Source organism: Dendrobates tinctorius, unplaced genomic scaffold (assembly GCF_039654945.1).
Source record: "Dendrobates tinctorius isolate UK_male_01 unplaced genomic scaffold, ASM3965494v1 ptg000192l, whole genome shotgun sequence".
In the NCBI taxonomy this organism is placed as follows: domain Eukaryota; kingdom Metazoa; phylum Chordata; class Amphibia; order Anura; family Dendrobatidae; genus Dendrobates; species Dendrobates tinctorius.
Window position 1 is genome coordinate 1,644,107 of NW_027361859.1, and position 288,358 is coordinate 1,932,464.

The 288,358-nt window shown below is 45.6% G+C and overlaps 1 protein-coding gene across 1 annotated transcript; it reads left to right on the forward strand.

The window, feature by feature from the left end:
- Positions 1-120,171: 120,171 nt before the first annotated feature.
- On the forward strand, positions 120,172-233,895 carry LOC141055887 (C3a anaphylatoxin chemotactic receptor-like). The gene is made up of 2 exons (XM_073552597.1): positions 120,172-120,263; positions 232,860-233,895. The coding sequence occupies exons 1-2, from the start codon at positions 120,181-120,183 to the stop codon at positions 233,893-233,895; spliced, it is 1,119 nt and encodes a 372-aa protein (XP_073408698.1). The 5' UTR covers positions 120,172-120,180.
- The last annotated feature ends 54,463 nt before the right edge of the window (positions 233,896-288,358 follow it).

Below are 288,358 nucleotides of genomic sequence, written 5' to 3' on the forward strand. Positions count from 1 at the left end.
AGTCAAAGGAACAGAAATATCGGAATTGAAAAAAACCCTTTCTTTCCTTGTAGGTTAATTCTACATGAAGAAAAACAACTAATAATAATGTAGAATGTATTGGGGGAGGTGGAGGAGACATTAAAGCCATAGAGGTTTAGCCCAATCAAATGGAATAGCAGGAATATTTTTTTTTACTTTAAAGACGTTTGGAGTTACAAAGATATTGACTATGTTAACCACTTTTCTATTTTGTCAGATATGTATGTTTCACTACTTCCATGCTCTTCATCTTCTTTTTTACTTCTCCCACACTTTCTCCTTTATGATCTTCAGAAGCAGCAGCTTCTTTTTCATCAACTTCTTCACCTTATTCATCTTCTTCTTCTTCACCTTCTTCCTATTATTCTTTTTTTACATTCTTCATATTCTTCTTATTCAACTATTATTCTTCTTCATATTCTACTTTTTCATCTTCTTCCTATTCTTCTTCTTCATCATATTCTTATTTGTGACAGGCATTCCTGTAGTTGTTATCTATAAAAGTTTGAAGATTACACCTTCCGGTCTGCCTGTCACAAAAGATTTACAACAGGATTTGTCCGCGTTCAGTTTGGCCTGCAGCAGCAGGCATTTACCAGGGGCACCACGAGGCGGAACGGACTCACCCCCATAAACTGCTTAGTCTTCTTCTGCTTATAATTTAGATAATATCATTTGCTCTTATTTTTAGTCTTATGCTTAATCTTCTTCTGCTTTTGGTTTTTCTGCTTCTTGGTCTTCTGTCTCTTGTTGTTCTGCATCTTGGTGGTTGTCTTCATGTTCTTTGTCCTCTTGGTCATCTTCTTGAGGGTTATATTTTGGTCTTCTTCGGTGTGGTCTTCAGGGTAATCGTCTCCAGGGTCATTGTCAGGGAGATCCAGAGTGAGAATCAAAAAACAATTCCACAAGCTTGAACTTGGAAAAGTAGCAGAAGGTACAAGAAGGCTGAGGAACTGCCGAGAACCAGCTGACGGTACTGGAACCCAGATGGGTAGCAGAAGGAACAATAGAAAATGGAAATAGCGAGGACCAGCTGATGGTGCTGGAACCCGGAGGGGCAGCAGAAGGAACAAGAGCCAATGGCACGACCGTGGACCAGCTGACGGTGCTGGAACACGGTTACTAAGCAGGAGGTACCTGTGCTCCAAAGCACTACCAAGGACCAGCAGACGTTGCTGGAACTCGGATACCAACAAGGAGGCACCTAGGCCAAAGGCACTGCCGAGAACCAGCCGACGGTGCTGGAACCCGGATGGGTAGCAGAAGCTGCAAGAGCAAATGAAAGTAGTGAGGACCAGCTGACGGTGCTGAAACCCGGAGGGGCAGCAGAAGGAACAAGAGCCAATGGCACAACCATGGACCAGCTGACGGTGCTGGAACACGGTTACTAAGCAGGAGGTACCTGTGCTACAAAGCACTACCAAGGACAAGCAGACGTTGCTGGAACTTGGATACCGAGAAGGAGGCACCTAGGCCAAAGACTCTGCCGAGAACCAGCTGACGGTGATGGAATCCGGATGGGTAGCACAAGGTACCCATAATCAACAAAGTTGCAAGGCCGCGAGCAGGACGCAGTTACCGAAACCCACAGCCAACAGGGGGTGCTTGTCCTATTGGCACTGCAGAACCAGCCTTTATTACCATAACCCGCAGCCCACATAGGAAGCACCGAAACTGCAGGCACCATAGACTCGGCTAACCCGACCGCAACACGACAGGACAACGTATTGGTGGCAAAGTGACGTTGACACTACCTGGAAACAGCAGGCGTGCTGGAACCAGGCTGGGCAGGAGGGAGTGCCCGTGCCAAAGACACTTCCGAGAGCCAGCTGACGGTGCTGGAACCCGGATGGGTAGCAAAAGCTACAAGAGTCAATGGAACTACCGAGAACCAGCTGACGGTGCTGGAACCCAGAGTGGCAGCAGAAGGCAGATATCAGGACTCTTCAGACCTACAGATGACTACCCATTCCTGCTACTACATGTGGGGACAAATGACACCGCAAGAAACGACCTGGAAACCATCTGCAGAGACTTTGAAGACTTAGGCAAGAAAGTGAAAGAACTGGGAGCGCAGGTGGTCTTCTCTTCCATCCTCCCAGTGGATGGCCATGGAACAAGGAGGTGGAATAAGATTCTGCAGGTGAACAACTGGCTACGTCGATGGTGCCGTCAGCAACGATTTGGATTTCTGGATCACGGAGTGAACTACTTATACGATGGACTACTTGCTAGAGATGGGGTGCACCTTACGAAGACTGGAAAGCATGTATTTGGAAGTCGCCTTGCTACACTTGTAAGGAGAGCTTTAAACTAGAACAACATGGGAAGGGAAGCAAAAGACCAGAAAAAGCCATACACCTGACAAATGCTATTGAGAACTCTGCTAATAGAAGTGGAAAGGAAGAACAAAGACGAAAGAATCTAATTAATAAAAATATTGGAGAAAGAGAAACCAATCACAAACTAAAATGTTTCTATACTAATGCACAAAGCATGGGCAACAAACAAGGAGAATTGGAACTACTAACACAGGAAAAGAAATATGATGTCATTGGAATCACTGAAACTTGGTGGGACGATACACATGATTGGAATACAAGACTAGAAGGATACAACTTATTTGCAAGAAACAGACTTGATAAACGAGGAGGGGGTGTTGCATTGTATGTTAGAAACGCATATATCTGCACAGAGATTGAAGCTTCAGAGACTGGGAGTTCTGTGGAAACTGTTTGGGTAAGAATACAAGGACAGAACAATGGAAAGGACACCATTGTAGGCATTTACTACAGGCCGCCTGTGCAAGCTGAAGATATGGATGAACTCTTTATGCATCAAATGGCCAAGTTCTCCAAAAAATATGACATAGTTGTCATGGGAGATTTCAACTATCCAGATATTTGTTGGGAATCTCTCTCAGGCAAAACTAACAGGTCAAGGAAATTCTTATCCTCTCTTGCTGACAACTTTATCTTCCAAAAGGTAAAGGAGAAAACAAGGGGAACTGCTACCTTGGATCTAATCCTTATAAACAGGGAGGAAATGGTTGAGGAGGTAAAAGTGGCTGGAACCCTAGGAGGTAGCGACCATGCTATTTTAGAATTTTGGATAACTAGAGGCGGAAGACCTGTGAAGACTCAGACGTCAAGGTTAGATTTCAGAAAGGCAGATTTTAAGGGATTCAGAAAGATAATTGGAGGGATCCAATGGCTGGATATCCTTAAAGACAAAAATGTCCAGGAAGGATGGGAAATCTTGAAAAATGAAATTCTCAAAGCACAGTTGTTAACAATTCCGAAAAGAGGGAAGAATAGGAAGCATTTAAGGAAACCAGGATGGGTGAACACAGAACTTAAGCACATGCTAAAAAGGAAGAAAAAAATGTTTATAAAATGGAAAGAGGGAGGCATATCTAAAGAAGAATATAATGCTGTCTGCAGAATCTGCAGGGCACAAATCAGATTAGCTAAAGCTGAAAATGAATTGAGGCTTGCAAGAGATGTCAAAAGCAATAATAAAGGATTTTGGGTATATGTCAAAAGTAAAAGAAAAGTCAAAGATGCTATAGGATTTTTACAGGATGAAAATGATGAAATGGTAAGACAGGATGTTGAGAAGGCTGAACTTTTAAATTCCTATTTTGCATCTGTTTTCTCTCAGAAAGGAAATGTAACACCAACTGTTATTCACTGTCCTATTAAGGGAATAGAAGAATCCAGGATATCTATAAACAGAAAGATAGTGAGGAAACACTTAGCTAACCTAAATGAATTCAAGTCTCCAGGTCCAGATGAATTACACCCCAGAGTACTGAAGGAGATAGCAGAAGAAATTTCTGAACCACTCTCCATAATCTTTGAAAATTCTTGGAGAACAGGAGAAGTGCCAGAACCCTGGAGAAGATCAAATGTTGTTCCTATCTTCAAAAAGGGGAAGAAGGTGGACCCAGGCAACTATAGGCCGGTGAGTCTTACCTCTATACCAGGAAAGATCTTTGAACAAATTATTAAACAACATGTAAGTCAATACCTGGATAAGAATGAAGTGATCAAACAGAGTCAGCATGGGTTTGTAACTAATAAGTCATGTCAGACTAACTTAATTTCCTTCTATGACGGTATCACTGATTGGGTGGATCAAGGAAATGCTGTAGATATAGTATATCTTGACTTCAGCAAAGCATTTGACAAAGTCTCTCATACAATCCTTATTGAAAAAATGACTAAGTATGGAATGGACAAGGCAACTGTTAGGTGGATTCATAGCTGGCTTAGTGATCGGACCCAAAGAGTGGTCATAAATGGCTGCACATCCAGTTGGAAGAATGTCTCAAGTGGGGTACCACAGGGCTCTGTCCTGGGCCCTGTATTGTTCAACATCTTTATCAACGATTTAGATGAAGGAATTGAGGGTAAACTGATTAAATTTGCTGATGACACAAAGCTAGGAGGGATAGCTAATACTAGAGAAGAGAGAGAGAGGATTCAAAAAGATTTAAATAAACTGGAGAAGTGGGCAGTAACTAACAGAATGGTTTTTAACAGGGAGAAATGCAAAGTACTACATCTGGGCAATAAAAATGAAAAAAGCATATATAGAATGGGAGGAATAGGGCTAAGTGACAGCACATGTGAAAAAGACTTGGGTATACTAATAGATCACAGACTGAATATGAGTCAACAGTGTGATGCAGCAGCAAAAAAGGCAAATGCAGTTCTAGGATGTATTAACAGAAGCATACAGTCTAGATCACGTGAAGTCATTATTTCCCTCTACTCCTCTTTGGTCAGACCTCATCTGGAATATTGTGTCCAGTTTTGGGCACCACATTTTAAAAAAGACATCAACAAACTGGAGCAAGTTCAGAAAAGAGCGACCAGAATGGTGACCGGTCTGCAAACCCTGTCTTATGCGGAAAGGTTGCAGGATTTGGGAATATTTAGTTTGCAAAAGAGAAGACTGAGAGGAGACTTAATTGCTGTCTACAAATATCTAAAGGGCTGTCACATTGTAGAAGGATCAACTTTATTCTCATTTGCACAAGGAAAGACTAGAAGCAATGGGATGAAACTGAATGGGAGGAGACACAGATTAGATATTAGAAAAAACTTTTTGACAGTTAGAGTGATCAATGAGTGGAACAGGCTGCCACGAGAAGTGGTGAGTTCTCCTTCAATGGAAGTCTTCAAACAGAGGCTGGACAGACATCTGACTGGGATGATTTAGCGAATCCTGCTTTGAGCAGGGGGTTGGACCAGATGGCCCAGGAGGTCCCTTCCAACTCTACGATTCTATGATTCTATGATTCAATGGCACAACCGTGGACCAGCTGACGGTGCTGGAACATGGTTACTAAGCAGGAGGTACCTGTGCTCCAAAGCACTACCAAGGACCAGCAGACGTTGCTGGAACTCGGATACCAAGAAGGAGGCACCTAGGCCAAAGGCACTGCCGAGAACCAGCTGACGGTGCTGGAACCCGGATGGGTAGCAGAAGCTGCAAGAGCAAATGAAAGTAGCGAGGACCAGCTGACGGTGCTGGAACCCGGAGGGGCAGCAGAAGGAACAAGAGGCAATGGCACAACCGTGGAACAGCTGACGGTGCTGGAACACGGTTACTAAGCAGGAGATACCTGTGCTACAAAGCACTGCCAAGGACAGGCAGACGTTGCTGGAACTTGGATACCGAGAAGGAGGCACCTAGGCCAAAGGCTCTGCCGAGAACCCAGCTGACGGTGCTGGAACCCAGAGTGGCAGCAGAAGGAACAAGAGCCAATGGCACAACCGTGGACCAGCTGACGGTGCTGGAACACGGTTACTAAGCAGGAGGTACCTGTGCTCCAAAGCACTACCAAGGACCAGCAGACGTTGCTGGAACTCGGATACCAAGAAGGAGGCACCTAGGCCAAAGGCACTGCCGAGAGCCAGCTGACGGTGCTGGAACCCGGACGAGTAGCAGAAGCTGCAAGAGCAAATGAAAGTAGCGAGGACCAGCTGACCGTGCTGGAACCCGGAGGGGCAGCAGAAGGAACAAGAGCCAATGGCACAACCGTGGACCAGCTGACGGTGCTGGAACACGGTTACTAAGCAGGAGGTACTTGTGCTACAAAGCACTACCAAGGACAAGCAGACGTTGCTGGAACTTGGATACCGAGAAGGAGGCACATAGGCCAAAGGCTCTGCCGAGAACCAGCTGACGGTGCTGGAACCCGGATGGGTAGCACAAGGTACCCATAATCAACAAAGTTGCAAGGCCGCGAGCAGGACGCAGTTACCTAAACCCACAGTCCTACAGGGGGTGCTTGTCCTATTGGCACTACGGAACCATCCTTTAGTACCAGAACCCGCAGCCCACATATTAAGCACCTAAACTGCAGGCACCATAGGCTCGACTAACCCGACGGCAACACGACAGGACAACGTGGTGGCAAAGTGACGTTGACACTACCTGGAAACAGCAGGCAAGCTGGAACCAGGCTGGGCAGGAGGGAGTACCCATGCCAAAGACACTGCCGAGCAGCAACTGGCGACGTTTGAGCCCAGGATCAATCACGGAGCAGGCTGAGGCCTACTTGGAGCAAGTTTTATATCGGTTGTACACTACTACTGATTGTAACCGTGCTCCACTTAGGCCTCTGGCTCTACTGTCACCAGTATTTCCCCTGGCCTCCAACCCCGCCAGTTGCAGCTCTGAAGTGGCGTCTGCACAATCCACACTTGTTTCTGGGTTACAGGGGCTCGGTCACATCAGTGGATCCCCTGATGTGTGTCCGGCAAGGTCTCCTGCTCTGTCCACATTCCCACTACTAGTAATGGAGGCCAGGGGAAATACTAGAGACAGTGGAGCCAGAGGCATAAGTGGAGCATGGTTAAAAATCAGTAGTAGTGTGACTGTGTAGGCAGCAGGAGACTTTGCCATCCACACAGCAGGGGAGCAGCTGGCGTTACTGAACCCTACTGACACAGGAGCGAGTGTTTCTATCTGTGCGGATGGCACTTCAAAGCAACAACTGGCTGTGTTGAAGCCCAGGATCAATCACGGAGCAGGCTGAGGCCTACTTGGAGCAAGTAGAAAATAAGATGTAGTGTGATTTGGGAGGCAGCAGGAGACTTTACCATCCACACAGCAGGGGAGCAGCAGGCGGCGTTACTGAACCCCACTAACATGTGTTTTTCTCTGTGCAGACGGCACTTCCAAGCAACAACTGGCTGTGTTGAAGCCCAGGATCAATCATGGAGCAGGCTGAGGCCTACTTGAAGCAAGTTTTATATCGGTTGTACACTACTACTGATTGTAACCGTGCTCCACTTAGGCCTCTGGCTCTACTGTCTCTAGTATTTCCCCTGGCCTCCAACCCTGCCAGTTGCTGCTCTGAAGTGGCGTCTGCACAATCCACACTTGTTCCTGGGTTACTGGGGCTCTGTCACGTCAGTGGATCCCCTGATGTGTGTCCGGCAAGGTCTCCTGCTCTGTCCACATTCCCACTACTAGTAATGGGAATGTGGACAGAGCTGGAGACATTGCCGGACACACATCAGAGGATCCACTGACGTGACTGAGCACCAGTAACACGGGAACAAGTGTGGATAGTGCAGACGCCACTTCAGAGCAGCAAATGGCGGTGTTGGAGGCCAGGGAAAATAATAGAGACAGTGGAGCCAGAGGCCTAAGTGGAGCATGGTTAAAAATCAGTAGTAGTGTCACTGTGTAGGCAGCAGGAGACTTTGCCATCCACACAGCAGGGGAGCAGCTGGCGTTACTGAACCCCACTGACACAGGAGCTAGTGTTTCTATCTGTGCGATCGGCACTTCCAAGCTACAACTTGCTGTGATGAAGCCCAGGATCAATCATGGAGCAGGCTGAGGCCTACTTGGAGCAAGTAGAAAATAAGATGTAGTGTGATTTTGGAGGCAGCAGGAGACTTTGCCATCCACACAGCAGGGGAGCAGCAGGCGTTACTGAACCCCACTAACACTGGAGCATGTGTTTTTCATTCACACTACTAGTAATGGGAATGTGGACAGAGCAGGAGACATTGCCGGACACACATCAGGGGATCAACTGACATGTCTGAGCCCCAGTAACACAGGAACACAAGATTGTGCAGACGCCACTTCTGAGCAGCAACTGGCGGGGTTGGAGGCCAGGGGAAAAACTAGAGACAGTGGAGCCAGAGGCCTAAGTGGAGCATGGTTAAAAATCAGTAGTAGTGTGACTGTGTAGGCAGCAGGAGTCTTTGCCATCCACACAGCATGGGAACTGCTGACGTTACTGAACCCCACTAACACAGGATCTAGTGTGTTTTTCTCTGTGAAGACGGCACTTCTGAACACCAACTGGCATTGTTGGAGCCCAGGATGAAGCATGGAGCAGGCTGAGGCCTGATGTTTTTGGCATGTGGAGGCAGCAGGAGACATTGCCGTCCACACAGCAGGGGAACAGCTGACGTTACTGAACCCCACTAACACAGGAGGTAGTGTGTTTTTCTCTGTGAAGATGGCACTTCTGAACACCAACTGGCGTTGTTGGAGACCAGGATGAAGCATGGAGCAGGCTGAGGCCTGATGTTTTTGGCATGTGGAGGCAGCAGGAGACATTGCCTTCAACACAGCAGGGGAACAGCTGACGTTACTGAACCCCAGTAACACAGGAGTGAGTGTGTTATTCTCTGTGAAGACGGCACTTCTGAACACCAACTGGCATTTTTGGAGCCCAGGATGAAGCATGGAGCTGGCTGAGGCCTGATGTTTTTGGCATGTGGAGGCAGCAGGAGACATTGCCATCTACACAGCAGGGGAACAGCTGACGTTACTGAACCCCACTAACACAGGAGGTAGTGTGTTTTTCTCTGTGAAGATGGCACTTCTGAACACCAACTGGCGTTGTTGGAGCCCAGAATGAAGCATGGAGCAGGCTGAGGCCTGATGTTTTTGGCATGGGGAGGCAGCAGGAGACATTGCCGTCTACACAGCAGGGGAACAGCTGATGTTACTGAACTCCACTAACACAGGAGGTAGTGTGTTTTTCTCTGTGAAGATGGCACTTCTGAACACCAACTGGCGTTGCTGGAGCCCAGGATCAATCATGCAGCAGGCGGAGGCCAACTTGCAGCACGTTTTATAGAGGTTGTAGACTACTACTGATTGTAACCGTGCTCCACTATGGCCTCTGGCTACACTGTCTCTAGTATTTCCCCTGGCCTCCAACCCCGCCAGTTACAGCTCTGAACTGGCGTCTGCACAATCCACACTTGTTCCTGTGTTACTGGTGCTCAGTCACGTCAGTTGATCCCCTGATGTGTGTCCGGCAAGGTCTCCTGCTCTGTCCTCATTCATACTACTAGTAATGGGAATGTGGACAGAGCAGGAGACATTGCCAGACACACATCAGGGGATCAACTGACGGGACTGAGCCCCAGTAACACAGGAACAAGTGTGGATTGTGCAGACGCCACTTCTGAGCAGCAATTGGTGGGGTTGGAGGCCAGGGGAAAAACTAGAGAGAGTGGAGCCAGAGGCCTAAGTGGAGCACGGTTATAAATCAGTGGTAGTTTGAATGTGGATGGAGCAGGAGACTTTGCCGTCCACACAGCAGGGGAGCAGCTGGCGTTACTGAACCCCACTAACACAGGAGCTAGTGTTTTTCTCTGTGCAGACGACACTTCTGAGCGACAACTGGCTGTGTTGATGCCCAGGGATTATAGTTCAGGTGGTAGAAACATGAACACAACAGGAGACCTTGATACTGTTGCCAACCAATTATTTATTCGGGAAGAGGACTGGCAAATTCTGGCGAGATCGAGGCCTTGTTCATTTTCAGAAAAGTAAGCCGGTCAACGTTATCGGAAGATAGTCGCGCGCGACGGTCTGTTAGTACACCATCTGCGGCACTAAAGACGCGTTCCGATAATACACTGGCAGCAGGGTAAGCCAGAACCTCCAATGCATACTGGCTAAGCTCTGGCCATGTATCCAGCTTAGAGACCCAAAACTTGAAGGGGGAAGAGCCATCTGGGAGTACACTGACAGGGCAAGATATGTAGTCTGTCACCATCTGGCGGAAACGTTGCCTCCTGCTGACTGGAGCCGTCTGTGATGGTGTAGACAATTGTGGTGGACACACAAAACTTTTCCACATTTGGGCCATAGTGGTCTTGCCTTGTGCTGAGGCGCTGCCTCTGCTCCCTCTTTGTGCCGAGTTTCCTCCACTGCCTCGACACACAGAGCTGCTTTGTAAAGCACTAGCAACACTGCTGTCGGGTGGAATGGAAAACATGATGGACTGCAGCAGCGTGTCTTGGTACTTCCGCAGTTTACACTCCCAGTTCAACGGTGGTATGAGGCTTTGTAAGTTCCCGGTAGCGAGGATCTAGGAGGGTGTACACCCAATAATCAGTCGTGTCGAGAATGTGGGCGATGCGGCAGTCGTTTCTCAGGCACTGCAGCATGAAATCAACCATATGCTGCAAACTCCCAACTGCCAAATGAACGCTGTCCCCTGCTTGAGGCGTCATCTCTGCCTGCTCTGCATCACCCCACCCTCGCTGTACATACCGACTAAAGCATTGTGTACCCCCCTGCTCTGGAGAGATGTCTTCCTCCATCGACTCCTCCTCATCCTCCTCACAAAGTGTCCCCTGCCTAGTGTAAGAAAAAGTTTTGTGAGGAACCACGTAGCGCAGACTGTCCAGAAGCAGATGGCATTTGGGACTCCTCATCCTCCACCTCTTCCAAAACCTCCTCCCTTAGTGCTTGCAGTGTTTTTTGAAGCAGGCAGATAAGGGGGACAGTCATGCTGACTAGTGCATCATCTGCACTCGCAATCCGCGTGGAATCATCGAAGGCACGCAAAATGAGGCAGATGTCCTACATAGAGGCCCACTCAGTGGTGCTAAAGTGTGACCGGCGCACAGTGTGACTTGTTTGCGCCTGATGCAGCTGGTACTCCATGACTGCTGCCTGCTGCTCACACAACCGCTCCAACATATGTAACGTTGCATTCCACCTGGTGGGTAGGTCACATATGATGCAGTGTTCCGGAAGGCATAATCGGCACTGCAGAGCAGCAAGGCACGATCTTGCCATGCTGGAACGCCGCAAGTGAGCGCACTCTATGCGGACCTTGTGCAGCAGTGCATCAAGATCCGGATAGTCCCTCAGAAAGCTCTGCACGACCAAGTTCAACACATGTGCCAGACATGGGATGTGAGTGAGGTTGCCTAGGTCAAGAGCTGCCTCCAGATTTCGGCCATTGTCACACACTACCAAGCCCGGCTGGAGATTCACTGGCACAAACCACACGTCGCTCTCCTACTTGATGGCATTCCAGAGCTCCTGTGCTGTGTGGCTTCGATTCCCCAAAAAATTAATTTGAGTACGGCCTGTTGACGTTTGGCCACGGCTGTGCTCATATCGGTCGTAACAGGCTCCTGCTGCGCTGTTTCTGAGAACTTGAGTAGGAGGAGGAGTCAATGTGTACAGACTGGATTCCTGCAATCCGTGGAGTTGGCAGAACACGTACAGCGTCATTCTCCAGATCTGTACCCGGCTCCACAACATTGACCCAATGGGCAGTGAGGGAAAGGTATCGTCCCTGTCCATGGTTACTGGTCCACGCATCAGTGGTCAGGTGGACCTTGCTACTGACGGCATTTAGTAGCGCATGTTTTATTTTTCCCTCCACATGTTTTTGCAGGGCAGGGACGGCTCGCCTGCTGAAATAAAAACGGCTGGGCACGGTGTATTGTGGGACTGCCAATGCCATGAAGTCCCGGAAGGTGTCAGTCTCCACCAGCCTGAATGAGAGCATTTCAAATGCCAATAGTTTGGCAATGCCAGCATTCAGAGCCTGTGCTTGGGGATGGTTTGCCGAGTATGGCCGCCTTTTATCCCATGCCTTTGCTACCGATGGCTGTCGAGTGGCCTGGGAGTGTGAGGATGACTGGGAACGTGGTGCTGTGGGTGGAATGTCACAGGGTCTCCGGACAACAGTGCCAGAGGTTCTTCCTTGGCGATCCTGTGAGGAAGCCGAACCAGCTGTGTGTAAGCTTGAGGAAGAGGCCCCAACACGAGCTGAAAAGGTGGTAGGTGGTGCTGTACGTTGGCCTACGTATTCAGTGTGTCTGTGTAACTCCACCTCGTGCTTGGTCCGCACATGTTTCCACATACTTGTGGTATTGAGGTTGCTGACATTTTTCCCTCTTTTGACGTTCTGATGACACAGCTTGCATTTGACAAAGCACATGTCATCTGCAACTGTGTCAAAAAAGGACCACGCACTGCAAGTCTTGGGAGCACCCATTTTGCCTTTTGAAAGAGGAATGCTCCTAACTGGTGCCGAAGTGGAGGCTACAGGCAACCAAGTCTGCCCCCTCCCCCTCCCTCCTGTTTTGGCTGTTCGGGGAATCTATTCCTCAGAGCTGCTCCCACCACCTTCCTGTTCCTCACGCCATGATGGGTCAAGGACCTCATCATCTACACTCCCCTCTTCAAACACCTGCTTCTCCTGGGTTGTCTCGCCAGCACCGTACACACCAGAAAGTGGCACCTGAATCTCATCATCATCTGATGCGTACTGAGGTGTGCTGACCATAGGCAATGGCCCACCCGCCTCTTCAGATTCCGAGGGACAAAGAAGTTGCTCATCACTGCATACTCCCTCTTCACATTCTTGAATGCTGCTTGGCTGGCCCCCTCTTTCCAAGCCAACAGATTCAGAGAACAGAAGTAGAGACTGTGATGGCTCCTGTCCTGGCCTCTCTGACTGCCTGGGCACTTTGGCAGGTGGTGAAGAGACAGATGGTTGCTCTTCGGTGCTCTGGCCCTGAGAGGATGTGGAAGTAATTGAAGTCGATGCGTTAGCTGCCATCCATCCGACAACGGCTTCAATTTGTTCCTCCCGCAGCAGTGGGTACGGCGAGGTCCTACAAAGCTGCGCATAAAGGACTGTTGCCTGCTAAAACTGGGGGATGCTGACTCAATGGTGCCCGCAGCAGGCACAGAACCCCACATCCTCTCCCTGCAGAATCCCAACGTCCTCTCCCTGCAGAATCCCCACATCCTCTCCCTGCTGAAACTCCACGCCCACGTGCCCTACTCCCTGCCTTCTTCATCTTGGTAGACTGATAAAGATAGGCAGAAATGTACAAAGGGGGGCTTAGGGGTGCTTATTCCTGAACAGCTGGTAACATGTATAAGAAACACTAATTTTATGAAGTGTGTGTGTGGACTACACTTTAATAGGAGCTAATGTGGCCTACACAACTGTCAAATGTAGTGTTTGGTGAACTTTATTTTGTTTTTTAAAAAAAAGCTAAAAGGATGTGACCAAAGATTTGAAAGTGAAAGTGATAGTATCACAAACTTTTTGGAGCTATTACAATGCAGGCAGGTAACCTACAATGCAAAAGATGAGGCTCCAAAAAAATTGGGTAATACTAATCTGGCTGCAGCTGAAGGGCACAAGCTAGAAAAAGGGCTCCTCTATCTACTCCTATAGTGTTTGCAACCAACCAATGTAGATGGATACGGATGGATGCACACTAATAGGAGAATAAAAAATGAGCTGCAATAAAAGAATAATATGTGTGAGGCAGTGACGCACGCTGAGCGGCCTACAACCAGACGTAGCTGCAGGACACACTACTCAGTGTGAGCTGCACTCACACACAGTCAGAGACCTCTCAGACAGCCGTGAACAGTGCAGATAAGTGGGCACTAGCACTGAAAGGCTGCAGAAAGGCTCCGCTGTCTACTCCTATAGTGTTTGCAACCACCGTATATGGATACGGATGGATGCACACTGATAGGAGAATAAAAAATGAGCTGCAATAAAAGAACAATATGTGTGAGGCAGTGACGCACGCTGAGCGGCCTACAACCAGACGTAGCTGCAGGACACACTACTCAGCGTGAGCTGCACTCACACACAGTCAGAGACCTCTCAGACAGCCGTGAACAGTGCAGATAAGTGGGCACTAGCACTGAAAGGCTGCAGAAAGGCTCCGCTGTCTACTACTAGTGTTTGCAACCAACATATATGGATACGGATGGAAGCACACTAGATAGAATTTATGAAAAATAAGCAGCAATAAAATAAAAATATGTATGAGGCAGCAGTGATGCACGCTGGGTGGCCTACAACCAGACGTGGCTGAAGGACCCACTACACAGCGTGAGCTGCACTCACACAGCCCTTGCAGACAGGTGTGAACACTGCTGCTAGGCAAAAGAAAGCTACAGTGGTGGTTTATGTAGCCTGGGTAAAGAACAATATTTTTTTGATAATCGCTATTTCTAACTGTCCCTCACAGTCTTCAACAGCAGCCTGTCCCTAACTGAATTCACAGCAGAGTGAACAGAAATGACGGCGGCGGCTTTTATAGTGCATCATGACATCATTTCAGCAGCCAATCACAGCCATGCCAATAGTGAACATGCCTACATGCCTAACAGGATGCGCCCACACTTCTGAGGATTCCCATTGGCTGAATCAAATCGAGCGGGCTCATAGCATTATGGGAACTTCCGATTCCGGTATTCGATATGAAAAAAGTATCGGAACTAAGTATCGGAATTCCGATACAGAGAATATTGGCCGATACCCGATACTTGCGGTATCGGAATGCTCAACACTAGTAATGATGCAACTAACAACCATTCTTTCCCCAGGAATGATGCTGATGGTGATGTGAATGTACCAAAGCAATCTGATAACCATTCTTTTCCTAGGAATGATGATGATGATGATGTATCTGTGCCGACTGAACTTGTTAACCCTTTCTTTGAAACGGTAGATGTGTCCACAGGTACCGAAGTGCTCAGCCCTGTCACTCCGCGGAGTGAGACGGCTGAGGAACCCCTGGCAGGAGCAAGCAACGGTGCTCAAGGAAATGGGGAGGTGCATGGGGACCATGAGGAAGGTAATGCCATGCAGCTGACCAGTGCCACCGAGGAAGGTAACTGGCCCATAAGTAGCACTGCTCCTGAAGTGTTGGGGGTGGATGGGGAGGTAGAGCCCAGGGCAGCACCAGCTGGTGGGTCTGTAGAAATCCCCAGGGAGACAGCATACACAGCAGCTGTCACACGCAGTCAGAGTGCCCAGATCGCAGGTAGCGCACTGTCTTCTGAACCCTCTTCTGCTACAGGAGAGACTGAACCAGAGGTGAACCCAGAGCTAGTTCCAGAAGGTCCCAGTAAGGAAGGAACCCTGACATCACTTCTGGAAGCCTCCAGCAAGGAGTTCCAGGCTGCCCTGCACTCAGATGCCAGCCTGGAGAAATTGAGAGGTCTCGCCAAGACGCCCATCTCCCAGTCTGATAAGGAGAGGGTGTTCTGGGAACGAGGAAGGTTGTACCGGGAGACTGTACCCAGAGATCCTAAAAAGGAGTGGTTGAGGGAAAGACAGCTAGTTGTCCCCCTACAGTTCAGAACTGAGTTGTTGCGGATTGCCTTGGGGATCAGCAAAACAAAGGCACGGCTGTCTCAACACTTCTATTGGCCCAAGATGGAGACAGATGTCACGACCTACTGCCGCTCCTGTGCCACCTGTCAAAAAGTGGGTAAGGCGGGGCCTGCTCATAAGGCTCCCCTTATTCCTTTGCCGGTGATAGAGAAGCCTTTCCAGAGAATCGCGGTGGACATTGTAGGCCCGCTGGCCATCCCCAGCAGCTCTGGAAAGCAATACATTCTCACCGTGGTAGACTACGCTACCCGGTACCCATAGGCAGTAGCTCTGTCTTCAACCAGGGCAGATAAGGTGGCTGACGCACTGGTGACCATCTTTTCAAGGGTAGGATTTCCCAGGGAGATGCTTACCGATCAAGGGACCCAATTCATGTCTTGCCAAATGGAGGCTCTCTGTGAGAAAATGCAGGTGACGCACCTGATATCGAGTGCGTATCACCCACAGACTAATGGTTTGTGTGAACGCTTCAACGGTACCCTCAAACAGATGCTCCGCATGCTGGTTGAGACCCAAGGGCGCAACTGGGAGCGGTACCTCCCACACCTGCTGTTCGCTTACAGAGAAGTTCCGCAGGCCTTGACCGGGTTCTCCCCCTTCGAGCTCCTGTATGGCAGGCGAGTCCGGGGACCCCTTGGGTTGATAAGAGAATCCTGGGAAGATGAGCAAAACCCCACAGAAGTGTCCATCGTGGATTATGCCATGCGCTTACGTGACAAGATGCAGACCTTGACGCAGTTGGTGCATGACAACATGACGCAGGCTCAGGCTGACCAGAATCATAGAATCATAGAATCGTAGAGTTGGAAGGGACCTCCTGGGCCATCTGGTCCAACCCCCTGCTCAAAGCAGGATTCGCTAAATCATCCCAGTTAGATGTCTGTCCAGCCTCTGTTTGAAGACTTCCATTGAAGGAGAACTCACCACTTCTCGTGGCAGCCTGTTCCACTCATTGATCACTCTAACTGTCAAAAAGTTTTTTCTAATATCTAATCTGTCTCCTCCCATTCAGCTTCATCCCATTGCTTCTAGTCTTTCCTTGTGCAAATGAGAATAAAGTTGATCCTTCTACAATGTGACAGCCCTTTAGATATTTGTAGACAGCTATTAAGTCTCCTCTCAGTCTTCTCTTTTGCAAACTAAACATTCCCAAATCCTGCAACCTTTCCTCATAAGACAGGGTTTGCAGACCGGTCACCATTCTGGTCGCTCTTTTCTGAACTTGCTCCAGTTTGTTGATGTCTTTTTTAAAATGTGGTGCCCAAAATTGGACACAATATTCCAGATGAGGTCTGACCAAAGAGGAGTAGAGGGAAATAATTACTTCACGTGATCTAGACTGTATGCTTCTGTTAATACATCCTAGAATTGCATTTGCCTTTTTTGCTGCTGCATCACACTGTTGACTCATATTCAGTCTGTGATCTATTAGTATACCCAAGTCTTTTTCACATGTGCTGTCACTTAGCCCTATTCCTCCCATTCTATATATGCTTTTTTCATTTTTATTGCCCAGATGTAGTACTTTGCATTTCTCCCTGTTAAAAACCATTCTGTTAGTTGCTGCCCACTTCTCCAGTTTATTTAAATCTTTTTGAATCCTCTCTCTCTCTTCTCTAGTATTAGCTATCCCTCCTAGCTTTGTGTCATCAGCAAATTTAATCAGTTTACCCTCAATTCCTTCATCTAAATCGTTGATAAAGATGTTGAACAATACAGGGCCCAGGACAGAGCCCTGTGGTACCCCACTTGAGACATTCTTCCAACTGGATGTGCAGCCATTTACGACCACTCTTTGGGTCCGATCACTAAGCCAGTTATGAATCCACCTAACAGTTGCCTTGTCCACTCCATACTTAGTCATTTTTTCAATAAGGATTGTATGAGAGACTTTGTCAAATGCTTTGCTGAAGTCAAGATATACTATATCTACAGCATTTCCTTGATCCACCCAATCAGTAATACCATCATAGAAGGAAATTAAATTAGTCTGACATGACTTATTAGTTACAAACCCATGCTGACTCTGTTTAATCACTTCATTCTTATCCAGGTATTGACATACATGTTGTTTAATAATTTGTTCAAAGATCTTTCCTGGTATAGAAGTCAGACTCACCGGCCTATAGTTGCCTGGGTCCACCTTCTTCCCCTTTTTGAAGATAGGAACAACATTTGCTCTTCTCCAGTCTTCTGGCACTTCTCCTGTTCTCCAAGAATTTTCAAAGATTATGGAGAGGGGTTCAAAAATTTCTTCTGCTATCTCCTTCAGTACTCTGGGGTGTAATTCATCTGGACCTGGAGACTTGAATACATTTAGGTTAGCTAAGTGTTTCCTCACTATCTTTCTGTTTATAGATATCCTGGATTCTTCTATTCCCTTAATAGGACAGTGAATAACAGTTGATGTTACATTTCCTTTCTGAGAGAAAACAGATGCAAAATAGGAATTTAAAAGTTCAGCCTTCTCAACATCCTGTCTTACCATTTCATCATTTTCATCCTGTAAAAATCCTATAGCATCTTTGACTTTTCTTTTACTTTTGACATATCCCCAAAATCCTTTATTATTGCTTTTGACATCTCTTGCAAGCCTCAATTCATTTTCAGCTTTAGTTAATCTGATTTGTGCCTTGCAGGTTCTGCAGACAGCATTATATTCTTCTTTAGATATGCCTCCTTCTTTCCATTTTGTAAACATTTTTTGCTTCCTTTTTAGCATGTGCTTAAGTTCTGTGTTCATCCATCCTGGTTTCCTTAAATGCTTCCTATTCTTCCTTCTTTTCGGAATTGTTAACAACTGTGCTTTGAGAATTTCATTTTTCAAGATTTCCCATCCTTTCTGGACATTTTTGTCTTTAAGGATATCCAGCCATTGGATCCCTCCAATTCTCTTTCTGAATCCCTTAAAATCTGCCTTTCTGAAATCTAACCTTGACGTCTGAGTCTTCACAGGTCTTCCGCCTCTAGTTATCCAAAATTCTAAAATAGCATGGTCGCTACCTCCTAGGGTCCCAGCCACTTTTACCTCCTCAACCATTTCCTCCCTGTTTATAAGGATTAGATCCAAGGTAGCAGTTCCCCTTGTTTTCTCCTTTACCTTTTGGAAGATAAAGTTGTCAGCAAGAGAGGATAAGAATTTCCTTGACCTGTTAGTTTTGCCTGAGAGAGATTCCCAACAAATGTCTGGATAGTTGAAATCTCCCATGACAACTATGTCATATTTTTTGGAGAACTTGGCCATTTGATGCATAAAGAGTTCATCCATATCTTCAGCTTGCACAGGCGGCCTGTAGTAAATGCCTACAATGGTGTCCTTTCCATTGTTCTGTCCTTGTATTCTTACCCAAACAGTTTCCACAGAACTCCCAGTCTCTGAAGCTTCAATCTCTGTGCAGATATACGCATTTCTAACATACAATGCGACACCCCCTCCTCATTTATCAAGTCTGTTTCTTGCAAATAAGTTGTATCCTTCTAGTCTTGTATTCCAATCATGTGTATTGTCCCACCAAGTTTCAGTGATTCCAATGACATCATATTTCTTTTCCTGTGTTAGTAGTTCCAATTCTCCTTGTTTGTTGCCCATGCTTTGTGCATTAGTATAGAAACATTTTAGTTTGTGATTGGTTTCTCTTTCTCCAATATTTTTTTTAATTAGATTCTTTCGTCTTTGTTCTTCCTTTCCACTTCTAATAGCAGAGTTCTCAGTAGCATTTGTCAGGTGTATGGCTTTTTCTGGTCTTTTGCTTCCCTTCCCATGTTGTTCTAGTTTAAAGCTCTCCTTACAAGTGTAGCAAGGCGACTTCCAAATACCTGCTTTCCAGTCTTCGTAAGGTGCACCCCATCTCTAGCAAGTAGTCCATCGTATAAGTAGTTCACTCCGTGATCCAGAAATCCAAATCGTTGCTGACGGCACCATCGACGTAGCCAGTTGTTCACCTGCAGAATCTTATTCCACCTCCTTGTTCCATGGCCATCCACTGGGAGGATGGAAGAGAAGACCACCTGCACTCCCAGTTCTTTCACTTTCTTGCCTAAGTCTTCAAAGTCTCTGCAGATGGTTTCCAGGTCATTTCTTGCGGTGTCATTTGTCCCCACATGTAGTAGCAGGAATGGGTAGTCATCTGTAGGTCTGAAGAGTCCTGATATCCTGTCAGACACATCTTTAATTTTTGCACCTGGAAGACAGCACATTTCTCTTGAAGTTATATCCGGTCTGCAGATAGCGGCCTCTGTTCCTCTCAACAGGGAATCCCCCATGACCACCACTCTCCGTTTCTTCTTCACAACATTTTTCTTTCTCCATCCAGGAGGACTCTGAAGGCGTACAAGGTTGCTGTTTGTTGGCAAAGTCTTATCCTGATGTATTTCTTCGTTTTCCTGCGTGAGAGCCTGGTACTGGTTTCTGAGCAGTATGGGTGCTGACTGCCTCCTGATCCTCCTGCTTCTCTGGGTCACATGTCTCCATTCCTCTGTTTCTTCAGGTGCACTTCGAATTTCTTCTCTTTCTGTAACATGAAGAGATAATTCTGCTCTGTCCAAGAACTCTTCACCTTCCTTAATGATCTTCAACGTAGCTAACCTCTCTTCGAGATTTTGCAACTTTTCCTCCAACAGGGTCACAAGCTTGCATTTGTGGCATGTGAAGTTTGGCTTTTCCACTGGTAAATCTGTGAACATGTAGCAAGAAATGCAGCTCACCAAATGGCTCCTGGCCTCTTCCATCTTGAGATTTCTTAAAAAGATGAAAGATGAGCCAAAATTCGGCGCGCGGTTTCTCCGATTTCCTCTTTTCAGCTGCAACGGCCAAAACCCATTGATCGTTGAGCTCGCGGAGACTCTTCACTTATCCCAGAAGGCACTGGGAATATGCAAATGATCTCCTCAAGACTCTTCCCCTGGTATGACCAGAACGCCCGGGAGCGGACCTACCAGGTGGGTCAAAAGGTGTGGGTGCTGGTCCCCGTACCAACGGATAAGCTTCAGGCAAACTTGGAAGGCCCATACGTCATCCACAAACAGCTCAACCCGGTCACCTACGTGGTCACGCTTGACCATGCTCGGGGTAGGTGCAAGGCTTTTCACGTCAACATGCTTAAGGCGCACCACGAGCATGAGGCTTGTGTCCTACCGGTCTGCAACCTGCCAGAGGATGGGGAGGAAGATCCCCTCCTGGACATGCTGGCCCAAGCCAAGGCCAATGGGTCCATTGAGGTCATGGAGATAAGTGGTTTGCTAACCATATCCCAGCAGTCGCAGTTGGTGGAAACCCTGGAACCCTTCCAGGCCGTGTTCACCAACCGACCTGGGAGGACGGAGTTAGAGGTTCATGAGGTAATCACGCCCCACTTCGGGGAACACCTTATCGGATCTCTGAGGTGGTGCAACAAGTCATGCGCCAAGAGATCGATGAGATGTTAAGGCTAGGGGTGATTCGAAGGTCAAAAAGCGCATGGGCTTTACCTGTAGTCCTCGTGCCAAAAAAGGATCGAACCACCCGGTTCTGTGTGGACTACAGGGGGCTCAATGCCATCACAACCTCTGATGCCCACCCGATGCTGCGCATTGAGGATCTGATTGAGCAGTTGGCAAAAGCAAGGTACATATCCATCATGGATTTGAGTCGGGGATACTGGCAGATTCCCCTGAGCCCTGAGGCACAGGAGAAATCCGCCTTTATCACCCCCTTTGGGCTGTACGAGTCCACAGTCATGCCCTTCGGCATGAAAAATGCCCCTGCCACTTTCCAGTGGATGGTCAATCACCTGCTTTGGGGACTGGAGGAGTACGCAGTGGCGTACTTAGATGACATCGCCATCTTCAGTTCCACCTGGGAGGAACACCTTCAGCATCTCCAGGAGGTGCTCAAGCGTCTTCACCAGGCAGGCCTGACTATCAAGCTGGGAAAGTGCCAGATGGGCATGCGCGAGGTCCATTACCTGGGGCACCGGGTAGGCGGGGGTTCCATGAGTCCGGAGCCAGAAAAGGTGGACACAATTGCGTCCTGGCCCACCCCCAGGACCAAGAAACAGGTGAAGTCCTTCTTGGGCACTGCAGGGTACTATAGGCGGTTTGTGCAGGACTATAGCGCCCTTGCAAAACCCTTGACTGACCTCACCAAGCAGAGGCTACCCTAAACAGTCAACTGGACAGATGACTGTGAGACAGCTTTCCAAGCTCTGAAAGCAGCCCTGTGCAGCTCTCCAGTGTTGAGAGCAGTCAACAGCAGTCGCCCATTTCTGGTACAGACCGATGCCATCGAGTTTGGCCTCGGTGCTGTGCTCAGCCAGGTCGACTCGGGGAATCAGGAGCACCCCGTGTTGTACCTGAGCCAGAAACTTTTGCCGAGGGAAGTGGCATACTCCACCATCGAGAAGGAGTGTCTGGCCATGGTGTGGGCACTGCAACGTTTGCAGCCCTACCTGTACGGGCACACCTTCACAGTGGTAACCAACCACAACCCTCTGAGCTGGTTGCACACAGTGTCCGGAACCAATGGGAGGTTGCTCCGCTGGAGCCTTTCCCTTCAACAGTACGACTTTACTGAGCAACACAAAAAGGGTAGTGAACACGGCAATGCCGATGGGTTGTCCCACCGGGGCGAACCCGCTGAGGTGCGCATGGCCGATTACCGACAGGTAATTCCTCCGTAGCGCCCTCTAAAGGGGGGGAGTTGTGATATACAATGTCTGTAAAGTATGTTGCTTCTCTGTAAGATATGTTTCTAGAACCTTCTAGATAATCTCTCAGTGCTACCCTTCGGATGACAATGAAGACTGCCAGCGTTTGCAGCAGCCCCCGAAACCCCCCCTTCCGTCTTATCAGACCTGTGCTGCTGGTAACCTGAAACCAACAACTTCCTCTCCAAGAGCAGGGGGGGAAAGATCCCTTTCTTCTCTAGAAATGTGCTGGGATCAATATGGGAAGTATTAAAACGATTCATATTGGAAAAACCATACACCTCAGAGATATAAAACTCACATTTCTGCAAAGGGCACGGAGCCAGCTTTCTAAATCCCTAAGTTTCACGATTCTCAGACCCCCAGAGCCTGAGATATGGGTTGCTCCCAAATGAAGGGCCCTAGCTAGGGCATTCTTGGTGTCTTCGGATTCTATTCGGTAAATCACAAACAATGATACCATATATGTGTTTGTGCGGACTTCCTCCTGCGAGATACATTAATATTAAGTTTTGTAGTTTGATTCTAAATCCAAGAGTAGGGGGCAGACCCTCTCCAGACTGCCCCTTCCGTGATGTCACACAGCAGAGGCTATAAGGCATTCCCTTGGCAAAACCAGTCAGAGCAGCTCAAGTCCTCGTGCCAGAGAGATGTGCCAATGAGTGGCGACGTTTGGTTACGTGCCCCTCCCCCTCCTGTAGCCACATGGGATGCCTAAAGATTCATAAGCAACCGTGCGTGTACTTCCGTTTTCATCCATTTTGTTTTATACATGTCTATTGTACATATTTTATGTCTCAACTTTATAGCAACTTTTTATCTGTATAACCACTGCCCACACTTTTGGGAATAAATCGTAAAATTATTAGTTTGTCTCCATGCTCTGAGAAACAAACTATACGCCTCGTTTAGATAATCGCTACTAATTTGTGGGGTTTGCCACGGACCCTCTTAATTTAACACTGTGAATTAAGTAAACTGTGGATGGTGGCAGCGCGTTGTATACGGTTGTTGCGGCTAGTTGGCAGTCCGGAAGGGTCTTATATTGCTGAAGGGGGGCTGCGGCCACAGCCTTGATAATTCCCTTACTGCAATAGCCTAATTGGCCGTGCACAACAAGCAGCCCGTCCGGCGACTAATTATCCTAGGTGCAGTTCCCTGACTGACCTGAGGGTAAGGGGGGCACCGGAGAGCTGTGAGTTCCATAGTGGAACTGAGAAAGTGGGATATACATAAATCCCCACAGTTCTTGGAAGGTTGTTAGCAGTGGTGGAGCATCCAAAATAACCCCCTGCGGTAAATTGTTAGAGCAAGGTTAGCTTGCTGCATTTTTTGTCACATGGTGCCAGTGGTGGGATAACTAAGATAAGCCCCCACTTTGCCTGTGATAGCCGTGTGCCGGCAGTGTGTCGCGTCCCTCCGTCCACTGATACACCCGTGTCAGTGGTGGGATTGTGACATATTGGTGAAACAGGGTTCGCTGTCCGTCACGTTTTGGTGACAGCGAGACCCCCATTCGTCACGTATTGGCGAACAGCAGTGGGCTGTTCATCACATGTACCATGTATCATGTCTGTTCACTAATTTTTAAAACTTGATATATTTACAATAATAATAAAATATACAATTTTTACATAATGGACTTGTAGTCGTTTTTTTCTTCTTTGGTGTTTCTATATGGGGGAACTAGCGGTGGACCTGATGGACTGACAGGGGGTTGGTGATGGTGGTGGTGGTGGTGATGTCCTAGATTCAGTCTTTCGTTGCAAAAACGTGATTCCATGACTGCTTAGGCCTTGCGAAGACACCTCAACATTTCTTGCTGGTGGTGTGCTTACCGGTGGGCTTTCAGTGGGGGAAGCGATGGGGCGTTGCTGGCTACCTTCAGTCGGAGCAGGTGCACATGTTCTACCTGAGGTTTTGTAGTCCATCCACGCTTGCAACTGCATGGTGGTTAAATGTCTAAGCATGCAACTGGTATTCAAATTGCGGAGATTTTTTCCTCGGCTAAAGGTTCTTCTGCACTTCTTTGCCTTTGCCTCATCAATAGGATTTTGGTCAAAAAAATGCCACACTGCACTCTTCCTACTATGTTATAAATTTGCAATGTGAATCTTTTTTCTTATTGCAAGGGTATGAAACTGCAGAAGATAGAATAACAGCATTAATGGGTAGTATCGTTTCGGATGTAACAGAGTTCATATCTGAAAAGTCATAATCAGGAGCGGTTGCTGCAATTTCGGGTGGCCCTGATTCGGAAGTCATGGAGTATGATTCAGAGAAGTCGCGTTCTATCACGGCTGCGGTTGTTCTGCGAGAACGATTGGGGCAGTTGATAATAAAATGTCCTGACTTCCCACAGTAAAAACATAAATTCTCCTTGAAGCAAAATTCCTTCCGTTCGTCACTTACTCGACTTCGTAGGGAATTTACCTGCATCGGCTCAGGTGTGGACTCCTGAGGACTTGGGTCCGGAATCTCCTTAGGAAGGAAAGGAAGAAGCGATTTATTGCTGCGGTTCATCTCAGACCACCTTTCTAGTTTTCGTTCGGAGATGCGAGCGTCTAGGCGAATACAGTGATTGATGAAATCACCTAGAGCAGTGGGAGCCTCCGCACGTGCAAGCTCGTCCTTGATGGAACTGGACAACCCCTTCTTAAATATAGAGTACTTCGCTGCACTATTCCAGGTGGTGTCCTGAGCCCACCTTCTAAAATCCATAGCATACTCAGTCACTGGGCGTTTACCTTGACGCAAATTCAGCAGGGCCGTCTCAGCTGTAAGGCCACGGTTCGGATCGTCAAACATCTGCCCCATGGCGGCGATAAACATATTGAAGTCATTCAGACATGCATCCTGTGATTCTATCAGAGGGTTTGCCCAGGCAAGGGCCTTATTAGTCAGCAACATGATGATAGTCAATACTTTGGATCGGTCTGTAGGAAACTGTGTGACATGTGCAGCAAAGTATAAACGACACTGGTTCAGAAACCCACGGTACTTGTCTCGGTCGCCACCAAACCTAAATGGCGGTAGTTTGGGGATGGTAGGAACAGAAGCCTGAGATTGTGCCTCCAGAGCCGCAACTCGGCCACGCAATTCCTGAAGGGTCTGACTGAGTACTTGTATATCATATTTAGTCTGCCCCTCTAGGCCTTCTATTCTGCTCTTCCATGTCTGCACTTCAGCGTGTACAGTGGCAGTGATATTATTTAGCTTCTTAACACGCACTTCTAAAGTCTCTGACCCAGCGGCATCCATTTTTAAGGCTTGTGTATCCTGTCACGATACTAGTGGATACAACTGGACACCAGTGGCTAGGTCAAAGAGACTACAGACACAGTGGGTTGCGCAAGCAATATTGTATTAATGATCTGAATGCAATATAGCATATAAGTCCAGATAAATGTTCAGTCAATATGATAGCAGAGCTGATACTCTGCGACACAGCATGCAAAGTCACTGAGCAATGCGGGCACAAGACACAGACTCTTGCAGAGCGGAGGAACACACTAGCTGGCTGGAGTTCTTACTTCACCGCAGGTGTAGTCAGGCAGAGGTTCCTGAAGTCAAGTGTTCAGCAATCACTCGGTCAGCAGGCAGGGATCCAGACGTGCAGGTTGGCAGAGGACTCCGCCGTTAAGAGAGGACCAACAGGGATAGTAAGTCCAGGCTTGGGACTGCAGAGGCACAAAGTCCAATACATAATACACAAGCAATGAATCAGAGCAGGTGCTGGCTTTATATACAGCTTTGGCAGGATGCAAGATGGCCGACGTGGAAACATCAAGATCCATGTTAACTAAGGGCAAGTCTAAGGGCAAGAGAAACAGATTCCAGGACTAGATACTGACAGAAAATGTACCAAAAATACCAGCAGATATATGGTACTATATGAGGAGCGTACAGCTGTATAAGGTGTAGTGAAAAATTTAAATCTCCGTAAATATTTCCTTCGTCACAGATGCTCTCCCAGTATGTATTTGACTGTAATCCAACCAGCAGATATACGGTCCTGTATCAGAAATGTACAGCTGTATACGGTGTAAGAAAAAATTTAAATCTCCATATATATTTCCTTAGTCACAGACGCTCTCCCACTATGTATTTGACCGTAATCCAAACCACAGATATACGGTACTCTATCAGAATCAGACAGCTATATACGGTGCATGGAAAAATGTAAATCTCCGTATATTTATTTCTGGAGTCACACACACACGCTGTCTCAGTATAGATTTGACCGTAATCCAAACAGCAGATATACGGTACTATATCAGAAGCGGACAGCTCTATACGGTGTATGGAAAAATGTAAATCTCCATATATTTATTTCCAGAGTCACACACATACGCTGTCTCAGTATGTATTTGACCATAATCCAAACAGCAGATATACGGTACTGTATCAGAAGCGGACAGCTCTATACAGTGTATGGAAAAATGTAAATCTCCGTACATTTATTTCCGGAGTCACACACAGATAGCATGTATTTATCCATGATACCAGTCAGTACACGATATTGTGTGAGGAGCGTACAGCTCTAGAAGGTGTGGGAAAAAATGAACGCTTGGTAACTGTGCAGAAAAAAAGAATAAAAGTATGAGTGCTGTGTAAAAAGCAATCTGCACACCAGTGTGCACACAGCAATGCAGCTATCAGGCAGCCTAATAACCAGCGCTGCTGCACACCAAAAAATCTTCCCCTGTCACTGCACTCTAACTGTGCAGCACAATTCCTATCAGCAGAAGCACAGAATGTTTTTTTCTTTCCTGCCTATCTGTTTTCTTTCCTGCCTAACACTCTCCCTATTGAGAAATAGCGGCAGCAACCTCTCCCTATGCTAAGATTGGCAGAAGTAAAATGGCGGTCGGTGGTCAGGGTTTTTATAGCCACTGTGACACCACACAAAGCAAGCCAATCACTGCAATGCCCTTCTCTAAGATGGTGGTGGCCGCTGCCCATGTCATCGTGTTGCCCAAAGTGTGCATCCTTACTCATTGGCAGAGAAAAGGCGCCTGAAAGCATTATGGGAAACACGACTTTGGCGCTCAGGTCGGTGTCCACATGGCCGACTTCATGCTATGGTCGGGTTTCGCCGAGCGAAAGTCGGCGACTTTTGAATCTGACCGACCCGTTTCGCTCAACTCTACTCCTGACTGCTAAACAGTAACTAACACCTCTGTAAATCACTGCATTGCAAGAAAACACTGATTCTTACCAGATATGCTTTACACAGATAGAGAAGTTACAGGAAAACAAAGGTTAACAGGAGGACAAAAATAACATGTGCGTCCTATGAGATACACAAAAGGAAAATGGCATCTCCCTCATCCCAGAATACACTGCTTCGTTGCCACAATGCATTGCTTCAATCCCACAGTGCATTGCTTCTGTTAAAGGCTCAGGCTGTAAATGGTATTTAAGACACAGCTATAAATTCAGCCACCACTAGATGGTGATATAACTAAACCGGCACATAATACATTCATATTGCCTTATTCAGAGCACATAACACAACAGACTGCCCTATATCCAGAAGGCAGAACAGTCTTTATATAGAGATTATTTTCAGTAACAGCGCAGTCATCTGCTGAGGTTCTCCTACATCCATTATTAGAGTGCATCACCCATTTGTAATCAAGGTTACCTGGTTTGGGGCCCACTCAGAAGCTTCACCCCCCAGAACCAAGACCCTAGCTATGCCTCTGAGTACACCCCCACACTGCACAGGACCAGAAATGATGCGCTGCAGTGTCATATCAGGAAGAAAAATTACACAGATTTCAAATGCCGGGATTGCGCTTGGAATTGGAGCGAGAGCGCGAGAGAGAGGGCATGAATGTCCAGAGTGTCTGCACTTCCGTATACATGGTGGAAAATATTTTGGCATGGGGGGCCTCATTTGAAAGTTTGCACCGGGGCCCATAACTTAGTAGTTATGCCACTGTAGTTATGACTCAACCATCAACTCTTCAACTCCTCAATCACCCTGAGGTCTAACATCCTCTTCATCTCAATTTCTATTACCTCTCTGCGAGGGAGGACATGAACGTCCAGAGTGTCTGCACTTCCCAGGTTTCCTTGGCAATGTCGAGGAGGCCTTGCGGATGTCTACCATGCAGGAACTCGAATGGAAAGAAGCCAGTAGAGGTTTGAGGAACTTCTCTGACTAAGAATAGCAGAAACAGAAGCAGATAGTCCCAGTCTTGACCGTCCTTCTCAATGACCTTCTTGAGCATCACCTTTAAGGTCTTATTGAAGTGATCTACTAAATTGTCCCTCTGCAGATGGTAGGCTGAGGTTCGCAGCTGGCCAATCTGAAGGACCTTAAACAACTCCTCTCAAATGGGACCTCTATCACCAGTAACGGAACTAGGAGACATCTGAAGTGTGTAGAAGGAGCGGTTATCTGGCAGGTGGGGCAGGACCTAAAAGAGTTTAGGATCTCCTGGTAAAAACCGGCCAATAGAATCTCTACATTATTCTCACCTACATTTTCTCTACCCCAAGATCTCCCTCCAAAACATGTGACTGGACCATGTCTAACACTTTCCACTGGTAGTGACCTGGAAACAATAGCTGCTCCACAATCTGCCCTCCCCTCAGTCTGGTCACCTGATACAATAACTCGCCATCAACTTCAAAGTGTGGGAACCTGGTGTCAGCCCCCAGCTCTTGAGCAATGCTATCTTTCATAGACACCTTTCCGAATGCCCCTTTTAGGGTAAGATCCCGCATTTGAGCAGAGCCAAAATATTTCCCAGAAGCCCTCAGATCAAGAACCTCGGCCTCACTAGACACCATCTCACCACCAGGAGACACGAGCAATTTCCCCCTCTGGCTGTTACAGGGATTTTTCAGGGTTGAGTTAGCTTATGTCTGAGGCACTTAGCCTCTCCGTCTTTCCCCACAAGTCCCAAAACAGACTGAAGTCAGGCCCGATTATCACATGGTGTAGTAAGTCTCTCACAACCCCAACCTTTTGGGACTCAGTACCGCAGTTTCTTTTTATATACACTCTGGCAACGGGGTAGCCCTTGGCATCACTGTGATACAGCGATTGCCCACGTATTTCCCTGGGATCAACTGGAGGGGGAGTGTGGAGCTTATCAGGGTTGCCTGAACTTGTGGAATGGGCTTCCGGTTTCCCACGAACTGCCTCGGCAAGCAACTCAATCTGCTACTGTTATCTGAACTGGCCCTGTTGATATTACTTCTATTTTTGGAGCTGTTGCTGAAGCTGCTGTTGCATCTGCTGGATAAGCAACTGAGTCATCTCCTGATGTGCCAGCTGTTGCTGCTACTGCGTATTCACCAGATGCTTGAGCAAGTCCTCCATTTTGTTTGACAATGTCCGCTGGCTTGTGACCTCCTTTACCAAGGACATACAGTTTGACCATGTCTGCTACTGGTGTTCCCGGAACGTTGCCCGCATTCGAAACACCACTTGTAGTAGTTCAACTCACTTGTCAGTACACAGAGGTAGAAAACAGGAACACTGTCTCTTTAAATATTCAGTTAGTTTATTATATTGCAGCATAAACCAACAAGAAGGGAAAAGTAAACACAGCCCTTCAGGTAAAAACAGGAAACAATAAAGAAAACAAAACGTTGTAACAGAGTCCATACGTTTGCGGGGAGCAGGCTGTTCTGGAGCAGTCTTTTCTCCCAACGACACAAGCGACTGGAGAATCCTTTCTCCAGTCTTGCTGAGCAAAGACTGCCTCTTGATCCAAGCTATTTAAGACCCGGACAATATGACTCTTATTCCATGTGACTGAACACATGACTGTGACATCACACAGGTCTTGTCAGTACACCTCAGTGCCGGCTTTGCAGATGCAGATTAGGTGGACACCCTCCCACCCACTCTATGGATGTCCACAGAAAAACCAGCCCATTATGCAACTTAACTAAATCCTCACAACACTAAATGTGCTGAAGGGACATTACTCTGGGTTTTACATCACTGACACCATTATGTGTAGTGGCACAGATCTCCCCTCCAGCATCCTACCAGTGACTTTGTCACACCCTTTACAATGTAGTGCCCCCATTTATTGTAGCACTCCCATAAATTGTGCCCCCATTTAGTGTATTGCCCCCATATATTGTTGTGTCCTCATGCATTTTGACCAGCTTGTGCTTCTGCATCCCTTAAATTGTTAAGTGCACTCTCCTCTCTACTATAATGCCAAACATGTGGCCGCTTACTACTTGGATACTGGACCAGGTGAGGAAACTAAAAATTAAATAAGAAGAGGTACCAGATAAAGGGGCCTGCCACCCATGAGTCACTCCAACAGATAGATCAGATACAAATAATGCCTACCGACTAGTGTTGAGCTTTCAGATACCGCAAGTATCGGGTATCGGCCGATATTAGCTGTATCGGAATTCCGATACTGACTTCCGATACTTTTTTCATATCGGATACCGGAATCGGAAGTTCACATAATGCTATCAGCCTGCTTGCTTTGATTCAGCCAATGGGATTCCTCAGAAGTGTGGGCACATCCTGTTAGGCATGTAGGCATGTTAACTATTGGCATGGCTGTGATTGGCTGCTGAAATGATGTCATGATGCACTATAAAAACCGCAGCAGCCGCCATTTCTGGTCACTCTGCTGTGAATTCAGTTAGGGACAGGCTGCTGTTGAAGACTGTGAGGGACAGTTAGAAATAGCGATTCTAAAAACAATATTGTGCTTTACCCAGGCTACATAAACCACCACTGTAGCTTGATTTTCCCTAGCAGCAGTAGTCACAGCTGTCTGCAAGGGCTGTGTGAGTGCAGCTCACGCTGTGGAGTGGGTCCTGCAGCCACGTCTGGTTGCAGGCCGCCCAGCGTGCCTCACTGCTGCCTCATACATATTTTTCTTTTTGAGCTGCTTATTTTTAAAAAATTCTATCTAGTGTGCTTCCATCCGTATCCATATACGGTGGTTGCAAACACTAGTAGTAGACAGCGGAGCCTTTCTGCAGCCTTTCAGTGCTAGTGCCCACTTAGCTGCACTGTTCACGGCTGTCTGAGAGGTCTCTGACTGTGTGTGAGTGCAGCTCATGCAGAGTAGTGTGTCCTGCAGCTATGTCTGGTTGTAGGCCGCTCAGCGTGCGTCACTGCCTCACACATTTTTCTTTAATTGCAGCTCATTTTTCTTCTCCTATTAGTGTGCATCCATCTATATTCATCTACATTGGTTGGTTGCAAACACTATATAGGAGTAGATAGAGGAGCCTTTTTTCTGGCTTGTGCCCTTCAGCTGCAGCCAGATTAGTATTACCCAATTTTTTTGGAGCCTCATCTTTTGCATTGTAGGTTACCTGCCTGCATTGTAATAGCTCCAGAAAGTTGGTGATACTCTGACTTTCAAATCTTTGGTCACATCCTTTTAGTTTTTTTTCCCCCAAAAAAAAAAACAACAAAGTTCACCAAACACTACATTTGAAAGTTGTGTAGGCCACATTAGCTCCTATTAAAGTGTAGTCGACACACACTTCATAAAATTAGTGTTTCTTATACCTGTAACCAGCTGTTCAGGAATAAGTACACTAAGGCCCCCTTTGTACTTTTCTGCCTATCTTTCTTAGTATAGCAAGATGAAGAAGGCAGGGTGTAAGGCACGTGGGCGTGGAGTTTCAGCAGGGAGAGGACGTGGGGATTCTGCAGCGAGAGGATGTTGGGATTCTGCAGGGAGAGGACGTGGGGATTCTGTGCCTGCTGTTAGCACCAGTGAGTCAGCATCCCCCAGTTTTAATAAAAAAACTGACGAAGGTACGCCGAAACGCGCGTCGGGGCTGGCACATCCTGGGGACAGAAGCAGCAGAAAGGTATCCACACTGTGCTCACTTCTTTTATTATTTATTTATACTATAAGCGCCGATTTACCGCATCACCGCAGCACATTGCACCTTATGTGCGGCAGTTTATTAGTTTATTTTTTATTTTTAATTATCTCAGCACTTGGTTTTAAATATATGTGTATATATATATTTATACAGGGATTTTTTGTACACTTTTTTATTCACTATTTTTCAACACATTGCACTTTATTTGTGGTAATATATTTATTATTAATTAATCTTTTTCAGTGTATATCTATTTTAGTTTTATTTTTATATTATATATTTTTTAACATTTTTTTACACAGTTCTTTCTTGCTTGCACTTATCATCTGTAGTTTTGCACTTGATATATATGTTTATATATTTATATATTATACATTAATCATATATTTTTGTTTTCACTTGATTTTGTATGTCATTATTGTGGGTGCATTTTTACTAAGTATTTACAGCTGTCCCCGGGCTGTGCCTTCATTTTGGCATTGACCTCCCTTTATTAATTTATTTTAATTATATATATAATGTATACATTTGTCTGTTAAATAATAAAATAAAGAAATTTTAATTATTGGACATTTTTCTCGGTTTTTTCGTTTGTTTTATCTTATCTGTCCGAGTTGTCTTTTTTTAAATATTTTCCATGGGTGCATAACTATGATATTTAGGTGAATTTTATACTGCACTTTCCTTGAGTTATTTTATTTTAATCCCCCAGTTTTAGCAGGCAATAGTCCTTTATGCGCAGCTTTGTAGGACCTCACCATACCACACTGATGCGGGAGGAACAAATTGAAGCCGTTGTCAGATGGATGGCAGCTAACGCATCGACTTCAATTACTTCCACATCCTCTCAGGGCCAGAGCACTGAAGAGCAACCATCTGTCTCTTCGCCACCTGCCAAAGTGCCCAGGCAGTCAGAGACCCCTGGCCAGGAGCCATCACAGTCTCTACTTCTGTTCTCGGAATCTGTTGCTTTGGAAAGAGGGGGCCAGCCAAGCAGCATTCCAGAATGTGAAGAAGAGGGAGTATGCAGTGATGCGCAACTTCTTTGTCCCTCTGAATCTGAAGAGGTGGGTGGGCCAGTGCCTATGGTCAGCACACCTCAGTACGCATCAGATGATGACGAGACTCAGTAAACACTTTCTGTTGCGTACGATGCTGGCGAGGCAACCCAGGAGAAGCAGGTGTTTGAAGAGGGAAGTGTAGATGATGAGGTCCTTGACCCATCATGGCGTGAGGAACAGGAAGGTGGTGCGAGCAGCTCTGAGGAAGAGATTCCCCGAACGGCCAAAACTGGAGGGAGAGGGAGGGGGCAGACTTGGTTGCCTGTAGCCTCCACTTCGGCACCCGTTAGGAGCATTCCACTTTCAAAAGGCAAAAAGAGCGCTCCCAAGACTTGCAGTGCGTGGTCCTTTTTTGACACAGTTGCAGTTGACATTTGCTTTGTCAAATGCAAGCTGTGTCATCAGAGAGTCAAAAGAGGGAAAAATGTCAGCAACCTCAATACCACTAATATGTGGAAACGTGCGGACCAAGTACGAGCTGGAGTTACACAGACACACTGAAGACATAGGCCAACGTACAGTACCACCTACCACCTCTTCAGCTCGTGTTGGGGCCTCTTCCTCCAGCTCACACACAGCTGGTTCGGCTTCCTCACAGGATCGCCAAGGAAGAACCTCTGACACTGTTGTCCGCATTGAGTGCGCTCACTTGCGGCGTTCCAGCACGGCAAGACCGCGCCTTGCTGCTCTGCAGCGCCGATTACGCCTTCTGGAACATCGCATCATATGTGACCTACCCACCAGGTGGAATTCAACGTTACATATGTTGGAGCTGTTGTGTGAGCAGCAGGCAGCAGTCATGGAGTACCAGCTGCATCAGGCGCAAACAAGTCGCAATGTGCGCCGGTCACACTTCAGCACCACTGAGTGGGCCTCTATGAAGGACATCTGCTTCGTTTTGCGTGCCTTCGATGATTCCACGCGGATGGCAAGTGCAGATGATGCACTAGTCAACATGACTGTCCCCCTTATCTGCATGCTTCAAAAAACACTGCAAGCACTAAGGGATGAGGTTTTGGAAGAGGTGGAGGATGAGGAGTCCCAAATGCCATCTGCTTCTGGACAGTCTGCGCTACGTGCTTCCTCACAAAGGCCTCGGCAGGGGAAACTTTGTGAGGAGGATGAGGAGGAGTCGATGGAGGAGGAAGACATCTCTCCACAGGAGGGAGGTACACAAAGCTCTAGTCAGTATGTACAGCGAGGGTGGGGTGATGCAGAGCAGGCAGAGATCACGCCTCAAGCAGGGGACAGCGGTTCTTTGGCAGTTGGGAGTCTGCAGCACATGGTTGACTTCATGCTGCAGTGCCTGAGAAACGACTGCTGCATCACCCACATTCTCTACACGGCTGATTATTGGGTGTACCCCTCCTAGATCCTCGCAACCGGGACAACTTGCAAACCTTCATACCAACGTTGAACCGGGAGCGTAAACTGCGGGAGTACCAAAACACACTGGTGCAGTCCATCATGTTTTCCATTCCACCCAACAGCATTGGTGCTAGTGCTTTACAAAGCACCTCTGTGCATCGACCCAGTGGATGAAACTTGGCACAAAGAGGGAGCAGAGGCAGCGCCTCAGCACAAGGCAAGACCACTATGGCCCAAATGTGGCAACGTTTTGTGTGTCCGCCACAATTGTCTACACCATCACTGACGGCTCCAGTCAGCAGGAGGCAACGTTTCCGTCAGATGGTGACAGACTACATGTCTTGCCCTGTGAGTGTACTCCCAGATGGCTCTTCCCCCTTCAAGTTTTGGGTCTCTAAGCTGGATACATGGCCAGAGCTTAGCCAGTATGCATTGGAGGTGCTGCCTTGCCCTGCTGCCAGTGTATTATCGGAACGCGTCTTTAGTGCCGCAGGTGGTGTACTAACAGACCATCGCACGCGACTTTCTTCCGATAACGTCGACCGGCTTACTCTTCTGAAAATGAACAAAGCCTGGATCTCCCCAGAATTTGCCAGTCCTCTTCCCGACTAAATAATTGGTTGGCAACTGTATCTGGGTCTCCTGTTGTGTTCATGTTTCTACCACCTGAACTATAATCCCTGGGCTTCAACACAGCCAGTTGTTGCTCAGATGTGTCGACTGCACAGAGAAAAACACTAGCTCCTGTGTTAGTGGGGTTCAGTAACGCCAGCTGCTCCCCTGCTGTGTGGACGGCAAAGTCTCCTGCTCCATCCACATTCAAACTACTACTGATTTTTAACCCTGCTCCACTTAGGCCTCTGGCTCCACTTTCTCTAGTATTTCCCCTGGCCTCCAACCCCGCCAGTGACAGCACTTAAGTGGCATCTGCATAATCCACACTTGTTCCAGTGTTACTTGGCCTCAGTCACGTCAGTTGATCCCCTGATGTGTGTCCGGCAAGGTCTCCTGCTCTGTCCACATTCCCATTACTAGTAGTGTGAATGAGGACAGAGCAGGAGACCTTACCGGACACACATCAGAGGATCAATTGACGGGACTGAGCCCAAGTAACACAGGAACAAGTGTGGATTGTGCTGATACCACTTCAGAGCTGTCACTGGCGGGGTTGGAGGCCAGGGGAAATACTAGAGACAGTGGAGCCGGTGGCCATAGTGGAGCACGGTTACAATCAGTTGTAGTCTACAACCTCTATAAAAGTTGGCCTCAGCCAGCTCCATGCCTCATCCTGGGCTCCAACAATGTCAGTTGGTGTTCAGAAGTGCCGTCTTCACAGAGAAAAACACACTAGCTCCTGTGTTAGTGAGGTTCAGTAACGTCAGCTGTTCCCCTGCTGTGTGGACGGCAATGTCTCCTGCTGCCTCCACATTCAAAAAACAGCAGACCTCAGCCTGCTCCATGCCTCATCCTGGGCTCCAACAATGCCAGTTGGTGTTCAGAAGTGCCGTCTTCACAGAGAAAAACACACTAGCTCCTGTGTTAGCGGGGTTCAGTAACGTCAGCTGTTCCCCTGCTGTGTGGACGGCAATGTCTCCTGCTGCCTCCACATTCAAAAAACATCAGACCTCAGCCTGCTCCATGCCTCATCCTGGGCTCCAACAACGCCAGTTGGTGTTCAGAAGTGCCGTCTTCACAGAGAAAAACACACTAGCTCCTGTGTTAGTGGGGTTCTGTAATGCCAGCTGTTCCCCTGCTGTGTAGACGGCAAAGTCTCCTGCTGCCTCCACATGCCAACACCATCATGCCTCAGCCTGCTCCATGCCTCATCCTGGGCTCCAACAACGTTAGTTGGTGTTCAGAAGTGCCGTCTTCACAGAGAAAAACACACCAGCTCCTGTGTTAGTGGGGTTCAGTAACGTCAGCTGTTCCCCTGCTGTGTGGACGGCAATGTCTCCTGCTGCCTCCACATTCAAAAAACAGCAGGCCTCAGCCTGCTCCATGCTTGATCCTGGGCTCCAACAACGCCAGTTGGTGTTCAGAAGTGCCTTCTCCGCAGAGAAAAACACACTAGCTCCTGTGTTAGTGGGGTTCTGTAATGCCAGCTGTTCCCCTGCTGTGTAGACGGCAAAGTCTCCTGCTGCCTCCACATGCCAACACCATCAGGCCTCAGCCTGCTCCATGCCTCATCCTGGGCTCCAACAACGCCAGTTGGTGTTCAGAAGTGCCATCTTCACAGAGAAAAACACACTAGCTCCTGTGTCAGTGGGGTTCATTAATGCCAGCTGTTCCCCTGCTATGTAGACGGCAAAGTCTCCTGCTGCCTCCACATGCAAACTACTACAGATTTGTAACTTTGGTCAACTTAGGCCTCTGGCTCCACTGTCTCTAGTATTTCCCCTGGCCAACAACCCCGCCAGTTATAGCTGTGAAGTGGCGTCTGCACAATCCACACTTGTTCCTGAGTTACTGTGGCTCAGTCCCGTCTGTTGATCCCCTGATGTGTGTCCGGCAAGGTCTCCTGCTCTGTCCACATTCACATGTGAATCCCTGTGTTAGTGGGGTTCAGTAATGCCAGCTGTTCCCCTGCTGTGCGGATGGCAAAGTCTCCTGCTGCCTCCAACGTCACACTACATGTTATTTTCCACTTGCTCCAAGTAGGCCTCAGCCTGCTCGGAGCATTGATCCTGGGCTTCAACACAGCCAGTTGTAGCTTGGAAGTGCTGTCCGCACAGATAGAAACACTCGCTCCTGTGGGTGTGGGGTTCAATAACGCCAGCTGTTCCCCTGCTGTGCGGATGGCAAAGTCTCCTGCTGCCTCCAACATCACACTACTACTGACTTTTAACCGTGGTCCACTTAGGCCTCTGGCTGTACTGTCTCTAGTATTTCCCCTGGCCTCCAACCCCGCCAGTCGCTGCTCTGATGTGCCGTCTGCACAATCCACACTTGCTCCTGTGTTACTGGGGCTCAGTCACGTCAGTTGATCCCCTCTGGAGTGTCCGGCAATGTCTCCTGCTCTGTCCCCATTCCCATTAATAGTTGTGGGAATGTGGACAGAGCAGGACACCTTGCCGGACACACATCAGGGGATCAACTGACGTGACTGAGCCCCAGTAACTCAGGAACAAGTGTGGATTGTGCAGACAACTCTGCAGAGCAGCAACTACCGTGGTTGGAGGCCAGGGGAAATACTAGAGACAGTAGAGCCAGAGGCCAAAGTGGATCACGGTTACAATCAGTAGTTGTGTACAACCAATATAAAACTCGCTCCAAGTTGGCCTCAGCCTGCTGCCTGATTGACCCCTGGGCTTCAACATCGCATGTTGCTGCTCAGAAGTGTGTTTGCCACGGGTACTCCCTCCTGCCCAGCCTGGTTCCAGCAACGTCAGCTGTTTCTCGGCAGAGCCTTTGGCCTATGTGCCTCCTTCATGGTATCCGAGTTCCAGCAACGTCTGCTGGTCCTTGGTAGTGCTTTTTAGCACAGGTACCTCCTGCTTAGAAACCGTGTTCCAGCACCGTCAGCTGGTCCACGGTTGTGCCATTGGCTCTTGTTCCTTTTGCTGCCCCTCCGGGTTCCAGCACCGTCAGCTGGTTCTCGGCAGTGTCTTTGGCACGGGTACTCCCTCCTACCCAGCCTGGTTACAGCACGCCTGCTGTTTCCGGGTAGTGTCCACGTCACTTTGCCACTGATACATTGTCCTGTCGTGTTGCGGTCGGGTTAGCCGAGTCTATGGTGCCTGCAGTTTCAGTGCTTCCTATGTGGGCTGCGGGTTCTGGTAACAAAGGCTGGTTCCATAGTGCCAATAGGACAAGCACTCCCTGTAGGACTTTGGCCTAGGTGCCTCCTTCTTGGTATCCGAGTTCCAGCAACGTCTGCTGGTCCTTGGTAGTGCTTTCTAAATTCATCTCAATAAGTCCCTCAAGCATGCACAGATGACACTTAAATAGTTACTGACATAGTGTTGTAGACAGTGATTTTTGAATCACAGGTGAAACAATCACTACATTTATTAAGGGAAAGTTCCTTTCTGATTGTAAAAAAAATGACCAAACATGCTCAGATGACATTTAGTTAGAGCACAATCAGATAAAGAAACAAATACCCACCTACTACAGGTCTATTATGAAAATACATTGCAGTATAACTCTTAAGCATGCTCAGATGACACTTAGTTGGCTATTGGAGCACAGTCAGATAAAGATAAAAATGCAAAACCTTCTACCGGTCTATTGTGGACAATGCATTGTAGTATAACCCTCAAGCATGCTCAGATGACCCTTAGTTAGCTGTTAGAGCACAATCAAATAAAGATGCACACATGTAAAACTACTACAAATCCGTTGTGGATAATGTATTATGGTATACCCCTCAAACATACTCAGATGACACTTAGTTAGCTATTAGAGCACAATCAAATAACGGTAAAAATGCATACCCACTATAGATCTATTATGGATAATGCGTTGAGGTATGAAGCTCAAGCATGCTCTGAAGATACTTAGTTAAAGCACAATCAAGTGAAAAAACACATGCAAACCCAATGTAGATCTACTGTGGATAATGCATTAGGATATAACCCTCAAGCATGCTCAGATGACACTTAGGCCTCTTTCACACATCAGGTTTTCGCCGTCAGGCGCGATCCGGCGCTTTTGACAGAAACCGGATCCGGCGAAATGCAATGCCGGATCCGGTTTCCCCCCCATTGACTTGCATTTGCGCCGGATCGCGCCGTATGGCCATGCGTTTCATCCGGTTTTCGCCGGATCCGGCAATGTGTCGCGATCCGGCGTCTGGAAAAAACGGCTACTGTAACGTTTTTTTGTCTCCGGCGAAAAAGCCGGACACGCCGGATCCGGCACGTCCGGCTTTTTCACACAATGAAAGCCTATGAGCGCCGCAATGCGCCTGATCCGGCGAAAGCCGGATCCGGTTTTTTTGGTCTGAGCATGCTCAGTAGCTCTGCCCACAAGACATATATAAAAGCAAGACAGTGGGACCCACAGCCACACCCAACATGCCACCCAAGAAAGCAACCAAGCGAAGCAGGAGAAGGCAGGAGACCACTGCAGCACCATCAGCACCACCACCACCCCAAATGGAGCAGCAAATGGAACATGCTGAGGAGGGGAGGCCAGCAGCAGATGAGAGACGGTAATTATCAAATCCCCCATTCCTCCAAACTAGGGCTATTGAATATCAAGATATTCATTGGCCCTTTGTTTCTCTTTATTCAACAGCCGCCCAATAGATGCAGCAGCAGCAGCAATGGCAGCAGCTGGAACACCACCCACAGGCATGGAGTGTGGCCACCAGGAAGACAGCACATCATCTTCTGGGAGGCCTCCCTCGCATCGTCAGCGTTTGACGGTAAGTTTTTATTTCCAAAATCCATCATCTCTGTAATATATGTCTATTCATTGCCTTTTATTTCAAAACAGGATTCACAAGATGAAGAGGAGCTCCCAGAAGAAGAAGGAAGGGGTGGACAGACACCTGGAGTGGGCTCACAATTGGTAAGTTTTTTGCATCAAACGCAGAAACACAACATCACACTACACACAACACATAGAAAACAATGTTCTGCAGACCACACACAGCAAACAAATGCCTACATCCAAAGACATAACATTTTTTGTTTTCTTCTCTAGTCTTCCCAATCTGGTGCTCGGCCAAGAGGTCCTCGCAGTGCCTCCCAGGGTCGTCGGCGACAGCAACGCGGCGGTCACCAGCGTGTAAGTATAAATATTTTTGCTTTGTTTTTTTGCACTTTTTATTTCATTTCTTTTGTGGAGGCTAATTATGTTATTTTTGTCTTTTTCTTTAACAGCCTTCACAGCGTGCTCCCGACTCTGACGGTGAGGATGGAGGACTCGATGTGGACCAACTCATCGATCTCGTCAGAGAAAGGGAGCCGCTCTGGAATATGGCTGACCGCCGCCACGCTGACCTTATCGTTACCCGACGACTCTGGGAGGAAATCTGTTCGCTCCTTGTGGGCCGCTGGGAGGACCTCGATGTTCGGGCCCAGATTAAAGAGCGTAAGTATATACAGTACCGGTTGCTTGATGTAAACCAGTGTTTCCCGAACTCCAGTCCTCGTGGTCCCCACGGATCATGTGTTCAGGATTTCTATTTACTATGGAAATCCTGAAAACATGACCCCTGGGGACCATGAGGACTGGAGTTTGGGAAACACTGATGTTGTATACTAACCACTTTGTCCTTTCTCATTTCAGGGAACAGAATTGTGAATCGGTGGCGGTCTGTGAGGGATCGTTTCAAGAAGGAGTTCAATAAAGAGATGCAGGCCCCGAGTGGATCTGGAGGACGCAGGAGCAAGTACAAGTACGCAGAAGCCCTGTCGTTCCTCCGGGAAACAATGGTCACTAGAAGGTAAATATTACACACCACATGTGAAAAAAAATGTTAGATGTAAATTTTTTTTTTCAGCCAGGGCCATACCATGTCAGTATTTTAATTGTTTTTTTTTCTCTTTATTCCACAGCACGGTGAGCAGCACTCGGGAGCCTGCACGATTGGACCCTTCTGAGGCGATCCCTGAGGAGACCGGCACCGAGGGACACTTCGACCGCCCCGGTACATCTGCACCTTCCCACACATTCGACCCATCTGTCCCATCCACCAGCACAGGAGCATCGTGGCCGCCTACATTACATGAAGCTGCTGGTGAGGAGATCACTTTCCCTTTACCCCACCCTTCTGCCCCTGCCACCTCTAGTACACCTGCGGGTACTGGGCGGCAGCGGCAGAGGGGTCAGGAAAAGACTTATGTGCCAGAGTTCTTGCATCTGAATGCATCTTTCCAGAACTGTCTAAAAGTCTTGTCAGAGCAAATCTCCGCAGGCTATCAGCAGATCAACTCCAGCATTCTGGAGGTGAAGACACTTCTGCAAACCATGCATTCAGAAGCAAGATCTTCGCCAAACCACACCTTTTTCAGGTCTGTTGTGGAGCGCATGGAAACGCTCTCTCCTGCCCAGCAGATGCATGTAATGCATTCATGCCACGCTGCTCTCCAGCAAGTTACCTCCCAACCTCCTCCTCCCACCACAGTAGTTCCTCCACCTGCACCCCCTCCAGCCACTTTCCATCCTCCCCCTCCTATTACATCTACACCCCCTCCAGCCACTTTCCATCCTCCCCCTCCTATTACATCTACACCCCCTCCAGCCACTTTCCATCCTCCCCCTCCTATTACATACCATCCACCTCCCCAGCACCATCCACCTCCCCAGCACCATCCACCTCCCCAGCACCATCCACCTCCCCAGCACCATCCACCTCCCCAGCACCAGCAACCTCCCCAGCACCAGCAACCTCCCCAGCACCAGCAACCTCCCCAGTACCAGCAACCTCCCCAGTACCTGCAAACTCCCCAGTACCAGCAACCTCCCCAGTACCAGACATCTCCCCACTTCCAGCAACCTGCCCCGTACCAGACATCTCCCCACTTCCAGCAACCTGCCCCGTACCAGACATCTCCCCACTTCCAGCAACCTGCCCCGTACCAGACATCTCCCCACTTCCAGCAACCTGCCCCGTACCAAACTCCTTCCCCATACAACTTGCCATCAACATCATCTGCTCCTACAGTCCCTGCCCAACCCTCCACTCCACCACCCACCACCTCTTCTGCTTCCCACATGTCCACCCATTCTGTAGTTTTTTCCACACCTTCACCTCTAACTGTTCCTTCCCCACCACGATCCCAGTCCTCTCTCCACACTCCCAGTGTCGAAGTGTCCCGCAGCCCCTACAGCAGTATTTCCACCACACACTACACAGATTTATAATGTGTGTATTTAAATAAAAATGACCAGTTTTATGGTTTCAGTTTTATAGTTTCAAAGCTTTATTAAACAAGTTTATTAAAATTTTAAAAAAGTTTACTAAAAAAAACATTTTTCAATAAAAGTTAAATTATTTTACACTGGTTGTCTGTCATTTCTTTCTGCGGCGAAAAAGGTTAAATACAGGGTATTTAAAAGGTGAAATGGTATTCAAAACTAGGTATATAACTGTGGGTAAATTTTAGCTTTTTGCCACAGTTGTGTTCCTGGTTGTGTTTGAAGCAAAGTATTTCACCTAAAAAGTTGTGTTTATTGTTGGTGATTTCCTAACAATGTACACAACTTTTGTTAAAAGGTGAAATACTTTGCATAAAACACAACCAGGTACACACCTGTGGCCTAAAGCTAAAAATAGAGACCATGACAAGATAGCCAACTTTGGTTGGCAAAGGTATATACTGTTGGTACAGAAGGTACACAAGTTTGGTTGGGCACAAATCTTTCACACTCTGTCATCCTGCCAGTGTACTCTGCCTTGAGGTGACATAAAGTATAGTGCAAAATTGTCCCTCATTACTGAAACCGTCACAGAACTTCTAGTGGTAATGTCATGGTAATCTTGCAAGGTGGTTTCTTCAGAGGTGTCCTCAATGGAAATGGGTTCCTTGCAGATAACAAAATTGTGGAGTACCACGCACGCTTTGATCACCTCGTCCACAGTTTCTGTCTTGAGGTTGATCGCAGTCAATAGGACCCGCCATTTGGCTGTCAGAATACCAAAGGTACATTCAACCATTCTTCTTGCTCTTGTGAGGCGGTAATTAAAAATGCGTTTTGGTCTTGTCAATCCTCTGCTAGAGTACGGTTTCAAAAGGTGTTCTGACAGCTGGAAGGCTTCATCCAATACACAGACAAATGGCATAGGTGGACCAGATGTTTGCGGCAGCGGTCTAGGTGGTGGGAACTGGAAGGTGTTTCCATACAGTTTACGCCCCATGGCAGACAGTTTGAAAACTTGAGAGTCATTGGAGCGGCCATAGGCCCCAATATCAACCGCAATAAATTTGTATTCCGCGTCAGCGATGGCCATGAGGACAATTGAAAAATATTTCTTGTAATTGAAATATTCCGATCCCGATCCAGCTGGCTTTACAATGCGGATATGTTTCCCGTCCACAGCGCCCAAGCAGTTTGGAAACTGACATATCTGTTGAAACTTGTCAGCAATTTCAATCCACCTCTCTGTTGTGGGCTCTGGTAAAAACTCTTCAGCTAAGGAGTCCCACAGTGCACGGCATGTGTACTTCACAATTCCAGATATGGTGGAAATCCCGAGTCTGTACTGGAAATGCAGTGACGAAAGGGATTCTCCAGTTGCAAGAAATCTGTGGGGAATTAAAAAACAATAAATTAGTTTTAAATCACAGCATTACATACCAAAACTGACCTATAACACTTGGAGATACAAACTACCACCAACAAGATTGCAGTGAAAGTGTGCTCTGATGCGAGCATATCCAATAAATGTGGCTTACCTTAAAGTTACCATCAGACGCTCTGCGGGTGAAACAGAGAAGCGGCAATAGGTGTCCGCTTTTCTTATGAGGTGTGCAATGCGCTCCACCAAGTAATCAAAATTCTCCATTTTCATCCTAACATATCCAAAAAATTTATCCGGGTTTCGTCGAAGGTCCATGCAGAGTGTAGAATAGACCCCACGCGTCATTCTCTTGGCTGTGATGGCGTCGATCCACAAACGTCGTCTACGATGCCTGATGCGCTGCTGTCTCGCTCTCTCCTTCTCCAGAACAATCACCCTCAAACGATTCGCCTCCGCTATAAAATCCGCCAAATTCTTCAAAATATTTCCAATGACAACATCCATCTTCGCCAGTAACTTGCTCTTCTCTCCAACCTGCACTTTCTCCTCTACAACCTGTCAAAGAAGGGCTGTAGGAACATGCTATATATAGTTTTCCAGTAGCCAATCCCGTTCAGAAGGCCACAAGGGTCAATTTTAAAAACCGGATCCGGCGTAATCCGTCGAAAAACGGATAGAAAAACGGATGAACCGGATGAGACGGATCCGGTTTTGTCTGTCAAGAAAAAGACGATCCGGCAGAAAACCGGATCCGTCACATCCGGTTTTACGAAACATTTGCCGGATCCGGCGTTCCGGCACGACGCCGGATCGCGCCTGACGCCGAAAACCTGATGTGTGAAAGTAGCCTTAGTTAGCTGTTAGAGCACAGTCAAATAGAGATACAAATGCAAACCTTCTACATCTATAACTGTACTGTAATCTCTTATACATGTATATTCTGTAGGACTGGTATATACCACTGACCTTATGGCAGTAATATCAATATTGGTCTATATATAGAGATTATTTTCAGTTACAGCGCAGTCATCTGCTGAGGTTCTCCTACATCCACTATTAGGGGGCTTCTCTCAGTTGTTACCAGGGTTACCTGGTTAGGGGCCCACTGAACCAAAACCCTAGCAACGCCTGTAGCTAATTGGGCCTCGTGGCTGTACCCCAATAGTAGGACCAGTGCTTTTTTTTGCACCGGTACGTGACGGTACGGCGTACCGGAAAATCTGAAGGTGCTGCCGCACACCTTAAAATAATAAAGCATTCATTCTCACCCTCCGTCGCTCTGTCACCGCTGCCGTCCTCCAGTCCCTGCTTCTTCCTGCTTGTACCCGGCTATGACCGGCACAGCAGCAATGATGTCATCGCTGCTGCGCCTGTCACATGACGCCAGCGAAAGCAGGAAGAAGCAGGGACTGGCAGCAGTGGCAGAGGGTAAGAATGAATGGTTCATTATTTTAAGGTGTGCGGCAGCATGGGGGGCTGTAACCTGTGATGGGGGCTATATACCACTGATGGGGGGCTGTATACCAGGTTCATATTATGAAATGGCAGAGAAAGCTGTTGAAAATTTGCGGATTGGGAACGCTGTCCTCCACCAGAAAGGATGTGCAACTGATCCTCCAATTAATCCGTCAGTGGTTTACACGAAGCTTCACGAATCGATGGAAAATCGTCTGCTTGATTGCGAGGATGCAAATTTGGCACAATGGGCACGTGTGCTTGACCAGACACAGTGGCCAGATGATGTCCAGGAACAATTAACATTCGGCAAGCAGGACGTTAGAAACTTGTGTAGAAAATTTCAACTTGCAGAAAGAGACGTCATTCGCAGATTTGTGAATACCTGATCGAGAGAAAGTGCTCTGAGAAAATGGTGCCACTGCAACACGCACTCTGTACCATTCCTATTTCCTCCAGCGAATGCGAACGGGGATTTTCGCAAATGAACATGATCACGACACCATCACGTGCATCGTTGCTGACAAAGACTATTTCTTCGCTGCTTTTTGTCAGGCTAGTTGGGCCACCTTTGAAGCTGTTTGATCCAACAAAGTACGTTGACTCTTGGATACTTCGAGGTCGGCGATCAGCCATTGACAGAAACAGTAAAGAACGAACTCGAGACGTTGTGGCTGATGAAAATTTGGTTGAAATTTGGCGTTTCTTATAGAATACAGCCTAGGTAAATCAGTTAAGGAATACGAAAACCATATTTTGCAAGTGAAAACTTTTATACAGTATTAGTCATTTTTTATTTTTATTTTGCAATCTGAATTACATAGTTTTTGATTGAAATTAGCATACAGACTACAGTACTGAATAATGAGAAATTAATCAGAAATGCGTACCGGCAAATTTTTTTTTACAAAAGAAGCCTGGAGTAGGACTAGCAATTTTTAAGTGGACATTTGTCCCTCTGTTTTGCCACTGAAACACAGTTTGATCACAAATTATTTGAGGTAGCAAATGGGGCTTCCGGAGACTGCCACACACTTTTTGCACAATCTACTTCGATGCTGGAAGATCGATTTCACACAGGACAGGATCTTATCTATTTTCCTGACAAGTTCACTATCATCAGCAGCACTAGTGCAGGATTGACCTCTCTACACTGTGACACTGTGACAATGGCACCAGCAAAACAATATGTCTGCTTTTTATATAGTCAGGGACATGTAACTTCAGTAGCCAATCACAGAAGACCTTGTGTCATGATGTTGCAATTGGACTGCAATTCCCCCTTTTAGCCCTTCATTTCCCTGCAAGGAATTAACCCCCTGTTAAAACTGTTAAATTTGTTAACCCTTGCTCTGCCTTCTGCTTGTCACTGTATCCCGCAACCTGCTTTCAACAACACCCATAGAGTTAATGGAAAAAAGAGTGCATCGCTTCTATAACGTCTCCACACGCTCTTCTAACCTCTCCACACCCCTTCCCCTCATCAAACATGTCGCCCCATCCACTCCGCTTATCACACAGCACCACTCTCCTAGCCAAATTAATAACAAAAGCATTAGTGGAAATGCAATGATTTACCGAACTGTGACCGAATTTTGCCGACTTTGAGTAAAAATGCTTGTGAAAGCGAACATAAATCTGAATGTGCTACGGTCGTGCTGAATTTGAACTTGGCGAATGTTTTCTGAACACGTTTGCTAATCTCGACGTATCATTAGGCCTCAAGGATACCGTTCTCTCCTGGTTCTCCTCCTATCTCTCCGACCGCTCCTTTACTGTATCTTTTGCCAGTTCCTCCTCCTCATCTTCCCCTTACTGTTGGGGTCCCCCAAGGATTGGTTCTAGGTCCCCTCCTCTTCTCCTTGTACACTGCCCCTATTGGTCAAACAATCAGTAGATTTGATTTCCAGTACCATCTCTATGCTGATGACACCCAATTATACGCTTCTTCTCCTGACATCACGCCAGCCTTTCTAGAAAACACCAGCGATTGTCTAAACGCTGTGTCTAATATCATGTCCTCACTATATCTGAAACTGAACCTGTCAAAGACTGAACTCCTGGTGTTTCCTCCCTCTACTAATGTACCTATACCCGACATTGCCATTTCTGTGTGTGGTTCCACTATTACTCCCCAGCAACAGGCCCGCTGTCTTGGGGTCATACTTGATTCCGAGCTTTCCTTTGCCCCCCACATTCGATCACTGGCTCGCTCTTGTCATCTGCACCTCAAAAACATTTCTAGAATTCGACCTTTTCTTACCTTTGACTCTGCAAAAACTCTTACTGTTTCTCTTATTCATTCTCGTCTCGACTATTGTAACTCTCTTCTAATCGGTCTCCCTCTTACCAAACTCTCCCCCCTCCAATCTGTCTTGAATGCTGCAGCCAGGATCATATTCCTCACCAATCGTTACACCGATGCCTCTACCTTGTGCCAGTCATTACACTGGCTACCCATCCACTCCAGAATTCAGTATAAACTTATTACCCTCACTCACAAAGCCCTCCATGGCTCAGCACCACCCTACATCTCCTCCCTTGTTTCAGTATACCACCCTACCCGCGCCCTCCGTTCTGCTGATGACCTGAGATTAGCATCCTCAATAGTCAGAACCTCCCACTCCCGTCTCCAAGACTTTACACGTGCCGCACCAATTCTTTGGAATGCACTTCCCAGGTCAATACGATTAGTCCCCAATCCCCACAATTTTAAGCGTGTCCTGAAAACGCATTTATTCAGACTGGCCTACCACCCCAACACATTAACCTAATCTATCCCTGTGTGGCAGAGCCAAATGTTTTACCATAACCAGGTTCCCCGCATCATGTTCCCACATGCTTTATGCCTCCATTAGCCCTCTGTGTCTGTATTGTTACACACTTAACATTATGACTGGTCCATACAATCAGGGTAACTGTTACCACCCACCTTTCGTGTCTCCCTCTTTCCTCATAGACTGTAAGCTTGCGAGCAGGGCCCTCTTTCCTCTTGGTATTTGTTATAATCTACTGTATGTGATTATTGTTATGCTGTAATGTCTATTGTCTGTACAAATCCCCTCTGAAATGTAAAGTGCTGCGGAATATGTCGGTGCTATAAAAATAAAATTTATTATTATTATTTATTATTATTAGGTTGTTACAAGCCGAGAAGGCCTCGACAGGGTCTCATGGCAGTCTCTCTCTGGCCAACTCTCGACTGGGTTCAACATAAAAATATAAAATTTGTCCTCTATATAAATCCTCAACAGCTAGAATTAATCACCACTTCTCTATGCTTTGGTCATGGAGTACCCTATGGGCACCATACGCTACAATCCAGACATATGAGTTATTGAGATTTAGAGTCATCTGTATTCCCTAAGAGCTATCCAGACTCTTTTCTTTTAATTTTCAACCATTCTTATCCAAACTATGGGAATCTTAGTTTCTGAAATTGTGTTGAATTCTCCTGGTTTGGCAGAATTAATAATCTCTAAATGACAGCCCTTCCCAGATTGTTAGATCTACTTCATAACATAGTAACATAGTAAGGCGGAAAAAAGGCATTAGTCCATCCAGTTCAGCCTATAAAATTCTGTCAGAATAAATCCCCAGATCTACGTCCTTCTAAAGAACCTAACAATAACTGTAAGATACAATATTGTTACACTCCAGGAAGACATCCAGGCCTCTCTTGAACCCTTCGACTGAGTTCGCCATCACCACCTCCTCAGGCAGGGAATTCCAGATTCTCACTGCCCTAACAGTAAAGAATCCTCTTCTATGTTGGTGGAAAAACCTTTTCTTCTCCAGACGCAGAGAATGCCCCCTTAAAACTACTCCAGTACATATACCCTCCTCCTTCTGGAACAACATTTGGCATAACTTTAATCGCTTTTTATTGTCCACAGGTAGTCTTAGGATCAGCGGTAACACTCTAATCACTCCTCAAGATGAAGGATTCTTTGAAATTCTCAACTGCCTCCAATATTACCTGGCCACAGTCCATGCACTGATATTTCACCTTTTGTATTGTTCACACTCAAAGCTTTGGGTCAAAATAGCTCAGGTCACTTACTACCATCTCTTCCCTGCCCTGGTCTTGGCCTTCTTTGGGCTGAAACAAGAATATATCCTGCTCGTACAGTGATACACATTAAAAACTCTTTACGTTACAGGAATCAGAGGATCTTTGATCGACCCCCAGGGAGCCCTTGCTTCTATAACAAATAATCCCAGGTTTCCTCCAAGTGCCTTATCCAACTCTTTTCTGGGTGGTTCTAAAACTGCGCCACTTTGCATTCATCAGGTCACCTCATAGGGTAATCTTTTGCCTCTTTCTACCATCTTACATAGATGAATCCCAACGTTACGTCAAAACTTTGAACATATTCAACTCCAGCATTTCTATCTTTTGCTAAACGGATTACCTAATTTCTTGAGCCCTCTATCCCCATTCCAAACTACGAACTTCCTCCCCTGGTCCTATACATGCCATCTCTGTCCTTTACCAATTCTTATTACTTCCAGACTTAGACTCCCTTTCCCACATCTGCACTTTCTGGGAATCCGAGTAACAACATAAATTCACAGAAAAACAATAGGACAGATGCTTCCATCTGTCCCATAGATCCCTATTTACAACTAATGCGCAAAAAAACAATTATAACATCATCTATAAATGGCAATTGTAATAAATGGAAGCGGAGGCAGAGAAGGTGAAGTTCACATTCGTTTTTTATTTTGTGGAACCTCGGGACCACGATCCGGGGGGGCTCTGAAGGGGGCGTAACTAGTGAGCCCCGGGTACCCGTAGTAAAGTCCCTCAGACAGGACCAGAATGGAATTCCCGGAGGACACAGGTGCTACCTCCAGTTAGACCCCGTACACGTGGCAGCTGGGATAACAGAAATAATAGCAGAGTCCGTAATGAGAAATTAAGTGGTCACATCAGAGGAGAAAGAAATTAAATGAAAATTTGACCCTTTTTTGTGGTCGCCACTATTCCATTAATAACAGCGATCGCAACACTGGGGTCGGAAAAACCAACCCGGATCATGTTCTCTGGGGTCTCAGCTACCCCCAGTAGCCGAGACCCCAGAGAAATTCTGACGTTGGAGGCTATACACTTATTTCTCAGCGCCTTTAAAAAGTGACACTGAGGCATAAGAACCCTTAATTGCAGCCGTTAAAAGGCGTATCTGGGTCGCCCTCCCAGGGCTGTGGGGTACTCGGTACCGGGCCGGTATCAGCGGGATGTGTCACAGCAGCGGTGATCCAGGCCGTTGCCCTGGGCACCCAAATAAAAGGGGAATTGCAATGGTGGAATGTGATGGATTAAATGAATAGTTCGTGACTCCACCTGTGGTATCCGGCAAGTGAGATGTTAAGCTGACGCTGCATGCAGATCCTCTGGGACTGGTGGTGTGTTGTAGCCAAGATGGTGAAGCTCCCCACAGGTGGAGCTGTAGTCCAGGGCAGTGTAGATATAGGGGTAGAGGAGAGGCGCAGCCAGTGTAGACGCTGGTACCCAGATGTAGCAGTATCGGGTGTGTTGGCGCAGGAATAAATGGAGGACACCAGGGCTTGTAGTTCCAAAGCTTTACTCACAGTCTGTAGTACACACAGGTGCCTGCCTCCGTGCCGTGTCCTCCGGGTCAGAGACTCAGTCAACCTCCAGGCAAGATAGGATGCTCCCTTCCAACACTCCGCCAACATGTGCCTTTCTGAACGTCTCCTCTATAGCGCCTTTAAGTGTGAAGTACTCCTAGTACTGAGTTACACTGGAGTTTCTTCTGACAACTGTTCTTATGAACTTTCCTTGTATGGCAGACAGCTGTAGCCTGCTTCGGGACTCCTTGCTCCTAAGTCCCGCCACCACCAATGTCACTTCTGCTGCTGTCGGCGACTCAGCTGGCGTTGACGCTGGTACCTCGGAGTCTGATTCTTCAGTGTCCATCGGGACCTCGGCTAGTGGCACTGCAGTCTGGGATTGCCGGCAGAGGTCAATTGGGCCATTCCTATTCATTGGTTCCACTCTTAAGACTAGGGTCATGTCGGGGGCCGTAATCATACCTTGCGCTCCCATGTGAGGTTCCGGTCCCGGTGCCGGTACGCGGTAGTGAACGGTGGCGGCCGCGACTCCTGGAGTGGCCGGCGGGGCAGGCCGCAATTGGACCCGGGCTGGGGAAGGGTTGGTTCCTGCCAAAGCCATCGCTAGGGGCCCGCGTGGTTGTGCTGGGTCCAGATGGGGACGCGGTCCCGGTCCTCCATTCTGCTCCGGAACCCTCAAATACCTCCTCCGGGCAGGCTTCATCCAGTGACAGTATCCGCTTTGAGGTGGTGATGGGCGCTGCAGAGGGTGTCTCAGCGGTCATATCCTCCGCAGGGGCGGCCTGGGGGAGAGTGGCTTCTCCTCCCCCCATTCTTCTGACTTCTTTTCGCCTTCCAACATGGCGTTCTGGCGTTCTTCTTCCTGTCTCGGCTCTTTTCCCGCCACTGGCTTCCACTCCTCCTTCTGGGGGCAGCGTCTTCTTCCAACTCCTCCATAACAATCCAGTATACTAACCCCTTGGTGGGTGGGCCATGTCACCGTTGCAAAGTAATTCAGGCAGGGGAGGCCCAGGACAGTTTGCGGTCTCTTCTTAGGACCTCCCATGTTATCACGCCCTTCTTCACTGCGCCAGCGGCCATTTTTAGCGTTCATTTTACAGTTTATTAAATTGGGTCTTCTGCACATTTTCAAAAACTTTAAGTCTTAGGGACACAGAACCCGATGGCATCGGGTCTCGTCATCCTGTTCGTGACGCCAAGTTTGTGGGGTACTCGGTACCAGGCCGGTATCAGTGGGATGTGTCACAGCAGTGGTGACCCACTCCGTGGCCCTGGGCACCCAAATAAAAGGGGAATTGCAATGGTGGAATGTGATGGATTAAATGAATAGTTTGTGACGCCACCTGTGGTGTTCGGCAAGTGAGATGTTAAGTCGACGCTGCATGCAGATCCTCTGGGACTGGTGGTGTGTTGCAGACAAGATGGTGAAGCTCCCCACAGGTGGAGCTGTAGTCCCAGGGCAGTGTAGATATAGGGGTAGAGGAGAGGCGCAGGCATTGTAGAAGCTGGTACCCAGATGTAGCGGTATCGGGTGTGTTGGTGCAGGAATAAATGGAGGACACCAGGGCTTGTAGTTCCAAAGCTTTACTCACAGTCTGTAGTACACACAGGTGCCTGCCTCCGTGCCGTGTCCTCCGGGTCAGGGACTCAGTCAACCTCCAGGCAAGATAGGATGCTCCCTTCCAACACTCCACCAACATGTGACTTTCTGAACGTCTCCTCTATAGCGCCTTTAAGTGTGAAGTACTCCTAGTACTGAGTTACACTGGAGTTCCTCCTGACAACTGTTCTTATGAACTTTCCTTGTATGGCAGACAGCTGTAGCCTGCTTCGGGGACTCCTTGCTCCTAAGTCCTGGCTCACTTGCTGTTGTGCCCTCAAGTCTGAGATGGGAGAAGTGCATTTACAGTCCACTACTCCACCGGTGTTTGCTGCAGGATCATTAGCATCCATACAACCTCGGGGACCGGGCCCGGCCTTGCGCTTAGAACTTCTTGGCAGGGTTCTCTCCTAACCCACGTCCTCTGTTCCCTTTACTCCTACATTCCGTACTAGTCTTTCATTATTATGGAAGAACAGGTTTCTGTTCAATGTCTTTCTCCTTCTTTCCTTTCCCGTGCCAGCAGACCCAGGTCACTGAGATCTGCTGCAGCACCTCCTTCTTCCATCCCTCTCCCAGGGATCTTCTCTCTCCATTCACTGACTCTGACCTGCCCTGAAATTCTAAACCTTCCCGCTCTTTTATGTATTCTAACTCCACCCGCCTCCCAGCACGTTTCGTGTTCCAAGCAGGGAACCACCATAGGTGCTCTGCTACACTCCAAGCAGGGAGCCGCAATGTGGCTTTGCTGAACTACACTGTGTTCCAAATTATTATGCAAATTGGATTTAAGTGTCATAAAGATGTAATTTTTTGTTTTTCAAATAAACTCATAGATGGTATTATGTATCAGGGCTCTTTGGATCACTGAAATCAATCTCAAATGCCTGTGATAATTAGTTTACCAGGTGAGCCCAATTAAAGGAAAACTACTTAAGAATGATGTTTCACATTATTAAGCAGGGCACAGGTTTCAAGGAATTTAGGAAAGAAAAAGGATCTCTCTGCTGCTGAAATGCATCAAATAGTGCAATGCCTTGGTCAAGAGATGAAAACATTAGATATTTCCCAAAAATTTAAACGTGATCATCGTAATGTTAAGAGATTGTGGTTGATTCTGAGCACAGACATGTTTTTGCTGATAAAGGCAGAATGAGGAAGGTTTCTGTCAGGCAAGTTCATCAGATTAAGAGAGCGGCTGCTAAAAAGCCATTACAAACCAGCAAACAGATAATTAAAGCTGCTGGTGCCTCTGGAGTCCCTCGAACCTCAAGGTGTAGGATCCTTCAAAGGCTTGCTGTGGTGCATAAACCTACTATTCGGCCACCCCTAAACAGTGCTCACAAGCAGAAATTGTTGCAGTGGGCCCAGACATACATGAAGACTAATTTTCATGCAGTCTTGTTTACTGATGAGTGTCGAGCAACCCTGGATGGTCCAGATGGATGGTTGGTGGATGGCCACTATGTCCCAACAAGGCTGCGACATCAGCAAGGAGGTGGAGGAGTCATATTTTGGGCCGGAATCATGGGGAAACAGCTGATAGGGCTCTTTAAGGTTCCTGAAGGTGTGAAAATGACCTCTGCAAAGTACTGTATATAGAGTTTCTGACTGACAGCTGTCTTCCATGGTATAAAAAGCAGAAATGTGCCTTCAGGAGCAAAATCATTTTCATGCATGACAATGCACCATCTCATGCTGCAAAGAATACCTCTGAGTCATTGACTGCTATAGGCATAAAAGGAGATTAACTCATGGTGGGGCCACCATCTTCCCCTGACCTCAACCCTACAGAGAACCTTTGGAGTATCATCAAGCAAAAGATCTATGAGGGTGGGAGGCAGTTCACATCAAAACAGCAGCTCTGGGAGGCTATTGTGACTTCATGCAAAGAAATACAAGCAGAAACTCTCCAAAAACTCACAAGTTCAATGGATGCAAGAATTGTGAAGGTGATATCAAAGAAGGGTTCCTATGTTAACATATAACTTGGCCTGTTAGGATGTTTTAGAGTTAAATAGCTTTTTTGTTCAGTGAATGTGACCTCCTAATGCTGCAAATTCCACAAATGAACATTTTCAGTTCTTTAAAACATATCAAATGTTTAGAAATTCTACTGTGCCTAATAATTTGGAACAGTGCAATTTGAGTTTTTATTCATTTTGGAGATTATACTGTTATCATTGGGAGGTTTCTTCAATAAAATTTGATGTATACTCTAACGGGTGATGACTTTTATTAGACTGACTGTCATTTGTACCGACTATTTAGGAAAATCATAGAAAAATATCATTTGCATAATAATTTGGAACACAGTGTACTGTGTTGTGTGGGATGCGAGTGTTGGAGTGTGGTTAGGAGCCTCCAACTTACCTGGAAGGTGGGGTACCACACCTCAGAAGGAGGTGCAGTACCTCTGTGGCAACTGAACCCTCAGGGGCGCCACATATCGGCGGTCGTTAAGGGGTTAAAACACATTTGGTGGTCTTGTTCCATTCTAGGGGCTTTCTGGGAGAGAGTCAACAAGTTAATCTTGGAGATAACAGGGGTAGCAATATCCTAAACTCCGGAAGATGTATTGTTATTTGTTTCATATATCTGGGCATAGCTTTAAGAACTCTCTCTTGAGACACTTGTTGCATAAAAGTTGTTAAAACAATAATTCCTTGCCACTGAAAATCTCCAAATGTGCCATGTCTAGAAGAATAGTTTGCAGAAATTAATATGAGCCAACACATGGAATTTTTAATAACCCAAGCAAAGGAAATCAAAAATGCCAATAAATTTGTTCCCCTGGAAGTCATTCTTATCCTCCATACTTTATAGGTCCATTTTAAGATGATTTATCTACATTTTGAGCCATCTACACCGCAATCTCCTTAGATGACATGAATCCTTTAGGGTACCGTTACACTTAGTGATGCACCAGCGATCCCGACAACGATATGGATCGCTGGTGCATCGCTAAGGCCTCTTTCACACTTCAGTTTTTTGCATCAGTTATAATCCGCCAAAAAGGCAGACAAGCGGATCCGTTCTAAACTGATGTGAACGGATGGCACAGGGTCCGTTTTCAGACGGATCCTGAAAATGAAGAAATTTAAAGGAATCGCTGGCCGGGAAGGGGGAGGGAGAGAGAGAGAGAGAGAGAGAGAGAGAGAGAGAGAGAGAGAGAGAGAGAGAGAGAGAGAGAGAGAGAGAGAGAGAGAGAGAGAGAGAGAGAGAGAGAGAGAGAGAGAGAGAGAGAGAGAGAGAGAGAGAGAGAGAGAGAGAGAGAGAGAGAGAGAGAGAGAGAGAGAGAGAATGTTTTTTTTTGTCCGGCGGTCGCTAGTGAGCTGCCACACAGGCAGATCTCACCAGCGACATAGCAGGGGTCGGGGGTCGTTACTTAGGCCTCTTTCACACTTCCGTTTTTTGCAATCAGTCACAATCCGCCAGGTTTTGAAAAAAAACGGATCCTCAATTTTTTTTTGAGGATCCGTTTTTTTTCCCATTGACTTGCATTAATGGCGGATCATGACGGATTGCCGTCCGTTGCATCCGTTTTTTGTGAGGATCCGCCAAAAGTTGCTGTCCGTCACCATCCTCAAAGATTTCAAAACGGAGCTTGTAACGTTTTTTTCTGTGGCGGATCCTCCACACACTCATTTAACCCGAAATTCTTTCTGGGTGCCGGACAAAAAAAAAAAATCTCTCTCTCTCTCTCTCTCTCTCTCTCTCTCTCTCTTCCACGCGTCACTCGTCGGCGCCACAGGAAGCCCGGCAGGAAGCGCCCGACGAGAAATGGTCCAGGACGTTCTCGCGCGACCAGCGATAACCAGCGGGGGAGCCGGTCGGAGGTAAGTATCAGACATAGCGATATCGCTAGTAATATCGCTTCTACTTCACAAAATCGGTGACGTTACAGCGATATTGCTAGCGATATCGCTATGTGTAACGGGGGCTTTAGTCTATCTATTGATCTCCTTATCTCTTTTCCGCTTTCTGTCTGTGTTCTTCAACTTGTTCATCTACCCTTCCCACTCTCAAACCCTACTCTTCCTAACGACTCTTCATGTTCACACCTCCCCTAGGTTCCTACGTTTCATTCTTTTTATCTCAAGCTTTTTGTGATGCCTGGATCCTCCGTGATCCTTGGTTTCCTTAAATCAGTTTTTCGTTAATGTTTTTAAGGCTAATAATTATTTCCCTCTACAGTATTTCATTATGTTCAGGTGCTTCTCACAAAATGAGAATATCATTGAAAAGTTAATTTATTTCAATTCTTCAATACAAAAAGTGAAACTTGTATATTATATGGAATCATTACAGACAGAGGGATCTATTTCACGTGTTTATTTCAGTTAATATTGATGATTATGGCTCACAGCCAATGAAAGCCCAAAAGTCATTATCTCAGTGAATTAGAATACTGTATAATACCAGCTTGAAAAAATGATTTTAATATCTAAATGTTGGCCAACTGAAATGTATGCTCAGTAAATGCAATCAATATTTGGTTGGGGCTCCTTTGGCATCAATTACTGTATCAATGTGGCGTGGCATGGAGGCGATCAGCCTGTGGCACTGCTGAGGTGTTATGGAAGCCCAGGTTGCTTTGATAGCAGCATTCAGCTCACCTGCATTGTTGGGTCTGGTGTCTCTCATCTTCCTCTTGACTCTATGGGGATAAGGTCAGATGAATTTGTTGGCCAATCAAGCACAGTGATACTGTTGATTTTAAACCAGGTATTGATACTTTTAGCAGTGTGGACAGGTGCCAAGTCCTGCTGGAGAATGACATTTCCATCTCCAATAAGCTATTCTACATGTTATTTGTGTAATAAAAATTTCCACTTTTTAAACTTATTTCATCATGGGACATAAAGTTATTTCAGTATTTTATTACCAAGTTGTTTCTTTATCTTTTATCCTCTGTTATTAATGTTTTTTTTCTTATTCTGTATTTGAAAAACCAATAAAACTTTAAATGAAAAATAAATAAATAAAAAGAAATTGAGTCAGAAAACCTTTAAAAGACTTCGGAGCACTCAGGTATTTATATCTTTAAGTCCTCTACTCTCAGTCTCTTACATTTTTGTGCAGTTTCCACTTTTCTCTCTTTCACAGATATGATCCAGGGCCTTTCTACCTCCCAGAATTTCCTTACATTTTCTTCTCTTTATAATTCATTCAGTTTATTTTATATTAATAACTTTATCCCATCTTTTCTATTCTGGAATTGTAGATGACTCCTGAGCCAAACATTTACTTTCCCTTTTTAAATGAGCCGAGATTGGTGGATATTTAGCGCTAGAGGATTTAGAAGGTGACGGTGACTGGTAGATGCCCATGCGTTGTCAGGAGTAATGAGCTCCTTCTGGACAATGGATTATATGGATTTTTCTCTGATGAGAAAAACTGAGCTGAAAGGAGAATTATCCTCAGTAACAAATCCGTTTCCGCTGTGCGTATTTACTGCTACCTTCAACTCAATCAATGGAAAAGGATGGTTTCCGCGCTGCTGAAAGTATTGAGATTAGTATCCCGGTAAAAGTTGAAAAAGGTGGTGGTTTATTTGACGCGTTTCAAAATACAAGAATTACTTCTTCAGGAATGACCAGATGCAACCTTTTCCAACTTTTACCGGGTTACACGTCTCATTACTTTCAGCAGCGCGGAAACCATCCACTAATTCCTTTTTCTTTGATGTCTGATGGTCTCTTGCTGACCCTGTGGATCTTCTGCAGCTGACATCAAACATTACATGCCTTCTCAACAGATCAATCAGGTTAGTTTAATCTGAGCAAAATGCTTATCGTGTCTCTTGGATAAGACTCTATTTTTGCTCTGATCTCTCCTACAGCTTCTTTGAACCTCTATCTCAATGAAATTGTTCCACTATATTGACCATCAATGGTAGGTAATGGTCCTTGCACCCCAGACACAAGTTCTCTGATATGATACAATAATGTTATTGGAAGTGGAAGGATCGATCTTCTGTGCAGGAAAAAAACAGATCTGCCTGCCATAGAAAGAAACCTTATCTCCAGCCCTACCAGCCATAGTGAGATGTAGAACTATGATAGAGGCCATGTTATATTAGACCCTTCATTTCCTGGTAATATCTGGTCTCATCCGTATGTGACTGCACAGACAGATAACTGTAAATGTTCTCCTGATTCATCAGTTGTACAATCTCAGCATCCGGTCACTTGGTTTTCTGTACAGTATAAAGTCACATATTTCTTTATTGGTTATTTCTTTAGATAACGATACATTGCGTCTGCCGCAGAAGGGCATAGTCTGAGATAACTGCAAGGTAAGTGACTGGAAACATGATAAACAGATAATTTACATAGAAACTGTGTTATACCGTATAGAAATAGATGATAGACAACATTGTTCTACATATTTTCAGAAGTTGTCAGGTTCAGTTATGAATTGAGCCATTTCTTAATGATTTTGGCCTCCTGAAAATGAAAATTTTTATTTAACTCCTGCTGTTGTGATGTCAGAGTTTTACTTTTCCTGCCACATATAATTACTTTGAAACATTTCTATTTTTATTCATAAACTAGCTGAAGAGTTCCGGCGCTGCCCGGGCATTTACAACTAACTACGGTTAGTTATAACAAATTGTAATTAATATATGTATAAAGCTGAGTGTATAGCCTCGCCCACTCTGCATAGCCACATTCATTATAATATCCCACATCATCCCGTCTGCCAGAGATACCGGACTATTAGCCCTATTATACCACATCATCATATCAGCCAGAGCCACCAGACTACTAATATCTGATATCAACCAAAAAACAGAGGGAAGTTTTACCAGTAGTAGAGAAGACATTTTATTAAAACAGACATTTTATCTGATACATCATAAAATTAGTACTCATAAAGTCATAATAGTCCAAAACAGAGATGTATAGATGCAAAAAAGGTAACTACCAACAACAGAATCACTTAAAACTATGGGATAAAGAAGTAATTACATCAAATAAATATTCATGCAACTGGAGGTAACAAATAACTCCTTATTTTTAAACTCTTAAGGGGGTTTTACACATAGCGATATCGCTATAACGTCACCGATTTTGTGACATTATAGCGATATTGCTAGCGATATCGCTATGTGTGATACTTACCTCCGACCGGCTCCCCCGCTGTCCGTCGCTCATCGCGCGAGATCAGGCAGCTCCATTTCTCGTCGTCTGCTTCCTGCTGTGTGAGACGAGCAACGCTGGACGCGGGCGGGAGGAAGTCTGGATCGCTGTGTGTGAAAGGTGAGTATCGTGCCCTGCGTCGCTGCTGCATCGCTGTGAGATCTGCCTGTGTGACAGCTCACTAGCGATCATTTAGCGATGCACCAGCGATCCTGACCGGGTCGTATCTCTGGTCGGATCGCTGGTGCATCGCTAAATGTAAAGGGCCTTTATACCATGTGGCAAAACTCATCTAAAGCCCTAGGTAGAATTTTACAGGGGCTATTTAAATCTCCAGGTGGAGACAAAGTAATCCAAGAGTAATGCCTAGTGACAATAATGCATTAAGAGCCAAAGATAAAGTGACTAACATTCACAGGTATATAGACAGATGTGTACACCCCCTATTGAAGAAGCTCACACACATGTGAGAGCCTTTGCCACCAGCAGGTCAGGTGTCTTTCCATCAGTTGCTATGTTTGCATTGACTCATTGATCTCCTTTGTGACCATTAGGTCCTTATTTGCACATTTGACACTTTCTGTCTATGTACCTGTAAACTTTAGTCACTTTGTCTTTGGCTCTTAGTGCATTATTGTCACTAGGCATTACTCTTGGATTACTTTGTCTCCACCTTGAGATTTAAATAGCCCCTGTAAAATTCTACCTAGGGCTTTAGATGAGTGCTGCCACATGGTATAAGAATTTAAAAATCATTATGCACTTTGCACTTTTAACATATTTCTTTATTATAGGACTATCATACATACATCTGGTATAGCAGTTCTTTCAAATAGACCTGTGTCTGGCATTCTATTGACACTTACATTCTCTGGGATAATTATGTACTTTTTCACTTTGTTCATGAGCACATAAGATAAAAAAAGGAGTTATTTGTTACCTCCAGTTGCATGAATATTTATTTGATGTAATTACTTCTTTATCCCATAGTTTTGTCTCTAAGTGATTCTGTTGTTGGTAGTTACCTTTTTTGCATCTATACATCTCTGTTTTGGACTATTATGACTTTATGAGTACTAATTTTATGATGTATCAAATAAAATGTCTGTTTTAATAAAACGTCTTCTCTACTACTGGTAAAACTTAACTCTGTTTTTTGGTTGATTATAATAATAGGAAGTTATTTAGGCTAAATTGTATGGTATACTAATATCTGATATCATCCCGTAAAAGCCACTGGACTATTACCCCTAATTTCCCACATAATCCCGCCTGCCAGAGCCAACGGACTACTACCCCTAATATCCCAAATCATCCCGTCAGCCAGAGCCACCGGACTACTACCCCTAATATCCCAAATCATCCCGTCAGCCAGAGCCAACGGACTACTACCCCTAATATCCCACATCATCCCGTCAGCCAGAGCCACCGGACTACTAATATCCGACATCATCCCGTAAAAACCACCGGACTACTACCCCTAATATCCCACATCATCCCGCCTGCCAGAGCCACCGGACTACTACCTCTAATATCCCACATCATCCCGTCAGCCAGAGCCACTGGACTACTACCCCTAATATCCCACATCATCCCGTCAGCCAGAACCACCGGACTACTACCCCTAATATCCCACATCATCCCGTCAGCCAGAATGGCCGGACTACTACCCCTAACATCCCCCATCATCCCATCAGCCAGAGCCACCGGACTACTAATATGCGACATCATCCCGTAAAAGCGACCGGACTACTACCCCTAATATCCCACATCATCCCGTCAGCCAGAGCCAACAGACTACTAATATCCAACATCATCCTGTAAAAGCCACCGGACTACTACCCCTAATATCCCACATCATCCCATCAGCCAGAGCCACCAGACTATTACCCCTAATATCCCACAGCAACCCGTCCACCAGAGCCACCGGACTACTACCCTTAACATCCCACATCATCCCGTCAGCCAGAACGACCGGACTACTACCCCTAATATCACACATCATCCCTTCAGCCAAAACGACCGGACTACTACCCCTAATATCCCACATCATCCCATCAGCCAGAGCCACCGGACTACTAATATCCGACATCATCCCGTAAAAGCCACCGGACTACTACCCCTAATATCCCACATCATCCCGCCTGCCAGAGCCACCGTACTACTACCTCTAAAATCCCACATCGTACCGTCAGCCAGAGCCACTGGACTACTACCCCTTATATCCCACATCATCCCGTCAGCCAGAGCCACCGGACTACTACCCCAAATATCCCACATCATCCCGTCAGCCAGAACGACCGGACTACTACCCCTAATATCCCCCATCATCCCATCAGCCAGAGCCACCGGACTACTAATATGCGACATCATCCCGTAAAAGCGACCAGACTACTACCCCTAATATCCCCCATCATCCCGTCAGCCAGAGCCAACGGACTACTAATATCCGACATCATCCCGTAAAAGCCACCGGACTATTACCCCTAATTTCCCACATAATCCCGCCTGCCAGAGCCACCGGACTACTACCCCTAATATCCCACATCATCCCGTCAGCCAGAGCCAACGGACTACTCCCCCTAATATCCCAAATCATCCCGTCAGCCAGAGCCAACGGACTACTACCCCTAATATCCCAAATCATCCCGTCAGCCAGAGCCACCGGACTACTACCCCTAATATCCCACATCATCCCGTCAGCCAGAGCCACCGGACTACTACCCCTAATATCCCGCATCATCCCGTCAGCCAGAGCCACCGGACTACTAATATCCGACATCATCCCGTAAAAGCCACCGGACTACTACCCCTAATATCCCACATCATCCCGCCTGCCAGAGCCACCGGACTACTACCTCTAATATCCCACATCATCCCGTCAGCCAGAGCCACTGGACTACTACCCCTAATATCCCACATCATCCCGTCAGCCAGAACCACCGGACTACTACCCCTAATATCCCACATCATCCCGTCAGCCAGAATGGCCGGACTACTACCCCTAACATCCCCCATCATCCCATCAGCCAGAGCCACCGGACTACTAATATGCGACATCATCCCGTAAAAGCGACCGGACTACTACCCCTAATATCCTGCATCATCCTGTTAGCCAGAGCGACCAGACTACTACCCCTAATATCCCACATCATCCCGTCAGCCAGAGCCAACAGACTACTAATATCCAACATCATCCCGTAAAAGCCACCGGACTACTACCCCTAATATCCCACATCATCCCATCAGCCAGAGCCACCAGACTATTACCCCTAATATCCCACAGCAACCCGTCCACCAGAGCCACCGGACTACTACCCTTAACATCCCACATCATCCCGTCAGCCAGAACGACCGGACTACTACCCCTAATATCACACATCATCCCTTCAGCCAAAACGACCGGACTACTACCCCTAATATCCCACATCATCCCATCAGCCAGAGCCACCGGACTACTAATATCCGACATCATCCCGTAAAAGCCACCGGACTACTACCCCTAATATCCCACATCATCCCGCCTGCCAGAGCCACCGTACTACTACCTCTAAAATCCCACATCGTCCCGTCAGCCAGAGCCACTGGACTACTACCCCTAATATCCCACATCATCCCGTCAGCCAGAGCCACCGGACTACTACCCCAAATATCCCACATCATCCCGTCAGCCAGAACGACCGGACTACTACCCCTAATATCCCCCATCATCCCATCAGCCAGAGCCACCGGACTACTAATATGCGACATCATCCCGTAAAAGCGACCAGACTACTACCACTAATATCCCCCATCATCCCGTCAGCCAGAGCCAACGGACTACTAATATCCGACATCATCCCGTAAAAGCCACCGGACTACTTCCCCTAATATCCCACTTCATCCTGTCAGCCAGAGCCACCGGAATACTACCGCTAATATCCCACATCATCCCGTCAGTCAGAGCCACCGGACTACTACCCCTAATATCCCACATCATCCCATCAGCCAGAGCCACCAGACTATTACCCCTAATATCCCACATCATCCCGTAAAAGTCACCGGACTACTACCCCTAATATCCCACAGCAAACCGTCCACCAGAGCCACCGGACTACTACCCTTAATATCCCACATCATCCCATCAGCCAGAACGACCGGACTACTACCCCTAATATCACACATCATCCCTTCAGCCAAAACGACCGGACTACTACCCCTAATATCCCACATCATCCCATCAGCCAGAGCCACCGGACTACTAATATCCGACATCATCCTGTAAAAGCGACCAGACTACTACCCCTAATATCCCACATCATCCCGCCTGCCAGAGCCACCGTACTACTACCCCTAATATCCCACATCATCCCGTCTGCCAGAGCCACTGGACTACTACCCCTAATATCCCACATCATCCCATCAGCCAGAGCGACCGGACTACTAATATCCGACATCATCCCGTAAAAGTCACCGGACTACTACCCCTAATATCCCACAGCAACCCGTCCACCAGAGCCACCGGACTACTACCCTTAATATCCCACATCATCCCGTCAGCCAGAACGACCGGACTACTACCCCTAATATCACACATCATCCCTTCAGCCAAAACGACCGGACTACTACCCCTAATATCCCACATCATCCCATCAGCCAGAGCCACCGGACTACTAATATCCGACATCATCCCGTAAAAGCCACCGGACTACTACCCCTAATATCCCACATCATCCCGTCAGCCAGAGCGACCGGACTACTAATATCCGACATCATCCCGTAAAAGTCACTGGACTACTACCCCTAATATCCCACAGCAACCCGTCCACCAGAGCCACCGGACTACTACCCTTAATATCCCACATCATCCCGTCAGCCAGAACGACCGGACTACTACCCCTAATATCACACATCATCCCTTCAGCCAAAACGACCGGACTACTACCCCTAATATCCCACATCATCCCATCAGCCAGAGCGACCGGACTACTAATATCCGACATCATCCCGTAAAAGCCACCGGACTACTACCCCTAATATCCCACATCATCCCATCAGCCAGAGCCACCGGACTACTACCCCTAATATCCCACATCATCCCGTCACAGCCGCCGGACTACTACCCCTAATATCCCACATCATCCCGTCAGCCAGAGCCACCGGACTACTACCCCTAATATCCCACATCATCCCGTCAGCCTGAACGACCGGACTACTACCCCTATTATCCCCCATCATCCCATCAGCCAGAGCCACCGGACTACTAATATGCGACATCATCCTGTAAAAGCGACCGGACTACTACCCCTAATATCCTGCATCATCCTGTTAGCCAGAGCGACCAGACTACTACCCCTAATATCCCACATCATCCCGTCAGCCAGAGCCAACGGACTACTAATATCCGACATCATCCCGTAAAAGCCACCGGACTGATTCCCCTAATATCCCACATCATCCTGTTAGCCAGAGCAACCAGACTACTACTCCTAATATCCCACTTCATCCTGTCAGCCAGAGCCACCGGAATACTACCGCTAATATCCCACATCATCCCGTCAGTCAGAGCCACCGGACTACTAATATGCGACATCATCCCGTAAAAGCCACCGGACTGCTTCCCCTAATATCCCACTTCATCCTGTCAGCCAGAGCCACCGGAATACTACCACTAATATCCCACATCATCCCGTCAGTCAGAGCCACCGGACTACTAATATCCGACATCATCCCGTAAAAGCCACCGGACTGATTCCCCTAATATCCCACATCATCCTGTTAGCCAGAGCGACCAGACTACTACTCCTAATATCCCACTTCATCCTGTCAGCCAGAGCCACCGGAATACTACCGCTAATATCCCACATCATCCCGTCAGTCAGAGCCACCGGACTACTAATATGCGACATCATCCCGTAAAAGCCACCGGACTGCTTCCCCTAATATCCCACTTCATCCTGTCAGCCAGAGCCACCGGAATACTACCACTAATATCCCACATCATCCCGTCAGTCAGAGCCACCGGACTACTAATATCCGACATCATCCCGTAAAAGCCACCGGACTGCTTCCCCTAATATCCCACATCATCCCGTCAGCCAGAGCCACCGGACTGCTACCCCTAATATCCCCCATCATCCCATCAGCCAGAGCCACCAGACTATTACCCCTAATATCCCACATCATCCCGTAAAAGTCACCGGACTACTACTCATAATATCCCACAGCAACCCGTCCACCAGAGCCATCGGACTACTACCCTTAATATCCCACATCATCCCGTCAGCCAGAACGACCGGACTACTACCCCTAATATCCCACATCATCCCATCAGCCAGAGCCACCGGACTACTAATATCCGACATCATCCCGTAAAAGCGACCAGACTACTACCCCTAATATCCCACATCATCCCGTCAGCCAGAGCCAACGGACTACTAATATCCGACATCATCCCGTAAAAGCCACCGGACTGATTCCCCTAATATCCCACATCATCCTGTTAGCCAGAGCGACCAGACTACTACTCCTAATATCCCACTTCATCCTGTCAGCCAGAGCCACCGGAATACTACCGCTAATATCCCACATCATCCCGTCAGTCAGAGCCACCGGACTACTAATATGCGACATCATCCCGTAAAAGCCACCGGACTGCTTCCCCTAATATCCCACTTCATCCTGTCAGCCAGAGCCACCGGAATACTACCCCTAATATCCCACATCATCCCGTCAGTCAGAGCCACCGGACTACTAATATCCGACATCATCCCGTAAAAGCCACCGGACTGATTCCCCTAATATCCCACATCATCCTGTTAGCCAGAGCGACCAGACTACTACTCCTAATATCCCACTTCATCCTGTCAGCCAGAGCCACCGGAATACTACCGCTAATATCCCACATCATCCCGTCAGTCAGAGCCACCGGACTACTAATATGCGACATCATCCCGTAAAAGCCACCGGACTGCTTCCCCTAATATCCCACTTCATCCTGTCAGCCAGAGCCACCAGAATACTACCACTAATATCCCACATCATCCCGTCAGTCAGAGCCACCGGACTACTAATATCCGACATCATCCCGTAAAAGCCACCGGACTGCTTCCCCTAATATCCCACATCATCCCGTCAGCCAGAGCCACCGGACTACTACCCCTAATATCCCCCATCATCCCATCAGCCAGAGCCACCAGACTATTACCCCTAATATCCCACATCATCCCGTAAAAGTCACCGGACTACTACTCATAATATCCCACAGCAACCCGTCCACCAGAGCCATCGGACTACTACCCTTAATATCCCACATCATCCCGTCAGCCAGAACGACCGGACTACTACCCCTAATATCCCACATCATCCCATCAGCCAGAGCCACCGGACTACTAATATCCGACATCATCCCGTAAAAGCGACCAGACTACTACCCCTAATATCCCACATCATCCCGTCTGCCAGAGCCACTGGACTACTACCCCTAATATCCCACATCATCCTGTCAGCCAGAGCCACCAGACTACTAATATCCGACATCATCCCGTAAAAGCCACCGGACTACTACCTCTAATATCCCACATCATCCCGTCAGCCACAGCCACCGGACTACTAATATCCGACATCATCCCGTAAAAGCCACCGGACTACTACCCCTAATATCCCACATCATCCCGTCAGCCAGAGCCCCCGGGCTACTACCCCTATTATCCCACATCATCCCGTCTGCCAGAGCCACCGGACTACTACCCCTATTATCCCACATCATCCCATCTGCCAGAGCCACCGGACTACTACCCCTAATATCCCACATCATCCCGTCAGCCAGAGCCACCAGACTACTACCCTTAATATCCCACATCATCCCATCAGCCAGAGCCACCGGACTAGTAATATCTGACATCATCCCGTAAAAGCCACCGGACTACTACCCCTAATATCCCTCATCATCCCGTCTGCCAGAGCCACCGGACAACTACCCCTAATATCCCACATCATCCTGTCAGCCAGAGCCACCGGACTACTAATATCCGACATCACCCCGTAAAAGCCACCGGACTACTACCCCTAATATCCCATATCATCCCGTCAACCAGAGCCACCGGACTACTACCCCTAATATCACACATCATCCCGTCAGAGCCACAGGACTACTACCACTAATATCCCACATCATCCTGTCAGCCAGAGCGACTGGACTACTAGCCCTAATATCCCACATCATCCCATCAGCCAGAGCCACCGGACTACTAATATCTGACATCATCCCGTAAAAGCCACCGGACTACTACCCCTAATATCTCACATCATCCTGTCAGCCAGAGCCACCGGACTACTACCCCTAATATCCCACATCATCCCGTCAGCCAGAGCCACCGGACTACTATCACTAATATCCCCCATCATCCCGTCAGCCAGAGCCACAGGACTACTACCCCTAATATCCAACATCATCTCGTCAGCCAGAGCCACCGGACTACTACCCCTAATATCCCATCATCCCGTCAGCCTGGGATCAGAACCAGAAAGCTGAGTGGAATGGCCCTAACTTCCATACTGGGATCCCTTTAAGAGAGACCTGGAGTCAGAACCAAAGCGCTGAGTGGATTTGCCCTGACTTCCATACCAATGATCCCTTTAATAGAAGCCTGGGGTGAGAATCAGAGCACTGAGGGATTTACCCTAACTTCCATACCGGAGATCCCTTTAAGAGAGGCCTGGGGTCAGTACCAAAGCGCAGAGTCGATTTGCCCTCACTTCCATACTGGGGATCCCTTTAAGAGGGGCCTGGGGTCAGAATCAGAGCGCTGAGTGGAATGGTCCTAACTTCCATACCGGGGATCCCTTTAAGAGAGGCCTGGGGTCAAACCAAAGCGCTGAATGGATTTGCCCTGACTTCCATACCAATGATCCCTTTAATAGAAGCCTGGGTTGAGAATCAGAGTGCTGAGGGACTTTCCCTAATTTCCATACCGGAGATACACACACACACATACATTTATTTTTATATATAGATTATTTTTATTTTTGCAAATTTAAAGATGCAGAATGTTCTATATGCCAATTTTCTAATTTATTTAGAGGAAACCAAGCAATAATACCAGAGGCGTAGCTAGGGGTTCAGCTCAGGGAGGGAGAAACATCTGAGAGGGCGCCTAACAGATGGATATATCATTAGTGCCACCTGCGCGGGCCGCACATGGGCCCAAGAGGTAAGGGGGCCCATTTCTACCTCCCAAGAAGTTGCAATTTTGCATTTTTAGGAGCTCTTGGGCTGCAAAGGGCCCATATATTGTTCTTGCACATGGGCCCTTTTCTGTCTGTCTGCTTGTGGCCCCTAAACTGGTAACCACGGTGGGTATAGGGGAACCTCAGGAGATGACTGCACTGTTATTGAAAATAAATCTCTATACAAAGACCAGCACGTATATTACTGCCATATGGTGACATATAGTGATAGATACCAGCCCTGCATAATATATAGAGATTACACTACAGTTACAGATGGTGACTTACCGCTGACGTTCTTTCTGGTGGAGTCGTCACTTTTCCCGTCTTTTCTAACTGGTCCAGACCAACATACCCACTTTTCCAGCCAGGACTCGTCTGCAGAGATTGCAATAAAGACACAACTGACTTCTCACATTTCCAGCACCTTCCCCATCTATCCCCAACCAGCACATACACCTCATCCTGCTGATACCCCTATACACAGTATGATGGGCCCACAGCTCCCCTATACACAGTATGATGGGCCCACAGATCCCCTGTACACAGTATAATGATGACAGAGCTCTACTATACACAGTATAATGCCCCAGAGTTCCCCTATATACAGTATAATGAGCAAACAGCTCCCCTATACACTGTATAATGCCCCCACAGCTTGCATATACACAGTATGATGGGTCCACAGCTCTCCAATATATAGCATTATGGGTTCACAACTGCCCTATACACAATATAATGCCTCCACAGTTCCCTCATACACAGTATGATGGGCCCACAGCTCCCCTATACACAGTATGATAGGCCCACAGCTCCCCTATACACAGTATGATGGGCCCACAAATCCAGTATACACAGTATGATGGGCCCACAAATCCCCTGTACAAAGTTTAATGATGACAGAGCTCTACTATACACAGTATAATGCCCCCAGAGCTCCCCTATATACAGTTTAATGAGCAAACAGCTCCCCTATACATCATATAATGCCCCCACAGCTTGCTTATACACAGTATGATGGGTCCACAGCTCTTCAATACATAGCATTATGGGTTCACAACTGCCCTATACACAGTAAAATGCCTCCACAGCTCCCTCATACACAGTATTATGGACCCACAGCTCCCCTATATACCATATGATGTCCCCGCTGTTCCCCTATATACAGTATAATGCTGACAGTGCTTCACTAAGCACAGAATAATGCCCCCACAGCTTCCTTATACACAGTATGATAGGCCCACAGCTCCCCACATATAGTATAATGTCCCACAGAGTTCCTCTAGACATAGAATGATTTCCCCACTGCTCACCCAAAACACAGTATAATAACTCCCACAGTAGTCTTCACGATTTATGATGGCCCCTACACTGTATATTTGCACCCACAGTAGCCTCCACAATGCTTATTGATCCTCACAGTAGCCCCCCATATTGTATAAAGTCCCTCACACTTCATAATAGCTGCCACAGTAGACCCCACACATTATGAGGGCCATACACAAGACCACACACTGTATAATGGCCCTCCCATTAGCTCCCACACTGTATAATGGCCTCCATAGTAGTCCTCACCCTTTATGATGGCCCCTGACAGTAGTCTCCATACTGTATATGGGCTCACACCTTTTATGATGGCCCCCAAACTGTATAGTGACCCTCACATTAGCTCCCACTCTGACATTCTGTACATGCACTGGTGACTCAGCCATTCTGGTTGTCTACAAAGCGGAGAGCAGTAGTGGGTGGAATAGCTGTGGGTGGAATAGCGATCCACCTGCGGCTATTAACCCATTAAATGCCACTGTCAAACCCTGACAGCGGCATGTAACAAGCACTTCCGGCAATCGCACCGGAAATCCGCCTACCAGTGACCCGCGTCACGTGATCGTGGGTCACCGGTGTCAGTGTTGTCAGTGCCGGCTTGATGTGAGCACCACCCTGTGGTCGGTGCTCATAGCAATGCAGTAATTCTGCTACATAGAGGCGATCTGATCATGTGACTCTATGTGGCAGAACCGATCGGGTTATGGCAGTTTCTAGTCTCCCATGCAGGCTATTGAAGCATGCCAAAAGTAAAAAGAAAATGTTTTTAAAAATATTAAAAAATAAAAAAAATGTAAAAGTTCAAATCACCCCCCCTTCGCCCCATTCAAAATAAAACAATAAAAAAATCAAACATACACATATTTGGTATCGCAGCGTTCAAAATCGCCCGATCAATAAAAAAAGGATGAACCCAATCGCTAAACTCTGTAGTGAGAAAAAAGTCAAAACGCCAGAATTACGTTGTTTTGGTCGCCACGACATTGCATTAAAATTCAATATTGGGTGATCAAAAGATCTCATCTGCACCAAAGTGGTATCATTAAAAATGTCAGCTCGGCGCACAAAAAATAAGCCCTCATCCAATGAATCACGATCACGAAAAATGGAGACGCTATGGGTATCGGAAAATGGCAGAATTTTTTTTTAACAAAGTTTGGAATTTTTTTCCACCACTTAGATAAAAACGAACCTAAAGATGTTTGGTGTCTATGAGCTCGTACTGACCTGGAGAATCTAGTGAACCTAGTAAAAGAGCCATAAAAAAAAAAACAAGTGTGGGATTACATTTTTTTTGCAATTTCACCGCACTTGGAATTTTTTTCCCATTTTCTAGTAAATGACATGGTAAAACCAATGGCGTTGTTCAAAAGTACAACTCGTCCCACAAAAAACAAGCCCTTACACGGCCATATTGATGGTAAATAAAAAGTTATGGCTCTGAGAAGAAGGGGAGCAGAAAACCAAAGCGCAAAGCCTAAAAAAGCTCCGTGGATTAAGGGGTTAAGTGCCTAGTAAATATTTAATAATGAGTCCCCCTATGTACAGTAATAATGGTCCCAGCATCGCTGATGTTAGTAGGGGGGGGTCTTATGATGACTCTTTATTGGCTTCTTCCAATTCTATTCAATTGAGAGAAGTCAAACTTATCTAGCTGACATGTGCAAATAGCAAGCGTGGTCGCAAGACAGCCTGATCCCAACAGTGGTATTGGCGTCTCATGACAGCAGGCACACCCCATCATGATTTGACTGTTTGTAGTCTGAGTGACATTTATCCCAACCCTGTAATAACTTTATATTAATAATAAATTGCTTATTATGAAATTATTAAATAGAATGCAGCTCGTGGTTACTGTATTGTTATACTTGTTAGGGGGCAGACAGACGGATGTATTTCTCATGTGAGGATCGCATCGCAATCCTCGGACTGACCATCTTCTCTCCTGACCTGGTGTGCAGCCAGTCCAAGGATTGCGATGCAATCTTCGCATGAGTTATAAGGCATCTGAGTCCATATGCTAATACTTATCCTTGTTATACTAATACTTAAATATTAACCTTTTATTAAACTATTAACCTGTTATGCTTCTTATACTACACTTATAAAATACTCAGCTAGCAAGTATAAAAAGCCCCCTACCTCCCCATCTCTAGCCCTCCAAGACAGCGACTATCGCATGAGATTGATTGCATATAATCTGATAACAGTATAATAATAATCAGCCCCCCAGTGCCGTGTCTCCCCTCCCATACCCCAACACTCACAATACCGCCATCTCTCACAATCACCCCATGGTGACCATGACATGCCTAAATTGAATCAGATAAATTCCATCCCCACTTACTGATTAAGTTTGCAGGCAGAACCAGTAAGTGTTAAGTCAAGGATTGTTGAGTTAAATGCAATCCTTGGCGTCGGTAGGACGTGCTCCATCCCAAGGTCTGGCTTCCACTATGTTAACCCAGTGTGCCATCAGCGAGATGTACTGTCCCTGGCCACAAGCACTTGTCCACGTGTCCGTGGTTAGGTGTACCTTCCCAGTAACTGCATTGTTGAGGGCATGGGTAATGTTGTGGGACACGTGCTCGTGTAATGCCGAGATGGCACAGCGGGAGAAATAGTGACGGCTAGGGACTGAGTACCTTGGGACGGCCGCCGCCATCAGATTGCGGAAAGTTTCCATCTCCACAAGCTTAAAATGCAACATTTCGAGCTCAAGCAGATGAGAAATATGAGTATCGAGTACTGTGGCCTGTGGGGCGTTGGCTGTGTATTTACGCTTACGTTCCAATGACTGGGGTATGGACAACTGAAGGCTGCGCTGGGACAAGGACGTGGACATGCTTGATGATGGTGCTATTTGACAGTGGGCAACAGCAGGGGAAGGGCAGGAGGCATCTTCGCATGCACCGTGGTCAGGGTATTGGCTTGCACGCACAACAGTGGAAGAAGCTGTGGTGTCACCCGCAGACACTGTTCCTGCAGCATGGAGTTGGGCCCACAAAGTTGGGTGCTTTCTTGCCATGTGCCTGATCATGCTCGTGGTGGTACGTCTGGTATCTTTGCTACCCCTGCTGATGCTGGCATGACAGGTGTTGCAAATGGCCTGTTTGAGGTTATCGACAGAGTCTTTAAAAAATATCCAGACTCTGGAAGACCTAACAATTGGACTGGCAACTTCCGTCATGTTGGTGTTACGGGGAATGGTTGCACACCTTCTGTCTGCAGACACCACACTGCTTCTTCCTGCCTGAAGTGGTGTTACGCCTACCTCCCCCTGTTGGTCTGTCGTATCTTCGCTCTGCATGTCCTCCTGCCTGGTTGGGTCTGTTACTATATCATCCACCACCTCATCTTCCACTTACGCACCCTGGTCCTCCTCCTGAATTTCAGGCAATTGTGTCTCATCATTGTCCAACTCTTGTGACTGTGGCTGCTCAAATATTTGTGCATCGCTACATGGAATATCATTTTGCCCTGCTTCATGTGGACCGGGCGAGAGGCATGAATCTCCAAATGGAAAACTAAACAGCTCTTCGGAGATTCCGAGTGTGGGATCAGTTGTCTCAGGGCACTCAGCATGGTGGGAGAAAGGAGGATCAGGGTAAGGAATATGCGGTCCAGATTCACGGCTACTGTGACTTGACCGTGTGGAAGACAGGGTGCTGGTGGTGGTGGATAAGTAATTGGAAGTATTTTCCGCTATCCTACCAACAACCTTTTCACTGCTTGGGCTTCAATAGTGCTGTCTTGTCATGGTCCACTAGGACTTTGGACACTAAGCGAGAAGATGTGGGTGTTTTTGGTGGCCCAATTTCTGATTGGCCTCGGCATGCACCATCACCATCATGTCCACTTCCCCATCTCTTGCCCAGCGCCTTGCCCATTTTAAATGGACTAGAATATTATACACGATCACTACAAATGGCTGATTTGGGAGGCAACTTGTATGTGATACGTGTGCGGGAAAAAAACACTTTTACCTATCTGGACTGTAGTTAAAAATGTTTTTTGCCTTATCAGATTTGTGTCAATAAGTACATTAATGTGGCGCCCCCAGGAGTACAGTCACCACCGTGGCCTTACCTCCCTCCTACGGAGAGTGATGTTATGCCTGGAAGCAGTGAAAAGGTCTCTCTATCAGGTAGTTCCAGCACACAACACAGTCCCTACTCCAGGCCAGCACAGGGAGCTCTAAACACGACTTCTTGGGAGCTGCTCTCTCTGGTCGGGAGGAGGAAGGAAGTTAGAGTGTGGGCAGGGAAGAGGGAGGACGTGGGAGAAAAGCTGGAGATTGGAGCTATAGCAGAGCTCATCTCCAAGCTTAAGCGCCAGAAGCTGGGTGCCGGAGTCCAAGGCTGAGTTGATGCTAAAGGTTCCACAGCAGAAACCTGAGAAATAGAGGCTCCAGATCCTCTATTCCCAACTAAGACTCGACGACACAGCAGCACGTGTGAGCCGGAGATGCCATAATGGCGCGGTCACTGAAGGAGGCTACAGTTGCCTGTCATGTGAGTGGAGTTCTAAGTAACGGACAGAAAGAGGAACTTGAGTGGAGTTCAGAACCACAAGTACTTCAGAATAGTGCTAGAAAGGAGACCTCACAACCCACCTGTATAGAAAGATTCCCAGATTGCTTCCAGGCTGACCGAATCCTGTACCAATTGCAATTTGAACCCTGGACTGTACCTACAAAGCACCATAAAAGGTAAAGGAAACTGCACTCTGCTGTGTCCTTTGAATTCTTCCTGCGTCACCTTCTCAGCACTGCTAAACCCCTTGCTCCACACTACATCACCATCTATCTTCCTCAACATCTTTCATCTGCCCTGGGACAAAGCTCTACCTGTGGGGAGCTCTACCAACTCTGCTGCATCACCATCAGTCCCAGTGGATCTGCACTGCAGCGCTGGTCCCTTCTGATCAGTTACCACAGGTGGCATCACGAACATTATTTACAAAGTTTTCCTACTTTCATCCCTTGTAAATATACCCCTTTTATTGGATGCCCAGGGTCATGGACCGGGTCACCGCCGCTGTGACACTGCCCCTTTAAGAAGCGGCCCGGTACCATGTACCCCACGGCCCTGGCGGGCGATCCATTAACAGACTGCAAGAAAACTACAATATGTAGTCCTAAAATGGCCAAATTTTTGGCACAGATAAATGAGGCCTGTTAGGGAGATACCACACCAACAAATCTGTGGCCTTTATTTTTTGCTTTTTTGGCTAAATAGTGCTGTATATAAGTACACTGACACACAGGACAAAAATGGAAAACCGGCCTAAACTAGCCAAACTTGGAGCATGCACAGATATGAGCTGGCATGGAGATACCACACCCACAAATGTGTGGCCTGTATTTTTTTGGGTTTTTTTGGCTAAATTGTGCTGTATATAACTACAGTGACAGCCAGCAAAACAAAATTGAATTTAGGGCTGAAATGACCAAAATTTTTAGCAGACAGATGAATGAGGCGTGTCACAGATAAACCACACTGTTAAATACGTGGCCTGTATGTATCTATTTTGGGGTTCAGCAAAATGGTGTCAAGAAATTGTGTAAGGCACTGAAAAAAAAATCTACTCTACCCCTTTAAAATTGCAGTAGTTTCAAGCTGTGCTAGGAAAATGATCTGGCTGTATTGTGCACTGTCAATAACCAAATGGAGAAAAAAAAAGGGCTCAGGAGGATTGATTTGCAATAAAAAAAAAGCGTTATTAATCCTGGCCAAAAATTTTTTCCAAGCCAATTAGACCTGGGGCTAGGTATATACGGCCAATATATCCCACAGGTAGCAGCAGCAGCAGCACACAGGAAGGGAATGGACCCCATTGATGTATGCATTGATATGTATATATATATATACATACAGTGCCTGCAGGCCTTGCACTGATATGTATAGAGCAACTTACACTACCCTCCCTACCTAACACTGCAACCTTTATACTCCGGAATTAGTCCTCAGAAGGACTGTTGGTTTAGTTGAATTTGAGTAGTTTACAATGGTAGACCCCACACTGACTAATATATCCCCAAATATGACCCTATCTCGACAGCAGCTCTCCCTACACTATCTACATCCAGAGCTGAATGGGCCGAGCAGGGCGGCGTCCGGTCTCTTATACCCCTGATGATGCTGTGCGGCCAGCCAATAACTGCACGACTACAACAAAAATGGCTATGGTGTTTCATTGCCTGGCAGACAATCCTTGCATCATGATTGGGCCTCTAAAGTCCATCAAAAAAGCTAGATGGAGACCCAAGTTCCCGCCGAGTAATCCCGGAAATGCTCGGTGGTCGCCGAGTACACCGAGTACCGTGATACTCGGGCGAGTATCGAGTAGTGGCAAGCACATTAGCTCATCACTACTAGCCACCCCCACTAAATCATAGAAAGATGGGCAGAGATGCCACTATCTTATTAAGAAACATATGGAGCAGTTTATTCTAGCGGCTTTTTATAAATATAAATCCCCTATAGTGCAGAGTGGCTATCGTAGATTATGCTCCCCCCACAACATAATCACAGCAATAGGACTTGTGTGCTGTTCACTTGTGTTGGCCCTTTTAATGCATTGCCCACGTGGTCTCCAAATGGAGAACAGAGGCTGGAATAGAGCAATGGAGTCTGGAATAGGGTTTGACTTCTTCAACAATGAGTCTAGCTTTTATCGTGGACATCTGCTCCTTCTTTGGTCTTGTTTCCCATTGAGCACATCAGTGATGTCAATGGTGGCAATTGCTAGCAGAAGATCTTGATGATTACCTCATCTGCCTGCTTATGATTGATCAGCTTCATGCAGGCAGAAGTGCAAGCTATTGCAATCTCTTTTTTGGACTTAACAAAGGTTTGCGCATTAGGTGCCAAATACTTTGATTGCTAATATATCCACAACAGAGAGGCAAAATATAAATATATATACATAGTGTGTCTAGCTTGAGGTGAAAAATTTGGTAGAAAGTCCTCCTTTAATACAATAATAAAAATATTTGTATTACATTTTTTTCATAATGGAATCAAAGTGAAGATAATTGTATAAGAGTCAGGAAAAAACATTAATAATTATATGTATAAAATATGTATAAACTAATATATTCTGAAGTTTCAATAACAACTCAATAAATTATATAAAAAACAATTATTCTGTAATTTATAACTGTTTGCACTTAGCGGAAGTGTCTCATGGATTGGGGTGGAGAAGTGTATATATATATATATATATATATATATACACATATACACAGTATATACTGCAACAATAGTGGGGAAGACAGGAAGGTAATGATATTTATCTAGCCATTATTTATCTATCTATTATCTTTCTATTTATCTATTATCTATCTTATTTATCTATCATCTATATATTATCTTTCTATCCGTCAACTATTATTTATCCATTATCTATCATTTGTATTATCTATATATCATCCACCTATCAATCTATTATCTATCTACCTATTTATTATGTATCTATTATCTATCTTTTATTGTTTTTTATTTTTTACAGAGCAACAGTTTATTATAACGGTAATTTGCGCCTTATGGAATTTTCTTTCTTAGGACGGAGTCACACTAGCAAGTAATACGGATGAGTGCTATGCGCAAAAAAAAATGCATTGCACTCGTCCCAATGTTAATCTATGGGGCAGCTCCCATCAGCCGATTTTTCCTCAGTAGTATTATACGTGCTGAGAAAAATCACAGCATGCTGCGATTGTCACTGTATTACGCCCATTAAACGCCAATGCAAGTCTATGGGGGAGAGAAAAATACAGATTACACATGGACCACACGTGTGACTTGCGAGAAATATGCACCGGTGTCCTTTAACAAAAGTCGGCAATTCAGTGCACTATACTATAAAATCACACTGACATCTCTATATATAAAACTGAATGTGTGTGTGTGTGTGTGTATCACCAACCAATCACGAAGCATCTTTCATTTCAACAGTGCTATTCAAAAGAAGCTGAGCTATGATTGGTTGCTATGAGCAACAGTTTTCCGTGCAACCAATCACTAAGCATCTCTCATTTCACCAGAGGTGGTTAAAACAAGCTGAGCTGTGATTGGTTGCTATGAGCAAGTTTTCCCATTTGACAACACCTCAGCAGACACTGACATGGTGGGAGAAATCTAGCATCCCCGGGAACATAAGCTCCAGCCATTGTCTGCCCCCCCAGATAGGAGAAGAGAGGACATGACAAATGAATCCCCCTAACGTGCCCATATACACATCCTCCATCAAATAGGCACATCTTCCCTCTTAAAGGGATCATTGGTATAGAAGTCAGTGCAAATCCATCCAGCGCTTTGGTTTTGACCCCAGGCCTCTCTTAAAGGGATCTCCGGTATGGAAGTTAGGACCATTCCACTCAGCTCTGTGGTTCTTACCCCAATTTCTCTTAAAGGGATCATTGGTATGGAATTTAGGGCAAATCCACTCTGCTCTTTCTTAAAGGGTTCTCCGGTATGGAAGTCAGGGCAATTGCCATCAAATGCTCTGGTTCTGACACTAGGCCTTTCTTAAAGGGATCTCTGGTATGGAAGTTAGGACCGTTGCACTAAGCACTCTGGTTCTGATGCCAGGCCTCTCTTAAAGGGATCCCCGGTATGGAAGTTAGGGCAATTCCACTCAGCGTTCTGGTTCTGACCCCAGGCTCTCTTAAAGGGATCCCCAGTATGGAAGTCAGGGCAATTGCCTTCAAATGCTCTGGCACCAACCCCAGGCTCTCTTAAAGGGATCTCCTGTATGGAAGTTAGGGCGAATCCCTCAGCGCTCTGATTCTGACCCCAGGCTTCTATTAAAGGGATCTTTGGTATGGAAGTCAGGGCAAATCCACTCAGCACTCTGGTTCTGACACCAGGCCTCTCTTAAAGGGATCCCTGGTATGGAAGTTTGGACCTTTCCACTTAGCTCTCTGGTTCTGACCCTAGGCTGATGGGATGATGTGGGATATTAGGGGTAGTAGTCCGGTGGCTCTGGCTGACGGGATGATGTGGAATATCAGTGGTAGTTGTCCGGTGGCTCTGGCTGACGGAATGATCTGGGAAATTAGGGGTACTAGTCCAGTGGCTCTGGCTGACGGGATGGTGTGGGATATTAGGGTTAGTAGTCTGGTGGCTCTGACTGACAGGACAATGAGGGATATTAGGAGTAGTAGTCCGGTGGCTCTGGCTGATGGGACAATGTGGGATATTAGAGGTAGTAGTCCTGTGCCTCTGGCTGACGGGATGATGTGGGATATTAGTGGTAGTTGTACGGTGGCTCTGGCTGACAGGATGATTTGGGATATTAGGGGGAGTAGTCCGGTGGCTCTGGCTGCACGGGACGATGTGGGATATTAGGAGTAGTAGTCCATTGGCTCTGGCTGATGGAACGATGTGAGATATTAGGGGTTGTTGTCTGGTAGCTCTGGCTGACGGGATGATGTGGGATATTATAGTGAATGTGACTATGCGGAGTGGGCGGGGCTCTACACTCAGCTTTATATATTGTGAGGTAGCGCTGTCATTTACTTGGGGAATTCTCGCTTGGCAGCGAACAAAACACATCTGGCACGGGTTTTCCATCAAACATAGCAGTCCATGCGGTTTAATATGCAGCATAAACCGATAGAAGCAATCAACAAAACTTCACATAAACAGCAGAGCGTCCATTATAGCTTCCCTCTGTAAACCCAGTGTTCACACAGGTTGCTCAATGTCCAGCATACAGGCTATCTTTGCCTCATTTATCTCACCCACGTCAGGGTCTCCACATGGTTCCGTCACTCATGCTGCAGACGTCCATATCCCTCCAGGGAACTTTCAGGCTCTGGCAGCCATTACACACAGCCACACTCCGGCTGTTAGCTAGGAGACAATCCTGCGCACGGGACCTTCCGCTCTGGACCAACCAGGTCCCTGCATTCACCACATGTGACCTACCCTGGCCACATTATATGGTCCATATCCACGCCCACCTGGTCACGTGACTATGACCTCATCACAGGTCCTTCACACACTCACAGCCTTTTACTACAGCCGTTTTTTCAGACACACCCCTGGTTGGGTTTGTAGGTAACCAGAACCCGCCCATCTCTCTAGTTACCTGGAGACTTCTCCCTTATACTTTGAAACAACACCTCAGCCATATCATTGCTGATCAATACTCATACCTAAGTCTCCATCCCAAGGCCACCCACCTTGAGATACATAACATTCCTTCAGGATTCTTCCACTCATCCGTTCTCTTGGGACATCCACACAGCGCCCCCTAGTGGCCACAGTGGTTACCACACCACAATATATATATATATATATATATATATATATATATATATATATATATATATATATATATAATATGAGGAAACTGGGATCCAGCAAAAAGATGAAAGTTCACCAGATTTGTAAAAACTTCTTTATTAATCCATTATGTCATAAAAAATATGAGGAACTCCAATCAATTAGCAGCATTCCAGCAAGGGACTACATGTTTCAGCACTATGTGCCTTCCTCACGGTCCTATTTGAACTGAGCTCCAACACTAGCAATATATCCTCCTTTGTGGAACATATTCAAATGACCCTTAATTAAAAACAGTGGAACAAACCAATTAAAAACATCTGAGTAGAGTTGAGCGAAATGGGTCGAAAAATTTCAAAAGTCGCCGACTTTTGGCAAAGTCGGGTTTCATGAAACGAAACCCGACCCTAGGATGAGGTCGGCCACGAGGTCGGCGACTTACGCGCCAAAGTCGCGTTTCAAAAGTTTGTTTTGCGCTCTTTTTCAGCCAATCAGGATCCACGGACACTGTAGGCAACGTGATGACATAGGCACAGTTCACCACCATCTTTCAGAAGGGCATGCAAGTGATTAGCTTGCTTTGGTGGGCGTCACAGGGGGTATAAAAAGGCGTGCATGCCGACCGCCATCTTACTTCTGCCGATCTTAGCATAGGGAGAGGTTGCTGCTGATTCTGTAGGGAGAGCGTTAGGCAGGGAAGAAGGAAAAAAAACTGCTTCTGCTGCTAGCGATTTTGCCTGTACAACACTCCAGTCACTGTGTGTGCAGTGCAAGGGGAGGCTATATTGTGGTGTATCAGTGGTGTTGGTTGTTGGGCTGCCTTCTAAGGCTTCCTGACATTCCTGCATTGCTGTTTACCCACTGCTCTGCAAACTGCTTTTTTAAAAGCAATCCCAATTTTTTTTTTTGTCCTGCTGAGGTACTGAGCGTGCATTTTTTCACACCATACAGCGGTGTACGCTCCTCACACAGTACCGTGTAACGGCTGTTATCACAGCCACAGTGAAGCTATCAGTGTGTCACTCTGTGAGAATAAGTCGAGGACATGTTCCGTTCTTACAGACCTGCACTCTAGGGAGATTCCTATTCTGCCCAATTCTACATACACCTTGTAGTTTGTGATACACTAGCCAATTTCTGCCTATGACATAGCGCTGTGATATTCAGTGGGTCTCACACAATCCAAAAGTGTCCAGTGTCCACAAGTGTCTGCAGAAATTCAAAATCTCCCTTATCCTCTAGTCACTTTTGTCACAGCTGTGCCATCGAGCCTGTGACATAGCGCTCAGATATTCAGTGGGCCTCACACAATCCAAAAGTGTCCATTGTCCACTAGTGTGAGCAGAAATTCAAAATCTCCCTTATCCTCTAGTCACTTTGGTCACTGCTGTGCCATCGAGCCTGTGACATAGCGCTCAGATATTCAGTGGGCCTCACACAATCCAAAAGTGTCCATTGTCCACTAGTGTGAGCAGAAAATCAAAATCTCCCTTATCCTCTATTCACTTTGGTCACAGCTGTGCCATCGAGCCTGTGACATAGCGCTCAGATATTCAGTGGGCCTCACACAATCCAAAAGTGTCCATTGTCCACTAGTGTGAGCAGAAATTCAAAATCTCCCTTATCCTCTAGTCACTTTGGTCACAGCTGTGCCATCGAGCCTGTGACATAGCGCTCAGATATTCAGTGGGCCTCACACAATCCAAAAGTGTCCAGTGTCCACAAGTGTCTGCAGAAATTCAAAATCTCCCTTATCCTCTAGTCACTTTGGTCACAGCTGTGCCATCGAGCCTATGACATAGCGCTCAGATATTAAGTGGGCCTCACACAATCCAAAAGTGTCCAGTGTCCACTAGTGTGTGCAGAAATTCAAAATCTCACTTATCCTCTAGTCACTTTGGTCACTGCTGTGCCATCGAGCCTGTGACATAGCGCTCGGATATTCAGTGGGCCTCACACAATCCAAAAGTGTCCATTGCCCACTAGTGTGAGCAGAAATTCAAAATCTCCCTTATCCTCTAGTCACTTTGGTCACTGCTGTGCCATCGAGCCTGTGACATAGCGCTCAGATATTCAGTGGGCCTCACACAATCCAAAAGTGTCCATTGTCCACTAGTGTGAGCAGAAAATCAAAATCTCCCTTATCCTCTATTCACTTTGGTCACAGCTGTGCCATCGAGCCTGTGACATAGCGCTCAGATATTCAGTGGACCTCACACAATCCAAAAGTGTCCATTGTCCACTAGTGTGAGCAGAAATTCAAAATCTCCCTTATCCTCTAGTCACTTTGGTCACAGCTGTGCCATCGAGCCTGTGACATAGCGCTCAGATATTCAGTGGGCCTCACACAATCCAAAAGTGTCCAGTGTCCACAAGTGTCTGCAGAAATTCAAAATCTCCCTTATCTTCTAGTCACTTTGGTCACAGCTGTGCCATCGAGCCTGTGACATAGCGCTCAGATATTAAGTGGGCCTCACACAATCCAAAAGTGTCCAGTGTCCACTAGTGTGTGCAGAAATTCAAAATCTCACTTATCCTCTAGTCACTCTGGTCACAGCTGTGCCATCGAGCCTGTGACATAGCGCTCAGATATTCAGTGGGCCTCACACAATCCAAAAGTGTCCATTGTCCACTAGTGTGAGCAGAAAATCAAAATCTCCCTTATCCTCTAGTCACTTTGGTCACTGCTGTGCCATCGAGCCTGTGACATAGCGCTCAGATATTCAGTGGGCCTCACACAATCCAAAAGTGTCCAGTGTCCACAAGTGTCTGCAGAAATTCAAAATCTCCCTTATCCTCTAGTCACTTTTGTCATAGCTGTGCCACCGAGCCTGTGACATAGCGCTCAGATATTCAGTGGGCCTCACACAATCCAAAAGTGTCCATTGTCCACTAGTGTGAGCAGAAAATCAAAATCTCCCTTATCCTCTAGTCACTTTGGTCACTGCTGTGCCATCGAGCCTGTGACATAGCGCTCAGATATTCAGTGGGCCTCACACAATCCAAAAGTGTCCATTGTCCACTAGTGTGAGCAGAAATTCAAAATCTCCCTTATCCTCTAGTCACTTTGGTCACTGCTGTGCCATCGAGCCTGTGACATAGCGCTCAGATATTCAGTGGGCCTCACACAATCCAAAAGTGTCCATTGTCCACTAGTGTGAGCAGAAATTCAAAATCTCCCTTATCCTCTAGTCACTTTGGTCACAGCTGTGCCATCGAGCCTGTGACATAGCGCTCAGATATTCAGTGGGCCTCACACAATCCAAAAGTGTCCAGTGTCCACTAGTGTGTGCAGAAATTCTAAATCTCCCCTGTCCTATAGACACCTTGTACCTTGTTTTACATTACTATATAGTTTGTTGGATTTTGTCTACATTTCTACCAAAAATGAGGAAGGCTGGTGGAAGAGGCTGTGGAATTGGGCGGGGGTTGGCAGCTGGTAATGATGGTGTTGGTGGTGGATCTGATGGTAGTGGCAAGAGCAAAATAGGACCGAATGCAGGAGGTGTTGAGCCTGCGTCATCGTCTGGCTCCATAAGGCTTCGAAGGCTTAGTTTTCTAGGAGTTGGCAAACCGCTTTTAAAGCCAGAGCACCAGGAAAAAGTTTTGTCTTATATTGCTGACTCAGCCTCCAGCTCTATCGCCTCCTCTTCTTCAGTTGTAAAAAGTAAAAGCACTGAGTCGTCATTGGAGGCTCATGTTCATGAACCACACCTTTCCTTGTGTCCTTCACCCCAACCAAGATTGAAGGATGACGCAGGCCATACTACTGATTACTCCATGGAGCTGTTTTCACATACCATGCCTGGATTATCAAGTGAAATGGTGAATTACCCAGGCCAAGATGAATCTGACATGGAGTGCACTGATGCACAGCAGCTGATGGATGATTCTGCTGGTACATTCACTCAGAGCACTACATTGTCCTCGCAGTGTACAGAGCCAGATTCTGACCCTGATGAGACTCAGGTGCCCCTTCCCGCACACTATACCACCATACACGGTGACACAGAGGAAGGTGCACATGACATAGAAGAGGAGGTGATGGATGACCCAGTTGTTGACCCAGATTGGCATCCATTGGGGGAAGAGGGTGCTGCTTCCAATAGCTCAGATGAGGAACATCCACAGCAGACATCGACATCGCAACAGCTGTTATCTGGCAGGCCCGGAGCACTCCAAAGACAGGTTCCAAACATCAAAAGAGTTGCTGGACAGCTTGTCCAGAGGGTCAAAAGATCACAGCGTGCTAGGCCGCAAAATGTCTGCCAAAGTAGGAAGAGTGCAGTGTGGCACTTTTTTGAACAAAATCCTCATGATCAGGCCAAGGTTATCTGTAAGAAGTGCGCAAAGACCTTTAGCCGAGGGAAAAATCTGAAAAATTTGAATACCAGTTGCATGCTTAGACATTTAACCAGCATGCACTTGCAAGCGTGGACACAACACCAAACCTCAAGTGCCACATGTGCAACTGATCACAACGAAGGTAGTCAGCAACGCTACATTGTTTCCCCCACTGTAAGCCCACCGGTTAGCACAGCAGCAAATGTTGAGATGTCGTTGCAAGGCCACAGCAGTCAGGGAATCCCACTGTTATATCAACGAAAGACTGATTCTAGGCCATCAGAAAGAGCAACAACTCCATCACCATCATCAACCCTCTCTCAGTCCGCCCTGTCTACCGCTACTTCCACCATATGCAGCTCTCAAGTCCAGCTCACCCTCCCAGACACTATGAGTAGGTCAAGAAAGTACTCTCATCCGCGTACACTGGGTTTGAATGCCCACATTGCCAAACTAATCTCGTTTGAGATGATGCCCTTTCGGTTGGTGGAAAGCACAGCTTTCCGCGAACTCATGGCCTATGCAGTACCACGCTATGACCTACCCAGTCGCCACTTCTCTCGCAAAGCCATCCCAGCCCTCCACCATCATGTGAAAACCGCATTGTCCATGCACTCAAGCAGTCAGTGGAAAGGTGCACCTCTCAACTGATGCATGGTCCAGTCGGCATGGCCAGGACCATTACGTGTCCATCACTGTGCACTGGGTTAATGTGGTGGATGCAGGGTCCACAGGGGACAGCGGTGGTGGGACAGTGCTGCCTAGCCCACGGTATAGGAAACAGTTGGCTGTAGGCGTTCGACCCTCCTTCTCCTCCTCCTCCAGAAGCGAAAGCTCGTCCACAGAGCGCAGTCGTACAAGCACTCCATCTGCAGCTGCCACTGTTGCACACGATGTGTCCCCCTATTGAGCAGCTAGTGGAAAGCGTCAGCAGGCTGTGTTGCAGATGATGTGTTTGGGCGACAGACACACCGCCGAGGTGCTGGCCGAGTACTTGAAGCGACAAACTGAGTCATGGCTGGGCAGTGTACATCTTGAGGCAGGCAAGGTAGTTAGTGATAATGGCCGTAATTTTGTGACAGCCATAGCCCTTTCAAAACTCAGCCACATACCTTGCTTGGCTCACACCTTGAACCTGGTGGTGCAGTGCTTCCTCAAAAATTATCCGGAGTTAACAGCCCTGCTCCAGAAGGTGCGAAGACTGTGCGCGCACATCCGCCGGTCGCCTGTACACTCCGTTCGTATGCAGAAGCTGCAGCGATTGCTCCACCTTCCCAACCACCGCCTCATTATCGACATTGCAACAAGGTGGAACTCCACCCTGCACATGGTGGAGCGGCTGTGCGAGCAGAGGCAGGCCATAATGCATTTGTGGGAGGATACATGGCCAGGCACTTTGAGAGCAGACATGGAGTTGACAGGCGTGCAGTGGTCGAAGCTGAAAGACCTCTGTAAAGTCCTTCAGTGTTTTGAGGAATGCACACGGCTGGTAAGCGCAGATGACGCCATCCTAAGCATAAGCATCCCACTTATGCGTCTGCTCATGCAAACTTTGACGCACCTTAAGGAGCAGGCTTCTGCAGCCAATGTTGATGAGGAGGAAGAGGAGGAGGGAATCCTTGATGACATTCAGCCATTGTCTACTCAGGGACCTCTCCTGGACGAGGTGGAGGAAGAAGAAGAGGAGGAGGATGATGGGGATGATTACTTAGGGGAGGAGGATGCATCTCGTGGGCAAAGTGAAAATGTTGGCGTGGCAAGTTCTGGTACAGGGTTTGTGCGTGACTGGAGGGATGTGGATTTGCCAGAAAGTGCTCCTCCAACCAGCACTCGCAGTGCATCATTGACACCGGGAACATTGGCCCACATGTCAGATTATGCCTTGCAGATCCTAAAAAGGGACCCCCGCATTGCCAAAATGATGAACGATGACGACTACTGGTTGGCCAGCATCCTGGATCCACGCTATAAAGGCAAATTACAAAACATCATGCCACAGGAGAACCTTGACCTAATATTGGCTAATAAACAAGCAACTCTGGTAAATCGGTTGCTTGAGGCATTCCCAGCACACAGCAGCGGTGATGGTTCTCACACGAGCCGTACGGGCCGGGGTCAGCTTGGCAGAGGTGTTCGTGGTGCACACAGCAGAAGTGGCGTTGGAGACAGGGGTTTCATGACAATGTTGTGGACTGATTTTTCAAGTACCGCTCACACAACTGGTAATACTGCATCGATGGAAAGTGACAGGAGACAGCAGTTGTCAACTATGGTTACAAACTACTTTTCCTCCCATATCGATGTTCTCCCACACAGGTCATTCCCCTTTGACTATTGGACCGCTAAACTGGACACCTGGCCTGAATTGGCACAATATGCCTTACAGGAGCTCGCTTGCCCAGCTGCAAGTGTGCTATCGGAAAGAGTCTTCAGTGCAGCTGGATCAATCCTGACAGAAAAAAGGACCCGTCTGTCAACCCAAAATGTGGATGATCTAACCTTCATTAAAATGAACCACGCATGGGTTTCCAAGGATTTTGTCCCACCTTCCCCTGATGACACATAGGGTGACAGAAAAATGGCTTGCTTTGGTCCACCTCTTCCTGGGACTTGACCTATTTCACCTTTTGCATCAGCTGAATGTCCAACATCAACATATGCCACTTTCTAAAACTCCCTAACTGTGCTGCCTCCCCCCCCCATGGCCGGGGTCACCACCTAGCGCGCGACACCGTGAGAGTGCCGTTGCCCTGGACAGGTGGGTAGGCCGACTCTTGGGCGCGGGCACTGGCACAGGGTCCCTCATAGTGCAATCAAGTGTCTCTGACGGTGGTGGTGCACACCCGCCGTCAGACACATCGCCGTACTATGAGGGGCCCAGTGCCAGTACCGACGCCCACGAGTGGGCCCCCCTTGCTTGGGCAGGGCCCCAGCATTTGCAATCTTTACCTCTCCCTGCTCCTCCGCTGTGTAGTCTGGGCCGTCAAATCCATACTGTGCCTGACACCGTTTGAGCCTGCCTCCTGATGTATAGACATATATTTTGAATGTGTACGCTATCCATACATGTTATCTGGGGATACGGTACCCTTTCTAACCTTTGTGCAATCACGTGCAATCCATACTGGGCCTAACACCGTCTGAGCCTGCCTCCTGATGTATAGACATATATTTTGAATGTGTACACTATGCTATCCATACATGTTATCCGGGGATACGGTACCCTTTCTAACCTTTGTGCAATCACGTGCAATCCATACTGGGCCTAACACCGTCTGAGCCTGCCTCCTGATGTATAGACATATATTTTGAATGTGTACACTATGCTATCCATACATGTTATCCGGGGATACGGTACCCTTTCTAACCTTTGTGCAATCACGTGCAATCCATACTGGGCCTAACACCGTCTGAGCCTGCCTCCTGATGTATAGACATATATTTTGAATGTGTACACTATGCTATCCATACATGTTATCTGGGGATACGGTACCCTTTCTCACCTTTGTGCAATCACGTGTAATCCATACTGGGCATGAGAACGGCTGGCGAGCTGTTAAGCAAGCTACAGCACCTGTGGTTTGCACACGTAAGTTTTTCATTTTTTCAGGAATGACGGTTAGGCCTAATTCCGGAACTGCGGTTGACCTGCACTTACTGGGAAATCATTGTTCGCGGGTAATAATTGTAATCAGTGATCCCCATCACTAACGTTGTTCAGCGGGTTATCTGCACCTGTAAGCGACAAATGCTGGCCTTTTCAGTGTAGCGCACATGCAGCCACGGACATGTAAGGGCATGACACACCAGTTATTGGCCAATCTCATGTGCCAGAGCCTCACGTGTCCCTCTAGTAAGCCAGACTCGGACCGCGGGGCATGACGGAGTCTCGTTCATTAACGGAATTAAGCTTGCAATGTGTGTATCTTTTCTGTAGCTGGCATGGTTGAGGTTGCCCGTGTTGAGTCAAATTACGCCGTAGGCTCCACTCCTGGTGGTGCCCTTCTGGACATTCCTTTAAGGTTCAGCTTTGCAACCATACTGCCCACGTAAAACAAACACTTTGCCTTCATGAACGCTGTTTGGAGGGTCATGACTCGTGGGAATAACGCCGCCCAATCAGTTAACCTGCTAGAGAGATCGTTCGTTTTTCCCAAGCATGACATCACACTCCCTAGGAGGAAGGTAATGCCACTGTGGCGACCGTACTCCTGGGGGCGACACAAGTGCACTGATGCCCAGCCACTGCTCGATGAATCTGCTGGTACATTGACCCAGACCACTACATTCCCCTCGCACGCTACATGGCCTGAATCTGACCCTGATGAAACTCAGGTTACCCTTCCCATATACAGTTCCATCTTACACGGTGACAAAGAGGAAGCTGCAGATGAAAGTGCAGGTTCGGCCCACCCGCCATCAGACACACTACCGTACTATCAGGGGCCCTGTGCCAGTGCCGTCGCCAACAAGTGGGCCCCCCCTGCTTGCTCAGGATCACAGCACTTGCAAGGTTGAAATACTGTGCAGTGAGATGGAAGATGGGGACGACGAGGAGTCCAGACTAGTACAGGGATTCCCTAGCGAGGAGACTTATTTCATTGTTTTCAATGTTGGGACAGCAATTTTTGGGGAGCACTATACTCTGGAGAATGATAGATGGGGCCCACCATACACTGGAACATTCCAAAGGTGGACATCAGACACTGGAGCAGCATTTACAGGGCCCATTATACACTAGAGCATTAGAAATGGGGCCCATTATGTTTGGAGCATTATTTGGGCCCATAACACAGTGGAGCTTCATCCATGGGGACCAACATATACTGTAGCATTATGTGGAGCTCATCATATACTGTTTCAAACATTATATGGGACCAATGATTCTGTATGGAGAAATAGATGGGCCTCGTCATGAGATGTAAAAAGTGAAGTATTTTTCATTGTACTATACCGCTATTTCTCTGCCGTATCGGAGCATGATGAGTTGTGGTATGTGTTAAAGGGGCGCTCTTTCGCCCAGGGCACATGAAAACCTGGAGCCAGCCCTCCACCCCCCCCACAACTTTAGCCAAATAACCCCCATTTTTCAGTGCGTAACTTGTATTATGAAGTTAATTAAGGTTGACAAGCTTAAGTAAGAAGAATTGATGCTTTTGGCATTCAAATGGGCACTGTAGGTGTGTTTCCTGTCCTCCTCTCACTGCCGACTTTTATTCCCCATTGACTTACATTGGGTTTCGTGTTTCGGGACGACCCCGACTATTCCCTATAATCGGACGATCTTGCTCGACCCGACTTTTGGAAAAGTCACCCGACTTTTGGAAAAGTCGGGTTTCACGAAACGAAACTCGACCCTAAAAAACCAAAAGTCGCTCAACTCTACATCTGAGTAGATGGTTGAAACTCAGTTAAAAAATGTTGCCAGAAAAATACCTATATTGAACATGTTTTATAGATAGACTAATAATATAAACATTTAGTAATGAATCAACAATGATATGGAATAACTGCCACAAAAAACGACAATATATAAACATATATGAAAAAATGCATCATATTGTAGGCATGATCTAAACATCAGAAACAATCACAAAAATAACTCTCAGAAGGTATAATATCATAGAGTAGGTTTAAGATAAAGATATAATCTTTCGTAAATTCATACATGAACTCTATCCCTTTTCTTTTCCTCTCCCTTTCCTCTTTTCCTCCTTCAAAAAAAAAAAATACACCTAATATTGTGTAATGAGATCCATTCTACTGTTCAATCCATCTGGAACTCTAGTCTTTAATAAAAAGATCCACCTACTTTCTCTAGATAGAATTTTACTTTTAAAGTCACCACCCCTATGTGGTTTTGTAACCACCTCTATTCCCCTAAAGGAAAAACTTTTTAAATCTCCTTTATGCACATTAGCAAAGTGTTTAGAAACCGCAGAGGCTCCTGCAATAGGCAAATTAACCGAATCCGACAAATGTTTTCGCATACGCTGTTTCAATGAATTTGTGGTGCAACCCACATATTGAAGTCCGCAAATATTGCAATCAATAAGATATATTACATTTTCTGTATTACAATTAATAAAGGAAAAAATCTCAAAGTTTTTTCCATTTTTTATAGAAGAAAATGTTTTTGTTTTGACAATATATTTGCAACACTTACAGATTTTTGCACCACAACCATAACAGCCTACAATTTTCATCCAATTTTGTTTCAATTTTTTGTCTGGATCAGTGAATAAGCTTGCTGTCAACATAGATCCTATAGTAGGAGCTCTCCTCGCAACAAATTTAATTGAGTGGTTTTTTAACCCCTTCACTACCAAGGGTGGTTTGCACGTTAACTCCCGGGCCAATTTTTACAATTCTGACCACTGTACCTTTATGAGGTCATAACTCTGGAACGCTTCCATGGATCCCGGTGATTCTGACATTGTTTTCTCGTGACATATTGTACATTATGTTAGTGGTAAAATTGCATTCAAATAACTTGCGTTTATTTGTGAAAAAAGTGGAAATTTGGCAAAAATTTTGAAAATTTCGCAATTTTCCAACTTTGAATTTTTATGCCCTTAAATCACAGCGATACGGCACACAAAAAACTTAATACATAACATTTCCCACATGCTTACTTTACATCAGCACAATTTTGGAACCAAAATTTTTTTTTGTTAGGAAGTTATAAGGGTTAAAAATTGACCAGCGATTTCTCATTTTTGCAACACGATTTTATTTTTAGAGACCACTTCACATTTGAAGCCACTTTGCGGGGTCTATATGATAGAAAATACCCAAAAGTGACACCATTCTAAAAACTGCACCCCTTAATATGCTTAAAACCACATTCAAGAAGTTTATTAACCCTTTAGGTGCGTCACAGGAATTTTTTGAATATTAAAAAAAAAATGAACATTTAACTTTTTTTCACAAAAAAAATACTTCAGGTTCAATTTTCTTTATTTTACCAAGGGTAACAGGAGAAATTGGACTGCAAAAGTTATTGTGCAATTTGTCCTAAGTACGCTGATACCTGATATGTGGGAGGGAACCACTGTTTCGGCGCATGGCAGACCTCAGTAGGGAAGGAGCGCCGTTTGACTTTTTCAATGCAAAATTGGCTGGAATTCAGATCGGACGCCATGTCGCGTTTGGAGAGCCCCTGATGTACCTAAACAGTGGAAACCCCCCAAGTGACCCCATTTTGGAAACTAGACCCCCGAAGGAACTTATCTAGATATGTGGTGAGAACTTTGAACCCACAAGGGCTTCACAGAAGTTTATAACGTACAGCGGTACAATTAAAAAATCATATTTTTTCCACAAAAATGATCTTTTCACCCCCAATTTTTATTTTTCCAAGGGTAACAGGTCCCTAAAAGTTATTGTGCAATTTGTCCTGAGTACGCTGATACCCCATATGTGGGTGTAAATGACTATTTGGGCGCATAGCAGAGCTCGGAAGGGAAGCAGCGCCATTTGACGTTTTTGGCTAGATTTGAGATCGGACACCATGTCGCGATTGGAAAACCCCTGATGTACCAAAACAGTGGAAACCCCCCACAAATGACACCATTTTGGAATCTAGACCCCCCAAGGAACTTATCTAGATGTGTGGTGAGAACTTTGAACCCCCAAGGGCTTCACAGAAGTTTATAACGTACAGCAGTACAATTAAAAAATCATATTTTTTCCACAAAAATGATCTTTTCACCCTCAATTCTTATTTTTCCAAAAGTAACAGGACCCTAAAAGATATTGTGCAATTTATCCTGAGTACGCTGATACCCCACATGTGGGTGTAAACCTCTATTTGGGCGCATGGCAGAGCTCGGAAGGGAAGCAGCGCCATTTGACGTTTTTGGCTGGAATTGAGATCGGACACCATGTCGCGTTAGGAAAGCCCCTGATGTACCAAAACAGTAGAAACCCCCCACAAATGACCCCATTTTGGAAACTAGACCCCCCAAGGAACTTATCTAGATGTGTGGTGAGCACTTTGAACCCCCCAGTGCTTCACTGAAGTTTATAACGTCCGGGCGTGAAAATAAAAAAATCGTATTTTTTCCACAAACATCATCTTTTAGTCCCCATTTTTTTATTTTCCCAAGGGTAACAGGAGAAATTGGACCCCAAAAGTTGTTGTCCAATTTGTCCTGAGTACGCTGACACCCCATATGTGGGAGAAAACTACTGTATGGGGACACGTCGGGGCTCGGAAGGGAAGTAGTGACGTTTTAGAATGCAGACTTTGATGGAATGGTCTGTGGGTGTCATGTTGCCTTTGGAGAGCCCCTAATGTACCTAAACAGTGGAAACCCCCCACAAATGATCCCATTTTGGAAACTAGACCCCCTGAGGAACTTATCTAGATGTGTGGTGAGCACTTTGAACCCCCAAGGGCTTCACAGAAGTTTATAATGCCCAAGCATGAAAATAAAAAAATCGTATTTTTTCCACATACATGATCAATTAGTCCCCAATTTTTTTATTTTTCCAAGGGTAACAGGAGAAATTGGACCCCAAAAGTTGTTGTCCAATTTGTCCTGAGTACGCTGATACCTCATATGTTGGAGAAAACTACTGTATGGGCACACATCAGGGCTCGGAAGGGAAGTAGTGACGTTTTGGAATGCAGACTTTGATGGCATGGTCTGCGGGTGTCATGTTGCTTTTGGAGAGCCCCTGATGTACCTAAACAGTGGAAACCCCCCAAAAGTGACCCAATTTTTGAAACTAGACCCCCTAATGAACTTATCTAGATGTGTGGTGAGCACTTTGAACCCCCCAGTGCTTCACAGAAGTTTATAACGACCGGGTGTGAAAATAAAAATATCGTATTTTTTCAACAAACATCATCTTTTAGTCCCCATTTTTTTTATTTTCCCAAGGGTAACAGGAGAAATTGGACCCCAAAAGTTGTTGTCCAATTTGTCCTGAGTACGCTGATACCTCATATGTGGGAGAAAACTACTGTATGGGCACACGTCGGGGCTCGGAAGGGAAGTAGTGACGTTTTGGAATGCAGACTTTGATGGATTGGTCTGCGGGTGTCATGTGCGTTTGGAGAGCCCCTGATGTACCTAAACTATTGAAACTCCCCACAAGTGACCCCATTTTGGAAACTAGACCCCCCACGGAGCTTATCTAGATGTGTGGAGAGCACTTTGAACCCCCAAGTGCTTCACAGAAGTTTATAACGCCTGGGCGTGAAAATAAAAAAACATTTTTTTCCGCAAAATTATATTTTTGCCCCCAATTTTTTATTTTCCTAAGGGTAACAGGAGAAATTGGACCCCAAAAGTTGTTTTGTAATTTGTCCTGAGTAGGCTGATACCCTACATGTGGGGGTAAAACACTGTTTGGGCGCATGGCAGAGCTTGGAAGGGAAGGAGCACCATTTGACTTTTTCAACGCAGAATTGGCTGGAATTGAGATCAGACGCCATGTTGCCTTTGGAGAGCACCTGATGTGCCCAAACAGTGGAAACCCCCCAATTATAACTCCAACCCTAACCTCAACACACCCCTAACCCTAATCTGAGCCCTAACCCTAGCGCTAACCCTAACCCTAGCCCTAACCCTAACCCTACCCTAACCCTAACCCTAGCGGGAAAATGGAAATAAATACATTTTCTTTTAGTTTTATTATTTTTCCCTAACTAAGGGGGTGATAACGGGGGGTTTGATTTACGATTTATGGCGGTTTTTATGTTTGGTGGCTGTCGCACGCTAAAAGACGCTTTTTATTGTAAAAATAGTTTTTGCATCACCACATATTGAGAGCTATAATTTTTCCGTATTTTGACCCACCAAGTCATGTGAGGTCTTATTTTTTGCGGGACGAGTTGACGTTTTTATTGGTACCATTTTCGGGCACGTGACATTTTTTAATCGCTTTTTATTTCGATTTTTGGGACGCAGAATGAACAAAAACCAGCGTTTCATGAATTTCTTTTGGGGGTGTGCGTTTACACAGTTCCGCGTGCGGTAAAATTGACAAAGCGGTTTTATTCTTCGGGTCAGTACGATTACAGCGATACCTCATTTAGGTCGTTTTTTTATGTTTTGTCGTTTTTTGCAATGAAAACAATTTTATATAAAAAATAATTATTTTTGTATCGCTTTATTCTGCGAGCTATAACTTTTTTATTTTTTTGCGGATGATGCTGTATGGCAGCTCGTTTTTTGCGGGACAAGATGACGTTTTCAGCGGTACCATGGATATTTATATGCGTCTTTTTGATCACGCGTTATTGCACTTTTTGTTCGGTGGTATGATAATAAATCATTATTTTTTGCTTTGTTTTTAATTTTTATTTTTTAAGGGGTTCTCTAAAGGGGTTAACTAATGGGACAGTTTTATAGGGCAGGTCATTACGGACGCGGCGATACCAAATATGTGTACTTTTATTGTTTTTGGGTTTTTTTATTTTGAAAAAATGGATTTATTGGGGAATATTTTTTTTTTTTTTACTAATTTATTTAGCGATTTTTTTTTAATTATTTTTAACACTTTTTTTTTTTTTTTTTTACTTTATTACCTTGTCCCAGGTGGGACATCACTGTCCTGTGACAGATCGCTGATCTGTCACATCACAGATCACTGTGACAGATCAGCGATCTGTCACAGGCACTGCTGCAGACTTCCTCATGCCTGCGCTTTGCAGGCACTGAGGAAGCCAGCTTCCTCAGGCCCCCGTCGCCATCTTGGATTCGGGGGCCTGGAGGAAAGGAGCCCCCCGCTGCAGCGCTGCACATTGCGCTGCCGTGGGGGGCTCAGGGAAGCACGGAGGGAGCCCCCTCCCTGCCGATGCTTCCCTTTAACCCCCGGTACACCGCGATCGCGTTTGATCGCGGTGTGCAAGGGGTTACCGTGTCGGGGGCGGTCCATGACCGCCCCTGACACATTGTGCTGGGTGTCAGCTATGATAATTAGCTGACACCCGGCCGCGATCAGCGGTGCTCACCACGTGGGCGCCGCTGATCGCTGGGACGTAATATTCCGTCCATGGTAGTTAGGTCCAGGGTCACATGGACGGAATATTACGTCCTTTGTAGGTAAGGGGTTAATATTTCCTTCAATTCACCACATTGTTCTAAAATGGGCAAATGTTTTTTAATAATGGAGACTATTTCTTGATACTGTGGACTAAATTTGGTGCTAAAAACTATACCCAAGTCATTGTTTTTTTCTTTGATATTTTTATATTCCAACAATTCCTGTCTATTTAAATTGTCTACTATGCCTCTCGCTCTTTTTAGAGACCAGTTCGGGTAACCCCTAGATTTTAATCTTTTTACCAAAAGTTCAGATTCTTTCATATAAGTATCTTTTTCTGTACTATTTTCGTTCGAATCAGTTCACCAGTAGGTATATTCCTGATTACATGATTAGCGTGACATGAATTTGCCATCAATATACTGTTCACAGCTGTATATCTACGATAGGGTTCCACCAACACTTTTTTCGATTCGAATCTAATTTCAAGGTCAAATCCAAAAAATTGATTGACATCATGTGGCATGTGAATTTGAGATTAAAACTATTGTTGTTTAAATATGAAAAGAAGGAGGATACTAAATCCTTCTTCCCCCTCCACACAACAACCAAATCATCAATGAAACGTCCCAACCAAAAAATGTTATAACCAAATGGATTATTGGGATGAAAAATATACCTCTCCTCCCATACTGACATAGTTAAATTTGCTAAGGATGGTGAAAATTTGGCCCCCATGCTCACTCCCTGTATCTGTAAATAATATTTCTCATCAAAAACAAAATAGTTATGAGTGAGCAAAAAATGTGTTGCAAGCAACAAAAAATGTTGAATTTCAAATGTATACTCACTATATTTAGATAGGTAATATTTGAGGCTCTCCAATGCAACAGGAAATATTAAAAATCACTCAATTAAATTTGTTGCGAGGAGAGCTCCTACTATAGGTTCTATGTTGACGGCAAGTTTATTCACTGATCCAGAGAAAAAATTGAAACAAAATTGGATGAAAATTGTAGGCTGTTATGGTTGTGGTGCAAAAATCTGTAAGTGTTGCAAATATATTGTCAAAACAAAAACATTTTCTTCTATAAAAAATGGAAAAAACTTTGAGATTTTCCTTTATTAATTGTAATACAGAAAATGTAATATATCTTATTGATTGCAATATTTGCGGACTTCAATATGTGGGTTGCACCACTAATTCATTGAAACATCGTATGCGAAAACATTTGTCGGATTCGGTTAATTTGCCTATTGCAGGAGCCTCTGCAGTTTCTAAACACTTTGCTAATGTGCATAAAGGAGATTTAAAAAGTTTTTCCTTTAGGGGAATAGAGGTGGTTACAAAACCATACAGGGGTGGTGACTTTAAAAGTAAAATTCTATCTAGGGAAAGTAGGTGGATCTTTTTATTAGAGACTAGAGTTCCAGACGGATTGAACAGCAGAATGGATCTCATTACACAATATTAGGTGTATTTTTTTTGTTTTTGAAGGAAGAAAAGAGGAAAGGGAGAGGAAAAGAAAAGGGATAGAGTTCATGTATGAATTTACAAAAGATTATATCTTTATCTTAAACCTACTCTATGATATTATACCTTCTGAGAGTTATTTTTGTGATTGTTTCTGATGTTTAGATCATGCCTACTATATGATGCATTTTTTCATAAATGTTTATATATTGTTGTTTTTTGTGGCAGTTATTCCATATCATTGTTGATTCATTACTAAATGTTTATATTATTAGTCTATCTATAAAACATGTTCAATATAGGTATTTTTCTGGCAACATTTTTGAACTGAGTTTCAACCATCTACTCAGATGTTTTTAACTGGTTTGTTCCACTGTTTTTAATTAAGGGTCATTTGAATATGTTCCACAAAGGAGGATATATTGCTAGTGTTGGAGCTCAGTTCAAATAGGACCGTGAGGAAGGCACATAGTGCTGAAACATGTAGTCCCTTGCTGGAATGCTACTAATTGATTGGAGTTCCTCATATTTTTTATGACATAATGGATTAATAAAGAAGAAGTTTTTACAAATCTGGTGAACTTTCATCCTTTTGCTGGATCCCAATTTCCTCATATTTCTATTTGTTGGGGCATACTCCCTGCCTGGATCCGTGCAAAACATAGGGTGAACACCGATTACTGCATCAAGAGGAACTCCTTTATGGTGAGCTGGCTATATGTTTTTCACATTGTTTGAATATTGCCTTGGGAGTATTAGCCGAGCACCCATAATCAAAGTATTGAACTTGAAGTTCTATTACATATGACTAATCCCATTAGTAAAAAACCTTTTTTTGCTATGGAAGCGGATTACTGCAATACAAGATGCAATAAACTTGCCTTGATATTTAATGATAATACTAATGGAGTGGATATAGCATCAGAGGGATTGAATTCCATCATGTATAAATTGGAAAGTATTATGATAAAGGAACAGAAATTATGGTGGGACCACAATTCTCTCACCTGTTACTGGGAGAGGAAAATGATCCCACGTGGTCTGAGATTAAAAAAAAGTGGCTACAACAGCTTACAATAATGAATTCCAGACCAAATGGGAAAATGTCCTTAGTGAATGCTCTCTCAGCCTTATAAAATTAATTATTGAAGAAGAGGAGATGGAACTTACAAAACTCAGTGATGAAATTAAGATTGTGAATGATTCTTTGGAAATTTATCAAGGCAATGATTCTTATAAATTACTATATGACAAAATGCAACAAAAATTAAAAAAACTGGAGGATACCATTATTGAGACTAAAAAAAGAAAATACACACGAGATTTGGAGGATTACAACAAAAAATGTGTATATAATTGGAGTACGAATCCGTCATCAATATTAAAAAAACGGAAATCCTGGTTTAGCAAGCATAAAGTTACTTTTCAAAAATTTCCAGAAAATATGGACACTACTTTTGGTGATACTTCGGATGATTATTCAGATTCATCAGTGGCTTGTGCATCCAATAATAGTATGGAAAAAAGAAAAAAATCTTACCAAAGAAATTACAACAAAGAGGGAGCCAAACCAAAAAACGGATTAGAAGGAGAGGAGGAAGACGCCATAAGAGAACAGGCTTATCAGGACAAACTCCGGAAACGGAAGAAGTAACTACCAGTCTACAACCTTTCCAGTTATATACTTTCAGCACCGCAACTTTCACTTTTGTCAAAAGGACTTAGTTTTTCCCCGGCATGTAAATTTAACGTATATGACACAGTGTTGGATGTTAATCGTCTAGCACGTTGTTTAACCCTAAAATGTCATTTTGAGGATAACATTTGTACTGATAATCCTTGTCCTATAGTAAATAGGGATGTTGAAAGGTTACTTACGTTTGAAGAACAGGTGGGTTTGTATAATTTGAGACAATTGGAATCTGAAAGCTCCAAAGAATACCAGATTAATTTAAACAATTCTTTTCACGTAAAAAATACAAATTTCTACCCACTTAAATCTAGACCTCCGATGCTAGATGTTTTTCAAGAAGCGGTGGAAAGGGATTTGGTGGAATTAAATAACAGAGTTGAATTGACCCATCATAATCTGACATTTTATGAGCATAAAGCTCTTCAGGAATTGAGTAAGAATAAAGATCTAAAAATTGTTCAGTCGGATAAGGGTGGATCAATTACTATTCTGGATGTCGGTCTATATAAAAAACTCAATTTAACCGCATTGGGTAACTCTAGTGTGTATAGGGAATTAAATGAAAATCCCACTCTCCCTTTCAATAAGAAAATGAAAAAACTTTTGCAGGAGGGTGTATGTACAGGAGCTATTTCAGAGAAATTGAGTGAAGCTTTATATTGTGACCATCCTATTACACCTATTTACCACTCACTCCCCAAGGTGCATAAGGAAATTTTTCCTCCCCCACTAAGACCTATTGTTTCGGGGATAGGATCTTTTAGTGAGCGCCTTGGAGAGTGGGTGGACCATTATTTACAACCCCTTGTGGCTTTGACTCCTAGTCATTTGAGAGCTAGCAAAGCAGCTATTAATATGGTAGAAAAAATTGAGTGGGAGAATGATTTTCTGTGGCTCTCATGTGATGTTATTGGATTATATCCATCCATTCTACATTCTGTTGCATTGGAGAGCCTCAAATATTACCTATCTAAATATAGTGAGTTTATATTTGAAATTCAACGTTTTTTGTTGCTTGCAACACATTTTTTGCTCACTCATAACTATTTTGTTTTTGATGAGAAATATTATTTACAGATACAGGGAGTGAGCATGGGGGCCAAATTTTTACCATCCTTAGCAAATTTAACTATGTCAGTATGGGAGGAGAGGTATATTTTTCATCCCAATAATCCATTTGGTTATAACATTTTTTGGTTGGGACGTCTCATTGTTTATCTGGTTTTTGTGTGGAGGGGGAAGAAGGATTTAGTATCCTCCTTCTTTTCATATTTAAACAACAATAGTTTTAATCTCAAATTCACATGCCACATGAATGAGTTGTCAATCAATTTTTTGGATTTGACCTTGAAATTAGATTTGCATCGAAAAAAAGTGTTGGTGGAACCCTATCGTAAATCTACAGCTGTGAACAGTATATTGATGACAAATTCATGTCACGCTAATCATGTAATTAGGAATATACCTACTGGTGAACTGATTCGAACGAAAAGAAATAGTACAGAAAAAGATACTTATATGAAAGAATCTGAACTTTTGGTAAAAAGATTAAAATCTAGGGGTTACCCGAACTGGTCTCTAAAAAGAGCGAGAGGCATAGTAGACAATTTAAATAGACAGGAATTGTTGGAATATAAAAATATCAAAGAAAAAAACAATGATTTGGGTATAGTTTTTAGCACCAAATTTAGTCCACAGTATCAAGAAATAGTCTCCATTATTAAAAAACATTTTCCCATTTTAGAACAAAGTGGTGATCGAAGGAAATATTAAAAAAACACTCAATTAAATTTGTTGCGAGGAGAGCTCCTACTATAGGTTCTATGTTGACGGCAAGATTATTTACTGATCCAGACAAAAAATTGAAACAAAATTGGATGAAAATTGTAGGCTGTTATGGTTGTGGTGCAAAAATCTGTAAGTGTTGCAAATATATTGTCAAAACAAAAACATTTTCTACTATAAAAAATGGAAAAAACTTTGAGATTTTTTCCTTTATTAATTGTAATACAGAAAATGTAATATATCTTATTGCTTGCAATATTTGCGGACTTCAATATGTGGGTTGCACCACTAATTAATTGAAACAACGTATGCGAAAACATTTGTCGGATTCGGTTAATTTGCCTATTGCAGGAGCCTCTGCGGTTTCTAAACACTTTGCTAATGTGCATAAAGGAGATTTAAAAAGTTTTTCCTTTAGGGGAATAGAGGTGGTTACAAAACCACATAGGGGTGGTGACTTTAAAAGTAAAATCCTAGGTGGATCTTTTTATTAGAGACTAGAGTTCCAGATGGATTGAACAGTAGAATGGATCTCATTATACAATATTAGGTGTATTTTTTTTTTTTTTTTTTGAAGGAGGAAAGGGAGAGGAAAAGAAAAGGGATAGAGTTCATGTATGAATTTACAAAAGATTATATCTTTATCTTAAACCTACTCTATGATATTATACCTTCTGAGAGTTATTTTTGTGATTGTTTCTGATGTTTAGATCATGCCTACAATATGATGCATTTTTTCATATATGTTTATATATTGTTGTTTTTTGTGGCAGTTATTCCATATCATTGTTGATTCATTACTAAATGTTTATATTATTAGTCTATGTATAAAACATGTTCAATATAGGTATTTTTCTGGCAACATTTTTGAACTGAGTTTCAACCATCTACTCAGATGTTTTTAATTGGTTTGTTCCACTGTTTTTAATTAAGGGTCATTTGAATATGTTCCACAAAGGAGGATATATTGCTAGTGTTGGAGCTCAGTTCAAATAAGACCGTGAGGAAGGCACATAGTGCTGAAACATGTAGTCCCTTGCTGGAATGCTACTAATTGATTGGAGAAAATCCGACACTGGGGGGCGCTATTCACTTAAATCACAGCGCCGTGAATCAACGGCGCTGTGGTTTTAGTACCCTTAACTACCGCCGTAAAAAGGCGTATCGGCGGTCGTTAAGGGGTTAAAGAATAAGAGCGATGGCGCCAAAGAGTATATACCGTACAGTTGCTAAGGTGGGGCCCTGACATGGGATACTCACCACACACGGGGATATGAACACACACACAAAATGTGCCACACACTACCACGTGCTTCAACACATATTCCACCCTCAGCACACATTTCACCACACATACACCAACCTCGCCACATAAAAGTAGAAACACAATAGTCGCCACTCAAAACTCACCACGCTGTCCCAGAGCTGTTTAAAAGATGAAAAATGAGCTGTGATTGGTTGCTATCAGCAACAGTTTTCTTTCTAGACAGTTGTGGTAACTGAGGCCTATTATTCTTATCATTTCTATGGTGTTATCGTCATTCTGTAAAGCTGGAAATAACACAATTTATTACCGTGCCAACACAGACCACCCTCTGACACAGACTGCAGGGGGAGCCCTGTATCACACAGGATAGGATAAGATACATGGCTCAGCAGTCAGTATCACACAGGATAGGATTAGATACTCGGTTCAGCAGACAGTATCACACAGGATAGGATTAGATACACGGCTCAGCAGACAGTATCACACAGGATAGGATTAGATACACAGCTCAGCAGTCAGTATCACACAGGATAGGATTAGATACACAGCTCAGCAGTCAGTGTCACACAGGAGAGGATTAGATACACAGTTCAGCATTCAGTATCTCACAGGATAGGCATAGATACACATCTCGGCAGTCAGTATCACACAGGATAGGATTAGACACATGGCTCAGCATGCAGTATCACACAGGATAGGATTAGATACACAGCTCAGCAGTCAGTATCACACAGGATAGGATTAGATGCACGGTTTTTATGTACAATATCATCATTATAATTTGTTATAACTAACCACAGTTGGTTGCTATGCCCAGGCAACGCCGGGCTCTTCAGCTAGTATATAGATTTAATCATTATAATTTCATAGAATCATAGAATCGTAGAGTTGGAAGGGACCTCCTGAGCCATCTTGTCCAACCCCCTGCTCAAAGCAGGATTCGCTAAATCATCCCAGTCAGATGTCTGTCCAGCCTCTGTTTGAAGACTTCCATTGAAGGAGAACTCACCACTTCTCGTGGCAGCTTGTTCCACTCATTGATCACTCTAACTGTCAAAAAGTTTTTTCTAATATCTAATCTGTGTCTCCTCCCATTCAGTTTCATCCCATTGCTTCTAGTCTTTCCTTGTGCAAATGAGAATAAAGTTGATCCTTCTACAATGTGGCAGCCCTTTAGATATTTGTAGACAGCTATTAAGTCTCCTCTCAGTCTTCTCTTTTGCAAACTAAACAATCCCAAATCCTGCAACCTTTCCTCATAAGACAAGGTTTGCAGACCGGTCACCATTCTGGTTGCTCTTTTCTGAACTTGCTCCAGTAACCCTAGTTAGTTACTATGCCCGGGCAGCACCGGTCTCTTCAGCTAGAGTTTAATAAAGAATAGAAAGAATAGATATATACACATAGAATACACACATATATATATACACACACTATATATACGTAAATGTCATTGAGACAGTCGCTGTAAACCACTGCAGAATGAATTAAATCATGTCTGCGCAGGCGTCCCGGATGACCAGAGATGATCTGATTAGAGTGGGAAAGTTTCTGAACATTTTACCACGCTGTCAGATCACTGCAGGTAAGGCAGGGAGTCTGCGCAGTCTCAATGACTACCGCCGACATCACAGAGGCTGGGAAGAGTCCCCGGCTGACCTGAGGTGTACTGACATCATGGGAAAAAGTTCAGAAACTTTCCCATGCTAATCAGTTCATCTCCAGTCAGCTGGGTCACCTGCACAGATATGATTTCATTCATTCTTCAGTGGTTTACAGCGGGGCCAGTCGCATTAGCAGCGGTCCCTGTTGTAAACTAGTTAACCCCTTGTGATGGATTGCAGCGGGGGACTGACTGACTGAACTGAATTGTCCATTTTAAGTGAAGTTTTTATTTATGTGCAGTCCTACAAGGACTGCACATAAATAAAAACTTCACTTAAAAAGGACAATTCAGTTGAGGGCCAAGTTACTTTATTATTATTCACTTGGGTCTGGGTAACCTACTTGTGCACCTTGTGGTAGTGCCACACTATACTTGACTGACTGAACTGCGGAGAGGTATGGATATTGTTGCTTTTTTATTTTATTATTTTTTTTACAGAACAAGGGATTCTTTTGGTTTAGCAGCAAAATAAATTTTGTCAAAAACTTTGTGTAATTATTTCATTAAAAGAATGTGTAATTAATTTGTGTGTGTCTTTTTAGAGAGGCTAAGTGCCAGAAAAGGTGCATCTTATAGATGCGCCTTTTCTGGGGTGGCTGGGGGCAGATTTTTTTAAGCCAGGGGAGGCCCAAAAACAATGATCCCTCTCTAGGCTATTAATATCTGCCCTCACTAACTGGCTTTCCCTCTCTGGCGGAGAACATACCGCTGGAGCCCATGCAATTTTTTGCAACGAATTTACTCATTAATTTAACACCTACATGTCCCAAATTTTACACACATACACTAATTATTAGTCAAAAACATATAAAAAATAAATGAAATGAAATGGTTTACTGTATGTAAACCATGTGTCATTTCATGTAGGGTTTTGTAATGATTTTACAGAAGACGTCAATTGATTTAGCGGCTATTTTGCTATGTAGAACTCTATGAACTATAAATATATGTATATACTAGCTGAAGAGCCCGGCGCTGCCCGGGCATAGTAACTAACTGTGGTTAGTTATAACAAATTATAATTATCCTCCATCCCATAGTCCAGTGCCCATATACCCATCATACATATCCACCATCTCATAGGCCCATGCCCATATACCCATCATACATATCCTCCATCCCATAGTAGAGTGCCCATATACCCATCACACATCCTCCATCCCATAGTCCCATGCCCTTAGACCCATCATACATATTCGCCATCCCATAGTCGAGTGCCCATATACCCATCACGCATCCTTCATCTCATAGTCCCATGCCCATATACCCATCATACATATCCTCCATCCCATAGTCCCGTGCCCATATACCCATCATACATATCTGCCATCCCATAGTCCGGTGCCCATATACCCATCATACATACCCTCCATTCCATAGTCCAGTGCCCATATACCCATCACACATCCTCCATCCCATAGTCCCATGCCCATATACTCATCATACATATCCACCATCCCATAGGCCCGTGCCCATATACCAATCATACATATCCACCATCCCATAGTAGAGTGCCCATAAAGCCATCACACATCCTTCATCTCATAGTCCCATGCCCATATACCCATCATACATATCCTCCATCCCATAGTCCCATGCCCATATACCCATCATACATATCCGCCATCCCATAGTCCCGGCCCATATACCCGTCATACATATCCTCCATCCCATAGTCCAGTGCCCTTATACCCATCACACATCCTCCATCCCATAGTCAATCATTATGACATCATAATGAGGGGTGGGGCTTGCAACCTAAGATGAATCAGCGTCGCCATGGCAACCATTATGACATCATAATGAGGGGCGGGGCTTGATACACACACACACTTTTTCCCCATTATGTAGATAGGGGCAAAATTGTTTGGTGAATTGGAATGCGCAGGGTTAAAATTTCACCTCAAAACATAGCCTATGACACTCTCGGAGTCCAGACGTGTGACTGAGCAAAATTTTGTGGCTGTAGCTGCGACGGTGCGGATGCCAATCCCGAACATGCACACATACATACATACATACACACATTGAGCTTTATATATTAGACTAGCTGAAGAGCCCGGCGCTGCCTGGGCATAGTAACTAACTGTGGATAGTTATAGCAAATTATAATTATCCTCCATCCCATAGTCCCGTGCCCATATACCCAACATACCTGTCCTCCATCCCATAGTCGAGTGCCCATATACCCATCACACATCCTCCATCCCATAGTCCCATGCCCATATACCCATCATACATATTCTCCATCCCATAGTCCCATGCCCATATACCCATCATACATATTCGCCATCCCATAGTCGAGTGCCCATATACCCATCACACATCCTTCATCTCATAGTCCCATGCCCATATACCCATCATACATATCCTCCATCCCATAGTCCCGTGCCCATATACCCATCATACATATCCGCCATCCCATAGTCCCATGCCCATACACCCATCATACATATCCTCAATCCCATAGTCCAGTGCCCATATACCCATCACACATCTTCCATCCCATAGTCCCTTGCCCATATACCCACCATACATATCCTCCATCCCATAGTCCAGTGCCCATATACCCATCACACATCCTCCATCCAATAGTCAACCATTATGACATCATAATGAGGGGTGGGGCTTGCAACCAATGATGACATCAGCATCGCCATGGCAACCATTATGACATCATAATGAGGGGCGTGTGTTATGATTGAGTCACCATAGGAGGCAAAAATAGAAATGCTAGCTAAGTCCAGAAAACCTGAGAAGTTGGCAGCTATCGGATTGCAGACCCCTGAACCTATCAACACAACTAGCAGTAGCCGTGGGGAGCTCCTACGATGCCCTAGGCCCCTTGATCACAGCCGGAGGACTACATAGCCTAAAGACAGAAAGGGAAATCTAAACTGCCCCAGAGCAGACCCCAAAGCAAAAGGCAGCCCCCCACATATAATGACGGTGAAGCAAGAAGAAAGAACAAAACAAAGACAGAAAGATAGACTGAGCAAAGATGGGGCCCAAGCTAGCTTAGATAGGAAAGGACAGGAAGGCTGCTGTCTGCAATCCGAGAAAAACCCTATGAAAATAAGAGCCAACAAACTGACAGTAAAAAAGACCCTGAAGACGCTAGGCTTCACAAAAGGCTATGTCAGTACTCAGGAATATTCTGAAGACAGAGCAACAGGCAAAAGGAGATTCAGCTCACCCCAGCAGGGAATGGCAGAATCCAGAAAAGCAAGGAAAACAAAACACTAATGCAAAAAGGCAAAGCAGAAATCTTAGCTTTAGATGAGCATGAATCAGACTAGTTTCCTAGAAGTCCACAGAGAAATCACCCGCAGGCCAGAAGGGCGTCGGCAGCCTTATATCCAGTCATTAACTCCACTCAGCCAGTCATCATCATCAGCCCCAGGTGTTTGACAATCAGGCTCACTACCTTTCTTCACCAGAAGAGGGAGTTCCTCGGGCCTCAGTAGTGAAGGGGAAAATGAACTCACAACAGTACCTCCCCCTTGAGGAGGGGTCACCGAGCCCTCAACCACGCCACCAGGGCGATCAGGGTGAGCCCGATGAAAGGCACGCACCAATCGTTTGGCATGAATATCAGAGGCGGAGACCCAGGAATTATCCTCCTGACCATAACCCTTCCACTTAACCAAATACTGGAGTCTCCGTCTAGCCAGACGGGAATCAAGAACTTTCTCTACCTCATATTCCATGTTACCTTCAACCAATACAGGGTCTGGAGGTGCAACCCCCGGAACAACAGGTTCAACAAACCTCTTCAACAAAGATTTATGGAACACATTATGGATTTTAAATGTGACAGGAAGAGCCAAACGAAAAGAGACCGGATTAATAATCTCCAAAATCTTGTATGGTCCAATAAATCTAGGCTTAAACTTAGGAGAAGCCACCTTCATAGCAATATTTTTTGATGATAACCAGACCATATCACCAACCTTAAACTGGGGACCAATGGTCCTATGTCGGTTGGAAAACCGCTGGGCCTTCTCCTGGGAGAGAGATAACTTATCCACCACTTGGTCCCAGATCTGGTGCATTCTCTCCACCACAGTGTCAACACCTGGGCAGGCAGAGGGCTCCACCTGCCCTGAAGAAAATCGAGGATGAAACCCAAAGTTACAAAAAAAAGGTGACATTAAAGTGGCAGAACTAGCTCTATTATTCAAAGCAAATTCGGCCAAGGGCAAAAAATGAAACCCAATCATCCTGATCAGCAGAAATAAAACATCACAAATATGACTCCAAGGTCTGGTTTGTTCTCTCTGTCTGCCCATTGGTCTGAGGGTGAAAAGCAGAGGAGAAGGACAACTGAATTCCCAGCCTGGAACAGAAAGTTCTCCAAAATCTAGACACAAACTGCACTCCTCTGTCAGATACAATGTTCTCAGGAATCCCGTGCAAACGAACCACCTGTTGTAAAAACAGGGGCACCAACTCAGAGGAAGACGGCAACTTAGGGAGTGGTACAAGATGAACCATCTTAGAGAACCTATCCCAAATCACCCAAATAACAGTCATCCTCTGAGAGACAGGCATATCAGAGATGAAATCCATTGAAATATGGGTCCATGGCCTCTTGGGGACAGGCAAAGGCATCAACAACCCACTAGAGCGAGAACACGATTTAGACCGGGAGCACGTCCCACAGGACTGCACAAAATTCCTGACATCACGAGACAAGGAGGGCCACCAAAAAAACCGACTCATCAGATCTCTAGTACCAAAAATACCTGGATGACCAGCCAAAGCAGAGCAATGAACTTCAGACATCACTCTCTTCTTCCACTGGTCAGGAACATACAACTTTCCACTGGGACAACGCTCAGGTTTGTCCTCCTGGAACTCTTCCAGAGCACATCTCAAATCGGGCGAGATGGCAGAAAGAACTACCCCTTCGCCTAAGATGGTAGCAGGCTTGGTCACCACAGGTGAATCAGCAAGGAAGCTCCTAGAGAGGGCGTCTGCCTTGACATTCTTTGTTCCAGGAAGAAAAGAAACCACAAAATCAAAACGTGTAAAAAACAAGGCCCACCTAGCCTGTCTAGGGTTCAAGCGCTTAGCCGACTCTAGGTAAATCAAATTCTTGTGGTCAGTGAGGACCACGACTTGATGCTTAGCTCCCTCCAACCAATGTCTCCACTCCTCAAATGCCCATTTCATGGCCAACAGTTCCCTATTCCCCACATCATAGTTACATTCAGATGGAGAGAACTTTCGGGAAAAGAAAGCACAGGGATTCATTTTAGATGTTACAGGATCCTTTTGGGACAAAACAGCTCCTGCACCAATCTCAGAAGCATCCACCTCTACCTGGAACGGAAGTGAGACATCAGGTTGCCGCAAAACCGGGGTGGAGGTGAATCTTCGCTTCAACTCCTGAAAGGAAGAAACAGCCTCCGGAGACCAATTTAACACATCAGCACCCTTTTTAGTCAAATCAGTCAATGGCTTGGCAATACTAGAAAATTTTGCTATAAATTTCCGATAAAAATTAGCAAAACCCAAAAACTTCTGGAGGGCCTTCAAAGAAGTGGGCTGAACCCAGTCGTGAATGGCCTGTACCTTGGCCGGGTCCATTTCAATAGTAGACGGGGACAAAATAAATCCCAAAAAAGAAATCCTCTGTACTCCAAAAAGGCATTTAGATCCCTTGACATACAGGGAATTTCCCTCAAGATCCGGAACACAGTCCGAATATGTTCCACATGAGAATCCCAATCCTTGGAGAAGATCAAAATATCATCCAGATAGATAATCAAAAATTTATCGACAAAATCTCGGAAAATATCGTTCATGAAGCACTGGAAGACAGAAGGGGCATTAGTGAGCCCAAAAGGCATCACCAGGTACTCAAAATGTCCCTCCGGAGTATTAAACGCCGTCTTCCATTCATCCCCATGCTTAATGCGAATAAGATTATACGCCCCCCTGAGGTCAAGCTTGGTAAACCAGCAAGCACCTTTAACTCTGGAGAATAGATCAGAAATCAGGGGTAACGGATACTGATATTTAACAGTAATTTTGTTGAGGGAACGATAATCAATACAAGGTCTTAATGATCCATCCTTTTTGGCTACAAAAAAAAACCCGGCACCCAAGGGTGACGAGGATGGTCTAATATGACCCTTCTCCAATGCCTCCTTAATATAGGATCGCATAGCCTCGTGCTCGGGTACAGATAAATTGAAGAGCCGACCCTTGGGAAATTTACACCCCGGGCTCAGTTCAATTGCACAGTCATAACTCCTATGAGGAGGCAGAGACGCAGACTCATTCTCACTAAATACATCATAAAAGTCCGCCAAATAATCAGGAACATCATGCGACTGAGGAGAGGTGGAAAACACCGGAGCCTCACTAAAGGCACACCGACAACCCCAACTCACCACAGACACAGATTTCCAATCCAAAACTGGATTATGAATCTGTAACCAGGGAAACCCCAGAACAACAGTATCATGCAGATTATGCAACACCAGAAATCTGCAATTTTCTTGATGGTCTGGGGCGACCCGCATTACCACCTGGGTCCAAAACTGGGGTTTATTTTTAGCCAAAGGAGTAGCATCAATTCCCCTCAAAGGGATAGGCGTCTGCAGAGGTGTCATCGGAAATCCACAACGTTTAGCAAAATCCAAGTCCATTAGGTTTAGGGCTGCTCCCGAATCCACAAACGCCTTGGCGGAAAATGTGGACAGGGAGCAGATCAGAGTAATAGCCAGAAGAAACTTAGGTTGAACACCCCCAACAGAAAACGTGTGTGCAAAGCGTTTCTCTCGTTTGGGACAGACAGAAATAATATGCGAGGCATCTCCACAGAAAAAACACAACTTATTACGCCTTCTGAACTCCTGACGCTGCTCTCTAGAAAAAACTCTATCACATTGCATAGGTTCAGACATTTGTTCAACAGGTGGCAACACCTCTCATGCAGCTTTGCGTTCGCGCAAACGCCGATCAACCTGAATGGCTAATGACATAGAATCGTCAAGACCAGAGGGAACAGGAAATCCCACCATAGTATCTTTTACGGCTTCTGACAACCCCTTCCGAAAGAGAGCAGCCAAGGCATTATCATTCCAGGTAGTAAGTACTGCCCACTTTCGGAATTTTTGACAGTACAATTCTGCAGAATCACGACCCTGGCTCAATGCCAGCAGGGTCTTTTCAGCCTGATCAATGGCATTAGGTTCGTCATACAACAACCCCAAAGCTTGAAAGAATGCGTTCACATTAGTCAGAATAGGATCATCTGGTTTCAAAGAAAACGCCCAATCCTGGGGATCGCCACGCAGCAAAGAGATGACAATTTTAACCTGCTGCGCGGAGCTCCCTGACGAGTTAGGCTACTTTCACACATCAGGTTTTCGGCGTTAGGCGCAATCCAGCGTCGTGCCGGAACGCCGGATCCGGCAAATGTTTCGTAAAACCGGATGTGACGGATCCGGTTTTCTGCCGGATCCGTCTTTTTCTTGACAGACAAAACCGGATCCATCTCATCCGGTTCATCCGTTTTTCTATCCGTTTTTCGACGGATTACGCCGGATCCGGTTTTTAAAATTGACCCTTGTGGCCTTCCGAACGGGATTGGCTACTGGAAAACTATATATAGCATGTTCCTACAGCCCTTCTTTGACAGGTTGTAGAGGAGAAAGTGCAGGTTGGAGAGAAGAGCAAGTTACTGGCGAAGATGGATGTTGTCATTGGAAATATTTTGAAGAATTTGGCGGATTTTACAGCGGAGGCAAATCGTTTGAGGGTGATTGTTCTGGAGAAGGAGAGAGCGAGACAGCAGCGCATCAGGCATCGTAGACGACGTTTGTGGATCCACCCCATCACAGCCAAGAGAATGACGCGTGGGGTCTATTCTACACTATGCATGGACCTTCGACGAAACCCGGATAAATTTTTTGGATATGTTAGGATGAAAAATGGAGAATTTTGATTACTTGGTGGAGCGCATTGCACACCTCATAAGAAAAGCGGACACCTATTGCCGCTTCTCTGTTTCACCCGCAGAGCGTCTGATGGTGACTTTAAGGTAAGCCACATTTATTGGATATGATCGCATCAGAGCACACTTTCACTGCAATCTTGTTGGTGGTAGTTTGTATCTCCAAGTGTTATAGCTCAGTTTTGGTATGTAATGCTGTGATTTAAAACTAATTTATTGTTTTTTAATTCCCCACAGATTTCTTGCAACTGGAGAATCCCTTTCGTCACTGCATTTCCAGTACAGACTCGGGATTTCCACCATATCTGGACTTGTGAAGTACACATGCCGTGCACTGTGGGACTCCTTAGCAGAAGAGTTTTTACCAGAGCCCACAAAAGAGAGGTGGATTGAAATTGCTGACAAGTTTCAACAGATATGTCAGTTTCCAAACTGCTTGGGCCCTGTGGACGGGAAACATATCCGCATTGTAAAGCCAGCTGGATCGGGATCGGAATATTTCAATTACAAGAAATATTTTTCAATTGTCCTCATGGCCATCGCTGACGCGGAATACAAATTTATTGCGGTTGATATTGGGGCCTATGGCCGCTCCAATGACTCTCAAGTTTTCAAACTGTCTGCCATGGGGCGTAAACTGTATGGAAACACCTTCCAGTTCCCACCACCTAGACCGCTGCCGCAAACATCTGGTCCACCTATGCCATTTGTCTGTGTAGGGGATGAAGCCTTCCAGCTGTCAGAACACCTTTTGAAACCGTACTCTAGCAGAGGATTGACAAGACCAAAACGCATTTTTAATTACCGCCTCACAAGAGCAAGAAGAATGGTTGAATGTACCTTTGGTATTCTGACAGCCAAATGGCGGGTCCTATTGACTGCGATCAACCTCAAGACAGAAACTGTGGACGAGGTGATCAAAGCGTGCGTGGTACTCCACAATTTTGTTATCTGCAAGGAACCCATTTCCATTGAGGACACCTCTGAAGAAACCACCTTGCAAGATTACCATGACATTACCACTAGAAGTTCTGTGACGGTTTCAGTAATGAGGGACAATTTTGCACTATACTTTATGTCACCTCAAGGCAGAGTACACTGGCAAGATGACAGAGTGTGAAAGATTTGTGCCCAACCAAACTTGTGTACCCTCTGTACCAACAGTATATACCTTTGCCAACCAAAGTTGGCTATCTTGTCATGGTCTCTATTTTTAGCTTTAGGCCACAGGTGTGTACCTGGTTGTGTTTTATGCAAAGTATTTCACCTTTTAACAAAAGTTGTGTACATTGTTAGGAAATCACCAACAATAAACACAACTTTTTATTTGAAATACTTTGCTTCAAACACAACCAGGAACACAACTGTGGCAAAAAGCTAAAATTTACCCACAGTTATATACCTGGTTTTGAATACCATTTCACCTTTTAAATACCCTGTATTTAACCTTTTTCGCCGCAGAAAGAAATGACAGACAACCAGTGTAAAATAATTTAACTTTTATTGAAAAATGTTTTTTTTAGTAAACTTTTTTAAAATTTTAATAAACTTGTTTAATAAAACTTTGAAACTATAAAACTGAAACCATAAAACTGGTCATTTTTATTTAAATACACACATTATAAATCTGTGTAGTGTGTGGTGGAAATACTGCTGTAGGGGCTGCGGGACACTTCGACACTGGGAGTGTGGAGAGAGGACTGGGATCGTGGTGGGGAAGGAACAGTTAGAGGTGAAGGTGTGGAAAAAACTACAGAATGGGTGGACATGTGGGAAGCAGAAGAGGTGGTGGGTGGTGGAGTGGAGGGTTGGGCAGGGACTGTAGGAGCAGATGATGTTGATGGCAAGTTGTATGGGGAAGGACTTTGGTACGGGGCAGGTTGCTGGAAGTGGGGAGATGTCTGGTACGGGGCAGGTTGCTGGAAGTGGGGAGATGTCTGGTACGGGGCAGGTTGCTGGAAGTGGGGAGATGTCTGGTACGGGGCAGGTTGCTGGAAGTGGGGAGATGTCTGGTACGGGGCAGGTTGCTGGAAGTGGGGAGATGTCTGGTACGGGGCAGGTTGCTGGAAGTGGGGAGATGTCTGGTACTGGGGAGGTTGCTGGTACTGGGGAGTTTGCAGGTACTGTGGAGGTTGCTGGTACTGGGGAGGTTGCTGGTGCTGGGGAGGTTGCTTGTGCTGGGGAGGTGGATGGTGCTGGGGAGGTGGATGGTGCTGGGGAGGTGGATGGTGCTGGGGAGGTGGATGGTATGTAATAGGAGGGGGAGGATGGAAAGTGGCTGGAGGTGGATGGTATGTAATAGGAGGGGGAGGATGGAAAGTGGCTGGAGGGGGTGTAGATGTAATAGGAGGGGGAGGATGGAAAGTGGCTGGAGGGGGTGTAGATGTAATAGGAGGGGGAGGATGGAAAGTGGCTGGAGGGGGTGCAGGTGGAGGAACTACTGTGGTGGGAGGAGGAGGTTGGGAGGTAACTTGCTGGAGAGCAGCGTGGCATGAATGCATTACATGCATCTGCTGGGCAGGAGAGAGCGTTTCCATGCGCTCCACAACAGACCTGAAAAAGGTGTGGTTTGGCGAAGATCTTGCTTCTGAATGCATGGTTTGCAGAAGTGTCTTCACCTCCAGAATGCTGGAGTTGATCTGCTGATAGCCTGCGGAGATTTGCTCTGACAAGACTTTTAGACAGTTCTGGAAAGATGCATTCAGATGCAAGAACTCTGGCGCATAAGTCTTTTCCTGACCCCTCTGCCGCTGCCGCCCAGTACCCGCAGGTGTACTAGAGGTGGCAGGGGCAGAAGGGTGGGGTAAAGGGAAAGCGATCTCCTCACCAGCAGCTTCATGTAATGTAGGCGGCCACGATGCTCCTGTGCTGGTGGATGGGACAGATGGGTCGAATGTGTGGGAAGGCTGGGAAGGTGCAGATGTACCGGGGCGGTCGAAGTGTCCCTCGGTGCCGGTCTCCTCAGGGATCGCCTCAGAAGGGTCCAATCGTGCAGGCTCCCGAGTGCTGCTCACCGTGCTGTGGAATAAAGAGAAAAAAAAACAATTAAAATACTGACATGGTATGGCCCTGGCTGAAAAAAAAATTTACATCTAACATTTTTTTTCACATGTGGTGTGTAATATTTACCTTCTGGTGACCATTGTTTCCCGGAGGAACGACAGGGCTTCTGCGTACTTGTACTTGCTCCTGCGTCCTCCAGATCCACTCGGGGCCCGCATCTCTTTATTGAACTCCTTCTTGAAACGATCCCTCACAGACCGCCACCGATTCACAATTCTGTTCCCTGAAACGAGAAAGGAGTGGTTAGTATACAACATCAGTGTTTCCCAAACTCCAGTCCTCATGGTCCCCAGGGGTCATGTTTTCAGGATTTCCATAGTAAATAGAAATCCTGAACACATGATCCGTGGGGACCACGAGGACTGGAGTTCGGGAAACACTGGTTTACATCAAGCAACCGGTACTGTATATACTTACGCTCTGTAATCTGGGCCCGAACATCGAGGTCCTCCCAGCGGCCCACAAGGAGCGAACAGATTTCCTCCCAGAGTCGTCGGGTAACGATAAGGTCAGCGTGGCGGCGGTCAGCCATATTCCAGAGCGGCTCCCTTTCTCTGACGAGATCGATGAGGTGGTCCACATCGAGTCCTCCATCCTCACCGTCAGAGTCGGGAGCACGCTGTGAAGGCTGTTAAAGAAAAAGACAAAAATAACATAATTAGCCTCCACATAAGAAATGAAATAAAAAGTGCAAAAAAACAAAGCAAAAATATTTATACTTACACGCTGGTGACCGCCGCGTTGCTGTCGCCGACGACCCTGGGACGCACTCCGAGGACATCTTGGCCGAGTACCAGATTGGGAAGACTAGAGAAGAAAACAAAAAATGTTATGTCTTTGGATGTAGGCATTTGTTTGCTGTGTGTGGTCTGCAGAACATTGTTTTCTATGTGTTGTGTGTAGTGTGATGTTGTGTTTCTGCGTTTGATGCAAAAAACTTACCAATTGTGAGCCCACTCCAGGTGTCTGTCCACCCCTTCCTTCTTCTTCTGGGAGCTCCTCTTCATCTTGTGATTCCTGTTTTGAAATAAAAGGCAATGAATAGACATATATTACAGAGAAGATGGATTTTGGAAATAAAAACTTACCGTCAAACGCTGACGATGCGAGGGAGGGCTCCCAGAAGATGATGTGCTGTCTTCCTGGTGGCCACACTCCATGCCTGTGGGTGGTGTTCCAGCTGCTGCCATTGCTGCTGCTGCATCTATTGGGCGGCTGTTGAATAACGAGAAACAAAGGGCCAATGAATATCTTGATATTCAATAGCCCTAGTTTGGAGGAATGGGTGATTTGATAATTACCGTCTCTCATCTGCTGCTGGCCTCCCCTCCTCAGCATGTTCTATTTGCTGCTCCATTTGGGGTGGTGGTGGTGCTGATGGTGCTGCAGTGGTCTCCTGCCTTCTCCTGCTTCGCTTGGTTGCTTTCTTGGGTGGCATGTTGGGTGTGGCTGTGGGTCCCACTGTCTTGCTTTTATATATGTCTTGTGGGCAGAGCTACTGAGCATGCTCAGACCAAAAAACCGGATCCGGCGCATTGCGGCGCTCATAGGCTTTCATTGTGTGAAAAAGCCGGACGCGCCGGATCCGGCGCGTCCGGCTTTTTCGCCGGAGACAAAAAACGTTACAGTAGCCATTTTTTCCAGACGCCGGATCGCGACACATTGCCGGATCCGGCGAAAACCGGATGAAACGCATGGCCATCCGGCGCGATCCGGCGCAAATGCAAGTCAATGGGGGGGAACCGGATCCGGCATTGCATTTCGCCGGATCCGGTTTCTGTCAAAAGCGCCGGATCGCGCCTGACGCCGAAAACCTGATGTGTGAAAGAGGCCTTAGACTTCAAGGCAAAAAATAATTTACAATTATTTTTGAAATTCAAAAATTTAGACCGATCCCCAAAAAATACATCAGGTGTAGGAATCTTTGGTTCAGCAGCATGTGAATGAGCAAGGTAGGCGGAAATTCCCTGCACTTCCGCAGCGAGCTGCTCCACACGATCAGACAATTGCTTTATCTCCATTGAGAGAAAAAAAATAATTCCCCCTACGGCCTCAGAGATATAGAGGAAAAAATATACACACTTTTTTTTTTTTTTTTTTTACAATTCTTTCCTGCTATTGAGTACCCTAGAATCTGCGGTATGGCGGGTGATTCTGTTATGAGCGAGTCACCGTAGGAGGCAAAAAGCACTTATACAAGCTAAGTCCAGAAAACCAGAGAAGTTGGCAACTATCAGATTGCAGACCCCTGAACCTATCAACACAACTAGCAGTAGCCATGGGGGGTTCCTATGATGCCCTAGACCCCTCGATCACAGCCGGAGAAATACATAGGCCTAAAGAAAGAAAGGGGAAATCTAAACTGCCCCAGAGCAGACCCCAAAGCAATAGGCAGCCCCCAACATATAATGACGGTGAAGCAAGATGAAAATACTAACACAGACAGAAAGATAAACTGAGCAAAGACGGGGCCCCAAAACTACCTAGATAGGAAAGGAAAGGAAGGCTGCTGTCTGCAATCTGCAAAAACCCTATCAAAGACATAAGCCAACCAGCTGATATGAAAAAGGCCCTGAAGCAGCTAGGCTTCAAAAACTGAATCAGCACTCAGGTATTTTCAGAAGACAGAGCTAAATGAATTCAGCACACCCCAGCAGGGAATGGCAGAAATCCAGAAAAACAAAGCAAAAACAAAGTCAAAGCACAAAAGCAAAAGGCCGAGCAGCAAACTTAGCTTTGGAGGAGCAGGAATTCAGACTGGTCTCCAAGGATCCCACAGAGAAATCACCCGCAGGGCAGAAGGGCGTCGGCAGCATTATATCCAGTCCGTAACTCCACTCAGCCAGTCACAATCATCAGCCTCAGGTGTTTGACAATCATGCTCACTACCTTTATTTACCAGAAGAGGGAGTTCCTCGGGCCTCAGTAATGAAGGGGAAAATGAACTCACAACACGGATGCTTACATGCGTAAAAATCGCATCCTGACATTGCCAATGGATGACATACGGATCACTGTTAAGGGACCATTTGTGCGTTTTTCGACCGTAAAATACCGACCGTATTTTTATACATTGTGTCTGACTCCAGCCTTATAGTGAATCTGTCTGCACAATTCTCCCAACCCCCAATCTGTGTATATGGTCATGCTGTGTCTTCTCAGTATTGTCACAGAGGAACACGACCATATAAACAGCTGGGGAGAGGATTGTGCTGACAGATTCCCATGAGGCCTAAAACCCTAGTCCATGCCCTCATCATCTCTCGCCTTGACTACTGCAACCTCCTGCTCTGTGGCCTCCCCTCAAACACTCTCGCACCCCTCCAATCTATTCTAAACTCTGCTGCCCGACTAATCGACCTGTCCCCCCGCTATTCCCCAGCTTCTCCCCTCTGTCAATTCCTTCACTGGCTCCCAATTGCCCAGAGAGTCCATTACAAAACCCTAACCATGACATACAAAGCCATCCACAACCTGTCTCCTCCATACATCTGTGACCTCGTCTCCCGGTACTTTCCTGCATGCAACCTCCGATCCTCACAAGATCTCCTTCTCTACTCCCCTCTTATCTCCTCTTCCCACAATCGCATACAAGATTTCTCTCGCGCATCACCCCTACTCTGGAACTCTCTACCACAACATATCAGACTCTCACCTACCATCGAAACCTTCAAAAAGAGCCTGAAGACCCACCTCTTCCGACAAGCCTATAACCTGCAGTAACCACCGATCGACCAAACCGCTGCACGACCAGCTCTACCCTCGCCTACTGTATTATCACCCATCCCTTGTAGATTGTGAGCCCTCGCGGGCAGGGTCCTCTCTCCTCCTGTACCAGTTATGACTTGTATTGTTTAAGATTATTGTACTTTTATTATGTATACCCCTCCTTACATGTAAAGCGTCATGGAATAAATGGCGCTATAACAATATATAATAATAATAATAATAATAATAATAATAATAATAATGAGGCATCTCTAGAAGATATTGCAGTGATTGATTTGGGTGTTATATCTCGTGGATGTGTAAGAATACGGCCGGGTTGCAATCATGTCAGCACATTCCATACTCACTGTGCTGTCAACTGCTTCTTCCCTGCTGTGTTCCCCGTTCTTCCGTTCACTTAAAGGACAGGAGGCAGAGTCCAAAGCAACTTTAAACATAATGGATTTATTCTCTTCAGGACATAGCACATCCATAACACTTCCAGCACACTTGTCACAGTACCAGCAATGCATTATTCTTTGTCTTTCCCTAACTTCTTCTACTTCACTGGAATAGGCCACAAAGTTACAATGTGAAGAGGAGCCTGGTGAAAACGGCACTTCAATATATCTCCCTGGAACCGATTTCAGACCAGACTTGGAAATATCATCTACTAGGTCGTCCACCCCCTTTTGGTTATCCCGCCCATACACTCGCTGGTGGCCCCATCTATACAACTGCTAGTTCTTCACATGTCTTCTGTAGCTTCTTCACTACGTTGCTGTGGATACCATGTGCTGCACACTTATCTTCTTCCTTATAACTTACAATCCTTTCTATGGATGGCTGGGCTTCTCTGCTTGGGAATGTTGTGTGATAGCTAAGCAGCTCAGACCCCAAGGTCACCTGAGCACACCAGGGGTCTACCCCCGTCTGACTATGTCCAGGAAATCTGTCTAGCTTATTCCCCAGCTACCACTTCTACAATTAACCTCTAAGCGTTCCACAACTAAACCTTTCTATTCAGTGTACTCAGTGCCCCCATCTAGTGGCCTTTTCCCTAACTGCACTGTCCCTAACTTACATATAGCAATAAACATATATATACAGCTTACACACAATACAAAGAAACGACACATGCAAATTTGGCAATTATGTACATGTAAACAGTAGCATCAACATTTAAAGGGCAAGGCCATGACCCTCTTACATATGAGTGATAATGATAAATCTGTAAGAAGTCATTCCACAGCCAATAATGATGTCTTTATCAGTGGTGGGATTCAACTTTGCTAATAACCAGTTCTTTTCCTCGGTGACCTGTTTGCTGCACAAGATATAGGTCAATTTGTGGAAAATTGTCCCTGCCCCCCATATAAAATAAGAAAATATTAATATTCCACACATTTTCTAAGCTTTCCCCAGCACAAATATTTTTGGATCCTGTTCCCATGAACTATAACTATACAGCGTGCAGCTCATCTTACTCCAGCCGGCTTTATATAAATCCCCCCATAGTGTAAGCTGGAGCTATGTGTGATTACAGGAGCCTCAGATGTGCTTATTGTCCCCCCGTTAGTGATCAGTAATGTGTGTAGAGCTTGTATTTCATTACTAACCAGCCACCGTCATCTACCATTTCCAGAGCTGCTCCAGTCTACTCCAACTCCACTCCACTTCTCTGCGACCGGAGGTCACTTTTCAGTGTTAGTCTTTGAGACGCAGAACGAGGCAAAGAAAGCTGGAAATGGCAAAATACAGTGACTGGTCAGTAATGTAACACACTCGCTATACACATTACTGATTACTAACAGGGGGACAATGAGGAAACAATGGCTGGAGAGGTCCTTTGCCACAAGAATCCTACTGTACAGATACGGTGATTACATGGTCTGTTGTATTATTATTACTGTAGGTGACTCATCAGAATGGACGATGCTGCTGTTGATGAATATAATTATTATTATGATAATCTGACCACATCTAATACATCTCTGAACTTTAGCGACTGGTAAGTTTATATTCCTAATTCTGTTTTTCTCATGAGATATCAGTGCAGATTCCATTCTCATCTATATCCGAGCCTCCGCATCGATTACATCCATATTCATGGGGATTAAACAGCTCTACCTGCAGCGATTATTCCTCCCATAATGATGGAAACTCTGGATAACCCATCAAGCCCCTCTGCCCTCAGTATCACCCATCAGGAGTCAGTGGTGTCTGTGGGGCAGAGGATTCAGCTCTGAACTGTGGTTCCTGTATAATAACAGATGTGACCAGAGCCGAATATAGAGAACCACACTGCAATCATTTATTAGTGACAGCGATAAACCCCCCAAATCACAGAGTCCGATGTAAGTGCTGTACGCACATGATATGAGGCTGAGTGCTGTATATACATGATAGGAGGCTGAGCGCTGTATATACATGATAGGAGGCTGAGTGCTGTATATACATGATAGGAGGCTGAGTGCTGTATATACATATTAGGAGGCTGATTGCTGTACGCACATGATAGGAGGATGAGTGCTGTACATACATGATAGGAGACTGAGTGCTGTATATACATGATAGGAGTCTGAGTGCGGCATATACATGATAGGCCGAGTGCTGTATACACATGATAGGAGGCAGAGTGCTGTATATATATGATAGGAGGCTGAGTGCTGTATATACATGATTGGAGGGTGAGTGCTGTATATAAATGATAGGAGGCCGAGTGCTGTATATACATGATAGAAGGCTGAGTGCTGTATATACATGATAGGAGGATGAGTGCTGTATATATAGGATAGGAGGCTGAGTGCTGTATATACATGATAGGAGGCTGAGTGCTGTTTATGCATGATAGGAGGCTGAGTGCTGTATATATAGGATAGGAGGCTGAGTGCTGTATATACATGATAGGAGAGTGAGTGCTGTATATAAATGATAGGAGGCCGAGTGCTGTATATACATGATAGAAGGCTGAGTGCAGTATATACATGATAGGAGGCTGAGTGCTGTATATATAGGATAGGAGGCTGAGTGCTGTATATACATGATAGTAGAGTGAGTGCTGTATATAAATGATAGGAGGCCGAGTGCTGTATATACATGATAGAAGGCTGAGTGCTGTATATACATGATAGGAGGATGAGTGCTGTATATACATGATAGGAGGGTGAGTGCTGTATATATAGGATAGGAGGCTGAGTGCTGTATATACATGATAGGAGGCTGAGTGCTGTTTATGCATGATAGGAGGCTGAGTGCTGTAAATACATAATAGGAGGCTGAGCACTGTATATACATGATAGGAGGCTGCGTGCTATATATACATGAATGGAGGTTGAGTGCTGTATATATATGATAGGAGGCTGAGTGCTGTATATACATGATAGGAGACTGAGAGCTATATATGCATGATAGGAGGCTGAGTGCTGTATATACACGATAGGAGGCTGAGTGCTGTATATACATGATAGTAGGCTGAGTGCTGTATATACATGATAGTAAGCTGAGTATACACATGATAAGAGGCTGAGTGTTGTATATGCATGAAAGGAGGCTGAGTGCTTTATGTACATGATAGGAGGCTGAGTGCTGTATATACATGATAGTAGGCTGAGTGCTGTATATACATGATAGGAGGCTGAGTGCTGTATATACATGATAGTAGGCTGAGTGTATACATGATAGGAGGCTGAGTGTTGTATATGCATGATAGGAGGCTGAGTGCTGTATATGCATGATAGGAGCCTGAGTGCTGTATATACATGATAGGAGAGTGAGTGATGTATATACATGATAGGAGGCCGAGTGCTGTATATACATGATAGAAGGCTGAGTGCTGTATATACATGATAGGAGGCTGAGTGCTGTATATCCATGATAGGAGGCTGAGTGCTGAATATACATGATAGGAGGCTGAGTGCTGTATATACATGATAGGAGGCTGAGTGCTGTCTATACATGATAGGAGGTTGAGTGCTGTATATACATGATAGGAGGCTGAGTGCTGTCTATACATGATAGGAGGTTGAGTGCTGTATATATATGATAGGAGGCTGAGAGCTGTATATTCATGAAAGGAGGCTGAGTGCTGTACATACATGATAGGAGGCTGAGTGCGGTATATGCATGATAGGAGGTTGAGTGCTGTATATGCATGATAGGAGGCTCAGTGCTGTATATACAAGATATGAGGCTGAGAGCTGTATATACATGATAGGAGGTTGAGTGCTGTATATACATGATAGGAGACTGAGTGCTGTATATACATGATAGGAGACCGAGTGCTGTATATAGAGTAACAAACTGACCCAGATCCTGATAAGGGGAAAACAAAATGTGGCAGGGTGTAGTAGATTCCATGAAGAGGCCTGGGACAGAGCAGAGAGTGATTTCTTCCCACAGAAAAACTTCCTGACTCATGGCCATTGTCAGTAATGGTAAAGTCCCTGCATCCTGGCAGCATCATGAGTACGCACACGCTGTCTTCACTTAAAGGGCCGTTGGTAGTGTTGAGCGATACCATCCGATATCGTGAAATATCGGATCAGATTGGATCGGACCGATACCCAAAAAGTAACGGATATTGCCGATTCCGATACCGGAAACCAATGCAAGTCAATGGGACAGAAATATCGGAATTAAAATAAACCCTTTCTTTCCTTGTAGGTTAACTCTACATGAAGAAAAACAACTAATAATAATGTAGAATGTATTCGGGGAGGTGGAGGAGACATTAAAGGCATAGAGGTTTAGCCCAATCAAATGGAATAGCAGGAATAAAAAAATGTTTTAAAGACGTTCGGAGTTACAAAGATATTGACTATGTTAACCTTTTTTATATTTTGTCAGATATGTATGTGTCACTACTTCCATGCTCTTCACCTTCTTTTTTACTTCTCCCACACTTTCTCCTTCATGATCCTCAGCAGCAGCATCTTTTTCATCAACTTCTTCTTCACCTTATTCATCTTCTTCTTCTTCACCTTCTTCCTATTATTCTTTTTTTTTACATTCTTCATATTCTTCTTATTCAACTATTATTCTTCTTCATATACTACTTCTTCATCTTCTTCCTATTCTTCTTCTTCATCATATTCTTATTTGTGACAGGCATTCCTGTAGTTGTTATCTATAAAAGTTTGAAGATTACACCTTCCGTTCTGCCTGTCACAAAAGATTTACAACAGGATTTGTCCGCATTCAGTTTGGCCTGCAGAAGCAGGCATTTTCCAGGGGCACCACGAGGAGGAACGGACTCACCCCCATACACTGCTTAGTCTTCTTCTGCTTATAATTTAGATAATATCTTTTGCTCTGATTTTTAGTCTTATGCTTAATGTTCTTCTGCTTTTTGTCTTTCTGCTTCTTGTTCTTCTGCTTCTTGGTCTTCTGTCTCTTGTTGTTCTGTATTTTGGTGGTTGTCTTCATGTTCTTTGTCCTCTTGGTCATCTTCTTCAGGGTCATCTTTTTGGTCTTCTTCGGGGTGGTCTTCCAGGTCGTCGTCTTCAGGGTCATCGTTTTCGTGGTCGTCGTCTTCTTCGGGGTGGTCTTCAGGGTCGTCGTCTTCAGGGTCATCGTCAGGGACATCCAGAGTTATAACCAAAAACCATTTCCAAAAGCTTGAACTTGGAAATGTAGCAGAAGGTACAAGAAGGCTGAGGAACTGCCGAGAACCAGCTGACAGTACTGGAACCCGGATGGGCAGCAGAAGGAACAAGAGCCAATGGCACTACCGAGGTCCAGCTGATGGTACTGGAACCCGGTTACTAAGCAGGAGGTACCTATGCTAGAAAGCACTACCAAGGACCAGCAGACATTGCTGGAACTCGGATACGGAGAAGGAGGCACCTACGTCAAAGGCACTGCCGAGAACCAGCTGACAGTGCTGGAACCCGGATGGGTAGCAGAAGCTGCAAGAGCCAATGGAACTAGCGAGGACCAGCTGACGGTGCTGGAACCCGGAGGGGCAGCAGAAGGAACAAAAGCCAATGGCACTACCAAGGACCAGCTGACGGTGCTGGAAACTGGTTACTAAGCAGGAGGTACCTGTGCTAGAAAGCACTACCAAGGACCAGCAGACGTTGCTGGAACTCGGATATCGAGAAGGAGGCACCTAAGCCAAAGGCACTACCGAGAACCAGCTGACGGTGCTGGAACCCGGATGGGTAGCAGAAGCTGCAAGAGCCAATGGAACTAGCGAGGACCAGCTGACGGTGCTGAAACCCAGAGGGGCAGCAGAAGGATCAAGAGCCAATGGCACTACCGAGGACCAGCTGACGGTGCTGGAACCTGGTTACTAAGCAGAAGGTACCTGTGCTAGAAAGCACTACCAAGGACCAGCAGACGTTGCTGGAACTCAGATACCGAGAAGGAGGCACCTAAGCCAAAGGCACTGCCGAGAACCAGCTGACGGTGCTGGAACCCGGATGGGTAGCAGAAGCTGCAAGAGCCAATGGAACTAGCGAGGACCAGCTGATGGTGCTGGAACCCAGAGAGGCAGCAGAAGGAACAAGAGCTAATGGCACTACCGAGAACCAGCTGACGGTGCTGGAACCTGGCTACTAAGCAGGAGGTACCTGTGCTAGAAAGCACTACCAAGGACCAGCAGACGTTGCTGGAACTCGGATACCGAGAAGGAGGCACCTAAGCCAAAGGCACTGCCGAGAACCAGCTGACGGTACTGGAACCCGGATGGGTAGCAGAAGGTACCCATGAAAAACAAAGATGCAAGGCCGCGAGCCAGCCGCAGTTACCGAAACCCACAGTCCTATAGGGTGTGCTTGTCCTATTGGCGCTACGGAACCAGCCTTTGTTGCCAGATCCCGCAGCCCACATAGGAAGCCCATAAACTACAGGCACCACAGACTCGGCTAACCCGACCGCAACACGACAGGACAACGTATTGGTGGCAAAGTGATGTTGACACTTGTTATGAGTGGTGGAAGACACTAAATAAAAAATAAATAAAGTGCCTTCGCCACTCGGGGTCCACCGTGCAGTGGATGGAATAACCGCTGCTAAAAGAGGCAGAGCACTAAGGCGGTAATGTGCACAGGGTTTTAGCTGCACCCAGTGCACTGAAGCAGACTATGTTATATGCACAGAGCTGCAAACAAAAGCATAAATAACGCTGAGTCTGTACAGAGTTACAGACTTCCAGCGATGCAGATACGGTATTAAAGGTCACAGAAGTAGTCTTAAACACCAGGACTACTCCTTCTAGACCTACCGTAAAAATAGGATGAGGAACATCGCAACTGCGAACGCCCGACAGGCTGCAACCGCAGCGCGGCGTTAACTGAGCCGCAGAGAAAGCACCGCTATGCTGCAAGCGCGATGCAGTATGCTAGCTGCTGGCAAAGATGAAGCTTGAGCGCGCTGGCGCTGGCGCTAATACTGGCTGAAGCCAAAACACTCACACAGACGTATTTTCAGAGGGAAGGGGTTCTTAATAAGTCAGTCACCAGTCCAAGCATCCATCACCATACATACAGCAGCTGTATGAAAATACTAGCGCATTGCGGAACGGCCATGCGCACTTTTTATAGTGTACAGGACCTGCCGGAAATCTCCAGGTCTCCAAAAGGAGCCAATAGGATCCGGAGTAGGACCTGAGCACCTGACTCCTGAACTCCAATGGGAGCTCATCCCGTGAGCATGCTCAAAAGATGGTACAAAGGACTTAGCCTCTGGAGATAAATGTGAGAATCTGGATTCCTGCATAGACATGGTAGAAACCAGATTCCTAACAACACTACCCGGAAACAACAAGCGTGCTGGAACCAGGTTGGGCAGGAGGGAGTACCCGTGCCAAAGACACTGCCGAGAACCAGCTGACGGTACTGGAACCCGGATGGGTAGCAGAAGGTACCCATGAAAAACAAAGTTGGAAGGCCGCGAGCCGGCCGCAGTTACCGAAACCCACAGACCTACAGGGGGTGCTTGTCCTATTGGCACTACGTAACCAGCCTTTGTTGCCAGATCCCGCAGCCCACATAGGAAGCCCATAAACTGCAGGCACCATAGACTTGGCTAACCCGACCGCAACACGACAGGACAACGTATTGGTGGCAAAGTGACGTTGACACTACCCGGAAACAGCAGGTGTGCTGGAACCAGGCTGGGCAGGAGGGAGCACCCGTGCCAAAGACACTGCCGAGAACCAGCTGACGGTGCTGGAACCCGGAGGGGCAGCAGAAGGAACAAGAGCCATTGGCACTACCGAGGACCAGCTGACGGTGCTGGAACCCGGTTACTAAGCAGGAGGTACCTGTGCTAGAAAGCACTACCAAGGACCAGCAGACATTGCTGGAACACGGATACCGAGAAGGAGGCACCTAAGCCAAAGGCAATGCCGAGAACCAGCTGATGGTACTGGAACCCGGATGGGTAGCAGAAGGTACCCATGAAAAACAAAGTTGCAAGGCCACTACTAGTAGTGGGAATGTGGACAGAGCAGGAGACATTGGCAGACACACATCAGGGGATCAGCTGACGTTACTGAACCCCAGTAATACAGGAACAAGTGTTGATTGTGCAGATGGCACTTCTGAGCAGCAACTGGCGGTGTTGGAGGCCAGGGTAAATACTAGAGACAGAGTGGAGCCAGAGGCCTAATTGGAGCAAGTTTGAAATCAGTAGTAGTGTGAATGTGGAGGCAGCAGTAGACATTGCCAGACACACAGCAGGGGAGCACACAGAACATATGAAAAAGGACCAGCATCCATTCCAGGTGAAGAAAAAACTTTAGCTTTTATTCTGCCATCAATAGATTGTATCAATTGTATACAATCTATTGATGGCAGAATAAAAGCTAAAGTTTTTTCTTCACCTGGAATGGATACTGTTCCTTTTTCATATGTTCTGTGAGTTTCTGATCCTGTTGGGCCCTGGGATCTTTGGAGCGTGCATCTTACAAGATTGTGTGCTGTTGGCTGCAACCATTCGTTACACAGCAGGGGAGCAGCTGGCTTTACTGAACCCCAGTAACACAGGAGCTAGTGTTTTTCTCTGTGCAGATGGCACTTCTGAGCAACAACTGGCAGTGTTGGAGCCCAGGGTCATTCATGGAGTAGGCTAAGGTCGAATTGGAGCAAGTTTAATATCTGATGTTGGGAAGAATGTGGAGGCAGCAGGAGACTTTGCCGGACACACAGCAGGGGAGCAGCTGGTGTTACTGAGCCCCACTAACACAGGAGCTAGTGTTTTTCTCTGTGCAGACAGCACTTCTGAGCAGCAACTGGCGGTGTTGGAGCCCAGGTTCAATCAGGGTTTAGGCTGAGGCCTAACTGGAGCAAGTTTTACATCTGATGTAGTTTGAATGTGGAGGCAGCAGGAGACTTTGCCGGACACACAGCAGGGGAGCAGCTGGCGTTATTGAACCCCACTAACACAGAAGCATGTGTTTTTCTCTGTGCAGACGGTACTTCTGAGCAGCAACTGGCGGTGTTGGAGCCCAGGTTCCATCAGAGTTTAGGCTGAGGCCTAATAGGAGCAAGTTTTATATCTGATGTAGTTTGAATATGGAGGCAGCAGGAGACTTTGCCGGACACACAGCAGGGGAGCAGCTGGCGTTACTGAACCCCACTAACACAGGAGCTAGTGTTTTTCTCTGTGCAGATGGCACTTCTGAGCAACAACTGGCGGTGTTGGAGCCCAGGTTCAATCAGGGTTTAGGCTGAGGCCTAATTGGACCAAGTTTTGCATCTGATATTGGGATGAATGTGGAGGCAGCAGGAGACTTTGTCAGACACACAGCAGGGGAGCAGCTGGCGTTACTGAGCCCCACTAACACAGGAGCTAGTGTTTTTCTCTGTGCAGACGGCACTTCTGAGCAACAACTGGCGGTGTTGGAGCCCAGGGATTACAGTTCAGGTGGTAGAAACATGAACACAACAGGAGACCTGGATACTGTTGCCAACCAATTATTTATTCTGGAAGAGGACTGGCAAATTCCGGCGAAATCCAGGCCTTGTTCATTTTCAGAAAAGTAAGCCGGTCAACGTTATCGGAGGATTGTCACGTGCGACGGTCTGTTAGTACACCACCTGCGGCACTAAAGACGCGTTCCAATAATACACTAGCAGCAGGGCAAGCCAGCACTTCCAATGCATACTGGCTAAGCTCTGGCCATGTATCCAGCTTAGAGACTCAAAACTTGAAGGGGGAAGAGCTGTCTTGGAGTACACTGAGAGGGCAAGACATGTAGTCTGTCACCATCTGACGGAAACGTTGCCTCCTGCTGACTGGAGCCGTCTGTGATGGTGTAGACATTTGTGGTGGGCACACAAAACTTTGCCACATTTGGGCCATACTGGTCTTGCCTTGTGCTGAGGCGCTGCCTCTGCTCCCTCTTTGTGCAGAGCTTCCTCTACTGCCTCGACGCACAGAGCTGCTTTGTAAAGCACTAGCAGCACTGCTCTCAGGTGGAATGGAGAACATAATGGAATGAACCAGTGTCTCTTGGTACTCCCGCATTTTACGCTCCCGGTTCAACGGTGTTATGAGGCTTTGTAAGTTGTCACACTAGCGAGGATCTAGGAGGGTGTACACCCAATAATCAGCCGTGTTGAGAATGTGGGCGATGCGGCGGTCGTTTCTCAGGCACTGCAGCATGAAATTAACCATGTGCTGCAGACTCCCAACTGCCCAAGAAACGCTGTCCCCTGCTTGAGGCGTCATCTCTGCCTGCTCTGCATCACCCCACCCTCGCTCTACATACTGACTACTAGAGCATTGTGTACCTCCCTCCTCTGGAGAGATGTCTTCCTCCATTGACTCCTCCTCATCCTCCTCACAAAGTGTCCTCTGCCTAGGCCTTTGTGAGGTACCACGTTGCGCAGACTGTCCAGAAGCAGATGGCATTTGTGACTCCTCATCCTCCACCTCTTCCAAAACCTCCTTCCTTAGTGCTTGCAGTGTTTTTTGAAGCAGGCAGATAAGGGGGACAGTCATGCTGACTAGTGCATCATCTGCATGGAATCATCGAAGGCACGCAAAACGTGACAGATGTCCTTCATAGAGGCCCACTCAGTAGTGCTGAAGTGTGACCGGTGCACAGTGCGACTTGTTTGCGCCTGATACAGCTGGTACTCCATTACTGCTGCCTGCTGCTCACACAACCGCTCCAACATATGCAACGTTGAATTCCACCTGGTGGGTAGGTCACATATGATGCGATGTTCCGGAAGGCGGAATCGGCGCTGCAGAGCTGCAATGCGCGATCTTGCCATGCTGGAACGCCGCAAGTGAGCGCACTCTATGCGGACCTTGTGCAGCAGTGCATCATGATCCGGATAGTCCCTCAGAAAGCTCTGCACGACCAAGTTGAGCACATGTGCCAGACATGGGATGTGAGTGAGGTTGCCTAGGCCCAGAGCTGCCACCAGATTTCGGCCATTGTCACACACTACCAAGCCTGGCTTTAGAATCGCTGGCAAAAACCACATGTCGCTTTCCTGCTTGATGGCATTCCAGAGCTCCTGAGTTGTGTGGCTTCGATTCCCCAAAGAAATAAATTTCAGTACAGCCTGTTGACGTATGGCCACGGCTGTGCTCATATCGGGTAAGCGTTCACGGGTCCATGTGGAGGTAGACCGTGACGGCTCCTGCAGCGCTGATTCTGAGGAACTGGAGTATGAGGAGGAGTCAATGTGTACAGACTGGATTCCTGCAATCCTTGGAGTTGGCAGAACACGTACAGCGCCACTCTCAGGATCAGTACCCGGCTCCACAACATTGACCCAATGGGCAGTGAGGGAAAGATATCGTCCCTGTCCATGGTTACTGGTCCACGCATCGGTGGTCAGGTGGACCTTGCTACTGACGGCGTTTAGTAGCGCATGTTTAATTTTTCCCTCCACATGCTTTTGCAGGGCAGGGACGGCTTGCCTGCTGAAATAAAAGCGGCTGGGCACAGTGTATTGTGGGACTGCCAATGCCATGAAGTTACGGAAGGTGTCAGTCTCTACCAGCCTGAATGAGAGCATTTCAAGGGCCAGTAGTTTTGCAATGCCAGCATTCAGAGCCTGTGCTCAGGGATGGTTTGCCGAGTATGGCCGCCTTTTCTCCCATGCCTGTACTACCGATGGCTGTAGAGTGGCCTGGGAGTGTGAAGATGACAGGGAACGTGGTGCTGTGGGTGGAATGTCACTGGGTCTCTGGACAACAGTGCCAGAGGTTCTTCCAAGGCGATCCTGTGAGGAAGCCGAACCAGCTGTGTGTGAGCTGGAGGAATAGGCTACAACACGAGCTGAAGAGGTGGTAGGTGGTGCTGTAGGTTGGCCTACGTCTTCAGTGTGTCTGTGTAACTCCACCACGTGCTTGGTCCGCACATGTTTCCACATATTTGTGGTATTGAGGTTGCTGACACTTTTCCCTCTTTTGACTTTCTGATTACACAGCTTGCATTTGACAAAGCAAATGTCATCTGCAACTGTGTCAAAAAAGAACCACGCACTGCAAGTCCTGGGAGCGCCCGTTTTGGATTTTGGAAGAGGAATGCTCCTAATGGGTGCCGAAGTGGAGGCTACAGGCAACCAAGTCTGCCCCCTCCCTCTCCCTCCTGTTTTGGCCGTTCAGGGAATCTCTTCCTCAGAGCTGCTCCCACCACCTTCCTGTTCCTCACGCCATGATGGGTCAAGGACCTCATCATCTACATTCCCCTCTTCAAACACCTGCTTCTCCTGGGTAGTCTTGCCAGCACAGTACGCACCAGAAAGTGGCACCTGAGTCTCATCATGTGATGCGTACTGAGGTGTGCTGACCATAGGCACTGGCCCACCCGCCTATTCAGATTCAGAGGGACAAAGCAGTTGCGCATCACTGCATACTCCCTCTTCTTCACATTCTAGAATGCGGCTTGGCTGGCCCCCTGTTTCCAAGCCAAGAGATTCAGAAAACAGAAGTAGAGATGGCTCCTGTCCAGGGCTCTCTGACTGCCTGGGCAATTTGGCAGGTGGTGAAGAGACAGATGGTTGCTCTTCAGTGCTCTGGCCCTGAGAGGATATGGAAGTAATTGAAGTTGATGCGTTAGCTGCCATCCATCCGACAACGGCTTCAATTTGTTCATCCCGCAGCAGTGGGGTATGGCGAGGTCCTACAAAGCTGCGCATAAAGGACTGTTGCCTGGTAAAACTGGGGGATGCTGACTCACTGGTGCCCGCAGCAGGCACAGAATCCCCACGTCCTCTCCCTGCTGAAACTCCACGCCCATGACCACGTGCCTTACTCCTTGCCTTCTTCATCTTGGTAGACTGATAAAGATAAGCAGAAAAGTACAAAGGGGGGGGCTTAGTGTGCTTATTCCTGAACAGCTGCTAACAGGTATAAGAAACACTAATTTTATAAAGTGTGTGGACTACACTTTAATATGAGCTAATGTGGCCTACACAACTGTCAAGTGGAGTGTTTGGTGAACTTTATTTTGGGTTTTTTTTTTCAAAAAAACAAAAAGGATGTGACCAAAGATGTGAAAGCGATAGTATCACAAACTTTGTGGATCTATTACAATGCTGGAAGGTAACCTACAATGCAATAGATGAGGCTCCAAAAAATAGGCTAATACTAATTTGGCTGCGGCTGCAGGGCACAAGCCAGAAATAAGGCTCCTCTATCTACTCCTATATAGTGTTTGTGTGGCGCCCCTGAGGCTCGGTCGTCACAGAGGTACTGCACCTTCTCCTAAGGTGTAGTGCCCCACCATCCAGATAAGGTGGGAACTCCTGTCCACGCTCCAACACTCGCATCCCACACAACAGAGTAGTTCAGCAAAACCACATTGTGGCTCCTTGCTCAGAGGGTAGCAGAGCACCTTTGGTGGTTCCCTGCTTGGAACACTAGACGTGCTGGGAGGCGGGTGGAGTTAGAACATATAAAAGAGCAGGGAGGTTTAGAATTAGAGGTCAGTCCGTCAGGTCAGTCTGACAGGAGGTTGGAGAGAAGGAAGCCACTCGGATAGGAGTGGGGATCCCTGGAAGAGGGATGGAGGAAGAAGTGCTGCAGCTGCCGCAGTGACCTAAGCTAGCTGGCACAGGAAAGGAAAGAAGGAGAAGGACATTGAACTGTAACCTGAGCTTCTATAAGAAAGAGAGATTAGTACGGAAAGAAGGAGCATCAGAGAACAGAGAGGATGTGGGTTAGAGGAAGAACCCTGCCTAGAAGTTCTAAGTGCAAGGCCGGGGCCCGGTCCCCGAGGTTGTATGAACACTTATGGTTCTGCAGCAGACACCGGTGGAGTAGTCGGCTGTAAATGCACTACTCCCATCTAAGACTTGGGACACAACAGCACATGGATAGTGAGCCGGGACTCAGGAGAAGGGAGTCCCCAAAGCAGGCTACAGCTGTCTGCCGTACAAGTAGAGTTCTTGGGAACATCTGTCAGTAGGAACTCCAGTGTAACTCAGTAATAGGAGATCTTCACACTTAGAGGCGCTATAGAGGAGTTCAGAAAGGTACATGTTGGCGGAGTGTTGGAGGGGAGCATTCCATCTTGCCTGGAAGTTGACTGAGTCTCTGATCCAGAGGACATGGCCCGGAGGCAGGCACCCGTGTGTACTACAGACTGTGAGTAAAGCTTTGGAACTACAAGCCCCGGTGTCCTCCATTCATTCTTGCGCTAACACACTCAGCACCGCTACATCTGGGTACCAGCTTCCACGCCACCTGTGCCTCTCCTCATCCATTACATCTACACTGCCCTGGGGCTACAGCTCCACCTGTGGGGAGCGTCACCATCTTGGCTGCACCACACCACCAGCCCCAGAGGATCTGCATGCAGCGTCAGCATAACATCTCCCTTGCCGAGCACCACAGGTGGCGTCACGAACTATTCATCTAACTACACAACCCCATTGCTTGGGCGCCCAGGGCCATGGACCGGATCACCGCTGCTGTCACACATCCCGCTGACACCGGCCTGGTACCGAGTACCCCACAGCCCTGGGAGGGTGACCCAACTTGGCGTCATGATCAGGATGACGAGACCCGATGCCATCGGGTTCTGTGTGCCTAAGATTGTTGGACTTAAAACTTTTGAGAATGTGCAGAAGACCCAATTTAATAGACTGTAACATGAACATCAAAAATGGCCGCTGGTGCGGAGAAGAAGGGCATGAAGATATGGGAGGTCCTAGGAAAAGACCGCGAACGGTCTTGGGCCTCCCCTGCCTGAATTACTATGTGACAGCGACATGGCCCACCCCCCGAGGGGTTCGGATACTGGCTTGGTATGGAGGCGCTGGAAGAAGACGCCGCCCCAGGAAGGAGGGGCAGAAGCCGGTGGCGGGAAAGGGGCCGAGGCAGGGAGAATGCCAGAACGCCATTTTGGAGAGAGGGGAGGAGGCCTGTAGAGTGTGTGGAGGTTGAGTCGGATCTCCCCGGCGCCATGGCTGAAGGCTCCGACCCCGTCTCTGCGATGAACCGCCAGCAACTGGAAGATGAGATTGCCCAGCTGACGCGTCGCCTGCAACTGAGGCAGGAAGCGCTATGGACATTGAATCTGCAGTGTGCCCAGGAGGGGCCTACACCTGTGGTACCCACGACACCGGTACCCACCGCTACTGCACCGGACCTCTTCACGGCAGACCCTGTGGAGTCTGCAACCGCTGCTGTACCATCGGCAGCGTGCCTTGTTCTGCCGCTACTACCGGAGGAGTTGTACACAGCACAGGGAGCTGAAGCGGAAGAAGAGGAGCCCCCGTCTGGACCTGACGCAGCTGCGCAGGTCCCGTCAGAGGCCCCCGCAGATCCGGAGCCGCCATTAGCTCCACCGCCGTCCCCGGTGTCCCACTGGGCCGTGTCCACTGCCACCATACCTGCACCGGAGCAGAGACCGCACCGCCGGGAGACACCAGGTATATACCCCGGCCCTCCTAATGGGTTGCTCCCCAAATTTACTTTGTCAGAGGCTGGCTTGCGGCAACTCGAAATGGGGCAGTTGGAAAAGTCAGCTGGGGGCACTAGTCTGTTGGAGATGGGGAGGTGGAGGAGGTCCCTACAGAGAAGGGTACGGCTGGAACAGGCACGCACGATTCGACATCTTCGGGGATTGGAGGAGTCTAGGTCGCTTTGGGATAGTGATCTCGGAATCCCTTGGCTGCCGAGTCCCCGTGTAGCCGCTTATCTGCACCAACAGGCTATGGCTTCCCCAGATGTTAGGCCACGTACCAGAGCAGCGGAACCACCTATTGATGAGGAACAGTTGGTGGGCAGTGAGATGCATCATGGGTTCCCTTTACCACAGCTTCAGTGTTCTTTGGCAAGCAACCAGCAACAGGATGAAGACACCTAAAGTGTCACATCACAGCAGTCCCCAGTCATCAGTTTCCAGAACCCCAGGAGGGGATCGCCATTAGTAAAGCTTCAATATAATCTCGTTACCCAGGTGGGTATTTGCACAGTTGTGCCATTGTTTTCTATTTTTGCACCAGTTTCCTATTTTTGGTTATCATGTCCTAGTTTGTTTTCCCATTTGGAACTGTGGAGATCATGAACGCTGTATGATCCAAAACTGTCATTGTAAATAGTTGCGTCTCTTTAGGTGCCCTTTCTTGGTTTTACTTAGGACACTTTTCGAAGATAAAGTCTACCTCATTTGGAGCGTGACTCCAATCAAAGGACACTGCAAGAAATCCTGGCTGGGAGCGGTGTCCAGCACTTACAAGAATTATTGAACGTTTTAATGTGAAGTATTTGATAATGATGTGTCTTATAGAGTATTGGTAATTAGGAAATGGCTTTTCTATAGAATTAAGAGTGTTTTGATAGAAAGATGAGAGATTTGAATAAAGAATTGAAAATATAGATGATGAACCAGGTACCACTGTTATCACTCAGAGTTAAGAGAGTGTAGAAAATGTGAAAATGTGAAAAGTGATAAAGAAATGTGTTAATGAAGAATACTGAAGTGATAGTAAGTAACAGATAATAGCACTTTGAATTACATATAGTATTAAAAATTGCACTTTTGAATTTAAAATTTTAGATAGATAATTAAGAATTGTTTGCAACATTCAAGAACGAGTGCCTCTCACATTGGGAAGTTTAGTATAGGAAATGTTTGTTCAGCATTACAAAACTTTTGTATGTTCCTGTATTGTCAACTTTGTTTGCCTTGCAGCCCGCGGATGTGCTGTGTTTAACGGGGGGTATGTGGCGCCCCTGAGGCTCGGTCGCCACAGAGGTACTGCACCTTCTCCTAAGGTGTAGTGCCCCACCATCCAGGTAAGGTGGGAACTCCTGTCCATGCTCCAACACTCGCATCCCACACAACAGAGTAGTGCAGCAAAACCACATTGCGGCTACTTGCTCAGAGGGTAGCAGAGCACCTTTGGTGGTTCCCTGCTAGGAACACTAGACGTGCTGGGAGGCGGGTGGAGTTAGAACATATAAAAGAGCGGGGAGGTTTAGAATTAGAGGTCAGTCCGTCAGGTCAGTCTGACAGGAGGTTGGAGAGAAGGAAGCCACTCGGATAGGAGTGGGGATCCCTGGAAGAGGGATGGAGGAAGGAGTGCTGCAGCTGCCTCAGTGACCTGAGCCAGCTGGCACGGGAAAGGAGAGAAGGAGAAGGACATCCTCTCCGAGTGGCTTCCTTCCTCAGACCCTCCGTCTGACTGACTGACCGACTGACCTCTGAGCTCTTTTATATGTTCTCAACTCCACCCACCTCCCAGCACGTTTAGTGTTCCAAGCAGGGAGCCACCAAAGGTGCTCTGCTACTCTCTAAGCAAGGAGCCGCAATGTGGCTTTGCTGAACTACTCTGTTGTGTGGGGTGCGAGTGTTGGAGCGTGGTCAGGAGTTGCCACCTTACCAGGATGGTGGGGCACCACACCTCAGGAGGAGGTGCAGTACCTCTGTGGCGACTGAGCCTCAGGGGCGCCACATACTCACACGCAGAGACCTCACAGACAGCCGTGAACAGTGCAGAAAACTGGGCACTAGCACTGAAAGGCTGCAGAAAGGCTCCACTGTCTACTCCTACAGTGTTTGCAACCAATGTAGATGGATACAGATGCACACTAATAGGAGAATTAATGAAAAATGAGCAGCAATAAAACAAAAATAAATATGTATGACGCACTGACGCACGCTGAGCGGCCTACAACCAGAGGTGGCTGCAGGACACACTACAGCGTGAGCTGCACTCACACAGACCTTGCAGACAGCTGTGAATAGTGCTGCAAGGCAACAGAAAGCTACAGTGATTGATAATGTAGCCTGGGTAAAGCACAATATTATATAGCAAATCGCTATCTCTAACTGTCCCTCAGAGTCTTGAACAGCAGCCTGTCCCTAACTGAATTCACAGCAGAGTAATCCCTAAATGGCGGCGGCAGCGGCTTTTATAGTGCATCATGACATCATTTCAGCAGCCAATCACAGCCATGCCATTAGTTAACATGCCTACATGCCTAACAGGATGTGCCCACACTTCTGAGGATTCCTCATTGGCTGAATCAAATCAAACTGGCTCATAGCATTGTGGGAACTTCCGATTCCGGTATTCGATATGCAAAAAGTATCGGAACTCAGTAGCAGAATTCCAATACCGCGAATATAGGCCGATACCCGATATTAGCGGTATTGGAATGCTCAACACTAGCCGTTGGTCAAAAAAGCAGCTCATGGCCAACTGTAAAGCTCAGTGTTGCAGCCCAGTAGGCATTTTCCCACTTTGGCAGATGGCCTGCACAATGCATCTGTACAATGCATCTGTACAATGCATCTGTACACACACTGCATCCATACAATCACATACTGTACACACACTGCACCCATACAATCACATACTGTACACACACTGCTCCCATACAATCACATACTGTACACACTGCACCCATACAATCACATACTGTACACACACTGCACCCATACAATCGCATACTGTACACACTGCACCTATACATTCATATACTGTACACACACTGCACCCATACAATCACATACTGTACACACACTGCACCCATACAATCACATACTGTACACACACTGCACCCATACAATCACACACTGTATACACACTGCTCCCATACAATCACATACTGTACACACACTGCTCCCATACAATCACATACTGTACACACACTGCACCCATACAATCACATACTGTACACACACTGCACCCATACAAACACATACTGTACACACACTGCACCCATACAGTCACATACTGTACACACACTGCACCCATACAGTGACATACTGTAGACACACTGCTCCCATACAATCACATACTGTACACACACTGCACCCATACAATCACATACTGTACACACACTGCACCCATACAGTCACATACTGTAGACACACTGCTCCCATACAAACACATACTGTACACACACTGCACCCATACAGTCACATACTGTAGACACACTGCTCCCATACAATCACATACTGTCCTTGTGTACAGAAAGCAATAGGTGGCACTCACCAGTCTTAAAAGTCCATTCTTCATTCAAAAAAGGGTTAAAACATCTTTAACGGGAGAATGGGAAATGTAGTGTGTGAGTGACAAAGGCCGTTTTGTGCTATTGCGCTTCTAAAAGTCCACAGGTCAGAGGAAATGATGAAGGATATATACCTTATCTATCACAGGGTTCCTTCCAATTTTACATCATTGTAGAAACAAGCTTTGGTGGATATCAAAGGATGGACAGATACAGTAGTCAGAGATGCTGATATAGGCGGCAATAGAGTTTTATTGCCTAAGGCTACTTTCACACTAGCATTTTTTGCGCTGCGCCTCGTGCGCATTCCAAGTGCATGCAAAAAATGCATTAAGCGTTTTGCATGCGTTTGCTGTTTTTTTTCCAGATGCGATTTAACCAGTTTGTCGCCATGTTAACTGATTTTAAACGCATGCGTGCGCATGTCTTAGCAAACGCGTGCAATCCCATAGACTGCAATGTTGTATTTTTGCGCATTCCGTGCGCTAACGTGCACATGCGTTTTTTGGCAGCAGTTGGGCGCACAGAAAAATGCAACATGTTGCATTTGGCGCACCTTGGCGCACACCTGGAAAAAGCGCAGTGCATGAAAACGCACATGAACGCGTACAAGTGTTATACCATGCGCCCGGCATGTTAAAGATAGGGGATCAATGAGCATGCGCACGATAGCGTAAAAAGGCGCAGCGCTAAAAAACAAAAGTGTGAAAGCACCCTTAGTCATATTATTTGTCAGAGGCAAATCGACAATTATTGGATACTGTTACATATTTGAAGCTTCAGAGAGCCACCACCAACAAATTTTAAAGTCAATTATGTTCTTTTCTTAGAAAATATGTAGAGATGGGAATAATTTCAAAAAAGAAAGCTGAGAAATTGCTACCAGGGTTACTGAAAAAAGACGCACTGGTACCACATTCCAAAGGTGCACAAATCTATGCTTTCTCCCCCTGGCCGACCCATTGTTTCTGGGATAGGGTCTCTCACCGAACACTTGTCCCAGTACATGGATTGACTCCTCCGACCATTTTTGCGAGATATCTCTTCTTAGGCCGGGGTCACACTAGAGAGGAATACGGACGAGTGAGAGGCGTTAAAAGCACGCATTACACACGGACAAATGATTCTCTATGGGGCAGCTCCCAACAGCCGTATATTTCTTGTCCGTATTCTACGGTCCGTGCCAATCGCAGCATGCTGCGATTGTCAGCGTACAACGCCCGTAGTACGCCAATGCAAGTCTATGGGTGCGCTAAAAATACGTATTACACACGGACCACACATGTGACCTGCGAGAAATACGCACCCGGTGACTTTTACAAAATCCGGCAATTCAGTGCGCTATACAGTAAACTCACACTGACAGGTTTAATAAAGAAATGAAAGAATAGATATATACACATAGAATACATATATATATATATACAGTACATGTCATTGAGACACACACATATATATATATTTATATTTCACGGAGTTCTTCATAGCAGAATAGCCGCTAATTCAATTGCCAGCTTCTGTCAAATCATTCCCCAACCCGACATGAAATGACACATGGTTTACATTCAGTAAACCATTTCATTTCATGTTTTTTTTTATATGTCCCTGACTAAAAATTAGATGAGGGTTTGTGTGCAAAACTTGGGAGGTGTAGGTGTTATTTTAAGGGGTTAATTCATTGTAAAAAAAAAAAGGCGTGGGCTTCCACTGTAATTTGTCAACCAGAGAGGTTAAGCAGGTGAGTGAGGGCAGATTTTAATAGCCATGAAAGGGACCATTGTTTTTGCCCCCCCCCCCCCTCGGCTACAAAAATCTGCCACCAGACACCCCAGAAATGGCACATCTAGAAGATGTGCCAATTCTGGCACTTATCCTCTCTATTCCCATTGCCCTGTAGTGGTGGTGAATGGGTTAATATAACAAAGGGTTAATGTCACCATTCGATTGTAAGGTGACATTAAGCCGATTAATAATGGAGAGGTGTCAATAAGACACCAATCCATTATTAACCCTATACTAAGAAAGGGTTAAAAACCACACACAGACATTAATTAAAAAGTCATTTAATGAAATAAATACCCCAAGTTTTTGACAAATTTTTATTAGTCTGGTAATCCCCCAAATACCATGACCTGCAAAAAAAATAACATCTTATAGATGCGCCATTTCTGGGGTGTCTGGGGGCAGATTTTTGTAGCCGGGGGGGGGGGCAAAAACAATGGTCCCTTTCATGGCTATTAAAATCTGCCCTCACTCACCTGCTTAACCTCTCTGGTTGACAAATGACAGCGGAAGCCCATGCATTTTTTTACAACGAATTAACCCCTTAAAATAACACCTACACCTCCCAAATTTTGCACACAAACCCTCATCTAATTATTAGTTAGGGACATATTAAAAAAAACATGAAATGAAATGGTTTACTGAATGTAAACCATGTGTCATTTCATGTCGGCTTGGGGAATGATTTGACAGAAGCCGGCATTTGAATTAGCGGCTATTCTGCTATGAAGAACTCTATGAAATATATATATATATACATATATATATATGTTTGTCTCAATGACTTGTGTGTATATATATATATATATATATATGCATTCTATGTGTCTATATCCTTTCGTTTCTGTTAGAAACCCTGTCATAGGGCTCCATTATATGTCCATTTTGCAAGCCGGCGAGAAAATCTCGGCATACGGATGCCATACGGATTACATACGGATGCTGACATGTGCAAAATACGCGACCACACCTTGCTTACGGATGACATACGGAGCACTATTTAGGGGTCATTCATCTGTATTACGCATGTAAAATACGGACCGTATTTTGCATCGGTTAGTGTGACCCCGGCCTTATATAGCAAAGATACTAATGAATTCTTAAGTGTAATACAGAACTTTATTTAGCAGACAGGGTTCTCCTTAGTCTCTATAGACTAGGAGAGTCTTTATTAGTCATGAGCGAGCATTAAAATGCTCGGGTGCTCATTGTTCAGGTCAAGCAAATTGTAATACTCAGGTACTCGGACAGAACAACGAGCCCAATGTAAGTCTATGGGAGACCCAAGCATTTTTGCCGTGATCCCCCCGGGGATCCTTTTAAGGTCCAGAAATGTCTGAAAATGCTGGAAACACTGCTCAAATGACACGGGGACAACATCGGGATCGCCCCTGACAGCATTTCTGACTCCTAGTTCACAGCTTTAAACAATTTTTTCCGAGATTCATGCCATTTTTCCAGTGCAACAAAAAAAAACACCAAAACGAAACTGAAACTGATTTTGCAGGAAATATGTTAAGGTACATCCTTTGCAGGTTAATGACTTGCCTGTAAGGCAAAATAATTAACCCCAGACCAAAATGTTCCTCCACCACTTGGGCTTAGGTCAGACGCAGCGTTTTTGAAGCATTTTTCAACATTAACTTTGCTTTAATCCACTAGAAATGCATTCACTGGGAAATGTCATTGTAACATTTAACAACCCTAGCTGGCCATGTGGTGTGGGACGCATAAACAGACCCATCTTGTTTCATTTATGAAGGAGGAACTTTTAAAGTCACAGAGCCTATTTTTACTGGTGCATCAGTGTAAAGGGGTGCTATGTGCCTTTCCCTTTAAGTAATGTATGTGTTTAAAATGTGTTGTTGCAGTAATCAAGTAATGTAGGGACAGCATAGGTATGTAGTTAGGACATTGGGACACTCATCACAGCTGGCCACCGGGCCCCGTTACAAAGTGGCGCTGCGAACAGGGTGAGGGAATGTTGCCTAAAGAAGAGGGAAGAAACCCCAGCATGGTCAAGATGGCGGCTGTGAGTACCAGTGGGGCGGAAAGTTTCGCGGAGGCTGGCGATAACTCCACCCATCGTGGGTGTCTCGTCCCTAAATAGCTGTGAAAAATCACTGTGGTGCCAGAACTCGGCCACTGTCCTGGTACCCCTCTGGTTTGGGCAGAACCCGCCTGCAGTGGGCGTGGAAGAGGAAAAGTAAGAAGAATGTGCAGATCCTGGCTGAGATCCCTGAAGGGGAGGAGACTGAGGAGTTAAAGGAGGAGTGGCAAGGACCGGTCCCTCCCTGGACGGCGGGGCAGGAAGCTAGATCCCACGTGGCGGTCTGGTGGATGCCATTGCAGCAGACGGCGGCGGAACAAATGGAACACTCCTGCACACAGGCCTGCGGCGGTGTCGGCTGCATCGAATGGCGATGGAGGAGAGATCAGGAGAAGGCTCACCCTGGCCGGTTGTGGGGAGTATGCGACTTCGGGGAGGTGTTCAAGCAGGACCAATTCCCCGCAGAGGATCATGGAGAGTTCTGGAGGCTGCAGGAAATCGGGCCTCGGGGACCGGAGCCCCAGGAGTCGGTGGCTGAATCGGAAGGAGAGCTTAGGCCGTGGGGAGAGAGAGAAGCAGATTGTAAGGAATCCTCGCTGTGGGACCTGGCTTTTGACAACCCGGAGGATGCCCCGACCTCATCCACGGGCACAGACAATGACAGAACGCCGGTATGGGAGTGGCCAGAAGTGGTCAGCTGGGAGGCATCGGGAGTATTGGTGAGTGTTACCAGGCCCGGCGCCCCCGACCCCCCTCTCCCTGAAACGGGACCACCAGAGGGGGATGAAGAGCAATGCTCCCGTGACCCCCAGAAACTCCCTATGCGTGCTGTGACCCCGGAGCTGCAGCGCGCATCTGCAAATGTGTGACCTCGTTCCTCCTTGGCCCCCTCTCAACCACCACAAGGGGTGGGCCCCTATCCATCTCCCAGGTAGGCAGCCTGGATTGTGGAGGTGGTTGAGGCCAAGAAGCGTCGGGAGCGGGAAATATGGAAGGAGTTGCGGCAGTCGGGAGGAGGAGCCATAGCGGGCAGAGAGACAGATAGCATCCTGGTGCATACCAACCAGGCAGCAGGATACGGGTTCATACGAGAGTCCTGGACCTTTCATAAGGTCTTTGTGAGCGCCAGCTCTGTCCACTACCAACGGCCACTGCAGGAGGGAGACCGGGTGGCTTTTTTCAAGGAAAAAAAGACCTCGGGGGTTCTATGCAGTGGCAGTGTATCTGCTGCACTCAGGAGAATGGGTGCCACTTTGAGCACCTGACACACGGGATCGGAGCCCTGCTGATGATGAAAGGGACTGGGAGGAATCTGGTATTGCCCAGGATAAAGGGACAGTGATTGAAACTTGCCCCTTCCACAATAGGAATGCTGTTGTGCCTGTTGCACCTATCAATATGAAGCTGTTGAGACTGTTCTGCGTCTCTGAGGGCAGGAGCCCTAGAAGTTGCCCAGATAACATCTGGATTAATGCCTGAATGAGGACTGTTTGTGTTTTGCGTGCAGGAGCCCGGATGTGAAATTGGTCAGACTGGCCACAGTTGAAGAAGAGAAGATTTGTGAAAGTGGTCAGACTGACCGCAGTTAAAGAAGAGAAAATTTTCTTTCCCCCCTCCCAAGCTTTGTTGTGTCCATTGTGATTCCCCTGCTGGACTACAGGACAACAACCCTGATAGGGTTAAACATCACAGACTGTGTAAGGGTACCGTTACACTTAGCGATGCACCAGCAATCCCGACAACGATATGGATCACTGGGGCATCGCTAAGTGGTCGCTAGTGAGCTGCCACACAGGCAGATCTCACCAGCGACATAGCAGCGGTCGGGGGTCGCTACTTACCTGTCAGACGCAGCGATCCTGACGTTCTCCCGCCCGCGTCCACGCGTCGCTCGTCGGCGCCACAGGAAGCCCAGCAAGAAGCGCCCGACGAGAAATGATACAGGACCTTCTCGCATGACCAGCGATGAGCAGCGGGGGAGCCGGTCGGAGGTAAGTATCACATGTAGCGATATCGCTAGCAATATCGCTGCTACGTCACAAAATCTGTGCTATGTGTAACGGGGGCTTAAGTCTTGGAGCTCTCAAAGAAGGGAAGTGGAAACACCTGTGCGCTGAATGGGCCCGAAGGGCCAGGACAGAGCAAATTATAATTGAGTGGTCCTCTGGACCAGAATGGAACATTTGTGACCCAAGGGGCCAGGACTCAAGGGAAACTGATTCTATGAGAACTCTTGGCTGATCTTCCGGATCAAGATGAAAATTGATGTTGATTTTGGCTGCTATTCCTTTGCCCCGTATCTGGCTACCCGGAGCAGGAAGGGACTGGCACGGCTGTCTGAGAAAACTCGTTTCTTAAAGGAACGGAAAGACTATGGGTCAGTGAGACCTATATTGAAAGAACTTGAACTCTAGTTTCCAGGGATCCAACCAAGTGGAGTCGGGGTCATGCAGGACCAGCAAAGACGGAGAGTCCTGTGACAAGAATCCTACTGTATGTATATATATATATATATATATATATATATATATATATATAATGTTTCTGATGCTATGTTTTGCTTTGAAAGTTTTTAGTAATGCCATGTCCGGGGATGACCATGCTTAAAGAAGGGAGGTATGTAAAGGGAGTGCTATGTGCCTTTCCCTTTAAGTAATGTATATGTGTAAAACATGTTGTTGCAGTAATAAAGTAATGTAGGGACAGCATAGAAATGTAGTTAGGACATTGGGACACTAGGGGGCACTGTAGGGTTAGAATATAAGTCGTTGCCAGAGATATAGAGAAATGTAGATAGGATATAGTTGATTAGGTAAGATGTGTGGGAGGAGTCAAGTCAGTTGGAGTGGAGTGTGAGAACAGGCAAGACGGAGTTCAGTGGTCTGGGGTATAAGGAAGAAAGTTGGAAGTGGCCTTCTGGGGAGCACTCTAAGGGAGAGGCCAGGAAGAGGATCTCAGGTTGGAGTCTGGGGGCACCGTCTGGAACTGACAGGGACCTAAGGTCCAGTTGAGACTGCAAGCAGCAGTCTGGTACTTTTGCCAAAGATGGGCAACGTAGACGTGGAGCATCCAGTGGCTTCAAACTGAAGGATTGTTCAGGCCTTGGGGGACAGAGAATGTGCAGGACAAAAAATGGCAGGGCCAGACCAGGAACTGTACAGGAGATGTCATGCTTGTGTCTTACGGGAGCGGATGGACTATGTGTCACAGGGCAGTTGGGACAAAGCAGGAGACGTGGAACCTGGGCCCCTGAACTGCCCCTCAGGCTAAGGGGGTGCCCTGACTCTCCTTAACTTGGGGGTAAACTTGAAGGTAGTGAGGCCCAAGTCCCCGACCTGTCCCTATCTCCTGTTTAGCCCAGAGCTAAACCACCAACCCCCTCCCCAGGAGGTGAGACAGGAGGTGAGACAGGGAATAAAGTGAACTGCACCCAATAACACACAAAGGAAAAGAAAACAGACACCATGGGGTTAAAGCAACTAAAACCCAAAACTTAGCTTTGCTCTGCTGCAAAAGCTCCAAGCAACAAAGAAAGCATCCGAACAGCATCCAGCAGCAACTCCACTGCTCCAGACAAGCTGAACCCCCTCTCCACCAGGCAGGTCCAGTCTTCACCAAGGTTGGTTAGAAAATGAACAATATTACCAACAGCGATCTGAGCACCTGCCCTTCTTTTATAGGAAAGAGGGGGGTAATCACACCTGTTGGATAATTCAAACGTGTAGTAACCCCAGTGGCCACCGGGGGCAAAACCAGCACCAAAACAACTACAGGAAAAAGGTTTCTATAAGAATCCACATTCTGCCACGGTTCCAAAAATGGACAGTACCCCTGCTTCAATGAGGGGCCTCTGGACCCTCAACACTGCACCTCACCCGAAAAACACCAACGGTGAGGACACCTAGGTCCACCAGTGTTCGCCTCAGCAACCACCTGACTCACAGGTCCATGGCAAACGTGGGCAGAAGGGAGTGGCAACTTATGCTCCGGAGGCACCACAAATCTCCAGAGCCGACCAGGGGAATGAGTTGTGTATGGGCATTATTGGGGGTAGCTCCAGCTGGTAAGTCCCCGCGCTGAGGATGGCTGACATCCGATAAGGCCCGATCACCCGAGAACTCCAGAGCCCTGCAGCACATTTCCACTGGATGCTTTTGGCGGACACCCATACATACTCATTCACACACAGGTCCGGACCTGAACGTTTAATGCCATGCACATGTCTGCCACAAGATGGTGAACTCTTCACAACACTGACAACAGAGGCGTCCCCCTGTGTTGTCACACTCACACCCCCACAATGCTCAGAAGGAGTCACCACCCTCCTCCGACCCCTCCTCCTACGAGGACTCCGACACCCAGGGTTAGCATGTTGTGAGGGTAGAGACTTGCCCCTACTCCTTGGCAGCACCTCTGCTGCCCCCACTGGAGAAAAAGGGGATGGTTGTAGAAAGAAAGCAGAGACAGTAGCCCCTGGGCAGCAGCCCTCACACGACTAATCCCAGCTGACTACTTCCCTAGACCGCCAATTTATGACCGGGTTATATTTTTCTAACCAAGGGAGGCCTAAAACAATAGGTGATGGCATTCCCCCCAAGAAGTAGCATGACAGGGACTCTTCATGCTGAGTCCCTATGCGCAGATGTATATTTTGTACGACTTGGGTCAACCTCCACTGGCTCAGTGGGACAGAGTCAATGGCCTGGACGCTTAGAGGTTTGGCCAGTGCCCTACACTTCAGGCCATGTGTCTGGACAAAGTGAGCATCCACCAGATTGACTCTCACTCCACTGTCCACAAACACTGGTATGCCCTCAGGTACCCCGCCAGCCACCACCTCTGCTGACATAGTACACTGAGAGGGCAAAATGGAGGAAATATACACTCCCTGGTCGCCTCCTTCTACACGACAAGGGCGGCCCGGCTCCTTAGATGGTACAGAAGATTTGGCACACGCTGGGCAGACCCTGAAAACATGACCAGTCTGCCCACAGCTAAAACAAGCCCCCACATCATGACGATCCGCAGTCAACACCGCTGGGGAACCAACTTCTCCCACCTGCCTGGGCTCATCCACCTGCACCTGTGAGTCCTCCTCCTTGCTGAGATGGAAAGTCTTTGTTTTAAACATTGACAGCGATGTCTGCCCTGCTGCAAAGTGATATGCACCCCATTACGCCTTGGAACCCACATACTGGATGGACCCAGGAAAATCCACTTCACCATATTCACTTGGTACTCCAGTACTCTTTGTTTTACACATTGGCAGCAAGGCCGAGTGAAACTGATTATTTTAAATTCTTGCAAGACTATAAAGTTTACTAATGTGACACAAAATCGTGTATGTTTTCAGTTAAGCTTTTGAGAATAACCAACAATGCAGTCTGAATGGCGTGATTGGGGACAGGAAACTGTTTGTTAAAAAAAAAGTGTACCATGAAACATCAAGCTGTCAAACCCTTTCTTGGTTTTCAAATGTTAATGGAATCACGACAATATGTTGAGAGCAGGATGAACTACATTGAAGGACAATAAACTTTTCATATTTTTTTAATGGTATGATGGTTCCCTCTTTGCAGAATTATGTAATGGATAATTTTGCTAATTTATTTGACAATTTGTTAACACTAAGGTTCAGATACGGCTTTAAAGATGGCTAATACTTGCAATATAACGCTCTTTTATTTCAAAGGACAAAAATAAAGGAATAGCATGATTTAATAGTATGAGTGCGTACACTTTTGTATATTTTAATATACAAAGGTTAAGTACATATAGGGATTAAATACATCAAATGATTAAATATATATAATGATTAACTACATACAGTATACTTACATCATCACCAAGAGGCTTTTAAGCATCAGCCGTCTGGAATATCAGAGAAGCAACACCAAGACAGAGAACCCCTGGGAGATTCAATACATGGCATGGGTGTCCCAAATTATGCAGGTATGAACACACTGTACATGTACAGGTGCCCCAGTTTTGGCATCTGTCTTTGTCATATTTCTCTGGTGTTATATAGTGATTTACACTATGTAGTAACTCAAGTTTCACCGAGCCCTTCAAGTGGACAGCTTTCAAAGTCAGATGGAACTGAGAAATCATGTAGTCGTCAGATGAAGGGCCATAAACCCTTCAGAATATAAAAGCCACAAGGATTTAGATAAAACCACCACAGGCAGAGGTTAAGTAAACTGTACAGTTTTACAATCACAAACCACTAACATATGGAGGCTTATAACTGTTTGTGAAGTCAATAAACAAACAGTTCTCCAGATTGTGGCAGGATGAGATTTTTATTTCACATCTGTACATCTTTTAACAGAAATGCAGCTAGTTATGGTCAGAATGCATTCTGTATATTTCAATATGGATTCAAAAGAGCCATTTGTATATTCGCACTACACTATTAACAGCAATCATATCTATATTCAGCCATTCTTAAAAACTCAAGCTTAACCCATAGACTACTATGGATAATCATGACAATGTTCTTGACCAGTATCTATCGCTAAGTAATGTTAAAACTATCTGGCACTATGTATTCTGCAAATAAAAGAGAGAACTGCAAGAATGTGAAGATGTTCTAAAACATAACTGTGAACATGCTCAACATTCCATAACTGTTCCGTTATGCTGTGTAGTAAATATTGGAGACGCAATAGATGATCTGACATCCTTTCCAAAAATTTCTTTACAGATAAAAATACCATTTATTATTATTCCTGTTTATTATCCACAAAAGAAAGGAGGAACATGCTTTCTCCCTCATACAAGTTATCTCATCCAAAAATGATTACATTACGTACTCTGCAAAAAACGAGCCACCACACAGCATCATCAGCGAAAAAATAGAAAAGTTATAGCTCACAGAATAAAGCGATGCAAAAATAATTATTTTTTATATAAAATTGTTTTCATTGCATAAAAGCGCCAAAACATAAAAAAGACATAAATGAGGTATCGCTGTAACCGTACTGACCTGAAGAATAAAACCGCCTTATCAATTTTACTGCACGCGGAATGGTGTAAACGCACCCCCCAAAAGAAATTCTTGAAATGCTGCTTTTTGTTCATTCTGAGTCCCAAAAATCAGAATAAAAAGCGATCAAAAAATGTCACGTGCCTGAAAATGGTACCAATAAAAACATCAACTCGTCCTGCAAAAAATAAGACCTCACATGACTCTGTGGGTCAAAATACGGAAAAATTATAGCTCTCAAAATGTGGTGATGCAAAAACTATTTTTACAATAAAAAGCGACTTTTAACATGTGACAGCTGCCAAACATAAAAACCCGCCACAAATAGTAAATCAAACCCCCCATTATCACCCCCTTAGTTAGGGAAAAATAATAAAATTAAAAAAATGTATTTATTTCCATTTTCCCATTAGGATTAGGGTTAGGGTTAGGGCTAGGGCTAGGGTTAGGGTTGGGGCTAGGGTTAGGGCTAGGAATAGGGCTGAAATTAGGGTTAGGGGTGTGTTGGGGTTAGGGTTGGAGTTAGAATTGGGGGGGTAAACTGTTTGGGCATATCAAGTGCTCTTCAAACGCAACATGGCGTCTGATCTCAATTCCAGCCAATTCTGCGTTGAAAAAATCAAATGGTGCTCCTTCCCTTCCAAGCTCTGCCATGCGCCCAAACAGTGGTTTACCCCCAGATATGGGGTATCAGCCTACTCAGGACAAATTGCAAAACAACGTTTGGGGTCCAATTTCTCCTGTTACTCTTAGGAAAATAAAAAATTGGGGGCAAAAATATCATTTTTTGTGGAAAAAAATATGATTCTTTTATTTTCACGCCCGGACGTTATAAACTTCTGTGAAGCACTTGGGGGTTCAAAGTGCTCACCACACATCTAGATAAGTTCCACGGGGGGTCTAGTTTCCAAAATGGGGTCACTTGTGGGGAGTTTCAACAGTTTAGGCACATCAGAGGTTCTCCAAATGCGACATGACACCCGCAAACCATTCCATCAAAGTCTGCATTCCAAAATGTCACTACTTCCCTTCCGAGCCCCTATGTGTGGCCATACAGTAGTTTTCTCCCACATAAGGGGTATCTGCGTACTCAGCACAAATTGGACAACAACTGTTGGGGTCCAATATCTCCTGCTACCCTTGGGAAAATAAAAAAATTGGGGACTAAAAGATCATGTTTGTGGAAAAAATATGATTTTTTTATTTTAATGCCCGGGCGTTATAAACTTCTGTGAAGCACTGGGGGGTTCAAAGTGCTCACCACACATCTAGATAAGTTCCTTAGGTGGTCTAGTTTCCAAAATGGGGTCACTTGTGGGGAGTTTCAACAGTTTAGGCACATCAGAGGTTCTCCAAATGCGACATGACACCCGCAAACCATTCCATCAAAGTCTGCATTCCAAAATGTCGCTACTTCCCTTCCGAGCCCCTATGTGTGGCCATACAGTAGTTTTCTCCCACATAAGGGGTATCAGCGTACTCAGCACAAATTGGACAACAACTTTGGGGTCCAATATCTCCTGTTCCCCTTGGGAAAATAAAAAAATTGGGGACTAAAAGATCATGTTTGTGGAAAAAATATGATTTTTTTATTTTAATGCCCGGGCGTTATAAACTTCTGGGAAGCACTGGGGGGTTCAAAGTGCTCACCACACATCTAGATAAGTTCCTTAGGTGGTCTAGTTTCCAAAATGGGGTCACTTGTGGGGGTTTCCAGTGTTTAGGTGCATCAGGGGCTCTCCAAATGCAACATGACACCAGCAGACCATTCCATCAAAGTCTGCATTCCAAAACGTCACTACTTCTCTTCCGAGCCCCGACGTGTGCCCATACAGTAGTTTTCTCCCACATATGAGGTATCAGGGTACTCAGGACAAATTGGACAGCAACTTTTGGGGTCCAATTTCTCCTGGTACCCTTGGGAAAATAAAAAAATTGGGGACTAAAAGATCATGTTTGTGGAAAAAATATGATTTTTTTATTTTGAGCACTGGGGGGTTCAAAGTGCTCACCACACATCTAGATAAGTTCCTTAGGGGGTCTAATTTCCAAAATGGTGTCATTTGTGGGGGGTTTCCACTGTTTAGGCACATCAGGGGCTTTCCAAACGCAGCATGGCGTCCAATCCCAATTCCAGCCAAAAAAAGTCAAATGGCGCTGCTTCCCTTTCGAGCTCTGCCATGCACCCAAATAGTGGTTTACCCCCACATATGGGGTATCAGCGTACTCAGGACAAATTGAACAATAACTTTTGGGGTCCTGTTACACTTGGAAAAATAAAAATTGAGGGTAAAAAGATCATTTTTGTGGAAAAAATGTGATTTTTTAATTGTACGGATGTACGTTATAAACTTCTGTGAAGCCCTTGTGGGTTCAAAGTTCTCACCACATATCTAGATAAGTTCCTTAGGTGGTCTAGTTTCCAAAATGGGGTCACTTGTGGGGGTTTCCACTGTTTAGGTGCATCAGGGGCTCTCCAAATGCAACATGACACAAGCAGACCATTCCATCAAAGTCTGCATTCCAAAACGTCACTACTTCTCTTCCAAGCCCCGACGTGTGCCCATACAGTAGTTTTCTCCCACATATGGGGTATCAGGGTACTCAGGACAAATTGGACAGCAACTTTTGGGATCCAATTTCTCCTGGTACCCTTGGGAAAATAAAAAAATTGGGGACTAAAAGATCATGTTTGTGGAAAAAATATGATTTTTTTATTTTGAGCACTGGGGGGTTCAAAGTGCTCACCACACATCTAGATAAGTTCCTTAGGGGGTCTAGTTTCCAAAATGGTGTCATTTGTGGGGGCTTTCCACTGTTTAGGTACATCAGGGGCTCTCCAAACGTGACATGGCGTCCGATCTGAATTCCAGCCAATTTTGCACTGAAAAAGTCAAACGGCGCTCCTTCCCTTCTGAGCTCTGCCATGCGCCAAAACAGTGGTTCCCCCCCACATATCAGGTATCAGCGTACTCAGGACAAATTGCACAATAACTATTGCAGTCTAATTTCTCCTGTTACCCTTGGTAAAATAAAAAAATTGGACCTGAATTAATTTTTTTGTGAAAAAAAGTTAAATGTTCATTTTTATTTAAACATTCAAAAAATTCCTGTGAAGCACCTGAATGGTTAATTAACTTCTTGAATGTGGTTTTGAGCACCTTGAGGGGTGCAGTTTTTGGAATGGTGTCATTTTTGGGGATTTTCTATCATATAGATCCCTTAAAGTGACTTCAAATGTGATGTGGTCCGTAAAAATAAAATGGTGTTGCAAAAATGAGAAATCGCTGGTCAATTTTTAACCCTTATAACTTCCTAACAAAAAAAAATTTTGGTTACAAAATTGTGCTAATGTAAAGTAAACATGTGGGAAATGTTACCTATTAAGTTTTTTGTGTGCCGTATCTCTGTGATTTAAGGGCATAAAAATTCAAAGTTGGAAAATTGCAAAATTTTCAACATTTTCGCCAAATTTCCATTTTTTTCACAAATAAACGCAAGTTATTTGAATGAAATTTTACCACTAACATGAAGTATAATATGTCATGAGAAAACAATGTCAGAATCACCAGGATCCATGGAAGCGTTTCAGAGTTATTACCTCATAAAGGGACAGTGGTCAGAATTGTAAAAATTGGCCCGATCATGAACGTGTAAACCACCCTTGGGGGTAAAGGGGTTAAACACTTCCCATTTGATGCTGCCAAAGTAACAGTTTTCAATACGAGAAAAGATATCGTGTCCAAACATATATTTTTAGTTAGCTACTGAGTCAAACTAACAGCATTGCTTCATCAAAGTAATATGCTGTAGATTGTGTCCAATGTGATCAACCAGTCAACCAAAAACTGAGCTTTACAAGTGAGGTCTTTAAAGCACGAAAATTGTCAGAAGTATTTGCAAACTAGGATGTGATTTACACATGCGGGCGTACCTTGGTAACAAATATACTCTTGTCAGCTCAGACACACTTGCCCAAAATTGTACTGCCTATAACAGCAGAGAAGACGTTCCCCCTGGTCATCGATTGGCTGTTAAAGAGGAGACAGTGATGAAGGCCTCAGTAACAAGTAGGCCAAATGTAAAGGACCAAGTATCCTACACTAGTAATGCCCATACACGCAGTGCATAGGCTGACAAACATTTCACCAATGGGGGTCCCTTTTTTAAAGCTATAATAGTGCCATCACAGCCCCCTCTTGCCTCAAATTCACTGGCCTATAACAGTACAGAACACGTTCATCTAGGTCATGTATTCGGAGATAAGGAAAAGATATTGCAGGAAACACAGTTAAGAAGTAGGGCCAATGTAGGGGTGTGGGTCAAGGTGCCTTGTAAAGGAGTGCATAGGCTGACAAACATTTCACCAATGGGGGTACCTTTTTTAAAACTATAATAGTGCCATCACAGCCCCCTCTTGCCCCAAATTCACCGGCTTATAAAAGTACAGAACATGTTCATCTATGTCATGTAATCGGAGATAAGGAAGAGACATTTCAGGAAACACAGTTAAGAAGTAGGCCCAATGTAGGGGTGTGGGTCTCTGAGACTGGTAATGGAGTGCATGAGCTGACAAACATTTCCCCAAGGGTGGGTTCCTTTTTTATAAATATACTATTGCCATCATAGCCCCTTCTTGCCCCAAATTCACCGGCCTATAACAGTACAGAATACGCTCATCTAGGTCAGGTAGTCGGAGATAAGGAACAGACATTGCAGGAAACACAGTTAAGAAGTAGGGCCAATGTAGGGGTGTGGGTCAAGGAGCCTTGTAATGGAGTGCATAGGCTGACAAACATTTCACCTATGGGGGTACCTTTTTTAAAACTATAATAGTGCCATCACAGCCCCCTCTTGCCCCAAATTCACCGGCTTATAAAAGTACAGAACATGTTCATCTATGTCATGTAATCGGAGATAAGGAAGAGACATTTCAGGAAACACAGTTAAGAAGTAGGCCCAATGTAGGGGTGTGGGTCTCTGAGACAGGTAATGGAGTGCATGAGCTGACAAACATTTCCCCAAGGGTGGGTTCCTTTTTTATAAATATACTATTGCCATCATAGCCCCTTCTTGCCCCAAATTCACCGGCCTATAACAGTACAGAATACGCTCATCTAGGTCAGGTAGTCGGAGATAAGGAACAGACATTGCAGGAAACATAGTTAAGAAGTAGGGCCAATGTAGGGGTGTGGGTCAAGGAGCCTTGTAATGGAGTGCATAGGCTGACAAACATTTCACCAATGGGGGTACCTTTTTTAAAACTATAATAGTGGGTCTCTGAGACTTGTAATGGAGTGCATGAGCTGCAAAACAATTCCCCAAGGGTGGATTCCTTTTTTCAAAATATACTATTGCCATCACAGCCCCCTCTTGCCCAAAATTCACCAGCCTACAACAGTACAGAACACGTCCATCTAGGTCAGGCAGTCGGAGATAAGGCAGAGACATTGCAGGAAACACAGTTAAGAAGTAGGACCCAGGTAGAGGTGTGGGTCTCTGAGACTTGTAAAGGAGTGCATAGGCTGACAAACAATTCCCCAATGGGGGTTACCTTTTTTAAAAATAGACTATGTGCATCATGGACACCCTTGCAAAAATTGCACTGCCTGTAGCAGCACAGAACACGTTAACCCTTGACATGTAGCCGTGGACAATGAGATGACATAATGAGAAACCATACTGTAATTAAAAAAATTAATTACAAATGTGAAGCCACGTATGAAAGAAAATAACAAAACAGAGGGGCGAACACAGGTTCATAGATATCAAGCCACAATGTGTTCAACGAGATAGGTTTGTCCCTAGCAACAGCTTAGAGACAGGGATATAAATAGAAATATTATCTAATACCCTTGCCAAAAGTTGAGTTACTTTTGCATCACGCAATCCCTTAGTCCTGGTATTCTACTGGTTGTAGATGATGAGGATAAGGAGAAGGCTAACAGCAAACAGACCAACCCAGGAAGTGGATAGATACCTATGTGTGCTTGTCAAGAAGTGCCTGATAATACACTTCCCCAAAAAAGACAATGTATTTAAGGTGATATTTCAGTGTTTTCATATGGAGGTGTACCGAAGTCTTGCCCAATCCGCCCTTGTTCATTTTGATAAGTGTCAGCCTGTCAGCATTGTCAGTTGACAGGCGGATGCGGTTATCTGTTATAATTCCCCCAGCGGCACTAAAAACCCGCTCTGACAGAACTCTAGCAGCAGGGCAGACCAGGACCTCCAAGGCGTAGAGAGCCAGTTCATGCACATGTCCAGCTTTGATATGCAATACCTAAAAGGCACAGAGGAATCCCAGAGGTTATTTGTACGATCTGCAAGGTACTCCCTTACCATCTTCCCAAACATTGAACTTCTTGTGACAGCACCCCTTGCTCTGCGATGGCAAGATGGGAGGGTCGGCGAAAATTTTCCCAGGACTTTGCCATTGTTTCCATGCCTGATCTGTATTGGACTTCTGTCTCTCTTGCTTGGACTCCTTGGCTGTACAGCAAACTCTGACATCTGCTGCCAGCGTTCTCAGATGGGAATTTTTTTGATAATTGCGCTACAAGGGCCCTATGGTAATGCACCATTTTTAGACCCCTATCTGACTCTGGCATAAGAGATTGAAAATTTTCCTTGTAGCGTGGGTCTAAAAGTATCACCAACCAGTAATGAGTGTCCCTGAAAATTAGGGTCACGGGAAATGCAGCGCAACATAAAGTCAGCCATGCATGCCAAACTACTAACAGACATGCCTTCCATGTCCTCAACAACAGGACTGACCATGGTGTCCTCCTCCTTCTCATAATCCTCCTCCCTGACCTCAGGCCATCCCCGCTGAACAGACGGTATGACAGATGTGCTTGTAGTACCGTCTACAGTGCATGAAAGTAGCTCCTGTTCTTCCTCCCCCTCCTCCTCTTCATTGTCTACCAATCCACGTTGCGACGACATGAGGCTGGGTTGAGTGGAATCACCCGGCATGTTTCCTGGCTCAATGTCCTTGTGTCCTTCCTGCAATGCATCCTCTTTTATTGTGAGCAGAGAGGTTTTCAGAATGCTGAGAAGCAGTATAGTCACGCTAATTATGGCATCATCGCCACTCACCATCTTGGTGCAGTCCTCAAAGTTCTGGAGGACGGTACATATGTCTGACATCCATGGCCACTCCTGAGGTCTTATATGTGGTGTCTGTAGTGATGAGCGAGCACTAAAATGCTCGGGTGCTCATTGTTCGGGTTGAGCAAATTGTAATACTCGGGTACTCGGACAGACTGGGCCGTTTGGCACTGTTGGGGGTCCTCTTGTAGTACATGGCAGACCACCATAAGCTTGTTTTACTGGCGGGTCAAGAAAGAAAGATACAACATGGATACACGGCTTAGTGTGAACCCTTCACAGCCAGATGATCGGGATAGTCACAGTCCACTGGGCTTGTTTGAGAAATTCATGGAGGAAATCCCTCCAGATCCTGCATCTTTTCCTGATCCTGATGTACCAAGAGATTCCAAATCTCCTTCCACATGGCAGTCCAAACATTCCATGGTCACACCAAATTCTCAAGATGTCAGTGCATCCAGCAGGGATAAAAGTGGCCTATTAGAGAAAATGTGCTTGGTGATGAATGCAGTCAGTAATAGAGCAGAAGATGGGATCCTGGAATGTAAATTCCAAGAAGGTGTAGATGCTAGATGAGTTAGAGAGACCTCCTGACCAGCCACAATTGGACCCTCAGATAATAGTACAGGATGTGTCCGATAATGACGATGTTGTGATTTGCGGAGAACACACACATGTTATAAATGTAAAAAATATGGTTCACTCTGAAAGGTCAATTGACAATCTGGTGGAATCTGTTCCTCCAACAAATTCCAACAAATTCAAAGGTGAAACTGGGAAAAAGTAAGTCCAAATAGCAGAGATTTGATATAGAAAATCAACATGATTCTCTGTTTTTCAGCAAAGTCCCCTCTAACTGTTCGCGGAAGCAGAGTACAGGCATTGTAGGAAGTACGGATGAGAAGCTCGTTGCCTAGAAGACCGACCAACACTTCTGTCTGACTTGGTTAAGGAGACAAAGAATATTGAGTTGCCTAAGGATACATTGACAAAACAGGCAGAAAATGTTTAAGAAGAAATACTGTATTTGGCTTGTATCGTGATGCTAGTATAAGATACAAAACTAAGTCTTATTTTCTATCTGAAGGACCACAAAAATAAGGGTTTCTTTCAATGTGTGGTATTAGGTGAGATCACCCCACAATGTCTGGTTCTGATGAGTCCTGCAGAAATGGATCTCCCAGAGCTAAATGACTGGAGAAACCAGGAGAGGCAGCACACATTGGAGATGATTCAGAAAGCAGAGGAGGAACTAAATCAAAAACAGCAAATGATAAAGCTCACACAAGGGATTGATTGAAAGCGATACATCATCAGATCAAATGTTTACCTTCGAGGATCTGTTTCATGCACCTTGGAAAACCAGTGATTCAATGAGTTCAGATATTAATTACATAAATGAGATCACAACAAAAACAACAGCTCATCACAAAACTTAACGTTATGGACCTCCATTGCCTCATTTGCATGGGAAAGACCAAACATTCAGATACGAATAATATGGGCCAATGGGCAAAAATAAAATCAACAATCACAAATGCCAAGGAAAACAGTTATGGACACAAGCTACAAGCCTCACAGGCAGCAGAGACCATTGATTGCATGGAAAATTATGTGTTAGGCATAAAAAGTGAGAACGCATCCTCATCTGAAACTGCAATATGGAAAGGCTTGAATCACATGTTTTCAATTAAAACTTTTAAAGTTACAGCCATGCAAGTTTCAGGATATAGTGCCCACCTTTGTCAGAAATTACCAAAGAAGATCAGAACTAAAGGCCTAATCTCTCAGGAATCAGTCTGGGAATATGTGGATCTCATCTGGCCTGCATGAACCAAGGATATGTGCCTCCTGCGTTTCTGCCTCCAGACCTGCAGTGATGTGGTGTTCTACAGTCGGCTCGATTCCTACCTCAACCGCAAAGTAAGATATGCAATTATCAATGCCAACAACATGGAGGCCTTTCTAATTCCACTTCCAGCATGCCAGCCAATACCTGCCAAACTTCCCCCTTAGGGGGGCCAGGTCTTGAGGATGAAAATCCTCATCTTTTACTGGCTCTACTTTTTCCAAACCATCCATTCTGGTCTTCATGACCCAGAAAGGTACCCAAAATTCAGAGAGAGGAGGATCAGGATATTTCTGTTAACATACTCACATCTATATTAGAAAATGTCAAAAGGGAGGAGACTTTGATGGGGGAACAAGGACACCCACCTGTAGGGCAGGAGATACCTGGTATGGGAGAAGTGGGCATGCCAGAGCTGATAAATATTCTGACTTATCTGTCAAATAACCTGCTGAAAATTGCTCACCAAAACAGTAATTTTTAGTCTACGCCCCCAAACTTACCAGCCAAACACCATAACAGCCGCAGCCCCTGTTTGGCCATCATGTCCTATGGAACTCACTTTTCATGCTCCTGTTTCTTTTGGCAATGATCGAGCTGCCATGTATGATCCTTCGACCTTGTATGGTCCATCGGCCAGTAACCCTTATACTTTATAAAAGCAACATGGCAATATTTTTCAAACACAAATCTTAAGGTTTTACACTAGGTATATATAAAACTTTGTTCATGTTTTGATATCATACACGTTATCAAGTCTTTGCCAACAAGGATGTGGTTTCAACAATGGGGGGTACCTTTTTAAAAATTATAATATTGCCATCACAGCACCCCTTGCCCAAAATTCACTGGCCTATAACAGTACAAACACCTTCAGCCAGTTCATGTAGTCTGAGATAAGGAAGAGACATTGCAGAAAACAGAATTAAGAAGTAGGCACAATTTGGGTGTGTGGCTCTCTGAGACTTGTAATGGAGTGCATAGGCTGACAATCGGGGGTAGCTTTTTGAAGAACTAAACTATGGCCAACACAGCCCCCCTTGGCCAAAAAACTACAGCCTATAATCGTATAGAACACGTTCACCCTGGTCATCTAGTGGCAGGCAAGGAAGAGACATTGCAGGAAACCGAGTTAAGAAGTAGGCACAATGTTGGGGTGTGGGTCTGTGAGACTTGTAAAGGAGTGCATAGGCTGACAAACATTTCACCAATGGGGGTACCTTTTGTATAAATATACTAGTGCCATAATAGCCCACTCTTGCCCCAAATTCACCGGCCTATAAGAGTACAGAACACGTTCATGGAGGTCATGTATTCAGAGATAAGGATGTGACATTGCAGGAAACACAGTTAAGAAGTAGGCCCAATGTAGGGGTGTGTGTTATGAAGAGGTCACCGAGGATGACGGCAGGAATAGGCTAGGCCACCAGGAAACCAGAAAAGTTGGTAACTTAGTGGATGGCAGACCCCTAATCCTAACAACACAACTAACGGTAGCCGTGGAGCGTACCTATGTTGCCTTACAAAAGCAAGAAAGGTGAAATCTAATCTGCCCCGGAGTAGAACCCCAAAGAAATAGATAGCCCCCAAACATATATTGTTGGTGAGACCAGATGAGGGACAAACACAGGCAGAAAATAGACTGAGCAAATGATGGGACCCAAACTGTCTAGATAGGATAGGAAAGGAAAGACACTGTCTGCAATCACGCAAAAACCCTAAAAAATCCAGCACGTCTGATGTGCAAAAAATACTGAGGTCTCACTCCAACTCTCCCCCATTATATCAGCATTCTGGTGTAAACTGGCAGCAAAGCAAAAGAGGTTAATATAACAGGGGACTGAACAAACTGACACAAGTTGTAACATATGGAGCAGGGTCCAGCACATCCCCAGCAGGGACAAAACAAAGCAGAAAGAGGCAAAACCAGATCAGAAGCAAAGGATTAGCAAATGAACAGCTTAGCTGAAAAATGCAGGATCAGGCAGAAGACAGCAGACCTCAAGTTGCTCAGAAGGACTAATCACCAGCAACAATTGAGGGAAGCCTGCTCACTTAAATACTCCCAATCAGTAACCCCAGATCTCCAATCATCATCATCAAGTGGCAGACCTCTGTCAATCCGGCCAGCTCCACTACCCACAGTAACCACCAGAGGGAGCCCTGTTGTGAGTTCATTTTCCCCTTTGCTACTGAGGTCTGGTGAACTCCCTCTTCTGGTAAAGGAAGGTAGTGAGCCTGATTATCAAGCACCTGAGCCTAATGAGGATGACTGGCTGAGTGGAGTTACGGACTGGATATAAGGCTGCCGACACCCTTCTGCCCTGCGGGTGATTTCTCTGAGGGATTCTTAGAGACCAGTCTGAAGTCCTGCTCCTCTAAAGCTAAGTTTTCTGCTCTTCTTTTGCATTTGTGTTTTGACCTTGTTTTACTTTGTTTTTCTGGATTTCTGCCATTCCCTGCTGGGTAGCTGAATTCCTTTTTGCTCTGTCTTCAGAAAATACCTGAGTACTGATATAGTATTTTTGATGCCTAGCGTCTTCAGGGCCTGTTTTTCCTATCAGTCGGTTGGCTCATTTTGATAGGGTTTTTGCGGATGGCAGAGAGCAGCTTTCCTATCCTGTCCTATGTAGTTAGCTTGGGCCCCATCATTTGCTCAACCTATCTTTCTATCTGTGTTAGTGTTCTCATCTTGCTTCACCGTCATTATATGTTGGGGGCTGCCTATTGCTTTGGGGTCTGCTCTGGGGCAGTTTAGTTTTTCCCCCTTTCTGTCTTTAGGCTATATAGTTCTCCGGCTGTGATCGAGGGGTCTAGGGCACCGTAGGAACCCCCCATGGCTACTGCTAGTTGTTGTGGATAGGTTCAGGGGACTGCAATCCGATAGTTGCCAACCTCTCTGGTTTTCTGGACGTAGCTACTATTTTTGTGTTTGCCTCCTACGGTGACTCTTTCATAACAGAGCCCCGACTCAGAAGTAAGAAAATTCACATTGCTAAACAGCACTGATCCATTCACTCGCACCATCCAACGCAAGAGATGCTCTCACAAATCACTTAACCATCTGCTCACTTTTTCTATCCTCCTTCTTCTAGTCGCAGGAGATCTCTCTCCCAACCCCGGCCCCTCAAGTTATAGTAAGTCGAACCCCTCAACTGCTACGCTTAGAAATCCCTCTAATCTTATTAATATTGCCTGCATGTCTTCTATCTCTTTTAATTGTGCCCTTTGGAATTCTCACTCAGAGTGTAATATACTCTCCTTCATCCATGACCTCTTCCTTTCTGATTCTTTTAATCTTCTGGCTCTTACTGAAACCTGGATCCAGCAGTCAGACACCACTGCTGCTGCTGCTCTTTCATATGGTGGACTACACTTCTCTCATACCCCAAGATCGGACAACAGAGCAGGTGGAGGCGTTGGTCTGCTTCTATCACCCAAATGTATCTTTCAGGTTATCCCTCAAGTACCCTCACTTGTCTTCCCTTCTTTTGAGGTCCATGCTGTCAGACTCTACGTCCCCTTCTCCATGTGAGTAGCGGTGGTGTATCATCCTCCGGGCCCCTCCCATCAATTTCTGGATCACTTTGCCACCTGGCTTCCACACTATCTCTCCTGTAACACCCCCACCCTCATCATGGGAGACTTCAACATTCCCATTGCCCTTCCCCTCTCACCATCTGCTTCTCACCCTTTATCTCTAACCTCCTCTTTCGGCCTCTTGCAGCATACTAACTCCCCCACGCATGAAGATGGAAACTCCCTCGACTTGGTTTTCTCCTGGCTTTGCTCATTGGATGATTTCACAAACTCCCCTCTCCCGCACTCTGACCACAACCTTCTATCATTCTCTATCAAGAACTGCCATCCCGCCCAGGTCACCCCCACTTTCCACACTTTTAGAAACATACAGGCCATTAACACCCCTTATGAAGAACTTGCAGTCATCATTTGCCCCTATCTCCTCCCTCTCATGTCCTGATTCTGCACTGAAGCATTACAATGAAACACTTCAAAGTGCCCTGGATGAAACTGCACCTTCTATACATAGAACAACTAGGCACAGACAGTGACAACCCTGTCACACACTGCGAACACGCTTCCTACAGCGGTGTGCCGAACGCCTGTGGAAAAAATCCAATTTACCTGAAGATTTCATCCATTATAAGTTTATGCTTAAAAAATACAACACTGCCCTTCACAAAGCAAACCTATTTCAACACCCTCATCACCTCACTATCCAATAACCCGAAACATCTCTTTGACACTTTTAATTCCCTACTTAACTCAAGAGTGCAGGCCCCAACCACGGATCTCCATGCTGATGATCTGGCTAATTATTTCGAAGGAAAAACTGATCCATATCCAACAGGAAATTAGCTCCCCATCACCTCATACCATGCACTGTCCTCCCTCCCCAACTGCATCTAGCTCGCTCTCTGATTTTAAACCAGTAACAGAAGATGAAGTAATTAGGCTCCTTGCATCTTCTCGCCCTAACACTTGCACCAGTGACCCCATTCCATCACATCTCCTCCAGTCCCTTTCCATTGCTGTCACCACTCACCTAACAAAAATATTCAACCTCTCACTCTCTTCTGGTATCTTTCCTTCCTCATTTAAGCAAGCCATCATACAGCCATTACTTAAAAAACCATCCCTTGACCAAAACTGTGCTGCTAACTATAGACCTATCTCTAATCTTCCCTTCATCTCTAAACTCCTGGAACGCCTGGTTCACACCCGTCTTATCCGCTATCTCTCATATAACTCTCTCCTCGACCCTCTACAATCTGGTTTCCGCTCTCTACACTCTACTGAAACTGCCCTCACTAAAGTCTCTAATGACCTTCTAACAGCTAAATCTAATGGTCACTACTCCATGCTAATTCTCTTGGATCTCTCCGCAGCATTCTATACTGTGGATCATCAGCTCCTCCTCACTATGCTCCATTCCATTGGCCTTAAGGACACCGTTCTCTCTTGGTTCTCCTCCTATCTCTCTGACCGCTCCTTCACTGTATCTTTTGCTGGCTCCTACTCCTCTCATCTTCCCCTTACTGTTGGGGTTCCTCAATGATCGGTTGTAGGCCCCCTCCTCTTCTCTTTGTATACTGCCACTATTCGTCAAACAATCAGTAGATTTGGGTTCCAGTACCATCTCTATCTGACAGAACGCTAGCAGCAGGGCAGACCAGGACCTTCAAGGCGTTGAGAGCCAGTTCATGCCACGTGTCCAGCTTGGATACCCAATAACTAAAAGGCACAGAGGAATCCCGGAGGATGTTTGTACAATCTGCAAGGTACTCCCTCACCATCTTCCCAAACATTGAACTTCTTGTGACAGCACCCCTTGCCTCTGTGGCGGCACGATGGTAGGGTCAGAGAAAATTTTCCCAGGACTTTACCATTGTTCCCCTGCCTGACCTGGATTGGACTCCTTGGCTGTACAACAAACTCTGCTGCCAGCGTTCTCAGATGGGAATTTTTTTAATAATTCCGCTACAAAGGCCCTATGGTAATGCATCATTTTTACACCCCTATCTGACTCTGGAATAAGAGATTGAAAATTTTCCTTGTAGCGTGGGTCTAAAAGTGTCACCAACCAGTAATGAGTGTCCCCAAAAATTTTTATAATGCGAGGGTCACGGGAAATGCAGCGCAACATAAAGTCAGCCATGCATGCCAAACTACTAACAGACATGTGTTCCATGTCCTCACCAATAGGATGACTGACCATGGTGTCCTCCTGCTCCCCATCCTCATACTCCTCCTCCCTGTCCTCAGGCCATCCCCGCTGAACAGACAGTATGACAGCTGTGCTTGTAGTACCGTCTACAGCGCATGAAAGTACCTCCTGTTTTTCCTTCTCCTCCTCTTCATTGTCTACCAATCCATGTTGCGACGACATGAGGCTGTGCTGAGTGTAATCACCCGGTAAGTTTCCTGGCTCAATGTCCTCCTGGTCTGCCTGCAATGCATCCTCCTTTATTGTGAGCAGAGAGGTTTTGAGAATGCTAAGAAGCGGGATGGTCACGCTAATTATGGCATCATCGCCATATTGGTGCAGTCCTCAAAGTTCTGGAGGACTGTACATATGTCTGACATCCATGTCCACTCCTGAGGTCTTATATGTGGTGTCTGACCTGAATATCGACAGCCTTGTTGAAGCTTGTAGTCAACAACTGCACTCTTCTGCTCACAAATCCTTTGCAACATATGCAGTGTAGAGTTCCAACGCGTGGGAACATCACACACCAGTTGGTGAGGCGGAAGCTGCAAATGCTGCAGAAGCCCAGCATGGGCTGCTGAAGCTGTCGCTGACTTTCGAAAATGGGCAGACATATGGTGTACTTTCAACAGCAGATCAAGCAGCTCCGGGTAGCTTTTGAGAAAACGTTGAACCATGAGGTTAAGCACATGAGCCAGGCAAGGTACGTATGTGAGCTGACCTTGCATCAGAGCCGCCACCAGATTCCGGCGATTGTCACACATGACCATGCCTGGCTGGAGGTTCAGTGGGGTCAGTCAAATATCTGACTGCTCCTTCAGTGCTGTCCACAACTCTTCTGCATTGGGTGGTTTGTCACCTGTGCAGATTAGCTTCAGCACAGCCAGTTGCCGCTTGGCTGAGGCAGTGCTGCAATCACATATTTGTGGTCACATGACGGCGGCTCCCAGTGCCAATGCCGGAGAATCCTCACAGTGTGCGCTATGAGGATTCTGAAGTCTGAAGTTATATAGACTTTAACCCCAACCCCTTTTAACGATCAGTATGCTGGTGTTATCACTACTGTATATGCTGGTAATAATTAGTTATGGTTTGTTGGTATTTGTCTGCAATGTTGCAATATTATTATTTTGATATTATAATTACATAATCTGATATAGAAATATTATTGGTATTATTAGAAATATTAGTCTTGTAGTAAATCTTGATTTCCTCCAGACAGGGTAATAGTAGTAATACAGGTGCTTCTCAAAAAAGTAGAATACCAACGAAAAGTAAATTTATTTCAGTTCTTCAATACAAAAAGTGAAACTCATATATTATATAGAGTCATTACACACAGAGTGATCTATTGCAAGTGTTTTTTTCTGTTAATGTTGATGACTATGGCTTACAGCCAATGAACACCCAAAAGTCCTTATCTCAGTAAATTAGAAAAATTAACAAAAAACACCTGCAAAGGCTTCCTAAGCATTTAAAAAGGTCTCTCAGTCTGTTTCAGTAGGCTCCACATTCATGGGGAAGACTGTTGACTTGACAGATGTCCAGAAGGCAGTCATTGACACACGCCACAACCAAAGTACCGTATATACTCGAATATAAGTCGAGATTTTCAGCCCAAAAAATTGGGCTGAAAGTCCCCCTCTCGACTTATATTCGAGTCATATACAAAGGGGTCGGAGGGGGCGGATGTGTCAGGTCATACTTACCCGTCCTGACCCTGTCTTGAGCACCCAGCTTCTCCCCGTGCTCTTTCTTCCTGCCTTCAGCGGTCACGTGGTGCCGCTCATTAAAACTCATCAATATGCGCATATTGATGAGTTTTAATGAGCGGCACCACGTGACCGCTGAAGGCAGGAAGAGAGAGCGCGGAGAAGCTGGGGGCTCAAGACAGCGTCAGGACGGGTAAGTACAGCGATACTCACCTGTCCTGCATCCATGGCTGCTTGCTGCTGTCTGTCATCGGTCAGTGACTTCAGACAGCAGAGGGTGCGGTGACGTGATTAGTGCGCGCCGCGCCCCCTGCAGTCTGAACGTCACTGACTGATGACGTGCAGATAGCGGTGAGCAGCCATGGACGCAGGACAGGTGAGAATCTGACACCCAGCGACGGAGAGGTGAGTATGTCATTTTTTTTATTTTTACATGCAGCAGCAGCAGCAGCGGCAGCACATGGGGGAATAATCTAAGGAGCTTCTTATGGGGGCAGCATATGGGGGAACAATATGGAGCTTCTTGTGGGGGCAGCATATGAGGGAACAATATATGGAGCTTCTTATGGGGGGGCAGCATATGGGGGAATAATCTGGAGCTTCTTGTGGGGGCAGCATATGGGGGAATAATCTGAAGCTTCTTATGGGAGCAGCATATGGGGGAATAATCTATGGAGTTTCTTCTGAGGACACCATATGGGGGAATAATCTATGGAGCATTTCCCACCCTAGACTTATACTCGAGTCAATAAGTTCTCCCAGTTTTTTGTGGCAAAATTAGGGGGGTCGACTTATACTCGGATCGACTTATACTCGAGTATATACGGTAAGTTTTGCATTTCATTAGGAAATCAAGGTCCCAGAGTCGGGAGGAAGAGTGGAGAGGCACACAATCCAAGCTGCTTGAGGTCTAGTGTGAAGTTTCCACAATCAGTGATGGTTTGGAGAGCCATGTTATCTGCTGGTGTAGGTCCCCTGTGTTTTATCAAGACCAAAGTCAGTGCAGCTGTCTACCAGGAAATTTTAGAGCACTTCATGCTTCCCTCTGCCGACAAACTTTTTGGAGATGGAAATGTCATTCTCCAGCAGGACTTGGCACCTGTCCACACTGCCAAAAGTACCAATACCTGCTTTAAAAACAACAGTATCACTGTTCTTGATTGACCAACAAACTCATCTGACCTTAACCCCATAGAGAATCTATGGGGTATTGTCAAGTGGAAGGTGGGAGACATCAGACCCAACAATGAAGTCAAACTGAAGGCTGCTATCAAAAGCAACCTGGGCTTCCATAACACCTCAGCAGTGCCACAGGCTGATTGCCTCCATGCCACGCCACATTGATACAGTAATTGATGCAAAAGGAGCCCCGACCAAGTACTGAGTGCATTTACTGAACATACATTTCAGTAGGCCAACATTTCGGATTTTAAAATCATTATTTCAAGCTGGTGTTATAAAGTATTCTAACTTACTGAGATAATGACTTTTGGGTTTTCATTGGCAGTAAGTCATAATCAACAACATTAACAGAAATAAACACTTGAAATAGATCCCTCTGTTTGTAGTGACTCTATATAATATATGAGCTTCACTTTTTGAATTGAAGAACTGAAATAAATTAACTTTTTGATGATACTCTAATTTTGAGAGAAACACCTGTATATCCCCACCTGTTGGTCAGGGGCAGGGACACCATGGGCCTGTGTGATTTCAAATGCCAGGGCTGAATTTCAATCCCAGTCAATCCCTGCCTCTTGATGTATGCAATGCTGTATATGTGGCGCCCCTGAGGCTTCAGTCGCTACAGAGGTACTGCACCTTCTCCTAAGGTGCAGTGCCCCACCATCCAGGTAAGGTGGGAACTCCCGACTGCACTCCACACCTGCACCCCACACACAGGCTAGTTCAGCAGGGACCCATCCATGCTTTATGCTTGTAAGGTCAAAGGGTGCCTTTTGTGGTCCCTGGCTTCGTAACTCAAGAGGTGCTGGGGAGGTGGGTGGAGTTAGCTATAAAAGAGAGGGAAAGTGTAGGATTTGAGGGCAGTCAGATGAGGGCCTGAGAGAGAGAGCAGGCTGACAGCAGGTCAGCCTGAGAGGAGCTCAAGGCGGAAGAAGGCAGTCAGTCAGGAGAGGCTGAGGACTGGTCTTAGTGGAATGAGCTCCCTAGGGAAGGAAGAGAAGGAGAAAGAGAAAGAGACGTAGACCGAGACTACAGATTCCATAAGAGAGATAGAACAGATCGGAACGAAGGAGAATAGAAGGACGGTGGGAAGCAGGTTGAGAAAGAGAGAGAACCCTTCCAGTCCAGAAAGCGCAAAGGCCAGGGCCCGGTCTCCGAGGTTGATTGGATCTTTATGTCCAGCAACAGACACCGGAGGAGTAGTGAGCCGCTAACGCCTTGCTCCCATCATAGACTTGGGACCCAACAGCAACTGAACAGAGAGCCGGGACGCAGTGAGGAGTCCCCGAAGCAGGCTACAGCTGTCTGTCATACAAGTAAAGACTAGGAACACCTAGAGAGAGGCATTCCAGGGTAACTAAGTACTGGAGTGCTTCGCACCTAAAGGCGCATTGGAGGAGTCGTTCAGTAAGGTACATATTGGCGGAGTGTGGAAGGGAGAATCCTATCCTGCCTGGAGGTTGGCTGGAGCCCTGACCTGGAGAACACAGTACGGAGGCAGGCAGTTGTGTGAACTGCAAACAGTGAGTAAAGCTTTGGAACCACATACTCTGGTGTCCTCCAGTTATTCCAGCACCGCTACACCTGTGTACCAGCCTTTATACCATTCTGTGCCTCTCCTCATCCATTGCACCTACACTGCCCTGGGACTACAGTTCCACCTGTGGGGAGCTATACCATCTCTGCTGCACCACACCATCAGTCCCAGCGGATCTGCATGCAGCGTTAGCTCAACACCTTACTTGCCAAACACCACGGGTGGCGTCACGAACTATTCTAATAAACTCTAACATCATTAACATCACCGCCATTTATATTGGGTGCCCGGGGCCACGGACCGGGTCACCGCTGCTGTGACACCTTCCGCCTTGACACCAGCCTGGTGCCGAGTACCCCACTGCCCTGGGTGAGCGAGGGCGACCCAATTTTGGCGTCACGAACAGGATGACGAGACCCGATGCCATCGGGTTCTGTGTGCCTTGGATTTACAACTTTTGAAAATGTGTAGAAGACCAAATTTAATAGACTGTAAAATGGACATTAGAAATGGCCGCTGGTGCGGAGAAGAAGGGCGTGAAGAGATGGGAGGTCCTAAGAAAAGACCCCGAAGAGTATTGGGTTGTCCCTGCCTGAATTACTATGTGACTGATGCATGGCCCACCCCCCGAGGTGTTCGTCTACTGGCTTGGTATGGAGGCGCTGGAAGAAGACGCCGCCCCCGGAAGGAGGGGCAGAAGAAGCCAGTGGCGGGAAAGGGGCCAAGGCAGGAAGAAGAACACCAGAACGCCATTTTGGAGAGTGAGGGAAGGAGGCCTGCGGAGCGCAGGGAAACGGATCTTCCTGGTGTCATGGCTGAAGGCTCCGACCCGATCTCAAGGATGAATCACCAACAGCTAGAAGACGAAATCACCGAACTGATGCGCCGCCTGCGACTGAGGCGAGAGGCGCTATGGACATTGAACTGGCAGCGCGCCCCGGAGGGGCCTACACCTGCGGTACTCGCGACACCGGTACCCACCGCTACCACACCGGATCTTTTCCTAGCGGACCTGGCGGAGCTTGGAGCCGCTGCCATGCCATCGGCAGTGTATACTGTCCCCTCTTTGCCGCTGATACCGGAGGAGTTGTATGCAGCCGACGGAGCTGAAGCAGAGGGAGAGAAGCTCCTGCCCGGACCTGGTGCGCCGGTCTCGCCGGCGACTTCCGCGGAACTGGAGCTGCCATGGGCTCCACCGCCATCCCCGGCCTCTCACCAGGCAGCGCCCGCTACCACCACGCCTGCACCGGAGCAGAGGTCGCACCACCGGGAACTCCCAGGTATATATACCGGTCTTCCTAATGGGTTGATGAAAAGGAGGACCATGCTGGTGGGGGTACGGTTGGAGTCGGCGCGCCCGATTCGACATCTACAGACCAGAAGGGGATCTGGATCATTTTGGGATGGTGATTTTGGGATTCCTTCACTGCCAAATCCCCAAGTAGTTGCTTGTCAGCGCCGCCAGGATATAGAAGCCCTAGGAGCTAGACCGCGTACCAGAACAGTGGAACCACCTATTGAGGATAATACCACATCAGGGAACAATTCCAGTTCAGCTACCAGAACCCCTGGAGGGGATCACCAGTAAACCAGAAAAAGAAAAATATACAAATCTCATTACCCAGGAGGGCTATTTGCACCAGTTGTGCTTTTGTTTTTGTCTTTTTGCTATCATGTTGCCCTGCTTTTGATTGGCAGTGTTTTTCTACAAATGGAACTGTGGAGATCATGAACGCTGTATGATCCAAAACTTTATTGTAAATAGTTTGCACCTCTTTAGGTGCCCTCTCTTGGTTTTACATATAAAGACTCTTTGCGAAGAAAACGTCAAGTTCTACATAGAGACACTTTGCGAAGATAATGTTTTTGAATGGACACTTTTCGAAGAATGATGTCTACCTCAAGGGACACTGCAAGAAATCCTGGCTGGGAGCAGTGTTCAGCACCTTACAAGAATTTTGAATGTTTTATGATAGCGTATTTGATAATGTTGTGTCTTATGAAAAGTAAATGTCTTTTATAGAATATTTGATACAGAGAATTAGAAAAGTTTTGAGATAGAATGTGAGAATTGAATAAAGACTGAAGAATTGAAAGTGACAGGTGACAGGCCAAGTGTAGATGATCAGTGTCTTGCATCCAGTAGAAAAGAAAGAAAAAGAGAATAATTGATAGAAAATGTAATAATGAAAATGTGTTGAGTATAGCACTTTGAATTGAGAATTGCACTTACGTAAATTTTTGATACTAAGATAGGAAGTTAGCCTGTTTGTAACGTTTAAGAAATGTGCCTCCTACAGTAGGAAGGATAGATAAGTATTGTTAAACAGCATTTAAAATTTTTGTGTGTTCCTGTATTGTACTTTTTGTTGTCTTACAGCCCGCGGACGTGCTGTGTTTAACAGGGGGGTATGTGGCGCCCCTGACGCTTCAGTCGCCACAGAGGTACTGCACCTTCTCCTAAGGTGTAGTGCCCCACCATCCAGGTAAGGTGGGAACTCCCAACCGCACTCCACACCTGCACCCCATACACAGGATAGTTCAGCAGGGACCCATCCATGCTTTATGCTGGAAAGGTCAAAGGGTGTCTTTTGTGGTCCCTGGCTTTGTAACTCAAGAGGTGCTGGGGAGGTGGGTGGAGTTAGCTATAAAAGAGAGGGAAAGTGTAGGATTTGAGGGCAGTCAGATGAGGGTCTGAGAGAGAGAGAGCAGGCTGACAGCAGGTCAGCCTGAGAGGAGCTCATGGTGGAGGAAGGCAGTCAGTCAGGAGAGGCTGAGGACTGGTCTTAGTGGAACGAGCTCCCTAGGGAAGGAAGAGAAGGAGAAAGAGACATAGACCGAGACTACAGATTCCATAAGAGAGATAGAACAGATCGGAACGAAGGAGAATAGAAGGACGGTGGGAAGCAGGTTGAGAAAGAGAGAGAACCCTTCCAGTCCAGAAAGCGCAAAGGCCGAGGTTGATTGGATCTTTATGTCCGGCAACAGACACCGGAGGAGTAGTGAGCCGCTAACGCCTTGCTCCCATCATAGACTTGGGACACAGCAGCAACTGAATAGAGAGCCAGGACGCAGTGAGGAGTCCCCGAAGCAGGCTACAGCTGTCTGTCATACAAGTAAAGACTAGGAACACCTAGAGAGAGGCATTCCAGGGTAACTAAGTACTGGAGTGCTGCGCACCTAAAGGCGCATTGGAGGAGTTGTTCAGTAAGGTACATATTGGCAGAGTGTGGGAGGGAGAATCCTATCCTGCCAGGAGGTTGGCTGGAGCCCTGACCTGGAGAACACAGTACGGAGGCAGGCAGTTGTGTGAACTGCAAACAGTGAGTAAAGCTTTGGAACCGCATACTCTGGTGTCCTCCAGTTATTCCAGCACTGCTACACCTGGGTACCAGCCTTTATACCATTCTGTGCCTCTCCTCATCCATTGCACTTACACTGCCCTGGGACTACAGCTCCACCTGTGGGGAGCTATACCATCTCTGCTGCACCACACCATCAGTCCCAGCGGATCTGCATGCAGCGTTGGCTCAACACCTTACTTGCCAAACACCACGGGTGGCGTCACGAACTATTCTAATAAACTCTAACATCATTAACATCACCGCCATTGATATTGGATGCCCGGGGCCACGGACCGGGTCACCGCTGCTGTGACATCTTCCCACCTTGACACCGGCCCGGTGCCGAGTACCCCATTGCCCTGGGCGAGCGAGGGCGACCCATATATACACACATACAGTGCCTGTAGGCCTTGCACTGATGTGTATAGAGTGACGTACGATACCCTGCCTGCCTATAGCTGGAACCTATATACTCCGTTAATAGTCCTTAGAAGGACTGTGGGTTTAGCTGGATGAGAGGATAAAGGATGCTAGAACCCACACCTAGAAAGCACCAATTCGCACCCTATATCACCTGGGGCTAGCTAGATACGGATAATATAGCCCACAGGTAGCAGCAGCAGCACCAGTAAACAGGAAGGGAATGGACCCTCTTGATGTATGCAATGCTGTATATACACACATACAGTGCCTGCAGGCCTTGCACTGATGTGTATAGATCGACGTACGATACCCCGCCTGCCTATAGCTGAAACCTATATACTCTGTTAATAGTCCTTAGAAGGACTGTGGGTTTAGCTGGATGTGAGGATATAGGATGCTAGAACCCACATCTATAAAGCAACAATTCTGACCCTATATCGGATGGCTGCACCTCTCCCTACTCTGTCTGATTCCGGATGTGACTGTGACTAGCATGGCGGCGCCCGGTCTTTTATACCCCTGATGATGCTGTGCAGCCAGCCAATCACTGCACGACCACAACAAAGATGGCTGCGGCGTTTCATAGCCCAGCAGACAATACCTGCAGCATGATTGGGTCTCTAAGGTCCGCCAAAATTGCTGGGTGGAGATACGAGTTCCCCCCGAGCAATCCCGGAAATGCTCGCCGAGTCATCCGAGCACACTACATTAATACTCGGGCAAGTAACGAGTAGTGGCGAGCACGTTCGCTCATCACTAGTCTTTATAGTAGAATTCCACAGGATATAGGAGTAGGGGCAATTAGAGAGATACTGGTTACTATTGACAAAAGTCCTGATTTTGAAAATTTTGTTTGTGAAGGTATTAATTTCATATTGATATACAATGCTTTCATGCTTTTGGATGCATGGTGTTTGTAGCATGTTGGTACTGCAATGGGGACTCTGGTAGCATGTACTTTTGCTCATTTGTTTTTGGAGGTGTTCGAAGAGAAATTTGTCTATTCCTCAGACAATCAGTATTTGAAACACATTAAACTGTATATAAGATACACTACCGTTCAAAAGTTTAGGGTCTCTTAGAAATGTCCTTATTTTTTAAAGAAAAGCACAATTTTATCCAATGAAGCTAACATTAAAGGATTCAGAAATACACTCTATACATTGTTAATGTGGTAAATGACTATTCTAGCTGCAAACATCTGGTTTGTAATGCAATATCTTCATAGGTGTATAGAGGCCCATTTCCAACAACCATCACTTCAGTGTTCTTATGGTACTTTGTGTTTGCTAACTGTGTAAGAAGGTTAATGGATGGTTAGAATACCCTTGAAAACCCTTGTGCAAGTATGTTAGCACATCTGAAAACAGTTTGGCTGATTAGAGACGCTATAAACCTGACCTTACTTTGAGCTAGTTGAGAATCTGAAGCATTACATTTCTTGGTTCCATTAAACTCTCAAAATGGCCAGACAAAAAAGAATTTTCATGTGAAACTCGACAGTCTATTCTTGTTCTTAGAAATGAAGGCTATTCCATGAGAGAAATTGCGAAGAAACTGAAGATTTCCTACAACGGTGTGTACTACTCCCGTCAGAGGACAGCACAAACAGGCTCTAACCAGAGTAGAAAAAGAAGTGGGAGGCCCCGCTGCACAACTGAGCAACAAGACAAGTACATTAGAGTCTGTAGTTTGAGAAATCGACGCCTCACAGGTCCTCAACTGGTAGCTTCATTAAATAGTACACGCAAAACGCCAGTGTCAATGTCTACAGTGAAGGGGCCACTCCTGGATGCTGGCCTTCAGGGCAGAGTGCCAAAGAAAAAGCCGTATATGAGACTGGCTAATAAAAGGAAAAGATTAACATGGGCAAAAGAACACAGACACTGGACAGAAGAAGATTGGTAAAAAGTATTATGGACAGACGAATCCAAGTTTGAGGTGTTTGGATCACACAGAAGAACATTTGTGAGACGCAGAACAACTGAAAAGATGCTGGAAGAGTGCCTGATGCCATCTGTCAAGCATGGTGGAGGTAATGTGATGGTCTGGGGTTGCTTTGGTGCTGGTAAAGTGGGAGATTTGTACAAGGTAAAAGGGATTTTGAATAAGGAAGGCTATCACTCCATTTTGCAGCTCCATGCCATACCCTGTGGACAGCGCTTGATTGGAGCCCATTTCATCCTACAACAGGACAATGACCCAAAGCACACCTCCAAATTGTGCAAGAACTATTTAGGGAAGAAGCAGGCAGCTGGTATTCTATCTGTAATGGAGTGGCCAGCGCAGTCACCAGATCTCAACTCCATTGAGCTGTTGTGGGAGCAGCTTGACCGTCTGGTACGCAAAAAGTGCCCATCAAGCCAAACCAAATTGTGGGAGGGGCTTCTGGAAGCATGGAGTGAAATTTCTCCAGATTACCTCAGCAAATTAACTGCTAGAATGTCAAAGGTCTGCAATGCTGTAATTGCTGCAAAGGGAGCATTCTTTGACGAAAGCGAAGTTTGAAGGAGAAAATTATTATTTCAACTAAAAATCTTTTTTTCAAACCTTGTCAATGTCTGGACTAGATTTTAAATTCATTTGGCAACTCATTTGATTAATAAAAGTATGAGTTTTCATGGAAAACACAAAATTGTCTGTGTGAAACCAAACTTTTGAATGGTAGTGTATGTGGATGACATATTTATGGTGTGAGACGGCACACATGAATAAATTGACAATTTTGTTGATTACCTTAACCGTTCCAACACCGTGAATATGTCCTTCACATCCAAATTTGGTGGCTTGTCGTTGGAATTTTTGGATGCTTTTGTTGAAATCAAAGATGATGTCATATGCACTACGGTTTATCGAAAACCGTCTGCTACTAATTCTATGATGCATTTTGACAGTTTCCATCCTTTTTAAACAAATCAATCCTTGCCCTACAATCAGTTCCTTAGATTAAAGAGAATTAATAACACCAGTGAGGGGTTCGTTAAACAATCGGCTGAATTGCATGAAAGATTCAGAGAGAGAGGGTACCCAGACGTGATATTGAAAGCAGCACTGGATAGAACTAAAGGGGAATCTTCAAACATTAATCAGTATGAGAAAAATGAGAAAAGAGGTTTGTTTTCTGTTTTCAATATGGTCCTATGGACAATTCAATTGGGTCTATTATTAGAATAAACTGGCACATTTTGGAACGTGACAAGGAACTTACAGAAATTATTGCAAGGGGCCCATTGATCTCATCAGACATAGTACTAGTTTGAAAGAGATTTTGGTGCAGAACCACATTAAAAAAGAACGCAATGATTGGTAGGGTTTGGGAGTCCTGAAGTGTAATTACAAGTGTGGCCATTGTCCGTTTTGCAGATATCATATCACAGGTCATTGTTTACAAATTGGGATTCCTTCACATTGTGTTTTTGATTTTATTTCATGTAAACCTAGTTTGTTGTATATGTAATTTTCTGCCCATGCAGATATTTTTACATAGGCAAAACAATACGTCCTTTGTATATTAGATTTAGGGAACATTTCAAATCCATTACCTCTGGAAAAGGAGTACCCCGCCTAATTAGACAAATCAGGGAATTTCACAGGGGAGACCCAAATGTTTTGCCGTTTGCAGATTTAGAAAAGGTCGTCTTACCCCCGCAAGGGGGAGATCTGCATAAACTCCTCCTCAGGAGCGAAGCCAGGTGCACCATGCGCACTCGCGCAGTAGAATCCACTGACTTCAATGATAGGATCGATATGTCTATCTTCCTATAATTCCATTTTCTTGCTCAAGTTTCTTGTTTTAAATCACTAACTTTTTTTTTAGAATGCATGCACAGATTGGTTGTATTTGTATATTTTGTTATTATAGTGCTCAGGGATTTCTGGGGGAGGAGTGTACCTGCATGCAGGTATCTTATCCTTCATCATTTCCTCTGTCCTGTTGACCCATAGAAGCGCAATAGCGCGAAACGGCCATCGTCACTCGTTCACTCAATCTCCCATTCTCCAGTTAAAGATGTTTTAACCGTTTTTTGAATAAAGAATGGACTTTTAAGACTGGTGAGTGCCATATATTACTTTCTATACACAAGGACTTTCAGTGCTGTATTTTTCCTTTTGAGCACCTGAAGGTTCAGGTTTATAGGCCTGCAGCGTCATTATACAACTTGTTGGCAAATTTGGCTATTGTGGGACTAGCGGTGCGGATCACTTTTTCGCTTGTATTTGAATTCACACACTGTACACACACTGCTCCCATACAATCACATACTGTACACACACTGCTCCCATACAATCAAATACTGTATACACACTGCTCCCATACAATCAAATACTGTATACACACTGCTCCCATACAATCACATTCTGTACACACTGCACTCATACAATCACATACTGTACACACACTGCTCCCATACAATCACATACTGTACACACACTGCTCCCATACAATCACATACTGTACACACACTGCTCCCATACAATCAAATACTGTATACACACTGCTCCCATACAATCAAATACTGTATACACACTGCTCCCATACAATCACATTCTGTACACACTGCACTCATACAATCACATACTGTACACACACTGCTCCCATGCAATCACATACTGTACACACACTGCTCCCATGCAATCACATACTGTACACACACTGCTCCCATGCAATCACATACTGTACACACACTGCTCCCTTATAATCACATACTGTACACACACTGCTCCCATGCAATCACACACTGTACACACACTGCTCCCATACAATCACATACTGTACACACACTGCTCCCTTACAATCACATTCTGTACATACACTGCTCCCATACAATCACATACTGTGCACACACTGCTCCCATACAATCACATTCTGTACACACACTGCTCCCATACAATCACATACTGTACACACACTGCTCCCATACAATCACATTTTGTACACACACTGCTCCCATACAATCACATACTGTACACACTGCTCCCTTACAATCATATTCTGTACATACACTGCTCCCATACAATCACATACTGTGCACACACTGCTCCCTTACAATCACATTCTGTACATGCACTGCTCCCATACAATCACATACTGTACACACACTGCTCCCATACAATCACATACTGTACACACACTGCTCCCTTACAATCACATTCTGTACATACACTTCTCCCATACAATCACATACTGTACACACACTGCACCCATACAATCACATACTGTACACACACTGCACCCATACAATCACATGCTGTACACACTGCTCCCTTACAATCACATTCTGTACATACACTGCTCCCATACAATCACATACTGTGCACACACTGCTCCCTTACAATCACATTCTGTATATACACTGCTCCCATACAATCACATACTGTACACACATTGCACCCATACAATCACATACTGCACACACACTGCACCCATACAATCACATACTGTACACACTGCTCCCTTACAATCACATTCTGTACATACACTGCTCCCATACAATCACATACTGTGCACACACTGCTCCCTTACAATCACATTCTGTATATACACTGCTCCCATACAATCACATACTGTACACACACTGCACCCATACAATCACATACTGTACACACTGCTCCCTTACAATCACATTCTGTATATACACTGCTCCCATACAATCACATACTGTACACACACTGCTCCCATACAATCACATACTGTACACACACTGCTCCCATACAATCAAATACTGTACACACACTGCTCCCATACAATCACATACTGTACACACACTGCTCCCATACAATCACATACTGTACACACACTGCTCCCATACAATCAAATACTGTATACACACTGCTCCCATACAATCACATTCTGTACACACTGCACTCATACAATCACATACTGTACACACACTGCTCCCATGCAATCACATACTGTACACACACTGCTCCCATGCAATCACATACTGTACACACACTGCTCCCTTATAATCACATACTGTACACACACTGCTCCCATGCAATCACACACTGTACACACACTGCTCCCATACAATCACATATCGTACACACACTGCTCCCTTACAATCACATTCTGTACATACACTGCTCCCATACAATCACATACTGTGCACACACTGCTCCCATACAATCACATTCTGTACACACACTGCTCCCATACAATCACATACTGTACACACACTGCTCCCATACAATCACATTCTGTACACACACTGCTCCCATACAATCACATACTGTACACACACTGCTCCCATACAATCACATTATGTACACACTGCACTCATACAATCACATACTGTACACACACTGCTCCCATACAATCACATATTGTACACACTGCTCCTATACAATCACATTCTGTACACACACTGCTCCCATACAATCACATACTGTACACACACTGCTCCCATACAATCACATTCTGTACACACACTGCTCCCATACAATCACATACTGTACACACACTGCTCCCATACAATCACATTATGTACACACTGCACTCATACAATCACATACTGTACACACACTGCTCCCATACAATCACATATTGTACACACTGCTCCCATACAATCACATTCTGTACACACACTGCTCCCATACAATCACATTCTCTACACACACTGCTCCCATACAATCACATACTGTACACACTGCTCCCTTACAATCATATTCTGTACATACACTGCTCCCATACAGTCACATACTGTGCACACACTGCTCCCTTACAATCACATTCTGTACATGCACTGCTCCCATACAATCACATACTGTACACACACTGCTCCCATAAAATCACATACTGTACACACACTGCACCCATACAATCACATGCTGTACACACTGCTCCCTTACAATCACATTCTGTACATACACTGCTCCCATACAATCACATACTGTGCACACACTGCTCCCTTACAATCACATTCTGTATATACACTGCTCCCATACAATTACATACTGTACACACACTGCACCCATACAATCACATACTGCACACACACTGCACCCATACAATCACATACTGTACACACTGCTCCCTTACAATCACATTCTGTACATACACTGCTCCCATACAATCACATACTGTGCACACACTGCTCCCTTACAATCACATTCTGTATATACACTGCTCCCATACAATCACATACTGTACACACACTGCACCCATACAATCACATACTGTACACACTGCTCCCTTACAATCACATTCTGTATATACACTGCTCCCATACAATCACATACTGTACACACACTGCTCCCATACAATCACATACTGTACACACACTGCACCCATACAATCACATACTGTACACACACTGCTCCCATACAATCACATTCTGTACAAACACTGCTCCCATACAATCACATACTGTACACACACTGCTCCCATACAATCACATTCTGTACATACACTGCTCCCATACAATCACATACTGTACACACACTGCTCCCATACAATCACATTCTGTACACACACTGCTCCCATACAATCACATACTGTACACACAGTGCTACGAAACAATCATATACTGTACGCACTGCACCTATACATTCACATACTGTACACAGTGCTCCCATACAATCACATACTGTTCGCACACTGTTCCCATACAATCACATACGCTACACACACTGCTCCCATACAATCACATACTGTACACACACTGCACCCTCACAATCACATACTGTACACACATGCCCCAACCACACCCATTTCACAACTAGTCACACCTGTGTACACGCCCCAACTGGACCCATTTAGCACTGATGATCACACAGACTGGTACTGAAGGCACAGTGGCTGGTACTGTGGGCACACTGACTAGAAAAGAAAGAAAGAACAGAGAGAGAAAAAGAAAACAGAGCGAGAGAAAGAAAGGAGAGAGAAAGAAAGAACAGGTTGAGAAAGAAAGAACAGAGAGAGCTAAAGGAAGAACAGAGAGATATAAAGAAAGAGAGGAAACAGGGAAAGAACATAGAGCAAAAGAAAGAACAGAAAGAGAGAAAGAAAGAGGGGAAAGATAGAACAGAGAGAGAAAAAAGAAAACAGAGAGAGAGAGAAAGAAAGAACAAAGATAAAAAGAAAGAACAAAGAGAGAGAAAGAAAGAACGAACAGAGAGAAAGAAAGAACAGAGAGAAAGAAAGAAAGAACAGAGAGCGAAATAAAGAATAGAGAGAGAGAAAGGAAGAACAGAGAGAAAGAAAGAAAGAACAGAGAGCGAAAGAAAGAACAGAAAGTGAGAAAGAAAGATAGGAAAGAAAGAACAGAGAGAGAAAAAAACAAAGACACAAAGAAAGAAATAAGAGAGAGAAAAAGAAAGAGGGGAAAGAAAGAACAGAGAGAGAAAGAAAGAACGAACAGAGAGAGAAAGAAAGAAAAATTAGAGAGAGAAAGAACAGAGATAGAGAAAGAGGGGAAAGAAAGAGAAAAAGAACAGAGAGCGAAAGAAAGAACAGAGAGAGAAAGAAAGAAAGAGCAGAGAGAGAAAGAAAGAACAGAGACAGAAAGAGGGAAAAGAAACAAAGAACAGAGAGAGAAAGAGATAACAGAGAGAGAAAGAAAGAACAGAAAGAGAGAAAGGAAGAACGGATAGAGAGAAGGAACAAGGGGAAAGAAAGAAGGAACAGAAAGCGAAAGAAAGAACAGAGAGAGAGAAAAAAGGATGAGAAAGAAAGAAAGATGGGAAAGAAAGAACAGAGAGAGAGAAAGAAAGACAAAAAGATAGGGGGAGAGAAAGAAAGAACAGAGAAAGAGAAAGAAAGAACAGAGAGAAAAAGACAGAAAGAACGGAAAGAGAAAGAAATAAGAACAGAGCGAGAGAAAGAAAGAGGGTAAATAAAGAAAGAAAAAGGGGAAAGAAAGAACAGAGAGATGTTGTGAGTTCATTTTCCCCTTCACTACTGAGGCCCGAGGAACTCCCTCTTCTGGTGGAGAAAGGTAGTGAGCCTGATTGTCAAACACCTGGGGCTGATGATGATGACTGGCTGAGTGGAGTTAGTGACTGGATATAAGGCTGCTGACGCCCTTCTGGCCTGCGGGTGATTTCTCTGTGGACTTCTAGGAAACCTGTTGTGAGTTCATTTTCCCCTTCACTACTGAGGCCCGAGGAACTCCCTCTTCTGTTGAAGAAAGGTAGTGAGCCTGATTGTCAGACACCTGGGGCTGATGATGATGACTGGCTGAGTGGAGTTAATGACTGGATATAAGGCTGCCGACGCCCTTCTTGCCTGTGGGTGATTTCTCTTTGGACTTCTAGGAAACCAGTCTGATTCCTGCTCATCTAAAGCTAAGATTTCTGCTTTGCCTTTTTGCATTAGTGTTTTGTTTTCCTTGCTTTTCTGGATTCTGCCATTCCCTGCTGGGGTGAGCTGAATCTCCTTTTGCCTGTTGCTCTGTCTTCAGAATATTCCTGAGTACTGACATAGCCTTTTTTGAAGCCTAGCGTCTTCAGGGCCTTTTTTACTGTCAGTTTGTTGGCTCTTATTTTCATAGGTTTTTTCATGGATTGCAGACAGCAGCCTTCCTGTCCTTTCCTATTTAAGCTAGCTTGGGCCCCATCTTTGCTCAGTCTATCTTTCTGTCTGTGTTTTGTTCTTTCTTCTTGCTTCACTGTCATTATATGTGGGGGGCTGCCTTTTGCTTTGGGGTCTGCTCTGGGGCAGTTTAGATTTCCCTTTCTGTCTTTAGGCTATGTAGTCCTCCGGCTGTGATCGAGGGGCCTAAGGCATCGTAGGAGCCCCCCACGGCTACTGCTAGTTGTGTTGATAGGTTCAGGGGTCTGCAATCCGATAGCTGCCAACTTCTCTGGTTTTCTGGACTTAGCTAGCATTTCTATTTTTGCCTCCTACGGTGACTCAATCATAACAGAATCACCCGCCATACCACAGATCCTAAGGTACTCAATTGCAGGAAAAAATTGTATAAAAAAAAAAGTGTGTATATTTTTTCCTCTATATCTCTGAGGCCGTAGGGGGAATTTTTTTTTCTCTCAATGGAGATAAAGCAATTGTCTGATCATGTGGAGCAGCTCGCTGCGGAAGTGCGGGGAATTTCCGCCTACCTTGCTCATTCACATGCTGCTGAACCAAAGATTCCTACACCTGATGTATTTTTGGGGGATCGGTCTAAATTTTTGAATTTCAAAAATAATTGTAAATTATTTTTTGCCTTGAAGCCTAACTCGTCAGGGAGCTCCGCGCAGCAGGTTAAAATTGTCATCTCTTTGCTGCGTGGCGATCCCCAGGATTGGGCGTTTTCTTTGAAACCAGATGATCCTATTCTGACTAATGTGAACGCATTTTTTCAGGCCTTGGGGTTGTTGTATGACGAACCTAATGCCATTGATCAGGCTGAAAAGACCCTGCTGGCATTGAACCAGGGTCGTGATTCTGCAGAATTGTACTGTCAAAAATTCGGAAAGTGGGCAGTACTTACTACCTGGAATGATAATGCCTTGGCTGCTCTCTTTCAGAAGGGGTTGTCAGAAGCCGTAAAAGATACTATGGTGGGATTTCCTGTTCCCTCTGGTCTTGACGATTCTATGTCTTTAGCCATTCAGGTTGATCGGCGTTTGCGCGAACGCAGAGCTGCACGAGAGGTGTTGCCACCTGTTGAACAGATGTCTGAACCTATGCAATGTGATAGAGTTTTTTCCAGAGAGCAGTGTCAGGAGTTCAGAAGGCATAATAAGTTGTGTTTTTTCTGTGGAGATGCCTCGCATATTATTTCTGTCTGTCCTAAACGCGAGAAATGCCTTGCACACACGTTTTTCTGTTGGTGGTGTTCAACCTAAGTTTCTTCTGGCTATTACTCTGATCTGCTCCCTGTCCACATTTTCCGCCAAGGCTTTTGTGGATTCGGGAGGAGCTCTAAACCTAATGGACTTGGATTTTGCTAAACGTTGTGTATTTCCGATGACACCTCTGCAGACGCCTATCCCTTTGAGGGGGATTGATGCTACTCCTTTGGCTAAAAATAAACCTCAGTTTTGGACCCAAGTGGTAATGCGGGTCGCCCCAGACCATCAAGAAAATTGCAGGTTTTTGGTGTTACATAATCTGCATGATACTATTGTTCTGGGGTTTCCCTGGTTACAAATTCATAATCCAGTTTTGGATTGGAAATCTGTGTCTGTGGTGAGTTGGGGTTGTCGGTGTGCCTTTAGTGAGGCTCCGGTGTTTTCCACCTCTCCTCAGTCACATGATGTTCCTGATTATTTGGCGAACTTTTATGATGTATTTAGTGAGAATGAGTCTGCGTCTCTGCCTCCTCATAGGAGTTATGACTGTGCAATTGAACTGAGCCCGGGGTGTAAATTTCCCAAGGGTCGGCTCTTCAATTTATCTGTACCCGAGCACGAGGCTATGCGATCCTATATTAAGGAGGCATTGGAGAAGGGTCATATTAGACCATCCTCGTCACCCTTAGGTGCCGGGTTTTTTTTTTGTAGCCAAAAAGGATGGATCATTAAGACCTTGTATTGATTATCGTGCTCTCAACAAAATTACTGTTAAATATCAGTATCCGTTACCCCTGATTTCTGATCTATTCTCCAGAGTTAAAGGTGCTTGCTGGTTTACCAAGCTTGACCTCAGGGGGGCGTATAATCTTATTCGCATTAAGCATGGGGATGAATGGAAGACGGCGTTTAATACTCCGGAGGGACATTTTGAGTACCTGGTGATGCCTTTTGGGCTCACTAATGCCCCTTCTGTCTTTCAGTGCTTCATGAACGATATTTTCCGAGATTTTGTCGATAAATTTTTGATTATCTATCTGGATGATATTTTGATCTTCTCCAAGGATTGGGATTCTCATGTGGAACATATTCGGACTGTGTTCCGGATCTTGAGGGAGAATTCCCTGTATGTCAAAGGTTCTAAATGCCTTTTTGGAGTACAGAGGATTTCTTTTTTGGGATTTATTTTGTCCCCGTCAACTATTGAAATGGACCCGGCCAAGGTACAGGCCATTTACGATTGGGTTCAGCCCACTTCTTTGAAGGCCCTCCAGAAGTTTTTGGGTTTTGCTAATTTTTATCGGAAATTTATAGCAAAATTTTCTAGTATTGCCAAGCCATTGACTGATTTGACTAAGAAGGGTGCTGATGTGTTAAATTGGTCTCCGGAGGCTGTTTCTTCCTTTCAGGAGCTGAAGCGAAGATTCACCTCCGCCCCGGTTTTGCGGCAACCTGATGTCTCACTTCCGTTCCAGGTAGAGGTGGATGCTTCTGAGATTGGTGCAGGAGCTGTTTTGTCCCAAAAGGATCCTGTAACATCTAAAATGAATCCCTGTGCTTTCTTTTCCTGAAAGTTCTCTCCATCTGAACGTAACTATGATGTGGGGAATCGGGAACTGTTAGCCATGAAATTGGCATTTGAGGAGTGGAGACATTGGTTGGAGGGAGCTAAGCATCAAGTCGTGGTCCTCACTGACCACAAGAATTTGATTTATCTAGAGTCGGCTAAGCGCTTGAACCCTAGACAGGCTAGGTGGGCCTTGTTTTTTACACGTTTTGATTTTGTGGTTTCTTTTCTTCCTGGAACTAAGAATGTCAAGGCTGACGCCCTCTCTAGGAGCTTCTTTTCTGATTCTCCTGTGGTGACCAAGCCTGCTACCATCTTAGGCGAAGGGGTAGTTCTTTCTGCCATCTTGCTCGATTTGAGACGTGCTCTGGAAGAGTTCCAGGAGGACAAACCTGAGCGTTGTCTCAGTGGAAAGTTGTATGTTCCTGACCAGTGGAAGAAGAGAGTGATGTCTGAAGTTCATTGCTCTGCTTTGGCTGGTCATCCAGGTATTTTTGGTACTAGAGATCTGGTGAATCGGTCTTTTTGGTGGCCTTCCTTGTCTCGTGATGTCAGGAATTTTGTGCAGTCCTGTGGGACGTGCTCCCGGTCTAAATCGTGTTCTCGCTCTAGTGGGTTGTTGATGCCTTTGCCTGTCCCCAAGAGGCCATGGACCCATATTTCAATGGATTTCATCTCTGATATGCCTGTCTCTCAAAGGATGACTGTCATTTGGGTGATTTGTGATAGGTTCTCTAAGATGGTTCATCTTGTACCACTCCCTAAGTTGCCGTCTTCCTCTGAATTGGTGCCCCTGTTTTTACAACAGGTGGTTCGCTTGCACGGGATTCCTGCGAACATTGTATCTGACAGAGGAGTCCAGTTTGTGTCTAGATTTTGGAGAACTTTCTGTTCCAAGCTGGGAATTCAGTTGTCCTTCTCCTCTGCTTTTCACCCTCAGACCAATGGGCAGACAGAGAGAACAAACCAGACCTTGGAGTCATATTTGAGATGTTTTATTTCTGCTGATCAGGATGATTGGGTTTCATTTTTGCCCTTGGCCGAATTTGCTTTAAATAATAGAGCTAGTTCTGCCACTTTGATGTCACCTTTTTTTTGTAACTTTGGGTTTCATCCTCGATTTTCTTCAGGGCAGGTGGAGCCCTCTGCCTGCCCATGTGTTGACACTGTGGTGGAGAGAATGCACCAGATCTGGGACCAAGTGGTGGATAAGTTATCTCTCTTCTAGGAAAAGGCCCAGCGGTTTTCCAACTGACATAGGACCATTGGTCCCCAGTTTAAGGTTGGTGATATGGTGTGGTTATCATCAAAAAATATTGCTATGAAGGTGGCTTCTCCTAAGTTTAAGCCTAGATTTATTGGACCTTACAAGATTTTGGAGATTATTAATCCGATCTCTTTGTTTGGCTCTTCCTGTCACATTTAAAATCCATAATGTGTTCCATAAATCTTTGTTGAAGAGGTTTGTTGAACCTGTTGTTCCGGGGGTTGCACCTCCGGACCCTGTATTGGTTGAAGGTAACATGGAATATGAGGTAGAGAAAGTACTGGATTCCCGTCTGGCTAGACGGAGACTCCAGTATTTGGTTAAGTGGAAGGGTTATGGTCATGAGGATAATTCCTGGGTCTCTGCCTCTGATATTCATGCCAAAAGATTGGTGCGTGCCTTTCATCGGGCTCACCCTGATCGCCCTGGTGGCGTGGTTGAGGGTTCGGTGACCCCTCCTCAAGGGGGAGGTACTGTTGTGAGTTCATTTTCCCCTTCACTACTGAGGCCCGAGGAACTCCCTCTTCTGGTGAAGAAAGGTAGTGAGCCTGATTGTCAGACACCTGGGGCTGATGATGATGACTGGCTGAGTGGAGTTAATGACTGGATATAAGGCTGCCGACGCCCTTCTGGACTGCGGGTGATTTCTCTTTGGACTTCTAGGAAACCAGTCTGATTCCTGCTCATCTAAAGCTAAGATTTCTGCTTTGCCTTTTTGCATTAGTGTTTTGTTTTCCTTGCTTTTCTGGATTCTGCCATTCCCTGCTGGGGTGAGCTGAATCTCCTTTTGCCTGTTGCTCTGTCTTCAGAATATTCCTGAGTACTGACATAGCCTTTTTTTTGAAGCCTAGCGTCTTCAGGGCCTTTTTTACTGTCAGTTTGTTGGCTCTTATTTTCATAGGGTTTTTTCACAGATTGCAGACAGCAGCCTTCCTGTCCTTTCCTATCTAAGCTAGCTTGGGCCCCATCTTTGCTCAGTCTATCTTTCTGTCTGTGTTTTGTTCTTTCTTCTTGCTTCACTGTCATTATACAGTCATATGTAAAAGTTTGGGCACCCCTATTAATGTTAACCTTTTTTCTTTATAACAATTTTGGTTTTTGCAACAGCTATTTCAGTTTCATATATCTAATAACTGATGGACTCAGTTATATTTCTGGATTCAAATGAGGTTTATTGTACTAACAGAAAATGTGCAATCTGCATTTAAACAAAATTTGACCGGTGCAAAAGTATGGGCACCCTTATCATTTTCTTGATTTGAACACTCCTAACTACTTTTTACTGACTTCCTGAAGCACTAAATTGGTTTTGTATCCTCATTAAGCTTTGAACTTCATAGCCAGGTGTATCAAATCATGAGAAAAGGTATTTAAAGTGGCCACTTGCAAGTAGTTCTCCTATTAGATTCTCCTATGAAGAGTGGCATCATGGGCTCCTCAAAACAACTCTCATATGATCTGAAAACAAAGATTATTCAACATAGCTTTTCAGGGGAAGGATACAAAAAGTTGTCTCAGAGATTTAACCTGTCAGTTTCCACTGTGAGGAACATAATAAGGAAATGGAAGAACACAGGTACAGTTCTTGTTAAGCCCAGAAGTGGCAGGCCAAGAAAAATATCAGAAAGGCAGAGAAGAAGAATGGTGAGAACAGTCAAGGACAATCCACAGACCACCTCCAAAGACCTGCAGCATCATCTTGCTGCAGATGGTGTCACTGTGCATCGGTCAACAATACAGCGCACTTTGCACAAGGAGAAGCTGTATGGGAGAGTGATGCGAAAGAAGCCATTTCTGCAAGCACGCCACAAACAGAGTCGCCTGAGGTATGCAAAAGCACATTTGGACAAGCCAGTTACATTTTGGAAGAAGGTCCTGTGGACTGATGAAACAAAGATTGAGTTGTTTGGTCATACAAAAAGGCGTTATGCATGCGCTGTATTGTTGACCGATGCACAGTGACACCATCTGCAGCAAGATGATGCTGCAGGTCTTTGGAGGTGGTCTGTGGATTGTCCTTGACTGTTCTCACCATTCTTCTTCTCTGCCTTTCTGATATTTTTCTTGGCCTGCCACTTCTGGGCTTAACAAGAACTGTACCTGTGTTCTTCCATTTCCTAACTATGTTCCTCACAGTGGAAACTGACAGGTTAAATCACTGAGACAACTTTTTGTATCCTTCCCCTGAAAAGCTATGTTGAATAATCTTTGTTTTCAGATCATTTGAGAGTTGTTTTGAGGAGCCCATGATGCCACTCTTTATAGGAGAATCAAATAGGAGAACTACTTGCAAGTGGCCACTTTAAATACCTTTTCTCATGATTTGATATACCTGGCTATGAAGTTCAAAGCTCAATGAGGTTACAAAACCAATTTAGTGCTTCAGGAAGTCAGTAAAAAGTAGTTAGGAGTGTTCAAATCAAGAAAATGATAAGGGTGCCCATACTTTTGCACCAGTCAAATTTTGTTTAAATGCAGATTGCACATTTTCTGTTAGTACAATAAACCTCATTTGAATCCAGAAATATAACTGAGTCCATCAGTTATTAGATATATGAAACTGAAATAGCTGTTGCAAAAACCAAAATTGTTATAAAGAAAAAAGGTTAACATTAATAGGGGTGCCCAAACTTTTACATATGACTGTATGTGGGGGGCTGCCTTTTGCTTTGGGGTCTGCTCTGGGGCAGTTTAGATTTCCCTTTCTGTCTTTAGGCTATGTAGTCCTCCGGCTGTGATCGAGGGGCCTAGGGCATCGTAGGAGCCCCCCACGGCTACTGCTAGTTGTGTTGATAGGTTCAGGGGTCTGCAATCCGATAGCTGCCAACTTCTCTGGTTTTCTGGACTTAGCTAGCATTTCTATTTTTGCCTCCTACGGTGACTCAATCATAACAGAGAGAGAAATAAAGAACAGAGAGAGAAAGAGAAAGGAAGAACAGAGAGAGAAAGAAAGAGGGGAAAGAAAGAATAGAGAGCAAAAGAAAGAAAGAGGTGAAAGAAAGAACAGAGAGAGAGAAAGAAAGAACAGAGAGAGAAAGAAAGGGGAAAGGAAGAAAGGAAGAACAGAGAAAAGAAAGAAAGAGGGGAAAGAAAGAGCAGAGAGAGAAAGACAGAGGGGGAAAGAAAGAAAGAAAGAACAGAAAAAGAAAGAAAGAACAGAGAGAAAGAAAGGGGACAGAAAAAAAGAACAGAGAGAGAAACAAAGAAAGAAAAAAGGAGGGGACAGAAAGAACAGAGAGGGAGAGAGAAAGAAAGAGGGAAAAGAAAGAATAGAGAGAGAAAGAAAGACGGGATAGAAAGAACAGAGAGAGAAAGAAAGAGGGGAAAAAAGAAAGCAGAGAGAGACAGAGAAAGAAAGAAGTAAAGAAAGAAAGAACAGAGAGAAAGAAAGAACAGAGAGAGAAAGAACAGAGAGAGCGAGAAAGAACAGAGAGAGAAAGAGAAAGGAAGAACAGAGAGAGAAAGAAAGAGGGGAAAGAAAGAATAGAGAGCAAAAGAAAGAAAGAGGTGAAAGAAAGAACAGAGAGAGAGAAAGAAAGAAAGAACAGAGAGAGAGAAAGAAAGGGGAAAGGAAGAAAGAACAGAGAAAAGAAAGAAAGAGGGGAAAGAAAGAACAGAGAGAGAAAGACAGAGGGGGAAAGAAAGAACAGAAAAAGAAAGAAAGAACAGAAAAAGAAAGAAAGAACAGAGAGAAAGAAAGGGGACAGAAAAAAAGAACAGAGAGAGAAACAAAGAAAGAAAAAAGGAGGAGACAGAAAGAACAGAAAGGGAGAGAGAAAGAAAGAGGGAAAAGAAAGAATAGAGAGAGAAAGAAAGAAAAAGGGAAAGAAAGAACAGAGAGAGAAAGAAAGAGGGGAAAAAAGCAGAGAGAGACAGAGAAAGAAAGAAGTAAAGAAAGAAAGAACAGAGAGAAAGAAAGAAGGGAAAAAGAGATCAGAGATAAAGAAAAAATAAAGAAACAAAGAGGGCAAAGAAAGAACAGAGAGAGAGAAAGAAAGAATAGAGAGAAAGAAAGAACAGAGAGAAAGAGAGAAAGAAACAACAGAGAGAAAGAAAGAACAGAAAGAGAGATAAAGAAAAAAAACAAAGATTAGAGAGAAAGAAAGAAAAGAGTGAAAAAGAAAAATTAGAGAGGGAAAGAAAGAATAGAGATAAAGAAACAGAGAGAAAGAAAGATTCTATAAAGATAATATAGCAGCCCGGCTCCCATTGTAGTGCCCACCTTAGCTTCCCGATGCAGGACATTTCATGATCCGCTCACATGGCCGGCATCCCCGATTCCAAGGCGATCCCGCTGTCTGCGCTGTCGGAGGGCACGGTGATGGATCTGAAGCATTCCCTGAAGTGTCTCCATGGTTCCGTCACAATCTCCTCCTGAAATTACCTCATTTCCTGTCAGCTTCCAGCACATCACTTCCGGTGGAACATCACATGCGAGTTTCGAAGTGCTCCTCGGGGCTTCGCTGTGTACTCCTGTGTCCGTGGAAAAAGTAAGCTCCGGGCTGGGACAGCGGGGCAGACTCTAAAAAATCAGGACTGTCCCGCTGGATCCGGTACAGTTGGGAGGTATGAATGCTCCCCACCATACACCTTGTACTCGCACGGCTCCGCACACCTCATGCACACACGGTTCCACTTTATATGCCTCATACACACATGGCTCCGCTCCGTACACCTTGCACACACAGCTCCACTCAGTACACACATGGCTCCACTCTGTAAACCTCGTACCCACATGGCTCCGCTCCATACACCTCGCACACACACGGCTCCACTCTGTAAACCTCGTACACACTCAACTTCACTCCGTACACCTCACACACACGGCTCCACTCAGTACACACATGGCTCCACTCCATAAACATCATACACACATGTCTCAGCTCCGTACACTTCGTACACACAGGGCTCCATTTTGTACACCCTGTAGACACGCGGCTTCGCTCCGCACACACAGCTCTGTACACTTCATACACACAGAGCTCCATTCTGTATATCTCGTACACACATGGCTCTGCTCTGCGCACCCCATACACACGCAGCTTCGCTCCGTGCACTTCGTACACACACGGCTCCGCTCCGTACACCAAGTACACACACGGTTCCACTCTGTACACCTTGTACACATATGGCTCTGCTCTGCGCACCCCATACACACGTGGCTCTGCTCCATGCACTTCGTACACACACGGCTCTGCTCCGTACACCTCACACACACGGCTCCGCTCCTTACACCTTGTACACACAGCTTTGCTACATCCACCCTGTAAACCCCTCCTGACCCCACACAGAAACTTCCCCTCATCCAGCACCATGACAACCAGTACAGCAGAGTCCTGCATACACTGAGGCCCCTGATCATGTGACCCCTGACTCCTCCCCTCCTGTGACCTTATCACAGGTCCTGTGCGCACAGAGCAGCCCAGCGACATCATTGCTTGGATTTATTAGCAGTGAGGGGCTGCGGTGGATCTCTCTGGGAGGGTGAGGAATGGATGGAGTCGGTGCATGGGGGGGCGTGGTGGCTCAGTGCAGTGCGGGAAAATAAAATCCCGGTTGAGACAGCGGGGCAGGCGGTCAAAATCAGGACTGGATCCGGGACGGTTGGGAGGCTTGCATTACATTAGTGAAACGTACCCGTTTTATTAGGCATGCATGCAAAGGAATGCAGGGCATACACTAGCCCCCAGTATACCCCTTACAAGGGCTTATTTTTTGTGTGCTGATCTCACGTTTTCATTGATACCATTTTGGTTTAGATTAGTGATGAGCAAACGTGCTCGCCACTACTCGTTACTCGCCCGAGTATTACTGTACTCAGCGAGCACCGAGCATTTCCGGGATTACTCGGCGGGAACTCGGGCCTCCACCCTACATTTTCGGTGGTCTTTAGAGACCCAATCACCATACAAGGAATGTCTTCCAGGCACTGTAATGCCGCAGCTATCTTTGCTGTGGTCGTGCAGTGATTGGCTGGCCACACAGCATCATCAGGGGTATAAGAGACCGGACACCACCCTGCTCGGCACAGTCAGCTCCGGATTGAGATAGTGTAGGGAGAGCTGCTGCCAAGATAGGGTCAGATTTAGGGATTTATTAGTCAGTGTGGGATTTACCATCCTAAAATATTCAAATTGAGCTAAATCAACAGTCCTTGCAAGGACTAATTCCGGAGTATATAGGTTGCAGTTTTAGGTAGGCAGGGGAGTGTACGTCGCTCTATACACATCAGTGCAAGGCCTGCAGGCACTGTATGTATATAGATATCAGTGCATACATCAAGAGGGTCCATTCCATTACTGTCTGCTGCTACTGCTACCTATAGCATATATTGACCATATATACCTAGCCCCAGGTATAATTGGCTAGGAAAAAAAATTTTGCCAGGTTAATAGAGATTATTTTATTGAAAAGCAATCAAGAGTCTTTTTTTTCCTCCATTTGCTTTTTGACACTACACAATACAGCCAGATCCTTTTCCTAGCACAGCGTGAAAATCCAGTAATTTTAAAGGGGTCCCAAAAATCACTTTTGAGTGCGCAGAGAAATCTTTCATTTTTATGTGGTGCCGTAGAGTACAATTTTTTTTGAGTGTCTTACACAATTTCTTGACACCATTTTACTGAACCCAAATTAAAATACATACAGGCCACATTTTTGGCAGTGTAGTATATCTGTGACATGCCTCATACATCCGTGTGCTAAAAATGTGGGCATTTTAGGCATTTCTTGCTGTCTGTTACTCTAGTTATATACAGCATTATTTAGCAGACCACAAAATAAATACAGGCCACATATTTGGCAGTGTGGTATATCTGTGACAGGCCTGATACATCCATGTGCTAAAAATTGGGGCATTTTAGGCCTAAATTCCATTTTTTGGCTGTCTGTAACTCTAGTTATATACAGCACTATTATGCAGATGCCAAAAGAAATACAGGCCGCATATTTGGCAGTGGGGTATCTCCGTGCAGGCCTAATATATCTGCGTGCTCCAAGTTTGGCCATTTTAGGCCGGTATTCCAGTGTTTTCCTGCCTGTCACTCTAGTTATATACAGCATTATTTTGCCTTTTAAAACAAACCAAGCCACATATTTGGCAGTGTGGTATCTCCGTGACAGGCCTCATCTATCTGTGCTAAAAATTTGGCCATTTTAGGCTTACATATTCTAGTGTTTTTGCTGTCTGTTACCCTACTTATTGACACCAATTTGATAGCAAAAAAAACATTTTTAAATACAGTCCAGATAGTTTAAAGTGTGGTTTTCCTGCACATGTATCACATACAAGTTTGCTCCCAATTCAGCCATTTGTAGTGAACATGTATAATATTCTAGTCCGTTTACAATGGGCAAGGCATGTGGCAAGGGAAGGGGAAGTGGACGTGATGGCGATAGTGCATGCCGAGGCCGAGGCCATGGGCAAGCTGAAATTGGGCCACAAAAAACACCAACATCTTCTCGCTGTACCTTGGTGTCCGAAGTCCTAGGGGACCGCAGCAAGACAGCACTATTGAAGCCAGAGCAGTGTGAAAAGATTGTTGGTTGGATAGCGGATAATACTTCCAGTTACTTGGCCACCACCACCAGCACCCTGTCTTCCACACGGTCAAATCCGAGTAGCCGTGAATCTGGACCGCATATTCCTCACCCTGATCCTCCTTCCTCCCACCATGCTGAGTGCCCTGAGACAACTAATCCCACACTCGGACACTCCGAAGAGTTGTTCACATTTCCATTTATAGATTTGGGCCTCTCGCCCGCTCCATTTGAAGCGGGGTAAGATAATATTCCATATAGCGATGCCCAAATACTTGAGCAGCCATGATCACAAGATGTGGACGATGATGAGACACAATTGCCAGAAAGTCAGGAGGAGGACCAGGGTACGGAGTACAGAAGTGGAAGATGAGGTGGTAGATAATATAGTAACTGACCCAACCTGGTAGGAGGACATGCAGAGCGAGGACAGCAGCACACAGGGGGAGGGAGGCGTAGCACCCCTTCAGGCAGGAAGAAGCAGTGTGGTGGCTGCAGACAGAAGGCGGGCAACCGTTCCCCGTAACACCAACATGACGGAAGTTGCCAGTCCAACGGTTAGGTCTTCCCGAGTCTGGATATTTTTTAAAGACTCTGCCGATAACCCCAAACAGGCCATTTGCACCACCTGTCATGCCAGCATCAGCAGGGGTAGCAAAACTACCATCCTTACCACCACCAGCATGATCAGGCACATCAAAGCTCCCAACCGTCCCGGATTTGGCGGGACAGTTCCGTTTTTGATTGCATGTCCCGCTGTCCTAGGCGGTAGCTTATTTTTCCTGCATTTCACTGAGCCGCACGCCCTCCCAGCCAGACCCACAGGCCACCACAGCCCCACAGTGATGAATCCCAATAATCACATCGCCGATAGCTGGGCTGTTCATTGCACACAGGACCTGTGATGAGGTCACAGGAGGGGAGGAGTCAGAGGTCACAAGATCAGGGGTCCCTGATCATGTGACCTCTGACTCCTCCCCTCCTGTAACCTCATCACAGGTCCTGTGCATACAGCCCTCAGTGTCTGAAGGACTCTGCTGTGCTGGTTGTCATGGTGCTGGATGAGGTGAAGTTTATGTGTGGGTCAGGAGGGGTTTTCAGTGTGGATGTAGCAGAGCAGTGTGTGTACAAGGTGTACGGAGCAGAGCTGCACGAGTACGAGGTGTACGGAGCAGAGCCGCGTGTGTACGAGGTGTACGGAGCGGAGCCGCACGTGTACGAGGTGTACGGAGCAGAGCCACATGTGTACGAGGTGTACGGAGCGGAGCCGTGTGTACGAGCTGTATGGAGCAGAGCCACATGTGTACGAGGTGTATGGAGCGGAGCCGCACATGTACGAGGTGTACTGAGCAGAGCCACATGTGTACGAGGTGTACGGAGCGGAGCCTCACGTGTACGAGGTGTGCGGAGCAGAGCTGCACGTGTACGAGGTGTACGGAGCAGAGCCGCAGGTGTACAAGGTGTACGGAGCGGAGCCTCATGTGTACGAGGTGTATGGAGCAGAGCCTCATGTGTACGAGGTGTGCGGAGCGGAGCGCATGTGTGCAAGGTGTACGGAGCAGAGCTGCGTGTGTACGGAGCAGAGCCATGTGTATTCGAGGTGTACAGAGTGGAGCCGTGTGTACGAGGTGTACGGAGCAGAGTCGCACGTGTACGAGGTGTACGGAGCGGAGTCCTGTGTACGAGGTGTACGCAGCAGAGCCACGTGTGTACGAGGTGTATGGAGCGGAGCCACACGTGTACGAGGTGTACTGAGCAGAGCCACATGTGTACAAGGTGTACGGAGCGGAGCCTCACGTGTACGAGGTGTGCGGAGCAGAGCTGCACATGTACGAGGTGTACGGAGCAGAGCCACGTGTGTACGAGGTGTACGGAGCAGAGCCTCATGTGTACGAGGTGTATGGAGCAGATCCTCATGTGTACGAGGTGTGCGGAGCGGAGCCACGTGTGTACAAGGTGTACGGAGCAGAGCTGCGTGTGTACGGAGCAGAGCCATGTGTATTCGAGGTGTACAGAGCGGAGCCATGTGTATAGGAGGTGTACGGAGCGGAGCCGCACGGAGCGGAGCCGCATGTGTACGAGGTGTGCGGAGCAGAGCCACGTGTGTACGAGGTGTAAGGAGCGGAGCCGCACGTGTACGAGGTGTGCGGAGCAGAGTCGCACGTGTATGAGGTGTACGGAGCGGAGCCATGTGTATGAGGTGTACAGAGCAGAGCCACGTGTGTACGAGAGGTACGGAGTGGAGACGCACGAGTGTGCGGAGCAGATCCGCACGTGTACGAGGTGTACGGAGCAGAGCCGCATGTATTCGAGGTGTGCGGAGTGGAGCCATGTTTGTACGAGGTGTACGGAATGGAGCCCTGTGTGTACAAAGTGTACGGAGCTGAGCCATGTGTTTACGGAGCAGAGCCACATGTGTACAAGGTGTATGGATTCAATATGGAGTCACTGCACACGTTGATTGTGTTCAAAGTGAAAACATTTTTATTAGTTCATGGTGAGGAAGCGACAGCTGACGTTTCGGCCTAAAAACGGCCTTTATCACATAGTCGCTGTAATAATAAAATAATATATATACAGTCAGGATCAAAGAATTATATACATAATTTACAAAATATATAGAAAACGTATCACAAAAGGCGTTTAAGTGATATAACAAATGCCATAAGATCACGTAGGGATATAGTATAATGGAAGAGGAAAAAGACATGGTGGTAAAAACTACATATGGAGATTATTGAAATGAAGTCATATATAGGCCAGTGATCCTGTTTCCTGAGGAGCCAACGTAGAGCAAGTATGCCAGAGCAGGGTGGATGTAGCAGAGCCGTGTGTGTACAAGGTGTATGGAGCAGAGCCGCGTGTGTACGAAGTGTATGGAGCAAAGCCGCATGTGTACAAGGTTTACGGAGTGAAGCCATGTGTGTACAAGGTTTACAGAGCGTGGCCACGTGTGTACAAGGTGTACGAAGCAGAGCCGCATGTGTACGAGGTTTACGGAGTGGAGCTGTGTGGGTGCGAGGTGTACGCAGTGGAACCATGTGTGTACGAGGCATAAAAAGTGGATCCGTGTGTGTATGAGGTGTCCCGGATCCAGCGGGACAGTGCCAATTTTGATAGTCTGACCCAGCCGGGAGCTTACTTTTCCCGCAGACACAGAAGTTACACGGCGGAGCCCCAAAGAGCACTTTAAAATTCACATGTGACGTTCCACCGTAAGCGACGTGCTAGAAGCTGACCAGAAATGAGGTAATTTCAGGAGGAGATTGTGACGGAACCATGGAGGCACTTCAGGGAATGCTTCAGATCCATCACCGTGTCCTCCTCAGATAGCTGCCTTCCACTGCTGGTGCGCACTCGTGCTCTACCTCATGGCTATACACCATTGATTGTGCGCACATGTGCTTCATCTCATGGCTGTGCGCCATCGCTAGTGTGCACGCATACCTCACCATGGCTGCATGCCTTTGCTGTGCACATGTGTGCTTTACCTCATGGCTGCATGTCATTGCTGTATGCGTGCCCATCTCTGCTCTGCCTGCTGCAGTCCTCTCTATGGTCCTGAAGGACTGAATCCAGCAATCCTCTCTATGATCCAGGAGTACCTGATCCAGAAACCTTCTCTATGGTCCTGGAGGACCTGACCATGTGATCCTCTCTATGGTCCAGGAGGACCTGATCCAGCAATCATCTCTATGGTCCTGGAGGACTCGACCATGTGATCCTCTCTATGGTCCAGGAGGACCTGATCCACCAATCCTCTCTATGGTCCTGGAGGACCCGACCATGTGATCCTCTCTATGGTCCAGGAGGACCTGACCCAGCGATCCGCTCTATGGTTCTGGAGGACCTGACCTGAAAGTCCTCCCCATGGTCCTGACCCAGAAGTTCAGGTGTTAATGCCCTATATCAGACCGCCCCTTCCTATGGTCGGGGCCTGAGTATCGTGTTGCTTCCCTGCTAGGCTGTTTGGTCTGCTTGGTTTCTCTCTGTATTCTGTGCCCCTGCACTATGCCCTGTTGTGCTCCTTCGCATACGCTCTGTGCTTGTACTTCATCTGGTGTCCTCTGGTTGTCCTTTGTCCTGTACTTTGTCTTGTGTCCTGTATCTTGCCTCGTGTCCTGTGCCTTGCCTTGTGTGCTTTCTCTGTACTCTGTCTTATTGTGCTCCTTTAGCACAAGCTCTGCTTCTTTCTTTCACTCTGTCCTATCGTGCTCTCTTGCACAAGCCTTTTCTGTACTATGCCTTTCCGTGCTGTCTGTACGCACCTTGGCCATGTACTCTGTCTTGAGCTCTATCTTTTCATTCTGACATTCCGTGCTCCTTATTGTGCTCCTTTTGCACAAGCTCTGCTTCTTTTCTTCACTCTGACCTACCATGCTCTCTTGCACAAGACTTTTCTGTACTATGCCTCTCCATGCTGTCTGTACGCACCATGGCCATGTACTCTGTCTTGAGCTCTATCTTTTCATGCTGACCTTCCATGCGCCTTTAGCACAAGTCTTGTCTCGTACTCTGTACTTTGCCATATACCCAACTCTGTGCTCTGGCATACGCTCAACTTTCCCCTTGTGCCTGGCTCTGTGCCTCAGCATACGTGCCGCTACCTGTCTGTACTCTGCTCTATGTCTCTGACCCGGCTCTGGGCTCTAGCATACGCTCCGCTTCTCTTTCTAGTACCCGGCCCTATGCTTCAGCCTACGTTCCGCTCCTTGCTCTGTGCTTTACCTTGCCTTGTTTCTCCGCATGCCCTTTGCACGCGCCTGGCCTTGCCTGTTTGTGCCTCAGCCATGCCCGCCTTAGCCATGGCCGCCTGCTTGTGCCTCAGCTGTGCTCGTCGGCCAGTGACTTAGCTGTGTCCGCCTGTTGTTCCTCAGCCGGGCACGCCTCAGTCTTGCCCGCCTGTCTGAGCCTCAGCTCGACCAGCCATCCAGTGCCCCAGCCATTCTCTCTATGCTTCCTTGCACTCCCTGCACTGTGCATTGTGTGCCCTCTTGGCACGCGCAGGCCTTAGCCTGCTCCTTGACATACCTCCCCATGCTTCTCTAAAGCACGTGCAGGCCCTTAGCCTGTACCTGGCGTGCCCTCTAGCATGCACAGTCCCTAGCCTGAACCCTGGCATGCCTCCTAGCATGCACCCTGCCTTGTACCCTGGTGTGCCCCTAGCATGCACCCTGCTTTGAACCCTGCCTTGAACCCAGGTTTGCCCCTAGCATGCACCCTGCCTTAAACCCTGCCTTGGACCTTGGCATGTCTCGTAACACGCACCATGTCTTGAACTCTGGCCTGCCTCCATGCCTGAACCCTGGCTTGCCTGCCAGATGCCTGGAGCCTGCAGATCGCTGCCAGTGTTCCGGAGCTGATGACTGTGGCCTGATGTCAGGAGCTGATGTCCGCAGCCTGACGTCTGGAGCCTGTCGATCGTTGCCAGATGTCCGGAGTCTGATGCCATCTATCCCTTGCCGGAACCCTGACGAGCCACCTAGCACGTATCATGCCTTGGACCTTGGCGTGCCCTTGCACGCGCCTTGCTATGTATCACTTTATCCTTGTTATTTTCTCTTGAGCCTGATTAAACCCTGACACCATGCTTTATTGAAGAAACCCTGTGACCACGCTTTGTCATGTCTTGCACCCTGCACGTTCCCTGTTGTCAGACACTCACACTTGTGTCTTCATTGAGCCGGCCATCTGGTTCCAGCAGTCATGGTGACTCACCACCTTGGTCTTGCCCCTGACTCTCTCTGTATAGGGGTGGTTCCTCACAAGGTCAGCTCGCCCTAGGTGGGTGCCACGACCCAGAGGGTCCACTCTAGAAATCGACTCAGCAGAAGCTGACTCGGTCACAAATAGCATCATCATCAAGCACATCCACGTCCCAGTGCAGTCTTCAGTTGTCCATACCCCAGTCATTGGAACATAAGCAGAAATACGCAGCCAATGCTTCACAGGCCACAGTACTAAATTTACACATTTTTCGTCTGCTTGCGCTTGAAATGTTTCCTTTTAGGCTCATGGAGACGGAAGCTTTCCGCAACCTGATGGCGGTGGCCGTCCCAAGGCACTCAGTCCCCAGCCGCCACTATTTCTCCCACTGTGCCGTCCCGGGATTACAGAAGCATGTGTCCCACAACATTACCTGTGCCCTCAACATTGCAGTTACTGGGAAAGTACACCTAACCATGGATACCTGGACAAGTGCTTGTGGCCAAGGATGGTACCTCTCGCTGACAGCACACTGGCTTAACATAGTGGAAACCGGGACCCAGTCAGACCTTGGGATGGAACACGTCCTCCCAACGCCAAGGATTGCAGGCCCAACATCTATCAGGGTTGCCCCTACTGTGTACAGCTTCTGCACCTCCTCCTCTTCAGCCTCCATGTCCAAATTGAGCACATCAGTCACATGCTGGAAGCACTGCAGCACTGCCAAAGCCAAGCGGCACAAGGCTGTGCTGAAGCTAATTTGCTTTGGTGACAAACCTCACAATGCTGAATAGTTGTTGACAGCTCTGAAAGAGCAGGGAGATCTGTGGCTGACAGCTCTGAACCTCCAGCCAGGCATGGTTGTGTGTGACAATGGCAGGAACCTGGTGGCAGCTTTTAGGCGGGGCGAACTGACACAAGTACCATTCCTGGCCCATGTGCTTAACCTCGTTGTTCAACGTTTTCTAAAAAGCTACCCAGAGCTGCCGGATCTGCTGGTGAAAGTACACCGCCTGTGTGCCCATTTTAGAAAGTCAGCTACAGCTTCAGCTTCCCTTGCCGTGCTTCAGCAGCGATTGCAGATTCCGGCTCACCAACTGGTATGTGATGTCCCCACGTGTTGGAACTCTACACTGCATATGTTGGAAAGGATTTGTGAGCAGAAGAGGGCAGTTGTTGAATACCAGCATCAACAAGGCCGTCGTTATTCAGGTTTGACTCCACACAAAAGACCTCAGGAGTGGACATGTATGTCAGACATATGTAAAATCCTCCAAAACTTTGAGGAGTCCACCAAGATGGTGAGCGGCGATGACGCCATAATTAACGTCACTATTCCGCTACTCTATAAATATCTCAAGGGCTGTCATATTGTAGAAGGATCATCTTTATTCTCATTTGCACAAGGAAAGACTAGAAGCAATGGGATGAAACTGAATGGGAGGAGACACAGATTAGATATTAGAAAAAACTTTTCAACAGTTAGAATGATTAATGAGTGGAACAGGCTGCCACGGGAGGTGGTGAGTTCTCCTTCAATAGAAGTCTTCAAACAGAGGCTGGACAGACATCTGTCTGGGATGATTTAGCGAATCCTGCTTTGAGCAGGGGGTTGGACCAGATGGCCCAGCAGGTCCCTTCCAACTCTATGATTCTATGATTCTACTCTGCATTCTGAAAAGCTATCTGCTCACAATGAAAGAGGATGCATTGCAGGCGGAGCACGAGGACATGGCGCAAGGAACCATACAGTGTGATTACGCACAGCCTAGCCTCATGTCATCCCAATGTGGATTGGTTGACAATGAGGAGGAGGAGGAAGAACAGGAGCTACTTTCTTGCGCTATAGATGGCACTACAAGCACAGCTGTCATACCGTCTGTTCAGCATGGATGGCCTGAGGAAGGGAGGTAGAGGAGGAGGGGAGGAGGACACTTTGGTCAGTCGTCTTGTTGGTGAGGACACGGAAGGCTTTCCTGTTACCAGTCTGGCTCGCTGGGCTGACTTTATGTTGCGCTGCCTTTCCCGTGACCCTCGTATTGTAAAATTATTGGGTAACAGTCATTACTAGGTAGTGACACTTTTAGACTCATGCTACATGGAGAACTTTCAATCTCTTGTTCCAGAGGCAGACAGGTGAACTAACATGATGCAGTACCAGAGGGCCATTGTTGCAGAATTATTAAAAAAATTACCATCTCAAAACGCTGGCGGCAGACATAACAGTTTGTTGGACAACCAAGGAGTACAGGCGAGAGAGACACAACTCCAATCCAGCAGAGGCAGGGGAACACTGGCAAAGTTCTGGGACAGTTTTCTCAGACCCTCCCATCACCCTGGCCCTGAGGCACGGGGTAATGTCACAAGGAATGGAATGATGCTGAGGGAGTATCTTGCTGACCGTAATAACATCCTCCGTGATTTCTCTGTGCCTTTTAATTATTGGGTAACCAAGCTGGACACGTGGCATAAACTGGCTCTATACGCATTGCAGGTCCTGGCCTGCCCTGCCGCTAGCGTTTTGTAAGAGCAGGTTTTTAGTGCCACTGGTGGAATTATCACAGATATGCGCATTTGCCTGTCAACGGAAAATGCAGACAGGCTAACTCTTATAAAAATGAACAAGGGATGGATTGGGCCAGCCTTCTCGACACCACCAAATGATGACAGCGAAACATAACCTCCAATGTAGTGTATTTTTGGGAGATGTATTCCCATGCACCTCTTCACAACCACACATGGGTATATGCTTCCTGATTTTGTCTATTTGGTGTCCTCCTCCTCACCATCCACCACCACTCGAACACCAGGGTAAATGTATTCCGTCATGCTCCAGCCACTCTAGTTTTTGGCAAGGGCATTATGATGCCCGTCACCAAATTTAAAAAAATATGTACCCCCCCAAGGGGAAATGTTTGTCAGCCCATACACTTAGTGTAATGGCATTACAAGTCTAGTAGACCCGCTCCTTTAAATTGGGCATATTTTTTTAATCAGGACTTTCTCCACATCTCATCATTCACTGCCACTAGATCACAAGGGTTAACGTGTTCCATGCTGCTACAGCCAGTGTCGATTTCTTAACAAGGGTGGGTTGTCATGCTGGGTGTAAAATACTTGTTATGAAAAAGGTTGAGGTGTACCCCACAGGGGAAAATGTTTGCCAGCCCATACACTTAGTGTATGGGCATTACAAGTCTAGGAGAGCCGCTTCTTTAAATTGGGCATATTTTTTAATGAGGCCTTCCTCCATGTTTCTTCCATTGGGGGATTGGGGTGAGTGCAAATTTTGGTCAAGGCGGCCCTTGTATTCAATGCATAAGGAAACAGTATGGCAGGACCAACTGAATAATGTGAAGTGAATTTTCCTGTGCCCATCCAGTACCTGGGCACAAAGGCTTATTGGGGTGCAAATGACTTGGTAGCAGGGCAGGCATTGCAATCAATGTATAAGGAAACAGTATGGGAGTACAAAATTAATAATGTGAAGTGGATTTTCCTGGGCCCATCCAGTACATGGCTTCAAAGGCTTCTTGGAGTGCATATGACTTGATAGCAAGGCAGGCCTTGCATTCAATGCAACATTTTTTTCAGGAAGCCCTCCTGTACCTCTCATGAAAGGGGTATTGGGGTGCGTCGTAATTCTTGGCAGCCCATCCACTCACTGCATAAGCAATAACAGCATAGGAGACCCACTGTTTAATAATGGCCCTTTAAAAAGATTAATGCCGCCTGATGCCCCGGTAAAAATAGTGTAACGGGGTCTTCTGCGCTGTAATACCTCTTACATTACCACCCCATGTTTCAGGAGGTCCACTCTGCTTCTCCTCACTTCTGGATGAAGGACTCTGGCTCGAAAGGCTTTGTAACATGGGAACATGTACAAGATCACTGCTTCTCCACGTATTTCCAATGTGACAACATTTTACTCACCAGTCTCAGAATATATATACATACAAAGGACAGGACAATCAATATGTGTCGGGCCAGTAGATAACAGGCTCCAATTAAGACGCCAGACGTACATTACAATAGCCGCAGGTGACCGGCGACCCACAATCATTTACCGTGGGATTTACAAAGGTCGGGGGAGGTCAGAAGTGGGATATCTCGTTTACCTCTGCCCAGGGGTCGCAGCTGGTCGGTTACTGCAGTAGGGGTATGCATCTCACATTGCACCTATCTTACATGCATCTCCTATTCGGGGTGCTGGGAGTTCTGTAACACGGCTCCCCCTTTTCAGCGACGCGATCGGCATACACAGTCTGATCCTTAACGGATCGGCTTGGGGATGACCGAAGTCTGTGGGGTTGGTACAAGTTCCATTTGTCGACTTAGTCCATCGGCGTTACCATTTTGTTTGCCGGGTCTGTCGTGGATGGTGAAGTCTAGAGGTTGTAGGGCTAGTCTCCACCGCATTAATCTGGTGTTGTCTCCAGAGACCCGATTAAGCCACACTAGGGGATTATGGTCCATTAGGAGGGAAAACTGTCGTCCATACAAATATGGTTGTAACGTTTTGAGTGCCCATACTACTGCCAGGCACTCCTTCTCGATGGCCACATAGCTTACTTCGTGGGGCAGTAGTTTCCGACTCAGGTAAGCTACCCGGTGGTCTTGACCATCCGGCCCGACTTGGCTCAGCACTGCCCCAAGTCCAAACATAGAAGCGTCTGTGTGAACAAGGAAACGTTTAGTTGGATCGGGTGCGGCCAATACCGGAGCATTTGTGAGCGCGGGCTTTAGCTGGCGGAATGCTTCCTCACACTCGGGGGTCCAGGTTACCTGGCGGGGAAGGTTCTTATGGGACAGATCAGTGAGGTGCTTGGCTATGCTGCTGTAATTGGGGACAAATTTCCTATAATACCCTGCTGTCCCTAGAAGCGCCATGACCTGAGTTTTAGTGCGTGGGGTGGGCCATTTGGCTATGGCCTCAATCTTGGCTGGTTCTGGTCGCTGTTTCCCACTTCCCACCCAATGTCCTAAATACTGAACCTTTGCTTTGCCCACGTGACACTTGTTGGGGTTCAAGGTGATTCCGGCCTTGTGGATCCTGTCCAATACTGTCTCTAGGTGATTTAGATGCTCATCCCATGTCGCGCTGTAGATGGCGATGTCATCCAGTAGGCACATGCATAGTTCTGGAGACAATCCAGAAGCCGGTAAGCCAGCCTCTGGAAGGTCACAGGGGCATTCTTCATCCCGAATGGCATAACTCGAAACTGGAATTAGCCGAACAGGGTGACAAATGCAGACTTGGAAATAGCATCAGGACTTAGGGGATCTGCCAATAGCCTCTGCATAGATTGATGGTGGTCAAATACTTTGCCCCTGCCAGCCAGTCTAACAACTCATCCACACGTGGCATGGGATACGCATCCATCACCGTTTTCTCATTTAGCTTGCGATAGTCTACACAAAACCGGGTAGTCCCATCCTTCTTGGGTACTAACACTACGGGGGATGCCCAGGGACTATCTGACCCTTCAATGACCCCTAAACGCAACATCTCTTGTATCTCTTGTCGCATCCCTTCTGTACAGACTCAGGGACGCAGAAGGATGGTTGTCTCAAGGGGGTCTGATCCTGGGTCTCAACCTTGTGTTGTGCCAGGCAGGTGTACCCCGGTCTCTCTGAAAACATCCTCTGTCACTGCCTCAACCACGCCTCCGCCTGCTGTCTTTCTCGGGGTCCTAGGTTTTCTCCCAAGTGTACCTGGTCCCATGTGTTAGACTGTGTCTTCTCCCCTAAGACATTAGGCAAGGGGAGTCCTGCTAAATCCTCTGCTTCGGCTGCACAGATGGCCACTACCTCTTCGGGGCGCTTCCGGCAGGGCTTCAGCATATTCACGTGGAACACTCAGATAACCCTGGGGTCATCATAATCGGCGACATTATAGGTGGTGTCGGCTATTTTCACCACTACCTGGTAGGGCCCCTGCCATGCAGCTTTGAACTTGTTCTGCCTAGTTGGTTCTAACACCAGGACCTTCTCTCATATCTCAAAGGTGCGTTCTCTGGCCCTCCGATCGTACCACATACGCTGGCACCGTTGGGCTGCCTGCATGTTCCCACGTACAGCCTGAGTCAGCTCCTGTAGGCGGTCCCAGAATTCCAGCACATAGGGCACAATAGGTATCCCTTCTATGGTTCCCTCCCCTTCCCAGTGTTCTCGCACTAAGTCTAGGGGTCCCCTTACTCGCCTCCCTTATAACAGTTCGAACGGGGAGAACCCTGTGGATTCTTGGGGCACCTCCCGATAGGCAAACAGGAGGTGTGGCAAGAATTTCTCCCAGTCCCTGTAGGTCCTGGTAAAAGTCCCAATGAGTTGTTTTAATGTTCCGTTAAAACGTTCACACAACCCATAGCTTTGTGGGTGGTTCGGGGAGCTTCTAATGGACTTTACGCCACACAGCTTCCACAGTTGGTTGGTCACCTCTGCTGTAAACTGGGTACCCTGGTCCGAGATAACCTCCCGGGGAAATCCAACCCGTGAGAAAACCTGGGGCAGGGCAGTCGCCACCGTCTCTACCAGTATGTTAGGTAATGCAAGCGCCTCTGGATACCTTGTGGCATAATCTACCACTGTCAATATATACTTTTTCCCTGACGGACTGGGTTTGGCTAACGGCCCTATCAGATCGACCGCTACTTGGCTAAATGGCTCCTCCACAATGGGGAGGGGGTGTAATTTGGCCTTGCAGCGATCTCCCCTCTTGCCAATGCGCTGGCAACTGTCACATTTCTGGCAGTACTGACAAACATCATAGGTGTGTCAGACGATGCCTGGTGCGACTGACGCCGAGGTGCCCGGCCAAGAGTATGTCATGAGAGATTCACAGTAGCTCCTGCCTATACTTCTTGGGCACTACCAGCTGTAGTTTTATAGTGGGGCTCGTCCCTGTGTGGCGCTACTCTGTAACCCGGTAGAGGAGTCCCTGATGCCATACAAACTGTTTCCATTCCAGTACGCCTCTCCGCTCCTGTGCCTTCCCATGATACCCCTGTAATGAGGGATCCTCAAGTACCTCCCTTTTAAACTTAGCTGGGGTGGCCCAAGAAATGTGTCTGGCTATGGGAATATGTGTAGGGCTGGGGTGTCATACCTGGGCCTCCTCTGAGTGTGATTCCACCTCCGCAGTTCGAGCTTGTCTCTGGGTGGTCACAGGATAGGTCTCAGCCAGAGGGGCGACCGAGAATGCAGACAACATGGGCCCCAAGTCATTTCCCAGCAAGACATCCGCAGGCAAATCTTCCATCAGGCCGACCTCAACAAGGCCATCCCCGACTCCCCAGTTCAGGTGAATCCTGGCATTGGGCAGTCGATGTATGGCTCCCCCCACTACAGGGATGGCCACTGTCTGGTCTGTCTTCTCTTGGTCCCGGATGAGATGAGGGTCAAAGTTGCTCCGGAATCTCTTAGTCCTTGCATACGTTTCCCATTAACCCACACCGCCTGTCGATGCTGTTGTCGATTATCTGCCCGGGCTGCCTGCACGGGGGTCTACTTCATGCAGCACTTCCTCCATCTCTTGCATCCCCGGATTAGTCCTAGCCCCCAATGCTGGGTCAGCTTCACTTTGGTTGTAGTGTACAGCAGCCCGGTTGACGGTAACCATTCCCGCCTTTGGCCACTGGGTACGCTGAGTCCGATCGGGACATTGTCTTTGCAGGTGCCCCAGCTGGTGGCAGGTGTAGCATCATGCCCCAGGGGGATCCTGGCAACTGAGACCTCCTGGCATCATGATGTTCATCGGCCAGATGAGCGGCCTCCTCAAGAGTCATTGGCTGTCTGTCCCGAAGCCATTCTTGTGTCTCGGGGTTTAGTCCAGTAAAGAATCGCTCTAACAAGAAGAGCTGGAGGACGTCCTCCTTAGTGGTTGCTTGGCTCCCTTGTACCCACTGTAGCAGTGACCACCGTAGTTTACAGGCCCATTCAGCGTGGGTATCTGTTACTTGTTTTATAAGTCCGTGGAACTTTTGGCGGTATGCCTCTGGTGTCAACTCATACCGGGCCAAGGTCACTTCTTTGACCCGCTCATAGTCCATACAGTTCTCATCAGGTACCGTGCGATAGGCGTCCGCTGCCCGGCCTGTCAGCTTGCTGGCCAGAACCTGAATCCAATCCTCCGGCTTCACTTGATGAAGATCACACTGCAGCTCAAAGTCCTGCAGAAAGCCATCAATGTCTTCCTCTGCCTCCCAAAACTGTCGGAAGGCATTATACTGGATTTTTTTGTGGCTTACTGCTGACGGTACCTGGCCGGAGGCCAGCGCTCCCCCTGCTCGCTGACTCTCCTCTCTCAGCTCTGCCATTTCCATCTTGGCTATCTCTATCTTGGCTAGCTCTATTTTGGTCCGCTCTGCCATCTTTTCCTTCAGATCAGTACGCACATCAGCCATCACCTCTCGTACGATCTCTACTGCAGGGTTTTGGCCATAGAACGCCAGTCTGCTCTTTACCTCCCTCTGGAATCCAGACTCTTCCACGTTCACATTGGGAGGCGCTGCACTGTCGTGTTCCATGATGGCTGCTATCAAATCTGCTTTTGTTTTGTTGCTGGCGATTAACCCTCAAGCTTCCACCAGGTCTTTTAATGTATTCCTCTTAAACTTCTGATAGTTGTTTTCCATTCAGTCCTTTACTCCTATAGACGGGGTATCACATCCCACCGCTGCCACCAGTGTAACGGGGTCTTCTGTGCTGTAATACCTCTTACATTACCACCCCGTGTTTCAGGAGGTCCACTCTGCTTCTCCTGAATTCTGGATGAAAGACTCTGGCTCGAAAAGCTTTGTAACATGGGAACAAATACAAGATCACTGCTTCTCCACGTATTTCCAGTGTGACAACATTTTACTCACTGGTCTCAGAATATATATACATACAAAGGACAGGACAATCAATATGTGTCGGGCCAGTAGATAACAGGCTCCAATTAAGACGCCAGAAGTACATTACAATAGCCGCAGGTGGCCAGCGAACCCCGATCATTTACTGTGGGATTTACAAAGGTGGGAGGAGGTCAGAAGTGGGATATCTCGTTTACCTCTGCTCAGGGGTAGCAGCCGGTCAGTTGCTGCAGTAGGGGTATGCATCTCACATTGCACCTATCTTAAATGCATTTCCTATTCGGGGTGCTGGGGAGTCCTGTAACAAATAGGCTCTGTGACTTTAAGAGTCCCTCCTTCATAAACGAAACAAGATGTGTCTGCTTATGTGTCACTCACCATATGGCCAGCTAGGGTTGTTAAATGTTACAATGACATTTCCCAGTGAATGCATTTGTATTGGTCGAAAGCAATGTTAAAGTTGAAAAACGCTGCAAAACGCTGCGTCTGAACATAGCCCAAGTGGTGGAGGAACATTATTTTGCCTTATATACAAGTCATTACCCTGGAACCTGTACCTTAACATATTTACCAGCAAAATCCATTTTGGTTTAGTTTTTGTATGTTTTTTGGTGCACCTGTAAAAATGGCATGGAGCTATGACAACATTGTTTACAGCTGTGATCTAGGAGTCAGGAATGCTTCCAGGGGCGATCCCCGTGATGTCCCTGTGTCATTTGAGCAGTGTTTCCATCATTTTCAGACGTTTTTAGACCTTAAAAAGGACCGCCGGGGGGATTGCGGTAAAAATGCTCGGGTCTCCCATAGACTTATATTGGGCTCGTTGTTCTGTCCGAGTACCCAAGTATTGCAATTTGCTCGACCCGAGCAACGAGCACCCGAGCATTTTAGTGCTCGCTCATCACTAGTGTAGATATGATCTTTAGATCGCTCATTATTGCATTTTAATTCAATGTTGTGGCAGAGATTTTCTGTGCTGTATACCATGTGGGGCTGTGCTGTATACCAATGGGGGCTGTGCTGTATACCATGGGCCTGTGGTGAATACCATGTGGGCCTGTGCTGTATACCATGTGAGGCTGTGCTTTTATGAACGGGTAGCCGAGGAGGAAATAAAAACAACACAAGCTAAGTCTCAGAAAACCAAAGAGGTTGGTAACTATGCAGACTGCAGACCCCTGATCCTAACACGCAACTAGCAGCAGTCGTGGAGCGTTCCTACAGTGGTCCTAGATGCCTTGTCACAACCGGAGAAAATAAATAAGCCTAAAGCAGGAAAAGGGGAAAACTAACTGCCCCAGAGCAGACCCCAAAGGAGAGACAGCCCCCCACATGTAATGACGGTGAAAAAAAAGATGGAAACACAAACAAAGGCAGTAAAATAGACTGAGCAAACGATGGGGCCAGACTAACTAGAAAGGACAGGAAACGAAAGACACTGTCTGCAGTCTGCCAAAAAACCCTACAAAATGTCCAACACAACTGATAGCAAAATTAACCCTGAAGTCACTAGACTTCTCCCACTATATCAGCACTCTGAAATATTCTGAGACAGAGCAAAAAGAGGTCAATCTAATAAGGGACAAAAAAAAGGCAATTTGGCAAATAAGAGTGGAAATTCAGCACAGCCCAGCCGGGCTGGCTGACCACACAAAAAACTGAAAAGACCAACAAGAGCAAATGTGAACATTAGCAAAAAACAAACTTATCTTTAGAAGACTGGAACAGAGCTGAGTCCTAGACCTGAGAAACAGACTGAATCACCAGCAACAGGATAGGGCGTCGGCTGTCTTATATCCAGTCTTATACTCCAGAGATCCAATCACTATCTTCCTCACCAGGTGGCAGGTCACTACCACTCAAATCAACCTCACCACCTCCCGTCACCACCAGAGGGAGAACGGAAAGGGAACTCTCAACTGGTGGAGCAGAAAATGAATTCATAACAGTACCCCCTTGAGGAGGGGTCACCGAATCCTCATCCATGCCACCAGGCCGATCAGGATGGGCCCGGCGAAAAGCACGAACCAATTTATTGGCATGAATATCAGAGGCAGAGATCCAAGAATTATCCTCCTGGCCATAACCCTTCCATTTGACCAAATACTGGAGTCTCCGTGTAACCAAACGAGAATCCAATATTTTCTCTACCTCATATTCCATATTGCCTTTAACCAACACAGGGTCAGGAGGTGCTGCCACAGGAACTACTGGCTCAACAAACCTCTTCAACAGTGATTTGTGAAATACGTTATGGATTTTGAACGTAACTGGAAGAGCCAATCGAAAAGAAACAGGATTAAGAATCTCCAAAATCCTATAAGGTCCAATAAATCTTGGCTTAAATTTTGGAGATGCAACCTTCATAGGAATATTCTTAGACGACAACCAAACCATATCACCCACTTTAAACCGGGGACCAATGGTCCTATGCCGGTTGGAAAAACGCTGGGCCTTTTCCTGAGAGAAAGACAATTAATCCACCACTTGGTCCCATATCTGCTGCATTCTCACAACCACAGTGTCCACACCTGGGCAGGACGAAGATTCTACTTGCCCTGAAGAGAATCGAGGATGAAACCCAAAATTACAGAAAAAGGGTGACATCAAGGTGGCAGAACTAGCTCTATTATTCAGCGCAAATTCGGCCAAGGGCAAAAATGAGACCCAAACATCTTGATCAGCAGATATAAAACATCTTAAATAAGACTCCAAGGTCTGGTTTGTTCTCTCAGTCTGCCCATTGGTCTGGGGATGAAACGCGGAGGGGAAGGATAACTGAATTCCCAGATTGGAACAAAAGGCTTTCCAAAATCTGGAAACAAACTGGACCCCTCTATCGGACACAATGTTCCCAGGAATCCTGTGTAACCGAACCACCTGTTGTAAAAACAAGGGTACCAACTCAGCGGAAGATGGCAACTTTGGGAGTGGTACAAGATGGACCATCTTCGAAAATCTATCTCAAATTACCCAGATAACAGTCATTCTCTGAGAGACAGGAAGATCAGAAATAAAATCCATTAAGATATGGGTCCATGGCCTCTTGGGCACCGGCAGGGGCATCAGCAACACACTAGAATGAGAACAAGGTTTAGACCGAGAACAAGTCCCACAGGACTGTACAAAATTCCTGACATCACGAGATAAGGCAGGCCACCAAAACGACCGACTCACCAAATCTCTGGTACCAAAAATACCTGGATGACCAGCCAATGCGGAGCAATGGACTTCAGACATCCCTCTCTTTCTCCACTGGTCCGGAACATACAATCTTCCCATAGGGCAACGCTCAGGTTTATCCTCCTGAAATTCCTCCAGGGCGTGTCTCAAATTGGGCGAAATGGCAGAAAGAACTACCCCCTCACCTAGGATAGCAGTAGGCTCGGTCACATTAAGAGAATCAGAAAAGAAACTCCTCAAAAGGGCATCTGCCTTAACATTCTTAGTGCCCGGAAGAAAAGAGACCACAAAATTAAAACGCGTGAAAAACAAGGCCCATCTAACCTGTCTAGGATTCAAGCGTTTAGCCGACTCCAGATAAGTCAGATTCTTGTGATCGGTGAGGACCACAAATTGATGTCTAGCTCCCTCCAACCAATGTCTCCACTCCTCAAATGCCCATTTCATGGCCAACAATTCCCGATTCCCTACGTCATAGTTGCGTTCAGATGGGGAGAACTTTCGAGAAAAGAAGGCACAGGGATTCATCTTAGAAGTCACAGGGTCTTTTTGGGACAAAACAGCTCCTGCACCAATCTCAGAAGCGTCTACCTCCACTTGAAATGGAAGTGAGACATCAGGTTGCCGTAAAACTGGAGCTGAAGTAAACCTCCGCTTAAGCTCCTGAAATGCTGAGACAGCCTCAGTAGACCAATTCAGCACATCAGCTCCCTTCTTGGTCAGATCAGTCAGTGGTTTGACAATACTAGAAAAATTACCTATAAATTTACAATAGAAATTAGCAAAGCCCAAAAACTTCTGAAGAGCCTTCAAAGAAGTAGGCTGAACCCAATCATAAATAGCCTGTACCTTGGCCGGGTCCATTTCAATAGTCGATGGAGATAAGATAAATCCCAAAAATGAAATCCTCTGTACACCAAAGAGACATTTCGATCCCTTAACAAACAGGGAATTCTCCATCAAAATCTGAAACACAGTCCTGACATGTTCCACATGGGAATCCCAATCATTAGAAAAGATCAAAATATCATCCAGATAGATGATCAAAAACTTATCCACGAAGTCTCGGAAAATATCATTCATAAAGGACTGGAAGACAGAAGGGGCATTGGAGAGCCCAAAAGGCATCACCAGGTACTCAAAATGTCCCTCCGGAGTATTAAACGCCATCTTCCATTCATCCCCGTGCTTGATGCGAATAAGATTATACGCCCCCCTGAGGTCAAGCTTAGTAAACCAGCAGGCACTCTTAACTCTGGAGAATAAATCAGACATCAGAGGTAACGGGTACTGATATTTAACCGTTGGGAACGATAATCAATACATGGTCTTAATGAACCATCTTTCTTGGCCACAAAAAAAACCCCAGCACCTAAAGGTGACGAGGATGGTCTAATATGACCCTTCTCCAATGACTCCTTAATATAGGATCGCATAGCATCATGTTCGGGTACAGATAAGTTAAAAAGTCGACCCTTGGGAAATTTACACCCAGGCATCAACTCAATTGCACAGTCATAACTCCTATGAGGGGGCAAAGACGCAGACTTACTCTCACTAAATACATCAGAGAATTCAGCCAGATAATCAGGAACATCATGGGACTGAGGAGAGGTGGAGAAAACAGGAGCGTCCCTAAGAACACACTGACAACCCTAACTCACCACAGACACAGATTTCCAATCCAAAACTGGGTTATGAGTTTGCAACCAGGGGAACCCCAGAACAATAGTGTCATGCAAATTATGCAGCACCAAAAATTTACAATTTTCCTGGTGGTCAGGGGCAACTCGCATTATCACCTGGGTCCAAAATGGAGGTTTATTCTCTGCCAACGGAGTGGCATCAATACCCCTCAAAGGAATAGGTGTCTGCAGAGGTGTCATGGATAAACCACAACGTTTAGCAAAGTCCAAATCCATCAGATTCAGAGCTGCTCCTGAATCCACAAAAGCCTTAGTGGAAAATGTGGACAAGGAGCAGATCAGAGTAATTGCCAAAAGGAACTTAGGTTGTATACTGCCCACAGCAAATGTGTGTGCAAAACGTTTCTCTTGTTTAGGGCAAACAGAAATAGTATGAGAGGCGTCTCCGCAGAAAAAACACAGCTTATTACGCCTTCTAAACTCCCGACGTTGCGCCCTAGACAAAACCCCATCACATTGCTTAGGTTCAGACATTTGTTCAAAAGGTGGCAGCGCCTCCCGTGTATTTTTACGTTCACGTAAACGCTGATCAACTTGAATGGCTAATGCCATAGAGCCATCCAGACCAGAGGGAACAGGAAATCCCACCATAACATCTTTTACGGTCTCTGATAAACCTTTCCGAAAGAGGGCTGCCAATGCACTATCATTCCATGTAGTAAGGACCGCCCACTTTCGGAATTTTTGACAATATAACTCTGCAGGATCCTGACCCTGGTTTAATGCCAACAGGGTTCTCTCAGCTTGATCAAGGGAATTAGGTTCATCATACAACAACCCCAAGGCCTGAAAAATGCATCCACATTAGTCAGAATAGGATTTTCAGGTGTCAGAGAAAATGCCCAATCCTGGGGATCGCTGCGCAGCAAGAAGATGACAATTTTCCTGATGAGCTAGGCTTCAAGGCAAGAAATAATTTACAATTATTCTTAAAATTCAAAAATTTAGACCGATCCCCAGAAAACACATCAGGAGTGGGGATTTTGGGTTCAGCAGCATGTGATTGAGCGAGATAGGCGGAAATTCCCTGCACTTCAGCAGCGAGCTGCTCCATACGATCAAACAATTGCTTAATCTCCATTAAGGAAAAAATCCTCCTACGGCCCCAGAGAAAAAGAGGAAAAAATTTATATAAAAAAAAAAAAAAAAAATTCTTACACTTTTTTTTTTTTCCCCTGCTTTTGAGTACCCTAGAATCTGCGGTATGGCTGGTGATTCTCTTATGAACGGGTAGCCGAGGAGGAAATAAAAACAACACAAGCTAAGTCTCAGAAAACCAAAGAGGTTGGTAACTATGCAGACTGCAGACCCTTGATCCTAACACACAGCTAGCAGCAGTCGTGGAGCGTTCCTACGGTGGTCCTAGACGCCTCGTCACAACCGGAGAAACTAAATAAGCCTAAAGCAGGAAAAGGGGAAAACTAACTGCCCCAGAGCAGACCCCAAAGGAGAGACAGCCCCCCACATGTAATGACGGTGAAAAAAAAGATGAAAACACAAACAAAGGCAGGAAAATAGGCTGAGCAAACGATGGGGCCAGACTAACTAGAAAGAACAGGAAAGGAAAGACTCTGTCTGCAGTCTGCCAAAATACCCTACAAAATGTCCAACACAACTGATAGCAAAATTAACCCTGAAGTCACTAGACTTCTCCCACTATATCAGCACTCTGAAATATTCTGAGACAGAGCAAAAAGAGGCCAGTCTAATAAGGGACAAAAAAAGGCAATTTGGCAAATAAGAGTGGAAATTCAGCACAGCACAGCCCAGCCGGGCTGGCTGACCACACAAAAAACTGAAAAGACCAACAAGAGCAAATGTGAACATTAGCAAAAAACAAACTTATCTTTAGAAGACTGGAACAGAGCTGAGTCTTAGACCTGAGAAACAGACTGAATCACCAGCAACAGGATAGGGCGTCGGCTGTCTTATATCCAGTCTGATACTCCAGAGATCCAATCACTATCTTCCTCACCAGGTGGCAGATCACTACCACTCAAACCAACCTCACCACCTCCCGTCACCACCAGAGGGAGAATGGAAGGGGAACTCTCAACTGATGGAGCCGAAAATGAGCTCATAACACTGTGCTGTATACCATGGTGCTGTGCTGTATACCATGTTGGGCTGTGCTGTATACCAATGGGGGCTGTGCTGTATACCATGGGCCTGTGGTGTATAACATGTGGGCCTGTGCTGTATACCATGTGAGGCTGTGCTGTATACCATGGTGCTGTGCTGTATACCATGTGGGGCTGTGCTGTATACCAATGGGGGGCTGTGCAGTGTACCATGGGCCTGTGCTGTATACCATGTGGGCCTGTGCTGTATACCATGTAGGGCTGTGCTGTCTACTAATGGGGGGCTGTGCTGTATACCATGGGCCTGTGCTGTATACCATGTGGGGCTGAGCTGTATACCATGGTGCTGTGCTCTATACCAGGGGTCCCCAACCACCGGTCCGCGGCCCAGGACTGGGCCGTTGCAGTGCTCTTGCCGGTCCGTGGAGCTGGAGACAAGGGGGGCCGGCGGCTGTAGCACTGTAGTGACAGCTGCAACCGCCAGCTTCCAGAACACATGGATATTTACCCTCAGTTCCTGCATCCCTGTTGGCGCGGCCGCTTCTTCCAGCGCTGAGCGGTCACGTGGTACCGCTGATTTAAGGTCATGAATATGGACACCACTAATCTCCCATAGGCGTGGCATCCATATTCATGATCTTAATGAGCGGTACCATGTGACCGCACCGCACAGGAAGAAGCTGACGCGCCGGGATAGAGATGCAGGCACAGGCAGCGACGGTGTCAGGTAAGTATGATGGGGGAGGAAGGGGGAGCCCAGCAGAGCCATGCATACAAGGATGGCAGGGGAGCCATGCACATAGGATGGGACAACGAAGCCATGTATACAGGATGGCAGGGGAGCCATGTATACAAGGCTTGCATCTGTTTTCTCTCAGAAAGGAAATGCAACATCAACTGTTATTCACTGTCCTATTAAGGGAATAGAAGAATCCAGGATATCTATAAACAGAAAGATAGTGAGGAAACACTTAGCTAACCTAAATGAATTCAAGTCTCCAGGTCCAGATGAATTACACCCCAGAGTACTGAAGGAGATAGCAGAAGAAATTTTTGAACCCCTCTCCATAATCTTTGAAAATTCTTGGAGAACAGGAGAAGTGCCAGAAGACTGGAGAAGAGCAAATGTTGTTCCTATCTTCAAAAAGGGGAAGAAGGTGGACCCAGGCAACTATAGGCCGGTGAGTCTGACTTCTATACCAGGAAAGATCTTTGAACAAATTATTAAACAACATGTATGTCAATACCTGGATAAGAATGAAGTGATTAAACAGAGTCAGCATGGGTTTCTAACTAATAAGTCATGTCAGACTAACTTAATTTCCTTCTATGACGGTATCACTGATTGGGTGGATCAAGGAAATGCTGTAGATATAGTATATCTTGACTTCAGCAAAGCATTTGACAAAGTCTCTCATACAATCCTTATTGAAAAAATGACTAAGTATGGAATGGACAAGGCAACTGTTAGGTGGATTCATAACTGGCTTAGTGATCGGACCCAAAGAGTGGTCGTAAATGGCTGCACATCCAGTTGGAAGAATGTCTCAAGTGGGGTACCACAGGGCTCTGTCCTGGGCCCTGTATTGTTCAACATCTTTATCAATGATTTAGATGAAGGAATTGAGGGTAAACTGATTAAATTTGCTGATGACACAAAGCTAGGAGGGATAGCTAATACTAGAGAAGAGAGAGAGAGGATTCAAAAAGATTTAAATAAACTGGAGAAGTGGGCAGCAACTAACAGAATGGTTTTTAACAGGGAGAAATGCAAAGTAGTACATCTGGGCAATAAAAATGAAAAAAGCATATATAGAATGGGAGGAATAGGGCTAAGTGACAGCACATGTGAAAAAGACTTGGGTATACTAATAGATCACAGACTGAATATGAGTCAACAGTGTGATGCAGCAGCAAAAAAGGCAAATGCAATTCTAGGATGTATTAACAGAAGCATACAGTCTAGAGCACGTGAAGTCATTATTTCCCTCTACTCCTCTTTGGTCAGACCTCATCTGGAATATTGTGTCCAGTTTTGGGCACCACATTTTAAAAAAGACATCAACAAACTGGAGCAAGTTCAGAAAAGAGCGACCAGAATGGTGACCGGTCTGCAAACCCTGTCTTATGAGGAAAGGTTGCAGGATTTGGGAATGTTTAGTTTGCAAAAGAGAAGACTGAGAGGAGACTTAATAGCTGTCTACAAATATCTAAAGGGCTGTCACATTGTAGAAGGATCAACTTTATTCTCATTTGCACAAGGAAAGACTAGAAGCAATGGGATGAAACTGAATGGGAAGAGACACAGATTAGATATTAGAAAAAACTTTTTGACAGTTAGAGTGATCAATGAGTGGAACAGGCTGCCACGAGAAGTGGTGAGTTCTCCTTCAATGGAAGTCTTCAAACAGAGGCTGGACAGACATCTGACTGGGATGATTTAGCGAATCCTGCTTTGAGCAGGGGGTTGGACCAGATGGCCCAGGAGGTCCCTTCCAACTCTACGATTCTATGATAATCTAAGGATGTGACAGGGGAACCATGAATACAGGATGGCAGGGGAGCCATGTATACAGGGTGGGAGAGTGGGAGCAGAGCCATGTATACAGGATGGGAGAGTGGGAGCGGAGCCATGTATACAGGATGGGAGAGTGGGAGCGGAGCCATGTATACAAGGATGGGAGGGTGGGAGCAGAACCATGCATACAAGGATGGGAGGGTGGGAGCAGAGCCTTGCATGCAAGGGTAGGAGCCACACAGAGCTGGACAGGACGGGGGAACCACACATACCGGGATAGGAATGAGGGGACAATGCATATCCGGCTTATACTCGAGTCAATAAGCTTATCCAGTTTTCCGTTGCAAAATTAGGTGCCTCGGCTTATACTCGGGTCAGCTTATACTCGAGTATATACTATATATATATCAATCAGTACTTTGTTGGGCCATCATACTATATATGGGGGGATTATATGTGTGGGACCATCTTGCTATACATAAAGCAACTCTGTCCATAGCCCCACCCCATAAGACCAAAGCCCTGCCCCTGCCCCACCTCCAGCCCCACCAAAAAAGATTGGGGACCACTGCTCTATACCATGTGGGGCTGTGCTGTATACCAATGGGGGGCTGTGCTGTATACCATGTGGGGCTGTGCTGTATACCATGATGCTGTGCTGTATACCAATGGGTGGCTGTGCTGCATACCATAGGCCTGTGCTGTATACCATGTGGGACTGTGCTGTATACCATGGTGCTGTGCTGTATACTATGTGGGCCTGTGCTGTATATCAAGGGGGGTGCTGTATACCATGTGGGGCTGTGCGGTATACCATGGTGCTGTATACCATATGGGGCTGTGCAGTATACCAATGGGGGCTGTGCTGTATACCATGGGTCTGTGCTGTATACTATGTGGGGCTGTGCTGTATACCATGATGCTGTGCTGTATACCATGGTGCTGTGCTGTATACCATGGGCCTGTGCTGTATACCATGTGGGGCTGTGCTGTATACCATGTTGCTATGCTTTATTCCATGTGGGGCAGTGCTAGATACCATGTGGGGCTTTGCTTTATACCATGTGGGGCTGTGCTATATACTATGCGGGGCTGTGTTATATACTATGTGGGCTGTGTTGTATTCTTTGTGGCTGTGCAATATACTATGTGGCTGTGTTATATACCATGGGGGGCACATTATACAATATATTCTATGGGGGAGGCTGTGTTATATAATATGGAGGGCTACATTATATTCTATGGGGAGGTGGGCTGTATTATATTCTATTCGGGGCTACATAATATTCTATAGGAGGCTGTATGATATTTATTATATTCTATGGGGGAGTGATCGCATCATACTCTATGAGGGGGCTACATTATACTTTATGAGGAGGCTACATTGTATTCTATAGGGGGCTGCATTATATTCTATGGGGGCTAGATTATATTGTATTGGGGCTTTATTATACTTTATGAGGAGGCTACATTATATTCTATTGGGGCAGCATTATACTATATGAGGAGGGCTACATTTTATTCTATGGAGGGGCTATATTATACTATATAAGGGGCTGCCATATATTCTATGGAGGATCTGCATTATATTATATGAGGGGGGCTGCATTATATTCTATGGGAGGGTTACATTGTATTCTGTGGGGTGGCTGCATTATGCTGTAAGGGGTGGCTTCATTATACTATAAGAGGGGGGCTGCATTATATTCTATGGGAGATACATTATATTGTATGGCAGGGCTGCATTATACTCTGTGGGGTGGCTGCATTATACTATATGTGTGCTGCATTATACTGTATTGAGGACTATGGGGAATACATTATACTATATGAAGAACTATGGGGTGCATTATACTATGGGAAGTAAATTGTACTACATGGATGACTGGCAGTGTATTATACTATATGGAGCACTATGAGGAGTGTATTATACTATGTGGAGGACTGAGCAGTGTATTTTAATATATGGAGTAGTGTATTATATTATATGGAGGACTGAGTGTATTTTAATATATGGAGGGCTATAAGGAGTGTACTATACTATATGGAGGACTATGGGGAGTGTATTATACTATATGGAGGACTGAGGAGTGTATTATACTACATGGAGGACTATGGGGCACATTATATTATATGGAGGACTATGGGGTGTAAACTGTAGATGTGCTGCTGATAACATGATACTGTATGGGGACAGATTGATCCATTAGTGATTGTTCTGTCCCCATCATTCTTTCTCAGATGGAGAAAGAGGATGGGAAACAAGTGTTGAACGAATTCAATATTGTTGAACACACTCATTTAGCAGCCTGAAATCAGCGCATGTAAATAAAATTGAAATGCTTCTGTGTGATGTGCAATATGTCAGCATTTGGGGGCCCATTTTAAACTGTTCCTAGGGCCCCACTTTGCCTAAAACCAGCCCTGGGTGCCGGGAAAGGTCAGAGAGGCCCAGCACCTGTGCACTGCAGTACTTTGCTCTGCCCTCAACAGGGCAAAGAAGTACGCCTGTGCAGGAGCGCGATGTTGGGGAGCCATGACTCAAGCAGGAGGGCGGCATCGAAAGAAAATGGGAGGCGCCGGACCCAGACCTGCAACACCCAATGGACCAGACTGCCCCCCAGGCAGTGGCTGCATCTTATATCGGCCAAAACTGCTGACAGGTTCGCTTTAACCCTTTTCACGCTTTATTTTGCCTTTATCTTTCATCCCTTTAAATTTCGCTATTTTGCTTTTATATTATTCTTGTTTGCTTCTATATTAGTCCATGCTCACATGTTGCTTTTTTGATGCGTTTTTTCCACAGGCAAAACCTGCTGTCTGACAGTAAGAAACTTGCTTAAAAAATCCTGGTTTTGCTTAGTTTTTGTTGCGTTTTTTGCTGCGTTTTTGTCAGGGTATATTTGTCTCTTGTGCATGCTGATAAAGTTTATATGATTCTACTTCATCAGATTTTGGCACCAAAAATGCATCAAAAACTGATACCTGCATTTTTTCAGCGTTTTTCGCACCTCCATTGCTTTTAATGGGTAAAAAATGCTGAAATAAGTGACATGCTGCATTCTGCAAAAACCAAGGTATTGCGCTAAATACTGAGGAGAAAAACCCGAGCTGTGTGCAGGAGATCTCGGGAATCTCAGAGACTTTACAGGTACTGAGAAACGCAGGGAAACATTTGTATTAAAAAAAAACATAAAAGAAAGCTCCACAATGTGATCCCACTGTGATGTCAGCCTCCGTCCTCCATGTACAAGAGAGAAACTGATGAACTATAAATTCTTCATTCCCCTAATGTCTGTTAAATCATATATATCCCTAAAAACTATCTTTATTGATTAAAAAACCATATACAATGGTTCACACCAAAAAAAACGTACAAAAACAAACGTGTTCCAAAATTACCAATAAAATGGGTAAGCTAGAAGTCCCTCTTACATCAACAAGGCTGTCACCTTCCTGGCTGTGGAGGTTGGCACCCTAGGGGGGAACGTTGTGGTCCCCTCGCTCCACGATGGCTGACCCTGGGAACCCTGTAACACCCTACAGCCACTAGAGGAACCCTTCTACCCGATGTCCTAAAGGAACCCCTATCAATAGACATAGACGATCCTATATCTAAGAGGACCCTAGACCCCAAAGAAAAAAGAACACGATAGGCAATTGGTGACGATTGACATAATTTCACAACGTGGTCAAAGGATAATAATACTCCAGGGGTTTGGGCCCTTGGTTTGCCAAAATAGACTGTAGTCTCTTAACATGCAGACTAAATTTCAAAAGTTGCTGCAGAAATTAGATACTGCTTACACTGCCAACTAATAGTTGGTATAGATGAAACAATGGTGCTCAGAAAACTATTAGAGCCAACTCAGATGTGGTCACTGTAGGAAAAACCTAATGTTGGTTAAATCAGTGTTTTCTAAGCAGACCAACAATGCCACATTACTAATGTGACAAAAAATGCTGCATGATATTGCCCAAAAGTAGTTATAACCCCATCATTAACCACGTGTATACAATAGAAGTGGTTTCTAAGCATGCAGACTGTGTTCAAAAAACTGCTGCAATAGATACTGCTTTTTAATGCCAATTCTTAATGACACAGATGAGTACCAATGCTAAACCAAATAATAACTACAATGAGGTCAATGAAGGACCCGAAATACAACACATTCATGGCAAGAAAGAGAAAAAAAATGTGGTTTGCACATATAGATATAATTAGCAGGTTTTTACTGCAGACTATGATCCAATCTATACTCTGTATTGTAGTGGCACAGATACCAACATATCCTGACACGGTGTGTAACCCCACAACTGATAATCAGGAAAGAAAAACAGCCACATATAACAGATATGATCAGGCTCGGACTGGCCCATAGGGGAACAGGGCAATCCCCCGGTGGGCCCCTGTGCAGATCTGGGCCCCAACCCCACTATATGGTCAGTACTTAGCATAATTCACTTGATTCACTCTGTGCAGAAAAAAGCAGCATCTTATCAGTCAGTAACCAAACTACCTAGCTTATTATTATTTAGAGATATAGGTAAATTTGTGAACAAGGGTAGTGTAATATTTGTATGCAGGTGAAAAGTGGGGTCCCCCAAAGTCAATGTTACTGGTGGGCCCTTGGCTCACCAGTCCAACACTGGATATGATAAAGAGTGCTGCATATTGCTGCCACCAGAATGATGGTACTCATCTGGTTAACTGCCACCAGCCATAGAGAATTATACGCCTCAACGCGTTTCACCCATTAGGGCTCATCAGGAGGCCTGATGTAACAAAGACTTGTGTCTAGAGTTGAGCGACTTTTGGTTTTTTAGGGTCGAGTTTCGTTTCATGAAACCCGACTTTTCCAAAAGTCGGATCGAGCAAAATCGGCCGACTATAGGGAAAAGTCGGGGGTCCGACCGAAACACGAAACCCAATGTAACTCAATGGGGAATTAAAGTCGGCAGTGAGAGGAGGACAGGAAACACACCTACAGTGCCCATTTGAATGCCAAAAGCATCAATTCTTACTACTTAAGCTTGTCAACCTTAATTTACTTCATAATACTAGTTACGCACTGAAAATTGGGGGTTATTTGGCTACAGTTGTGGAGGGGTAGGGCTGACTCCAGGTTTTCGTGGGCCCAGGGCCAAAGAGCGCCCCTTTAACACATACCACAACTCATGATGCTCCGATACGGCAGAGAAATAGCAGTATAGTACAATGAAAAATACTTCACTTCTTACATCTCATGACTGATATCCATTTTAAATTCTCCAATACCTCCAAAAACGGACAGTATATAACTCCATACAGTATTATGGCCAGCGCTTAGTGCGCTATACAGAGTAATGAGGCCCATATATTTCTCCATATGGAATCATTGATCCCATATAATGTTTCAAACCGTATATGATGAGCTCCACATAATGCTATAGTATATGTTGGTCCCAATGGATGAAGCTCCACTGTCTTATGGGCCCAAATAATGCTCCATATATAATGGGCCCCATTTCTACTGCTCTAGTGTATAATGGGCCCTGTAAATGCTGCTCCAGTGTCTGATGTCCACCTTTGGAATGCTCCAGTGTATGGTGGGCCCCATATATCATTCACCAGAGTATAGTGCTCCCCAAAAATTGCTGTCCCAACATTGAAAACAATTACATAAGTCTCCTTGCTAGGGAATCCCTGCACTACTCTGAACTCCTTGTCGTCCCCATCTTCCATCTCACTGCACTTGGCTGTTTAGGCCCTCCCACCGGCAGAGACACTTTTGCGTACTATGCGGTGCCCTGTGCCAGTACCATCGCCCATGAGTATGCCCCCCCACCTGCTCAAGGAACCTGCACTTTCATCTGCACCTTCCTCTTTGTCACCGTGTAAGGTGGTATAGTATGTCGGAAGGGGTACCTGAGCTTCCTCTGGGTCAGATTCTGGCAGTGTAGAGTGCGAGGGGAATGTAGTGGTCTGGGTCAATGTACCAGCAGCATCATCCAGCAGTGGCTGGGCCTCAGTGCATTTGTGGCGTCCCCAAGAGTACGGTCGCCACTGCGGCATTACCTTCCTCCTAGGGAGTGTGTTGTCAAGCTTGGGAGCAACGAAGGATCTCTCTAGCAGTGAAACCAACACACAACAGATTTCCCACTCCAGGCTAGCAGGGAGACCTCTGAACCTGACTGCTGAGGAGCTGCTCTCTGTAGTCGGGAGGAGGTAAGTTAGGGCACTCTGTGCAGGGAAGGGGAAGTGTGTTGACGTGAGAAGGGGAGCTGGAGGATGAGCAGAGTTAAGGCTCACTCCTAGCTGGAGCGCATGGTCCCGATTCCGGTCTCCGAGTTTGTAGGGACACTGACATTCCTGCAGCAGAAACCAGGGGAAGTAGCAGCTATAAATGCTCTGTACCCAACTGTGGCTCGGAGGCCCCAGCATCGACGTGTGGGAGCCAGAAGGAAAAGGCTACAGCTGTCTGCCATACAAGTAAAGTCTGAGGAACATCTGTTAGACAGGAGGCACTTCAGTGAACCACGGTCCTGTGAGTGCTTCCCCCACAAGCGCTAGAAAGGAGACGTTCAGGAAGGTACATGTTGGCGGAGTGTTGGAAGGGAGCTTTCCATTCTGGTCCCGGAGGTTGGCAGAGGTCCTGACCCGGAGGACACAGCACGGAGGCAGGCATCTGTGTAACCTGCAGACTGTGAGTAAAGCTTTGGAAATGCACGCTCTGGTGTCCTACAGTTATTCCAGCACCACTACATCTGGGTACCAGCACCTACACCACCTGTGCCTTTCCCCCATCACTACATCTACACTTCCCTGGGACTCCAGCTCCACCTGTGGGGAGCTTCACCATCTTTGCTGCACAACACCATCAGTCCCAGAGGATCTGCATGCAGCGTCGGCCTAACATCTATGTTGCCGAACACCACAGGTGGCGTCAAACTATCTATATAAACTTTTTACCATTATACCACGCCATTTACATGGGCGCCCAGGGCCACCGTCCGGGTCACCGCTGCTGTGACACATCCCACTGACACCGGCCCGGTACCGAGTACCCCACAGCCCTGGGAGGGCGACCCATATGCCGACTGCTGATCGGGCGGCGTTATTCCCACGAACCTCCAAACAGCGTCCATGAAGGCAAAGTTTTTGGTTTCTGGGGGCAGTATGATTGCAAAGCTGAACCTTACAGGAATGTCCAAAAGGGGACCACCAGGAGTGGAGCCAGTGGCTTAATTGGACTCCACCCGGGAAACCACAACCATGCCACCTAAAGAAAAGATGCACACTTTGAAAGCTGTGTCGATTCTGTGTGTGGTGTGGTATGTGTGTTTGTATTTGTGCTAGCGATTTCTCAGCTTTATTCCGTTAATAACCGAGACTCCGGCATGCCCCCCGCAGTACGCGTCAAGCTTACTAGAGGGATAAGCGAGGCTCTGGCACGTGAGATCGAGCAATAACAGGTCTAGCATTCCCGTACATGTCCAGGGCTGCATGCACGCTACACTGAAAGGACCAGCTTTTGTCGCTTACAGTTGCAGATAACCTGCTGAACTCCATTAGAGATGGGGATCTGGGATTCAGATTATTCCCCGCGAACAAACGATGATTTCCCAGTAAGTTCAGGTCAACCGCAATTCCGGAGTTAGGCCTAACTGTCATTCCTGAAAAAATTACGTGTCCAAACCAAAAGTGCTGTAGCTTGCTTAACAGCTCGGCAGCCGTTCTCAGGCCCAGTATGGATTCAACAACATTGTAGAAAGTTGATAAAGGGTACCGTTTCACCGGATAACACGTATATATGTAGCCTAGTTTACACATTAAAAATATATGTCTATAGATCAGGAGGCAGACTCAGATGTTCTCAGGCCCAGTATGGATTTGACCAGATTGTACAAAGTTGAGAAAGGGTACTTTATCACTGGATAGCAGGTATATATAGCATAGTTTAAACATGTAAAATCTCCGTGTTCTCAGTATGAATTACACAGCAATCTAAAAAGTGGAAAAAAGGAAATGTATTTGAGGCGTACACAACTATATACTTTTGGTGTTATTTTTAAATCTTCATATATATTTCTGTCTCAGTAATACAGTCCCGCCTCTCTGCAATAGGAAATGAGATGCATACAATTACTGACATAAAGGCTAGTGATTGCAGAAATCTAGGAATTACTATTCACGGGAAAAACTTCCGTCACAATTCTCATAGGCGATGCTGACCCTCAATTAATTTGTGTGTTGAGACAGTGAAAACATTTTTTTGTGAATAAAGTCTTGCTGTATCGCACTTCCGTTTATTCCATCACTGTTACTCATCTCAATCAAATTTTTATCACAGGGAGCGATGTAAACATGGTGCTCACTGGCTATCATGATCTGTCATGTAACTTTGGAATGCAAAAGACAGAAGCCACATGCCGTAGGCGATTCTATTTGATTGGCATGAGAGGGCACATTTTAAAATGTGCACCGGAATGTCACACGTTTGTGAGTAGGAAAACTGTGAAAGCTGATGATAAACCACCACTGCATGTCATTGTGAGTCGACGTCCATAAGAAATGGAAGCCATTGATCATCTGGAGCTAGAGCCTGGCCAGCAGGACAGGGCATAGCTACATCTTAACCATCATCTTTCAGTTCAATCAATTTGTAGTGGCACTCCCAGTGAACGATTTGACAGCCCAGACTACACAGTGGAGGAGCTGGGAGAGGTAAACATTGCAAATGCTGGGGCCCTGCCCAAGCAAGGGGGGCACACTCGTGGGCGTCGGTACTGGCACTGGGCCCCTCATAGTACGACGGTGTGTCTGACGGCGGGTGTGCACCACCACCGTCAGAGACACTTGATTGCACTATGAGGGACCCTGTGCCAGTGCCCGCGCCCAAGAGTCGGCCTACCCACCTGTCCAGGGCAACGGCACTCGCACGGTTTCGTGCGCTAGGTGGTGACCCTGGCCATGGGGGGGCAGCCCAGTTAGGGCTGTTTACAAAGTGGCATATGTTGATGTGGGACATTCAGCTGCTGCAAAAGGCGAAATAGGTCAAGTTCGCGAAATAGGAGGAGGACCAAAGCAAGCCATTTTTCTGTCACCCTGTGTGTCATCAAGGGAAGGTGGGACAAAATCCTTGGAAACCCATGCATGGTTCATTTTAATAAAGGTTAGATCATCCACATTTTGGGTTGACAGACGGGTCCTTTTTTCTGTCAGGATTGATCCAGCTGCACTGAAGACTCTTTCCGATAGCACACTTGCAGCTGGGCAAGCGAGCTCCTGTAAGGCTTATTGTGCCAATTCAGGCCAGTTGTCCAGTTTAGTGGCCCAATAGTCAAAGGGGAATGACCTGTGCGGGAGAACATCGATATGGGAGGAAAAGTAGTTTGTAACCATAGTGGAGAACTGCTGTCTCCTGTCACTTTCCATCGATGCAGTATTACCAGTTGTGTGAGCGGTACTTGAAAAATCAGTCCACAACATTGTTATGAAACCCCTGTCTCCAACACCACTTCTGCTGTGTGCACCACGAACACCTCTGCCAAGCTGCCTCCGGCCCGTACGGCTCGTGTGAGAACCATCACCGCTGCTGTGTGCTGGGAATGCCTCAACCAACCGGTTTACCAGAGTTGCTTGTTTATTAGCCAATATTAGGTCAAGATTCTCCTGTGGCATGATGTTTTGTAATTTGCCTTTATAGCGTGGATCCAGGATGCTGGCCAACCAGTAGTCGTCATCGTTCATCATTTTGGCAATGCGGGGGTCCCTTTTTAGGATCTGCAAGGCATAATCTGACATGTGGGCCAATGTTCCCGGTGTCAATGACGCACTGCGAGTGCTGGTTGGAGGAGCACTTTCTGGCAAATCCACATCCCTCCAGTCACGCACAAACCCTGCAGCAGACCTTGCCACGCCAACATTTTCACTTGCCCCAAGAGATGCATCCTCCTCCCCTAAGTAATCATCCCCATCATGATCCTCCTCCTCCTCTTCTTCCTCCACCTCGCCCAGGAGAGGTCCCTGAGCAGACAATGGCTGAATGTCATCAAGGATTCCCTCCTCCTCTTCCTCCTCGTCAACATTGGCTGCAGACGCCTGCTCCTTAAGGTGCGTCAAAGCTTGCATAAGCAGACGCATAAGTGGGATGCTCATGCTTAGGATGGCGTCGTCTGCGCTTACCAGCCGTGTGCATTCCACAAAACACTGAAGGACTTTACAGAGGTCTTTCAGCTTCGACCACTGCACACCTGTCAACTCCATATCTGCTCTCAAAGTGCCTGGCCGTGTATCCTCCCACAAACGCATTATGGCCTGCCTCTGTTCACACAGCTGCTCAACCATGTGCAGGGTGGAGTTCCACCTTGTTGCAATGTCGATAATGAGGTGGTGGTTGGGAAGGTGGAGCAATCGCTGCAGCTTCTGCATACGAATGGAGTGTACAGGCGCCCGGTGGATGTGCGCGCACGGTCTTCGCACCTTCTGGAGCAGGGCTGTTAAGTCCGGATAATTGTTGAGGAAGCACTGCACCACCAGGTTCAAGGTGTGAGCCAAGCAAGGTATGTGTCTGAGTTTTGAAATGGCTATGGCTGCCACAAAGTTACGGCCGTTATCACTAACTATCTTGCCTGCCGCAAGATGTATACTGCCCAGCCATGACTCAGTTTGTCGCTGAAGTACTCGGCCAGCACCTCCGCGGTGTGTCTGTCGCCCAAACACATCATCTGCAACACAGCCTGCTGACGCTTTCCACTAGCTGCTCGATAGGGGGACACCTTGTGTGCAACAGTGGCAGCTGCAGATGGAGTGCTCGTACGACTGCGCTCTGTGGACGAGCTTTCGCTTCTGGAGGAGGAGGAGGGCCGAACGTCTACAGCCAACTGTTTCCTATACCGTGGGCTAGGCAGCACTGTCCCACCACCGCTGTCCCCTGTGGACCCTGCATCCACATGCACTGACTGTGTCACAGCCTGTAAATGCATGCATACCAATCAATGAATCACACATGCTGCCTCCCAATGTTCTGCTCAGAGTGGTGATATCCACTTATCCTCTAGTCACTTTGGTCACAGCTGTGCCATCGAGCCTGTGACATAGCGCTCAGATATTCAGTGGGCCTCACACAATCCAAAAGTGTCCAGTGTCCAGTAGTGTGAGCAGAAATTCAAAATCTCCCCTGTCCTATAGACACCTTGTACCTTGTTTTACATTACTATATAGTTTGTTGGATTTTGTCTACATTTTTACCAAAAATGAGGAAGGCTGGTGGAAGAGGCCGTGGAATTGGGTGGGGGTTGCCAGCTGGTAATGATGGTGTTGTTGGTGTATCTGATGGTAGTGGCAAAAGCAAAATAGGACCGAATGCAGGAGGTGTTGAGCCTGCGTCATCGACTGGCTACACAAGGCCTCGAAGGCTTAGTTTTCTAGGAGTTGGCAAACCGCTTTTAAAGCCAGAGCTTCAGGAAAAAGTTTTGGCTTACATTGCTGACTCAGCCTCCAGCTCTATCGCCTCCTCTTCTGAAGTTGCACAAAATCCCACAAACTATATAGTAATGTAAAACAAGGTACAAGGTTTACATAGGACAGGGGAGATGCAGAATTTCTGAACACACTTGTGGACACTGTTGGATTGTGTGAGGCCCAGTGAATATCACACCGCTATGTCACAGGTTCAATGTCGCAGGTGTGAAAAATGTCACTATAGGACAGGGGAGATGTAGAATTTCTGAACACACTTGTGGACACTGTTGGATTGTGTGAGGCCCAGTGAATATAACACCGCTATGTCACAGGCAGAAATTGGCTAGTGTATGACAAACTACAAGGTGTATATAGAATTGGGCAGAATAGGAATCTCCCTAGAGTGTAGGTCTGTAAGAACGGAACAGGTCCTCGACTTATCCTTACAGAGTCACACACAGATAGCTTCACTGTGGTCGTGATAGCAGCCGCTACACAGTACTGAGAGAGGAGCGTGCACGTACACCGGTGTCCGTAAAATTGTCAAGCTCCGTGTTTTTTAAGTATACGGACTGACACACTCTGTCTCTCTATAGTTTTGAATGTGATCAAACAGCAAATATACTTAACTGCTTGAAAACCAGACAAAACTAGAAGGTGGAGGTCTGTAATAACGGAACATGTCCTCGACTTATCCTTACAGAGTCACACACAGATAGCTTCACTGTGGCCGTGATAACAGCCGTTACACGGTACTGTGTGAGGAGCGTACACCGCTGTATGGTGTGAAAAAATGCACGCTCAGTACCTCACCAGGACAAAAAAAAAATTTGGATTGCTTTTAAAAAAGCAGTTTGCAGAGCAGTGGGAAAACAGCAATGCAGCTATCAGGAAGCCTTATAAGGCAGCCTGTTGTGAGTTCATTTTCCCCTTCACCATTGAGGTCTGATGAACTCTGTTATGAATGAGTCACCGTAGGAGGCAAAAACAGAAATACTAGCTAAGTCCAGAAAACCAGAGAAGTTGGCAGCTATCGAATTGCAGACCCCTGAACCTATCAACAACAACTAGCAGTAGCCGTGGGGGGTTCCTACGGTGCCCTAGGCCCCTCGATCACAGCCAGAGAACTAAATAGCCTAAAGACAGAAAGGGAAATCTAAACTGCCCCAGAGCAGACCCCAAAGCAATAGGCAGCCCCCAACATATAATGACGGTGAAGCAAGATGAAAAAACACTCACACAGATAGAAAGATACGCTGAGCAAATGAGGTGGCCCAAGCTAACTAAATTGGAAAGGATGGAAAAGCTGCTGTCTGCAATCCGCCAAAACCCTATCAATACAAGAGCCAACAGACTGATAGGGAAAAAAGCAGAAGAGAGAGTTCATCAGACCTCAATGGTGAAGGGGAAAATGAACTCACAACAGAACTCCCTCTTCTGGTGAAGGAAGGTAGTGAGGCTGATTACCAAGCACCTGAGCAGGATGATGACGACTGGGTGACTGGAATTGCTGACTGGATATAAGGCAGCCGACGCCCTTCTGCCTTTCTGGTGATTTCTCAGAGGGATTCTAGGAGACCAGTCTGATTCCTGCTCCTCAAAAGCTAAGTTTTCTGCTCTGCTTTTTGCATTTGTGTTTTGGTTTTGTTTTGCCTTGTTTTTCTGGATTTCTGCCATTCCCTGCTGGGGTGAGCTGAGTTCCTTTTTGCTCTGTCTTCAGAAAATACCTGAGTACTGATATAGTCTTTTTGAAGCCTAGCGTCTTTAGGGCTTTTTTCCCTATCAGTCTGTTGGCTCTTGTTTTGATAGGGTTTTGGCGGATTGCAGACAGCAGCTTTTCTATCCTGCCCTATTTAGTTAGCTTGGGCCCCATCATTTGCTCAGCCTATCTTTCTATCTGTGTGAGTGTTTTTTCATCTTGCTTCACCGTCATTATATGTTGGGGGCTGCCTATTGCTTTGGGGTCTGCTCTGGGGCAGTTTAGATTTCCCTTTCTGTCTTTAGGCTATTTAGGTCTCCGGCTGTGATCGAGGGGTCTAGGGCACCGTAGGAACCCCCCACGGCTACTGCTAGTTGTTGTTAATAGGTTCAGGGGTCTGCAATCCGATAGCTGCCAACTTCTCTGGTTTTCTGGACTTAGCTAGTATTTCTGTTTTTGCCTCCTACGGTGACTCGTTCATAACAGCAGCCTAACAACCAACAGAGCTGATCCAGCAAAATATAGCCTCCACTTGCACTGCACACACAGTGACTGGTGTGTTGTACAGGCAAAATCGCTAGCAGCAGAAGCAGTTTTTGGTGTCTTTTTCCCTGCCTAACGCTCTCCCTACAGAATCATCAGCAGCAGCAGCTCTCCCTATTCTGAGATCAGCATGAGTAACATGGCGGTCGGCGTGCACGCCCTTTTATACCCCCTGTGACGCCCCCCAAAGCAAGCCAATCACTTGCATGCCCTTCTGAAAGATGGTTGTGACCCCTGCCTATGTCATCACGTTGCTCACAGTGTCCGTGGATCCTGATTGGCTGAAAAAGGGCGGAAAACAAACTTTTGAAACGCGACTTTGGCGCTAAAGTCGCCGAGCTCGTGGCCGACCTCACCCTAGGGTCGGGTTTCGTTTCATGAAACCCGACTTTACCAAAAGTCGGCAACTTTTGAAATTTTTCGACCCGTTTCGCTCAACTCTACTGGTTGCATCCATCTACACATTCTGCAGTCACCGCATTTGTAGAAGCCACAAAGTCTTCTATTGAGCCAGGTCCCTTTAGTTGATGGTTTCTTATACTGACTATGTACCAGTAGATCTTTCAGGGACTTCCCTTTTCTAAAGGTGATATTGGGACATTCGCCAATTATCTCCTTTAGATCTGGGTCCAACTTAAGGATGTCCCAATGTTTATTAAGGATTTTTCGGACAGCCTGATGTTGTTGGTCAAAAGTCCCAATAATCCTTATCACCTCTGGTGCATCCTTGTTATCACGCTTTTGTAAAAGCTGTTGTCTATTGCCCTTCTTGGCGAAATCAAATGCAGTATCAATGACATATCTCGGGTAACCTTTTTCTTTAAATGTATTATGCATATCCCTCGCTTGGCTGTAAAAAATGTCATCTCGCGAACAGTTCCTCCTAAGTCTAAAACTGACCTTTAGGAATCCCTCTTTTGAGGGGGACAGGATGGTGGCTTTGGCAATGCAGAAGGCTGGTTGTGCTAGTCGGTTTACGAAAGATACTAGTGGATATGGCCCCATGTGGTTCTTTGCTTATTTTTAAATCTAGGAATGCTATTTCATCCCTATAAATCTCTGAGGTAAAGCCCATACCAATTTTATTGTTATTCAGTTCTTTAATGAAATCACTAAATTGGTCTTTACCACTAATGGGCACAAAATTTGATCTACATATATACCACAATTCTGTGTCAAAGAGTCTGACCCTGAGACGATCGGTCTTCCCTTAAGGGGATGTAATCCCTTATGCACTTTGGGTAATGTGTAAAATGTAGAAAAAAGAAGAAACTTTGGCAAGAGGAACTCAAACTCACTTTTGGAAATCAATTTGTTAGATAAAGCCTCATCTAACAACCCTTTCAATTCAGATTTGTAGGTCACTGATGGATTTGTGTTTATGACCTCATTTACACCACCATCATCAAGAATGGTTTTACACATATTACAGTAGTCAAAGTGATTCATGATCACCAAATTGCCTCCTTTGTCGGAGGATTTTATGACCAATTGGTCATTTTTGCGGAGTTCATCAAGGGCTCTCCGTTCCCCCTCCGTCAGATTATCTTCCGAGTCCCATTCAAAAGTTTTAATCTTTTTCAGATCTCTTTCCACCAATAGGGAGAATACATCAATATTGCTGGTGTCCCCCTGTGGTGGCATTTTTTCACTCTTATTTTTTAGATCTGTGAATGGACCTTTTCCTTCTATAGGGGTTGCATCATTTTCACGGAGAAGACCCACAAGTGCCCTAAGGCTATGTGCACACATTGCGGATTCCGCTGCGTGTTTTTCCGCGCGGAAACGCATGTAAAACCGCAGGCAAAGTGAAAGGTCTGCGGTTTTGCCCTGCGGTTTCACACCTCTACTAACAATTGACATGCTGCGGTTTGTAAACCGCAGCAACACCGCACGGAAAAAACCGCAGCGTGAGCACAGCATTTTCGAAAACCCATAGGCTTTCATTGTACTGTACCATGTCAGCGGAACTGCTGCGTTTCCGCAGGGCCAAAACCGCTGCGGAAACGCAGCAGAATCCGCAACGTGTGCACATAGCCTAACAAATCCTCATCACTCAGGCCGTGTTGATGACACTCTTCACAGCTGTTATGTGTAAAAAACTTTTTCCACTTGAGCTTTCCGCAGAATAAATTGAGGTCCTTTACCCACTCAAAACAATTATACTTGTTGGTCGGTACAAAATTGAGACCTTTTAATAAAACTTTATACTCCTCACCCGTTAGAGCATGCGAGGACAGACTGACTATTTGCCCCCTTGTTAGTGAAATCGGGTTCTCAGATGATACCCTGTTCTCGCACCTTGCTCCAAAAAAGAAGCAGAGGAGGAAGAAGAGGGTGTGCAGCTGAGGCCTGTGTTAAATTTGGCATCGGGAGGGGACCTTGCCCTGTCCCCATACCCCCCTGTAACTTCCCCTTCCTCTCCTTCCATACCTTCCCCTCGTGTTGTACCATCTCTGTTTTGGTATTGCTCCCCTCGGGTGTGGTAACCCCCTTACTGAAGCATCAGTCCTTTCTGTGTCTGAAGTGTCTAAATCTGATGAAGATGCCTCAGATTGTCTCTCTGCTTGGAAATTAATGTCTGCCCTATTCTGTCTTCTCAGGCCACCTGACGAATACGGCGAGAAAGATGATTATTATTTTATGATTCTACAGAAGACGTCCATTCCATTATACAGCATTGTTTTTGCTCTCGGGATTATCGGTAATGGATTAGTCATCTGGATTGCCGGATTCAGGATGAAGAACACAATCAGTGCCGTGTGGTTCCTCCACCTGGCCATCGCAGATTTCCTGTGCTGCTCATCTCTCCCCCTGAGAATTTTTGACTGGGCTACACTTTTCTCACACTGGCCACATATTGCATATTGCATAGTGTACATTGTTCTGTTTAATGTGAACATGAGCGCCAGTGTTCTCCTCCTGACGGCCATGAGTATTGACCGCTGGGTGTCCGTCATGTGGCCATTCTGGGCCAAACTTCATAGATCTCGTAACCTGGTGAGAATCAGTGCAGCGATCATCTGGGGGCTGAGCTTCACTGTGGCTGGTGCTGTGTATTACATATATGACTACCATGTAGATGATCTACAGGAATGGTGTATGTATGGTTTTTACAGATCTCTTTATAACCCAGAGTTACATCAGATCAGTCAGTGGATCAGATTGGTTATAATGTGTGTGATCCCATTTACCATCATCGTCACCTCTTATGTCACCATTTTCTTCAAACTTAGAAAAAGTAAGAGATCCCAGAGATCTCAGAGATCCTCCAGGATCATCACCACTGTTATATCGTGTTTCTTCATCTGCTGGTTTCCATATTACATAGCCCCAATAATATTCTGGTATTATGGAGGTTACAAAACACCCTTTTATTGGTATTACATAGCATTATATACTGTATCCTCTATCACTACCAGCCTGGCTTGTCTGAACAGTTGCCTGAATCCAATCATTTATGTGTTTATGACACCGGATTTCCAACAAGGTTTCCTCAGATCCATCCCCTCCAGGCTAGAAAGAGCCTTAGGTGACCATCCTAATGACCTGTGCGGGGAGCGAGGAGATGCAGGAGACACTCGCCCTACTGATGCGCAATGCATATTCCTGGGATCTTCTGTAGGTGACACCTCTTAACCCCTTAGAGGCTGGAAGATTTTTTATTTTTCCAATTTCTTTCCTTTTTCCTTTAAAGAAATCATAAAGCATTATTTTCCCATGAAGGGCTGATTTTTGCAGGATGAAATGTAATTATGAAAGTCTCCCTTCATGTTACCACATAATGTGCTGAAAAATGGGTGAAAAAATAATCCCAAGTGAAGTGAAATGGTGAAAAACAAATTGTAATTCCACCATAATAATAAAGTGACCCAGTAGTTTCTGCAGATCACATCAATTAACCCCTTCACCACCTTGGGAGTTTCCTTTTTTTGCTCCCCTTTTTCCCACAGCCATAAGTTTGTTATTTTTCCATCAGTTTGGCCATGTGAGGGTTTGTTTATTGCGGGACGAGTTGTACTTTTGATTGACACCATTGGTTTTGCCATATAATGTACTGAAATATGGGAAAAAATTTAAAGTGCGGTGAAATTGCAAAAATAAGTGCCCGGGCATAGTAACTAACTACGGTTAGTTATAACATATTATAATGATTATATCTATATATATAAAGCTGAGTGTAGAGCTCCGCCGACTTCTCATAGCCACATTCACTATAATATCCCACATCGTCCCGTCAGCCAGAGCCACCGGACAACTACCCCTAATATCCCACATCATCCCATCAGCCTGGCGTCAGAACCAGAGCGCTGAGTGGATTTGCCCTGACTTCCATACCAATGATCCCTTTCATAGAAGTCTGGGGTGAGAATCAGAGTGCTGAGGGATTTACCCTAACTTCCATACCAGAAATCCCTTTAAGAGGGTCCTGGGGTCAGTACCAAAGCGCAGAGTGGATTTGCCCTCACTTCCATACCGGGGATCCCTTTAAGAGGGGCCTGGGGTCAGAACCAGAGCGCTGAGTGGAATTGCCCTAACGTCCATTCCAATGGTCGCTTTAAGAGGCCCTGGGGTCAGAACCACAGCGCAGAGTGGAACGGTCCTAACTTCCTTACCGGGGATCCCTTTAAGAGAGGCCTGGGGTCAGTACCAAAGCGCTGGATGCATTTTCCTTGAATGCAAAAACTCTGACTGTTTCTCTTATTCATTCTCGTCTGGACTATTGTAACTCTCTACTAATCGGTCTCCCTCTTAACAAACTCTCCCCTCTCCAATCCATCCTGAATTCAGCAGCTAGGATCATATTCCTCACCAATCGTTATACCGAAGCCTCTACCTTGTGCCAGTCCTTACACTGGCTACCCATCCACTCCAGAATTCAGTATAAACTTATTACCCTCACCCACAAAGCCCTCCATGGCTCAGCACCACCCTACATCTCCTCCCTCGCCTCAGCCTACCACCCTACCCGTGCCCTCCATTCTGCTAATGACCTGAGGTTAACATCCTCATTAATCAGAACCTCCCACTCCCGTCTCCAAGACTTTTCACAAGCCACGCCAATTCTTTGGAATGCACTACCCAGGCTAGTACAATTAATCTCCAAACCCCACAGTTTTAAGCGTGCCTTAAAAACTCATTTGTTCAGACTGGCCTATCGCCTCAACGCATTAAATTAAATATCCCTGTGTGGCTCATTTCTAAATTTTTTACCATAACCAGGTACCTTGCATCATGTTCTCACATGTTTTTTGCATTTAATAGCCCTCTGTGTCTGTACTGCTACATATTTAGACTGTTTACTGGTTCATGCAGCAACAGGAACACCCGATTCTTACACTAGGGAAGGTACAAACCAAAAAAACAATAAAAGCAATTGTTACCATCCACCTCTCGTGTCTCCCCTTTTCCCTTATAGATTGTAAGCTTGCGAGCAGGGCCCTCATTCCTCTTGGTATCTCTTTTGATCTATGTGTTTATTGCTATGCTATGCTGTAATGTCTATTGTCTGTTCAAGTCCCCTCTATAATGTAAAGTGCTGCGGAATATGTTGGCACTATAGAAATAAAATTATTATTATTATTATTATTATTACTTCCATACCAAAGATCCCTTTAATAGAGGTCTCGGGTCAGTACCATAGCATTTTAAGGCAATTGCCCTGACTTCCATACTGGGGATCCCTTTAAGAGAGCCTGGGGTCAGAACCAGAACGCTAAGTGGAATTGCCCTAACTTCCATACCGGGGATCCCTTTAAGAGAGGCCTGGCATCAGAACCAAAGCGCTGGTTGGATTTGCCTTGACTTCCATACCAATGATCCCTTTAAGAGAGGCCTGAGGTCAGCATCAGAGCGCTGAAGGATTTCCACTAACTTCCATACCGGAGATCCCTTTAAGAGAGGCCTGAGGTCAGTACCAAAGTGCAGAGTGGATTTGCCCTCACTTCCGTATCGGGGATCCCTTTAAGAGGGGGCTGGGGTCAGAACCAGAGTGCTTAGTGGAATTACCCTAACTTCCATACCAATGATCCCTATAAGAGACCCTGGGGGGTCAGAACCACAGAGCTGAGTGAACAGTCCTAACTTCCATACTGGGGATCCCTTTAAGAGAGGCCTGGGGTCGGAACCAGAGCGCTTAGTGGAATTGCCCTAACTTCCATACCAATGAACCCTGGGGTAAGAACCACAGAGCTGAGTGGAACGCTCCTAATTCCATACCGGGGATTTCTTTAAGAGAGGCCTGGGGTCAAAACCAAAGTGCTGGATGGATTTGCCCTAACTTCCAAACCAATGATCCCTCTAAGAGAGGCCTGGGGTCAGTATCAGAGCGCTGAGGGATTTGCCCTAACTTCCATACAGGAGATCCCTTTAAGAGTGAAGATGTGTGCACGGGAGGGGGTGATTCATTTCTGTCATGTGCTCTCTGCTCCTTTCTGGGGGGCAGTCAATGGCTGGGAGCTGTTTCCGGTGATGCTAAATTTCTCCCACCATGTCAGTGTCTGCTGAGGTGTTGTCGAGTGGGAAAACTGTTGCTCAAAGCAACCAATCACAGCTCAGCTTCTTTTAAGCAGCTCTGGTGAAATGAAAGATGCTTAGTGATTGGTTGCAAAGAAAACTGTTGCTCATAGCAACCAATCACAGCTCAGCTTCTTTTAAACAGCGCTGGTGAAATGAAAGATGCTTCGTGATTGGTTGGTGACACACACACATTCAATTTTATATATATAGATAGATCAGGCGATTCTGAACGCGGTGATAAAAAATATATGTATTTTCATTTTTTTTTATTTTGAATGGGGTGGTTATTTATAATTTTGTTTTTTTATTTTTTTAAATATTTTTTAAACCTTTTTTAACTTTTTTTTACTCTTTGGAGACTTGAAGCTGTGATCTTCTGATTGCTTATGCTACATATATCAGGCCTTTTGCCCTGTTAGGTGTAGCTAAAATGCTCATCTGTTTTGAGCGATGACAGCTGGACCACAGAGGTCTCCTGCAGATCCCAGTTGTCATACGAACCCATCAGAGACCCACAGTCATTTGACACAAGAGCCGATGGGCGGGGTTTGTGACGCATTTCCAGCGAGATCATGTTAAATGCCGCTGTCAGAGATTGATTTCACCCGCGGCTGTTAGAGGCACATGTCAGCTGATGAAATCAGCTGACATGTGCCAGGAAAAATGCAGGCTCTTCGCCGATGTCCACATCAAACAGCAGGAGGCGACCTAGGAGGTATCTATACGTCTAAGGTGGGAAAGGGGTTAAGCATACATATTAGAGATGAGCTGATCAATCCGCGGAGGATCGAGTGGGAGACCAAATTTCTGAAATTCACCATTTCATGCGAATTCATACTCTTTTAAATGTGATTAGTGGTTCACAATAAAAATCCCCCAAAACTTGTCTTACATCATTTACCACACTGTCGTAACATCACAGAGAGCGATAATGTATTTCAGCGTGTCCATGTGGACCTCCAAGAAACACCTATCTCTCTCTCCTGTAGAGTGTATTTTCTTAGTCAGTGGGGTCCTCTATCTCTCTCTTGTAGAGTGTAAGCTCTTATGATCAATGGAGTCCTCTCTCTCCTGTAGAGTGTTAGCTCTTATGGTCAGCGGGGTCCTCTCTCTCTCTCTCCAGTAGGGTGTAAACTCTTATGGTCAGTGGGGTCCTCTCTCTCTCCTGTAGAGTGTAAGCTCTTATGGTCAGAGAGGTCCTCTCTCTCCTCTAGAGTGTAAGCTCTTATGGTCAGTGAGGTCCTCTATCTCCTGTAGAGTGTAAGTTGTTATGATCAGTGGGGTCCTCTCTCTCTCCTGTAGAGCGTAAGCTCTTATGGTCAGTGGGGTTCTCTCTCTCTCCTGTAAAGTGTTAGCTCTTATCGTCAGTGGGGTCCTCTCTCTCCAATAGAGTGTTAGCTTTTATGGTTAGATGGGTCCTCACTCTCTCCTGTAGAGTGTAGACTCTTATGGTCAGCGGGGTCCTCTCTCTCTCTTGTAGAGTGTAAGCTTTTATGATCAGTGTGGTCCTCTTCCTGTAGAGTGTGAGCTCTTATGGTCAGTGGGGTCCTCTATCTCCTGTAGAGTGTAAGCTCTTATGGTCAGCGGGGTTCTCTATCTCCTGTAGAGTGTAAGCTCTTATGGTCAGCGGGGTCCTCTATCTCCTGTAGTGTAAGCACTTATAGTCAGTGATGTCCTCTCTCTCCTGTAGATTGTAAGCTATTATGGTCAGTGGGGTCTTTTCTCTCTTTCCTGTAGAGTGTAAGCTCTTATGATCAGCAGGGTCCTCGCTCTCTTTCCTGTAGAGTGTAAGCTCTTATGGTCAGTGGGGTCCTCTCTGTCTCTCATATAGAGTGTAAGCTCTTATGGTCAGCGGGGTCCTCTATCTCCAGTAGAGTGTAAGCACTTATAGTCAGTGGGGTCCTCTATCTCTCTCCTGTAGAGTGTAAGCTCTTATGATCAGTGGGGTCCTCTCTCTCCTGTAGTGTAAGCTCTTACGGTCAGCGGTGTCCTCTCTCTCCTGTAAAGTGTAAGCTCTTATGGTCAGCGGGGTCCTCTCCTTCCTGCAGACTGTAAACTGCTCTGGTCAGCCGGGTACTCTCTCTCCTGTAAGTGTTAGCTCTTATGGACAGAGGGGTCCTCTCTTTCTCCAGTAGATGGAAGCTCTTTTGGTCAGTGGGGTTCCCTTTCCTGTAGAGTGTAAGCTCTTATGGTAAGTGGGGTCCTCTCTCCTGTAGAGTATAAGCTCTTATAATCATTGAGGTCCTCTCTCTCTCTCTTATAGAGTGTATACTCTTATGATCAGTGGGGTGCTCTCTCTCTCTCGTAGTGTAAGCTCTTATGGTCAGTGAGGTCCTCTCTTTCTCCTGTATAGTGTAAACTCATTTGATCAGTGGGGTCCTCTATCCCCTGAAGAGTGTAAGCTCTTTGAGTCAGAGGTTTCTCTCCTGTAGATTGTAATCTCTTATAATCAGTGGGGTCCTCTTTCTCTCCTGTAGAGTGTAAGCTGTTATGATCAGTGGGGTCCTCTCTCTTTCCTCTACAGTATAAGCTCTTATGGTCAGTGGGGTCCTCTCTTCTGTAAAGTGTAAGGCCGGTTTCACATTAGCGCTTTTTAAGCGCACGCACGGCCGGGGGTAGCTCCGCCCCCGAGCCGGCTCTCTGCCCAGCGTGCCCGCCCCTTGCTTGTAGCGCCGCCTACTAGCGGACAGCGGCGCCTGCGATCGGCGCACCCTATCTTTAGCATAGGGTGCGCAGATCGTGCGCAGGCCGTGCGCTAGTTGCGCTTTGACCTGCGCTGCGCACTTTTGACGGTGCGCCGTGCGCGCCAAAATCCGAAAAGTTTGATTTTGGCGCGCACGGCGCACCGTCAAAAGTGCGCAGCGCAGGTCAAAGCGCAACTAGCGCACGGCCTGCGCACGATCTGCGCACCCTATGCTAAAGATAGGGTGCGCCGATCGCAGGCGCCGCTGTCCGCTAGTAGGCGGCGCTACAAGCAAGGGGCGGGCACGCCGGGCAGAGAGCCGGCTCGGGGGCGGAGCTACCCCCGGCCGTGCGTGCGCTTAAAAAGCGCTAATGTGAAACCGGCCTAAGCTCTTATGATCATTGAGGTCCTCTCTCTCTCCTGTAGAGTGTAAACTCTTATGATCTGTGGGATCCTCTCTCTCTCCTGTAGAGTGTAAGCTCTTATGGTTAGTAATGTCCCCTCTCTCTCTCCTGTAGAGTGTAAACTCATACGATAAGTGGGGTCCTCTCTCTCTCCTGTAGGGTGTAAACTCTTATGGTCAGTGGGGTCCTCTCTCTCTCCTGTAGAGTGTAAGCTCTTATGGTCAGCGGGGTCCTCGATCTCTCTCCTGTAGAATGTAAGCTATTATGGTCAGTGGGGACCTCTCCTTCCTGTAGACTGTAAACTGCTCTGGTCAGCCAGGTACTCTCTCTCCTGTAAGTGTTAGCTCTTATGGACAGAGGGGTTCTCTCTCTTTCCAGTAGAGGGTAAGCTCTTATGGTCAGTGGGGTCCTCTTTCTCTCACCTGTAGAGTTTAAGCTCTTATGTTCAGTAGCGTCCTCTTTCCTGTAGAGTGTAAGCTCTTATGGTCATTTGGGTCCTCTCTCTCCTGTAGAGTGTACAATCTTATGGTCAGTGAGGTCATCTCTCTCTCATGTAGAGTGTAAGCTCTTTTAATCATTGAGGTCCTCTCTCTCTCTTGTAGAGTGTAAACTCTTATGGCCAGCAGGGTCCTCTCTCTCTCCTGCAGTGCAAGCTCTTATGGTCAGTAAATCCTCTCTCTCTCCTGTAGAGTGTAAACTCTTATGGTCAGTGGGGTCCTCTGTTTCCTGCAGAGTGTAAGCTGTTATGATCAGTGGTATCCTCTCTCTCCTGTAGAGTGTAAGCTCTAATGGTCAGCGTGGTCCTCGATCCCGCTCCTGTAGAGTGTAAGCTCTTATGGTCAGTGGGGTTCTCTCTCCTGTAGAGTGTAAGCTCTTATGGCAAGTGGGGACCTCTCTCCTGTAGATTGTAATCTCTTATAATCAGTGGGGTCCTCTTTCTCTCCTGTAGCGTGTAATCTCTTATGGTCAGTGGGGTCCTCTCTCCTGTAGAGTGTAAGTTCTTATGGTCAGTGGGGTCCTGTCTTTCTCTCCTGTAGAGTGTAAGCTCTTATAGTCAGTGGGGTTCTATCTCTCTTTCTTCTATGGTGTAAGCTCTTATGGTCAGTGGGGTCCTCTCTCCTGTACAGTGTAAGCTCTTATTATCATTGAGGTCCTCTCTCTCTACTGTAGAGTGTAAACTCATACAATAAGTGGGGTCCTCTCTCTCTCCTGTAGGGTGTAAACTCTTATGGTCAGTTGGGTCCTCTCTCTCTCCTGTAGAGTGTAAGCTCTTATGGTAAGCAGGGTCCTCGATCTCTCTCCTGTAGAATGTAAGCTATTATGGTCAGTGGGGACCTCTCCTTCCTGTAGACTGTGATCTGCTCTGGTCAGTCGGGTACTCTCTCTCCTGTAAGTGTTAGCACTTATGGACAGAGGGGTCCTCTCTTTTTCCAGTAGAGGGTAAGCTCTTATGGTCAGTGGTGTCCTTTTTCTCTCCTGTAGAGTGTAAAATCTTATGGTCAGTGAGGTCATCTCTCTCTCATGTAGAGTGTAAGCTCTTATAATCATTGAGGTCCTCTCTCTCTCGTAGAGTGTAAACTCTTATGGTTAGCAGGGTCCTCTCTCTCTCCTGTAGTGTAAGCTCTTATGGTCAGTATGGTCCTCTCTCTCTCCTGTAGAGTGTAAACTCTTATGATAAGTGTGGTCCTCTCTCTCTCCTGTAGGGTGTAAACTCTTAGGGTCAGTGGGGTCCTCGATCTCCTGTAGACAGGGGTGGGATTCAAATTTTTAACAACAGGTTCTGTGTTTATGTGTAGGAAAACCACACCCATTTTAAGCCACACCCATTTTAAGCCACACCTTCTCAAACATATACAAGTAGGGGCACAGTCAAACAGTTGAAAAAAAAATAAATTGGAATAAGATCAGAACAGTGCACATTCTGGCCAGCGGCTCTCCTGACCCGAGTGTGAGAGCTACATATATTTCTATGCAGCTGTCTCACTTGACTGACCGGCTGGCCAGGCTGTGCACTACATTCTGATATTAACAGTTCCCATCAAACACCAGATCACACATATAACCAGCAGCTTTTGTTCTGGCCAAAATAATTTTTAAGCTGATACCACGACACGGGAGACTCTTTCGGCCGGGCCCTACTCTACTCTAAACTATTAAAAATAAATATATATTTATGTATTTTTCTTTAAGGGAATGAGTCACATACATTTACATTTTTTTTTTTAAACAACCATTAATACCACATACAAGGGACAAATATCGTCACACCATGACCGGACCACATATTACCACCACATACAAGGAACAAATACCGCCACACCATGGCCAGACCACATATAACCACCACATAGTGACTGAATAATACCACATACAAGGAACAAATACCGCCACACCATGGCCAGACCACATATAACCACCACATAGTGACTGAATAATACCACATACAAGGAACAAATAGCACCACACCATGGCCAGACCACATATTACCACCACATAGTCACCAAATAATACCACTTACCAGGAACAAATCCCGCCACACCATGGCCAGACCACATATTACCACCACATAGTGACTGAATACTACAATACTGATCATTAAAAACACAATACTAAGTGCAATTGTATACAGGATCTCTGTATTTACTGTCAGTGTACAGGTAACACGCTGACTCACCAGTGACGTCTCTAGCTGAAGTCCTTCATCTTCACTTTTCTTTTTCATCCAGCACAGACCGCCATCACTTCTTCCAGCCAGGACTCGTCTCTGCATGAAATAACACAGTTACCTAGAGCACGGCTTCCAGAGCACATTCCCCACTTTTTCCCTTTCTTCTATACTACACGTCTGAATACAGACGTGCACCTACCATTAATGCATAATTACATAATTGGTTATTATGCAACCCATCATTCCAAATATAAATTATAATCCACCACTGTGCACCCACTGACTATAAATGCCACTTTCCCCATTTAATATATAAATTAGCACTTGTCCTCTTCCCCCAATTCATTACCAGGCACTTCAACCTCAACGCCCCTTACCATTTACCTCCTGCTCTAACCCTAACCCCGATTCATTATATTTACATGCCCCTCCCACCTCAATTCACTGTCATGTCTTTCTCTCCCACCCTCTATTCATTATCAACTGCTCTACCCCACATTCAATACATCACTTACTCCCCCACCTTCAAAATTCTTTATTTGTTCTCCAGATAGATCAATTGCTCTCCTCACCCCCACCTTTAATTCATCACCTGCTCTCCTCACCCCCGACCTTCAATTAAATTGCTGTGCCTTGTCACTCACACTGAATTCATCATTTGCAGTCCCCCGTCCTCTCCCCCACATCATCATTTGCAGTTCCCCCACTTTAATTTGAAGTCCCCTTACTTCATCCGTTGCAGTCCCCTATCACCCCTCACTTCATCTGCAGTGCCCCTTCATCATTTGCAGCCCCCTATCCCCCTTCCATTTCATCATGTGCAGTCCCCCTTACCCCCCCAACTTCATCATGTTCAATCTCCCTTACCCCCCACTTCATCATGTGCAGCCCCACTCCCCAATCATGTGCAGTCACTCTTACCCCCACATCATGTGCAGTCCCCTTTACCCAATTCATGTGCAGTCCCCCTTAACCCCCACTTCATCCTGTGCAGTCCCCCTTACCCCCTACTTCATTATGTGCAGTCCCCTTTACCCCCCACTTCATCATAAAACCAACACACAGAAACTACATACGACCATAAGTCCCATTAAAAATAATGTTTATTAATATATCATGATATATATCAAAAATATATATATATATTTTTTTAAAATTATTAAAATCAGGTATCCATATATAAAGTAAATACAATTTAGACACTTGCTGAAATTTATATGAATAAGGGCAGTACCATCCAGGTGTATAGCATACACATCACATAATAGTGCAGAACATAATTATATCCAACTAGCCCCAACGCGCGTTTTGGCGTCCTATTCCAGGTGACCAGGAGCAGTTCAAGCAGTATTCACTATAAGAGTACACTATATTCACATGTGGTTTTCACTTTTATTTTGCACTGCTTATTTTTGGTCCGTAGACACACATATTTCATAGGGGTTTTTTTGGTTCCCCTTTCTACTTATATAATGTGGACAGGCACACTGACATCTAGTGGAAGAATATAATATTGCACTACACTTTTTTATTTTTAATAATTTTTTTATAACGTTTAGTTGCACTAATATTACACTGTGGAGCTTGGTATAACATTATTTTTTGTGCTGATTAATTGCATACACTTTGTTGTATAATAAAAAAAATTTCCACATAATGTTGCACATATATTTCTATTGGTTGGATATAATTATGTTCTGCACTATTATGTGATATGTATGCTATACACCTGGATGGTACTGCCCTTATTCATATAAATTTAATTAAGTGTATAAATTGTATTTACTTTATATATGGATACTTGATTTTAATAATTTAAAAAAATATATATATATTTTTGATATATATCATGATATATTAATAAACATTATTTTTAATGGGACATATGGTCGTATGTGGTTTCTGTGTGTTGGTTTTAGCATAAATTGCGACTGTCCCTCAATATATGTCCAGTTACTGTTTGGTATAAGTACAAACATACTTTTTAGCAATTATTAGGTCTCTTTTTGTCTTTGAGGTCCTCCACTTCATCATGTGCAGTCCCCCTTCATCATGTGCAATCCCCCTTACCCCCCATTAAGTGCAGCCGCACTCCATCATATACAGCCCCACTCCCCCTTCATCATGTGCAGCCCCACTCTCCCCACTCCATCATGTGCAGCCCCACTCCCCCCACTCCATCATGTGCAGCCCCACTCCCCCCACTCCATCATGTGCAGCCCCACTTCCCCTTCATCATGTGCAACCCCATTCCCCCCACTCCATAATGTGCAGCCCCACTCCCCCTTCATCATGTGCAGCCCCACTCCCCCCACTCCATCATATGCAGCCCCACTCCATCATGTGCAGCCCCACCCTCCAACTCCATCATGTACAGCCCCACTCCCCCCACTCCATCATGTGCAGTCCCACTCCCCCCACTCCATCATGTGCAGCCCCACTCCCCCTTCATCATGTGCAGCCCCACTAACCAAACTCCATCATGTACAGCCCCACTCCCCCCACTCCATCATGTGCAGCCCCACTCCCCCCACTCCATCATGTGCAGCCCCACTCCCCCTTCATCATGTGCAGCCCCACTAACCCAACTTCATCATGTACAGCCCCACTCCCCCCACTCCATCATGTGCAGCCCCACTCCCCCCACTCCATCATGTGCAGCCCCACTCCCCCTTCATCATGTGCAGCCCCATTCCCCCCACTCCATCATGTACAGCCCCACTTCCCCTTCATCATGTGCAGCCCCACTCCCCCCACTCCATCATGTGCAGCCCCACTCCCCCCACTACATCATGTGCAGCCCCACTCCCCCTTCATCATGTGCAGCCCCACTAACCCAACTCCATCATGTACAGCCCCACTCCCCCCACTCCATCATGTGCAGCCCCACTCCCCCTTCATCATGTGCAGCCCCATTCCCCCCACTCCATCATGTACAGCCCCACTTCCCCTTCATCATGTGCAGCCCCACTCCCCCCACTCCATCATGTGCAGCCCCACTCCATCATGTGCAGCCCCACCCCCCCACTCCATCATGTACATGTGACGTCCGCCTGTGGGTCTGGGCTGCAGCCAGGCAACACCCCGAGAAACAGTGATACCCTTTACCCCTATACAGGGATCTGGATTTATAGCAGAGCCCAGGAGGCGCTGTCTGAATAGGAGCAGTGACCAGAGCAGGACGGTCGCCAGAAAGGTGTTCCAATACAGGACACAAACGTGGAGATATACGAGTCTAAACCAGTCGGGCAGCAATGGTACAAAAACGGTAGACAGAAGCAGAGTCAGATTCAGGCCGAGGGTCATAAACCAGGAGAGTAGCAGAGGTACAGAATCGTTAGGCAGAAGCAGAGTCAGATTCAGGCCGAAAGTCATAAACCAGGAGAGTCGCAGAGGTACAGAATCGTTAGGCAGAAGGAGAGTCAGAAGTCCAGGCCAAAGTCAGTCAGTCAGAAAGCAATTCACACAGTAACACACAGGGGAACCAAGAATATATCCGGCGGCTTGCAAGACCAGTCCCAAGGTATTTCAGGGATCAGGTCACCCCTCATAGGTTCCTGGACTGATGATGTCATCAGTACCGCCCCCAGGACCAGGCCAGATGGAGATGCAGTAACCTCTTGATGACTGACAGAGGGGTTGAGCCTGCGTCCACCAGATGCCTGCGCAGGTGCCCTTACTCTGTCAGCACCATAACTCCCGGGCGAGCCATGGCGCCTCCTAGTGACCGCGATAGGAGCAGCAGACCCAGAATTTAACGGCGACGTGACAGACCGGCGCCTCCAGTAGGCTCTGAGCCTGACGTGACAGAACCACGGCCCTGTCCAGTGGCCGAGGCAGGAACAGCCGTCCCTGAGTCTGACGATAAAGTGGCGGTCCGGCGCCTCCTAGAGGCCGCGACCGGAACAGCAGGCCCTAAGTCTGGCGGAAACGTGACAGTACCCCCCCTCCAAGAGGGGCCTCCGGACCCTCAAAACCCGGTTTATCAGGGTGAAGGAGGTGAAACCTTCTAATCAACCCCTTAGCATGAATGTCACTAGCGGGGACCCAGGACCTCTCCTCTGGGCCATAGCCTTTCCAATGAACTAAATATTGCACAGACTTTCTCACTAAACGGGAATCAAGGATGCCCTGGACTTCGTACTCCAAGGCACCCTTGACCAAAACTGGAGGAGGAGGGGACTGGACGGGATGAATTGGGGAGCGGTACACCTTGAGAAGGGATTTGTGGAAAACATTAGGAATTTTAAAAGACTGAGGGAGCCTTAAACGAAAGGCTACCAGGTTAATTACTTCTAATATCTCGTAGGGACCAATAAACCTGGGCCCCAGTTTGGCAGATGGCACCTTAAGCTTAATGTTTCTGGTAGACAGCCAAACTTTGTCCCCAACTCCTAGGTGCGGCCCCGTGGACCTCCGTTTATTTGCGGCCGAAGCCTGCCTGACCTGGGACCCTTTCAAGTTTGTGTTCACCTCCGACCAGATTGTCCTTAAGTGACGTATGGAATTCTCTACTCCCGGAAGCTCCGACATCTTGGCCGAAAATGAACCAAAACGTGGGTGCAAACCATGATTGCAGAAGAACGGGGTGGTTTTGATAGATTCCTGGTACTGGTTATTTAGAGCGAACTCAGCTAATGGGAGATGTTCCGCCCAATCAGACTGATGTTCCGAGACATAGCAGCGAAGATATTGCTCTAGAGCCTGGTTGGTACGCTCCGTTTGACCATTGGTCTCAGGGTGGTAAGCGGAGGAGAAGGATAATTCAATACCAATACGTTTGCAGAATGCTCTCCAGAATTTGGAAACAAACTGGGTACCTCGGTCGGACACGATATTCTCTGGAGCACCATGCAGCCTTATTACATGAACAATAAACAACTTACTCAGAGTTTCTGAATTAGGTAATCCAGAGAGGGGAACGAAATGACATTGCTTACTGAACCTGTCCACCACCACCCAGATACATGTCTTCCCCTCTGAGGGTGGTAGGTCAGTAATGAAGTCCATGGAGATGTGGGTCCATGGAGTCTCTGGAGCGGGCAAGGACTGGAGCCAGCCGGCAGGCCGATTGTGAGGGGACTTGGCGCGAGCACAGATTTCACAAGCTAGTACATAATCCTTGCAGTCCTTAACTACCGTTGGCCACCAAAAACTCCTAGTCACAAGCCTGGCGGTATTATTGACCCCAGGATGGCCTGCCAGGACGGAGTCGTGCGACTCCTTCAGAACTTGTAGGCGAAACGGCGCTGGAACAAACAATTTCTGGGGGGGCGTTGAGTCAGGGGCTGGTTCTGGGGACCTACGGATCTCCTCCAGAAGGTCCAGAGACACAGCCGACACAACAATACCATTGGCCAGTATTGGAACTGGCTCCGAGTCCTCAGCCTGTGAGGGGCAGAAACTTCGAGAGAGAGCATCAGCCCTCACATTTTTGGTACCAGGACGAAAGGTTATTAAGAAATCAAACCTAGAGAAGAACAAGGCCCACCTCGCTTGTCTAGGATTTAATCTTTTAGCTGACTCCAGGTAAGTCAGATTCTTGTGATCTGTAATCACAGTGATCTTATGTTTGGCGCCTTCGAGGAAGTGGCGCCATTCCTCGAAGGCCCATTTGATCGCCAATAACTCCCGATTACCTATATCGTAATTCTTCTCAGTGGCAGAGAATTTGCGGGAGAAAAAGGCACATGGGCGAAGCTGAGTGAGTGATGCAGTGCCTTGCGACAGCACTGCTCCAACTCCGACCTCAGAGGCGTCCACCTCTACAATAAACGGGCGGTCCAGATCAGGCTGAACCAAAACTGGGTTGGCTACAAAGCACTCTTTTAACGTAGCAAAAGCCTGAATTGCCTCAGGGTTCCAATTGGTCACGTCTGCCCCTTTTCGGGTCAAATCCGTGAGTGGTTTAGCAATTTCGGAGAAACCCCTGATGAATTTTCGGTAATAATTTGCAAACCCTAAAAATCGCTGCAGCGCTTTTAGCGACTTGGGTTGCACCCAAGTTTTAATAGGTTGGATCTTGGCAGGATCCATATGGAAGCCTGTGCTTGAAACCACATATCCTAAAAATTGTACCACCTCCGCAAAAAAAACACATTTCTCCAGTTTAGCAAACAGGGAGTGTTCTCGCAGTCTCTGCAATACAGAGCGAACGTGCTGAGCATGTGTCACAGGGTCAGCAGAATAAATCAAAATGTCATCTAAATACACGACGACATACACCCCACAAATGTCCCTGAAAATGTCATTTACAAAGTGCTGGAACACGGCAGGTGCGTTACTGAGTCCGAAGGGCATTACCAGGTACTCAAAGTGGCCAAGAGGGGTATTAAAGGCTGTTTTTCACTCATCCCCGTCTCTTATGCGGACTAGATTGTATGCCCCCCGGAGGTCCAGTTTAGTAAACCAACGGGCTCCCATTAGCTGATTAAAAAGATCAGGGATGAGTGGAAGCGGGTACTGGTTCTTTATAGTGATTGCATTCAATTCCCGGTAATCAATGCAGGGTCTGAGACCACCATCTTTCTTTTCTACAAAGAAGAAGCCAGCTCCAACTGGTGAAATGGACGGTCTAATAAACCCCTTTTTTAAGCTATCAGCTATGTACTCGTTCATAGCCTGACGCTCTGGACCTGAGAGATTAAATATTCTCCCTTTTGGGAGACGGGCATCTGGAATCAGATCTATAGGGCAATCATACTTTCTGTGAGGGGGTAGCTTTTCAGATTTTGCAATAGAAAAGACATCCTCAAAATCTCTGAAGGCAAACGGTATGTGGAGGGGTTTAACTTTAACTTGGTTTACTGTTAGCGACATGCAGTTTTCCTGACAGTGTGAACTCCAGCGTATAACATCGCCTAGGTGCCAGTCGATGACTGGATTATGCTGGCGTAGCCATGGCATCCCCAAAATGACTGGGAAGGGAAGCAAAAGACCAGAAAAAGCCATACACCTGACAAATGCTATTGAGAACTCTGCTATTAGAAGTGGAAAGGAAGAACAAAGACGAAAGAATCTAATTAATAAAAATATTGGAGAAAGAGAAACCAATCACAAACTAAAATTTTTCTATACTAATGCACAAAGCATGGGCAACAAACAAGGAGAATTGGAACTACTAACACAGGAAAAGAAATATGATGTCATTGGAATCACTGAAACTTGGTGGGACAATACACATGATTGGAATACAAGACTAGAAGGATACAACTTATTTGCAAGAAACAGACTTGATAAACGAGGAGGGGGTGTCGCATTGTATGTTAGAAACGCGTATATCTGCACAGAGATTGAAGCTTCAGAGACTGGGAGTTCTGTGGAAACTGTTTGGGTAAGAATACAAGGACAGAACAATGGAAAGGACACCATTGTAGGCATTTACTACAGGCCGCCTGTGCAAAATGAAGATATGGATGAACTCTTTATGCATCAAATGGCCAAGTTCTCCAAAAAATATGACATAGTTGTCATGGGAGATTTCAACTATCCAGACATTTGTTGGGAATCTCTCTCAGGCAAAACTAACAGGTCAAGGAAATTCTTATCCTCTCTTGCTGACAACTTTATCTTCCAAAAGGTAAGGGAGAAAACAAGGGGAACTGCTACCTTGGATCTAATCCTTATAAACAGGGAGGAAATGGTTGAGGAGGTAAAAGTGGCTGGGACCCTAGGAGGTAGCGACCATGCTATTTTAGAATTTTGGATAACTAGAGGCGGAAGACCTGTGAAGACTCAGACTTCAAGGTTAGATTTCAGAAAGGCAGATTTTAAGGGATTCAGAAAGAGAATTGGAGGGATCCAATGGCTGGATATCCTTAAAGACAAAAATGTCCAGGAAGGATGGGAAATCTTGAAAAATGAAATTCTCAAAGCACAGTTGTTAACAATTCCGAAAAGAGGGAAGAATAGGAAGCATTTAAGGAAACCAGGATGGATGAACACAGAACTTAAGCACATGCTAAAAAGGAAGAAAAAAATGTTTATAAAATGGAAGGAGGGAGGCATATCTAAAGAAGAATATAATGCTGTCTGCAGAACCTGCAGGGCACAAATCAGATTAGCTAAAGCTGAAAATGAATTGAGGCTTGCAAGAGATGTCAAAAGCAATATTAAAGGATTTTGGGGATATGTCAAAAGTAAAAGAAAAGTCAAAGATGCTATAGGATTTTTACAGGATGAAAATGATGAAATGGTAAGACAGGATGTTGAGAAGGCTGAACTTTTAAATTCCTATTTTGCATCTGTTTTCTCTCAGAAAGGAAATGTAACATCAACTGTTATTCACTGTCCTATTAAGGGAATAGAAGAATCCAGGATATCTATAAACAGAAAGATAGTGAGGAAACACTTAGCTAACCTAAATGAATTCAAGTCTCCAGGTCCAGATGAATTACACCCAAGAGTACTGAAGGAGATAGCAGAAGAAATTTTTGAACCCCTCTCCATAATCTTTGAAAATTCTTGGAGAACAGGAGAAGTCCCAGAAGACTGGAGAAGAGCAAATGTTGTTCCTATCTTCAAAAAGGGGAAGAAGGTGGACCCAGGCAACTATAGGCCGGTGAGTCTGACTTCTATACCAGGAAAGATCTTTGAACAAATTATTAAACAACATGTATGTCAATACCTGGATAAGAATGAAGTGATTAAACAGAGTCAGCATGGGTTTGTAACTAATAAGTCATGTCAGACTAATTTAATTTCCTTCTATGATGGTATCACTGATTGGGTGGATCAAGGAAATGCTGTAGATATAGTATATCTTGACTTCAGCAAAGCATTTGACAAAGTCTCTCATACAATCCTTATTGAAAAAATGACTAAGTATGGAATGGACAAGGCAACTGTTAGGTGGATTCATAACTGGCTTAGTCATCGGACCCAAAGAGTGGTCGTAAATGGCTGCACATCCAGTTGGAAGAATGTCTCAAGTGGGGTACCACAGGGCTCTGTCCTGGGCCCTGTATTGTTCAACATCTTTATCAACGATTTAGATGAAGGAATTGAGGGTAAACTGATTAAATTTGCTGATGACACAAAGCTAGGAGGGATAGCTAATACTAGAGAAGAGAGAGAGAGGATTCAAAAAGATTTAAATAAACTGGAGAAGTGGGCAGCAACTAACAGAATGGTTTTTAACAGGGAGAAATGCAAAGTACTACATCTGGGCAATAAAAATGAAAAAAGCAGATATAGAATGGGAGGAATAGGGCTAAGTGACAGCACATGTGAAAAAGACTTGGGTATACTAATAGATCACAGACTGAATATGAGTCAACAGTGTGATGCAGCAGCAAAAAAGGCAAATGCAATTCTAGGATGTATTAACAGAAGCATACAGTCTAGATCACGTGAAGTCATTATTTCCCTCTACTCCTCTTTGGTCAGACCTCATCTGGAATATTGTGTCCAGTTTTGGGCACCACATTTTAAAAAAGACATCAACAAACTGGAGCAAGTTCAGAAAAGAGCGACCAGAATGGTGACCGGTCTGCAAACCCTGTCTTATGAGGAAAGGTTGCAGGATTTGGGAATGTTTAGTTTGCAAAAGAGAAGACTGAGTGGAGACTTAATAGCTGTCTACAAATATCTAAAGGGCTGTCACATTTTAGAAGGATCAACTTTATTCTCATTTGCACGAGGAAAGACTAGAAGCAATGGGATGAAACTGAATGGGAGGAGGCACAGATTAGATATTAGAAAAAACTTTTTGACAGTTAGAGTGATCAATGAGTGGAACAGGCTGCCACGAGAAGTGGTGAGTTCTCCTTCAATGGAAGTCTTCAAACAGAGGCTGGACAGACATCTGACTGGGATGATTTAGCGAATCCTGCTTTGAGCAGGGGGTTGGACCAGATGGCCCAGGAGGTCCCTTCCAACTCTACGATTCTATGATTCTATGATTCTATGACTGCAGCAGACAAATTATCCATCACAAAAAATGACATAACCTCGGTATGCAATGCTCCCACCGACATAGTGATTTTGTCAGTAACAAATTTAACCCCCTCCTGGACAATAGATGTGCCATTAATAGCCGTAGTTTTTATAGGGGCATTAAGTCTTAATAGGGGTACACCGAGACTTTTAGCAACCAAAGAATCCATAAAATTCCCTTCAGATCCACAATCCACATATGCGTTCACACACTGAGATTTCTGACCAAAAGAAAGGGCAATAGGCAATAAAACTTTAGCCGCATCTGCGGGCAATACCTGTGCCCCTGGGCAACCATAGCCAGAGTTGCCCAGAGGCCGATGTCTCAGTAGTATGGATCTCTGACGCTCAGCTCTCTCTCTGAAGGCTCCAGACTGCAGCATACTGGTGCAGGAAGATGAAAGTGCTCCTTCAGGCTGTGCACTGAACCAGGTGTTTAGGCCAGAAATCAGCTCAGTCAGAAGAAGGGAGAGAAAAAAAAAAAAAGTTCAGGGAGACTGCTTTTGTATATGCTGGATATATACACAAGAAGCAGTTTTTTTTTATATGGCCGGATATAATGTGACGTCCGCCTGCGGGTCTGGGCTGCAGCCAGGCAACACCCCGAGAAACACTGATACCCTTTACCCCTATACAGGGATCTGGATTTATAGCAGAGCCCAGGAGGCGCTGTCTGAATAGGAGCAGTGACCAGAGCAGGACGGTCGCCAGAAAGGTGTTCCAATACAGGACACAAACGTGGAGATATACGAGTCTAAACCAGTCGGGCAGCAATGGTACAAAAACGGTAGACAGAAGCAGAGTCAGATTCAGGCCGAGGGTCATAAACCAGGAGAGTAGCAGAGGTACAGAATCGTAAGGCAGAAGCAGAGTCAGATTCAGGCCGAAAGTCATAAACCAGGAGAGTCGCAGAGGTACAGAATCGTTAGGCAGAAGGAGAGTCAGAAGTCCAGGCCAAAGTCAGTCAGTCAGAAAGCAATTCACACAGGGGAACCAAGAATATATCCGGCGGCTTGCAAGACCAGTCCCAAGGTATTTCAGGGATCAGGTCACCCCTCATAGGTTCCTGGACTGATGATGTCATCAGTACCGCCCCCAGGACCAGGCCAGATGGAGATGCAGTAACCTCTTGATGACTGACAGAGGGGTGGAGCCTGCGTCCACCAGATGCCTGCGCAGGTGCCCTTACTCTGTCAGCACCATAACTCCCGGGCGAGCCATGGCGCCTCCTAGTGACCGCGACAGGAGCAGCAGACCCAGAATTTAACGGCGACGTGACAGACCGGCGCCTCCTAGAGGCTAAAGCCGGGACAGTAGGCTCTGAGCCTGACGTGACAGAACCACGGCCCTGTCCAGTGGCCGAGGCAGGAACAGCCGTCCCTGAGTCTGACGATAAAGTGGCGGTCCGGCGCCTCCTAGAGGCCGCGACCGGAACAGCAGGCCCTAAGTCTGGCGGAAACGTGACAGTACAGCCCCACTCCCCCTCCACCATGTGCAGCCCCATACACCCCCCTTCATGTGCAGCCATATTCACTCCCTCCATCATATGCTGCCCCATTCACCCCCCCTCCATGTGCAGCCATATTCACCCACCTCATCATACTTGTAAGTTTCCCATACTTACCTCACAGCCGCTCCCCAGAAGCGCCTCTCTGCAACCAGCTTCCAGGTACATGTCGGCATCTGCGCGATGACGTCATCGCGCAGGCCCGACACCTGACCCGGAAGTAGAGGTAGCAGGAGCTGCGCAGCTGTCAAGGAGACGGCCATGCACAGCTCCCTGTGGCCTGCCTGATACACTGTGATGCGGGCGGCTGCATTTGCTGCTGGCCGTGTCACAGAACAGAGGGCACGGCTGTACACAGTTCCAGATCGCGGCTGTGAATCTCCCCGTTTCGGGGAACCGGCTGCTTTTTTAACAACCGGTTCCACCGAACCGGGGAGAACCGGCTGAATCCCACCCCTGCCTGTAGAGTATGAGCTGTTATGATCAGTGGAGTCCTCTCTCTCTCCTGTAGAGTGCAAGCTCTTATGGACAGTGGGGACCTCTCCTTCCTGTAGACTGTAAACTGCTCTTGTCAGTCAGATACTCTTTCTCCTGTAGAGTGTAAGCTCTTATGGTCAGTGAGGTCCTCTCTCTCCTGTAGAGTGTAAGCTCTTATGGTCAGTGGGGTTCTCTCTCTCTCCTGTACAGTGTAAGCTCTTATGGTCAGTGAGGTCCTCTCTCTCCTGTAGAGTGTAAGCTCTTATGGTCAGTGGGGTTCTCTCTCTCTCCTGTACAGTGTAAGCTCTTATGGTCAGTGCGGTCCTCTCTCTCTCCTGTACAGTGTAAGCTCTTATGGTCAGTGAGGTCCTCTCTCTCCTGTAGAGTGTAAGCTCTTATGGTCAGTGGGGTTCTCTCTCTCTCCTGTACAGTGTAAGCTCTTATGGTCAGTGAGGTCCTCTCTCTCACCTGTACAGTGTAAGCTCTTATGATCAGTGGGGTCCTCTCTTTCACCTGTACAGTGTAAGCTCTTATGGTCAGTGGGGCCCTCTCTCTCTCCTGTACAGTGTAAGCTCTTATGGTCAGTGAGGTCCTCTCTCTCTCCTGTACAGTGTAAGCTCTTATGGTCAGTGAGGTCCTCTCTCTCACCTGTACAGTGTAAGCTCTTATGATCAGTGGGGTCCTCTCTCTCTCCTGTAGAGTGTAAGCTCTTATGGTCAGTGAGGTCCTCTCTCTCTCCTGTAGAGTGTAAGCTCTTATGGACAGTGGGGACCTCTCCTTCCTGTAGACTGTAAACTGCTCTGGTCAGTCGGATACTCTCTCTCCTGTAGAGTGTAAGCTCTTATAGTCAGTGAGGTCCTCTCTCTCTCCTGTAGAGTGTAAGCTCTTTTGGTCAGTGGGGTCCTCTCTCTCTCCTGTAGAGTGTAAGCTCTTATGACCAGTGGGGTTCTTCTTCTCTATTTCTCTCTCCCCTCCCTTTAATTTCAATGAGATACAAATATTGCCAGAGGTCAGAAATTTTCAGTAAAGCTGCTTCTCAGTATATACAGTGACATGTATAAGTTTTTGCACCCCTGGTAAAAAATTACTGTTATTGTGAACAGTTAAGCAAATTGAAGCTGAAATGATGGCTAAAATGCTAAAGATGACACATTTCCTGTATTTTAGGGAAAAAATATGTTGTCATTTCTCGCATTTTAAAAATTACTTAAAGGACAATGGACCACTGCAAAAGTTTAGGCACCCTACATGGCTAGTAGCTGTCATACCCAAAAACCACGAATAAATGATCCAACATTTCAAATATTTATATAACGATAAGCAATAAATCCATAAATGACAGAGTTTCTATTACCACATGGATTGGTGATCCTTGTTTGTGCGCCCACGCCCGTGCAGGCATGCATGTTTTATCCGTCCCTTCTATCCTTCTACCTGATTTAGCCATTAATGAATAAACCTTTGTGCAGTAGATAAATATTTGGGATGTTGGATCGTTTTACCGTGGTCTTTGGGTGTGATAATACATTAGCGGTTTATCCCCTTGTACATACAGTCCGGTAGTAGGATTATTATGATTTAGCATGTTCTGCTATTAGATGACAGTCTAAGCATGCATTGTTTTTCCATGAGTATTTATGGTTAGTACCTAGTAGCGCCCCCTTTTGAAAGTATCACAGCTTGTAAATGCTTTTGGTAACCAGACAAGAGTCTTTCAGTTCTTGTTTGAGGGATTTTCATCCAGTCTTCCTGCTAAAATTATGTGAGATTCCTGGGTCATTCTGCATCCACTACAATTTTGAGATCTTGCGACAGATTTTCAATGATGTTCAGATCAGGGGACTGTGAGGACCATTGTAAGACCTTCAGCTTGCTCCTTTTGAGGTCGTCTATTGTGGATTTTGACGTGTGTTTAGGATCATTATCCATTTGTAGAAGCCATCCTCTTTTCACCTTCAGCTTTTCTACAGATGGTGTTATGTTTACATCAAGAATTAGTTGAAAATTCATTTAATTGAATCCATTCTTCCCTCTAAGGAAACAAATGTTATTTCACCATTTCTATGCACAGAGCGGTGAGTGAGACGCTAACGCTGCCTGGGGGAATAACGTCCATTTCCTCCTGGCAGCAGGGCTCTCAGTGCGGGGGACGCACGGTGTCAGAGCGCTATTAGCCTGCAGATTAGCCCCATAGCTGCACTTTATTAGCCTTATATTACATGGCAGGTTCCCTTACACCTACATACCCCCAGTGATCTGCAGTCTGATAAGCGCCATCTTTATAGGGATTACACATTCCCAATAAAGTTGTGTTTCTTACAGAGGTAATAAAATGTCAGACATTTATCCATTAATCACAGGATGGCGCCCCCCAGCTCCAACACTGAGATGTGTGCAATTGGTAGGATGTGTCCTGTGCCCTAAGAATATTACTGGACATGGATTTGTTGTATCTTTATAGCACTGATATTACAGCTTATTACTAATAATCTTATATGTCTGTAACCTGAGAAATATTTGTGATATAAAAGTGACATGAGTAATATGTGACGGATTTCACTCTGCTCAATAATAAAATCTTATAACACAAGAATCAAAAGACAAAAAATAAAATAAATCTGCTATCACGTTGTGTTAATGTCAGCTGTGCAACCAGAGGGGTAAAGTTTTGCTTTTTCTGTTTTGTATTTTTATAACATAACTAGGTGAAGAGCCCGGCGTTGCCCGGTCACAGTAACTAACTATAGTTAGTTATAACAAATTATAATGATTATATCTATATACCGTATATACTCGAGTATAAGCCGACCCCCCTAATTTTGCCACAAAAAACTGGGAAAACTTATTGACTCGAGTATAAGCCTAGGGTGGAAAATGTAGCAGCTACTGGTAAATTTGAAAAATAAAAGTGGATACCAATAAAAGTAAAATTAATTGAGACATCAGTAGGATAAATGTTTTTGAATAGCCATATTGAATCAGGAGCACCATATAATGCTCCATACAGTTCATGATGGCCCCATAAGATGGCTTCATACAAAATACACCCCATATAATGCTGCACAAAGGTTAATAATGGCCCCATAAGATGCTCCCTAGAATAATATGCCCCATATGCTGCTCCATAAAGGTTATGGCCCCATAAGATGCTCCATAGAATATGCTGCCCCATAAGATGCTCCATAGATTATGCCCCCATATGCTGCCCCCATAAGATGCTCCATACATTATACCCCCATATGCTGCTCCATGGATTATGCCCACATATGCTGCTCCATATATTATGCCACCATATGCTGCCCCCATAAGATGCTCCATACATTATACCCCCATATGCTGCTCCATATATTATGCCCCCATATGCTGCTCCATGGATTATGCCCCCATATGCTGCTCCATATATTATGCCCCAATATGCTGCCCCATAAGATGCTCCATACATTATACCCCCATATGCTGCTCCATAAGATGCTCCTTATATCATGCCCCCATATGTTGTTCCCATATGCTGCTCCACATACCATGCCCCCATATGCTGCTCCATATATCATGCCCCCATATGTTACCCCCATAAAATGCTCCATACATTATGCCCCCATATGCTGCCGCTGCTGCTGCAAATAAAAATAAAAAAAATGACATACTCACCTCTCCGTCGCTGGGTGCCAGGTGCCGGTGTTGCTGCTGCCTCAGGACCCAGCACCTGAGACATTCACCTGTCCTGCGTCCATCGCTGTTCGCCGGCCGCCACTGTCTGCCACATCATCTGTCAGTGACGTTCAGGCAACAGAGGGCAGGGCGCGCACTAACAACATCACCGCGCCCTCTGCTGTCTGAATGTCACTGACAAGAGGACACATCAGACAGCAGCAAGCACCGATGGACCGGGGACAGGTGAATATAGCCTATACTTACCCCGGTCTCTGCAGTCCCGTTCTCCCACGGTGTCCCTTCCTGCCTTCAGCGGTCACGTGGTACCGCTCACTAAACTCATGAATATGCGCATATTCATGAGTTTAATAAGCGGTACCATGTGACCGCTGAAGGAAGGAAGGGAGACCCTGGGAAGCAGGGGGCTGCAGAGACTGAGCCAGGAAGGGGTAAGTATGATCTGTGACACCCCCGCTCCCCCTCCCCCACCGACCCTCAGGTATATGAATTGAATATAAGTCGAGAAGGGGACTTTCAGCCAAAAAAAATGGGCTGAAAATCTCAGCTTTTATTCGAGTATATACGGTATATAAAGCTGAATGTAGAGCCCCGCCCACTACTCATAGCCATATTCACTATAATATCCCACATCGTCCCATCAGCCACAGCTTCTGTACTACTACCCCTAAGATCCCACATCATCCCGGCATCAGAACTAAAGCGCTGAGTGGATTTGCCCTGACTTCCATACCAATGAGCCTTTTAATAGAAGCCTGGGGTGAGAATCAGGGTGCTGAGGGATATACCCTAACCTCCATACCAGAGATCCCTTTAAGAGGGGCCTGGGGTCAGTACCAAAGCGCAGAGTGGATTTGCCCTCACTTCCATACCGGGGATCCCTTTAAGAGGGGCCTGGGGTCAGAACCAGAGCACTGGAAGGATTTTCCCTGACTTCCATACCAAAGATCCCTTTAATAAAGGTCTGGGGTCAGTAACAGAGCATTTTAAGGCAATTGCCCTCACTTCCATACCGGGGATCCCTTTAAGAGAGCCTGGGGTCAGAACCAGAACGCTGAGTGGAATTGCCCTAACTTCCATATCGGGGATCCCTTTAAGAGAGACCTGGCGTCAGAACCAAAGTGCTGGTTGGATTTGCCCTGACTTCCATACCAATGATCCCTTTAAGAGAGGCCTGGGGTCAGAATCAGAGTGCTGAGGGATTTGCTCTAACTTCCATACCGGAGATCCCTTTAAGAGAGGCCTGGGGTCAGTATCAGAGCGCTGAGGGATTTGCCCTACCTTCCATACCGGAGATCCCTTTAAGAGGGAAGATGTGCCTATGGGATGAAGGATGTGTGATGTGTATATGGGCACGTTAGGGGGATTCATTTCTGTCATGTGCTCTCTGCTCCTTTCTGGGGGGCAGACAATGGCTGGGAGCTAATGTTTCTGGGGATGCTAGATTTCTCCCACCATGTCAGTGTCTGCTGAGGTGTTGTCGAGTGGGAAAACTGTTGCTAATAGCAACCAATCACAGCTCAGCTTCTTTTAAACAGCTCTGGTGAAATGCAAGATGCTTAGTGATTGGTTGCAAAGAAAACTGTTGCTCATAGCAACCAATCACAGCTCAGCTTCTTTTAAACAGCGCTGGTGAAATGAAATATGCTTCGTGATTGGTTGGTGACACACACACATATTCAATTTTATATATATAGATTATCCCTTATAAAATACAAAAAAGGAACATGCGCTTACAACTGTACTGACAGCTAAAAATAAATCATTGAAAAAGAGGTCTTGTAAAAACACCGCTAGTAGCTGGAATTATCACAGTAAAAACAGTGAAAACTACATAAAGGGTACAACAATACCTAGTAATCGATGATTGCAAACCAAACCTACTCGCCTCAGTTAACCAATAGCACACAGTGAACCACTAGAAAGTTTTTAGGTAATGCTCTTGCTAGGAGTTGTATCTTACCCTTTGTAGATACAGGTTGATGGTCGCTGCGGTGCTGGAAAGAACTTGAGCTGCTTGTGCTTGGCGGCGCCACAAGGTGTGTGGACATCCCGGGAGGCAGAGGCAGGTGCGAGCGTGCTGATAGGCAGAGCCAGGGAAGCTCCGTCCGGTAGCATCCCTGGTTACCAGGCGGGAAAAGGGAGGAAGGGGCGATAGCTTGTGCGAAGCTAGTGACGTCACTGCCGCAACAGAGAGCGTGTAGGCAGGGGTGAACCTAGCCTCTCTGCTGCCTGAGGTGAACAGCAAAATAACGCCCCCCCCGCACACAAAGTACATTTTCATATCTATCCTGTAAAACTGAGTACAATAGTGGACATTTTGATTTAGATAAATAGAAAAAAAATGGTTTCCAAACACAAGGATGTCACACAGAAGTATCCAGAGCAAGGGTCATTAATGGCAATGGTAGGCCTGGCACAGGGCCGGACTGGGACAAAAATGCAGCCCTGCCACACAGCCCCGATCAGTGAATTTTTGCTATACTTTGTTGTCCCCTCATCACTCTCTTACAGGAGTTATTTGAAGAGCCACATGTGAATGGCACCACAGTGCGTATGATTGACCACAGCTCCATTTGCATGGTGCTCTTCAAAGCTACGTTTCCCAGGATCATGGGGGTCCCAGCGGTCAGATCCACAACAAACAAAGTCATCCCCTATCCCCACATAATGGTCCATACAGTATTATGGGCCCCATATAATGCTCCATACAGTATAATGGGCCCCATATATTACTTCATGATATGCTCACTGTACATTATGTAGGTCATACTGCTACATCTCTATATATATTATATACAGTAGGTGATACTGCACAGCATTTCCTGTATATTGTATACACAGGAGTATCACCTATATATTGTATATACAGCATTCTGTACACATTATATAGGCGATATTGCAATTATACAAAGCAGTTGCTGTAATATAGATAGACTTCTGTGTATAATTGTATGACATATATACAATAGTCACAGTATCACCTATATAATGTATATACAGTTGTGGCCAAAAGTATTGACACCCCTGCAATTCTGTCAAATACTCAGTTTCTTCCTGAAAATGATTGCAAACACAAATTCTTTGGTAATATTATCTTCATTTAATTTGTCTTAAATGAAAAAACACAAAAGAGAATGAAGCAAAAAGAAAAACATTGATCATTTCACACAAAACTCCAAAAATGGGCCAGGCAAAAGTATTGGCACCCTCAGCCTAATACTTGGTTGCACAACCTTTAGCCAAAATAACTGCGACCAACTGCTTCCGGTAACCATCAATGAGTTTCTTACAATGCTCTGCTGGAATTTTAGACCATTCTTCTTTGGCAAACTGCTCCAGGTCCCTGATATTTGAAGGGTGCCTTCTCCAAACTGCCATTTTTAGATCTCTCCACAGGTGTTCTATGGGATTCAGGTCTGGACTCATTGCTGGCCACCTTAGAAGTCTCCAGTGCTTTCTCTCAAACCATTTTCTAGTGCTTTTTGAAGTGTGTTTTGGGTCATTGTCCTGCTGGAAGACCCATGACCTCTGAGGGAGACCCAGCTTTCTCACACTGGGCCCTACATTATGCTGCAAAATTTGTTGGTAGTCTTCAGACTTCATAATGCCATGCACACGATCAAGCAGTCCAGTGACAGAGGCAGCAAAGCAACCCAAAAAAATCAGGGAACCTCCGCCATGTTTGACTGTAGGGACCGTGTTCTTTTCTTTGAATGCCTCTTTTATTTTCCTGTAAACTCTATGTTGATGCCTTTGCCCAAAAAGCTCTAATTTTGTCTCATCTGACCAGAGAACATTCTTCCAAAACATTTTAGGCTTTTTCAGGTATGTTTTGGCAAACTCCAGCCTGGCTTTTTTATGTCTCGAGGTAAGAAGTGGGGTCTTCCTGGGTCTCCTACCATACAGTCCCTTTTCATTCAGACGCCGACGGATAGTACGGGTTGACACTGTTGTACCCTCGGACTGCAGGGCAGCTTGAACTTGTTTGGATGTTAGTCGAGGTTCTTTATCCAACATCCGTACAATCTTGCGTTGAAATCTCTTGTCAATTTTTCTTTTCCGTCCACATCTAGAGAGGTTAGCCACAGTGCCATGGGCTTTAAACTTCTTGATGACACTGCGCACAGGAACATTCAGGTCTTTGGAGATGGACTTGTAGCCTTGAGATTGCTCATGCTTCCTCACAATTTGGTTTCTCAAGTCCTCAGACAGTTCTTTGGTCTTCTTTCTTTTCTCCATGCTCAATGTGGTACACACAAGGACACAGGACAGAGGTTGAGTCAACCTTAATCCATGTCAACTGGCTGCACTGTGATTTAGTTATTGCCAACACCTGTTAGGTGCCACAGGTAAGTTACAGGTGCTGTTAATTACACAAATTAGAGAAGCATCACATGATTTTTTGAACAGTGCCAATACTTTTGTCCACCCTCTTTTTTATGTTTGGTGTGGAATTGTATCCAATTTGGCTTTAGGACAATTCTTTTTGTGTTTTTTCATTTAAGACAAATTAAATGAAGATAATAATACCAAAGAATTTGTGTTTGCAATCATTTTCAGGAAGAAACTGAGTATTATCTGACAGAATTGCAGGGGTGTCAATACTTTTGGCCACAACTGTACAAAAAATCTATACACATTATATAAGTTACACTGCTGTATATACATTATGTAAGTGATTCTGCGACTACACACAGCAGTTGTAGTATCATCTAAATAATGTACAGTATATGCAGTAGTCTCAATGTGATGTATGTTCAGCACATGCGGTGTTGTGAGTTCATTTTCCCCTCCGTCACTGAGGCCTGGTGAACTCCCTATTCTAGTGAAGGAAGGTAGTGAGCCTGATTATCAGGCACGTGGGACTAATGAAGATGATTGGCTGAGTGGAGTCGCTGACTGGATTTAAGGCAGCCTACGCCCTTTTGCCCTGCGGGTGATTTCTCTGTGGACTCTTGGACACCAGTCTGATTCCTGCTCTCCTAAAGCTAAGTTTTCTGTTTTGCCTTTTTGCATTTAAGATTTGTTTTTGTTTTTCTTGCCTTTTGGATTCTGCCACTCCCTGCTGGAGTGTGCAGTGTTCCGTTAGCTCTGTCTTCAGAAAGTACTTGAGTGCTGATTTAGTTTTTGAAGTTTAGTTGCTTCAGGGCCATTTTTATATCAGCTTGTTGGCTTTTGTCTCTGATAGGGTTTTGGCAGATTGCAGACAGCAGCCTTCCTATCCGTTCCTATCTAGGTAGCTTTTGGGCCCCGTCTTTGCTCAGTCTGTCTTTCTGTCTGTGTAAGTGTTTTCATCTTGCTTCACCGTCATTATATGTGGGGGGCTGCCTATTGCTTTGGGGTCTGCTCTGGGGCAGTTAGATTTCCCCTTTCCTTCTTTAGGCCTATGTATCTCTCCGGCTGTGATCGTGGGGTCTAGGTCATCGTAGGAACCCCCCACGGCTACTGCTAGTTGTGTTGTTAGGTTCAGGGGTCTGCAATCTGATAGTTGCCAACTTCTCTGTTTTTTTGGACTTAGCTAGCATTTCTGTTTTTGCCTCCTACGGTGACTCAATCATAACAGAATCACCCGCCAAACCGCAAATCCTTGGGTACTCAATAGCAGGAAAGAATTGTGTTTAAAAAAAAAAAAAAAGTGTGTATATTCTTTCCTCTATATCTCTGAGGCCGTAGGGGGAATTTTTTTTTCTCTCAATGGAGATAAAGCAAGTGTCTGATCGTGTGGAGCAGCTCGCTGCTGAAGTGCGAGTAATTTCCGCCTATCTTGCTCGTTCACATGCTGTTGAACCAAAGATCCCCACACCTGATGTATTTTTTGGGGATCGATCTAAATTTTTGAGTTTCAAAAATAATTGTAAATTATTTTTGCTTTGAAGCCTAACTCGTCGGGGAGCCCCGTGCAGCAGGTTAAAATTGTCATCTCTTTGCTGCGCGGCGATCCCCAGGATTGGGCGTTTTCTTTGAAACCAGATGACCCTATTCTGACTAATGTGAACGCATTTTTTCAAGCCTTGGGGTTGCTGTACGACGAATCTAATGCTATTGATCAGGCTGAAAAGACCCTGTAAGCATTGAACCAGGGTCGAGAATCTGCAGAGTTGAACTGACAAAAGTTCCGAAAGTGGGCGGTCCTTACTACCTGGAATGATAGTGCCTTGGCTGCTCTCTTTGGGAAGGGTTTGTCAGAAGCCGTAAAAGATACTATGGTGGGATTTCCTGTTCCCTCTGGTCTGGACGATTCTATGTCTTTAGCCATTAAGGTTGATCGGCGTTTACGTGAACGCAGGATTACACGAGAGGTGTTGCCACCGGTTGAACAGACGTCTGAACCTATGCAATGTGATAGAGTTTTGTCTAAGGCGCAACGTCAGGAATTCAGAAGGCATAATAAGCTGTGTTTTTTCTGTGGAGATGCCTCACATATTATTTCTGTTTGTCCTAAACGTGAGAAATGGGTACCACAGGGCTCTGTCCTGGGCCCTGTATTGTTCAACATCTTTATCAATGATTTAGATGAAGGAATTGAGGGTAAACTGATTAAATTTGCTGATGACACAAAGCTAGGAGGGATAGCTAATACTAGAGAAGAGAGAGAGAGGATTCAAAAAGATTTAAATAAACTGGAGAAGTGGGCAGCAACTAACAGAATGGTTTTTAACAGGGAGAAATGCAAAGTACTACATCTGGGCAATATATAAAAAAAGCATATATAGAATGGAAGGAATAGGGCTAAGTGACAGCACATGTGAAAAAGACTTGGGTATACTAATAGATCACAGACTGAATATGAGTCAACAGTGTGATACAGCAGCAAAAAAGGCAAATGCAATTCTAGGATGTATTAACAGAAGCATACAGTCTAGATCACGTGAAGTAATTATTTCCCTCTACTCCTCTTTGGTCAGGCCTCATCTGGAATATTGTGTCCAGTTTTGGGCACCACATTTTAAAAAAGACATCAACAAACTGGAGCAAGTTCAGAAAAGAGCGACCAGAATGGTGACCGGTCTGCAAACCCTGTCTTATGAGGAAAGGTTGCAGGATTTGGGAATGTTTAGTTTGCAAAAGAGAAGACTGAGAGGAGACTTAATAGCTGTCTACAAATATCTAAAGGGCTGTCACATTGTAGAAGGATCAACTTTATTCTCATTTGCCCAAGGAAAGACTAGAAGCAATGGGATGAAACTGAATGGGAGGAGACACAGATTAGATATTAGAAAAAACTTTTTGACAGTTAGAGTGATCAATGAGTGGAACAAGCTGCCACGAGAAGTGGTGAGTTCTCCTTCAATGGAAGTCTTCAAACAGAGGCTGGACAGACATCTGACTGGGATGATTTAGCGAATCCTGCTTTGAGCAGGGGGTTGGACCAGATGGCCCAGGAGGTCCCTTCCAACTCTACGATTCTATGATTCTATGATTCTAACGCTTTGCACACACGTTTTCTGTTGGTGGGGTTCAGCCTAAGTTTCTTTTGGCGATTACTCTGATCTGTTCCCTGTCCACATTTTCCGCCAAGGTTTTTGTGGATTCGGGAGCAGCGCTAAACCTAATGGACTTGGATTTTGCTAAACGTTGTGGATTTCCGTTGACACCTCTGCAGATGCCTATCCCTTTGAGGGGGATTGATGCTACCCCTCTGGCTAAAAATAAACCTCAGTTTTGGACCCAGTTGGTCATGCGGGTCGCCCAAGACCACCAAGAAAATTGCACATTTTTGGTATTGCATGGTCTGCATGATGCTGTTGTTCTGGGGTTTCCCTGGTTGCAGATTCATAATCCAGTTTTGGATTGGAAGTCTGTGTCTGTGGTGAGTTGGGGTTGCCGGTGTACCTTTAGTGAGGCTCCGGTTTTTACCACCTCTCCTCAGTCGCATGAGGTTCCTGACTATTTGGCGGACTTCTATGATGTATTTAGTGAGAATGAGTCTGCGTCCTTGCCTCCTCATAGGAGTTATGACTGTGCAATTGAACTAAGCCCGGGGTGTAAATTTCCTAAGGGTCGGCTCTTCAATTTATCTGTACCCGAGCACGAGGCTATGCGGTCCTATATTAAGGAGGCGTTGGAGAAGGGTCATATTAGACCATCCTCTTCACCCTTAGGTGCCGTTTTTTTTTTGTGGCCAAGAAGGATGGTTCTTTGAGGCCTTGTATTGATTATCGTGCCCTCAATAAAATTACTATTAAATATCAGTATCCGTTACCCCTGATTTCGGATCTATTCTCTAGAGTCAGAGGTGCTTGCTGGTTTACCAAGCTTGACCTCAGGGGGGCGTATAATCTTATCCGCATTAAGCAGGGGGATGAATGGAAGACGGCGTTTAATACTCCGGAGGGACATTTTGAGTACCTGGTGATGCCTTTTGGGCTCACTAATGCCCCTTCTGTCTTCCAGTGCTTCATGAACGATATTTTCCGAGACTTTGTCGATAAATTTTTGATTATCTATCTGGACGATATTTTGATCTTCTCCAAGGATTGGGATGCTCATGTGGAACATATTCGGACTGTGTTCCGGATCTTGAGAGAGAATACTCTGTATGTCAAAGGATCAAAATGCCTTTTTGGAGTACAGAGGATTTCTTTTTTGGGATTTATTTTGTCTCCGTCAACTATTGAAATGGACCCGGCCAAGGTACAGGCCATTTATGATTGGGTTCAGCCCACTTCTTTGAAGGCCCTCCAGAAGTTTTTGGGTTTTGCTAATTTTTATCAGAAATTTATAGCAAAATTTTCTAGTATTGCCAAACCATTGACTGACCTGACCAGGAAGGGTGCGGATGTGTTGAATTGGTCTCCGGAGGCGGTTGCTTCCTTTCAGGAGCTGAAGCGTAGATTTACCTCCGCCCCGGTTCTGCGGCAGCCTGATGTCTCACTCCCGTTTCAGGTAGAGGTGGATGCTTCTGAGATTGGTGCAGGAGCGGTGTTGTCCCAAAAGGATCCGGTAACATTTAAAATGAATCCCTGTGCTTTCTTTTCCCGAAAGTTCTCTTCATCTGAACGTAACTATGATGTGGGGAATCGGGAACTGTTGGCCATGAAATGGGCATTTGAGGAGTGGAGACATTGGTTGGAGGGAGCCAAACATCAAGTTGTGGTCCTCACTGACCACAAAATTTGATTTACCTAGAGTTGGCTAAACGCTTGAACCCTAGACAGGCTAGGTGGGCCTTGTTTTTTACACGTTTTGATTTTGTGGTCTCTTTCCTTCCTGGAACTAAGAATGTCAAGGCAGACGCCCTCTCTAGGAGTTTCTTTGCTGATTCTCCTATGGTGACCAAGCCTGCTACCATCTTAGGTGAAGGGGTAGTTCTTTCTGCCATCTCGCCCGATTTGAGACTTGCTCTGCAAGAGTTCCAGGAGGACAAACCTGAGCGTTGCCCCAGTGGAAAGTTGTATGTTCCTGACCAGTGGAAGAAGAGAGTGATGTCTGAAGTTCATTGCTCTGCATTGGCTGGTCATCCAGGTATTTTTGGTACTAGAGATCTGGTGAGTCGCTCTTTTTGGTGGCCCACCTTGTCTCGTGATGTCAGGAATTTTGTGCAGTCCTGTGGGACTTGCTCCCGGTCTAAATCTTGTTCTCGCTCTAGTGGGTTGTTGATGCCTTTGCCGGTCCCCAGGAGGCCATGGACCCATATTTCAATGGATTTCATCTCTGATATGCCAGTCTCTCAAAGAATGACTGTTATTTGGGTGATTTGTGATAGGTTCTCTAAGATGGTTCATCTTGTACCACTCCCTAAGTTGCCATCTTCCTCTGAGTTGGTGCCCCTGTTTTTGCAACAGGTGGTTCGCTTGCACGGGATTCCTGAGAACATTGTATCTGACAGAGGAGTTCAATTTGTGTCTAAATTTTGGAGGACGTTCTGTTCCAAGTTGGGAATTCAGTTGTCCTTCTCCTCTGCTTTTCACCCTCAGACCAATGGGCAGACAGAGAGAACAAACCAGATCTTGGAGTCGTATTTGAGATGTTTTATTTCCGCTGATCAGGATGATTGGGTTTCATTTTTGCCCTTGGCCGAATTTGCTTTAAATAATAGAGCTAGTTCTGCCACTTTGATGTCACCTTTTTTTTGTAACTTTGGGTTTCATCCTCGATTTTCTTCAGGGCAGGTGGAGCCCTCTGCCTGCCCAGGTGTTGACACTGTGGTGGAGAGAATGCACCAGATCTGGGACCAAGTGGTGGATAAGTTATCTCTCTCCCAGGAAAAGGCCCAGCGGTTTTCCAATCGACATAGGACTATTGGTCCCCAGTTTAAGATTGGTGATATGGTGTGGTTATCATCAAAAAATATTGCTATGAAGGTGGCTTCTCCTAAGTTTAAGCCTAGATTTATTGGACCTTACAAGATTTTGGAGATTATTAATCCGGTCTCTTTTCGTTTGGCTCTTCCTGTCACATTTAAGATCCATAATGTGTTCCATAAGTCCTTGTTGAAGAGGTTTGTTGAGCCAGTTGTGCCTGAGGTGGCACCTCCGGACCCTGTATTGGTTGAAGGTAACTTGGAATATGAGGTAGAGAAAATTCTGGATTCCCGTCTGGCTAGACGGAGACTCCAGTATTTGGTTAAGTGGAAGGGTTATGGTCAGGAGGATAATTCCTGGGTCTCTGCCTCTGATATTCATGCCAAAAGATTGGTGCGTGCCTTTCATTGGGCTCACCCTGATCGCCCTGGTAGCGTTGTTGAGGGTTCGGTGACCCCTCCTCAAGGGGGGGGTACTGTTGTGAGTTCATTTTCCCCTCCGTCACTGAGGCCTGGTGAACTCCCTATTCTAGTGAAGGAAGGTAGTGAGCCTGATTATCAGGCACCTGGGACTAATGAAGACGATTGGCTGAGTGGAGTCACTGACTGGATTTAAGGCAGCCTACGCCCTTTTGCCCTGCGGGTGATTTCTCTGTGGACTCTTGGACACCAGTCTGATTCCTGCTCTCCTAAAGCTAAGTTTTCTGTTTTGCCTTTTTGCATTTAAGATTTGTTTTTGTTTTTCTTGCCTTTTGGATTCTGCCACTCCCTGCTGGAGTGTGCAGTGTTCCGTTAGCTCTGTCTTCAGAAAGTACTTGAGTGCTGATTTAGTTTTCGAAGCTTAGTTGCTTCAGGGCCATTTTTATATCAGCTTGTTGGCTTTTGTCTCTGATAGGGTTTTGGCAGATTGCAGACAGCAGCCTTCCTATCCGTTCCTATCTAGGTAGCTTTTGGGCCCCGTCTTTGCTCAGTCTGTCTTTCTGTCTTGCTTCACCGTCATTATATGTGGGGGGCTGCCTATTGCTTTGGGGTCTGCCCTGGGGAAGTTAGATTTCCCCTTTCCTTCTTTAGGCCTATGTATCTCTCCGGCTGTGATCGAGGGGTCTAGGTCATCGTAGGAACCCCCCACGGCTACTGCTAGTTGTGTTGTTAGGTTCGGGGTCTGCAATCTGATAGTTGCCAACTTCTCTGGTTTTTTGGACTTAGCTAGCATTTCTGTTTTTGCCTCCTACGGTGACTCAATCATAACAATGTGTTGTCTTCTATCACATTCAGACTGCTGTATATACATTACATAGGTGATACTGCAACTGCTGTGTATAGTCGCAGTATCACTTATATAATGTATATACAGCAGTATCACGTATATAATGTATATAGATTGGTGTATATACATTATGTAGGTGATACTGTGACTGCTGTATATATGTTATACAAGCAAGAGAAAGATGGCCTAGCTATTAGTGGCACTTCCACAATTAAACATATACCTACAAACATAAGGAAGCAAATGCCTAATTTTTTTTTAAAATAGATCTTTATTGAACAAAAAATTACAAATAATGTAAGATTTCAATGGGAAACACAAGTTACAAAACTGATCTGCAAACACAGGGGTAGCTATACCTAAAGTATATGGTATGTTAGGTATCACCTTTAGAAGTAATTAAAATTCCTTGTATATAAAGGATGAAAAGGTGGTAAAAAAAAGCAAAAAAGTACTTCCCTTATGTGAATTTAACCCATATTCATTACATCAAGAAAAGGGGTTAGACTCTCTCAGGACATATATTTGCATGGTTAGTGCTTGTGAGAGTCAACTTACTAAAACCAAGTCCTGTAGTACCAAGAGTATACATAGTGCTAAGGTGCATGGTGCCACTATAAGTGCTAGCCGGTTAGGTAAATGGTAAATGAGAGAGGAAAGCTCTTAGATACAAAAGGTACATGACCTGGTTGCATAGTAGAGCCCCGACGCGAGTTTCACGTTAGCTTCTTCCTTTGGGGGTCAGTGGTCGTGACCATGCACCTTAGCACTATGTATACTCTTGATATTATGGGACTCATCCTAGATACTATTTACTGCCATTAACTTCATTTGGAAGCTTTGATCATTGTAAATTGTACCTTCTAGTATACTTTACCTATTGGATGTATAAGGTCTGTGTGCATTACTTTCAGTGAGGAGTAGGTTGCTCTATATATCAATTTTATGAGAACTAACCGTGATATTAAATATGTCTGATTGAATACCCATTTTTATTTCTTGGTGTTGACTTTCACACTAGTGTCCTCTCTAAATTAGACCTCCGCATTATTGCACTCAATTTGCGTCCATTTGGATATATATTCTAACTTCTGTTCAACATGTAGCAATCTTTGGACTTCCAATGACTGCTATTAGGGCATAAAAATTTAATCTCACCATATCAGAAAATCTCTTTTTTTCTAGTATTTGGTTTTTGTACGTTGACTCTCACAAGCACTAACCGTGCAAATATATGTCCTTATATGTTCTAATATATGTTCTTGATGTAATGAATATGGGTTAAATTCACATAAGGGAAGTACTTTTTTGCTAATTTCTACCACCTTTTCATCCTTTATATAAAAATGATTTTAATTACTTCTAAAAAGTGATACCAAACATACCATATACTTTAGGTATAGCTACACCTGTGTTTGCAGATCTGTTTTGCAACTTATTTTTCCCATTGAAATTTTTTATTCAATAAAGATTTATCTATTTTTTTTTTTAAATATTTGGCATTTGCTTCCATATGTTTGTAGGTATATGTATATATGAAAATTTTAGGCCATGCCCCAAATCACACCCATTTCACAACTAGTCACACCCATTTCCATGCCCCAACCACACATATTTAGCACTGCTGATCACACTGACTGGTACTGAGGGCACAGTGGCTGGTACTGTGGGCACGCTGACTGGTACTGAGGAAAAGAAAGAAAGAACAGAGCGAGAAAAAAAGAAAACAGAGAGAGAAAGAGGGAAAAGAAAGAAAGAAGAGAGAGGAAGAGAGAGAAAGAAAGAGGGGAAAGAAAGAGGGGAAAGAAAGAGGGGAAAGAAAGAGGGGAAAGAAAGAGGGGAAAGAAAGAAAGAAAGAAAGAAAGAAAGAAAGGGGGAAAGAGGGGAAAGAGGGAAAGAGGGAAAGAGGGGAAAGAAAGAAAGAACAGAGAGGGAGAGAGAAAGAGAGGAAAGAACAAAGGGAGAGAAAGAAAGATGGGAAAGAAAGAAAGATGGGAAAGAAAGAAAGATGGGAAAGAGAGAACAAAGGGAGAGAAAGAAAGATGGGAAAGAAAGAAAGATGGGAAAGAAAGAACAAAGGGAGAGAAAGAAAGATGGGAAAGAAAGAACAAAGGGAGAGAAAGAACAAAGGGAGAGAAAGAAAGATGGGAAAGAAAGAAAGATGGGAAAGAAAGAAATAACAGAGAGAGAAAGAGAGCAGAGAGAAAGAAAGAGGGGAAAAAATAGAACAGAGAGAGAAAGAAAGATAGAACAGAGAGAGAAAAAGGAAGAGCAGAGAGAGAGAAAGAAGGAACACAGAGAGAGAAATTGACAGAGAGAGAAAGAAAGAACAGAGAGAGAAAGAAATAGGGGAAAGAAAGAACAGAAAGAAAGAAAAAGAACAGAGAGAGAGAAAAAAGAAAGAGGGGAAAGAAAGAACAGAGAGGGAGAGAGAAAAAGAGAGGAAAGAAAGAACAGAGAGAAAGAAAGCTGGTAAAGAAAGAAAGATGGGAAAGAAAGAACAGAGAGAGAGAAAGAACAGAGAAAAAGAGCAGAGAGAAAGAGAAGAAAGAAATAACAGACACAGAAAGAACAGAGAGAAAGAAAGAGGGGAAAGAAAGGAAACAGAGAGAGAAAGGGAGAAGAGAGAAGAGAAAGGAAGAGAGAGAAAGAAAGAGAAGAGAGAAAGAGAAGAGAGAAAGAAAGAGAAGAGAGAAAGAAGAGAAAGAGAGAAAGAAAGAACAGAGAGAAAGAGGGGAAAGAAGGAAAGAACAGAGCGGAAGAAAGAACAGAGAGAGAGAAAGGAAGAAGGGAAAGAAAGAACAGAGAGAGAGAAAAAAAGAGAGGAAAGAAAGAAAGAACAGAGAGAGAAAAAAAGAAAGATAATTGAGAGAAAGAAAGAACAGAGAGAGAAAGATTCTATAAAGATACCATAGCAGCCCGGCTCCAATTGTAGTGCCCACCTGAGCCTCCCAATGCAGGACATGGCATGATCCGCTCACATGGCCGACATCCCCGAGTCCAAGGCGATCCCGCTGTCGGAGGAGGACACGGAGATTGATCTGAAGCATTCCCTGAAGTGCCTCCATGGTTCCGTCACAATCTCCTCCTGAAATTACCTAATTTCCAATCAGCTTCTAGCACGTCACTTCCGGTGGAACGTCACGTGCGAATTTTAAAGTGCTCCTCGGGGCTCTGCTGTGTACTCCTGTGTCTGCGGGAAAAGCAAGCTCCCGGCTGGGGCAGTGGGGAAGACTCTCTCAAAATCGGGACTGTCCCGCTGGATCCGGGACGATTGGGAGGTATGAATGCTCCCCACCATACACCTTGTATATGTATGGCTCCGCACACCTCATACACACACGGTTCCACTTTGTATGTCTCATACACACACGGCTCTGCTCCGTACCCCTCGCACACACGGCTCCACTCTGTAAACCTCATACACATGCGGCTCTGCTTCATACACCTTGTACACACATGGTTCCACTCCGTAAACCTTGTACACATGCGGCTTTGCTCCATACACATCATACAAACACGGCACCACTCCATACACACGCGGCTCCACTCTGTATACACACGACTCTGCTCTGCTCCGTACACACGCGGCTCAGCTCCATACACTTCATACACACAGGGCTCCGTTTTGTATGCCCCATACACACGCGGCTCCACTCCGTACAACCCGTACACAAGCGGCTCCGCTCCGTACACCCCGTACATATGCGGCTCCGCTCCGTACACCCCATACACATACGGCTCCGCTCCATACACCCCGCACACACATGGCTCCACTGTTAGGAACGGCGGAACGCGCTAAATAAAAATAAATAATAAAGTGCGTTCGCCGCTCGGGGTCCACCATGCAGTAGATGTAACAACTGCTGCTAGGTAATGACAGAGGTGCAATATGGCGGTATGATGTGCATGGGTTCAACTTCACCCGGAGTGCGCAGAGCGGGCTCTGTTCACTCACAGAGATCCCGATATGGCGGTATAATGCGCACGGGTTTAACTTCACCCGGAGTGCGCAGAGCGGGTTCAGTTCACACACAGAGATGCCGATATGGCGGTGTAATGCGCACGGGTTTAACTTCACCCGGAGTGGGCAGAGCTGGCTCTGTTCACACACAGAGATGCCGCAACTAAAACATACAAAATGCTGAACCTGTTAGTGACACAGGCCTCAGGTAAATGCACACACAGTATCTGGTCACAGGAGCAGGACCTAAGACAGAGGAGCTGCATACCTCTAGACCTACCGAGTGTGCGGCGTCTTTTCTGCAAGCGCCAGGAAGGGCTGCAACTGCAGCCCGGTCCCCGAGGTTGTATGGACACTAATGGTTCTGCAGCAGACACCGGTGGAGTAGTGGGCTGTAAATGCACTACTCCCATCTAAGACTTGGGGGCACATACACATCTCCACTACGTTCACATGCGGCTCCGCTCCGTACACCTTGTACACATCTCCGCTCCGTACACCTCATACACATGCGGCTCCACTCCGTACACCTCATACACACACACGGCTCCGCTCCATACCCATCTCTGTTCCGTACACATCTTCGCTTCGTAATCCTCGTACACGTGCGGCTCCGCTCCGTACACCTCGCACACGTGTGGCTCCGCTCCGTACACCTCGCACATGTGTGGCTCCGCTCCGTACACCTCGCACACGTGTGGCTCCACTCTGGACACCTCGCACACATGCGGCTTCGCTCCGTACACCTCGCACACGTGCGGCTTCACTCCGTACACCTCGTACACACATGGCTCTGCTCCGTACACCCACCTTGCACACACATGGCTCTGCTACATCCACACTGTAAACCCCTGAATACTCCCCTCCTGTGATATCATCAATTACAATTTAGCCTCTGCACGCTACCAGCAGCACCAGCGTGAAGAGGCTAAATTGTAGGTGCTGTGGGTAGCAAAGCACATATGCCGCCCCCTGTGCACAGCAGCTGCCTGCCGCCTGAGGCAACAGGCTCAACTTGCCTCATTATAGGTGCGCCCTTGCGTGTAGGGTCAAAAGACAACCAACGTGTTTCGAGAGACACCGTCCAACTTCATCAGGGTTACCGCATTTGCTCTCACTCTATGAATATATATGTGTGCACATGCCCTCCTACACCCACATACAGATCCAGGATCTGTTTAAACCAGCATTCAGCCAAGCAAATGAGACATATGTCCCATAATAGCGCCTACCGCTATACAAACAAGCAAATTAATACACTCCCAGTCTTTATAAAATATTAAAAAGGGGGGACAATGGGTTAGTTGACTCAATGAGTGAAAAGCATATGATCTGGTGCCTGGAACTTGGATAAAGAATAAGAATATGTGTATTATAAATTATATTGAGGAAAAAATGAATATATAAGAAAATCAAATAAAATAGAATAAAAACCAAATCTTTATTTATGTCAATGCTAAAATACCAATATTGAGAGCTCATTAACCCCTTTACCCCCAAGGGTGGTTTGCACGTTCATGACCGGGCCAATTTTTACAATTCTGACCACTGTCCCTTTATGAGGTAATAACTCTGAAACGCTTCCATGGATCCCAGTGATTCTGATATTGTTTTCTCGTGACATATTGTACTTCATGGTAGTGGTAAAATTTCATTCATATAGCTTGCGTTTATTTGGAAAAAATGGAAATTTGGCAAAAATTTCGCAATTTTCCAAATTTGAATTTTTATGCCCTTAAATCACACAGATACAGCACACAAAAAAATTAATAAGTAACATTTCCCACATGTTTACTTTACATCAGCACAATTTTGGAACCAAAATTGTTTTTCTTAGGAAGTTATAAGGGTTAAAAGTTGACCAGCGATTTCTCATTTTTGCAACACCATTTTATTTTTACGGACCATATCACATTTGAAGCCACTCTGAGGGGTCTATATGATAGGAAATACCCAAAAGTGACACCATTCTAAAAACTGCACCCCTTAAGGTGCTCAAAACCACATTCAAGAAGTTTATTAACCCTTAAGGTGCTTCACAGGAATTTTTTGAATATTAAAAAAAAAAATGAACATTTACGTTTTTTTCACAAAAAAAACTTCAGGTTCAATTTTTTTTATTTTACCAAGGGTAACAGGAGAAATTGGACTGCAATAGTTATTGTGCAGTTTTCCCTGAGTATGCTGATACCTGATATGTGGGGGGAACCACTGTTTCGGCGCATGGCAGAGCTCAGAAGGGAAGGAGCGCTGTTTGACTTTTTCAATGCAAAATTGGCTGGAATTCAGATCGGACGCCATGTCACGTTTGGAGAGCCCCTGATGTAACTAAACAGTGGAAACCCCCCAAAAGTGACCCCATTTTGGAAACTAGCCCCCCTAAGGAACTTATCTAGATATGTGGTGAGAACTTTGAACCCACAAGGGCTTCACAGAAGTTTATAGCGCAGAGCGATACAATTAAAAAATCATTATTTCCACAAAAATTATCTTTTCACCCCCAATTTTTATTTTCCCAAGGGTAACAGGACCCTAAATGTTATTGTGCAATTTGTGCTGAGTACGCTGATACCCCATATGTTGGTATAAACGACTATTTGGGCGCATGGCAGAGCTCAGAAGGGAAGCAGCGCCATTTGACTTTTTTGGCTGGAATTGAGATCCGACACCATGTCGCGATTGGAAAACCCCTGATGTACCAAAACAGTGGAAACCCCCCACAAATGACACCATTTTGGAAACTAGACCCCCCCTAGGAACTTATCTAGATGTGTGGTGAGAACTTTTAACCCCCAAGGGCTTCACAGAAGTTTATAACGCCCGGGCATGAAAATAAAAAAATCGTATTTTTTCCACAAACATGATAATTTAGTCACCAATTTTTTTTACTTTCCCAAGGGTAACAGGAGAAATTGGACCACAAAAGTTGTTGTCCAATTTGTCCTGAGTACGCTGATACCTCATATGTGGGAGAAAACTACTGTATGGGCACACGTCGGGGCTCGGAAGGGAAGTTGTGACATTTTGGAATGCAGACTTTGATGGAATGCTCTGCGGGTGTCATGTTGCTTTTGGAGAGCCCCTGATGTACCTAAACAGTGGAAAACCCCCACAAGTGACCCCATTTTGGAAACTAGACCCCCTAAGGAACTTATCTAGATGTGTGTTGAGCACTTTGAACCCCCCAGTGCTTCACAGAAGTTTATAACGACCGGGCGTGAAAATAAAAAAATCGCATTTTTTCAACAAACATGATATTTTAGTCCCCATTTTTTTATTTTCCCAAGGGTAACAGGAGAAATTGGACCCCAAAAGTTGTTGATCAATTTGTCCTTAGTACGCTGATACCTCATATGTGGGAGAAAACTACTGTATGGGCACATGCCGGGGCTCAGAAGGGAAGTAGTGACGTTTTGGAATGCAGACATTGATGGAATGCTCTGCGGGTGTCATTTTGCTTTTGGAGAGCCCCTGATGTACCTAAACAGTGGAAACCCCCCACAAGTGACCCCATTTTGGAAACTAGACCCCCTAAGGAACTTATCTAGATGTGTGGTGAACACTTTGAATCCCCCAGTGCTTCCCTGAAATTTATAACAACCGGGCGTGAAAATAAAAAAATATTATTTTTTCAACAAACATGATTTTTAGTCCCCATTTTTTTATTTTGCCAAGGTTAACAGGAGACATTGGACCCCAAAAGTTTTTGTTCAATTTGTCCTGAGTACGCTGATACCTCACATGTGGGAGAAAACTACTGTATAGGCACACGTCGGGGCTCGAAAGGGAAGTAGTGACGTTTTGGAATAGAGACTTTGATGGAATGCTCTGCGGGTGTCATGTTGCCTTTGGAGTGCCCCTGATGTAATAAAACAGTAAAAAAAAAAACCACAAATGACACCATTTTATAAACGACCCCCCCCAAGGAACTTATCTAGATGTGTGTTGCGCACTTTGAACCCCCCAGTGCTTCACAGAAGTTTATAACGCCCGGGCGTGAAAATAAAAAAATCGTATTTTTTCCACAAACATGATCTTTTAGTCACCAATTTTTTTATTTTCCCAAGGGTAACAGGAGAAATTGGACCACAAAAGTTGAGGTCCAATTTGTCCTGAGTACGCTGATACCCCATATGTGGGAGAAAACTACTGTATGGGAACACGTCAGGGCTCAGAAGGGAAGTAGTGACGTTTTGGAATGCAGATTTTGATGGAATGGTCTGCGGGTGTCATGTGCGTTTGGAGAGCCCCTGATGCACCTAAACTATTGAAACTCCCCATAAGTGACCCCATTTTGGAAACTAGACCCCCCCCCACGGAACTTATCTAGATGTGTGGTGAGCACTTTGAACCCCCAAGTACTTCACAGAAGTTTATAACGCCCGGGCATGAAAATAAAAAAATCATTTTTTTCCACAAAAATGATATTTTTGCCCCCAATTTTTTATTTTCCTAAGGGTAACAGGAAAAATTGGACCCCAAAAGTTGTTTTGCAATTTGTCCTGAGTAGGCTTATACCCTATATTTGGGGGTACAACACTGTTTGGGCGCATGGCAGAGCTTGGAAGGGAAGGAGCACCATTTGACTTTTCCAATGCAGAATTGGCTGGAATTGAGATCAGACACCATGTTGCATTTGGAGAGCCCCTGATGTGCCCAAACAGTGGAAACCCCCCAATTATAACTCCAACCCTAACCCCAACACACCCCTAACCCTAGCCCTAACCCTAATGGGAAAATGGAAATAAATACATTTTCTTTTAATTTTATTATTTTTCCCTAACTAAGGGGGTGATAACGGGGGGGTTTGATTTACTATTTATGGCGGGTTTTTATTTTTGGCAGCTGTCGCACGCTAAAAGACGCTTTTTATTGTAAAAATAGTTTTGCTCACCACATATTGAGAGCTATAATTTTTCCATATTTTGACCCACAGAGTCATGTGAGGTCTTATTTTTTGTGGGACGAGTTGACGTTTTTATTGGTATCATTTTCAGGCACGTGAAATCTTTTGATCGCTTTTTATTCTGATTTTTGGGACGCAGAATGAACAAAAACCAGCATTTCATGAATTTCTTTTGGGGGGTGCGTTTACACCATTCCGCGTGCGGTAAAATTGATAAAGCGCTTTTATTCTTTGGGTCAGTATGGTTACAGTGATACCTCATTTAGGTCTTTTTTATTTTTTGGCACTTTTTTGCAATGAAAGCAATTTTATATAAAAAATAATTATTTTTGCATCGCTTTATTCTGAGAGCTATAACTTTTTTATTTTTTTGCTGATGATGCGGTATGGCAGCTCGTTTTTTGCGGGACAAGATGACGTTTTCAGCGGTACCATGGATATTTATATGTGTCTTTTTGATCGCGCGTTATTGCACTTTTTGTTCGGCAGTATGATAATAAATCATTATTTTTTGCTTGGTTTTTATTTTTATTTTTTAAGGGGTTCGCTAAAGGGGTTAACTAATGGGACAGTTTTATAGGGCAGGTCGTTACGGATGCGGCGATACCAAATATGTGTACTTTTATTGTTTTGGTTTTTTTATTTCCAAAAAATGAATTTATTAGGAAATATTTTTTTTTTTAATTCATTTAGCGATTTTTTTTAAATTATTTTTACACTTTTTTTTTTTTTTAACTTTATTACATTGTCCCAGGTGGGACATCACTGTCCTGTGACATATCGATAGGGAAACCATGATTCTATGGGGTCCCTTCATACACTCTAGGGTCTCATACTCCATATTTCCATATTCCTATAATATTAGCTGACTGCAGAAATCAACTCTCACCCTAATCTTGTTATTCTGTGCTCTCACCTCTATGACACTTATGATTCATGTAGCTGAAGGATATATCAGTAATTCCACGTAGCTCTAATGGGTACATAGTCAAATCACTATAGATAAAGGGGCTATGAACCCTTAGTAAGACAGGTTAATGAGGGTAATATTAATATAACCAACCTGTATTAACTTTTTTCTGGAAATTCCCGAATGTATCTAATAATTAACGGCCGAATACAATCTGATTGGTTAACAAATATGAATATGATTGGTTGAAATCATTTATGCTTACTGTTGAACAATCAATTGTCCAATGAAATCTGATGATGTAATGTAACCGCCTACTCAAATGAGTATATAAGCAGCTACCTAATTAAATTAGGTGTGTGACATCCTACAGATACATATCCTGTCTCTGTGTGTGTTTGTTCACCATTACTCGAGTAGGCCTCAAACCAATAATCTGGCAACTGTAAAATAATGCATATCCTGTAAAATACTCAGGACTAGTTACCAGATAAAAATATAGTGGTTTATTTGCTTACTTCCATCAAAGAAAGGTTATTACAGAAAAACAGGTGAATAAAAATAAGTGAAAGAGAAATTGTCCATTAGATCATGTTCTGAGATCCCACATGGCAAAAGCAACATGTATTCTTCTTCTCTCCGAGATCCTGAATAGCAAATGGCTGCTGTGTCTCAGTTCGGCTTCTCACATCGCCGTCCAGCTGTTATGTCATGTCATCTTGCGTCTGTCTCTCATGATGGTGAGGGAAGAAGACAGCCCCTCTACAGTTAGCCATGAATTATATACGTCTCCTAAAGCACGTGGTCTCTACATATATGGAGCTGTCTTTCTACCATGAGCCAAGCTTAAAAATAGCCTATGTCATGTAAGCTAAAGCATTCTACAGAACTGGGTCTATAAGAAATTAACGGATTATTAATATTTAACAATTCCCCCTTTTGAGGGAGACAGACATTAATTGGAACCCTCAAATATAACGATCTTTTTTCTTCTTTTCTTCTTCTTTGACAAAATAATTTAATATCAATAATAATAATAATAATAATAATAATAATATTAGATTACCGTTATAAGTACTCAATGACATAATTGATGTGAATTCATGTTATGGTAAGCCGTGAACAATATTCATATAAAATATGTATAATTATACTTCCCTAAGTCTAAATTGAAGCATCTCAGGTCCAGTCATCATCATCTGGTGTCATCTGGTCTTCATTTTGATGTCTTCTGTCTTCTTCTTGGTTCTTTTAAAAATACAGTTTTCTTATAGCATATAGATGTGTTGTGTATCAAATCAAAGTCCATAATTTCAAATGTTAATACGAAAACAAAGTCTATGCAGCTTTAATATCTGTGCAGTGTTATCTTTAAAAACCTGGGCTTATATTGGCTCGCCTTGGATATTCTGGAATCCTCCATCGGTACTGGTCTTTGAACAGGTGTGACGTCTTTGGTCAGCAAAGCAAGGGTTAAAATGACTCTTCCTTGCTAAACATAGCACCATAACCAGTCCTTGTCCTAATGCACAGGACATATGTCAGGGTTGTAGCTTCCTGACAATTACCTTCATTGTTCACCAGCTTTCATCGAAGCTTTTCAGGTGATTGAAAACCTCTGGAACTTGATAAGAACGTGATAACACCGTTCATCTCAGCATCATAGGATCATCGTCCTCTGGTTGTCAGGTTAGACACTTTAATTGTGACTGTCAGTGGTGGATACTGCACTTGTGACTGTCAGTGGTGGATACTGCATTTGTAATTAACACAGTCTATTACTCAGTAATCATAGCTTTGTTACCTTCTGGGACTTCTGGATCGCGGCATTCTTCTTCTTGCAACTGATAAAAATCAATGAAGTTTAGAAATGTGAAAAGTCTTTATTAACATAATTTCAGTATCTTGCTTGAAGTCTTCATTCCCTATTCTATACCAAATCTGGTAATTTCCCTATCCCATAATATCACAGCGTACCATAGCAATCAGTAATATCCATATAATTATTATCAGAATTTGTACTGTATATGGATTTCAATATTTGAAATAATAAACCAATAATAAGTGATAATACATTATTATCCATTTTTTTCATGTGATAGAACATTTTTATGTCATAGGTGTAATTACCTTTTTCAACCCATAGGTGTCACTGTGTTTTATGTAACCAGTGTTTTCATCTTTATTAATAAGGAATATATTTATTATACTAATAATATGTAGGAATGTATAGCCATGAACCAAAATAAGAATATATGAGTGAGCGAATGAATGAATAAAAGAATTGTTGCATATAACTCAGAAGTGAAACATTTTCTTAGTAATAGAACCATATAATTGCTATATTTAATGAAGCAATATTCTCAGTAGATATTACTTTACTAAATATTGGTGAAAGAATTAAAAATAATGAAAAATAAGAATAAAAATAAAAATAAGAATAAGGCCTTTATGTTGATGCAGAGTAGTTATGTCTTCAGTAACATATACCCTTAATATTTCCATGATCTGGATTATTTCATAATTGTCATAAACTTGTGTTATCAAAATATTCAAATCATGCAACTTTGCATGTAATTCCTCTTAGTGTAAAGAAATGACTCTTTATAATACTTATTATTATACCCAATACTTATACCATTGTACCTTATTAATATTTATTTTCCTATTAAAATGTGTGAAGAAGAGGTATTAATCAAATGTGATTATGTAGTCAGGATAAAAAACATATTTCCCCCTTAATACCAAAAAATATTGTTTCATGAAATAATTCATTTATCAAAACCAAAATTAAAAATAATTAATGTATAAATTATGTGAATTTATACTTGCTTATACCATTATTTGTCTGAAGATGTGTAACCATCAAAATTAATTTGAATATCATAAAATTATCCTTTGGAAAAATTAATTTAATAGTTTAAGATTAACACACTTGGACAGAGAAGGAAGGTCCACTATTCCCAGATGCAGCTGGTGAATACCAGGCTCTGTGCTGGTGCCTGTTTAAAAGAGCTAAAGCTGATAAGGAAAGAATAGATTTTCTTCCTAAACTATTTTCTATTTTGTTGTGCGATTGCACTTATCCACAATTAACTAAATCAAGAAATAATAATTACTATAGAAATATAGAAATATATGTTTGTATAGATAATATTTCATTATGTATCTTAATATTCTAATAATTTCCTAAAGATAAAAGCTTTGGGGTTTTTTTTTCTTTCTCTCATGCATTCAGGATCCTGAGGTCTCACAAACGTATCACATTACTCGCTCAGCAGCTGCTCATACACTCAGTCACTGTCACTCAGACTGTGTCACATATTAAGTTTAAACCACACATATGAAGGTGTGATGAATACACGTATTTTAACCCAAATTATCCTAATTATCAATGCATTGTAAACTATTTCAATTTAGTCTCTTAATATTTCTTTGAATATTCCCTAAATACACATGACATAAATATATGTATAGCTATACTTGACATTTAGGCCTGGAAAAAAAATTCCATTGCTTTGCAAAAGTTGAGACCCCCTTTAAAATTCTTTTCCTAAGGAACAGGGACATAGCATACTGGTATACTTGTATTATTAGAACAAGGTTCAAATTCCCCTGCTGTGGTTGTCATTCAAACCATGCAGTAAAAAAAACACACACCCAGAACATTTTAAAAAGCAATTGGTTATTTCCTTTTAAGGGTTAGATATATAAAATCATGCAATATTGCAACTTCCTGTGTAAATAAAGGCATAAATCCTTGGAAGAGAATTTTTCTCGATTAAGTCCTGCTTTGAAATGAAAATTCTAAGGAAACATAAAAAATAAGGTTAATATCATATTCATATTCTAAATATTATTACTGATGTAGATTTTAATTTTCATTAAAAAATACAGTTCTACTATTTCTACTTCTACAAACACTCTATATATATACTGTATGACTATGTATATATCCACAAACCATAAAACTACAGGATTATACTCTATAAAATAATTACATATAACTCACTAATTGTATAACACTGTTACACAATATATATATTACTTTTTCTAACCAATTCCTAAACCCATACTTATTTCTCTGCAAAAAATATCCTGAAAGGTTCTTGCCATTTTAAAGCTGATAGATTCTTGGAGCAGAGTATTCAGTTTACAGGCCATGATGTCACTCACCACCTGTTTCTGTCTGTTAAATTCGGCCATCTTTGTTACAGAAAGAAAATCAGAACTCATCATTTTTCTTAATTCAATTTGTGTCTTTTCGGTGTTCTTTTGCATCATTCCATATGGTTTATAACAAACATGTGATTTTCTTTTTCTTTCTTCGTAGATTTGATTTTGGGGAAATCTCATTTTAGAAGGCTTTGCTAATACAGGCTTCTGATAAGATTTTACTCTGCCTGTCTTCCCAAAATTAGCACAATTTACTTTCCTCTCACGATTCTCGTGTTTTCTGGCAAAATCAAGAAATTGCGCACATTCAAACAAAGAATCTTTTTGTGACGCAATAACACGAGATGCAGGATTTAGAAACCAAAATTTGCTTACAAAACTCCTTATGAGGGACGGTGTTTTGACATTCTCACTCAGCATTTTGTACAAACGTTCATATATGGACATGAACGTAAAAATACATTCCTTCCGACCAATCCTTAATTTTTGAAGAATATCAATATCTGGATGATTTTCATTTGATGAACAAAAAATGAGAATTTTTAATCTGTCCTTATCAGTTAAATTCTCATGTGTCTCACCAGATAACTTTAAAGACAATCTCCTAGCAAAATTTACAGGGATCCACATTTTGAACAACTGATTCTTCTCCTCGTTAGATAAATCAAAGTTATCAGTACAACTTTCAAAGATCTCAGAGTTTCTATAAACATCTATTTTGTTGTCATAAGCAGGAATTATTTGGCATATTTTTATCAAATTCTTCCTCACGCTACTTCGGATTTGGGCCTGTGAGTCTTCTATTTTTAGTGGTACGTCTTTCCCTTGTACGTCCTCTACGTCAGTTCTGAAGTCTCCTCCTACTTCTCCATCTTGTTCCACGTCTGCAAGGTCACCTTCAATAGCTGCTACTATTTGTAACTGTTTCTCCACATTACAGTGAATCTCGGGAATATCACTATCCTCTACACAATCATTTTTAGATTTCTCTGACACAGATCTATGAAATATATCTACCATCTGTAGAATATTTTTTAATCTCTCTCTTTCTCTATTGAAAAACTTAGAATCTAACCTCTGATTCTCGAGTTCACACTCGGCATATAAACTTAACCATAAAACTTCTGAATTAGAATTGTCTACAGACTTAAATTTCAATTTACTCTGCTTAGCAAGACAATTAATGACATCCATTTTATCTTACCTTGAAATGTCTCAGCTCCTTTGATGGACAACGCTGGGTTCCTGTCTTCACACGTCTGGCTTACGTCTGGTACTTTTGGCACTTGTAGTACTTCTCAATCTATCTGGTACTTCTTACTTCTAGGTTCTATGTGATTCTTGTAAGTAGTGGAATTCCCGATAACTTGCACATATGATTTGACGTTAGCAAAGTCCAATCCCCCGTGTGTGCAAGTTGAGGGAAATCCGCAAAAAAGTACAAAAATTCAGATCTGGCTGGCTCTCCAATGTAAAATAATGCATATCCTGTAAAATACTCAGGACTAGTTACCAGATAAAAATATAGTGGTTTATTTGCTTACTTCCATCAAAGAAAGGTTATTACAGAAAAACAGGTGAATAAAAATAAGTGAAAGAGAAATTGTCCATTAGATCATGTTCTGAGATCCCACATGGCAAAAGCAACATGTATTCTTCTTCTCTCCGAGATCCTGAATAGCAAATGGCTGCTGTGTCTCAGTTCGGCTTCTCACATCGCCGTCCAGCTGTTATGTCATGTCATCTTGCGTCTGTCTCTCATGATGGTGAGGGAAGAAGACAGCCCCTCTACAGTTAGCCATGAATTATATACGTCTCCTAAAGCACGTGGTCTCTACATATATGGAGCTGTCTTTCTACCATGAGCCAAGCTTAAAAATAGCCTATGTCATGTAAGCTAAAGCATTCTACAGAACTGGGTCTATAAGAAATTAACGGATTATTAATATTTAACAGCAACCCTCCAGTATATCGATCTCCCATTGAGAGATAAAGATCAAATCTCAGACTCATCAGTGGCGTCCCTGGGTGGGCTGGTCACAACAGAAGACCCCAGTATCCTGAGATCCGGCACCCGCAGACTGAGGCCTAGAGGACACACAGACCAAAATCACCGGTGAAGCTAAGAGCCATTGTTTCTTACAATTCTGTGTCTCCCCTTTGCTACTTGTTCTGAAGCCGGCTCTTGGGGTACAGTTTAGTCTCGTCTTCTTACATACCAGCGTCAAGAACCGTAGAATATCCTTGTGATACACGCAAACCGTATACTGGAGGGAGAAACCTAAAAGCTGCTATGTATGATTGCAACATGAAGGAATGACCCAACCTTGAGGGTACTAAGAGTCCTTTACTGTGTTTTTGCCCCTTGGGAGCGTCCCTCCATGATAACTGGCTTGCCAGGATTCATGTGAGGACACGTCTCTGGCGGCATATGCATAAAGAAGGCTGCGTACGTCCTCTTGGGGAGTGCTAGAGGTACTGTGACGGTGTTACAACGCCGATTGAGACAGGATAGGTCTATCTACTTTCTATCCTGTCTGATACGCACAAACTGCCCCCTAATGGTGCTAAAGAACTTTGAGGTAGTAGGAATAACATTAGCCTGCATACTAATGATAGCTCTTGTCTTCTGGTTGATAAATAAGATCTCTGAGTATACAAGGTCTAGCTGAAGGAAAAGATTCTTACTGGGCTAATGAGAAAATTTGGGTCATATTAGTCTGCCTATAGTTAATTGGATTTTGCTCTCTGGTATATATATATAGATTTATTGAAGATACTAGGAATAACTACAGAGAAGTGCCATCTCATATTGAGTACGTAGAGATTTAGTGGCAAGTGACCGGGTGGGTCACGATTGGCCAAACCACTAAATAAGTAAACTTCTTTATCAAGGGTCCCTATGGGTCTGATGCCTATCAACTGATGATGTCAGTTTAGGACAAGCAAGTTCAGACACTGAGCAGGAACCCCTTATAACAACAGCACGCAAGCATATGCATCGAATTAGTGAAGTGCAGTCGACATAGGTCAAGAAATTGCTAGCAAAGTGATAAAGAAGTAGGAAATAGGGAGGTGGGCACAAAATAATAGCACATATTAAGAGAATAGTGAATAACAACCAGAGAAAGAGGCAGACAGAGAGGAAAAGAGATAGAGAGATACGGTCTAGGTGCGGCCTGTACATTGAGTAAGGGTACCGTTACACCTAGTGATGCACCAGCGATCCCGACTAGCGATATGACGTGGTCAGGATCGCTGGTGCATCGCTAGGTGGTCGCTAGTGAGCTGCCACACAGGCAGATCTCACCAGCGACATCGCTGGGGACGGGGATCGCTACTTACCTGTCAGACGCGGCAATCCTGCGTCCTCCCACCCGGCTCCACGCGTCGCTCGTCGGCGCCACAGGAAGCCCAGTAGGAAGTGACCGACGGGGAATGGTCCAGGACCTTCTCGCGCGATCAGCGATAACCAGCGGGGGAGCCGGTCGGAGGTAAGTATCACATGTAGCGATATCGCTAGCAATATCGCCATAACGTCACAAAATCGGTGACTTTACAGCGATATTGCTAGCGATATCGCAGCGTGTAACGGGGGCTTTAGCGAAGTGCAGTCAGTATGGGTCCGCAAGCCACAGACATTAGGGCATTTTAGGATAGTCCAGGAGAATTTTCAGCCCCCAATACAGTCAAGTATCAACCAGAAAACAAAAGATAGGACTTTATGAAGCACCAGGAGATAGAAAGGAGGGGCTGCAGTGATTAGAAGCAGAAGACAGATGTAACAAGCTTAATGAGTTAAAAGTTTACTGAATCTGTGTAAAAGAATGTGAATGACCTTTGAGACTCCCTGCTGATAAGTGAAAGTGCATGATCTTATGCATAAAAGAAATTCTGTGTGAATGAGAGGCCACTGCAGGTTTTGTCTGCAGACTGCGATTTTCAAAAGAAAATCAGATGCGAATCATGTTTTGTATGATAGATGGATATTAGCTGGGATACTCCCAGGCACGAATGTGAAGAAATTTCATTATATACAGCGAGGAGATGATTGGTGGGCGCTGCTGGCATGGAACGCGCATATCCCTTTAAGTAACACGTTGAAAGGTCACACTTTACAAGACCTGAGGTTTAACGAACAGTTTATATTGTAATTCCCGGACGGACAAGTTTTCCACAATAGACGTTTCCGTGTCAGGAATAGAGCCCCCCCGTTGAGTATATGGTGTATATTGTGGGTTGCATTGTATAGGAAAGTTCTGTTTGGTGGTCTGAGCTTGCCTTGTGTGTGTGTGCCAAGTATTCCATGAGAAAATGTCGTGCCTTAATTGCACATTTGGATTAATGTTGATTATATCTCCTGAAGGTTGGAGAACTGTCAAAATTATACCAGGAGGGTATATCCAACAGCTCACTGGTTTTGGATTTCTGTCAGACAGATTTCCAGAGTATAAAGTATTCCGGCTTAATGTACATGGAATTCCTGCAATTCCCTGGGTCGATGGAATTTTGTTAAGTGACATAGGGAATTATAATCTTGTCAGATGTCCGTTAAATAATGGAGAGCCAGAATCTTACCTGGTGCAAGCGCAGCTGGCAGCTCTCCTCACTGGGTTCACACTGTAGCATAGTACGTATCTGAAAAAGGTATACAGCTAGTTTTGTTTTAATGTTTAAGTTGTGTTTAGAGTGTGTAATGCATGTTGATAAGGAAGGTAGAGGCAGATGGTTCAAAGTACAACTTTGCCTTTGACTTGAAGCAGTGTCAGA

Excerpts from the sequence above, each read along its gene's own strand:
- LOC141055887 (XM_073552597.1), top strand. The coding sequence starts at position 120,181 with ATGGACGATGCTGCTGTTGATGAATATAATTATTATTATGATAATCTG. Across the intron at positions 120,264-232,859 it reads TCTCTGAACTTTAGCGACTG|GCCACCTGACGAATACGGCG; the intron begins GTAAGTTTATAT and ends CTGTCTTCTCAG.